The sequence below is a fragment of the Desmodus rotundus genome, chromosome 11 (genome assembly GCF_022682495.2).
Source record: "Desmodus rotundus isolate HL8 chromosome 11, HLdesRot8A.1, whole genome shotgun sequence".
Lineage (NCBI taxonomy): Eukaryota > Metazoa > Chordata > Mammalia > Chiroptera > Phyllostomidae > Desmodus > Desmodus rotundus.
This window is the reverse complement of record NC_071397.1, coordinates 63,404,427-63,674,333: the sequence shown is the minus strand read 5'-3', so window position 1 is coordinate 63,674,333 and position 269,907 is coordinate 63,404,427. Positions and strand designations below refer to the sequence as shown.

The 269,907-nt window shown below is 38.1% G+C and overlaps 3 protein-coding genes and 1 non-coding gene across 8 annotated transcripts; 2 read left to right on the top strand and 2 right to left on the bottom strand.

Moving 5' to 3' along the window:
• Positions 1–6,840: 6,840 nt before the first annotated feature.
• Positions 6,841–7,308, bottom strand: LOC112297332 (U1 small nuclear ribonucleoprotein C-like). Its single transcript, XM_045189034.2, has one exon. It carries the CDS (start codon positions 7,273–7,275, stop codon positions 6,841–6,843), a length of 435 nt encoding a protein of 144 aa, XP_045044969.2. The 5' UTR covers positions 7,276–7,308.
• Positions 7,309–61,933: 54,625 nt separating this feature from the next.
• On the top strand, positions 61,934–229,069 carry REV3L (REV3 like, DNA directed polymerase zeta catalytic subunit). 5 transcript variants are annotated; one of them, XM_071219649.1, is made up of 33 exons: positions 61,934–62,438; positions 71,814–71,941; positions 114,683–114,872; positions 123,934–124,008; positions 134,098–134,258; positions 136,212–136,308; positions 139,121–139,215; positions 139,761–139,865; positions 140,911–140,995; positions 141,082–141,230; positions 153,502–153,621; positions 154,653–154,890; positions 157,829–157,971; positions 158,589–162,741; positions 168,454–169,361; positions 171,151–171,230; positions 172,508–172,633; positions 179,457–179,649; positions 180,959–181,070; positions 186,345–186,460; positions 188,433–188,551; positions 195,640–195,758; positions 203,313–203,454; positions 204,979–205,223; positions 206,745–206,853; positions 208,682–208,888; positions 212,725–212,834; positions 215,147–215,261; positions 219,663–219,800; positions 221,145–221,335; positions 223,946–224,192; positions 225,639–225,848; positions 227,935–229,069. In XM_071219649.1, the coding sequence occupies exons 3-33, from the start codon at positions 114,778–114,780 to the stop codon at positions 228,073–228,075; spliced, it is 9,144 nt and encodes a 3,047-aa protein (XP_071075750.1). In that variant the 5' UTR covers positions 61,934–62,438; positions 71,814–71,941; positions 114,683–114,777; the 3' UTR covers positions 228,076–229,069. The 5 variants fall into 5 exon arrangements, with proteins under 5 accessions (XP_071075750.1, XP_045044619.1, XP_024407584.1 ...); XM_045188684.3 differs by having other exon boundaries at positions 61,940–62,438; positions 141,079–141,230; XM_024551816.3 differs by lacking the exon at positions 71,814–71,941 and having other exon boundaries at positions 62,300–62,438.
• On the top strand, positions 180,009–180,170 carry LOC112297480 (U1 spliceosomal RNA). The gene has a single exon (XR_002974049.1). It is a non-coding gene; the product is annotated as a U1 spliceosomal RNA (small nuclear RNA).
• Positions 229,070–247,158: 18,089 nt separating the features above from the next.
• On the bottom strand, positions 247,159–257,803 carry MFSD4B (major facilitator superfamily domain containing 4B). Its single transcript, XM_024552143.3, is given in 5 exon segments — positions 247,159–251,161; positions 251,163–252,370; positions 253,694–253,810; positions 255,692–255,860; positions 257,597–257,803. Coding segments are annotated over 4 exon segments (1,404 nt in total). The 5' UTR covers positions 255,714–255,860; positions 257,597–257,803; the 3' UTR covers positions 247,159–251,104.
• Positions 257,804–269,907: the final 12,104 nt, after the last annotated feature.

Here is a 269,907-nt window from a genome sequence, read left to right as displayed (position 1 = left end):
CACTTCTCTCACTCCCTGGTTTTTATAATAAAACCTGTGTTTGGATTACTTTCCCCTCCTCTTTGTTACCCAGAGAGGTTGGCTGTTGCTCAATCAGCCCAAGGCTCCAGCGATGGAAATGTAATCAGTATTATCAAAAGGGCTGCTTTTGAAAAGCTGGCACTGGGCTTGGCTGTCAGCCTCGTCACTGAGCAGCAGCTGGGCTGCAGGTACCTGTCTGGCCTTTGCACTTTCCAGGCAATATCCTCCAACAGAAAGCCTCTTGTTCACCCATTCATCCGGGCGGATGGTGAGGCCAGGCTCTCCATGGGTGGTGCGTTCTTCCACAGGGAGGAGAATCGTGTTTAGGGGACGCTGGGACCTGACCAATTTTCAGCTTCCTGTGTTATCTGGGAAAGGGTCCCTGGAGTTCACGGATTAACTGATCCTCTCTTCCAATCTGTTGTTATCTACAAAATTCAGTTACTCAGAAACTTGCAGAGAGCTGCTGTTTTCCTGAGCTTTAAATGCCTCTCAACTGGGTCCTGGGGTGATAGATTCTCGTGTCTGAAATGCACACAAAATGTGGAGGGTTTATACAATCCTCCCAAGTGAGAAAGAAAAGTTTATTTTCTATTGTTGCAAGATAAAAAATAATGATAAAGTAGGATAGGCATATTTTCATTGTTCTCCTTTGTGTCTACAAGAAAACTTCTTCCACTCTGACTTCAAATTGGTTGTCAAAACAAGACGCTCATTCACAATGAGCTCCTAGAACATAGATGATTCTCGTGAACTAGGTTGTGGCCAAACAACCGAACTGAAGAGAACTTGTGGAGCAGGGGCCAGCTAGCACAAGGCAGACCTGGCACATAGCGGTTAATGTTCTGTTAGCCCCTCGCCTGCTTCTGTGCTTCTTTCCTCTGCCCAGCACCACCCTACAACCCCTCTCAAGGAGCCCACGCCTCCCAGACAACACCCTGGATGCCCCTTCACACATCACCTTAACTTTGATCCTAATAAGGAAAAAATGGCTCCCTGGAGAACTAATTGAATCTCTGGTGTCACTGGGGGAAAGGGTTTCATGCACTAACCCAGCCAGGAGTAATAATATCACAAAGTTCAAGCACGAAACCATGCTGTGACTTCACCTTAAGATGGGGACATTCCAAAGTGAGTGGACAGGGCCTTTCCACATGCAGGGTTTTAAAAATCCAAGATTCAAACTAGGTCTGTTGATACAAGACACATGAAGAAGTCCCCGCCACTCAGGGTGAGCATAAAAGTTCTGGTCCCATCATGCTACCATTTCTAATGAAACTGTCATTCAAAAGCTACTCTCAGAATGGTTACAGAGTGAGTTAAGCAGCAGTTATAGTCAGTGCCCAATCTCCAATTACTTATTAAATGCCTACTGTGTACCAGGTACTATGCTTGGCACAAAGAAGAGTGATACATGCTGTTGCCTTCCAATTACTTAAACTCTAGCTGGGGAGATAGGGCACAACCTGTGAAAAGATCTAACCCGAGGCAGCACAGAGTAAATGCTAAGCAAGTGGGCCAGAGGATCCCTTTTCCCTGACCCTCAGGATGGCTCAGGACTGAGCTTGCATTTATGCAGTTTCAAGGTCAAATCTTCAGGGAGGCAGATAACTGGAGGTTTTTCCTAATAAACATAAGACCTGCTCACTTCTCCTTCCCACATATACCTTTTAGATTATAATATTCAGACTACCGATAAATCACCATGTAAATGAGATCTGAGATTAGGAGACAGAATATAAGAAATGGGGAAGTATTAAAAAGCATGCAGAGCATGCATATTAAACCAATAAATGATAATGCAGCCCTCAGGGCATATATCAGCCCTTTCTAAAGAGCAGCCTAGCTCCATGCCTCAAGAAGGGCCAGACAACATTGCTGCAAGTGGGCAGGTAAGAATGTGCTTGTTACACTGCAACCTCGCCATCTGCAGAACAGAAACCTAGCCCGCGCTGGGATCTGCTGGGAGAGAGCAAATGGATTTCTGCACTCTGCTAAGTAGAGTGTGCAGAATGTTTGAAGTTGAGCCTGTCAGCTAAATATACAAATAATTGAGCAAGAAAGCAGAAAATGATAATTTGCTGCAATGGGCAAAGATACACTCTCCATGAATGAATATTGGCATTGTCCAATTTTCCCAAACAAAATCTGTGGCAGAAAATGCTGACCCAGTTGAGTCTGTGATGTGTCCTAGCATGTTTCTCGCTCGTGCATGCGGTGTAGCTTGGTAATCAGACAAACCGGAGTATGAAGCCCAGTTGACTGACTGACAAGTTGTGTGGCCTTCGGCACATCTCTTCACCTCTCAGAGTCTCGGCCATAAAGCGGAGGACAGACTGCCTCCCAGCGAGGCTGACAGAATAAGGTAAGATGTGAGAGAAAGCCAAGATCGTGCCTGGCATGTAGTAGACCCGCAAAAGTGTTCCTTTCTTTCTTGCCTTTTCCTTCTCGCTTTCTGCCTCACAATTAATAATTATTTATGGGGACTTTGAATATTTTCTTATTTCCAAAAGGGCAAGTAACAAATCCTAACAGAAAAAATTGTTTCATTTAAAAATGAGGCCTTAGGAGAAGTCAACACATAAACTTTTAAGCTTAACACTTCCATCTAGTTTTTCAGAGGAGCTGATCAGTATAGTCAATTTTCTTACTAAGGCCTGGGAGAGGCTGCAGCCGGCTCACAGAGCAGTCACAGCACCTGGAGACAGCCCTCTTCCCCGCCCTAACGCCTTGCCACAACGGAGTGAGACTCCCAGCAGCACTGGCTGGAATGATTAAAAGTAGGACATACCAAACTTAGCAAAGATGTTTGACTTGAAAGGAAAGTAACTTACACAATTCACAATGGGGCCTCAAAAATAGGATAATGGCTTTGAAAATATTTAGAAAAGTGATTTCAAAAGCATTATTGGGTTCATATTATACCTATTATTAAAAAGGAAATTTTGAATTTGGGTTTGTGAAACTGTTCTGCTCTGCTCTAACTCTGTTGTTTAAAAAAATGAGGTATCGCTATCATCACCAACACAGTCCACTCTGAACTATGTAGCCATGAAGGAAAGGGGGAGGGGGCGGCGGGGCGGGGGAGGGCTGATTAAGCAAACGTTTAAATTGAGAGTTACCGTACCCATTAATGTTTCTCAAATCTCTCTTTTGTTTTCAAAAGGAAAAAGGTTCTCTTGAAACTTCCTTCATGTTGACTTAAGTAATTTTCATTGTATTATTCCTTAAATATGTACAAAACTAGCTATAACTAGGTATAAGTGCTTTATGCTTATAGCTCATTAAAAACTATAAGAACACAAAATGAAAATGTTCTGGAGATTTGCTGCGCAACAATGTGACTACCAAACTGCACACTTAAAAATGGTTACAATGGTAAGTTTTTTTTAACTATATTTTATTGATCATGCTATTACAGTTCTCCCATCTTCCCCCTTTATTCCCCTCGGCCCTGCACACCCCCTCCCACCCGCATTCCCCCCACTCCTACTTAATTCATGTCCATAGGTCATACATACAAGTTCTTTGGCTTCTTCATTTCCTATACTATTCTTAACCTCCCCCTATTTTGTACCTACCATTTATGCTTCTTATTTCCTGTACCTTTTCCCCCCATGCTCCCCTGCTCCTCCTCCCTGCTGATAATCCTCTATGTGATCTCCATTTCTGTGGTTCTGTTCCTCTTCTAGTTGTTTGCTTAGTTTGTTTTTGTTTTTGTTTTTGTTGTTATAGGTTCAGTTTTTAATAGTTGTGAGTTTGTTGTAATTTTACTGTTCATATTTTTGATCATCTTTTTCTTAGATAAGTCCCTTCAATATTTCATATAATAAAGGATGGGTGATGCTGAACTCCTTTAACTTGACCTTATCTGGGAAGCACTTTATCTGCCCTTCCATTCTAAATGATAGCTTTGCTGGATAGAGCAATCTTGGATGTAGGTCCTTGCCTTTCAGGAATTTGAATACTTCTTTCCAGCCCCTTCTTGCCTGCAAGGTTTCTTTTGAGACATCAGCTGACAGTCTTATGGGAACTCCTTTGTAGGTAACTCTCTCATTTTCTCCTGAGGCTTTTAAGATTATCTCCTTATCTTTAATCTTGGGTAATGTAATTATAACTTGTCTTGGTGTGTGCTTCCTTGAGTCCAACTTCTTTGGGACTCTCTGAGGTTCCTGGACTTCCTGGAAGTCTATTTCCTTTGCCATATTGGGGAAGTTCTCCTTCATTATTTGTTCAAATAAGTTTTCAGTTTCTTGCTCTACCTCTTCTCCTTCTGGCACCCCTATAATTCGGATGTTGGAACTTTTAAAGTTGTCCTGGAGATTCCTAAGCGTCTCCTCATTTTTTTGAATTCTTGTTTCTTCATTCTGTTCTGGTTGAATGTTTATTTCTTCCTTCTGGCCCAAACAATTGATTTGAGTCCCAACTTCCTTCCCATCACTGTTGGTTCCCTGTACATTTTCCTTTATTTCACTTAGCATAGCCTTCACTTTTTCCTCTATTTTGCAACCATACTCAACCATTTCTGTGATCATCCTGATTACCAGTATTTTGAACCGTGCATCTCATAGGTTGGCTATCTCTTCATTGCTTAGTTTTATTTTTTCTGGAGTTTTGATCCGTTCTTTCATTTGGGCCATCTTTTTTTTTTGTCTTGGTGCACCTGTTGAGGGTGGAGCCTTAGGTGTTCACCAGGGCGGGGCAACCCACGTGGTCGCTGTGCTGTGACACTGTATGTGGGGAAGGGATAGAGAGGGAACAGTGCCGCTTGCTCCGCTCTCTACCAGTTTTCAGTCACTTCCCCCCCTACCCACACACAAATTGGGCCCCTCTGGTGCTGATTCCCAGGTGGGTGGGCTTGTTCATGCTCTAGGCCCCTGTGGGTCTCTCCAGTGAACTCTCCTGTGAGGCTGGGAGTCTCTCCTGCTGCCGCCTCATCCCCCACAGGTGTTTTCAGTCAATGGTTTGAGGCTTTATTTCCCCACGCTGGAGCCCTGGGTTGTGCAGTCTGTTACACTCCCCAGTTGTTCCTCCCAGTTTATCTGCACGCAAATGTGGGACCACCAGCTCCGCAAGTCCTCTTGTGAGTCCTGAGTCCTCTCTGCCTGGATGCCCGTCTCTGCCCTCTGAATGAATGTTTCTTCTTTAACTCCTTGATTGTCAGACTTCCATACAGTTTGATTTTTTGGCAGTTCTGGTTGTTTTTTTGTTTTTAAAGTTGTTGTTCTTTTGGTTGTGCAAGGAGGCACAGTGTATCACCTACGCCTCCATCTTGTTCAGGAGTGGTAAGTTTTATGTTATGTGTTTTTTACTACCATTTAAAAAAACTATGACAACAAATCAAAATTACAGATCAAACAAAAACAAAACATCAGATAAATTCAAATAAAAAACATCAACTTAGTGTAAATGTGGTAACATTTTCTGAAACTAAAGCCAATGTTGGATTTAATTTCAATTTATACACCTAATTAGAAGAGCATAATAAGATGCTTTTATGTATTTTCTGTTTCAATTGTTGACTCAGATATTTGATTTGGCACATGATAGACAGCTATTTGAGTCACAGTTATTATCATTATAAGTTTTTCCTCCTATCAGGTTACTCATTTGAAACTATCAGTTGATTATTTTCATTGGTCCAACTGACTTTAACATAGTGCTCTCCAAAATATAATGTTGATAAATAATGTTTTAAAAGCTTCTAACACAAAGTTCTCAGTGGAGAGTATTTGTAAAGTGATATTTCATAAACACAGAATCAAATACCTCTGCTTACAACCTGAAGAAAGTGGCTACTTTGCCTAGTTTCTTCTCAACCTATGCTACCATGAGACCTATAGGGACCCAATTTTCTCACCATTTTTCTGTATTTAAACTACTGTGAACTATAAAACTTCATTTATATTGGCACCACGATTCATTGGCCCTCACTTTGCATGAAGGCATCATTTCTGCATTCGGTCGGTCTGGCTCTTTTCTCAGTAGTCACTGCCAATTAACACAGCATGATTATTTTTATGCTAGAAAATCAAAATTAATTTATTAAATAAATTAAGAGGTTAAACTTCATCACATCTTACCATATCATTGAAAAAGAACCGTTTTAGCTTTATAACTTGAAAGGTAATTCAATATGACCTTTATCAAACAATAGACAAGATGTTTTTGCTCTGTCAATACCAGGAATGCCCATCTAGAGACTGCCAACGCTCTAATGCATAGCACAGTGACTAGAGTTAATAATATGGTGTTACATATTTGAAAGTTGCTAAGAGAGTAGATCTAAAAGAAAGAAAGACTACCAACACATTAAAAGTTAAACATTGTTAGCCCTGGTTGGTGTAGTTCAGTGGATTGAGCGCAGGCCTGCAAACCAAAGGGTCACGGTTCTATTCCCAGTCAGGGCACATGACTGGGTTGCAGGCCAGGTCCCTAGCAGGGGGCGCATGAGAGGCAACCATATATTGATGTTTCTCTCCCTCTCTCTCCTTCCCTTCCCCTCTCTCTAAAAAAAAGAATAATAAACTCTTAAGAAAAAAGAATTTTTTGGGGGGGCTAACAGAGTTTACAATTTTATTTTCACATTTCACAATACAAATGAAATTTTTTTTTTTGTCCCACTACTCCCCTCCAAAACTATTCTCTCTTTGATAGGAAGAGGGAGTGAGTCTTCCTTGTCACGCTGTTAGAAAACACCCAGAGTCACAGCACCACACTCTCCTGGTGAACTAGAACAAGTCACAGAAAACTGGTAGAAAGAGGCTCCCCTCTCTCCTTATCTGTCTGGCCGAGTCATTCCTGGCCGAGTGGGCACCATCATGGGATTCCTGGTCTCATCATTGGAGGCCCAGGCATCATGGGCATGTTCCCGCCCATAGGTGGCCTCATTCCAGGAGCAAGCCCCACCGGCATCATCCCAGGAGGAGGAGGGCCCATCATTGGCATCATGGGAGGGCCCCCCATATGGGGTGCTGGCATCAGTCCAGGGCAAGGAGGACCCGGGAGACTGGGGGGAGGTGGAATCATTGCCCCTGCAGGAGCGGGAGCAGAGAACGGAGTGGGAGGTATCTTTCCTTGCTGAAATGCTGCGGTTGTCTTGTTGATGAGGCTCTGTGCCTGCTCCTCCATCCACTTCTGGTAGTAGTCTTTCACGTTCTCTTTGTGCTTCCTGCTGCTGCAGTGAGTCTTGCTCACGGACAGAGAGTCATGGGTGAGGTATGTATCGCAGTAGTCACAATAAAACTTGGGCATGTTGTTCTGCAGGCCATTAGCCACTGGGTTCCCCCCAAAAAAAGAATTTATTAAAAAAAAGTTAAACATTGCCACATCAACTATCATTTGGTGCCACCTCAATTTTAAGCACAAAGCACTAACACTCAAAGTATGTGGTTATAATATGAACACCCCAGGTAAGCCAGATAAGCTTATATTTTATTACATTTTTTAGATCATTGTTGAAATGGAAACACATTATTACTACTAATAGGCCATCAATAACAGGTACATAGACTGCTGTAGTTTGAGGAAAAGCTCATATATACAAATCTTTAAAGAATTAGAACACAGAAAAGTGTGATGAGAAGGGCACCTACGTGAGAAAGTTCTGCACAGGTGTCAGGCCCAAACAGGACCGACGAAAGGGATGTCCCTGCAGAGCATCCGCTTGGCTCAGGGTCAGAACCTAAGCAGGCTGAGAGGATGGTTTAGTCAGAGTGTTGAATCCCAAGTGGGTTGAGGATGGGGGGCAGCCTAGCATGGGGTTTCAGAGCCCACATGGGGTAAGGAGACTATTCTTGTAAATGAATAGCCTAGTGTGGGGTTCTGGAGACCAGGCAGGCTAAACAGGGTACCGCTGTAGAGAGGTAGACTAGCATGGGATTTCAGGGCCGCACCTGCGCTGAGTGGGTGTCTGTGTAAAAAGGTGGTCCAGCACAGGTTGCTATAGCCAAAGCAGGTGTTCTACCTAATAACAAAGCACCTGATATTCCTGATAGCGACATAGCATGTGATATTCCTACACCTATGTAACTCAATCATGAGGAAGCATCAAATACACACAAACTGAGGGCCATTCTACAAAAGGACTGCCCTATATTCCTTAAATTTCAAAGATCTGAGGGTCCAAGACAGACAGAGAAACTACTCAGACTGAAGGAGACTCAGGAGACAGGAAATAATGGCATGGTGCGGCTCTGAACTGCAATCGTTTTGCTATAAAGTAGATTATAGGGCCTTGGAGAACCTTGACTGAAATCTGAGGATTAGACTCCAATATATCAATGTTAACTCCCTAATTTTGCTGTTCCGACTGGAGTTATGTAGAGGAACATCTCTGTTTGAGGAAACGCTCACTAAGATATTCAGGAGCGATGGGGGGAACCAGATCAGCAACTTCCTTTCAAATGGTTTGGGGGAGAAAAGGTCTTGGTACTTTACTTGCAACTTTTCTCAAAATTTGAGATGGTCTCATATTTAAAATGTAATGATATTAAGTTTTAAAAAGAGATGAAAAGTCATGTATAAAGTGTGACCAACTGTACAACGGTACAGGCTGCACAACTGTCAATGTCCCCAGATTGAGCACTTACCACGTGTCACATACTGGAGTACACAGTTTGTATACTTTATCTTAATAAACGTCACACCGGTCTTACAAAGTGGGTATTACGAGTTTCGTTTTTCAGATGAGGAATCGGAGGCTCACAGAGGCTAAGTGCCTTGCCCAGGTTCTCAACTAACCTATTGACCTGCTCAGAGAAAAGAGTGAAAAACATGCCCAGCATGTTAGCAGCAGTAGACCCTGGAGAGTGGGACCATGAATGACTTTTAGTTTTTCCTTTTGTAGTTTTCAGTATTTTCCAAAATATCCACCATGGCATATTGCTTTTGAAATTATGGGGAATAAAAAAAAAGAAATTCTGGGGAATAAAAAAGAGAAAGTTGTCATTTAAAAAGTGAACCATTTGTTGTGGAGCAATGTAAAAATATGCTGATTATTCAAAACCATATTGAACAACCCAAACTATTAATAGTGATACTATCTCTTAGAAGTGATATTATTGCTGGTTTTCATTCAAAAAATTTTGCTTCTCTGTAATTCATTAAGTTTCTATAATTCATTCATTTGTTCAACCAATATTACTGAGCATCTGCTATGATTTATTTTTATAAGAAAAATTCTTAAAGAAAAAATGTGCAGTATAAGTCCAAAGGTGCATACTGTATTCAAAAATCAGGAAGGAAGAATATATATGCATAGAAAAAGACTGGGCAAAAATATGTTAGTAGCAGTTATGTTTCAGTTGTGAATTAGAGGAAATTTCATCTTCTCCTAATACTTTTTCCTACACTTCCCCAGTTTTCAACAATATGCGTTGTTTATATAGTCTATTCATGGTTGGGTCTCCGGTGCTTAAAGAGTACCTGACACACACTAGGAGTTCAAGAAGATTTGTTGAGTGAAGAAATGCTTCTGAGTACAAATGCTCCCAAAATATAGCTTTTAAAAGCAGCACTGGCCTTTATTTATTTACTAGCTTATAGTAGTTGACAAACTTTTCATTCATCCTGCTCTGTTGTGTGGGAGAGGACCTAAGAGAAGGCCTAGCTGCCGTTTCCTAGGTGGTGGTGATGGGGAGAGAGATGTTACAGAAAGACAGGGTGAGCAGAAAGAGGGGACACACTATTGATGTTGCTTTATTGTATTTATTAAGATTTCTAGTCAAGCCCCGGAGAATTGCAGGTGACACATCACTGTCCTTGTGTCCATGGAGGGTAGACTTCGTGCTGTAATAGCTGGGTTCCTTGGGAGTGACATCTGAGGTTCACAAATGAATGGAGGGGTGGGATGAGGTTAGGATGGCTCAGCCACAGCTCCTATGTTGCTTGTAACTATGAATCTCATTTCTGTGGTGATATAAATTAACTTGGATCATAAACCCTAAGAGAGACTAGATAAAAGGCTAATGTGGGCTCACAAGTCCCTTAGCTGGTACATGAATCCAGCTGACTGTTCAGCATCCACATCGCCACTTGGCTGTCCAACCCTGTACTCACTTATAAGGAGGTCATATGCTATAAGGATATTGCCAAGTTTGAAGATTCTCAAACATCATATGAAGCAGTCCTTAAGGATATCCAGGGATTACAAGAAGAAACAAACATTGGAAGTCATCCTTGAATCCTCTCTTTCTCTTACGTGTATACATTGGAAAGTTCTGTTGGTTCTGCTCTCAGACTGTATCCACAACCTGACCACTGACCCTCTCTTACCTCATTTGGATTATTGACAGAGCCTCTTGACGACTCCCTGCTTCAACCCTTGCCCCCTAGTATATTTCCCACAAAGCACCCACAAGGATTCTTTGAAATCTAACTCAGAGTCTGTCTTTCCACAGAAATCTACAACGGCCATTGCCCTTGTGCCCCACAACTCTGTTATCCTTCTCATCTAATTTTCTACAGCTTTCCCCTTGCTCATTCCACTTTAGCCACCTCGACTTCCTTGCTGTTCATCAGACATGCCAGGCACACGTTTCCCTTGCTCTGTCTTCTGCAGGCAGTTGCCCTGCTCCCATCCAATGGCCCTCTCTCTTACCCCTGAAATCTCTTCTCAAATGTCACCTTACCAGAGAGACCACTCCTGACCATCAATGTCAAGTAGAAACCACCTACCTAGACACCATCCCCTTCATCTGGCTTTTTTCTTCATAGTAATCATCATCATCTGGGGCAGCTCTGCTCACCAAGCGTGTCCAACTTTCCCAAACGCATGGTATGAGTGCACTTCCTCACCTTTTGAAGTTGGGTGCAGCCATGTGACTTGCTTTGTCCTGTGACATGTGAGTAGAAGTGTCCTGTGTCACTTTCAGGCATGAGCTTTAAGAGCCAATATGCAATTGATTACTCTGTCTTCTCCCTCTGCCATCGAGATGAGCCATAAGCCAGACGGTCTGGGTCCCTGGGTGAAGCTGCACAGAGCACAGCCCCCAGCTGACCTGCAAGGAGCATGGAGCATCCGGGGAGAGATAGAAGATGTTGTCTTAAGCCACTGAGACATTGGGATGTTTATTGCTATAAACAACCTAGCCTACCCTGGCTGATATACCACATACTTATTTGTTTACTGTCTCCCCTGTGTCCATCTAGAATGTAATTTCTATGATGGTAGGACTCTGTTCACTGTTAATCTCTAGTGCCTAAAACAATGCCTGGTGCATGGTAGGTATTCAATAAATATCTGTTGGCTGACTGAATGATCACATCAACTGAATTAGAAAGATTTAACAATGGCAGGTGAATCTAATCTTGGACTCACCTACAAAAACATTCATTCTACCTGATCTGAATGTGAACAAAATGGTTCCTGATTCAAGATCAGAAGTGTGGCTGTTTATCTCAGCAGACACAGTGGGACAGCACACATCGCCTGTGGGTACGTAGCTAGTCACAGAAGCACATAAAGTAGCTGAAGTCACAACACAAATAGAGATCTGGCACACTGCTGAGGGGACTCAGTGACAACATAAATAAAAAGCATTAGCAGGGTTTGTGCGGATGCTGAATGCTGATGTGGTTTCCTTCCCCTGCGTGGACATTAGCATTGGTAATGAACTGAGCTTCACAGGCCTGGGATTTTATCTGTTCTTATCATAAATTGGTGGATGAGCCCCTCTCAGGACTTTTGCAAAAGCTGTGTGTGCTTTTGTGAGCTGCTTTCTTTTCATCTGCTTCCTCCTGGTCGTCCTGAATCTGTGTGGGGATAATGCATTTCCTGTATCATGTGGCACAGTACAAGGAAACTCATTGTACCCCTTCGGAGGAAGAGTACATCTGTAAGTAGTTTTTAAGAGTGTACTGAAGGATCTTGTTAGGGTGACTTATTCTCTCAGTTCCATTTGGTTGATGAAGTGGGTCACGTGACAGATGTGCATAATGAACTGCTTCAGTTGCTGCCAGTGGGAAGCTCAGCCTATAAAATGCAAAATTTCATGGACTCACTGAAGGCATAGCAAGCTGATCACATAAGAGAGAAGTCTCCCTCATTCTGAGTTGTCATTTCTTACTGCCACATACAATGTGCCAGTGTTGCTAGGCTTTTACTTTCTCCCAAAGTAATTGCCCTTCAAGTGTATTCCTCATTCAAACCGGAAAGGCAGTTTGTTTCTGCATACAATTCCCTAAGGAGCAAACATTCTTAAGATGTGCAAGTAATCATCCATTAAATGCACTTGCAAGGACTCTGTATGTTTTGTGTTTTAAAAAGGAAACATATTTACATCAGAGAGCAGGATTGCTGGGTTTTTGGTTGTTTGGTTTTGTTTTCTGCCTCTTCACCATCTCCTTTTATTTCACCCTTTTAAATAATTATTTTCTTTGTTCCATTTGCTTATTTTTTCCTCTTTAAACTTATTGGTAATTCTCCAATGGCTACAGCATAAGGAATATAATTTACCTCCCGTTTTCTGTGGGTGATGCAGAATAGTGATATCTAAGCCAAAAAACACAAGAGACAAACCTATTCCAGGAGTGGTCCAACTTGCAGCTCCCTCTGGATGCACCTGAGTCACTAAGGAACAGATAGTGAATGAAGAAATAAAAGACAACAATTCAGACCCTAGCCCTAAATACAATAATAGGGGAAATGATTAAAAAGGACACAAGTCAGTTCAATTCGTTTCTACCATGGAGTGTCCCGATGTGCTGAACACTCTGCTAGGCACGGCAGGGAGCTGAAGAGACAGAGCACATGGCCTTTGACTTGGAAAAAGTCAGTGAATACATGATGGTGGATGATCAGATATCTAAATGCTATAACAGCTGCACAGAAAATAGAGCTTTAGGTGGTCCCAGAGGAAAGATCTCAATGACAACTTAAATTGTCAGGCAAGGTTTTAGGCAGGCAGCAGGGTCTGAGCTAAACCTTGAAAGAGAGGTAGATTTTAGATGCTGTCAAAGAGCAAAATACTATTAAAGATGTCAGGAGTCATGGCATCTTCATCAAATTCAGCTGTTTTGGGCACCTCTCTTCATAACCACAAGTTCCCAAATAACCACACAAGTTAGCCACACAAATTATCTAAAGAACATTTAAAAAATCAGAAGTTAGCATTGGGTTGGCCAAAAAGTTCACGTGGTTTCATAAAATAAAAGGCACATTTTTCATTTTCAGCAGTAACTTTTTCATATGAATATTTTGGGTATGTCAGCTATCTCCCGCGTGGTATAATGTTGATTGGTCTCAATTGGTGTCTCGATTTGATTGGTGTCAACTTCAACTGGTCTACCTGACCGTGGAGCATCATCCAGGGAGAAATCTCCAGCACAAAACTTCACAGTCACAGCACCTTCTCCACACACTGCACAAATCTTTTTTTTTGCATTTCAGTTGCATTTTACCTTTCTTGAAATAATAAAGCATAATTTGCTGAAAATGTCACTTATTTTCTCCCACCTTCAATATTAAAATGGCTATATGAAAATTCATCAATCTTGATCAGTTTTTTTTAAATGCATGCTGATATTACAGCGGTCACAATACAATCCAACAAAATTGTTCTGAATGAAGTTAAAGACAACTAAGAGCGATCAGAGCCTAATAGAGCTCTATCCTACGGGAAAAAACAAATGAAATTTTTGGCCAACTCAGTGTAAGGCAATTAATCACAACATAAAGTACTAAGCCTTCGTAGCCATAAGCTTTAACTGATCATGAAGACAGGAGGGTTGTTTCTCTTGTACACCCGTGAGTGTCATGGATTAAAAGTGCTGCTGAAAACTTAAGAAAATAGAAAATATAATCTGGGAAATGAAAGCTCAATCTTCTAGTAGCAAAACAGCTTATGAAACATCTTTTGGAGCCTTTAAAATATGTCAGATTTGGCTTCAGCGAGTGTAGTGAATTTTCCTTTGTAGACAGAAAGCTGGCATCAGGGCACGGTTGAGAGCCCCCGGCAACTCGGCAACCTCCTTCTGTCTCCGCTGCTGGCCGGCAGCCTCTGGTGAAAACCCCTGGCTCTTCTCCTGGCAAGAGTTGGCAGCAACTGCTGAGTTCACACAGAGACCAGAGTGACTTGTTCTCAGGGTCAGCAACAGTGGAGGTGAGAGGCAGCTCAAGGCCAAGAGTTTGCCTTCCTGACCCTTCTGGAAAAATGTAGCACTGTTGAATTTATTTCTAATTATAATACTTTGCTGTGGTTTTCCTGGCCATGAGACATGCCCTTTCGACCATTTGCTTTCAAAAGACCTTTGTTAGATTTGATCTGGTTGTTTCAAGTCAAGAGCCATGTGCTCTGTCTCTTCAGCTCCCTGCATGGTGCCTTAGCATAATGCTCACCACATCTGGGTGCTCGTGGTAGAAGTGAATTGCAGTGACTTAGAGTCTTTTTCATCAAAATAGCTACCCCACGAAATTTATTACCCCAAATGCCTCTTATTCCTATTTCACAAAAATTAGTAATATGGTTTCTAAGGTCTTGAGCCCAGAACTATTAGTCCTCTTGTTTATGAAGGGTTGAAAGGAAAAATTAGAGCTTATGAAAAATAGAAAGAAACCCTTTTGGACCATCTCCCTTATTCCGAATGCCATTCGGAATATTTAAATTTTAAATATTTAAATGTGGGAGTACATGCACATGGTACGTGTGTGTGCCTGTGCACAACACACATTCTCACACATCACCTATTTTACTGAAAATATCGTGATAGAAATCTTTATTATTTTTCTTTAAGTCACAGTTGTAGTCCTTTCCTCATGGGCACCTGAGAGGTATATGTTTGCACGTAGCTGAACATATAGCTAAGTGGTCTGCCTAGAACCTAAAATTAGAATGAGTTAATGGTTCTACTGGGAAAGATTCTTTCCCTCAATGTTTTCATCCCCAAACTCTGCTACCCCTGATTCCTGCAGGGACTGGAGTCACGGTAGATACTACTCAAAAGTAATAACTGCTGAGAAGCTCTGTGTCTGGAAAATCAGCATGCGAAAGGCGGTTGGCCCCAGAAACCGAGGACTCTTGGCTACAGCAGTGGCATGTTAAACCTCACAACAGTAAAAGGAATCTGTGTTTCCTGTATTTTAAAATGTCTATTGTTTCAGCCTCAGCTTTCGTGAAATTGAGAGAAATGAATGAAAGATTTTTCTCTTAGAGTCTTTACATAAAGTATTATTATTGTTATTCCTTAAAAGACAATGAAAATAGATGCTGAAATATAGATACCTTCTTAAAATGACTTGGAATAATTATATTTGTTAAACTGGGCAGCCCTGATATTATATGCTATATAAATCAACTTTCAGTATTCTTTAATGATTCTGCAATTCTTTTTTCCAGAACTTGCAAGCTTGACTTGTGCTCACCTTGCTGTAGAATGCTTTTAAATGGCATTTCATCAAAAAGCAGAGGAAAATGATAAATTATAGATGCCAAATCACATAGTAGTGATTTAAGTAGCAATAAGGTAGGGATGTAAGCAATAAAATAAAAATTTTTCCAATCAACCTCTGCATTAGGAACAAAAAAACCTGTCAGCATAATTAAAGAGAGACATGTCAACATTGTTAATATGTTATTTTGAGGGCTTTAAAAAAACCACCTTGAAATCATAAAGCGAGATACTGGGTGGAGAGTATTATGCTAAGTGAAAGAAGCCAGTCAGAGAAAGACAAATACCATATGATTTCAGTTATATGGAGAATCTAATGAACAAAATAAACAAAAAAGGCAAAAATACTGGGAATATTTGTCAGTTTAAGTGAAAAAGTTCTGTATTTATGAGCGGGTATGAAGTAACTTCACTATAAGTATACTCTGGAAATATAGAAATCAAGAAAGAAAAGAAAAGAACTTGGTCTCACTCTCTTAAGTCACTGGGGGTCAGGGAAACAGGGTGGTTAAGGGCACACCTGGGTCCAACTTTAACTTTTGGGGGCTTCAGTTTCCTCAGCTCTAGAACAGGGAAGATAGTGAGTCCTAGCCCATGAGGTTCTGTGAGAATTACAAATAAAGCATTTAAAATAGAATCTAACAGAGGAAGCACCAAATAAATATTGGTTATATGATGTCCTATCATTCCTCTGCCCCAGGTCCCTGGTGGCTTCCCTTCTCACTCTGAGTGAAAACCGGAGTCCTGGCCATGTTCTAAGGGCCCACACAGCCCCTGTGTTCTCTCTGACCGCAGATCTCGGAATTTCTTCTCCCTCTCCCGGCACACTGGCCTCCTGGCTATTCCTCAGACACACCAGGTACCTTCCCATCTCAGGATGTGTATCCCTTGCCTTGAAAACTGTCCCTCAGAGTGTGCTCACAGCTGGCTGTCACTTCCTTCAGGTCTTCACTTCAAAAGCACCTTATCAGTGACACTTATCCTGGACTATTACCTAACATTTCAATACCTCATCTCCACTGACATTTCATAGTGTCCTTTCCTGGATTTTTCCCTCCTCAGCACTAACTACTTCCTCCCATGCTACATATCTCACTAATTTATCTTGTTTATTTTCTACATCTGCCACCAGAATAGAACCTCCAAGAAAGCAGGGACTTTTGTTTTAGTCACTGTTGCCTAGACCGTCTGTCACAACACTAGCTGTCAATATATATTTAGAGGCTGAATGAATGGATAATTTTCCTTCATTAAAAATAATAATACTTATATCCTACACATACATTTCTTCATCCCAAAGTTTAGTGAAATATAATTTTTGCCACATAAATTTTTCTTGGTTGCCCTGGTGATGGTGAACCATAGATACAGCAATAAGCACTCTTTAAAAGCCTAGCAGCTCTGTAGCGAAAGCGAAAGGACAAGGTTAGGCCACCCTGGCCATGACGCAGCTGCTTCTTCTAAGTCTTCATCAGGTCATCTGCAGGAAGAAGTAATGCTGCGTCCCAGACCCCCCTACTTCCTCCTCAGCTATGGTTAAACCAGGGACAACTTTCCACCCTGTCCTTTCAGTAGCTGCAAAGGAGTGCAAAAGCTTCTTAAGTAACCATGGCTCATAATTTCCAAAATTTGAACGTATGCAAAGGCAGAGTACATAGAATGCTAAACGTAATTACTGGGGAAAAATTTCTCCATCCAACTCTCTCTCTCTCTCTCTCTCTCTCTCTCTCTCTCTCTCCCCCCCTCCCCCTCCACCCCTGCACCCCCACCAAAGGGATGGTATTTCTACACATGGACATGTTTAGAGGGGCAGAGACAAGATGAAAAATAAAATTTCCTGAATGCTTACTGTGCTCCAGGCGTTACACTAGGGGCTTCACACACCCTATGTAATTCATTTCTCGCAGTGATCCTACACTGATAACATTACTATATGCGATCTCTAGATGCGGAACCGAGGTGAAACCAGGGCTCAGAGAAGTGACCTGCCCAAGGCCACCTGACTAATAACTGGCAGAGCAAGGCATGGAGCATTTATCAGGAACCTGAGAACCACTTTCATCTTCTCTTTGCCCCTGTAAGGAGTCTCCTAAGCATTACACCAATTCGTGTGTCTTGACCAACAACTTCCGAATTAGACAATTATGTTCAAGATGGATTTCCACAACAGCTTAAAGCTGTTGGCTTAGAGCTACTGGGGACTCAGCAGCTTCCCCTCCTCTCATCAATGAGGTGAGGACATGCACACCAGGGAGGGGCTGACATCAGAGGAAGAGCAATGTCTGGCCCTGTCCGTGTCCCTCTCATCGGTAACCAGATGTGATCTTTCCCTCCCCTAACAGTCATAGCTCCTCACTACTTCTTTGATGCACTTGTACCATTCTGCTTTGTTTGATGAAAATGAATATATTCATCTTATTTGAAACCCCTTGAAGGCACAACTGTCCTTTCTACCTGATTCCGGGTAGGATTCCTCTGAAAGAGTTAACACCCCTTGCATCTAACCACCAGGCAATGTTAGAGTGGAAAAAGATCACCCTGTCCAACTTTCTAATGCTATTAATAGGGAGACCACAGAATCAAGACCAGAACCCTGTGTTTGTTAGTTCCTTAGTTTTTCATTATACCACACTACCTCCATTGTCTTTGAGCAGAGGTATGACATATGTCTAATGCGTTGTAAGAAAAAAGTCACCTGGTAAAAGTTGTGTGGGCAACACAGGGGCCTGCAAAGACTGTAGGTAAGGATAGGATAGCAATAGTTCAGAAAATAAGTAGCAATCATTTTAACTAGGTAGATGGCAGCAGAAATGGGAAAAAAGGGGGCCAAGTTCAAGAAACATTATGATAAAGGACTTACTAGGACTCATAACTGATTCAGGAGGATGCATTTATGGGATGACAAAAGGAAAGTCAAAGCTAAAGAAAGAGCAAGTGTGGTACAGTTGTTAAGCCAAATCTGATTTCAAATCCTAGATCCTGTGTGTTTGTTGTATGAGCCTCCATTCATTCAATAAATATGTACTGAACATCAGCATGGGCCAGGCATTGTTCTAGGCCCTTGGGCTATACCAGAGAGGGAAATTGACAAAGATTCTGGAGCTCACAGTCTAGCTATGTCTTAAACTTGCTAAGCCTCAGTTTCCTCATACATAAAATGAATACAAGAGTATCCATTCATAGAGTTGTTGTGAGGATTAAGTACTCAACAAATATTAGAGAACACAATGCCCAAGTCTGGGTCTCGGTAACTATGATAAAAAAATGACATTAACGGAAACTGTGAAGTTGTAAGAAGATGGTCTTGAGGCAAGACTTAATGTTGGCATATTGAATTATTAGCCCTTTACCATCCAAAATTCCTAATAACATATGTAATTGAGGATTGTTATAGAGTTGGATCTGTATGTTTACCTTAGGGAACAGTGGTTTGGATTTGCCTATGTGCCCTGATGTCCTTTAAATAAGGAAATTGAGACTATAGCCAAAACCCTCAGATGTTTTAGTTTGACCTGTCCTAGGTAAGAGTGAGAGGCTTCTGTGGAAGGACGCTCATCCTGTTCTGCTGGATCTGGGCTCTGTCGTGAAGTGCAAGGGCCCCGGGGGAACTGGGAATGAGGTCGCACACAAATACTTATCCCTGTAGGATTTTCCACTTGCTTTCTGATTTACCAGTCCTCTCTGCAGGACTGTGAACAGGATAAAATTGGGCCTTAAATGCAATATGAATGAAAAGAATTATGGATAATAACAATAATAATACTAATAATAAGAACAGCTATAATTAAATATTCACTAGATGGTAGGCATTCCATTGTATTTTACACAATACATTTAATTTAATCCTCTGACAACCCTATACTTTACTCTTATTAACCCATTTTACATATGAGAACACTGAAGCTCAGACAGATTAAGTAAATTGTCCAAGGTCAGGTACTATAAAATGGTACCTCTGTACATTAAGTCCAAGCAATTTGACTACAGATTCAAATTTTCATCACTATGCCACTGGTCCTTAACATAAGAATCACTAGGGAACATTCAAAAAATATTCATGCCTGGGTTCCGCCCCCAGAGACTCTGATTTAATTGGTCTGGGTTGGGGCCCAGGCAGGGATGCTTTTTAAAAGCATCCAGGTGGTTCTACAACAGCCAGGTTGAAAACCCCAATATATAACACAGTCTCTGACTAAGAACACTACCCAAGGTCAGCTGCTAGGAAAAGGTAGAGCTGGGATCTGAATTCAAATCAGTATGGATCCAGAGTTTTGTTCTACCAACACCATTCCCTTAACCACAACTTCTACCATTTCCACTCTAGTATCATGTTACATATGAAGTAGTTTCACAACTTACACAACATATTCAAAGACATAGAAACAGAAATGTTCTTCAGTCAGCATAGCATATGAAAACTGTTGCTTTCAAGAAATATTTCTTCTTAAATTCTCCTCTTCCTCCTAGGATTGTCCTCTGAAAAGTATTCTAAGTATAATGGTACAACATCCAGTTTTTCTATGAGCTTATAATTGAAGTGGTTCTTTGGGGCAAACAAAAAAATCGTTTTATCTAAAGTTTTAATTGAGACCAATTCAGTACCCTGGGAATCAGTTCCAACGTTTGGCTCAGGTTTCTGGCACTGAGCACTGGGCCCTGGCCTCAAGCCTGCACCACGTCACCTTACAGCTGCACCTCAGGGCTGCCCGCCAAGAAGCTGGTCCCGTGGCAGCACTATCCTACGGCTTCACACCAGAACATTAAGCCTGAATACCCAGCCTGGCTGAAAGCAACGCACATGACTGCAACTCACAAGAGACAAACAACTTACAGGAGTCACCTCGTGTTTCATGGTAGCAGGCTCTGACATTTCTGGGAGAAAAGAGGACTAATTTCCATTAGCTTGTGTAGGAGCAGAAAAGGGTGTTTTTCAGAGTTTAATTTACAGCCAGAAAGTTGTGAATTGATATAACCATCACATAAAAGGGAAATCCTTTCCATTTGTAGACAAGTTTGTAGCAGCTCTTTCAAAAAGGGAGAAGACCAGAAACCAGCTACCCTGGTTTAGGGGCAAGAGAGATCAGAGTCTGCAATCTGGTCTTCCCACTAACCAGCTGGGTTTGGGCATATAACTGAATCTCATCGTGCCTCAGTTTACTCATATAGAAAATAAGGTTTGGGTTTATTAAGTGACTTTAAACCTTGGTCTTAAAATTATATTATATGTGTGAATATATATTTATAGTTTTTCTAATTTGGTATAACCACTTGAAACACATCCTTTTACTACAGAAACTTTGAATTTCTGAAAGTCTGAGGTTGACATTAAAGGTGGAACTTAAGAACAAGGAATTACAGAATTTACCTGTAAGAGGCTATTTTGATAATGTACTCCAACTTCCTCATTTTATCTTCTTCCTTTTGTCTTCTCTCTCTTTTCTTCCTTTTTTCAACAGATATTTTCTGAGTTCTGGTATGCACCAGACACTGAGCTAAGCGCTGGGGACCAAGACTGTGAGTCCTAGCCTTGAAGAACTTCCAGGACAGTAGAGATAGACCAGTGAACAGGTGGTTAAAATACAGTGGAGTAGGTGCTACAGTAGAGGTGACCATAGGGAGCAATGGAAAACAGAGGCCAGTCTCAGGGTGGGTAGGGGTGGGCGTCAGGGAAGCGTTCCTGGAGAAATGACATCTGAGCTGAGGCCAGGAAAGGAGGCTACCTTTGTAGGCAGAAAACAGCGTGTGTCTTTGAATATATTACACAGGGAACTCTGGAATGGTGGGAGGATTGCCGAAGGGTATGCAACTGGCCAGTGGCAGAGGGGGTGGTGGGATTGGAGCTCCAAAATGATAGGTTTGGTTGAATGTCAATGACATAAATGAATAGTTTTTGTTTTGTTTTTTGGCACAGGTGAAGCATCACAGTTCCTGCTTTTGCTGCCACCAATTTAAGACCCAGGGCTCTCTTCTGGGGCTCTTTAGGCTTAAGATCTCCCCTCAGGCTCCAGTGCCTTCAGCAGTGGCTCATCAGCACAGCACAAGCACATCTTAAGTCCATCATCTGAGAAGCACCACCACTGATCTACTACGGATGAGGATCTTCCAGCTCATGAGTGATGAGGATGGATAAAGAACCTGGCTCTGACTGGTTAGGAGACAAGTTTTGGTTAGTGACGGCTCAGTTACAGGACAGTTATAAGTCATGATGATTGTCTTCAAATATTTGAAGGATCAGAAGAAGGGCTTAGATTCATTCTGTGTGGGCTGGAGGGGAAGAAAAAGAACGGAATGAATGTATAGGTACAGATAAGCATATCTTCCCCAACTAGGAAGGACTGGAGGGTGGTTGCATTGGTAAGTAGTGTCACTACCCCAAAAGTATTTAAACCAGAGCAGAATGACCACTTCACTGCGATGTTACAAAGGGGAGTCACGCCTCTAATAAGATGTGGATCATAGTGGCCTAATCAAATCTTTCGAGCTCAGGACTTCTGCGATTCTGTATTTTGACAGTTGGCCTGGGCCAACTGAGTTCTAACTGCAGTTCTAATTTCTTATCTATTCTTCACAAAGTATTTACTTTCATTTCTAGTTAATGAGCATTTGCAAGCACACTGTTTTTACATTTCTAAGCAGAGATATACTTATTGTATTGTATTTATCACAATATCATTTGAGAAGACAAGTTAGTGAGGGATTTTTTTCCACATAAAACATTAATATATTCACCACAAGGTGCTGAAACCACCATATTTACACGATAACATGGGCAGTTCGGTATGTGCACTAGGTGCCCACTCGACACCCACGTAGTTAGCCTGGTGCGTGCGTGCTGCCCTACTTGAGGTCCAATTTGTCCGTGTACTTACATGCTGTTTGCTAGGATCTATCCTCTTACAGACCCAAAAGAAATTTTATAAACTTCCTTCCCTTTCTTTGACTTTGGATTTTATTGTGGAAACTGTGCTGCTGTTCCATTACTCTAAGTACGGAGCAAAAGAAGGGAGAGTAAAGAAAGTAAAATTGAAGATATTACTGGCAGTTCTGACAGGCAGACTTTAGATTTTAACCCCCAGGTCATTTTGAGAGATCAGTGGTAAAGATGATTTATATTGTTTTTTAAGGCAGACCACTCTGTTGTCAATATAGTGAAATAAAACATATAATTTGCTTTTACCTGCTTTATATGCTTGGTGCATGTAATGTGTTATAAATTTATAAAATATATTAAATTATATTAAGTGAACAATATAAAATATATTAACTAATATTGTTTTATATTAGTATTTAGATAATATAGTACCTGAGGTCTAAACTATGTATTTTTATTCTTTTTTTAAAAGATGTTTTATTTATTTTTAGAGAGGGGAAGGGAAAGAGAAAGAGAAGGAGAGAAACATCAATGTGTGGTTGTCTCTCGAGCACCCCCTACTGGGGACCTGGCCTGCAACCCAGGCATGTGCCCTGACTGGGGATCGAACCGGCGACCCTTTGGTTCGCAGGCCAGCACTCAATCTACTAAGCCACGCCAGCCAGTGCTAAAATGCATTTTTTAAAAACAACATAATAGCTTTTTCAAAAGGGGAAAAAGAATGCAAGCCCATTTTCAAAGTGTTCAAAATCAAACAACATTAAAAGGACCAGTCCAAATGAGCTGCCTCTTCCCTAAAAGCCAGAGAACAGAAATTCTTTTAACATATTATGCAAAGGAACTTGTCCTGTACTAGCTCCCATAGTCGACCTTAGAGAGAAACTTATGTTCAACTACACATAAAGGAAGAAATAGTGCAGGCCAGGCGGATCAGTTGTTTGGAGCATCGTCCCAACATACCAAGGTTGCAGTTTCGATCCCCAGGCAGAGCACACACAAGAAATAACCAATGAATACATAAATAAGTGGAGCAACAAATTGCTGTTTCTCTCTCTCTCTCTCTCCAATAAATAAAATAAATTTTAAAGAAGGAGATGGAGAGGGAGGAGATAGAGGAGAAGGAGGAGGAGAGTTCCTTGGCTGCTGGTGTGACAGTTCATTGTGCACAGAGAGGAATGCTGGGAGTGGCTCAGCCAGTCCGCAACACTGTGTGTGAAGTTACTGGGAACAGCCTCCGGGGCAGCTGTTTACTGAGCATAGGATGAAAAAATCGTTTCTCTCAAGGTGACCCTGTGTAGGGCTTCTCCTCAGAGTCATCACTGTAAGACCTCTCGTACAAATGTACAATTTTAGCTTTGTGACGTACTGATATGGTAGCACATTGAAAAGGGTGCCACTAAAAAGGCCAGCAGAACTAGCGAGTGCAGCAGCAAGAAGCTATGTATTGGCTGATAGACTGCATTTTCCCCCTTCCAGTTGTTTTTCATAAAATAAAAATGTTTTTGCTAATCATATTTTTACCAAAATGGCAAAAACAAGAGGATTCCAGGCAAAATCCCTTGAAATCACTGCAGGGACAAAGCCAGAGCCCAGGGGGGGCACTGGCAGAAGAGGGCAGTGGGCCATTCTGAGAGGAAGACAAGGACAACTGGGAGCAGAGGACGGGACAAAGTCTGCAAAGGAGCAGATGACAGAAGATTCTGCAGCTGCTCAGTGCAGCTGCTCTAATAGTCGCCTCTGCTTCAAAGGAAACACAAATGTGTTTAGAAATGAAAGACGTGGGGGGACAGGAAAAAAATGTCCCTTCCATTCCTAACCAACTGAAATATAATCTTCACAAAGCTCATCCTGTTCTCATGAGATGGTTATTTTTAGGATTCAAATATAGGCAAAATACTAACCAGCAAACCCTATGTGCTGCTCAGCTGTAAGCGCAATGGATGCTGAGAGCACTTAAATTTCTATGGACAACTTGTAGATGGAGCCTTGGACATTAGAAATGGTAGCAATTTAGTAATATGTATGATAGTTTATGGCCTTGCCTGCCTGTTTTTGAACTCATAAAATGCTTTGTCACATGTAACCTTCATTTGTATATGCTTTAGGCCACATAATGGTTTTAAGTCATTATTTTTTTTAAACTCAGTACAAACAAAGGTAGTTTATTTCTCTACCCCGAAATGATGTCCTAGGACTCTGAACCCTACTGAACTCTGTACTATCCCAAGGATTGGCTCTGGTTGACTTGAAATCTTATCCTGAGGAAATCAACACATGGTTGGGGAGGGCGAGGACAGGGGCAGGCCGACTCCATCCACCCCCATGTTTTCTTCAGGATCCACGGGCAGCCGAGGCAGTACTGTTTTGACCTCCCGATAGGGGCAGCATTTATGATCAGAATGAGGTGTTCTTCAAAAATGTCAGGGACTGAGAGAAGTCACTAAAGACAGGGAAGAGAATTGACAGTAACTGCATAGTTACTGGGCTGTTCTACAGATTAAAAAATATATAGGCTCATAAAGATTAAGTAATTTATCTAAAGTCACACAGGAGGGTCAGAAGTCAAATACAGGTCTGTGATAATCCAAAACTTCTTCCTACTACACAATACACCATGGAGGTCTCATAATTCTACAGACCTCTTTCTTCTTAGGGTTTATGATATGCTGACTAAGAATGCTTATTCCACTGATTCAAAAAGCCGAAGCCCATGCTCAGGCTACAGATGCCTTTGTAGGGCAGCGGCACTCTCCTGAGACTCCAGTCAGGCACGTAGAACCACTCCATTTGCTCCAAGGGCTCCAGCCAGGCTTGAGTCTAGGCCTAGGCCCAGGCCTATGGAGGCCTAGGGCCAACAGTTGCATGGTCTCCCAGCTCAATTAGGCATGACACACTTCTGGAAGGGACGGTGGTCCATGAGGCATGTTGTCCGAATAGCCCTAATGATAACATGCTACTAAATGCAAAGCACTTAGTTCTGTTGAGATGTGTTCTTATGAGCACATTTAGAGACTTGAGATAACTTCAGTGAGCAATTCAACTAACAGAATAATAATGCTGACCTCTAGTATGAAGCCATATTCATCATCTCATCCCACTCTGTCTGATCCTAAAATGCTAGTGTATCCTATTACTCTCCAACTCCGTCCCTTTCAGAGAGGGTGTCTCTTCAGTGTCTCACATGCTTCCCTCATTCTTCTCCCCAAACCCCAGCTGCTACTGAATCTTCTGTCTAAAATGCCTTCACTTCTCCAGCCAGCAAATCCCACCCCATCTTCCAAGGCCCTTCTCAAAATACACCTTTTCTCCACTGAGTGAGCCTTCATCACTCCAGTCAGCAGGGTCCTCTAAAATCCTAAATAGCCATAAAGTATCTCCAGCTTCATTTTCAGATGTGACTATGTTCACCTTGGAACTTGACTGTGAGTGCTCTGTAAGCTCTCATGATCTCATCTTTGCAACCCCCCGCCCCCAGTTGCTAAACTAAGCATCTTGAAGGCAGAAGCTCTGCTGACACACTAAAATGATGGGCAAAGGGAGAGCACCCCAGCAGTGGTCCCTAACCCAACCTATTCTTTTCTTTTCTTCCTCTCCTTTTTTACTTTGGGTTTAAACCAGATACGAGCAGAGGAACACTGTCCTTTGACACTCACCTAAATTGGCTCAACTCCCATTCCTTTGTGCAATGGGAGCCCTATATTCCTTCCTAACTGGGGACTCTGGACAGGGATGGGGTGATTTACAATGTCTTTTCTTAGTCATCTCTGGCTCCAAGTTCTGGCTTCGGTAGGCTTAGTGGATGGAACGAACATACTGCTATCCCTGAGCCCGACTCCAGACGTAGAACTCACTTCTTTTTCTGCATCAGTAACATGGGCTGAAGCAGGAGTGATGCCTGCCTTGGAGAAACACCACAAGTGAGGCATGTATGTCCTTGACCTTCACCTGTTAATGCCTCATTGGGGGTACTATTTGCTTTTGAGGATTTAGAAGAAAAACACTTTGTATTAACTCTCTGTTGCATAGAGTAGAATACTAGAAATTTATTTAGAATTTTCTTTGCCATTTTCTAAATGACTACTATATTACTTGTGCCATAATAAATAAATGAATGAAAGTGGCTTTATTATTTTTCATGTATAGCAGTCCAGTAATTGCTAATCAAACATACACAGGCTTTTGAAGTCAATCATAATTTTACCTCAAATAGTTATACTTTGTTTTCTGTTTCTTTGGTCCAAATGGTATGTTTCTTGTTGGGAGGGGCAATGTAAATAGTGAGTGGCTACAGACTATGGCATCAGATTGTGAATTCAAACTCTATCCCACTGCTTACCGGTTATGTGACTCTGAACAAGCCACTTAACCTCTCAGTATCAAGTGGGGATAAGAATAGTACCTGGCTCATATGGATTAACTAATGATGTGTAAAGTATTTTAGCAGCATTAACACATAGTGAACACTATAGGGGCTAGTTATTTACTCACAATGAATAGTCGAAGGCCAAAGACACACATGCTTCACTTTTGTTTTTTTTTCCTAAGCAGACATAATTTTTTATTTCGTATCAGATAGTTAATGCTACATATGCATTGTAACGGGCTGAACTGTGTCCCCTCAAATTTGTATGTTGAAGCCCTAACCTTCAAGACCTCAGAATATAACTGTATTTGGAGGTAGGGCCTTTAAAGAGGTAATTGAACTAAAATGAGATCATTAATCCAAAACGACTAGTGTCCTTATAAGAAGAGGAGATAAGGAGACAACAGCATAGAAAAAGGGATAATCATGTGAGGACAGAGAGAGAAGGCAGTCACCTGCAAGCCAAGGAGAGAGCCCTCAGAAGAAACCAAACCTGCTTACAACTTGATCTTGGCCTTCCAGCCTCCAGAATTGTGAGGAGATAATCTTCTGTTGTTTACGCCACACAGTGCGTGGTGTTTTGTTACGGCAGCCCTAACAAACTAGTACATGCATCAAAATTAAATTTCTGTAAAAATATTAAATATGGCAAAAACTACTGGTTTGGCATGACATTTTAGACAGCACTACATTGGTAGGATGTCTCTAAGAGGCTTTGATTTTTCCCAGGCTGAAATCAGAATGGTTAAGAGCACTGGCTCTAGTCCTGGTTCTGCCACTTTCCAGTCGTGTACCTTTAGGCAAGCAAAACCTGAAGCCGTATACCAGGACTGCATAAGCTCCAGTACTTCATGGGTGTGTCCAGACTAAGTGAGACAATGTTTACATGTATACACATATATACATACACATACATATTTTATGTGTAAGCGGTCATGGAGCCAGAGCATTAGGAAACAAAATGTAATTTTAAAAGGGTCTTCCCATATATGAAAGAAAAGCAGAAAAAGAAAAAAGAAAACAAAATTCAACCTTTAGGTAGAAGTAATTCCAGCTTTAGTAACTTTACTGTCCTGTAATGGAGACAGCTATGGTATAATGGCCTCATAAGAACACAGCATAAGCCACTTATATTTGCGCACTGCAGTGTCCTGATTTGAACCAACAAACTATGCTTTCCAAAGGATTGTAACTGGCACTGCTATTGGACCTATCTCAGTATCTAATTTTAGCAAAAACTTGCTTCCACAGTATTTAGTCCTACTTAAATAAACAAAGTGTGTTCTCAATTACTAAATGATAGCTCTCCAGTTCATTTTGTAACTTTTCCACACCCGAAGTCAAGAATCACAGACCAGGCATTTTCCAACTAGTTTCTTTAATGAAACAAACACATAAACAAAATAAGTAAGATAATAATTTCTTGAACCATTTTGTTTTTACTAAATTACCTCCCCCCCAAATAATCCCATCAAGTGAACAGATAACTCACATATTTATTTTATTTTTATTAAAAACATACTGGCTCTATAAAGATGATACCATGTAACAGTGTTTTTAAAGGTCTGAATGAGAATGGCCACATACATTTTTGTACCACTTCAATTACGAACAGAAGACCAAAGCTGAGTGATGGGAATAGTTTTTTAAGTAGAGCTAAGTTGGTGTGAACTACTTTGGTCTAGGAAGTATTTTTGCTACTTCATTCATTTGTACTATGACAGAAGCTTGGTTTGCATGATATTTAGATACTTGGCTTTGAAATGTGAAAAACCCTGTGTTCAAAAGCTCTTTAATTAAGTGGAAATATTTAAGATGCTTATTATAAATTGCAATGCAAATCTGCAAGACAATTGGATTGTTACTGTCAACAGAATGGAGGAACAAAGTCTGAAAATTATTTTTAAAAAATAATTCACATCTAATTTCACATCTAAAAATATAGATAGAGCATAGTTTAAGGCTAATAATAACAATAATAATAAAAACCAGGAAGTAGAAAGGATTTTCCTACTCCTTTTGCCCAATTTGAGAGGCAGTAACTCTTTGGTAGGGCTCCAAAGTTATTACAAGGGCTCTAAAAATCCACATGTTCTCCAAAAACATTAAAGACGTAGGCTGGAGCAAAACTAGGGGCTACATTTCTTTTTTGTCCTACTATTACGCAAGAACTGAGCTATGATGTCCTCGAAGAGGGGCACCACTGTGTGGACAGTGACTACATTTAACTTGCATTTCTGTGATCTGGGGTCTCTCAGAAGGACTGGAAGAGCCGAGAGGGTTTCTAAATAAAGCAAGCTGTTAAATGGCATTATTTCTGAAACCAGACGAAATCAAATACAAAAAGAATCAGTAGAATTCCCAGTCAAGGTGACACAGTGAGTTCATTCTTCAAGTTATCCTACATGCTCTAAACACATAGTAATGACAGATAAACCAGAAAAAAAAAAAAGAAAAGCCAAAAGGTCATTGCTAGGTTCACAAAATAGAAGATAAATATCTTTGTGGACCAGAAACACAACAGAAATCCAAAGCAGTGAGCTGGGTTAAAGTGAAGCCTATTAGGGTACGGGTCTCGAAGCAGCTAGTGGCAACAGGAAATTCAGCTCTCGTGGAATACTGGGACTAAATTGCTCTACTCAATACGAGACCAAAGCCAGCATCTGGGGAAGACCAACCGACCTGATTTTTCTCAGGAATCTCACTCCCTGTTCTAGCACTGAAAACCTCAAATCCTTGGAAACCCCTTAGTTCCGAACAAACAGCAATGGTTGGTCAAACGACTTCCCCCAGCCCCATAAAAAGAAGCTGACTAAAACTGCGTCAATACACTGCTTAAAGCTGTGAACTTATGGGAAACAGTGGACCCAGGAAAGCAAAAGGATAAAAGGAAAACACCACTACAGCAACTGAACTGAGATATCAGCTGGCACAGTTAGTACATTGGCCATATTCTCAGTAACACTAAGGAGCAGGCACCCAACTAAAGCCATTTTAAGATCTTGCTCTGAACTGAGGTGGGAGTTGGGGATAAGGGAAGATGGATAAAGTTTTAATGCTGAAAAAGACAGCTGGGCAATGATGGACAGTTGGGCAAAGCTGGACAGTCTGGTACCAGACTGGCTCTACTATTAAAAAAAAATATTTTTAAATAGGCAAAGTATATAAAACAACCATCTTCAGAAGTTGAACAACAGGAAGTATAGACTATGTTCCCTGGAAGAAAGAAAACAAATGAGATGAGTTCCACAGACGTCCCAGCTTTTGCCTAGGGCTCTCTGTGGATTGACATACAAGGACAGAGGACTCAAGCAGGGCAGAGTAGTTTTGCTGAGCTTAGGGACTCAGGAAGGCGACTACAATCTGAGAAACTGTACCAATAAGGAGAAAGATGTACGGAGAAGAGCACCAGAAATCTGCAGAAGGGTCATCTGCAGTGTTTGTCTGAACAGTAAGATGCACGTGTATGAGCTAGGATTCCATAAGGCCAGGAAAAGAACAACTACTCAGAGAACAGCTGTCAGAGAACTGCTGGGGACCTAGGACTTGGGCAACACTTTCACAGGTCAAGGAGACACTTGCATTCCAACTGGTGGGGAGAACTCTTAAACACATGGGTGCTAAGAAATAATCTTCCATGCCATTTCTACATGTTTCGTGACCACTTTTGTTCCAGGCTGTCTTTCCAAAGATGTTTTATAGCCAACAGCCTTTGGTAGGTATACTTTCACCTGCTAGGATTGGTTTCTGACCAGGATAATAAAGAGAATGGTTCCTTCCAGGGCAAAGTTTGGGCAGATTTGCTAGCAGCTACTTCATAGGATGGAAGGTTTCCTAAGCTTAGGGTTCTTCATCTGCTATGCAGACCCACTGTGTCTGTGACATCCACTTGGACCCTCTCTGCATCGCCCTCATGCAGTTTGGGGGACAAAGAAAACCAGTAAGAACACGAATCTCATGATGTGTGCTGTGCTGTGAGTAATCAAGTCCTTTGTCTCTGACCTAGGAGTTGCATGGGCAACTGTTGTAGGCTCACTTGCTGGTTTGCAAGTGGGGGTAAAATCTCAGACACCGAGTAATCCCTGACATGACAGCAGGCACTTCACAGAGACCTCCGAAAAGCCATATTATAAATGCATGGCCAAGTAGCCCTAAAGAATTCTTTAGAACAGGTTTGGCAAATCCGGTCTACAGGCCAAATCCAACCAATAGTGTAGTTTTATATGGCTTTTAAGCAAAGAATGTTTTTTGTTGTTGTTTGTTGTTTTTTACACATTTTAAGGGCTGTGAAATAAAAAAGAATATGCCAAAGAGACCATATTGGCCTGTAGAGTCTGAAATACTACCAGGTCCTTTAAAGAAAAACTTTGCTTACTTCTGAAGGTCTAGACCATCTTAACATGGCTTAAAAACAAGCCTTGAAATGATCAAGCTGATTTGCAAGTAAATTAACTGCCTCCTGGAACAAAATACTCCTGAAAGGAAGACAAGAAAATCTAGACACTTAACAGCACAATAACCACAATTTCCAGCACCAATACAAAATTATTAGTCATGTAAAGAAGCAAGAAAATGTAACTCATAACCAGGATAAAATCCATCGATACAAATAGGCTCAGAATTGGTAGAGATGGTAGAATTGATAGAAAATAACTTTAAAAATAGCTATTATAAAAATATAAAGGAATAAAGTACAATAGCTATTATAAATATGCTCAAGGATATAATGGAACACATGAAATAATTTGGAAAAAAAAGAAGGTATCTCAATAGAGACAATAAAATAATCTTAAAATGAATCATGTAATTTCTACAGTGGAAAAACACTTATCTGAAATTTAAACAAAAAACAAACTAATCTCACCGGATGGACTTAATACCAGCAGATTAGACACAATATCAGACAGTTGAACCTGGAAAATAAACAATGGAAACTATACAACCTGAAGCACAGAGAAGGAAAAAACATCACAGAGATCCAGTGACCAGTGGGAAAATATCAAGGAGTATAATTCAGAAGGAGAAGAGACAGGTTGAAATGTTCCCGAATTAGATGAGAACTCTAAACTCACAGATCCAAGAAACTCAATAAACCCCAAGATGAATAAACACAGGACCACCACACCAAGGAATATCATAATTAAGTAGCTGAAACCAGTGATAAAGAGAAAATCTATTTTTTTTTTTTTGATAAAGAGAAAATCTTGAAAGCAGCCAGAAGGGAGGAAAAAGATATCACATACAGGGGAACAGAGATAAGAATGACTTCTGATTTTTCATCAGAAACAGAGCAAGCCAGAAGACAAATGCTGGAATAAAATAACAACAACAAAATATTTTCAACTTAGAATTATTTATCCAGAAAATATAACCTTCAAAAATGAGAGCAAAAAAAAAGACACTTTCAGACAAAGAAAAGTGAGAGAATTTGTGGCTAGCAGACCTGGACTACAAGAAATTATAAAGAAAAATTCTTCAGGATGAAGAAAATAACACCAGAGGGAAAATCAAATATGCACAATGGAATGTACATTGGAAATGGTCTGTATGTGGGTAACTATTAAATAAGTTTTAAAAAGATTATTGACTGCTTAAAACAAAAATAATTGCCATGTATTATAAGTGTATATAATATATGTAAAAGTAAAATGTGTGAGAACAGTAACAAAAAATTGAAGGGGAGAAAGGGAAGTATGCTATTGCAAGGAAAATAGAATAACAGTATTTGAAGGTGGAATGTGGTAAGTTAGAGATGGATGTTTTAAACCCAAGAGTAACCATGAAAAAGCTAAAACAAAGAGGCACAGCTAATAAACAATAGAGAAGATAAAATGATTAAAAATACTCAAATACCCCAAAAGGTGGCAGGAAAAGAATAAAAAGAACTATGAATAGATAGGATAAATAGAAAACAAATAGCAATATAGATTTAAATCCAACCATACCAATAATTATATTATCTGTAAATGGACGAGGCACACCAATTAAAAGACAGAGATCATTTGATTGGATAATAAAGCAAGGCCTAACTTGTATACTGTCTACGAGAAATACATTTTAAACATAAAGATAGAGATAGATTAAAAGTAAAAGTTTTGAAATAGATATACAACATAATAATAATCACAAGAAAACTGAAATGACTGGATTAATATTAGACAAAATAGACTTTAGCTCAAAGAATATTATCAGAAATAAAGAGGGGCATTTTATAGTAATAAAAGGGTCAATCATCAAGAAAATATAACAATTCTAAATGAGTATGCACTTAAACATAGAGCTTTGGTATGCAAGTAAAAACTAATACAACTGAAGGGAGGTATACAGAAGTTCACAATAAGAGTTAGAGATTCCAATTCTTCTTTGATAAAGTAAGCGATAGAATACATAGGTGGAAAATCAGCAAAGATACAGATGACTTTTACTGCACTCTCAACCGGCTTAGTCCAATTGACACTAACAGAACACTCTCTGAAAACGTCAGATACACATTTCCTTTCAAGTGCATACAGAACATTCTCCAAGAAAGATCATTTCCTGTACTATAGAGCAAGTCTCAAATAATTTAGAAGGATTTAAATTACACAAATATAGTTTCTGACCACAAAACGGAATTAAGTCAGAAATCAATAAAAATATTTGGCAAAATGCCCAAATATTTGGAAACTAAGTAACGTATTTTTAAATAGCCCATAGGTCAAAGAAGAAATTACAAGAGAAAGTACAAGAAAATATTTTGAACTGATGATAGTGAAAATACAACATATAAAAATTTGTACAATGCAGTTAAAGCAGGGCTTAGAGGGAAACTTGTAGATCACCTTTGAATAGGGACCATAAAAAGAGTAAGTATAAATATCTGAATGTCTGAATTGAATTTTTAAAAAATTTAAATATCAAACCATTGGAAGCAAAAGAGTTCAAAAGGAGTTAATATGCAAACTTTTTGTTTCACAGTATATTTCTCTTTAAGTGTAGAAGAAGAGAGTTCCATAACTGCTCCATAGGAAGAGGAATGCCTACAGAGACCCAAGTAAAGCTGAAAGTATATTTAAGTATATATTCTTTATGAAAGAATATAAAACAGAATTGATGAAATAGATTAAAGAAGGTTAGTCAGCATGATTAATATGTCCATGTAGTTCTCAATTACGCTCTCATAAAGATAGGTTCATTCTTTCAACACACATTTATTGTGCATTTACTGTGTTGCATTACTATAGAAGGGAGGTAAACAGGGAAAACAATCCCAACCATTCAGGGATCTCACTTTGGGTAGGGGGACTGGGGGAGACATTCTATAAACGACAATTAAAAGGTAAAAATATATAGGATTTCACCACATGGACATAAGTGTAATGGAGAAAAATAGAGCAGGGGAGTTGGGAGGGTTATAATTTTTAAAGAGTGGACAGGAAAGGCCTTATTGCACAGGTGATATTTGAAGAAAGATCAAAAGAAAGTAAGGGGTCAGAGAAGATTAAATAGGGCCTTTAAAGCCTTTGTAGGGACTTGAGCTTTTACACTCAGTGAGATGTGAAGCCTTTGGAGGGTTTTGAGTAAAGCAGTGATGAGACTCTGGATTTTCACAGAATCATCCCAGTTGTTGTGAGGAGTACAGATTGAAGGGGAGCGGGGGCTAAAAGGACACCAGTTAGGAGGCTACTGCAAGGATCCAGAAGAGAGCCGATAGTTGCTTCCACTCTAGTGGTCGTGGTTTATGTGGATGGGAATGATCCAACAGAGAGGGTGGGGATGATGATACTGGAGAGAGCAGAAAGTAGCTGAATAACCGTCTTGAAGTAGGGGAAGGGATGGGATCTAGTGCCTAAGCCACAGGGATTTCATTCATAGTTACAGGATACCAGGGGAGGCGGGGTCTTGGGAAGCTCTTTTCTATTTATTCTCATTTCTTAGGAAAATAGGAAACAAGGGCTGAAAAGGAAGACAGAAGAGGAGGTGCTGGTGGCTTGAGAAGAAGGCATGAAATAAAAGATTAGGAGAATAAGAGAATGAATAGAATGAATTTGCCAGGGTTAATCTTTTCAACCCAAGATACTTTTAAAACAGTTCTCTTACCATTATTGCTCCTGAATATATATACATGAAGAAAACATCATTTGGAAGACAAGTAATTACCAATGTCAATTCCCTCTTTATTTGCATATTCTATTCCTGAGAGAGAGAAAAGTCTGCCCTATAGTAAGGGTAATGTGTCTAAGAAATATATCGCTAACTGAATGGAATGTTGGCAGATTTGTAGCTTTCTTGTACTTTGGAAGACATTAGATTGAGGTTTTCTGTTTTGAATTTCTTTTTTATGACAAAACTACTTTCAAAAAAGATTCAGTGTACTATAAATTTAAATGCATTTATGTGTATTTTCCTTTACCCTAAAATTACAGCTGAAGAAAAAATTTTAAGGAAGAAATTAATGTCATTCAGAAAAAAATGCTTATTTAAGCAGCTGGATTAGAAATTTTTTTTAAAAGAACACGAAGCTTTCTAATGACCACCTGGCATGGAAAGCTTAGAAAAGATAAGTGGTTGTTTTTCATGGCCTGAAGATATCATCTAATAAAATCATCTCAAATAAATAAGGTACAAGTTTTGTCATGAATGTGCTACACATCAAATCATAAATCTGGAAAAACTCTGATGATGTAATAAGGAGATGAATTATCATTTCATATTTTTTTCTATTGATGCAACTCAGGAAAATATAAAAGCAATCTTGTCGTTTTAGGAGACAAAGTGGTATGTTGATGCTCCTAAAACATCTTATTCTCCTAAAATTCTGTATTTGAGAAAAAATTCATACCTAAATTACAACATTTATGGACTACATTTACACACACACATATATATACAAAATTATATACATATAATTTTCCAGAATCTAAGCCTTCTGTAAATATCTCATCAGCCCACCCCCTCCCCCACCCCACCCCACCCCCCCCCCCGTTATGGGATCTTCAGGACAGGCATTCCAAGACAGGAATCTCCTGCACTACCCAGCATGCTGATCCGAAGGACAGGTTCTTACAACTGACACATTTTTAACAATGAGGTAAGGGGTTTTCCTTTTGTGTTGTTTGGGGCAGTGGGGCAGAGGGCAATGGCAGAGTATTATTTAAGAAAATTAGGTCACTTCCTATAAACAATTACTGCTCATGTTTGGGAATGAGATGTTTAAAAAAGTCATTAGAAAAATCCAAAACCAACAAAAGACTCAATATAATGTACTCTTCTTTTTGGTATGAATGAAGCAAAAATTAACCAAACTAAGTCACTGCTTCCTAGCAAACATTTAAGGTTCTAAAAATGCTCTTCCTTTAAAAAAAAAGATTTTTATTTATTTATTTTTAGAGAGAGGGGAAGAGAGGGAGAAAGACAGAGAGAGAAACATCAATTGGTTGCCTCTTACACACCCCTACCCAGGGACCTGGCCTGCAACCCAGGCGTGTGCCTTGACCAGAGATTGAACCAGTGACCTTTTGGTTTGTAGGATGATGCCCAATCCACTGAGCCACAGTAGTCAGGGCCCAATTGCTCTTAAAGACAAAGGAAAGCAGTTACAATTTTTAGGCAGAACTATTCGTTCTGCTTACTTCAAGTTTAGTTTTGAATAGCTTTAGGCATTTGTTCACTCTTGGACAAGGTCCATCCAGTCATCTCAGGTAGGTTTGAGTTTTTTCTAGATAAGCAATTTAAAAAATATTGGTTGGAATGGAGACAACTGTACTTGAACAATAATTTAAAAAAAGAAAAGAAAATCTTTAACTTAATCACAAAAAGAAGAAAAAATTATAATAATTTACTATTAATCTCATAAATTATGATCTTAAAAAAAAAGAAAAAATATCGGTTGGAAACGAATGATGCAAATGTTCAGAGGAGATCCAACCCATGACCACCAGGGCCTTTGGGTCTGTGCAGGTAGTAGGGAGTCTTGTCCTCCAAAGCTGTTTCTCCATAGGTTAAGAAGGCCTACCAAAGCAACCTGGATTCCTTTAATACTACATTATAAATGGGTGAAACATTATGGAGAGAACTCAAGAGTTTAACTCAAAAAATTTTTAAAGGGCCATTCATATTTTCAGTCCATACCACCTCTTGAAGTTAACAAGAATAATCATAATTCACTGAAATGCTTTACTATTTATCCAAAATTTGTCTTTTAATTCCCTCACAGAAAGGAAATGTAACTCAAATAAAAGCAAATTTCAGTCATAATGCCTCTGATATAAGGTATTCCTGGTAAGTTTTTAAAAAGTAATTGCTAAAATGAGCTTTTGGTTTTATTCATAGCTTGTAATCATCTCAGCAATCCTTGCCCCTCATTTGCATACACAGTTGAAGGCTGACTGTGCTACTCTGCGCTCCCACTTTCACTCTGCTACCATCAACCACGTTCAAGCCTTCAGCTTCTCGGGTCTGACTTTGCTTTCTGTCAGGAGTGCATCCATCTTGTGTGAGAAAGGACAGCACACCTTACATCGATTGTTGAAATCAACAGTTAATCCTAAGGCCTTATTTTGCATCATTAATATTAGACAGAGGCTGTACAACGGGGGAAACTCGGAGCCAGCCCAAATAAACTTCTCGTGTGTGGAGCTTGCCCTGTTCTTCCCCAGGAAAACTGAGTCTGCTGGCCTCTGCGAGCCCTCTGTGAACGCGCCTCAGCGGGTGCTGTTGGAGACCACTACCATCCCTCCGGGCCTCTCCAGGTTAGGCACCTCACATTACTCACTTACTTATCATGTAAGTACTTACAGATATTGAGTACTGAATACACCTTTGTCAAATTGATAAATAATTCCGCAAGACAAGAGGTTTGAACTTAATGACTTCAGTGTTCCTTTCCTGATCTGAATTTCTATTTGTCTCAACTGCCAGCTATAGATTGTTAAGAACTAGGAATGTTTATGTGATTATACAAAAGTTGATCATTAATGGAATGTTAATAATTTCCCTGCGTTATATTGGTGATCTAAGACCCAGAGTGAAGTAAAATCCTGTTAATGGTTATTCTACATCAGTGCTGTTCAGTAAAAATATAACACAAGCCAAAAATACAAACCACAAATTTAACTTCAAATTTTCTGGTAGCCACATTAACACAGTAAAAAGAACCAGGTGAAATTCATTTTAATAATATATTTTATTTAACACTATACATCCAAAAATACCATTTCAGTATGGAATTAACATAAAGCAATTGTAGAGATATTTTACATTCTTGTGTTGTCTTCAAACTCCAGTGTGTATTTCACACACATGCATCTCAATTGGGACTAGCCGCATTTCAAGGGCTTCCTAGCCGAGCGTGGCTAGTTGGAGGCTGCTCTTTTGACAGTGTAGTTTTAGATCCTGATACTGGAAGTGCTGGGTGAACCAGGAGCTTTTTAGGATGCAAATGCTTGGAGTCATAATCTGCATCTCAACAAGCACTCTAGATGATTGCGTGGACATTAACTTTGAGAAGCACTCTTCTAGAGAGAATCCCAATTCTTGTGCTAGTGAAACTTTGTTTTGAATATTTTTATAACTTTCAAAATTCTAACCTGTATAAAATTTTTGTGAGCAATATGCGTCCTCCCTCCCCTTTAAAAAAATAACTTGTTTTTTTTCTAGTTACAAAAGCCTAACTTGTTTACATAGAAAAATTAGAAACCACAAATAAGAACAAAGGAAATAAAAATCACTCGTCATCCCACCAACCAGAGATAACTAATATTGACATTTTGGGTGTTTATCCTTCCTGTCTCTAAAATGTTTATTTCATTATTATACAATAAATTATTATAATTAAATAATTCAAATAGTAACATAAAAAATTTCCCCTTAATTACTTCCCCAAATGCAGTGCTAGCTCGGTCCATTAATCAGGTGAAGGAATCTGAGTTGTTTCCAGTTTGGGGCAATCAAATAAATAAATAAAGTTGCTATAAACATTGGCTTTCAGGTTTTGGGGTAAATATGTAGGAGTCGAATTCTATTAGAAAACATCTTTTTTTAAATGGCTGCATCGTACTTCAGGACTTGAATGTATATGTATCATCATTTATTCATTTAATCAACAAATGTTGGATGCTAACACTGCATTATCAGGCAATGAGAATATTGTGACTGCAGTGTTGGGCCCAATCCTCACAGAATTTGTATTTAATCAAATCCTTATTAATAGACATTTAAGTTATTTCCAATTTCCTTTTCATAAACAATGAGTTTTAAAATTTCAATTCAGTCCGTACTGATCATCGGCTATTTGCCAAAAATTTTCCTATGAGTTTTCAAGGGAAAATAACGAGCAATTAGACAGTACTCTTAGTCGGAGGGTCACCTAACTATAACCACAGGACTATTTAGAGATGGGTGGCGGGGTGGGAGGACAGACTCTAGCCCCAGGCAGCTGTTGCAGGTTAATTCTAGGTTAAGGTGGAAAACCTGGGATCACCCTTCATATTCCTGGGCCAGTAGTGTCCAAACTTTAGTGGATAGCAGGACTACCTGGAGGGCTTATTAAACATGGATTCCTGAACCCCACTTCTGACTCAGGAGGTCTGGGATGGGGACCGATAATTTGCATTTTTAACAAGTTCCCAGGTGAGGCTAACAGTGCGGGTCCTAGGAACATACTTTGAGAGCTGCCCTAAGCTATTTCTCGGAGTCTATGAGCCTGAATTTCTTAAATTTGGACTCTCCTTTATCAGCGGTTAGGAATTCAGAGATCTACAGGTAGTTATCTTTGAAGGTATTAAAGTTACTGATGCAGAAGAAAGTTCTGTGGGCCTAGAAATTCCTTTGTAGGATCCCATGACGACTCGCTTGTTCTTCTTGAGCTACTGTCTTTAAGTAGGTTCTTCACTGAGTTGCCCTGGTTGGCAGAGAAACTTGTTCTCTGGCTCTCAGCACCACCAGGGTGCAGGGAGGGACATCACACTTGAAGGGTTCTTTGGGAGCAGTGTCTTAATGTTAAACTCAAACAGTTTCTTTATCTGGGTTAGAGATGACTGGGTTTCTAGCTGCAGGAGTCGTGGGAAAGCTGCAGGGCATTCACCTGAGACTTCAGAAGGGTTGAGAGAGGACATGGATTTTCTGGTGAGTGTAAAGCTAACCCCAGAGAAGGCTTTTTGATTCCTCCCCTTAGCTACCTTGGTGGGCAGGTTCAAATAAGAGATCCGTGGTCCATTCCCTTCAATAGCAAGTTTGAATCCAGTTTTACCATTCAATGTCTCCATCACTAACAGTCTTGGGAAATCTAACTGTAAAGTGAGAACAATGCTCTTTCCTCAGGTGACTGTGAGGATATGTAAAGTACCTCATTAATGCAGTGCTTAACACAAATAGGCCTGTCTTTTTAAAAAATAATTTTTATTTTATTTTATTTTTAGAGAGGAAGGGAGAAAGAGATTTGTTGTTCCACTTATTTATGCATTCATTGGTTGATTCTAGTATGTGCCCTGCCTGCCTGACTAGGGATCAAACCCGCAACCTTGGCGTATCGGACACTACTCTAATCAACTCAATTACCTGGCCCGGGCAGTAGGCCCTTCTTTATCTCATGGGGCATGGGTCCATTGTGAGGGGTGGTACACCATGCTGTGGGACCTTCAGTGAACTCATCACAAAGTATGCCTGGTTCTCTTTGTACATAGGGTACTGGCATTACTCCCTCTAGCATATACATTTTCTGAGGTGGATGTAAGATTGGAACCTGTACTGAGTAATAGCTGATAGAATAATAGCCACACCACACTAGCATTTGAAGACTTTCCAGGATCTAGAGCACAGGTAGCAAACACAGGGCCTGAGGGCCGAATCCGTCCTTCCACCTTGTTTTATTGGGCCCGCACCTTGTCTCTACCCTGCCGCAGCGCCAAACTCCTTGCCCCTAGCTAAGGAAGGAGTAGTTACATTTATACAGTCCTAAAATTACACACGGCCCTTTGAAGGCAACCACGAGGCTGATGTGGCCCCCAGTGAAAATGAGTTTGACACCCCTGATCTAGGGGGACTATTCACAGATGGGACTTTTAGAACTAGGAGAGGACTGATTGATTCCAATCATTCATTTTACTAATTATCCTGGGAAGTTAAGTGACTATCTCAGGGTCAGAGAACATTGTGATATTTGGAGTTCCTAACTCTGAGTTGGTCTTGTTTTCAGCTATTTCACCCTTTCTGAAACTTGCCCATTGCTCTATCCATAAAGCACTTGCTGTCTCCCTTGCCGTATATATGTGTACAAACTGAGCAGCACAGTTCTGTAACTCCAAGTGCTTATTTAGAGAAGGATGCTGGGTGAGTAGGAATTTAAAGTCAGTTGCGAAGAGTGAAAGTATAGGTTGGCGTAAAAAGCACTGGATTCCATTTTCACTTTCTTGCTTTTATATGTCATTCCCAGATGCTCTAAATAGTTACTACTACTTATAGGTTCACTATAAACATTATTCCAACAACCTCACTTTAGCTGGTTGGCATTTTAGTACCTATGTTCATATTCCAATTTTAATAGTTGGGAATCTTTTCTTGTTGTTTTAGGCATACCTCAGCCAATAAAAATAATTTCCCCCCCTCAGAGACTTACTCAAAGAACAAATAATCAGAAGTCTACTTTTCTAAAAAGTGTATAAAATGTGAATTTTAGATACAACATAATTTGTTTTACAAAGAAAGGTTTCTTTTTTCTTTTTTAAAACTAAACAGGCTTTGCTAAAAAAACCCAAACAAAACCATACCAAACTCCACTAGCAGAAGAAATGGTAAATAATTTCACAATGGTATATAGAGTGCGCTCCACCTGCTGCCTTCTGAGTTCCTGCTAGTTCGCAGAGATGTCAGGCCCACCACGGATATGATCTCTGTTACGGGAGAGCTTGACTCCCTCCTCTCTTATCCCCCACGCTCCATAGAAAGAAAGACTGCTCGTGGTGGTTCTCCTGTATTCCAATTGCAAAGGAGGGGTTTTTCTCATTGAAATTACATTCAAAATGGTGGTGGGTTTCCCTAAACTGCGAATTGGGTAAGTTAATGAGAGTTGGCCTGAAAAGCTGATGGCCATTTTATTTTATAGGTCCAAAAATTGGCTGACCACCAACAGACATTTGAAATACCACCTGTCACAGGTTAGGAAAAGGTTACTTTTAACATTTTGATTTACACAAATTCTTGCAAGTATGCGTTAGCCACACGTGTTCCTTGGGTTCCGGAACATCCGCTGCATCGACAAATGTGGTACCTGCCTGGACACCCAGTTACAGCCCAAACACAGCCAGGGGTCCGCCACTCTATTTGCTCTACTTTTGTGTATGTTTGAAATTTGTCATAAGAAAAAAGATTAAAAACCTTCAAGCATAAATTTTAAAACTCTCCAATCAGTCAACCTAAGGCAAAACTGAGAGGCAATATAAAAACCCCTAATAGGAAGTAAAAAACTTAAATTTTGAATTGCATCTATAATAGCAAACCAGTTATCCAAATGTTGAAAACATCTGAAATAATGGACCTATTTTGAAACCTCAGAAATCTCTTATTGTTGTACTGTTGTTCATAATTAAGGATATCTTTCAAATGCCTGTAACGTTTTTTTAAAAATCCAGCAATTAATATAAAAAGGAAAATTAAATTCCTCAAGTATCTTTTCCATATATTTATCTCTTTAAGATATAGCTTAGTAAGTTTATTAGAATTCCTAAGATATAATTTTATTAAATTCAGAGTTAAAACATTTACTCTTTAGATATCTACAGTCAACTAATAAATTTTCTACAACATCCCTTCATATCTTTCATAAACAAAATATTTTTAAAACCTACAATGGCATGATATAAAAAGGAGCAATAATTATAGACGACAAAATAGTAAATGAAATATGATACGCCTTCTGCTCTGTACCTATGTGTTTTACAGAGTAATCATCACAACAGACGTCCTTAGAGAACAAAGGAGAATGGGAAAGTTTAACAGAGGAGGAAGGCATGGAAGGTATTTTCTGTTATCTTCCACTGTGTGGTCTTTTACTGCACTGTTCTTTAAACAAAAAAAAGGTCTCCACAAGGGCAAATCCTGCTTCAAATGTCCCCTTCCCCTTCTGACTAGAGAATAATGTGTTTGTATAGTATATTATTACACCCGACAAGGCTGCGAACACATGTGATTTACTCAATGATCCTATTCTGCTTCCTTTTAAAGATAAAGAATGCATTTAAGTCGATTCTGCATGAGCCTGTAATAATTCCTTAGAAAGCTCCATTCAAACAGACATCTTACCTTATTTTAAAACATTAAGAAAAAGGCCATTTCCTTGGTCTTCATTTTCTTTCCAGACAGTATCAATTAATACTTTCATTTATTTCAAAAGACAAAACTATGACACGAGTAATTACTTCCAAATCTTTTTAATTTTTCTTTGTATACGCAAAACATCCCCATAAAAGATCCACTTTTCAAAAATCTTTATATACAAATAACTGTGTAAGAAGGAAAAAATAACTAAAAACAACACAACCACCAACACAGCAGCCCCTGACGGCAGGCCAGGTCAGGGTGCACATCTCGTGAAAACAAGCTGCTCACATTCCCAGAACCACGATCCCCCAGGAGGAATCTTGTCCTCTTCAACTTGCTGGGTGGCAGAGCCCAGAGGAATTACTCAAACGGTGAAAATCTCAAAGCATGGTCACCTAAGGGGAAAAGGAGGAGACAGATATGATGACTTGAGCATGATAATTATTTTCTTGTAATAACAGTAAAGAAAACCACCTTAAAAGGTAACAGTTGCATTAGCTCCAACTTCAACAGGTAGCCGTGTATGTATTTACCAAATGTAGCATTTGTTGGCCACGGTGGAAACACAATGTATGCTTGCCATTTGTCTGTAAAATAATATTCTCTAAAGCACTCACCTTTATTGATTACAGATGCATGTATGTGGTATTTAAAATAATAAAACAGCAACCATTTGAGGGCTTACTGTGGACCAGATACTGTTCTAGGTACTTCATCTGGTTTATTTCTCTTAAAACCAGGTACTTTGTCTCCAGAGGTCTTGCTTTTAATTTAGCTCCAGTTTTGTAATGTAAAGTTGTATTTTTAATTCCATAATCACACAGAATGGTTCTTCCAACACTGTAAATTCTATTTCTTCTCTGTGAACTTCCACCTCCCTGATTCATTGTTCACTTTCTGCCTCCCAATTCACCTTCTGGTTTTACCTGCTTCCCAGTACAAACTGGACCCCTAGTCATTTCAATTATGCCCCAAACTCCTGCCCAGGCTTCTCCTGCTGAAATCAAATGAGGTGGTTGCCTGCACCAGCAATCTGTTACTACTATTGCTTCCCAGCAGTGAAACATTACTGCTGATTTAATCCAAGAAAAACTCATGCTGCCTGTTGTTAAGTGGGCCTTCACTACTGCTCAGCAATCCTTTCACTGACACGCTGCAGCGTCCATAACAGCTGCTCCAAACTTCTTCCAGGATTAAACCCCCAAATGCCCCCATCTATACCTTTGTTAATTATCTTACCGTGGGTTTATCTAAAATTCACCCAAAGTAGGATTGCCAGATAAAATACAGGATGTCCAATTAAATGTGTATTTCAAATAAATAAGGAATCATATTTTAATATATGTATGTCCCAAATATTGCATTACAGAAATACTTAAATGGCATTTAAAATAATAAATAGCAAACTATGTACTGGGAGCCTACAAAATATTGTATAAAGTATACTTAATACTAAAAACTTAATTCATTGTTTACCCAAAATTCCAATTTTACTGGGCATCCTGTACTTTAATCTGCTAAATATAATTGAGTCAAATTCCCTTCTCTCCATTTTCAGAAGTGCCCTTCTTTTTTTTTCAAAGGTTAATTCTCTGACCTATGGTAATGATCTTTCTCTTTACCTCATTTTCTTCTTCATTCTACACATTCCTTCCCTTTTACTTTCAACCATCAGGTCATCCTTACTATGCTTTTAATGGTCCCAATATTTCACCCCTCCATGAACCCATGCCTTTTGCCATTTCTCTAAGGAGGTGAGTTCTACTTCCCTATCGCTTGAATCTGGGCTTGGACATATAACCTGCTCTGGCCAACGGAATGAGGCAGAAGTGCCAATGTGTCAGTCTGGAGTCTAGTTTCTGCTTGTCTTCTTAAAACTGTTCTTCTCTCTCTGTGACAAAGGTGTGCCCACACAAGCCGTTTAATTTAGTCCCAGGAGGAGGATGACAGATAAAGTAAAACAGAGCCCAGCCTAGTAGGTTTGCAGATACACGAGCAAGCCCAGCTGAGATTAGTCAACTTTCAAACATGTTATTGATAATAATAATTACTCTTTTAAGCCACTGTGTTTTAGAGTGTTTGTTATGCACCAAAAGCTAAATAAAACATCTACCCTGAAAAACCTCTTCTTGGCCTTTCCACTCCCACCTTCCTTTCTTGCACTTCCAACCTGCTGCAGAAGACAGCCTTGTTTTTCTGCTACCTATTCTTGTTATCTGTACCCATCTCCTAAATGGTATCCCAAACCACCCAATGGTCAGTCCTACGTCTCTGGCTCTGTCCTCATCCATCTTGGCCTCTGTACATCACTTGATACTGTAGAATCACCTGGCACCTCAGTTAAATTTCCTCCTCCTCACTATACTGCACTCACCTCAATTTCCTTGTTTTGTCTCCTTAAGAGCCTCACCTTCTCTCTTCCGCTCTTCTGGGAGTTCATTCATTCTCCTAACACCAACTATCATACATTTGACTCACACATCTTTATCTGTACTCCCAATCTCCCTTCTAAGCTCTAGTTCAGTTGGTTCTCAAACTATAGTGTGCATTAGAATTACCCAGAGGGCTTACTAATATTCAGACTGCTAGGGTCCCACTTCTCAAGTTTCATATTCAGTAAATCTGGGGTGAAGCCTGAGATTTTACATTTCTAACGAGTTCTCAGTTGATGCTGATGCATCACTTTAAAAACCACTATCCTAGTTTCATATTTCCAACTACCAGTCTCCACCTGGTTATCCACAGATGACTCAAACATCACATACAGGGCCAGTTAGGGTTTTTTAGTTGTAAGCCCTAGGAACCAATTTGGGCTAACTAAAGCAAAAACAAGAATTTATGAGCGAACTCACAGGATCTATGTGAAAGCTAGTGAACTATGCTGCAAATAACAAAATAGGCACATTACCTCTAAGTCTGAAGAGGTAAGCAGAGTTTTTTGTGTTTTTGAGTCACTCTGTTCAAGATTCAATTCTAAACGAGTGTCCCTTACTCACAGTTGTCCCAGAGCTCCTCGTCCAGGCCCTGATAATCAAGCAGGTGGATTATTAAAATAACCTCTTAACTGGTTTTCTTGCCCCTAATCTAACCTCCAATTCTTTCTCCACATCATCTTCAGTTATCTCTTTAAAACACATGCCATCTTCTTCTTTGCCTTGTCTGGTATTGTGTTCCTGTCTTACCTTGTTTTAAGTAAAAAAAAAATTGCTTTTAAGTACAAATGGTTGGGATACTTTTGCGTTAGCAGACTCATAAATTGAAAAAGTAGTTTTAGAGGAACTACTATAAAGGACACATGGACAAAACCAAGGGGGAGGGTGGAGGTGGAGGTGGGGGAGGGAGGTGGGTTCACCTGGGGTGGGGTGGAGGGATGGGGAGAAAAGGCATACAACTGTAATTGAATAACAATAAAATTTTTTAAAAAAAAGGTAGTTTTAGAAGGTAGGGGATGCTTTACAATTGTTATGAGAGGACCTTAATAACTGGGCAAGGGTCAGAGTGGTCCCAAAACTTTGCATAGAAACCTCTCTAGGAGCCTTTAAGAGACCAACACCTCACTAGACTAAAAAGTCCCCCGATGACAAGGACGTAGCCCTCACTTTATCAGCAGTAGCTAGTTCATAGTAGGCACCTAAGAAAATGAAGAACGTCTTCATCTCCAGGCCCTCCCTACTTTAGATTACAGGCATACCGCAGAGATACTGAGAGTTGGGGTCCAGAACACCACAATAAAATGAGTATCACAGTAAAGCAAGCACGAACCTTTTTGCTGGTGGAGGGTCCAGCCTTCAATTTATTTTTTTAAAAAAGAAAAAAGCAACATCTGTGAAGCTCAATGAAGTGAAGCTCAATCAAACAAGATATACGTGTACTGTACTGTCTCTTACTTGATTTCCTGGTCTACAGTCTCTGCCTGCCTACCTCCTCACTACCAGATCCTTCCTGTATACCACTACTAAATCGAGCCAATTGTCACATTCTGCTCAAAACTTTCTGACTCCATAGTACATGTCTGCCAACTCTGAACTCCTCAGTGTTCAAAGCCTTCCATAACCTGGTTCCAACCAGTTTTCCTAGGTTTTCTTCCAGTCCTTAATACTGTCAACCAATCTGGATGAATAAGGTTTCTTTAACATAACTTACTTTTTCTGCTCTTGTTAGCTCGGTGCCACTTTTTGGAATGTCTTTTTTCCATGAGTATATCCTACCTTACATTCAAAGTCCAGTTATACCTGTCAGTGTTCTCAATCTCTTGAAATCCATGACCCGCCATCCCAGGTTCTTATTGGCCATTTTACCTTGTGCCCTATACCCCTTAACTCGCTGGTTAAGGATCTTTCTATTTGAAGCTTTTGCTTATGTCTTGTTTGTATACATACTTCATCAGAGTCAAATGCACACCTCTTAAATGGTCACTGTATACTGGTATTATTTGTCCTACCAGATTTTAAGAGCTTTTAGGAGATTTCTGTCATGAATGAATCTTCTGTATTCCCCAGGAGTTTAGTGCCTTACACATAGTAGTGATGAGTAAAATCTGTTGAACAGATGATTAAATGGATGTTGATAATACGGGGCTAGTGTTTGGGGCTGGTTCCCTTGAGGGAACAGCTAGTGGCTATGCCAGGAATTTCTGAACTGCTGGAATCAAGGAGTTTAAATCTTGGCAGCTTGGAACAGGAAGGTGAATCTAAACCAAAAATGACCAGGTTGAGCAGAGAATCAAATGCTAGGAAGCCAAAAATAAGCATCAAGTAAAAATACCGAAAGGTTAAACACGAGATAAGGTATATAGCAAAGGGTATGGAATCAGGCAAAGACACAATAGAAGCAACAGTAGTTTAATAATAGGTCGATGGGAATCTAGGATGGTGGACTTCTTTAGGGGCTTGTGTATAGATTGACCAAGTCCACATGAGTGGTTTGTTAGTAAAATGCAATTGCCAAAGAATCAGAAGTTGGGTTGGCAGCTATTTATCATTTCTAGCAAAGAAACACATACTTGAAAATAAGCTCGTAATAGCAAATACAGTAAAATATAAATAAATCCGCTTTGAGAGGTAGATTTATTCTGGGCTCCACTTTCTTGCTTCTGCCCTATCACCTTAATTTGTTTCACAAATTTGTACAAGTTGACATTTAAATTCTATATTTTTTAATTCTCTATAGTATGGATAAAAATTATTTTAAGAGATACAATATCATGGTACCCAATACCAAATACAAAACCTCAGATTTTTTTTGCTACATTTTTTTTTAGACTTTTAATCTACCAATCAGTAAAGCTATAATAAGAACACTGTACCAAATAACCACTGATTTTTCTGCATTAACTGTTCATAGACTGCAAAAAAAATCTAAGAATATTTTACACATTTAAAAAAACTCAAAATGTAAAATAAAAAGTCCTAACTATAAGAAATGCGTATTTTATTACGAGAGCTTTAAAGGGTTTAATTTCTATAGCTACCTTGCCCTAAAAAGCATTTGTTTGCCTGTCAATCTGTGAGGTTGGGTTGAGCAGCTCTCCGCCACACACAGTGCTTTCTTGTACTAATTAGCAGCAAGCATTGTGGCAAAGACTAATGTCCACGTGAAAAGCACTGCAAATTCACTTTAAATCTTATTATAAATGTGCAATCGTTCTCTGCATGAGTTGTAAAATAAATTTTGTTATTTTGAATTAAATTAAATGCTGAATAACATAGTGTTTTAAAGCCTTTATTATTCTTCCTAATATTACTCAAAGAAAAACTACCATATTAATGTCTTTAAAAATTAATATATTTGAGAAGCAATATAGAAAAATAGAAAGAATACTTTGCAAGGAGCTAGGTCACCAGGATCTCACTTATACTGTGGGGTCATAGGCAAGTCATTTATTCTAAGTCTCAATTTCCTCATCATAAAACCTAAATAAAGTTCCAGTGATCCCTGCGAGGAAGACTGCATTGGAATTGCCTGTAGATGTTTTGATTTGGTAGATGTGAAAAGGGAGGGCCTTAGGAAGTGTTTATAATACTTCATAAGTGATTCTGATGCATATTACTGGTTAAGAACCAATGGTCTAAATAATTTCCTGGGTCTTTTGCAATTCTAAAAGCCTACTTTTTACATCCAATCAATGGACCACCTTTAGTCATTATTCCCTTGTCAATGAATAAATGTTTTAGGAAATAGACAAACTGTTTCTAAATGATGACTAATACTGAGTGCTTACCAGCTCTAAGGTATTACTAACTCATGTAACATAAGTAATTCAATCCTCACAACACCACTGTGAGGTAGGTACCAGTCTTATCCTCTGTATGTTACAGATGGAAAAACTGAGGCTCAGAAAGTAATTTGCCCAAAGTCACAGAGCAAGTAAGTAGGGAAACTGGCTGCAGCGGCTCAACTCTTAGCCAGTATGCTACACTGCCAAACACTACCCAAAACAGTTCCCAGTCCAAATAGCGCTGCTTTCCCTGTTACTTCAGGGGATAAAAGGATGTTTTGTAGAAATTCTGTGTGGTCATATGAGGGAAGGCAGAAGCTGGGAAAGGCGAGAATGAAAGGGAGCTGAGCCTAAGGCCCCTGGCCCTGAGCCACAACAACTGGAGAGTGCTTAGATTCATGAAAGCCTCTCTGAAAATGATAACTATCCCTACAAGTGATTTTCCTTTAATTATCATTTCATTCCATTATGTTTGAGACATGTTCTTTTTGACTGATCAAATGTTAATTTGAGAAACATCAGAAATTTACCTTATCGGACGAACTAGGCCCAAAACAGTTTAAGTAGGCACAAAAGCAAAGTTAAAGAGTCAGAGAGCAGGTACTGATAACTGAAATGATTAAGCCTATGACTAATTCTTGGTATACAAAGGAAAACTTATAACTCTCTGCCTTGGCAAATGGAATATGAGGTTCAGATGGTAGAGACTAATACATTATAAGGATGACCTTTTCTTCCCAACAATATGGAGAGTGGTCAGCTGAAATTTGTGGCCCTGAATGTGCAATATGAGATGCCAACCTGCACAGCAATGTTACTTTTTCTGTCTGGGTACACTCAGCAATCTGGGTACGGGAACCCACTAAGAGCTGGTATTTTGCCAGGTGAGTGACAGGAAATCAACAGAGCAGAGGAGATATGGTTCCTGGCAAGGGAGTGGTAAAGTAATTTAAAATAGAATGCAGCAGGAGATCAAAGGAAGTGAAGTCAGGAGAAGGCTGATAGGGGAGAAGAAAGAGAATTCCGTGGATTGGGGGTCCCAAGCCAGAGAAATCTGAGAAGGGTGAGAGGCTGAAGTAGAGTGGGGGAGAATCTGAGATTCAGGCAACTGAGGACACTGCGCTGGGAGTAACTGAGTGAGAGAGCCAGGAGGAAAGTTCTGGCCAGAGAATGTGATGGCTGGATTTACAAGGTTAGAGGTGAAACACCGTGTGTATGACAAGTTCCAGGGTGTGACAACAGAAGCAAATGGCTGAAGATCACTGCAGACAAGCATGTCAAGGAAATTTAAGGCTGGTGCTTGGTGGGCTGTCTACTTGGGTGATGAATTCACTCAGGATAGGGACAGGAGTTAAAGTAAGAAGAAGACTCTAAGCCATGTGTCACAGTCTTTAATAAATTTAGTCTTAAAAGACTTTGGATATGGCTTAGTAAAGGCAACTAGATAGTCTAGATAGGGAATGTTTATGCCTTACCTGTGAGCTTTTAGTCTAAAAACAGTTCATACTAATGCAGAAAAAAGCAGCAGCTTTACAAAAATGAGTAAGGTTGCCTTTAATTCTTAAGACTAATCTTTGCTCCAATTTTCAAACCTGGCAAGAACCTCTGTTTTACATTTTCATCCTAAGGCTAGGTTTTTTCTGCTAAAGTAAAATTACCTGCTAATTCAGGCAAGAAAAATTCAGTTCCTCACTCTCATAAATTTGTGAAAATAAATGTTTTTAAAATAAATTACTACTCATCACCCCAGCTCTGATTTTAAAACATCTGGTGAGACTAGTGGGTACAGTTCCCCAATACTTTTAAGTATAAAAATACACACATTCAAAGGTTTCTTATGGTCTCGGAAGAATGAGGTGGCATGCTATTTACTGATAGGCTGAACTTTACACAAAGAACCTCCACCCTCAACAAGCTGAAATTACTGATACCTTTAGAATGCCACTGTCTTCCTTAGAAAGCAGCATATTTTGTCCAAGTCATACAGGAGTGACTAGTTGGACACCATTTGGTCACCAAATGGTGCAATGCAGAGGGCAGGGAAAAACTATTTCTGCAGTACCAACCATATGTCTGATACTGTGCAAGGAAAAAAGAAGGAAATGTCAAATATGATTCCTAATGTCAAGAAGCTTATAACTTGTTGGTCAGTTACATAATGCTTGATCCCAGAGCCATATCTTACATTTTTAAAAATCACCCACAGTATCTAACATAAGAGTTTATAGATATCAACAAGTTAATAAAAAGTAAAAATGGCAATACAAAAAGTTTATAATTAAGTAATAAAACACACATTTAATGTAGGTGACTCAGAGAGGAGATAACAGTTGAGCTGGTATCACTGTAATTTATGAAAAATCTTGCTCCTATACTAATTTTATATTGTTATTTTGAGCATGTACTGACACATAAAGGTCTCTATTCCTACTCATTGAAATGTTCAGGGAAGAAAAGAACCATGTCAGCTTTTCCTAGAGGTAGGAAATAGAGGTCAGGCTTATTCTGCATAAGGAGTGACTTAACCTGCATCCTTCCCAGATGCCCAAGGAAACCAGCTTTGATCAATAGCTCTTTTAAGCAACCAAAGTTATTAACCAATTTGTTAGTGAAACCCTTTCCCTCTTGAATTCTCATATTGTTATTCTTCCATTCATTTATCAAAAAATTATTGGTGCCCTGGCTGGTATGGTTTAGTGGATGGAGTGTCAGCCTGCAAACCAAAGGGTCTCTGGTTCGATTCCCAGTCAGGGCACATGCCGGGTTTGCAGGCCAGGTCTCCAGTAGCGGGTACACAAGAGGCAACCACACATTCATGTTTCTTCTCTTCCTCTCTTTCTCCCTCCCTTCCCCTCTATCTAAAAATAAATAAATAAAATCTTTTAAAAAAATTATTGAGCACTTACTATATATCATATATCCTATATAATAGCAATGTGTTCCTATCTCTATTATTTCTGATTCCTTCACTACCCTTTCATTCTCAACCCTATAACTCCCCTTCACCCTGTGCTTGGCCCTCAACTCTATTCATCAGAAAGTCTATCACTTCTCTAAGGTTACCATAGTCTTTAGGATAATATCTCCCAACCTACATGTCCTACATATTCAGGTGGAAGAGGAGGCTAGAGTATCTGCAAGGTCTTAAACTTCCTGATACCACTATGCCTCAGTGAATGTTCCCTCTCAGTCTTTCCAGCTGGCAACCCTTTCTCTAGGGAAGTATTAGGTACTGAAAAATTTTCAATACTCTGAGTCTCTTTTTTCACTCTATATCTTTATGCAATTTCATCTCCCACTCCCTATCAATTGCCAAGCTTAAGAAGAAATTTTTCTGTTCTTGCTCCTTCCATGCTTTATGTCTTCACTGAGGCTGTTACCCCTATTTCTATCCAGATAACTCCCTTCTTCCTTAAATCATGTTCTTTAAGGAAGTCTTTATTCCTCTCCCTAGACTAGTTTAGACAGCTCTGCCATGTGACCTTATTGCACTCTGTCCTTTTCTTTTGAAGTAGTCATCATCTCAAATGATCTGTTAAATGGCTGTCTTGTCCACTAGACCAGGGGTCAGTAAATAAGAGCCCATGGGTTAAATCTAACTCCCTTGTCTGTTTTTTAAATAAAAGTTTTATAGGAACCCAGACATACTCTTTCACTTATGAACTGATGATTGCTTTTGTGTTTCATCAGCAGAGTTGAATAGCTGTGAAGAGAGACCATGTGGCCTGAAAAACCAAAAATATTTATCTGTTCCTTTACAGAAAAGGTTTGCCAAACTAGACTATAAACACCACGAAGGCTGAGATCATGCTTGTCGTTTTCACTTGTATATTCCCAGCACCTAGCCTAATGCCTGCCACATATGCATTTTTGGACTAAATGTATTTCAATCTCAAGCTTTAACTGATCCTGTCAGTAACGTGAATGAGAGAGCACATTAGTTGGCCTTAGAATGCATTATAAACAGCCTTATAATCACTGTTTATCCAGATGATTGTAGTATTCTAGTCCAAGAAGGGAAAGAGAAATTAATCAAATAATACACAACAAAACCTATTACTATAATCAGAGATAGGTGCTATGGAAACAAAGGAACACTACAATCAGAGTATGGAACAGAGACCCATAGTCAAATGTAGAATTCAGGAAGGCTTCCTTGAAGAAGTGACCTTTGACCTAAAATCTAAAGGTAAACTAACTGGGCAAAAAGAGGTAGAGAGAGAAGAGCAAACCAGGCAGAAAGAATATCACGTACAATTCTCTCTACTTTGGAGAGCAGAAACATGGTTTGTACCAGGAATTGATATTGTCACATAACGAACGATGAAGTAAGTTCCTCGAAAAGGTAAGTGTAGGATCCAAAATGGAGCAAATGCTCAGTGGGATATTTGTAATAATGTATAACACGAAATAATCTGTTGTTGGCCAACAGGGGGAAAATAGTAAACTATCGTATGTCCACAGCACAGCATAGTCTGCATTCGTTAAAATAACGTATATGGCCCTGGCCAGGTAGCTCAGTAGGTTAGAGTACTGGCCCGATATGCCAAGGTTGTGCGTCTGATCGCTGGTGAGGGCGCATGCAAGAATCAGCCAGCGAATGCGTAAATAAGTGGAGCAACAAATCACTGTTCCTCTCTCTTCTCTCTCTCTAGAAAAGAAAAAAATTAGTAACGTATGTGAAGAATTTTACTTTTCACGGGAAATGCTTCTTCTATAATGTAAAGCAAAAAACTAAAAACAAAACAGACATTACTTCCACTATGTAATATATTTCTAGAAGTCTTTTTTAGAATAAATTGCTATATTCATTCTAGGACTAAAATGCTAATAATGACTGCCTCTGGGTGGAACTGAGTGTTCTATGTATTTGTTAATGGCTTTCCATATTTTCTATGCTATGCATTTAAAACACTTAAGATTGAAAAAATGCATTTTACTGAGACAGTAAGGAAATTTAAGTGTTGAATCTATATCTACACATCTGAGAATAGTCTTCCCTGGCCCATGGAATAAGGATGGAAAATGAGGATCACAACCCAGAAGAGTTCACTGTCAATAACTCACTGTAAAGATGATTAGTGAAAATTTTCCTGGAATGTGATTTAAGCTGTGAAAAGTGCAGTGGGACCTGTGGGGCCAGAGAAAACTACCCTGAGATAGGCTGCTCCATATAGACACCTTGTTTCTGTATCTTGATCAAACTGGGAACTCAGTCTGACCTTACTCTATGTGTGTTTGGTCTCTTCCTTCCAAGCCATAATCCACTGGAAATGCTCCAATATCAATTCTGGATAAGTAATTTAAATGAGGGTCCTGGAGAGCTCAAGCATCAGTTCTAATATTGCTCTGTTTTGAAAGCTTCTTTCATTTTTTGTTCCTGAAACATCATCTTTAATTTATAGGCTCATTGGTCTCTCCCTTAAAACTATTACTGATAATTTATGGAAGTAGGAGAGTTGAGAGTTGTTTTTAACAAGTTTTGCTTCTCCTTGTAACTGAGTAAATTAATTGATTAAAAAGATGAGAGAAATTCATCTCCTACCACAATGATTAATTTGACTTCCCTTTAGTTTAAAAAAGAAAACCCCATACTTTAACCCCAAAATATTTTATTAACCATCCAGGCAATACATATTTATGTGCCTTTCTTATACCAGGCAGGTACTATGAGTAAATTGGGGAAACCTGCATGAAGTCTTTTGAGAGTGGATAGAGTTAATAGCAATAGCCTCCAGAGTTTGCTGTACTTATTACTTAGGGCTTCCAATCCCTTCTGAAAGGGAATGAGTTTGTTTTCCATCATGGTTTCATATAGGCAAGACACTGGAAGAAGGGCTGGGTAAAAATTTGGAATACATCAGGGTTTTCATCCTTGGCACTGTTGACATCTTGGACCACATAATTCTTCTTCCTGTTCTGAGGGCTGTTTAGCTACATGCCTGAACTCTTACCCATGAGATACCAGTAGCACTCTTTCAGATGTGATAATAAAAAATATCTCCAGAGACTTCACCAAATGTTTTCTAGGAACCAAAATTGCCCTGGATGAGGACCACTGAACTAAATGCATCAGACATTCAAAAACAGTAGTTAAGAAAACTGAGTCCTATGAAGGTAAAGGAAAGGAATGACACAAAGAATAATTTACCTTGAATATCACTGAATTTACTAGAAAACAAATAAAAGCAGCCAAATAACTGAATAAGGAAGAAAACCTTGTCAAATTACTATGCCCTCCTGCCTAGAGACACTAACAAGACAAGCTATTTCCTACAATAGAATTGACTAATATATAGATGCTACTCAGAAGATTCTCTACAGTAGAGAAATGAAAGTAATAGATCTGAAATTAGAAGTCATGGGTTCTTACCAAATAGCTTGATTTCTTTGGGCCTCAGCTTCCTGATCTGTAAAACTGATGTGTGGTGGGAAGATGGCAGAGAGGGTTGTAAATAGAACTTTTAATTTTTTAATTCAACAGATGTTAAAGATATATTCTAGGCACTATACTTGGAGTTAGTATATAAGAGATGAAAAATATGGTCTCTTCCTTCAAGGACATTAGAGTCTGTTAGAATGACAGGTAAACTACAAACTAAATAATCTAAGAGTTATAGCAGAAGCATGTATAAAAAGCAGTGGAAATTTAGAAAGAACATCTAAATCTGCTTGGGGAAATCAGGAAAACCTTTACACAGAAGTGGCATTTTAGTTAACACTTGGAAGATTAATAAGAATTGAATTTTGACAGGAGACATGAAGGGGGAAAATTTTCCAGTTAGAAAGGCAAAGGCATAGAGATTTGATGCTTTTTCCGAAAGAATGGTATATTTAAGCAATTACAAGTATGCCAGTGGTCCTAGAGGATAAATTGAAAGGAAGGTGAAATAAAATATTATATTGTAGATGATAAGTTAAAATTTATGTGGTAGATAGATCACCCTTTGGGTAGTGAGTTAAGTAAGCTGGAGGGGAATGAGCCTAGAGACCAAGTAAACGACTACTGCAATGTCCACCTAAATACAGAAGGACAATAATCATGTGGACAAAAATGGGAATATTCAGGAGAAAGAATGGGCAAGACTTGAAGTCAGAATGTTGTAGGGATTATAGCTAAAATTTTTTGAGCATTTTGCTAAGCACTTTTTAGTTTGCAATATTTCATTTAATCCTTATAATATGCCTAATAGGGATGGAAAACAATTGCTTTTGATAAAAACTAAGTTACCAAAGAATCAGTTATATTTCACCAAATACTTGTTTTAGGGAATATTCACCTTGAATTTATTTGACAAATGTATTCTTTGGTAAAATTACCTTTTAATGAATCAGCTTTTGGTGAAAAGACTTAGTACCTAAGATAACATACTTTTATACCCATTTTATTAAGGAGAAAACTTATGTTCAGAGTTAGCAAAGGCAAGGCCAGATCTATAGAGCTAGAGCTTTTAATCTCTACACGGCTATTAGCATAGGGATAAGGGAAACAAAGTTTCCTTTGGGATATCTTGCTTTAGCTTTAATATGCATAATGTTAATATTCTTAAATCAAGAATTAAAACTTAAAAAAAATAAAGACACAATAAAGTAGGCTCAAAATCTAATATAGTAAAAGTATCATAGTTTCTAATGACAACTTTCTTAGTTTTCCTTTATGGCTCCTCCTCACCCCCCAATCAGCTAACTGATAAAGGTAATGAAAGTTAGATGGTTCCCACTGCTTTTCTGTGGTTCTCTGCTCTTTTTCTTAATTACCAGAAATTGCCATCTATCTGGAGTCAATTACCATTTATATGCATGTGACATAGAAATCCCACTGATCATCTTTAAACTTTCACCCCAAATATTTGTTTCATCACCAGTGTAGGTGGTATCATTTTTCTGGCAATGGGGGGAAGAGGTCACTGTATTTCTGCTCTTCCAGGTATGTGAGTTTTTAAATCTTTTTAACTTAACAATGTATTTTGCTCTGCTTGAGAATCACTATCAAAAATGCACATGACCTTTCTTGGATCTGTAATGATTACGGTTTTCCTAGCTGCAGATAGTGGAGTCTACTCTAACTCAGTGGAGAGCAGCAACTCCTCTTTGGGGGCATTCTGTCGCAGAGGCCAGGGATGTTAAATATCCTGCACAATAAACTGTTTCATTCAAAATACCATGACAAGCCCCTTGAGAAACACAATGCTCAGGGTTAACTTCATAGGCATGTCAACTGTGCGATCATATAGGGCCCAGGGCTTGGTTTAATGCTCTGTAGCCACCATTTAAAAAATCTTAATAACTTTATGTTTGAACATGTTTCACAAATGAAGTCCAGTGATACAAAGGATTATACATACAAACAGAGGAGGCAATATGTGTCCTTTTTTCTTCATTACCCCCTTTGCTTATGGTCTTCATGATGCCTCATAAGCACAGGATTCTGGTGGCACTACAACATATAGGAACCCCGGGAGTCACAAAGTGAGTACAAGGCAAGCATGTTACATCTATGACTGATTTAGTAGGGGTACTAACAGCTCCAAGAAGCTATGCTTTCCATTTGAACCAAAACTGCCTTCAGGTATAGAAAGAAGGCAGCCTAAGAAATACAAGTTTCTAGAGCCCTAGCATATCCTTTCTTACTTGTGTGTGTTACTTCCCTGTGTTACCTTTTACACTGGAAATAATGACATAGAAGGAAGCAGAATTGCAGGGCAACCAAAAGTTCCTTTTCCTTTCAGTCCTTCCTTACTCAGGTTGGTAGGATGTGTGAATATCAATAAGGGAAATTAAAAGTCAAATTGGTTTTGTGCAGCATTTACAATGTTCTGATAAGCATGAAATATATATGCATGCATGCAAAAGCTATGAAACATGTACAATTTTGGTGATTCCAAGTATCAGTTAAATGCGCTTATATTTGTATTTATAAATGGCATTGCACAACATAAAAATGAATGGTAAAATTCATTCTAGTAATTTAAAATTGGAATTTTTCTTTACTTACAATGACATTAAAAAGCAAATAGAAATATCATAAGTTGAGGGAATGATGACAAAAGACAGAAAAAGCTTTATATTTTAGTACATATGGCATTTTTTCCTGTTTTTTGAACAAAGGACTCTACATTTTTCATTTTGCTCTGAACTCCACAAATTATATAGCTTGCCATGACTGAACTAATTTAAGAGAAATGAGTTAAAGGATAGTATTTAGCTCACAGATCTCCGAGAGGACTAGAGAACCAGACCATGGATAACACATAGGTAGAAACAACATCCAGGAAAGAACAAACTAGAAAGAACACTCATCTCACATCACAGGGCTGTATTAGTGGAAACCCAGTTCAGCGCCACCTGCCAGTCAGCACCTATAACTCTACAAAGTGATCTCAGAACTCCTCCCCAGTTACCCAGAAGAACCAGACACCTCCACCATGGTGTTTGCCAGAAAATCCCATCTCCTTGAGACATCAGTTGAGGTACCACATTGCTCACTTTCACAACTACCACATCATGAATGGGTGCATCTGCTTGCTGGAAAGTAGGTCATATGAAGTGATATGCTGAAGCCAACTTATTATCTTTAGCATCTTCTCCAACTAACTCCACATTCAGTGAAGTGACTTTGGTAGCTTAGGGGTATTCACACCATGAAAACTGCCAGTTCTACGAATCAACCAGGGTCTTTCCCCTCTCCCAGCCATTGTTAAACATTTACCAGCACATCACTCACTTCATGCCAACACTCTTGCTGCAAGGGAGTCTGGAAACTGATTTTTAACTTTCTAGCTTCTAATGTACAAAAAAGCAACTTAAAGGGGTTGGATGAGTGTTGAGTAAGCCATCTTACAGCACCTGCCAAAAAATTATGGTAGCCACTGCCTTCTATTCTAGGTTATAAATTGCTAACAGGCAGATGCTAACAGACATTGAACAGTGTTAGTGCGGAAGGCTGGGCCAGCTTTTACTACAGGCATGCAGTACATAATGAGCACAGGTCAGTGAACCAGAAGAGATAATAAAATGTCACCTGATACCACTAACATACATTTCTAAGATGCTAGACTATAACCTCTATAGGGGCAGGAATCACGTCTGTTTTGTTTCCCACCATATCTCAAATCACCTGGCAAACAGAAGCCACTCAACAGTAAACCAAAAAGCAGAGGCTTTAAAAATATCTAGAGTTCAATTTTGGCATTTTTCACATTGTAATAGATAAGACAATTTCAAATGATTTTACTGTTTTTAGATGAGTTAAACTTCTGAGTGTCAACAGTTTATTATGATACTTTCACATACATTATCTCATTTGAACCTTATAAAATCTCTGAGAAGTTAAAACAGAAATTATCCATTTCATAGATGAAAAAACAAACTCCAAAAATATAAAGTGATCTAGCCAAACTCATTTAGCCAGTAAATGATGGTTTGAAATTTTTTATTCTGACTCAAAATTCCAGAGTTCTTTCATACTTCAAGAGACTATATTTATAAAACACATTTTATAGTGATTGATTAGAGTATTTCAGATTTTCAGCTGAACAACCCCTGAAACTCAAATATACAAAATGAACACACTATCCTAATTTCATGCTGCCAATGTTTTTCTTTAAGAGTGAACATTCCTTGGAGTTCTAGAAGAATTGGTATTGTGGTTGCAACTGCCTTTTCTAAAAGCAAATCATGTTGATTTGAAGTAGAAGGAAAGAAACAGTTTTCTAGAAATAGCTAATCTGTGAATCTGATGCTTTTACCCTTTTCTAGTTAGGAATAGTGTAATCTAAATATTATGTGCTTGATTATAATATAGTATAGCGACCCTCAATTTTGTATTATTTAAGAATGATGACAGTAGTGGGTGGGGTTTCCAACAATAAAGACTTCTAGGCCCAACCCCCAAATTGTGATTTAGTAAAGGTCAAAATATTCAACTTCAAAGAACACTCTAATGCCAGAGAACGCTATGAGAATCCTGGCATTGTACATCTGACATCCAGCTTGTACAAAATACTTATGTTGCCAGAAATGCATTTTAACATGGTAGTCCTATTTTTAAATCATTTCCATAGCCTTCTAAGAGTTAATTCCATTTAAGAGATTTTTGCCTCTTAAAAATATTATTAGGCAATTTCCTGTATATTAGTAGAAATCTTGCCACCTATTTTGTAATCATGCTCTGAGGACGAAAACTGCAGGCTAATTTACTGTGGCAATCAGCCTCAAATCCCTTGGAGCATAAATTCTTATTAGTATTTTATATTATGGAATTTACGGACAGCTTCTTACCAGTGATCTATCCCTTTGAGCCTTTTGATTTTCTATTTGAAGAACCACAATGGTTCCCAATAAGAATCTCTCACACCATTTCAAACAGCAACTTACTGCCCATTAAAAGATCTGTGTAACACAAGTGTGAAATGATGATCTCTAATTTGGGTAGATTGAAGATGAGTCAAAAGTCCTAATTCAGTGGCATATTTCAAATTTGAAGCCATAGTTTCTGCTTCCTACTGCTTCATCATCTTGTTGGAAAGAAACCCTTATGGATTTTTAAGTGAAACTCTCGTTTCCCAAATGAGAAAACTGATCCATAAGAAACCAAATTATTTGTTCAAGGTCACGCCCAATACTAGTGACCAAGTTATACAAAAGAAACAAAACCCTATCAGTTCCAATATAACGGCCACCTCAGCAGCCTGCCTCTTTTTTTTCGATTTCACAACTGCACCCGTACTCTCCCTCCCCCCGTTTGAATAAAGTTGTTTAGTCTAACGGTTCCTCCCCACCCCCTTTTGCTTTTGTGTGTTCAAATAATAAAACCTAGCACAACCTGTAAATGCATAACACTGGGAGCCTGCAACCAGCGCGGCGACTTTCAGCGGCTTTTTCTTTTTTCTTGGCCGAAAATTTCTCGGAAAGGCTAATCCTTTCCGGGAGGGAGAAGAGGGAAGTCACTAGCAGCTAACAAGTCCTTACTTGTACGGGCGCGCGACCGGGACGCAGTCTGCTGACCCGGGGCGCAAACCGAGGATACACTACTGCGAGAGGGCAGGAAAGGGTGGGGAGGAAAACACAGTAGTAGGCATTCCTGTGCTCTGGCTGTACCGACTGCGAGCAAAGCTGAGCAGAGCCGAGCGTGAATAAATCTCATCAAGCGGCCGGGCGCACACACCGCAGCACCGTGACCGAGAAGGGAGCGTGGCGGAGTGCGCGGCACATTCGGGAAAGAACGCCGAGGCAGCCCTTTTATAGGCCGAAGCCCGCGCTCGCGCGCCCTCGCCCCTCCCGCGAGGCCGCGGCGGCACGAGATCTGCGCCTCCGCTCCCTCCTCCCGCGGGCGGGTTTCCTTACCTTGTAAAAAGCCGTCTCCACAGCTGCCCCCGCCTTCTCTGCGGGATGTGAAATGGCGGTCGGCGCGGCGAGCGCCGCAGCTCCGGCCAATCCCGCCCAGCCGCCAAAACGGCCCCGAACACTGGCACCACCCTCCCGCAAGCCCCTCCGTGCCCATCTATGACATCGGCACTCCACCGCCCCCTCTGCTGCCCCTCACCCAGGTGGCCGTGCCCACTGGCCGAGTCATCGATCCCCGGCGTCGGGCGCGGGCCCAGCGTGCCGCCAGCCTCCACCCTCGCGGCGTGCCCGGGGGGCGGGGGAAGAAAACACCTTCTTGGCCAGGGAGTCCCGCTCGTGAGCCCGCCCGCTCCCTCCCTTTCCCGCCGCGTCCCCTCCCCCAACTACTCGCAGCCCTCCCTTCGCCACACACACAACCACCTTCTCCCCTCCCCCAGTGGTTGCGTCCGTGACATCATCATCATGGCAACAAGAGCTGCAGCCTGGGACCGAGGAGCCCGTGTGATTCCCGGCGGCGGCGGCAGTGGCGGCAGCACCAACAGCAGCAGCGACGAAAGCTCGAGGGCTTGTCTCCTGTTGCCCCTCACCGGGTGCTCTTGAGAAGGCGGCGACAGAAGTGCCCGCACCGCCCCGCCCGCCGCCGCTCCCGGTGTCTGTGTGTAAGGGGAGGGGGACAAGCCGAAGAACGGAGGGGGCGCCGCCACTGCTGTGGGGCCGCCGCTGCGGAAGGAGCTGCCGCCGCTGCTGCTGCTGCCGCTGCCAGGTCACTAGTGAACAGGAGGCGGTGGCGGCGGCGGCGAACATGTTTTCAGTGAGGATAGTGACTGCCGACTACTACATGGCCAGCCCGCTGCAGGGGCTGGATATCTGCCAATCCCCCCTCACCCAAGCCCCTGTCAAGAAGGTGCCCGTAGTTCGAGTCTTCGGAGCGACCCCGGCAGGTAAGCGGACGTGGGGCGCGGGCGGGAGCGGGGCGCTGGGGCTGCCCTCCCCGCCGCGCACACGCGCGCTCGCCGCCGGTCCTCTCCGTGGAGCTCTGTCGCGTCTCCCTCCCCTCCGCCCTCGTCTTTCCTCGCGTGCGTGACAAGAGGCGCAAAAATGTGGGTCCGCGCGAGCGCTGCTGCCCCCGGCGGGGAGGCGGCGGGCGCCTGGTGTTTACACTGCGCGCGGCGGGCGAGCGCGGGGTGCGCACTCTCGGGTCGCTGGCCGGGGAAGCGAGCGCCCGCGAGCACCGCTCTGGCCCCGGAGGCTGGGCCGGGTGGCCGCGCCGCGTCCTGCGTGCACGGGTCACCGCAGGTCCCGCTTCTGAGGTCTGTCGCTAGTGGGACCGCGGACCCCCCCCCCCCGCCCCGCGCGTCTCCCAAATGTCCCTTTCTAGAAATGGTGTGAAGAGTGGGAAAGTGTCAGCTCTGTCGTCGATCGCTCTCCGTCGCCTCTTCTCGGCGGCGCTCTCCTCTGCCCCTTCCGGAGGAGCAGTAGGCGGAAGAGTGGCGCCTGGGGCCAGATAATCTTTCTCATTGAAGTGACCGTGTGGTTCCGCTCGCCCGCCGAGTGTGTAGGTCGTGACTCTTTCGTTTACAGTTTGGGGACGGGGCGGCGTCATCAGGTGCAGTGCTTTCAGGGAAATTTGCGTCCTTGGGAGTCCGAAATGCGTGTTTAGGGTGCCCAACATAAAACCTCCCACTTACTAGCGTTCATTTCTCAGGAACACAAACATTGTAAATGCCCCTGTGCTGGGTTGTAGAGTTGCGTTGTAAGTACACGTATATTTTAAACCAAAAAACTATTTTGAAGAACGAAGTGGGGATACAACGGTGACAGAAGCTACTTTCTCAGAAGCTTTTGGGGATTTATGGTAATATAAATAGGATGGATAAGTGGCCAAATTTACAAGGTATTTCTCGTTGTTCTGCTTTTCTACGTGCTTTGAACTGCCTACAGGAGATAATGGAGCTGCCTCCAGAAAGGGATGATCTACCTTCTAGCTGTATGTTGTCCCGTGGGACTTTAGATGATAGCATTTCCCACTTGATGCTCCTTGCGCTAATCACCGTTATCCTATTACTACTGTGTCCGTGGACTACCACAATATTAGCCCTACTTTCCCAAACGTAAGCACTCATTCCAGCCAGTTATCTTTCCATGTGGAGTCTCTTTGTTAAAAATGTCAATGTTGTGGTGAGATTTGGCAGGGTATTTCTTTTTAAAATTGTGAAAAAGATTTTGATGATACGGACCTTGTCAGATGGGGAATTTGAGTGCTGTTAACAATTTGTTCAAGGTGTGACACTTTAGATTTTCTGCCCTTTTAAATATAGTGGTGCTGTCTTTGTGTCTAATTGGAATTCCAGTGTAATATACTGTTTGTTCTCACTTCAGGTGCAGAGAAGGAATAAGAGTGGTGTTGATATAGCTCTGTTCAGCCAGGTTTCCAGTTTATAAGTGGATATGTTCGTAGGATATACTTTGGCACTTTTGTATATTACAGCTTGTAAGATTGGAATACTTTTCTACACATATTTTTTTTTCCTCCACGCAAGTCATTAAATATATATCCCTGAGTGATTTTCAGGTTCTGTTTTATAGGAAACTTTTGTTTGTGGAAATAAATGTATTTCACTGTGAGCTAGCAATAATTCTATTACATGAAAAAGTATTCTTTAAAAATAAAGAATATGCTGTTTTTGCATGTTTCTCAATATTTAAAATATATAATATGAACTAATTTATAATAAATATTTATTTATTCCCTCCTGGACATCTTACAATAGATTACCCCTCCTCTACCCAAAACCCCAAACTTTAAAAAAATATATATCTTGAAATATATAATGTAAATGAATATGAAAGTAAGACTTTTTCTACATATATTGAGAATATAAAACTTGCTACAGAGAAACCCAAACTTCAGCTTGTTAAGGATTATCAAATTCAGTTTGCTGTAAGTATACTTCACAGTTTCACACATTAAAAAAAAATTGTTTTTTCTACAGGTGAAAAAATTTGAAGTCACTGGAATACATTTAGAGAGTTTACAGCTTTCAGAAATCAAGCCAGCATTTTTAGCATGTCAGAAACTCCCAGTAAAATTAGTATTGATTAAACATAAATAAAAACTTTACAATTATCTGCTTCTGAATTTTCCCCAAAGAAGACTATTCCAGTCTACTCAGTAAAATAAAACTTGAAAATAATTAATATAAAAGGGAGGTCAGTCTGGCTTAGTAAAAGTCTGAATGCTAGAATTTTTAATGAAGATACTGTTTGAAAGTACAAACTGTATTAATAGATCTATAAATTAGTAAAGTAAATTAATGAAAAATTGTAACATCTAATAAACCTTCGCTAACAAAGTACCATGCCTAAGTCCTTCGTATATAGTAATTAATTTTGTCTTGGTTTGGAGACAAGATGTTTTAAAACTGAATTTGCTTTACAAATGAGATCCTGAAAAATGGCAACAGACGAAATTTTCTCCCCCAAAAGTGGTGATATCAGATTTACATTATGAATTTGGATCTGTTCGGTTTATTACATTTTTACTAGTCAGTTTTTCTGTTATTGCATGAAAAGTATTTTTCTGCTTTAGAAAACAGTCCAGTTGACCTCAGATTGTCCTGTTTCTTGAGGCTGTATCTTGAGTAATTCAAGAAATAAATTGTCTTAGTTTTAAAAGGTCCTATATCTCAAGGTTGTAAAATTTGAAAAAGTATTAAAAAAATAGCACGTTCAAATTTGAATGGTAAATCCTGACTGATTTAAATCCTTGTTGACTGAAGATAATTGATTCCTGAGAGAATCAGTTAAATTTTCATGTGAGTGATGGAATTATTATTTTAAAAAATAAACCTCTTCTGCTTGCTTGTCTTTTGGTCATTTTTAAAATGTCTTGAACATTGTTTTGACATAACAGTGTTTTGAGCAATATAACAACATTTCGGTAACTTGTTTAATGGAGGGGAAGCAAGGTTATAAATAACTAAGTACAGATCAGTGTTTTTTCAGGCTTCATTGTGAGGACCAGACTCAGGTGGACCTGGGAAGGTACCCAGTCAGTTTCCACATCCCAACTTTGCTTAGTTGTTTGATGTAATTCCTTGTTGAGCTTAGATGGCTCTCTCAGTTTTCTCAGCACCAGGTTAAACAGAATTACCCTTTCAAAAAGCTTCCCTGCTGAGAGGCAGAGTAGGGAGTAAATAGAGGAGTGTGAGTGAGATGTTCAAAAAGCAAGTAATTAAACAAAGTAGGCCAAACAGACTATAGAGGGAGCTGCTTGTCTTTAAGATTACTGTAGGGAACTCTGCCAATCCACTCTCTTAAGTCTTTCCAGCAAGTGAAAATTTTAGGTGTTCTAGATGCTGACTGTAAAATATGAATGAAATATTTCAACATAACAGCTTGATAATTCAGAAATGTTCTATATATTTTTGTAGTTGCTTAATAACCTTACTATTTGTAAGTCTGTGGATTATTAAATACATTCGAAATGACTAAAAATTTGAAAACTATGGCATTTATCAACAATTCAGATTACGAATAATTTTTCTAATAAAGGTCTTATTTGTTCATAGACTTTGCTAAGCTATTTTAAAATATTTTAAGAATACATGATGCCGGATGTGAGGGCGATCTGGCTGCGAATCTGTCACCCCATTGATCGCCAGGGTTGATTCGGCTGATCTGGCTGGCTAGGCTGGTGTCCCCTTCCTCCCTCACCAATCCATGTGCGTCCCTCCCGAAGCTGCGCGCTCGGTCGAAGAGGACAACCTTCCCAACTAGAGGAGAGGACCGGTCTTCGGTCAAGGGTATACGAGTAGCTGCGCTCCCCTGCTAGAACCTCCAAACAAGCTCTCAAGAATACATGATGCCTATTTGATATAATTCATAGAAAAACTCAGGATCACTACTGAGATTTAGCGATTTACCCCCCCAAAATTATTCACTTTACTTAGTAGGTATTTGAAGTCCTGAGTAGCAAAATTTATTAGCTTTTTGTATTATATTTGATTTAAAATAACAATTGGTAAATCAGAGGCTTAAGCAAAAGCCCTCTTAAGTCTATGGACACAGTAGAATCTGCTAATATGTGATTCTATTCATTCAATGAACACTTAATGAGAACCTACTGTGTAATATCAAGCTTTTTTTTTTTAGGTGCCGTCGTTATGAACATCTTTTACCCTCCAGAAGCTTACAGTATGGTAGAGATAATAGATACGTAAATGTATGTCAAACATAATTTGGAGTTTAGTAGAAATGTGTGTGAGAGCCAGGCCTCAAAGAATGACATGTTTAGTGACATGTTCAGGTGGCAAAAAGGGGAGTCAGGGAAGGCTTCATGAAGGAAGTATGGATTAAGTCGTTTTAAAGGAATTTTAAAATTCTGATAGAGGAACAGATACAAGGTAATTTACAAATGAAGCGAAAATTGCTCTTGGCAGGGCAGCTTGGCAATGCATTTAAGAATCCTTCAAGTGTTCTTTTTTGACCCAATAATTCCAGTTTTAGGGATTTTAATCTATGAATGTAACTCTTTTGGCAAAGTTTGATTATCTTTTGAATCCATCTACTTCTTTTCATTATTCATTACCACCCTAAGTCTAAACTAGTGTTTTTGGATGCATTTGCAACAATAGTCTCCTAATCTTGGCCTACCCCAATCAATCCATTCTGTTCCCTTCCAGTCTATTTTGTACACTGTAATGAGAGGGATCTTTTCAAAATAAAAACCTGATTATATCACCCTACCACTTGGTATGCTTCAGTAGCTTTTCATTGCATTTAGGATAAGGACAAAACTACATGTCTTGTGTGGTGGCATCTACATTTCTTACAAGGTCTTTCATAGTCTGGCCCCTATGTTTCTATCTAGTCATGGCTTGGGCTGTGTTCCTCTTTCCTTGCTCTTTGTGTTCCAGCCACATTGGCCTTATTTCAGTCCCTTATTCTTGCCATGCTCCCTCCCACAATGAGGCCTTTGTACCTGCTGTTCCCTCTGCCTAGAATGTTTTTCCTTTTCCTTCACCTAAACTTTGATTTATCTTTCCTCAGGGAAGCCTTCCCTATCACAGACTCTCAAAACTCCATAAACTCTCCTTCATAACACTTGCTATAGTTGTAATTTTATATATGTTGGAGATTAATGTCTTTTTTCCCCTAATAACCTCCCTAAATGCTGGTTATGTGTTCATTTTTGCTCGCCATTATACAGGCAAAGCTTACTACAGTGCTTGAAACAAGCATTTGTTGCAGGAATTAGTCAACAGATGATAGTCATCACAGGGAACAACCCCAAATGTTCAACAATTGGGAAACGGTTACACACATTGGGTATATTCGTATAGTAGAATTTGTCATTAAATCACGTTTTAGAAGAACGTAAAATAATACAGGAAAATGCTGTGAATATATTATGTGAAAAAATCAATTACAAAGTAGTAACTTATTAAATATAGAGAAAAATACACCAAAATACAAAGGTTGTTTGTCTCTGGGAGGTGTGTTTTGTAATTTCCAAATTTTCTACAGAGAACATGTATTGATTTTATAATTTGATAAAAACTGACCATATACAAAATTAGAAAAACTGGCTTTTTAGATATGGTTCATAAAAATAGTAGAAAAGAAAAGACCTGAGGTTCATACTGAGCACCAAAATAAGTATCAACCAGAATGCATAATTGCATGATAATAGTGTTGAACTTGATTATATAAATTCAACATAGGAACTGCAGAAATGATTCTTATACTAAAGCAAGCCAGTAATTTCTTGTTTTATTATACTCATTTATATGTAAACTGATTTTTAAAATGTTCTGAAAAGTAGTGTGGTTTTGGCACATGACATCAAGGAAACAGAACAGAGACCAGAAATATATGTAAGAACTTAGTATATGATAAGAAGACTTATTTAATAAATAGTCTTAAGATAACTAATTAGTCATCTGGAAAAATAAAAAGTTGGCTTCCAGATGAGTCAAAAGATTTAAATATGAAAAAAAATAAGCAAAAAATGTAGGGTAATTATTTTTATTGTAATGGGAACAGTGAAGGCCTTTCAAAGTATGAAATAGAACCAAAGCCATATGGCTGGATTTTACAACATAAAATTCTGTATAGAGGAAAAAAATCATAAAGTGAAAAGAGAAACAGACTAATAAATCTTACTTGTACACTTTTCATAAAGGACTAATTTCCCCTTAATATACAAAGAATTCCTAGAAAATAATCCAGTGAAAAAAATGAGCAAAGAGAACTCATGTGAAAAGATGTACAACTTTATTTATAATGAAAATATAAATTAAAGCTACAACATGCCTCTCATTGCCTATCAAATTAGGAAAGATTGGTTACAAGTATAACTTAGAGAGGGTGAAAGAAAGGGGAAATGGTCTTTCTCATACATTGCTGGTGGGAATATGAGCTGTTCATTTTCTGCGGAAAGCAATTTGGAAATCATTTTCAAAATTAAAAATGCACATAGATTTTGAACCAGTAATTTTATTCAATAATTTTATCTTATAAAAGATTTTATATATGTGTCAAATGAACATGTAAGAATAGTTGTGGCAGCATTATTTGCCATTGCAAAAGATTGGGAACAACCTAAACATTAATCCGTAGGGGAGTGGGTAAGTAAATGATGGTATGTCTATTCAGTGGAATACTAGGCAGTGTTTAGTAAAAATATTAAGGACTGTTATGATGCCATGTCTAAGAAATACTAAGAGAAAAAAGCAAGATGTAAGACTCTATGTATAGTATCCTTGCCATTTGTGTGATTTTAAAACATATAAAATATGTTCTTACATGTAAATATCAATGTATATTATAAAGATAAATAACATATTTCTGGAAGGGTACATGAAAGTTTGGTAATAGTGAGAGGAACTGGTGGCCTAGAGGACAAAGGTGGAAGACTAAACTTTTTTAGTATACTGTTGGGTAATTTTTTAATAATTTTTACCATGTGCATGTAATACCTATTCAAAGTTAATTTGTTAAGTTATGTTGTACTTGCAGGAGTTGATAAGAAAGAACAAAAATAAAAGACCCCATGTACTGTAAACACTTGTCAAATGATTACTGCAATACTGTTTAATTTTAGGTTTCGCTAGAGGTCTTCTAAAATTCAGAGCTTCCAGTTGGTGTTATGTGGCTTACTGGAGGGTGGCTCTAGTGGAATGGGATCTGAAGGAAGGCTGTGGGGTTCTTATAAGCAGATAACGTGATGAGCAACTAGCAGTTACTTCTCCTTTTAATATTTTGAATGTGTTAAAGGAGGTGCTTTACTTTTTGGAATTTACTTCAGCCAGCCACAGAGTGTATGTATAGCTGCTTGTGGAGAAGGGATCCTGGAGCTGCTCTCGGAGTTTGTTTTCTGGGTGCCTGAGGAGCATGTCACCCAAAGCAAGGCGCAGCCCACTAATGATGAGAGGACAGGGTAACAGGGATGTTGCCTAGAAGGGGCCAGCTCTTGCCCTGAATCTCTGTATTTGCTTGTAATTGGATCCTCCTACTGATGTGTGTCTGTCTGATACGCCATTTAGCTTGCTGCAAGGTGACTGCCTAATAGTGCATGTGTGTTCTGCAAAAATGAAGCATCATTGTTACTTTGAAACATTGCTCCTGATGTGGAAGAGGTTGGATTTAAAATTAACTTATATTATTACAAACATATTTAAACTTTTTCTTTCATAATTATATAAAGAATAACATTTTTTTTTACCAAGCATTACGTCAATGCCTCCAAACGCCCTCCTGTTGGCCAGTGTGCTGGACAAATATTATTTACAATGTGAAATAGGTTGGGAAACGCTGTTCTGGTCAAATCCTTTCATTTTATAGAAAGAAAACAGAAATCTAAATAAGTAAACTCAGGGATTTGCTCACTGTCCTTTATGGTTGGTTGGTGCGGGGCTGGGTCTGAAAACTCGGGATCTTAACTTTCAGCTTTCACTGCCTCACACCGGCCCCCAAAACCTTAGGGATGATTGGAGGAAGGCATCGATAGTTGAAAGATGAACATCTAGGACTTTAGAGGAACTATACAAAAAAACTGCATGTACATAGCTTAGAAATCTTTGAGGGGCCTACTGTGTCCAATAGTGCTTAAAAATCTGTAGAATAGGATATAGTAGTATTTATGATGATTATAACTTTCAAGTTCCTCAGGTGCTAATATTAAATTTTCTGTTTTGCTTTTGATTTGATTAAAATTTGTTCAATTAAAATATGAGTGGGAAATAATTTCAATTTAAGTAGGGTGGTTGGGATTAAATAGGCTTCAAAGAATATTGCCATTAGCCCTATGTATTTTAAAGAAATACTTAGAAACATTAAAATATGGGATACAGTATGTTATTTTGTCACTTTGGCACCTGGCAGCCATTTGGGTACCCCCACAGTGATACTAATAGGAGAGGAAATAATGGGAATTAAGGTACAGTAAACTTTGGGTAAAATTGTGTTAATTTATAGTTTATAGGTAAGATTTAAATAAGGCAGGGCTACGTGTCTTAGGCAATCAAAAAAACCCCTCCACTGTCCAAACATTAAAATGGATGTATGAGACAAAAATGAATTACAAGTGAAGTAAAATCTTCTTACGACAGCCTATTTAATCTTTTGGTGTGTGGGTGGTATTTTGTTTTGGTTTGGAGGGGTCAGTCCTTTTAAGTGTTCCAGATGATCTTCTGTGTTGCTTCCAGTTCTCTGTAGACTTTTAAATGTTTCATTTTTTAATGAAAAATATTTTGTTGCTTAATTAGTACTGGCATACTGGAACTGTTTTCTGCAGCAGAAATTCAATATATGTCTAGCAAAGTAAATTGAGAAAAAAAAGGGTCATAATTGTCATTGGAAAATTTAGGGTTTATTTTTGTTCAATTCCAGTTTCTTTTTAGATGATAGTTGTGGGAAATACTAAGAATTTGAGGTCAATTTCTTTGGGGGCAGTTTTTAAATTTTCTTGGGGTTGAGAGAACATTTACTATATAAACAATTCAAATAACAAAAGAAAGCGTGTTACCTCAAAGATGCTTGTGTAATATATAACAATATGACAACAGTTTTCTATTTTTCTTCCATTTACCAAGGAAGTATAAAAAGAATTAAAAGAAATATCTTATATTGCATATATATTTTCACTTCAAAGTAATTTATATATTAAATTAGGTTTTGTTTGAGATGATGAAATGAAAGACTTTGTAAGTAAGAATACATGTTGATATGTGAAAAAAATGTGAAGTTAAAACATGTTGGCATACTCCTAGTTTCTCAGAACAAGAAAATGACTAATCTAAATTTCATTTCAGAATAAAAACCAAGACAAGCCACATAAAAGCAACCTAAAAATTAAACTGTCATCATATTATTTGTTTTAAAACTATGGAGTAATATATCTGAGGAAGATTTCTCTCAAAATTGTTTTTCTCAATTTCAAGTAAGTAATTTATTTTGGTTAATATATTGGGGATGAGGGGGGTGGGGGTGAGCCTTGGCATTGAAGTTAATAAATCCTACTCATCCTTAAAGTGACAACTCAAATGTCAACCTCTTTAAAGCCTTCTGTGACTCTTTTGCCCATTCCTAAAAGATTATCTGTTTGGTTTCCCATAGTCCTAGCCCCCTTTCATACTGTGATAAAGGACTTACTACACTAAGTGTTGTGTTTGTCTGTAGGAACAAGTCACACTGCACTACCCTCTGGTGCCTCCCTGCACTCCCCCAGTACTCTCCACCCTGTTGTCCACTGCTGAGAGACACAGAGAAAGTTACTTTACTTCTGTGAACCTTAATTTCCTCCTCTATAAAATGAGTTAATAATTTCTACCTCGTTGGATTATTATGATTAAATGCAATTACCTGCAAATGTGTGATATATATAGTAACATAAGTGTTACTTTACCCTTCTAATGCCAGAATGGCCACATTACTTCTGTATATAGTAAGCACTCTTTAAAATGTTTGACTTGAACACAGTACAATATGCAGATAATGTATTATAGTATTGTACACTTTAAACCTATAAAATTTTACTAACCAGTGTCACCCCCAAAAAATTCAATAAAAATTTTTTAAATGGAAAAAATATTTACCTCACTTAAAAAAAGTTTGACTTGAAAAATGGAATTTTGTAGCATTTATTTATTCCTCACAATAGGACAAACTAAAATACCTGCACGTTGTGGCATAAGGCTTTTTACAGTTGGTCACCGACTCATATTATCTACAGGCTATGTACTTAATTACTTGTTTAAAAACACTTAAAAAAATGATGATTTTTTTATAAGTACCTCACCCAGGCCTGATTTTTTTTTTTAACTGTTGAGAGAGAGAGACACATGCACACGCACACGCATGTGTCCAGACTGATCTTGCCTTGAAAAAGGGCACTGGTAAGCCATGATCAAGGAGTAACTGTAGTTTTCCAATGCTGCAGATTAGGTTAAGTGTAATCTCTTGTGAAAGAGCCTTATTTATCCAAGCTATCAGAAATGCCTTTTTTTTCATGATGGTGAACATGTTGACAGTGTGGGAGCCAGAGGTCATAGTAACAATGACCAATAGGATTTATTGCTCTCTTCATGTTTTTGCCTTTTGTGAATTGGTAACAAATGCAAAAATTGAAGCCTTTGGGTTTTAAACCTACTTAGGATTGTGGGATATGGCCTGAGAAAATTCATTAGTGCCTAGAGTTTCAATTCTCTTCACCATATTTTTTCTACATATATTTCCAGGTTTTACTTTGTTTTTTGTAACGTTGTCTTTTCATTTTTCCATGAAGTCATTAGAAAGATTTTCAGATTAATTTTGATGATCACTCCTTGGTTGATGATGTTTAGTGATTTTAAACTATAAGCCAGGTTAAGTTAGTCAAAAGATCTTAATTTTACATCATTTAACTAAGAGAGGTGATAAGCCATTTATTGAGCCGTTCCTGTGTGCTCTGTTTTAAGTGATTTAATTTTCACATCAACTAAAATAGCTACTGTTATCCCCAGTTTACATTTGAAGAAATGAGGCATGCATAGGTCAATTTTTGTCTGAAGTTATTCAGCATATGTTTATTTCATAGCATGTAAGGATTAAAATGAGAGAACATGTATTCTACACTAAATGGTTGTTACCTGCCTAAACAGAAGTGGAGAAGCACAATGTGAGATGTATGTCTCCTAATACTTCCAGAATTTGATAGTAGCCATTATTGAGATATGACAATGACCATGAGTATATTCTTACTACTTTTTTGTGTGATAATATACCCTGGTACGCTGTACTGACCCATTTTTTTCCTGAGCATTGTTAATGTCTCCCCCAAATTCATATTCCCATTTGGACTGAATTATTTTTTATCTATGTGTCTTTGTAAGGTGATGGTAGGGCTTTAATATCAATTTGATATAAAATATTTTTATAAGTTTAGTTTAATTAGACAGGCAGTATATGAATATATTTTCATTGCGAAATTTAAAAAAACTGAAGCAGGTAAAGCAAAAATTTTCTTTGACCTCCAATCAACTTCTTTCAGTTTTTACAATAACAAGCCTTCCCAAAACTTAGTGGGATGAGACAGTAGCCATTTTTTAGGCCATGATTCTGGGCTGTCAGTTGAGCTCTGTTCCTGCTTCTGGCTGGGCTAGCTTTTGTGGCTGCAATCAGCTGATAGGTCGGTTGGAAGATCTAGGATGGCCTTACTCATAGGTCTGAATATTGGTGCTGGCTGTTGGCTGGGGCATTGGAGGGCCATGTGTCTACAGCAGGTTCTCCTTCATCTGGAGGCAGGACTAGGGTTTACAGGAGCAGCAAGTGAAGGCAAGCCTCATGTATTTTTGGTTGTACAGTGGGCCAAAGCAAAGGACATTGCCAAGCCTAGAGTCGGTGTGGGAGAGGTTTCCTAGGAGTGTGTGACTCATTAGGGGATTGTTAACTGCAACAATCTACCACTGTTACTGGCTGACTCATTTTCAGGAAACATTTGCCAGTGTGACCATGCCTGTAAGCAATTTAGTTAACAATTCAGATAATTTTGTTGATTTGTTGTTCTTGTTTTATTTCATTCTTATCCCTTAGCCTCATTCCTAGTCTCGTTCACTCAACAAGTATCTACTGAGCACCCAGGAAATGCACAATAAGTTATCATGAGGTGAGCAGCAGATGGAACAGGACTGCTGTGTTCATTATCCAAGTGTCTTAAATTTGCCTACCTATCTACTTTATTATATAAACAATTCTGTAAAAGCAGACAGTTAATAACAGTTTTTTTTAATGACCAACAGCATATGGTCAGTATCTCTTGTGTGCGGCATATTTTAAATGTCTTACAAGGACTTCATTAAGTAAAAACTGTAATACAAGATTGTTTTGATCTATACTCCCACCAGCAATATGAGACTTTTTTTGTGTCTTCACTAAGATTATGTTCTCAAATGTTTTGACCTTTGCCAATTTATTAGGTAAAAACATGGATCTCAGTGTAGTTTTAATGTGCGTTTCTTTTATTATGAATGAGAGTGTCTTTCCATATTCTTGAAAGCCATTTGTATTTCCCTTTCAGTGTACAACTTGTCTATCTTTCACCCATTTCCTGTGCCAGTTGGTCTTTTGCTTATTAATTCCGTAGAGCTCTTTGTATATTAGAAAAATTGAGTTGCAAATATTTTTCCCATTTTGTTTATTCTTATGATAAATACTTTTTATTTAATAACTTTATTTTATAAAGAGTTTTTATATCTTAAATGAGGCTTTTAGATCATTTAGCTGACGTTAGATTTAAATATTAACATGGAAATAGAAGAAACAGATCCTGACATTATCCCATATTACTTAGAGACCTAACCTTTTAAAACTCTGTGACTTAAAACAGTTTCAAAAGGATCCTATCTTTGATACACCATTTTCTCTTCTAGGTTTGGTCCTATTACAAGACCACTGCTTTTGACAAACAGTCCAAGAAGTAGGATCATCCTTTGGAGAGTTTTTTTTAGATGATTAGACTGTACAGCATAGGTGGAAAATATTTTGTCACATAGAATAAATTGTTAATAATGTCGCTTTGAGTTTTACAACACATATAGTGGTAGTAGTTCAAACAGTGCTCTAATTTATATATAATCCTTTACCTATTCATTCAGCCTTTTACAATGTAGCTATATTAGGGTGGGTAGATTAGGCTAGCCTTTATATCCAGTGGGCCCCACAGAAGAAAGAGAAACAGACTGTGAGGTGTTTGAGAAAGCAATAATATTAACTACTACCTAAATAATATCCTACATTTTAAATAAGATTGTAGGGAGCTAGGAGGAGAGGGTAGCAGAGGCATATGTGACATGTGCAACATCTGACATTATGAAATACTTTGAGTTCTTTGATTTGTATATAAAAGGAGATTGGAAAACTGGGAAGCTGGATAGATTAGAATGTTTTGAGTCATTTCATTTGTTTTTCAAAAGTCTTTAAAGTTGGCAGACCCTTTCTTCCTATGTAATTTTACCCAGCAGCATCAAAAAAGCAAAACAAATAGGAATCCTTAAGTGATTTATAGTAAGGAATGGCTGAAAGCCAGTTTTTGCCATACTTTACATAGTTTTTAATTTTTCAAGATTATTGAGATGTTCTTTAGGGTCTGTAATATCATCAGTGTTTCTTTGACAATTAAAAAGAAGTTTCCCATTTATTTGATATCAAATTGTTGGTATACTATATCCTTGATTAATCCTTTAAAATATTTTTTAACATTTCTGAGGCTATAATGCATTTCATAATGTGTACACTTAATACAATAATTTTCCCTCCTGAAAAGCTGATATTAAATTGATGGGGCATCTTATAATGAATGACTTCGTAAAGAAAGTATGACAGATTTTAATTTTCATCTTCTGTATACCTTTTTTAAAAAATTTAATCTCTTAATAAGATTCTTTGCACTTTCATTTTGTTCTTTATTTTTGCTTTGCATGTCTAATTGTTTTAACTTATATATTTGATGTGTTATTAGGTACATAAATCTTCATAATTCATATGTCTTTAAGCACTACTTTTCAAGCTATTTGTGGTCAAGAATCAACATTAAAAGTAATTACTAGAAAAATGAAATGAGAAAGAAAAACCAACAAGCAAAATATAAGCTCTCTTTTTATTATTATATACACAGGTATAGAATTCTCCTGTCAGATTGCTATAAGAAATCCTAAATACTTTCCAGTTTTGAACTTGTCCTGTTGCAGACCTATAAAAAAACGCTAGTTCATAGAATGCATTTGAGTAGCACTGTACATACCTTTTATCAAACTGGAGACCCTTTAATTCTTCTTGAGTCCTACTTCTTATCCTATGTCAAAATCATTCATGTTTCTTTTTAGCTGGACCATTAACGTGATGTATCATTACCAGTCATTATTTTTAATTCTTTTAGTTTTACTTTACTCTTTCCTTTGCTCTGGGTGGGCTTTGCGGCATAGACTATGCTTGGTGTGTTTTATTTTTATTTTTTTAAAAAGGAGAGATACAGCCCTGGCCGGTGTGGCTCAGTGGATTGAGCACTGGCCTGTGAACCAAAAAGTCACAGGTTCAATTCCCAGTCAGGGCACATGCTTGGGTGGCAGGCCAGGTCCCCAGTTGGGGGGAGTATGCAAAAGGCAACCTGTCGATGTTTCCCTCACATATCAGTGTTTCTGTCCCTCTCTTCCTCCCGTCTCTCTAAAAAATAAAATTAAATCTCTTAAGAAAAAGAATTGATACATAATTCATTTTAAAAGCATATATAGAGAAATGTAGTTGTAATTATAAAATTCAAGAAAAAGTATTGTTTTCTTTTATGTGTAATGCAAGGAATTTAGCTTATTTTAGCTTCTTCCCTCAGCTCCCCAGGTGAATCTTTAAGACTAATTTATAAATGTTGAATGTTTGAAACTGTGTATCTTTTCTTTCAGAAACTTTTTAGTTTATTTATTAAATTTCAGTAGAACAATTTGGACTTAACTTTACCTATTAGTTTGTTATGGAGCATAACCACTAACCTATTTAAGACAACAACATCTGTAACCATTCTTGAATTCCAATTTTGATTTATTTTTTTGGTTGCCTCATGTGTTTTCAGGTACTATTTTTCAGGAGATGCACCTGTGGTTTACTTTCTGAACCCCTGAATATCTGCAAATGACCTTTTGTTGCATGCTCCGTTAATGACAGCATGGTTCAATATGAAATATCTTGTATTCCAGGCTTTTTCATTCAAAATTTTCTAAACATTATTCTGGTGTCTGTTAATATTGACTGAAACAGGGAAGTCCTTTTCATATAGAGATGCTGGTGGTTTTTATTTGGGTATTGTTCTTCAATTATTGTTTCTATTTGATTTGTTATGCTTTTTGGAAAAAAAAATTGTATTTGTGGATTGGATCTCTTTTTTTTCTTTTTTGAGATTAGATGTCTGATCTTATTTGTTATTTTAGAAAATCTCATTTTTGACCGAACTCAGACTTAGATGTAGAAGCTGTCAGACAGGACAACCTCTGTCACTTGGCAGTCTGTTCCTGGTGTTTTTCTTTGCCCTTTCATTCTTTTAGCCAACAGTTTAGCATATTCTGAGACCTCTTCCTTATTTTTTTAGCACATTGTCTCAGAGCAATACGCCAACCCAGTTTGTGTTGCGGGACCCATGGAGTAATAAGATGCTGAATCTTGGGTGTTTTGGTCCAAGGGGCCCAAACATCCAGGGGCTTTTTCACAACATACTGGCAGACATCATCTTGAGAGGGATTGAAAAGTTTGCAGATGCTGTTGTCTCTTTTGGGCCCTGGTGGAGCCACAATAGGAGTATCAGTGAAACCAGGAATATCTTCCCTACTCCCCCCCCCCTTTTTTTTTTTTACAATGACCAAGTTGAAAACACTGAAACTGGCATCCCCAGGGCAACCCTGAAGAAATTTGCACTTTGTTTCTCCAGTCCTCCCTGGTCTATAACAGGAATGGCCATTACTCAGTAGCAGGCAGCTAACTTGACCATGGGTCAAGACACCCTGCTTCAAAACTAGTTTGTCATTCTCACCACTCATTCAAACCACATAACCCTTCCATTCTCCACCCAGAGTGTCGTCAACAACTTCTTTGACCATATGCTTCTCATAAAAGGTAAGGGGCTTGCATTCATTGTCCACTTCAGTGAGTTTTTGGCAACCTCAGTGGCTAGGAAAGAGATGGGCAGCTTCACTCTGAAATGTCCTACCCTCCAAAGCAAACAAAAAAGAGCCCCAGTTCTTTTTTATACCTGTCTTCCCTCTGATTTTTAACTTTGTCCTTTTGTATTCTTGGTGAACATTTTGGTTTTCATATTCTACATTACTGATATATTTTTTGTAATATTCTCTTTTTTCTGATCTCTAGTGTGGGTTTTGGTTTGTTTATATTCTTTTCTTTTTTCTTACCTCGTTGAGTTCCATTTGTATCTTAGTCTGCATATTTCTATTTTTATTCTTTCCTGGTCTTTTTAGCTGATCGTCATCCTTACGAAAGATGTTTCACAGAAACTTTTTTCTCATTATCTTATTGAGAACAAAACAGCAGATACTTTCTGCATTTCTTCCATTTCCCAATATATATTATTACAGATTGTTTTCTTTGGCATTTTAACAAGATGCTTTGTCTATGCTGCTAAATGTTCACGTAGGTCCCAGGCTTAACTGTCTATGAATAAGAGGCTATTTATCCAGTTCTTGTGTTTTACCAGTAGGCAAAGTATGGGAAGTCCACTTAATCATCTTCATGTTCTACTCATAAACTGATAGAACTGTCCTCCAAGATATACACAGCTAATAATTGTGCACAACCCACTTAGATGAAGATATTCATGTAGTGTACCTCTGTTTGATTGAAGTTTAAGAGTTTTCCCCTCTTCATACTCACTGTCTACAGTCTGTTTTTTAGAAGAGAACTTATTCCTGGATAATCTGAGACAGTGTGGTGTATGTGGTTTTTCCCAGAACATTACATGAAAGTCTCCAGGTTATAATGGTCCTTAGAACTTTTGGTGATTTCATCCATAGTGGAAACTAATATAACATCCAGGATTGAGAGAGTCATGCCCCATCAGTTATGTTGAAACTGGAAGTTGTGTTTTTAGAATAGAAGAAACAGAGATATTGAGTGAGAGAATATAACTATAGACATCTAAGAATGTCTTTAGTAGGCATCTGGTTTATTTTGGAGCAGATTATTTTTCCAAGTTAGGGTTGTGTACGTTAAATATTTCAGTGAAAAATTAGGACATGGGTTGTTATGTATTTCATTGATTCTAAGAAGTACATTTCCCTCCCATTTTTATATCTCAGTAATTGGAATGTATCTTACAATCTAGCAGCATATTTTTCTTAGTGCAAAAATTAGTGGTGTTTTACAATCACTAGCATTTTAGATTAGGTAAACTATATTAATAGATGTATAGCTTAGTACCATTCTAAATTGAATCTGTTTGTTTAGAGTATAGTTAATAATAGCTTTTCTTTTCTTTGGTAAGTTTTGGCCTTCCTAGCTTTATTCACTTGGAAACCTGGTAAAGACAGAATGTCAGTTGTGTGACCTAGCACCATTGCATTTGGTAAAAATGATTAGTGATTTTACTAATGATGTGTGATTAGTAAATTACATATGAACTGGGAGGACTGAATGAACTGTAAATACTGATGGGATATTACAGTTTTGGATTTCCCTGAGTGCGATAACTCTTACATTTGAGGAAGTCCTGTTGTAAGGCTCAGGAAGCTGTGTCTGTGGGACTGGATACATTGGTTGCTATTTGATGCTTCTAAGGTAGGATAGCTACTATACCAATTCTTATAATGGCATTCTGTTACTCTTGACCTGCCACCCGGGGGTGCCACAGGAGATATCCCTTGATTTGCTGTGAGGACTCCTGCTGAAGAGTAACCTCCTGATACTGCCTTGCTGGCATGTTTCATGTTTTATATTGCTGCTAGGTATAACCAATGTCTAGTGTGGCCTCTTGGAGTCACATGAGTCTCAGTGTCTAGTTGAGCCTAACAAGGGCTGTTGTACCTGTATTTCATGATTTTATTTTTTTGTTTGTAGTATTTGCTGAGTGAATCCGTATTATTTACTCTTCATAAGAATTTTAAATTATAAATACATAATAAATATGAGAATACCTAGAATATGTATAGATTAAGGAATAATATAAAGAACATCTGTCTACTACCCAAGATAGGAAATAAAATATTATAGATATCTTTGAAGTCCCTGATTGCCTCCTCCTCACCTGTCTGATTTTGGTTCCTAATATTGGTTTCTCATTTACTTGGTTTTCTTTATATATGTATATATATAAATATATATATTTGTATATATCCCTAAACAATATATTTAGGGTTTTTTTTTTCAGAGCTACTTAGGTGTTTTTTCCTGCTGTGAATCTTTTTTCTCCCAACAGTCTGTGTTGAAATAGATAGCTGTAATTCATTCATTTTCACTGCGATATAGTATTGTATTATATGACTATGCTACAATTTTATTTATTCATCTGCTATTATGGATATTTGTGTTCTTTTTTTTTTTATCCCCAATTACAAACAATACTGTTAGGAAAACAGTTGTATGTGTCTCCTACTGCAGGTGTATGCAAACTTATCGTGGTTATACTGTAAGCAGAATTGCTGATTAGGGTGTGCACATGTCTACTGTATTAGGTAATGCCAACTTGTTTTCCAAAGGATTCTGCTCAGCTCTACTCCCATCAGCAGTGTATGTTCTTAAGTCTTAAATTAATTCTTGTAGATATAAGTGGTATCTCATTGTGAGTTTGTACACTAGTAAGGTTGAATTTTTCCATGTGTTTATCATCTGCTTGTTTTATCAAATATTGAGAGAGGAGTGTTGAAGTTTCCAACTTGTGGATTTGTCTAGTTCTCTTTCAGTTCTGTTATTTTGAAGTTTTGTTAGGTCTGTGTGTTTAGGATTATTATGTCTTCTTGATGAAATGGCCTCTTTATCCCTGGTAATATTCCTTGTTCTTAAGTTGTCTTTGTGCATTCTTAATACAGCCACTCCAGCTTTCTTTTGATTAATATTTACATGGTTTATCATGTCAAGAATTATGAAGAGTGTGAGATTTATACCTTTTTACAAGCTAACAAGTTAACTTGCTAAAAATTTAATAATGCTGGCAATAGACATGAGATTTCTGGATCTCCACTTATTATCTATTAATAAGGAAGAACTGGAGAGATAATTGCAAGCCAGATACTGAGAAGTCACTTCAAGGACAGCCACCTCAACAGAGACCCATGGAGAATCCTCTCCCAACATATCTGTTCACACTTTTACTTTCAGCACATTTACGTTTTAAAATGCATTTGCTGTAGACAGAATAATATAGTTGGGCTTATTTGTTTATCTAGTGTGACAATCTCTGTCTTTTAATTGGTGTGTTTAGATTGCTTACATTTAATGTAATTAGTGATATGGATGGACTAAAATCTATCATTGTGTTAGCTATTCTTTATTATTCTGTTCTTTTCTCTTTTATCCTTTTTTTTTGATACTTGGGTATTTTTATTATTATTATTACATTTCTCTCCACTATTTGCTTACTTATTTATACCTCTTTTTGAAATTATTTTCGTGACAGCCCTAGGGTTTATAATATGTGTTAGTAACTAATCACAATCTTTCATCATATAATAGCATGTAGCTATGAATACTTTATTATGACTGTTTATTCCCAATTCTTCCTGCTTATCCCTTGTGCTTTTGTTGTCATTCATATTACTTTTATGTGCTATCAGCAACTAAATTGCTACTGTTTTTGCTTTCAACAGTTATTTCTAGAATAATTATAAATAAATAAAATTATATATTTACTTTCATTTATGTCATTTTTAGTGTTGATTTTTTTGTGTGGATAAAAGTTTTTGTCTGATATCATATTCCATCTGTCTGAAGAACTTTCTTTAACATTACACAGCAAGTCTGGTGGTAATGAATTATCTCATACTTGTTTTTCTTAAGGACTTTATTTTTCCTTTATTTTTGTGAAATATTTTTGCTGTGTATAGAATTGTGGATTGCCTTTTTTCTCTTTCAGCACTTAAAAGATGTCATTCTATTGTCTGGTTCGCATAGTTTTGTTGTTATTTTTATCTTTGATTTCTGCATGAAAAGTGGCTTTTTTCTTGGCTGTCACTACGATTTTTCTGTCTTTGGATGTGGTGTGTCTTTGTGGATATGATGTGTCTGTTTTCTTTTGTTTCATGGTCTCTGGACATCTTGGTTCTTTGTTTTGGTGTCTTTTATTTAATGTGGAAAATTCTCAGCCATTATTTCTTCATGTATTTTCTTTGAACCCGTTTTCTCTCTTCTATTTCTGTAATTTCAAGTATATGTATGTTAGACCATAAGATACTGTCTCATAGCTCTTGTATAATTTGTTCTGGGGTTTTTGTTTTTTTTTCTTTTCATTCTACTCTTTTTTTCCCTGATACAATGAGATTTATCTTTTAGGGAGATTTCCTTAGTGATAGTGGTTGTTATTCCTATTACTGAAATACTGATTATTTTAAAAGGTAAATCTTTAATATAGAGGCATAGATTTTTGACACATAGAGGCCTTTCAGATTATTAGTAAAACAAAAGTCAATAATTTTTGTTCCAACTGAAAATAGGTTAATTTGATTTTTGGAACCACAAGATATGGCCCAGGATTGTGGCTGTTGTAAAGATAGAAATATAATGTAATAATTCTAATGACTTACAAACTAAGTAAGTTGCTTTTTAGCTTTATATGTCAGTGTTTTCTTATTTTCCTATATGTTAATCACTTGAAAGTCATTAGATTTTCATTCTGAATTATGCTTATTATTATAATCATAAATACTTAATTTGGAATAAAAATAATGTTACTGTTATCAAATAGCTAGACCCAGATATGTTTATTTTACTCTTTTATGTAGAGTTAAATAGACATGAGGTGTATAATACAAATAAGAAACCAACATGTTTTGTTTTGTTTTTATAGTCTACTAATTGAGAAAGTGGTTTGGAAGTGTAAATGGAATGCCTTTTAGAGGAGAGATTTTTCTACATATGGAAAATATAAGACCATGAAAAATTAATAAACTAATTAGAATAAATAAGACAAACTTAGAATTTGTAAATATCAAAGTATGGAAAAATTTTGAGTATATATGGATGCCTTGAATTACCAAAAGTGATAAAAGATTTAACTAGTTCTTTTTTTTTTAACATATAGGTGAATAAAAGATAATATTATCTCAAAAGCAAAGCAAGAAAATGCTTCTGATTTTTTTCATTTACATCAGTGAGGTGTGTCAGATTTACAAAATAAAGAATATTTGGGTACGTCTGATTCAAACATCTAAAAGTTTAATCATAAGAAATTCTTACATTTTAAATCTGAAGCTTATTATTATGGAATGGGTATTAGTATCTTTTAAAAAGTTGTTTGGGGGAACTGATTTATTATAAGCACTTTTACGTGATCTCGGCTTTACCTAGTAAGATTCCTTGTCTGTTACAGTATGCTTATTCACAAAAGGGAAAGTTTTGTTTGACTCATGTTTCAGTAGCTGGCAGATCTTGAAATGGGGATATCTCCAAGTTGATACTAGAGAATAGTCATATAAAAGGACAAGGAGCCAAATGCTTTTTTCTCTCTCAAAAAAGCATTTGCTTTTTTGGCAGATAACCCAGTATGTACAGATTCATTTTAAAAATTCAAGTAAACTTGATAATGGACAGTTTCTTGGTTAGTGTTAAATTCTCACTACAGCCCCAGTATGCACCCAAGAACAGAGGGTCAAGCTTCTTTTGACAACTGTGTCTGTTTTTCTGGTTCTACTTTTGCAATTATTTTTGCAAAATAATATCCTGTTCTAGAACCAGAACAGGATATTATTTTTCCTCTGACACAAAGGAAGATTCTAAATTAGTTAAATGCAGTTGGAACCCTGATTGTGCACATGCATGTACACACATGTACAAAAAGTTGAAAATGCATAGTGTTCTTTCACCTTTTTTTAAAATCTTCACTTGACATATTTACTCATTTTAGAGAGAGAGGAAGGAAGAGAGAGAGAGAAACATCTATGTGAGAGAGAGACATGGATTGGTTGCCTCCCATACACGCCCCAACTGGGGATCAAACCCACAACCTAGATATATGTCCCAATGGGGAATCAAGCCTGCAACCTTTTGGTGTGCAGGATGCCGCTCCAACCGAATCACTCTGCCAGGACGTGTTCTTTAATCTTAATATGATTTTCTCAGTAATTATTCTTTGATACATTGTAGGGCTTTGGTAAGTATTGAAGAAAGGAAGAGGGGTTATTTCTTTGTATGTAATTTAGACAGATGAAAAACCCTTACATGTAGATAAGGACTTTAAAATCCAATCCCTGTTTCCATTGTTTCTAGAAATACTCCCGAGTTTTATTCTGGGAATGATTCGACACTTTTAATGCTTACTTTTGGAAGTAGTTTGGCACTTTCAGTACTTATTTTTATGCTTGGATAGGTGGGACCAGAGCAAACTTTAGTTAAAGGCTAATACTACTATTGCTGAGGCAATACCTTATGACTATTCTACCTGATGTCCTGTGAACTATGGGATTTTTTCTTTTCTGAATGAAACACAAATTATTCCCACCAGTGTCTGAGCCCCTGAGATTGTTCCCTCTACTCCTTCTAATTGGTTCTTTTCCTTTTTCAGGTAGACTTTTCAAAAGCATATGCTGATGTTACTCAGTAGAGACTTGAGAAGGGAATCCACTGCATTTCTCTCTCCCTCTCCCTCTCCCTCTCTCTCTCTCTCTCTCTCTCTCTCTCTCTCTCTCTCTCTCTCTCTCTCTCTCTCTAGCACTCTCCTCTCTGGTACTCTACAAGGCAAATTCTAGCAAATTTGACCTTCCAATTTTGTCAGCTCAGGGAGGTTGATGGGTTCTACCTGGGTTCTTTCTCCCTCTGCTCTCTGGAAACTAAGCAGACAGCTGTTGGAGGGATGTTCATTTTGTTTCCTTTCTTTTAAGGATTATTGGATGATGGACCAGACATTGACCAATGTCTGAAAATCATTGTTTCATATATTTCTGGGGGGTTTTTTAAGTTATTTCAGGCGGCAGGGTAAATCTGTTCCCTATTACTCCATCTAAAATGGAAGCTCTGTCTACTCATTTTTTAAAGATTCAGTTCAAGTTAACTCTTCTCCAAAATGTTTCATAATCCATTTTCTAGCCAGGAATCATTTAGTTGCAAAGAACAGATGCCCTTTCAAAGAAACTCTAATAAAGAGAAGATTTATTATTATAATGCAGAGAAATCTCAGATCTTTATCGCTTGGTACAAACAGGTCTGACTTCTCTTCCATTCTCTTTCCTGCGCTCCAGTGTCCTCTGTAGGGTTCTTTCCACTTGTCTTTGGCTCTCACTTGCCAAAGTATTAACTCTACCTTTCGGATCCACTCCTTATACAATGTCATCAGATTACCTGTATATGTGAATGGCCCCAAAGTACCAGGAAATTACTATTAATCTTGGGTAAGCCGAGTTTAGTAGTGACATGACTGTGATTAATAATATAAAGTAATTTTTAATTTAAAAAATTTAAAGTTTTTTATGTAAGAATACCAACTTATAAATTCTAAGTAGGAAGTTCAAGTCTCAGATAATATTCAAGGTAGCTCAGACATTTTGCTTTTTGATTATTAAATAATATTCATCTGTAAGCATTTGCAGAGCATGTATTGTATTCCAAACACTGTCCAAAGCACTAGTGATACAAAGGAGCTTATATTCTAGAAAAGGGTTTGACAAACTATAGCCCTCAGAGCCAAATATAGCTCTATCACCTATTTTTCTAATGTAAGTTTTATTGGATCACAGCCACTCCATTTATTTACATATTATCTGTGGCTGTTTTCATGCTTCAATAGGATTTAAGTAGTTGCAACAAAGACTCTATGGCCCACAAAGCCTAAAAATGTACGCTTTGTCCTGTTACGGAAGAAGTTTGCTGACCCCTGGCATAAGGTGATTATTTACATAACATTAATATGTGTATTAATATAAAAAGTTTGACTGTAATTGAATAACAATAAAAATTTTTTAAAAATATATAAAAAGTTTGAGTTCTTTTTGCAATGTCAAGACCTTCTTTAATCAGGTCTTAGATTTTGACCTGATTAAAGGTCAATATTAATATTTAGAAAGATACTATGTTACTTTCCTAAAGTCCTTACATTTTAAAAGTTCTTTGTTTCATTCATTAAGACCATAGGATTGTTTTGTTTCTTAATTAATTCTGGTTGGATTTGAAATATCTTACATGAGGGCATCTGGGTTTACTGATGATTCAGAACACATGTGGTGTGGTATTTGGCAAGAGCCTAAAGGCCAAGTGTTGTAACCACCCACATAACAATCTTTTGCAAATCAGCAAGTGTTTTTTGTAATTTTAGCAATAAAAACATTTTTTCCCCTGCAGTATGTTAAATCAAAAAGTAATGTGCTTTGAGGTGGTAGATATACTTGAAAATTAACTTGTTTTCAAATATAAAACACATAAAAGCTCAGGAAATACCATCTGTGTCTAAAAGTGCTTGTGAGGTTAGTAACAGTATATAGTTCGTCTGTGTTATGGTTGTTATTAGTTAAGGCCAAGAAGTCTCACACAGATTTGCATGAAGTTATTCACCCTTTAAGTCTCTGCTACTATAGCAAGAAGGTATGTTATTTTTAGTATGTGCCTGTCTCTTTAAAATGTGATTGCCACTAACCTTAATAGCAAATGCTAGATTCTTCTACGGCTCCACAGTAGGAGATTCCTGCTGAAAAGCATCTAAGAAAGAAAAAGTAGAGTCCCTGTGATTTGGGGAGTTTTTATAACTATGGTAACCATCCCAGTGTGCCTAAAAAGATCCTAATTAGATAATGATTAATAGTGCCCCCCATTAGTCTCAAAAACCCTAATTTGGGTGATTTATTTAACCCTATTTATCTATAATCATGTTGACCATTGAGCAGCTGTATCTGCTTTAAAGTTTAGCATTTAAGCAGTCTGAGCATTTATTCTGATTCTTAATGTCACAGGAGAGTTAGTGGATTTATAGCTGCAAGATAGCACAGTTGTTAAAGTGAAACTTAACTCATACACACACTCATAGTAAAAAGCCTAGATTATGTGTCTCTCTTTGGCACAAAAATAATTGAATCCCTAAAATTATCTTTTTGTGTAGTGTTGAGGAACTTCTTTGGACTCTCTCCAGTCTTCATTTCTAGGCTTTTCTTTTCCTGTTTTTCTCTTTCCCATGAGCCCTGTATTTCAGCCCCACTTATATACTTGGGTTTTCCTGAATATATTCTAAACTTTTTCAAACCCTTATACCTTTCCTATTTGTTCCCTCCATTTCTCTTGCTCTACCTTTTTGAGTCTGTGCCTATTAAATTTCTACCCATCCTTTAAAATCACTTCCATGAAGCCTTTTTTGCTACATCCCCATTCTAATTAATTTTTCTGGGCTCTCTAAACATTTTGTTTCCATCTCTGTTATGTCTTATAATGTGACTTGGTGCCCAAACCTTATTCCCAGGTCTTTAATGGCAACACTATTTAATTCACTTAAAAATCCACACTACCTATACAAAGCCTTTTATATATTAGATATTCAATGAAAATGCATGCTCAATTGTTGGCATATTCCCCTAATTTCTTTAGAACAACTAGAAAATATTTTAGGAAGAGATTATCTTTGTAAGCTTTGTAAGGGTAACTAATATGTCAATTTCTAAATTTATTTAATGCCTTTAATTTTTATTACCTGCGTTATTAACACTTTTTTCTTCAAATAGAAGTATAATTTCATTGACATTTTAACTAGGACAAAAAATTTTAATTTTTCCTTCCTTCCAAGGCAGTGTTCCATGTTCTAAGAGCTTCTTATGTTCTTTTCCCATTGTCATCTTGTTTAGTTAATTCCGGAAAATGATGAGATGATCTGTTGCCTTCCATAAATCTCCCTCACTTTGGCCACTATATTTCCGGGAAAGAAGTAAGAAGAAAATTACTAAATTCTCTTTGCCAGATGAGGAAAGTATACCTTAAACATTAACCTGCTTTGTAAAATTTTCTAATGGCAGAAAGGAACAATGAGCAGGTGACATTACATCCTTGGCATTTTTTTTTTCTTTTGAGTGAGTCTAATTTCATTAGACATGAGTTGGGGAAGCCTGCAGCTACTTTCTTAGGCGTGTTATCTGTGAAGTACATCAAAATTTCTTATTTTGTTTTGTTTTGGGTGAAAGTAGAAGTTTACTGGAATTTTCAGAACCTGAAACCAAAAGGTGACCCAGATTCTAAACAGCTATCTTTGCTATAGCTGTTAATAATCAAACTTTCACTTGTCCTTGATCTAGAGAATGGCAGTTGGGACGTTTTGTTATAGAACTCTATACAGTGCCTTTGTCACCTTAAAGTTTGACTTTTCTTCATTTAGAATAAAAATTGGCATTTTGTTTCATATAAATTATAAGCTAAAGGTTGTGACTTGTAAATGAAATAGGATAAATCATTTGGTCTCATATTCCTCAATTGTGTAATAGAATAAGTTATTGAGTCAACATATATGTGATAGATTGCTTAAATCTAAAGTTAATCTGTTCTCATGTTAGGAGAATTGTGATTATAACACAAAGGCTATATACTACTACTATCCCTGATTTATTGTGAAAGCATTTCAAATTAATATAGCATCTTCAGGTGTTCAGCAAGTACACTTTCTATTTTACTTTGTTTTGTGAGATGGATATTGTTTTGGAATACCTGAGAGTTCTGGATACCTTTCAGAGGGGAACCTTACAGTGAGGCTTACATCAATTATAATAGGTTCATAGATTCATTCATAGCTTCTCAGGAAGACATCAAATTCAACTTTAGGAAATTCATTTCGATTTGGGCAAGAGACAGGCGATACATGTTTAGGGCAGTGGAAGACGTGATTGGACAATCCAACTAAATGTTAATCTCACTCTTGGTGTTTCCCTACTTTTGGCTTTTCAGTCTGTAATAATGATTTAGGGTCACCTTGAATGGTGCCACCACAGAGTCTCATCATGGGAAGAAAGTAGTAATATTTGACAAAAATTCTCATCTCTAGATCAGAATAACTAAATTAGTTGTGGTCTAACAACGAGTTTAAAGGTTATGGGTTGAAGAAGTGTCTTTTATGTTGTTTATGGAGATAGATTTTCTGAATACAGTCATACCTCCGTACACACTGGTTTCAGAACTCATCAGACCTTGTACTCGTCTCATTTTGACGAAAAAAAAAATGTTTCAGCGCCTAGTGCTTGCTCAGGACTCGTCACACTTACTAGAACTTGTATGAGTCATAACGCTCCCCTGCAAGAGAACATGCCTCATCAGTCAATACTCATCAGTTTTGGCATTTGTCACGAGTTCCAGAACAAATTAACGAGTACCGAGGTACCACTGGAGGAGATTTAGAAATGGATGACTTGGCAGGCTTGAGAAGAGACTCTGAAGACTGTTATCTAGAAATGCTAGAATTCTGTACTCCTCTTGGCATTTTATAAGATTAAATAGGACAAATTGTTGAACATATAAGTTATTTTTATTTAAAACAGTATAGGGTAGATGTTTAGGAGATACTATTTGAGAAATACCAAGTAAATTTGGAATCAGCATTGACAGAAGCAAGGGTTAAGAAGGAGTATGGATGATGGAAGAACTGTCAATGTTGTTAACTACATATTCTTAAAGATTTTTAAATGTTTGCATTTGACTCAATGACCTTTTAACTTTGAGTACTTTTTTCTTAGCTATTAATTCATTGGAGAGTGTCTTAGTGGTGATTTTTTAAATAGGTACTTTCTTATAAATCACTGATTTTACTGGATAAAAATTATATCCTTGGAGGCTTTTTTTGTTTGGTTTTTAACTTCTTTGAAGTGGTGCTTTGGCACAGTAAAAAGAACACCAACTAAGAATAAAAAACTTAGTGCTTCTGGTTCTGAGGTACTTGGAATTCTTCTCATTAAGTTAACTGTGTGATGTTAGGTACTCTGAATCTCTTCTCTTGTATATAAAGTGGGTAAACAAATTGTGATATATCCATACAAGGAGTTACTATCAAGCAATAAAAAGGAATGAACTACAGTGCAGGTGACATCATGGATAAACATCAAAATCACTGTGCTGAGCAAAAGAATTCAGGCACAAAAAATATGTATAGTGTGATTTCATTTTTGTGAAGTTCTAGACAAAACTATTGTGAAAATCAGAACAGTGATGGCCTTGGAGGAGGTAGGATCAACTGAAAAGTGGCACGAGGGATTTAGGGGGTAATGGACGTGGGAAATGTTCTGTGACAAAGATACACATATTTGTAAAAATAAGTCAAAGTACAGTTAGTATTTATGTATTTCACAATATGGACATTTTATCATTCTTCCCCTCTTCAGGAAAGAACAGTAAATAAATATTAAATTCTAGTACATATGCCTTTCTCAGTGGTAGTGAGTAATTTTAAACTTAATTTTTATGTTTGGTAAGCTTGTGTAAATGAGTAAATATGTTTAGGATAATGGAATCCAGGTTTCTCACTGCCGGACAAGAGAGAAACATGGAAATGGGGATGGCTAGAATGTCTCTGGGGTGTTGAGCTGGAATTGGAGGTATCAGTATGAACTCATAGTTTTTATTATATATAGAAAAGGATGGACAGATAGATAGAAATGGGGGGGAGCATGCGCATATATATAAATTTGCTAGCTCTGTGTGCTTATAAGTTCTAAATGATATTCCCATCATAGTAAGCATACTTTATGTCCAGATCTTGATTTCTAAATAACATTCTTGACTAAAAGGATCCAAGACTTCCTTAAGAGAGAGCTAATTCTATCCCTGGGGCAGAGAAAGTACAAGATGAGCCTGGAACATCTTACTGGCTCCAAAAGTAGGAAAGTGTTCAAAGAATGATGGGAACCTATCAAAAGGACACAGGAGTTCTGTTTCCACTCAGACATGAAAGAAATTAGAAGTCATCACTACTGTCCTCACAGTAAGATCAAAGTGAAACAAACTAAAAATCAACAACTCTTCTTGGATCCATCAGAGAATTGAGGTCTCAGATTAAACCATGGCCTGCAGAACTTGGAGAGACAGGTGAATTTAGAGAATCACTATTTACTGAGAGCAGAAACTGATGGAACCAGAAACTGGTTGGAAAGCTTACACTATAATTGATAAACTGCTGAAGCTGACTGTAGACTAGCTTGAGTGTTGAAAACTGCTGGGGGTCCAGTCTTAGGGGGGGTCTCTCACACTTTCATGAGTTTTTACTCTGTAAGATTTACCAGGCTCTCCCAGTAAATTTTGGGGGGTTGGAATCTCATGGTCCCAGTAGAGGGAAAGGAATAATAACCATTTTGAAATATGCTCAGAGCATTCTGTTCTCCACCTGCCCACCAGGAAAACTACTAGAGCCTAACCACTTTAGGGGAAGGGAAATACCCAACTACAGATTCCTCTAGCTTTGCTATCTCATCTAAGCCAATGAGTGGGGAAGTGGCCCACTAAAAGCCCCAGACCTAATCATAGGATTATAGAACCTTCCCTCCCCTCCCCCAGTTTACTGCCATATCAGTAGGGCTCCTTTATAATAATAGAGGATTACAGATGAAAGAACTGCAAGGCTTGCCCTCTATTTAAGGACTTTATATGGAAACCCAGAGACAACAGGAGACAAAAATAAGAATACTAGGAGAAATTTTAGCCCCTGATACCTATAGCTAGACTAAGTGCAGCCTAACTCCTGGTCAGATACAGCAGAGGTTTTAGAATTGTCAGACTGCATATTTAAAATAACTGTGATTAATAGGCTAAAGGCAAGAACAGATGGATAATGTAAGCAGATGGATTGAAATTCTAAGAAAGAATCAAAAGGAAATACTAGAAATTAAAAACACTGTAACAAATGAATGCCTTTGATGGGATTATTAGAAGGAGAAGAGAGAAAGGAGTAAAGGAAATATTTTAAGTAATAATGGCTGAAAAGCTTCCAAAATTAATGAGACACCAACCTATTGATCCAGGAAGCTCAGAGGACACCAAGTAAAATAAATACCAGCCTATACCTAGGCACATCATATTCAAACTACAGGAAACCAAAGACGAAACCTGTAAAGAACAACCTACCTATACAGGAAGAAGGCTAAGGATTATTTTTGGACTTCTCTTCACAAACTAGACAAGCAAGAAGAGAGTTGAGTGAAATGTTTTTGTATTAGTAGAAGAAAATCACCAACCTAGAATTCTGTGTACATTGAAATTATTCTTCAAAAGTAAAGGAAAAAATAAAAACTTTCTCAGATGGAAATTGAAGGAGTCTGTCACCAGTAAGGTTACCTGCCTTGTAAAAATGTTAAAAGAACTTCTCAGAGAAAAGGAAAATGAGTAAGTCAGATATACATAAAGAAAGAAAGAACATTAGAGAAGGAAAAGTGAAGGTAAAATCTTTTTTCTTATTCTTAATTGATATAATAGATACAGTGTATTGGGTGATTATAGCTTATGGATAAGTGAAATGAATAATAGCAGTGTTGTAGGTGACAGTAGGAAGGGGTTTGGAAAACTTATAAGGTACCTGTACTACCTGTGAAGCATAGCATAGTATTACTTGACAGTGAACATAGATTAGATGTAAATGTATACAGCAAACTACAGAGCAACCACTAAAAAATTTCAGGTTTTTAAAAATACTTTAAAGATGTTGCTCCACTGACTTCTGGTTTGCTCTGTTTTTGATAAGTCTGGCAATAAGTTTCTGTACAAAATTTTGTCACATTTCTAATTTTCATGATTTACCACTCTGTCCTGTTCAGGGCCCCGTGTGACCTATGGTATGCTTAGTAGAACTACTGGCCATACCAGTCTGGTATGCTAAGTGACTAAACATTGTGCTAAGGAAACTTCCCTTTAATTCACGTATAGAAGTTGTAGGTTATGTGTCGGGGGAGGGAAAGGGAGGGGTGTAAGGACCCTGTGCTGCTTCTGCCTTTTGGTAGATCAAATATTAAACACAAGGGTGGGCAGAAGTAGGTTTACAGTGATGAGTACACAACACAGAATTTATTCTTGTATTACTACTTATTCTTAATGTATTTTTCCATGCGAACAACTATAAACTTAATTTTGCCCGTCTCTGTACAGTGAGTAGTTTATTTTCATTGTTTTTGTTGTCTAAAAAAACTTCTTCATTGACAATTCTTTCATAATCATTTATTTATTCATTTATTTATATATTTATTTTTGGTAATGATCACTTTACTGTAAATGAAACATTTCCCTGTAATTTGACAAAGTATCTTAATGTGATTTAAGGTTTAAAAATACCATACTGGCTTCTAGTCAAGATGGTGATGTAGGCAGACATGGCTTGCCTCTTTGTACAAACCACATCAAAATTACAACTAAGCCCTGACCAGTGTGGCTCACTGAATTGAGCACTGGTCCCTGTGAACCAAAGGGTCAACGGTTCAGTTCCCTATCACAGCACATGCCTGGGTTATGGGCCAGGTCCCTGGCTGGGGGCATGCGAGAGGCATCCGATCAACGTTTCTCTCCCTCTGTTTCTCCCTCCCTTTCTCTTTCTCTAAAAATAAATCAATAAATCTTTTTAAAAAATTAGAACTAAAATATAGAACAGCCATCACTCAGAACCGTCGGAAATCGGGTTGAATGGAAGTCTGACAACTACAGAATTAAAGAAATCACAACCATTCAGACTGGTAGGGGTGTAGACATGGAACAGGCTGGTCCCTCACCCATGTATGGTGGATAAAAACTTGAGAAGGATATCTTGGGAGCAAAGAGTCCCAGCCCCAGACCAGGCCCCCCATCCCAGGGTTCAAGTGCCAGGAAGATAAGACTCCATAATGTTGGCCTGCAAAAACCAATGGGATTGAGTCAGTGGAATAAATTTCTGGACCCCTAAGCAGTTCCTCTTAAAGAACCCACACACTTAAAGAACTCACCTACGCAGACTTACTCCCTCTGAGCTCTAGCACCAGGGTAGCAGCTTGAAAGGTGTACTAAAAGAGGCTGAAGTGTCTGGCATTGGGGTGAACAGAGGACATTGTCCTTTTTCTGAGCCCACCCCCCACACAGAGCCACAGAGCCCGCAGGCTGGTGCTATATTTGAAACTCTGTCAACCTGGGTAACACTGTTTGCCTTTGAGATCCCCAGAGACTCCGCCCAACCAAATCTATGGGCCCCAGCTGCTTTTACATAATGTCTAGTCTTGGTTCATGTTCCACAACTGCCTAAATCCTATCAAACAAGCAATAGCTGGCCTCAGTGAGCTCCAGGCAGGGCACTAGCAGCAGCCAGTTTAGTTTCACAGTTTAGCTTGCCTGGGAACCTCCCAGCCCAGCACAAGTAGCATTCTTCTCAGATTGTTTTATAGCTCTGGAAGGGTGGCCCCAGGCAAAACACAAGTGGGTGGCTGACCTTGGCCTGCACCAACCAAGAAACCCCAGGGCAAGCACACCCAGTGGACAGCTACAAACCATGTCAGAGCACCATCTCCTCCTGCACAGCTGATTCTCCACAGAGGGCAGAGGTTGGTGGTCTGTGGTCACAGCCAGTCCTTGCAGCTGACTGGCCTGGGTAAATCCCTCCCATTGACCTGCCAACAGTAACCAAGGCTCAACTATAGGAGGAGGGTGTACGCAGCCCACACAAAGGGCATACCTCAAATAGCCAGCTGGGGTGATAGGGGCAGCTGTGCCACTGGACAGACACTATAGGACACCAACTATATTAGGCTACACTACCAAGGCATGGAGTGAAAGCAGCTCTAATACATAGAAACAAACATAGGGAGGCTGCCAATAGGAGCAAAGAAATATGGCCCAAATGAAAGAACAGATCAAAACTCCAGAAAAAGAGCTAAATAAAATGAAGATAAGCACTCTATCAGATGCAGAGTTCAAAACACTGGTAAGGATTCTCAAGGATCTTTGTGAGGACCTCAGCAGCATAAGATCCAGTCAGAAACTAAGGATTCCCTAAATGAAGTAAAGAACAATTTACAGGGAAACAACAGGAGAGTAGATGAAGCTGAGAATTAAGTGATTTGGAATATAAGGAGAAAAAAGAAGAAACAAGAATAAAAAAAAATGAGGATAGTATAAGGAGCCTCTGGGACAACTTCAAGAGGTCCAACATTCTCATCATAGGGGTGGCAGAAGGAGAAGAGAAAGAGCATGAAATTGGAAATCTATTTGAAACAATAATGAAAGAAAACTTCCCTAATTTGGTGAAGGAAATAGACATGCAATCCAGGAAGCACAGAGAGTCCCAATCAAGTTGAACCCAAAGAGGATCACACCAAGATGCATCATAATTAAAATGCCAAGGGTTACATATAAAGAGAGAATCTTAGAAGCAGCAAGAGAAAAACAGAGTAACCTACAAAGGAGTTCCCATAAGACTATCGGTTTTGCCAAAAGAAACCGCAGGCACAAAGGGGCTGGCAAGAAGTATTCACAGTAATGAAAAAGAGGGACCTACAACCCAGATTACTCTATCTAGCGAAGCTATCATTTAGAATGGAAGGGTAGATAAAGAGCTTCCCATACAAGATAAAGCTAAAGGAGTTAATCATCACCAAACTATTATTACATTAAATGTTAAAGGGACTTATCTAAGAAAAAGAAGACAAAACTATGAGTGTTAAAATGACAACAAACTCACAACTATCAACAACTGAATCTAAAAAATAAAATAAACTAAGCAAATAACCAGAACAGGAACAGAATCATAGTATGGGGATCATAGGAGGGTTATCAGCGGGGAGGGTAAGAGGGAGAAAGGGGGAATTGGTGCAGGGATCAAGAAGCATAATTGGTAGGAACAAAACAGAGAGGGGGATGTTAAGAATAGTATAGGAAAGGGTGAAGCCAAAGAACTTACATGCATGACCCATGGACATGAAGTAACAGCGTGGTAACTGATGGAGGGAAAGGAAGTATTGGGTGGAGGGGGGCAAAGGGAAAAAAAAATTGGGACAACTAAAGCAGCATAATCAATAAAATATACTTAAAAATAAATAAAAATACTAAGTACATCATTAAATGGATATAAAGATGTATAGTGGTTTTAGTAGCTAATGTTTGTACATTTCTCAATATATTTTTTATGCTACAAATCCAATCATTCATTTTAATGAATATATTGATTCTACTGGTATATTCATTGAAAGTTAGGTAATCTCATTAGAGACCTTCAAAGAAAACAATGACTATAGATATGTTGAAAATTATAGAACAGCTTTACTCATACATAGTTCACATACCATACAATTTATATATTTAAAGTAGACAGTTTAGTAAATTTTTGTGTATTCACACAGTGGTACAACCATCACCACAATCAATTTTAGAACATTTTAAGCACTCAAAAAAAAAGTAATGCCATATTCAGTAGCAGTTACTACACATTCTGTCCAATACCATCAGCCCTTGGAACCACTAAAAAACTTTCTGTCCCTATAAACTTATTCTGCACATTTCACATAAATGGAATCATATAATATTGATCTTTTGTGTCTGGCTTCTTTAACTTAGTGTCTTTCCATGGTTCATTCATGTTGTGGCATGTATCAGTATTTCATTCCTTTTTATGGCTGAATAAATACTCCACATTGTATGGATATTCCACATTATATTTATCCATTCATCAGTTGATGGACATTTGGTTTAATGCCACCTTTTTTCTATTATGAATAATGCTGCTAAAACATTAACATACAAGTTTTTTTGTGGAAGTATATCTTCATTTATCTTGGGCATCCATCTATCTAGGAGTAGAATTTTTGGTCCTAGGATAACTGTGTTTAACTTTTTGAGGAAGCAGCTACACCATTTAACATTCCCACCAGCAGTATACGAGGTTTCCAGTTTCTCCACACTGTTGTTAGGACTTTGTGATTATAGCCAACCCAGTGGGTGTGAAGTGCTATTTCATTGTGGTTTTGAGTGGTATTTCACTGATAGCTACTGATATTGAGCATCTTTTCACATACTTACTGGCCAGTGGTGTATGTATCTTCTTGGAGAGATGTCTATTCAGATCCTTTCTTTTTAAAAATTGGGTTCTTTGTATTTTTATTAAGTTGTAAGAGTTGTTTATTCTAGATACAAGTTTGTTATCAAGTATAATTTCCAAATAGTTTCTCTTACTCGGTGGGTTGTCTTTTTACTTTCTTTTAGATAGGTAAAATTTTAAGGTCTTTTAGTGTTCCGCTACCAGAAAGTATAGTTGATCAATTTACTAGATTTGTATAATCTAATTACCTGTAACATTATATATGTTTTTGAAAGAAAATTTAGGCTTTTATATACAAATTTGGACAGTAAATTTATTTCTATTAGCTATTAATATTATTGCTTTAAATTATCTGAGGTGAATTTTCACATTGTAATCAGGTTATTAATTTTACTTTGAGACTTTGTATTACTTCCCTTTCGGTTGAAATACCACAAAGATTAATGTGTGTGACTGTTCTGGCTAAAATGTCTGAAACTAAAACAATATTTATTTTATAAACCAGAATTTTAGTTTTTATAGTGAAGGCTAATAAACACTGGTTATTTTTATGACATTTAGTCTGAAAAGTACTTTTTTTTTTCCTTTTGAGATTCTGGCTTTGAAACCACTGTTTGCAGTTTAATTTTTTAAGGCTGGGCTTTTTAGAAAAGTACGATGATACACCATGGTGTGTGGGTCTTAAAGCAGTACCCAACTGAGGTTCACCATCACTGTGAACTCCACAGTGTAATTACTGATTTCCCTGCTATAATAAAAATTGCAAACCATATTATATATGAATTTGGACATGTCATTTCATCAAATTCTGGACATATTAATCATAAAAGAATTTGTATGTTATATTTTGCTGTTTATTTTACTGTTGTTTAATATGGCAAGTTAGTCCTAAAGTCAAAATTCAGTCCACTTAGTCTCCTTGCAAATAGGAAAAGGTAGGAGGGCATTTATTATAAATATATCATTAGCATTTGTAAAGAAATTATAGGGATAAAATAAAATAAAAGCAGTCAAATTTTCTACTAGTCACAGTTCAAAGCCCTCTTAGGAGTTACTCGTTCATTTGTGAATGAAAAAGACATTCATTTGTGTCGGTTTTCCAACAATAAATTCTCAATTCTCTGACATCAACTTATGAGTATTGTAGAATTTAATTCAGTTTTGACACTAACTACCTGAAGCTAGTGCAGACCCCACAGGGTAGAGGATCAAGACTACCTCTGCTATAGGTGCTAGTCACAAATGAGGTCTCTAGGGAACCTGTACTTTTGCCCGGCTGACTGCAAATTTAGGAATTCCATGCCCCCTTTCTCCTCCCCAGGTTTGATAAATTGCTAAAACAACACAGAACTCAAGAAAATGCTCTATTTATACAGTTTATTATAAAGGATACAAGTGAACTGTCAGATGAAGAGAGACATAGGGCAAAGTTCAGACGGGTCCTGAGCTGAGATGCTTCTGTCCCTGTAGAGTCGGGTTGCACCATTCTCAGTGTGTATACTAACGAGGAAGTTTCCCAAAACTTCATTATTTGAGAGAGACTTTTTACTGAAGTTTCATTACAAAGGCATTATTGATTATATCTTTGACTATTGATGATTGAAGTAAATCTTAAGACCCTCCCCTTCCTGGATGTGACGTTAGAGGGATTGGAGCTGAAAGTTCCAACCCTCTAATCATATGGTTGATTTCCTCTGGCAACCAGCCCTCATTGTGTGCCTATCTAAAGGCCCCACCAAAAGTCATTTCATTAGCATAAATGCAGGTATATCGAAAGGGGTTTGTTACGAAAAACAAAATATACTCCTATCATAAGGGAAATTCCAAGGGTTTTAGGAGGTCTGAGCCAACAACTGGACACAAGACTCTCTCCCCTTCCCTCCCTCCCTCCCTCCCTCCCTCCACACACTTACACACTATATGTGCTTACCCAACATGTATTAAACACCTACTATATTCCAGGCTCTCTTCTAGGCATTGAGAATAGGAAGAATAAGAAGACATAATGCATGTGTTCAAGGAACTCATACTGTAGGTGTGGAGACAGACAATGTAGTGCAAATTGCATTGAAAACTAGGCTCTAATCTCCATGTAATATGCATGGAGAAGTAAAGGTATGAGATTAAAATCTCATAGGAAGAATTTCCCTTGACAATATCCTAAATTGCGTGAAGTCCACCATACTATCTTTCAACAAGTCCAACAACTGAGTTTACCTCAGATATAGACGCTAATCACTGTTTCCTCAGTTGAGCCTAGTTGAAATAGTTGGCCCACAGTTAGGGCCATGTTTCATGAAAACTAAAAACTGTCTTTTAAATAGTGGAGTCACACTAGTTGCCTCTCTCAAGAGGACATTCTTCCACTGTTAGAGACACAAAGTAACTGAGACCAACTAAAGAATGATAGATTTATGTATGCTACATCATGTCACTAGAGCATAAACTTACTGACTGGACACACTGGCACCATTTAATTGTGTTCTCGTACTCATTTATTTGGTCTCTTCCTCTGTTTCTCTACCTTTGTCTTTTCCCATTCCCATCAGTGCCTTTCTACCCAGTTAAAAAATACACATATGATGTGATTCCACTGTGTATGAACATATATGTAGCATAATGGGATAAATGCCATAATAGATTTATGCAGGCGCTGTGGGACATAAATGAGAAAACAAGTTTTAAATTTACTTTTGAGGGTTAAGGAAGGTGTGTATAGTTGAATTAGCAGGTAAGCTGGTTCTTCAAGAATGACATGCAGTTACAGTGTTTTTCATCTAAATACTAATCATATTCTTTGTTTTCTTCAAAAAAATTGCTCTTTACATCAATCTTTTTCTTATTCAGTGATGATTCTTCTGGTTATAGACTATATTAATTCAAGGAAATGTATTTAGCACATCTGAGACATGGCTGAGTCATAGGATTCCAATACCTAGAGTTGCTTTGGCTTGTGATGCTTCTGTAAAATCTCCTCGTCATAGTATCCCAAATTTTACTGGTAAATGGAAAAATGTGAAATTTGATTTTCTCTATTGAGAAGAGAGCTATGTGCCAAGATATTATATGTCTGTCAGCCACCTTCAGCTCTGTATAGTTTAGTACCTTCCATTCTGGTATGTTTTCTCTATGTTTTATGCTTTTTTGTTGCTCCATTTTTCTATTACAGCTTTCTTTTATGCTAAATAAGTATTTTCTAGTATACTATTTTAATTCTATTATTGTCTTATATAATTTTTTTTTTTAGTTATTTGCTTTGTGGTTGCTCTGTTGATTACTTTTAAACACTATAATTTGGATTAATCCCAATTTAATTTTAATAGCATATAAAATCTTTGCTTTAATATAACCTCATTTGTACAAATTACATCTTTATACATTATAAGTGTGTTAACACAAAATTATTATTTTTGCACCTGTTATTTAAATGAGATAGGAGAAGAAAAGAATTTAAAATACATTTTTATTTTTTGTATTTGCCTATCTACTTACCTTTACTCGTGCTTCTCTATTGCTTAGTATGGATTTGAGTTACTGTTTATTATCCTTTATTTGAGCCCGAAATTGAATACCCTTTAGTTTTTCTTGTAGGACAGGTATGTTAGTGACAAATTCTCTCAATTTTATTTATCTGGAAATATCTTAATTTCTTTTTTCCCCACTTCACCCAGCTCTTCTTTATTTTTGAAAGATAGATTTGTTAGATACAGAATTCTCGATTGACAGTCTTTTTCTTTCATCACTGTATCTATATCATCCCACTGTCTTCTGACCTTCATGACTTCTAATGAGAAGTCAGCTATTTATGTTATTGAGGAAACTGTGTACATGATGCTTTTCCTTTGTCTTTTGATAGTTTGACTATAATAGGTCTAGGTTTTATGTGCTTGAAGTTTGTTGAGCTTCTTACATGTGCAGATTAATTTTCCCCATCAAAGTTGGTAAGTTTTGGGCCTTATTTTTAAAAATATTCTTTCCACTTTTTTTTCTCTCTCCTCTTCTTCTGAGACTCACATTATGTATATGTTGGTATGCTTCATGGAGTTCCACATGTTAATTCTTCTTCATTCTTATTGTTCCTCAGATTGAAGAATTTCCACTCACTTGTTCAAGTTTAGATTTTTTTCTTCTGCCAGTTCAAATGTGATGTCAATCCCCTCTAATAAACTTTTCATTGTAGTTACTCTGCTTTTCAATTCTAAAATTTCTATTTGATTTTTTTTTTTCAGTGAATGTTTTTTTTTTTTTTTTTTTTAATTGTTATGCAATTACAGTTGTATGCCTTTTCTCCCCATCCCTCTACCCCACCCCAGGTGAACCCACCTCCCTCCCCCCTCTCCACCCTCCCCCTTGGTTTTGTCCATGTGTCCTTTATAGTAGTTCCTGTAATACCCTCTTCCCCCTATCCCCGCCCCCACCCCCCCACCCCCGCCCTGGCTATTGTTAGATTGTTCTTAACTTCAATGTCTCTGGTTATATTTTGTTTGCTTTTTTCTTCTATTGCTTATGTTCCAGTTAAAGGTGAGATCATATGGTACTTGTCCCTCACTTCCTGGCTTATTTCACTTAGCATAATGCTCTCCAGTTTCATCCATGCTGTTGCAAAGGGTATAAGCTCCTTCTTTCTCTCTGCTGCGTAGAATTCCATTGTGTAAATATACCATAGTTTTTGGATCCACTCGTTTGCTGATGGGCACTTCGGTTGCTTCCAGTATTTGGCTATTGTAAATTGTGCTGCTATGAACATTGGGGTGCACAGATTCTTTTGGATTGGTGTTTCAGTGTTCTTAGGGTATAATCCCAGCAGCGGAATTACTGGGTCAAAGGGCAGTTCCATTTTTAGTTTTCTGAGGAAATTCCATATTGTTTTCCACAGTGGCCTCACCAGTCTGCATTCCCACCAACAGTGCACAAGGGTTCCCTTTTCTCCACATCCTCTCCAACATTTGTTTGTGGATTTGTTTATGTTGGCCATTCTGACTGGTGTGAGATGATACCTCATTGTGGTTTTAATTTGCATCTCTCTGATGGCTAGTGATGCTGAGCATCTTTTCATATGTCTCTGGGCCCTCTGTATGTCTTCCTTGGAGAAGTGTCTGTTCAAGTCCTTTGCCCATTTTTTAATTGGGTTGTTTGTCTTCCTGGAGTAGAGTCGAGTGAGTTCTTTATATATTTTGGAGATCAGGCCCTTGTCTGAGGTATCATTGGCAAATATGTTTTCCCATACTGTTGGTACTCTTTGTAATTTGGTGCTGTTTTCTTTAGCCATGCAGAAGCTTTTTATTTTGATGAGGTCCCATTTGTTTATTCTTTCCTTTATGTCCCTTGCTTTAGGGGATGTGTCTGTGAGGATGTTGCTGCGTGGAATGTCTGAGATTTTCCTGCCAATGTTTTCCTCAAGGACTTTTATGGTGTTACGGCTTATATTTAAGTCTTTTATCCATCTTGAGTTTATTTTCGTGTATGGCGTAAGTTGGTGATCGAGTTTCATTTTTTTGCACGTAGCTGTCCAGATCTCCCAACACCATCTGTTGAAGAGGCTGTTTTTGCTCCATTTTATGCTCCTGCCTCCTTTGTCAAATATTAATTGATCGTATAGACTTGAGTTTATTTCTGGGCTCTCTATTCTGTTCCATTGGTCTATGTGCCTGTTTTTATGCCAGTACCAGGCTGTTTTGATTACAGTGGCCTTGTAATACAGTTTGATATCAGGTATTGTGATCCCTCCTGCTTTGTTTTTCTTTCTCAAAATTGCTGCAGCTATTCGAGGTCGTTTATGGTTCCATATGAATTTCTGCAATGTTTGTTCTATATCTGTGAAATATGTCATGGGTACTCTAATAGGGATTGCATTGAATCTATAAATTGCTTTGGGTAGTATGGCCATTTTGATAATGTTGATTCTTCCAATCCATGAACATGGTACATGCTTCCATTTGTTTGTATCTTCCTTAATTTCTTTCTTCAGTGTTGTGTAGTTTTCTGAGTACAGGTCTTTTACCTCCTTGGTTAGGTTTATTCCTAGGTACTTTATTTTTCTTGTTGCTATATCGAATGGGATTTTTTTCCTGATTTCTGTTTCTGCAGTTTCGTTGCTGGTGTACAGGAATGCCTTTGATTTCTGGGTATTGACTCTGTATCCAGCTGTTTTGCCAAATTCATTTATTAGGTCGAGTAGTTTTTGAGTGGAGTCTATAGGGTTTTCCATGTACACTATCATGTCGTCTGCAAACAGTGACAGTTTCATTTCCTCCTTTCCAATTTGGATGCCTTTTATTGCTTTTTCTTGTCTGATTGCTGTGGCTAGGACTTCCAATACTATGTTGAATAGGAGTGGTGAGAGAGGGCATCCTTGTCTAGTTCCTGATCTTAGTGGGAAAGCTCTAAGTTTTTGTCCATTGAGTGTGATGTTGGCTGTAGGTCTCTCATATGTGGCCTTAATTATGTTGAGGACTGCTCCCTTTATTCCCACTTTGCTGAGTGTTTTTATCAGAAATGGGTGCTGTATCTTATCAAATGCTTTTTCCGCATCTATTGATATGATCATGTGATTTTTGTCTTTGCTGTTGTTGATGTGATGTATTATGTTTATTGATTTGCGAATATTGTACCATCCTTGCATCCCTGGGATGAATCCCACTTGGTCATGGTGGATGATCTTTTTAATATATTGCTGGATGCGGTTTGCTAATATTTTGTTGAGAATTTTAGCGTCTATGTTCATCAGCGATATTGGCCTGAAGTTTTCTTTCTTTGTTGTGTCTTTATCTGGTTTTGGGATTAGGATGATGTTGGCTTCATAAAAAGAGTTTGGGAGTCTTCCATCAGTTTGGATTTTTTCGAATAGTCTGTGAAGGATAGGGGTTAGTTCTTCCTTAAATGCTTTGTAGAAATCTCCTGTGAAACCATCTGGTCCAGGGCTTTTGTGTGATGGGAGTTTCTTGATGACTGCTTCAATTTCCTTTGCTGATATTGGTCTGTTCAGGTTTTCTGCTTCTTCTTCATTCAGTTTTGGAAGATTATATTTTTCTAGAAATGTGTCCATTTCATCTAGGTTTTCAAATTTCTTAGCATACAGGTCTTCATAGTAATTTCTTACGATCCTTTGTATTTCTGTGGTATCAGTTGTAATCTCTCCACTTTCATTTCTAATTCTGTTTATTTGGATCCTCTCTCTTTTCTTTTTGATGAGCCTACTTAAAGGCTTGTCAATTTTGTTTATCTTTTCAAAGAACCAGCTCCTGGATTCATTGATCCTTACAATTGTGCTTTTAGTCTCTATGTCATTTAGTTCTGCTCTGATCTTGGTTATTTCCTTCCTTCTGCTTGCTCTGGGCTGTTTTTGTTGTTGTTCCTCCAGTTCTTGTAGGCGTAGGGTTAGGTTGTTTGTGTGAACTGTTTCTAACTTCTTAAGGTAGGCCTGTATTGCTATGAACTTCCCTCTCAGGACTGCCTTTGCTGTGTCCCATAGGTTTTGGGTTGTTGTGAGTTCGTTTTCATTTGTTTCCAGGAAGTTTTTGATTTCTTCCCTAATCTCGTTCTTGACCCATTCATTGTTTAATAGCATGCTATTCAGTCTCCATGCTTTTGAGTGTTTTGGGTTTTTACCCTTGGCGTTGGTTTCTAGTTTCAGACCCTTGTGGTCAGAGAAGATGCTTGATATGATTTCAATTTTCTTGAATTTGTTGAGGCTTGCTTTGTGCCCTATCATGTGGTCTATCTTTGAAAAAGTTCCATGGACACTTGAAAAGAACGTGTATTTTGCTTCTTTGGGATGAAAAGCTCTGTATATATCAGTTAAGTCCATTTCCTCTAAGGTATTGTTAAGTGACACAATATCTTTGTTGATCTTTTGTTTGGAAGACCTGTCCATTTTTGATAGTGGGGTGTTAAAATCCCCTACTATAATTGTGTTGCTGTCAATATCTTTCTTGAAATCCTCCAATATTTTCTTTATGTATTTGGGTGCTCCTATGTTGGGTGCATATATATTTACAATGTTTATGTCTTCTTGGTGGATTCTTCCTTTGAGTATTATGAAGTGACCTTCTGGGTCTCTCTTTATGGCCCTTCTTTGGAAGTCTATTTTGTCTGATATGAGTATTGCTACCCCTGCTTTTTTTTTCCTGTCCGTTTGCTTGGAAAATTTGTTTCCAGCCCTTCACTTTCAGTCTGTGTAAGTCTTTTGTCCTGAGATGGGTTTCTTGTAGGCAGCATATGTGTGGGTCATGTTTTCTTATCCATTCAGCTGTTCTATGTCTTTTGATTGGAGCATTTAATCCATTTACATTTAAGGTTATTATCGATAGGTAGTTATTCATTGCCATTATTTCCTACCTGTGTTCCTCTGTCTTTCTCTTTTCCTTCCTTTCCTTAAAGCAGTCCCTTTAGCATCTCTTGCAGAGCTGGTTTGGTGGAGCTGTATTCTTTTAGACTTCTTTTGTCTGGGAAGCTCTTTATTTGGTCTTCTGTCTTGATTGAGAGCCTTGCTGGGTAAAGTAGTCTTGGTTGGAGGCCTCTGGTTCTCATTACTTGGAATATTTTTTGCCATTCTCTTCTGGCTTGGAGCGTTTCCATTGAGAAGTCAGTTGCTAACCTTATCGGGGCTCCCTTGTATGTTACTTCCTTTTTCTCCCTTGCTGCCTTTAAGATCCTCTCTTTGTCTTGGAAATTTGCCATTTTAATTATGATGTGTCTTGCAGTGGGTCTCTTTGGGTTCCTCTTGCTTGGGACTCTCTGTGTTTCCTGGATTTGGGTGACTTTTTCTCTCCTCAGATTAGGGAAATTTTCCATCATTACTTTTTCAAACAGGTTTTCTATCCCTTGCTCTTCTTCTTCTCCTTCTGGTATTCCTATTATACGGATATTGTTACGTTTCATGTTGTCCTGCATTTCCCTTATTGCCTCTTCATTCTTTCTGAGCCTCTTTTCCTTTTCTTGCTCCTTCTGGGTGTTTTTTTCTACTTTATCCTCCAGCTCGCTGATCCGATCCTCTGCTTCATCAAGTCTGCTTTTAATTCCTTCTACTGTGTTCTTCAATTCAGAAATTGTATTCTTCATTTCCTCTTGGCTCTTGTTGATATTTTCTATTTCCTTTTTCATGTTGATATAGTTTGCAGTGAGTTCATTGTAGTTTCCTTGTAGTTTCTGGTAGTTCTCTTTGAGCTCAGAGAGCTCAGTGAGTTTCCTGATGACCATTGCTTTGAACTCAGTATCTGATAGTTGACTTGCCTCTTTTTCGGTTAGTATTCTTTCTGAGACTTCCTCCTTTCCTTTCATTTGGGAATTGTTTCTTTGTCTTCCCATTGTTTGTGAGGTTCTTCTTGTTGGCCTCTGCGTCTTAAATTGCTTTGTTCTGACTCCCTGGATTTATGATATGAACTTCTATGGTAGAATGCCAATGGGATTCGGTGGTGCTGTCTCCTTACTCTCCTGTGCTCACTGGTCTTGAGCTGACGTTTATGTGTTTAACACGGTCTATCTCTAGTCTTTTCAGCACTCCAGGTTTTGTTGTCTCACCGTCAGATCTTTCAGTGTCCTCTATCTTTGGTCTCTAATCTTCGTATATGCTGGAATACTGTTGGCTGTTCGCTCTGCTCCTCAGATCAGCTAGGTATTTCCCTGGCGTTGAGGGGAAGTGGACTCCGCTCCCACCTATGTTGCCGCCATCTTCTCTATTTGATTTTTTAAATCAAATTTATCTCTTCATTTATATTCTCTATTAGTGAAGACATGATTCTCAAACTTCCCTTAAATTCTTCAGTCATGATTTCCTTTAGTTGTTTGAAATATTTATAATACTTGTTTAAAGTCTTTGTCTAGTAAGACAAATGCCTTTACTTCTTCAGGGACAATTTCTATTGACTGCTTTTTTTCCTTATGTATCGGTCATATTTCGCTGTTTCTTTCTATGCTTTAGATTTTTGTTGTGATTGTTGAACACTAGATATTTAAAATAATATATGGAAATTATGGAAATCATACTTCTTCTTAGTCCCAGGGTTTGTTTTTGCTCTGTTGTGGGTGGTGGTGTTTCTTTAGTGACTTTCCTGGGCTAATTCTGTGTATACAGTCTCTATTCTTTGAAGTCTCTGCCCAGATAGCTTAGTGGTTTTTTTATGACTGGTCAGAGATGTCTTTAAATGCCTTGAACCAATTGGTCTCCTACAGCTTTTGCTGCTGAGCTCTGTACTTTGGTGTTGGAGCTGAGCTTCAGGGTTAGGCAGAAGTGAAAGATTAGGGGCTTCTCAGGTCTTCCTGAGCATGCATACAGCTCCACACATGTATGTAGCCCTCTAAATTTCCAGGACTAATTTAGAGCTCTTCAAAGCCCTTTATGGACATTTCATTCCTTAAATTTTCTCTCAGGTTTTTTGTCCAGTCTCTCATTAGCTGCAACTGATAAATTCCCTTAGACAACTGAGATGTTTAACAATTGCTGCTAATTGTTTTCAACAAAAGTGCTGTAGGTAGAACTATGCACATAGAATGAGCTAAGTCTGAGCAAATAAAGACAAGCCCTGAGAATGGAGCTTTTCAGCAAGATGTGCCAGGCAGGTCAAATAGTGACAGTTTTCTGAGAATGGGCTTTAGAGAACTCCAAAACTATTCTGGCCTCTCCAGTGCCTGTTTGGCTATTGGTTTTCACAGCTACTGTAGTTACAAGGGTTTGGTTTTCAAGGCTACTCTGGAGCTTGGGGAGCAGGGGGATTGGATTAGTGTAGGTTAAAACACCACAAAGCTTGCTGTTCTTGCTGAGAGTCAACTGTTTTTTGTTTTTTGTTTTAAACACTGCTTAGATTATCACAAGCCTTTAGTTAATTCCTACAGTGCTGAAAAAAAGTTGATTTTGGCGGTATTTGTAAGTGTTCTTGTTGCTTTTTGAGGAGCAGGTTTACAAAGGTTCTCCCTCTGCCATTTTGGAAGTACCTCTTTCCAGTCTCTGATTCAGCCTCTTATTGTTTTCCCTTCTCTTATACATTTCTACTGGATCCCTGGAACTCTGATTCCATGGCTAACATACTTAAATGGCCAGTTATTTACTAATTGTTACTTCCCTTTCTTGCCTGGGGCTCATTCTCTCATATGCCACATAAATTGAAATCCTCTATTTTTCCCTTAGGTAGTAATATTTCTTAAGTTTCTGGCTTTGGGCCCATCTCTTGTCTATTCTTCCTGGTCACCCCATTGTTACTCGTACTTTCAAATCTTTCTTTTCTAGCCTAGACCTCTCTCATAAGCTCTACATCTGTGTACCTAATTGGGCTTAATGTAAATATTCGGAAATTCTGTAGACATAAAATTTCCTAAGTTCAAAACAAAAATCAACCTATTCTTGTTTCTCAGTTTTCTTTGAATGATGTCTCCTTTCAACCAGTTGCCTAAACCAAAAATTTAGGTCATCTTGGTTCTTTCTCCTTTACCCTACCCGCTGTAGCCAGTCAGTTAGGTTTCCTCTCCATTCTGTGCCCCAAATCCTTCTTGATATTTTCTTTATCTCTACTGATATATCTCACGTGAATTACTCCAGCAGCGTGCTAAACAGATCTTCCTGTTGTGGTCTCTTCCCAGCTTCTCCACAATGTGTACACAAGGTAATTTTATAAAATGCAAAATAGCACAGGTACAGTCTGCATGTACATCCTGATATACACACACTTTGCCTTTCTCTTCATTATATGCCTTGCTCTATCCTAACTACATTTTTCCTGTTCCCAGAGCATGCCCTGTTTTCTTTTCCTTTCAGGGTTCTATGTATACTGCAACATTCTTTCTCATTTTGCTTTTTTTGTTGCTACCTCTGGGAAGCCTACCTGCATTCTCATAATCTTAGGTACTTCTGGATATAGAATTACCATTCCGTAATTGCCTATTTACTCATCTTTATTACATGCAAAAATAAAAAATCACCCATTATCTAGTTTAATGCTTATATATAGTTTTATGATCGAAATAAACCTAAATGTCACCTGAAATAAATAGTATGGCATAAACATTGTTTCATGGTAGAAAATATACATCAACACCACCTGTTGCTGAGGCTGGGAAACTTCTGTAAAGGGCCACGTGGCATATATTTTAGGCTTTCAGGGCTATAAGGTTTCTGTTGAAACTACTCAACTCTGAGCAGAGCCTGTAGCAGAAGCAGTCCCAGACCATTCTAAGTGGATGTGATGTAGTCCAATAAAACTTTACTTACAAAACAGGCAGCAAGCAGAATTTGGTATGGGAGTCATAAATCTATGATACCAATATACCATAATTACTTAATCTCCTATTTTGGGAAATTTATATAGTCTTCATCTTTTTTCACTATTAGTAATACTATATTAACATTTTAATTGCTAAATCTTCACGTATATTCTTATTTTTTTTCCTTAGAATAAATTCTGAAAATGTAATTTCTAGGGCTAAGAGTATATTCCTAAGGCTTTTAAAAATGAAAATAGATGACATAATACTTGCCTTACAATTGTAACTATGAGGAGTTCTCTTTGGTTCATTTGCAGTTTTGTGGGGTGGGGAAAGAATTATGGAGTGAAAATGTAGAAAGAAGCAAAGAAGGTGGAGGGAAGCAGATCGAGTTAATGATGGTGATATAAAACTTTTAGAAAAGATATTCTAGGAAGAAAATCTGAAAAATTCTATAAATATAAATTTCCCCATTCATATACCAGGTATTTTTGCAGGATATCTATAGAGTTTTATTTAAAAATTTGGTATATTGAGTTTGATGTTTGGGAAGTGTGGTTTACAAATTACAAAATAAGCATTTCTTATTCAGTCTCCTAAGATAATAATCAGCTTGTTTTAAAAAAGAAAAACAAAAAAGAAGACAATAAACTTTCCCATTCTGAATGATGATGAAGTCCTGTTAATTAGAGCAGGAACTGTCAAAATACCACTCATGGACCAAATCCCTACCGTGGCCTATTTCTATAAATGAAACGTTATTAGACCCCAGCCATTCCCATTCACTTAAGTAATGCCTCTGGCTGTTTTCAGGCTATAACAGCAGAGTTAAGTAGTTGTATCAGAAATAGTATGGCCCACAAAGCCTAAAAAATTTGCTGTCTGCCACTTTACACAAAATAATTTGCAGACCCTGGAATTAGAATAATGGTATGTGTTAGTCTTTCTGTTCATCGAACATGGATCTATAAAAATAAAGGTAATTTTGCTATGAATTAGTAAGATTTTAGATGCACATTTTTAAGAGAACAAATCCAGGAACTTAAAATATAGAAGGAAATGTGGGAAAGTAATATAAGAAATCTTGGAATACAGAGGACTTAATGTTTAGTGTAATTCTAAGTTCTGTGAAAGATTAGATTCAGAGCACCCAAGTACTGGCTGTTACAAAGTCACCTGCGGCACCTGCCTTTTATTTATACAATCCCTGCTTAAACACAGTTCAATAGTGGCCAACTCTACAAAGTTTTGCCATAGTGTCTTTAAAAACCAGCAGTTACACTGTGACCAGTTTCCATTGGGCTTTCCTGAAACAACTTTGTTGTAGTTTCTTAATTAGACATCAGTTAAATTGAAAAATTCAAACTCTTAAAAATTTTTTGAAAACTGTGTTATGTACATAGGCTTAATCTCCCAAAGATAATCTTTATCCCTACTAGACTTGTTGCCTTAATTCAGTTTGACATGACAATAAGGGGCAACATTCAGAAAGTAGCAATATTTTCTTTATCTCTACATGTTACCTAGAAACAGCTAATATCCTAAATCCTTTAAGAATCTCAAATCATCTAGTAATGTTTCCAATGGCATAGCTTTCTCTAACTATAAACTTTCTTTAAAAACTGTGTGTAGAACTCAGAGTATAGGAAAAGCCTTAGGACTGAAGACACAAGTTCCTCTTAATGAGGCCGCTAAACCTGAGTCCCTAGTACCACTTACCTGCCTGTGGACTTCTTTTATGATAGAGAAGCCTCTAATGCTGAAGCTACTGATTTTAGGGCATTTTCTCACAGCTGAACCTAATCCTAACCGAGGGGGTGAAGGTAGACGAGTTTAACTCTAAGGGACTGTGCTGCATGTGGTTCCACACATTTTTGCAGGGTGGAACTGATTGATGGAGGGAAATAAATAGAAGTTGTAGCTTTGTCAAGATAAAGCAATGTTATTACAGAACTACAGATTTTACAATAATAAAAGATACAATGTTAATAAATTGGCTCACATTTATTTTTACGCATTTCCCTTATCTTTCTGAATCTTTTATTTTATCTTCTCATTATTTTACTTTCTATGATACTGTTCTGTATTAGAGACATTAGTGCTATGCCAAGAATTTTTGTGCTGTGATTCTTCAGGAGATTGTTCGTGAGGGAGGATGGTGAGTGAAACACTGCACTGCCATCCAGCATCTCCAAGCTGCTGGAAAATCAGGAAGATACATCTGTGTGGATGCAGTGACTACATATTTGCATGGGACTTAGGGTCATTCAGGGTAGGAAAGTGCAATAGGCTGAGGACTCTTCACAATACCCGTACTTTCCAGAGTAACACTGATGGCAGTTCCATTAGTTGTATCAGAGTCTCTCTGTTTTTATAGATATTTTTTTTCAGATATTCAAAGGCTTTCACATCATTCCCTTCTCCTTACACAGTTATTCTGTTATGCTGAGGGTTTGTCAATTCATTTAATATATATTTATTTAACACATATTGTGTGTTTGTGCTACATCCTAGGGATATTAGGATCATTGAGGAAACAGGTGTTTATGGTAATACATAAGAACTGAGAAATTAAGGATTAAGGAAGCCAAAGTTAACTTTTTAAAATTGAACCAGCATGGTTAAATGGAAAGACATTAGTTTTAGATTTTGTTGATCTGTTTTCAAATCCTGATTCAGTTACTTAATAGCTCTGTGAAACTTTGTGATACTTGCAAGGTTATTCTAAGTGTTAGAAATAAATATATGTAAAGCACTTAGTCCAGTGCCTGCTGAGTAAGTTATTTCTGCATTTGTCCTAAGTAATATATCACAAATTACTGTAGTTCCAAAGCCTATAAAGAGAAAGATAATTTCTCTGGTCCCTACTTCACAGGACATGTGAAAAATAAATATTTTTTAAAATGCATGAACTTTGTGAGCACGTTCCGTATAGAGAAATCATTAGTAAAGATCACATTTTACAATTTGGTGTCATAAAATTCACCCAAATTTTCATTAAAATAAAGGGTCTGTAAAATTAGTATTTTAGGAACTTATAATATTTCTTATAAATATGCTGTTATACTAGTAATTCTGTCAACTAAAAAGGGGATACTTCTCTATCTCTCTACCTCCCTCACATCATGCTTCAGCATGCCAGTCACTTTTAACCAAATTGTGGTTTATATCCAGAATAGTAATGGTTATAACCTTTTTAAACATGAGATGTTTAAAAAAGCATTCAAGTAGATTATCAGTAAACTGATTAATTATATTTTCTTTAAGATTCATTCATGACTACAACCTGAATTTTTTCTATGTGAAGAATTCAAAAACTGCAATATTTAGGAAATAGTATCATGTATTTAGCAATTAAACTAAATAGCCAAAGAATTTGCTTTCAATTGAAAGTATTTTTTCCTCCTTTGATACTAAGTAGCATAACTGCTGTTAAAAATAGAAACTGAAATTGGTCTAAGGCAAGACCATTTGTAATTCTTCAAAAGTGTGAAAATGGATAGTTTAAATCAGAACTCTGTATTCAGAAGGGTGTTGATCTTATTCCATTATGTGACTTATCTTTCCAATTTTGCTCTACCATATGTAATAAGTTCTAGATTTAATAATTCTGTTATAACTACCTTCAAAGTAAGAGAAGCTGATGTTACTCATAAAAAAGTGTAAACACAGTTATTAACAGAACATCGAATCATTTCTTATACATTTTTGTAAATCATTCTAAATTATATTTAGGAAATACTAAACAATTACTTCCTTTCCTATCAAAAGAAAAAGCCCAGTGAAACAGAGTACGATAAGGGTTGGGCAAGAAGCCCGAGCTTGTGTTGGCAGGAGAGTACAGTGATAGTGAGTGACAGCGTGAGAAACATGGATGTGTTCTTCCACCACTGCTGCTCTCCTCTCTGCTTAAATTAGACAAATAGCATGGACGGAAGGGGAACTAGGGACAATGCTCAGGGAACAGGAGCCGCTTCCACACAGCTAGCTCTGCCAGATTCATGTGAGTAATGGTACACCTGCTTTTTGTTGTTGCTGTTGTTACTTAACCTTGTCATGGATACATTACTGTTTCTGTGGCACTTCTTTTGTGGGTTCTTACTCATATTACTTTCTTTATCATGGCTGTGCCAGATTGTCTGTGGGCAAGTTGGCACCATTTACCCCTTCTGCACCTTGCCTGATATAATGGCTTCCTGGGAAGTGTGTGTGCTTTTTTTCCCCCTCCTCTCATTGTGTCCTCTTGTGTCCCACTCCATCAGATGTGCAATTTAGATATCCAGAGGTCTGTTACAGACAACTGATCTGTAGAGATTTTATTTTGATTTGTTTGTATCTGGTTTTTCCCCCCATTTTCCCCTTCCCCAGTAGCAAAATTCCACACACTGAAACTGTTTTTACCTTCTTTCACCTAGAGCTGTCTCTGCCTTAGGGAAGTCTCTTGTTTGAAAACATTTATGCTGAGATAAACATTCATTGATCTACTTAGTCAACTTTCAGTGAATTTTTGTTAAGATTCATGACACTGCCAAGTGGCATTATAGGACTGTTCAGTGAAGTACATAAAACTAGTTAGATTGTGAGGGTGAAATAGTCAAACATGTTTTCACCAAAACTACTATTTAAATCATACTATAATGCTTATGTTTATAAAATGCTCCTAAGTGTTCTGTTGTAAGATACAGTTAAAACAGGTGGCTTTAACTATGGGTTAATTTTTTCAACCCTTACCTTATATGTGTTGTCATTAGAACATTTAAATGATGTAATTTTGAGCTTTGTACTGTTAACATTTTAAATGCATCTCAAGACTAAACTTTCTAATGTGTTACATTTTAGGTCAGAAGACATGTCTTCATCTACATGGCATCTTTCCTTACCTCTATGTGCCATACGATGGTTATGGACAACAGCCAGAAAGCTATCTGTCTCAGATGGCATTCAGTATCGACAGAGCACTTAATGTGGCTTTAGGCAATCCATCTTCCACTGCTCAGCACGTGTTCAAAGTGTCGTTAGTATCAGGAATGTAAGTATATGATATTACCTTTAAAAATTTTTATGTATCTATTTCTATTGCCATTCTAATTAAAAGAAATATCCAATTAAAATATACTCTTCATTTTTCTTTTATTTCTAATCTGATGGAACTAGGGAAAATTTCTTGCTGTAAATTTTTAAAGTTAGTTTTTATTGCAATACCATATAGATGGCTAACAGTCATTTTTGTTTAATCTTTTCTGTTTCTCTGCTTTCAAAAACTAGAAATTCAAGTAATTCACTCAACAAATATGAATTAAGCACCTCTGTGTGCCAGGCACTGCTCTTGGTGTTTGGAATATACTGGTGAACAAAACAATGATTTCTGCCTCCATGGAGGTTACATTTAGTAATGGGAAACAGAAAATAGCAATAGATATAACATGAAATAAATGTATTTATTACTTGATAATTACTGCTATAGAATAAAAGATGAAGAGCAGGATAAGAAGGATTAGTAGTATAGGGTGGGGAAGTAGACTCGTGGCAATTTTATATAAGGTAATAAAAGGGAGGTCTTATTGACTAGCAGTTTGACATTTGAGCAAAGCCTTAACTGTGAGGGAGTAGGAACAGCATAGATGCAGGTGACTGGAACGGAAGGAGGAAAGAATAGGACAAAATGAGGTTAGGGAGATAGGAGAGAGGGTGGAGATCATGTTGGCCAGTGGTTCTCAAAATATGATTTCCATACGTTGGTTTCCAGGATCACGAACATCAACTTTACCTGGTTTGATAACCATGAGAATGTACCTCTGAGATCTCTAAATACAGGGAGCATAATTGAATAACAGCCCCAGCTGCTGCACTAAAATCCATCTATCATCCCATAGCTGTAAAATTCCTTTCCATAGACTATATCCCAGCCCATGACTCAGCATGGCAGGGATAGTACGGCAGTCCTGTTCCTGGGAGACACCTGAGGACTCTGACAGCCTTTTTGAACTTTCATTACAGTCACACTGCAATAGAAGACATCTCTACCAATCTTCCCCCTCTCCCTGTCTCCTTTACTTGGGATCAGACCTGTATCTAAGTCAGGTGGCTGCTAAAGTTTGAGAACTGCCATAGGCTGTTCCAGGGATTGGCTTTTACTCTGAGCTATTGCATGATTTTGAGCAACCACTATCTAGCTTAAACTTAAAAGGATTACTTTAGCAACTATTAAGAATAGATCATAAAAGAATAAGGATGGAAGCAGAGAGAGCATTAGGACTCTGTTTCATTAATCCGAGTGAAAAAAATACCCTGGCTAGCACTAGGGTAATTGCAGGGGAGTAATGAGAAGTGGTTAGCTTCTGGATCTATTCTGAAAGTTGAGTCAACAAGATTGGTTGTCTCATTGGATGATGGTTTTGAGAGGAATCAGGGACGACTATAAAAGTTTGAGTCTGTACTGCTAAAAGAATGGAAGGTGCAGGTAGAGCAGGCTGGCAGGAAAGATTTGGAACTTATACTGGAACATAATGAGTTTGATAGGTCTTTATGAAATCCAAGTGGAGATCTTAAATCTGTATACTTCTTCTACCTTAATCTAGTCTATCTTCTGGACCACCATAGTATCATTTTAAATGAATTCCCTTCTTCTATTCTTGTCTCACTCCAAAGTCACAAAATTACTCTTCTTATAATGTATATTGATACTTTCAAAGTCCTTGAGTGGCTTCACATTATTCTTAGAATAAAATTTAAACTTCTAACCACAGCCAATGTGATCTCGCCCCTGCTACCTCTGTAACTTTGTTCACTATGTTCCATCCAGGAACATTGGTCTTTTAGTTTCTCTGATTTGCCAAGCTCTTTCCCACCTTTGCACATGCAGTTGCCTTTCCTTGAGTTCTTCATCCTTCTCCCATCCTTCAAATCCTCTAACCTGTCCAAAGAAGTTTTCTCTGACTTCTCCACTTTAAATAGATTTATTGTGTATCTCAGCCTATGCTTTGTTTCCTTCAACACTTAATAGAGTTTTAATTATTTTAATTTTTTTTGTTTATATACTTATTTTTTATGTTTCTCCCACCATCAAGTAAGTTTCATGAGAAAAATGACCATATTTGTCTTGTCTATCATTATATACCCAGCACCTTAAATGGTGTTGGGCACTTAGTAGATAGGGCTCAATAGCTATTTGGTGGAATTAAGTGAATGAGGTGAAAGTTCATACCCCTCTTATGACAGCAGTAATTATGTTGAAGGTAATCATCAGCTTTATATTCCTACTTTTTTGTGTTTAGTAGTTTCTAAGAACTTTTCCATACGTACTATTTCAAAGTCGAATCTCCAAACAGCCTAGTAAAATGAATAATTAGTTACCAATCTTTCTATATTTTTGATGGGTATTTGTTAAAGGCATTACCATATTTTTTAATAAATCTGGATACCCAGGGCAAAAGATGAGCTGTCCATCTAATATATGGCTGCCATTTTTTCCCTCATATTTCATTGTTTTGGGGGAGGTTTTTCTCTTACCTAGATCCCCTTTTCCCTTACCATACATTCTAGCTTATGGGATTCCTTTACTTCTTCCATATTCCTTACTTCTTTAAGATAGACAAGGTTGCATCACCTACCAAATTAAAATTTGTACAAGATGTATTAATTCCAGTCTCCCTGGACTATGCATTATCCTGAGGCTGAGTTACGAGATAGGACCACAACATGACCTTAGCCTTATTTCGGGGATTCTTTGACACTTGTGTACTAGGAACCTTTGAGTCAGTGTGGACTGCTGGTGACCCTACTAATAGTGATTCCACAATGTTCTGTCTTCAACAGCCCTGCTTGGCTCCTGTAAAAGCATGCCTGTGGCTTCTTTTATGGAGTCAGTCCATCTCATATTTGGTCTTCCCCTCTTCCTGCTGCCTTCTATTTTTCTCAGCATTATTGTCTTTTTCAAGAACACTGCCTTCTTGTGATGCGCCTGAAGTAGGAGAGCTCCTGTTAAAAGATTCTAACTTCATCTAAGTTAATTAGCTGAGATTTTTTCCTTATTTGTGCTTATTTTTCTTCTCATTGTTATATTAAAGAACTAACTCTAATTACCAGATATAATTTTCTAAGAATAAAAATATCTGCCCTCAAACTCTGTTCCATTCTACTTTCTTCCCCCCACAGAGTCTCTCTGTTGAGATTTTTTTGGCAAAATCAACTATAGCCAACAATAGGAAGTAAGGGTTGTAAGGTCAATTATGCAGAGACTTGCTTGGCCAGAAGAAACACGAATCTGAAATTATGGAGTTTTCAGGCTATATTTTGGGGCAGTAGATAAGAAAACAGAATCCTAAATTTACAAAATATTTTAGAGGTTTGATAGACTAAACTTATATTAAGTTTTTGAAATTGTGAGATTGTATATGTAAAAAACTAAAGATTGTTAACAGACCACCAATTCAGATTTAATTGTTTCCCCCATTTATCTGACTAAAGATCAGTCATATCTCCAGACAGAGAGGGATATTTACATATATGAAAAATACAGCATGAGGGATGAAGAGTTGAATTTTGTAAATGAGAGAGAGAAGATTATTTAATATGTCTCTCACCCCTTTCTTCATGGCAAACAAAATGGGGTGTATAGCAGCAAACTAGACAGCAAATGTTAAGTGTTATCAAAAAAAAAAGGCAAAGAAGGGTGAAGAGTAAGGGATAAGTAGTGATGGTCAGAAAAGGGCTTTCTGGGGAGGTAAGTTTAAGCAGAGACCTGAGTGCATATTGAAAGCAAGTCATGCAAAAGTTTAGGGCAGAGGAAATGGAATGGCAAGTTACTTGAGAGTGGATCAAGTTAGAGGGGCTGAAATGTTTAGAATGGCTGAAGGGAAAAGGAAGAGTTGTATGATGTAAGATTGGAGCGAGTGATGAGGGTGACATAAAGAACCTTTCAGACCTTGGTAAATAGTTGGATTTTTAAAAAATAGAAATTGCTTTACAGGAATCATACACATGGCACTGATCTAAAGCTTTAAACAGCTTTTTTTTTTTTAAAGTTGTTTAAATATACTTCATATACTGACTCCACTGCCAAATTTCTCCTATATTTGACATCCACTAACTAACTACACTGTGAGATGTGATAGAGAGAAGTGGTGTCCTACTAAGACTAAGTTCTCTCTAGTACCCATCATAAGGGGACACTATTTTTAAAATGAAAGGTACATGACTACACTCCAGGAAGACAAACAACCCAATTAAAAAATGGGCAAAGGACTTGAACAGACACTTCTCCAAGGAAGACATACAGAGGGCCCAGAGACATATGAAAAGATGCTCAGCATCACTAGCCATCAGAGAGATGCAAATTAAAACCACAATGAGGTACCATCTCATACCAGTTAGAGTGGCCGACATAAACAAATCAACACAAATGTTGGAGAGGATGCAGAGAAAAGGGAACCCTAGTGCACTGTTGGTGGGAATGCAGACTGGTGAGGCCACTGTGGAAAACAGTATGGAATTTCCTCAGAAAACTAAAAATGGAACTGCCCTTTGACCCAGCAATTCCACTGCTGGGATTATACCCTAAGAACCCTGAAACACCCATCCAAAAGAACTTGTGCACCCCAATGTTCATGGCAGCACAATTTACAATAGCCAAGTACTGGAAGCAACCTAAGTGCCCATCAGCAAACGAGTGGATCCCAAAACTATGGTATATTTACACAATGGAATTCTACGCAGCAGAGAGAAAGAAGGAGCTTATACCCTTTGCAACGGCATGGATGGAACTGGAGAGCATTATGCTAAGTGAAATAAGCCAGGCGGTGAGGGACAAATACCATATGATCTCACCTTTAACTGGAACATAATCAACAAAAGAAAAAAGCAAACAAAATATAAACAGAGACATTGAAATTAAGAACATTGTAACAATAGCCACAGGGGAGTGGGGAGGGGATAGTGGGGAGAGGGGTCTATAGGAGCTATAAAGGACACAAGGACAAAATCAAGGGGGAGGGTAGAGGTGGGGGAGGGAGGTAGGACTGGCTGGGGTGGGGTGGAGGGAAGGGGAGAAAATGCAGACAATTGTAACTGAATAAAAATAAATAAATAAACTTTTTAAAAATAAAATAAAATAAAATGAAAGGTAAAGGAATTCCAGTCAAGATAGTGGGGGAGACAGACAAGGCTCACCTCTTGGCACAACCACTTCAAAATTACAACTAAAATGTAGAGCAGTCATCATTCAGAACTGTCAGAAATTGAGTTGAGTGCTGGCTGGTATGGCTCAGTTGATTGAGTGTCGGCCTGAGAACAAAGGGGTCACTGGTTCAATTCCCAGTTGGAGCACATGCCTGGATTGTGGGCCAATTTCCCAGTACGGGGTACAACCACACATCGTTTTTTTTCCCTCTTTCTCCCTCCCTTCCCTTCTCTCTCTAAAAATACATTTTAAAAATCTTTAAATAAAAAAAAGAAATCAAGTTGAATGGAAGTCTGACAACTATAGAATTAAAGAAACCATATCCATCCAGACTGGTAGGAGGAGCTTAGATGCAGAATGGGCTGGGCCCTCACCTATGTGTGGTGGATAAAAATTCAAGAGGGATATCTCGGGAGTGAGGAGTCCCAGCCCCACACCAGGTCCCCCAGCTCAGGCTTCCAGTTCTGGGAAGACACATCCTACAACTTCTGGCTGCAAAAACCAGTGGGGATTAAGTGTGTGGCAGAAACTGCTGGAGCCCTAAGCAGTTCCTCTTAAAGAACTCACACATGGACTCACCTACTCAGACTTATTCCCTTTGAGCTCTAGCACCAGGGTAGCAGCTTGAAAGGCACTGGTAGTATACAGGGAGAAACTGTGAAGTATCTGGCATCAAGGTAAGCAGAGGCCATTGTCCCTTTTTTAAACCCTCCACCCACAGAGGCAGCAAGCTAGTGCCATATCTCAGACTCCATCAACCTGGCTAGCACTGTTTGTCCCACCTTGGAGATCCCCAGAGACCCCATCCCACCCAACTTACGGGCCCACCCAAGCTGCTTTTCCATATGAATGACTGGTCATGGCTCATGTTCCACAACTGCCTAAATCCTATCAAAACAAGCAACACCTGGCCTCAGTCCCAGGCCCAGCACTAGCAGCAGCTAGTTTAGTTTCACAGCTTGGCTTAGCCTGCAAATCTCCCAGTCCAACACAAGTAGCAGCCTTCTCAGATTGCTTTATAGCTCAGGAAGGGTGGCCCCAGGTTGATCTTGGCCTGTAACATCTGGGAAACCCCAGGGCCAGCACACCCAGTGGACAACTACAGACCACATCAGAGCACCACCACTCTGCCCCTGTATAGGTGATCCTCTGTGGAGGGTGGAATTTGGTAGTAAGTGGTCACAGCCAATCCTTGCAGCTGACTGGCCTGGGTAAATCCCTCCCATTGATCTGCCAATAGCAACCAAGGTTCAACTACAAGAGGAGGGTGTACTCAGCCCACAGGAAGGGCATACCTCAAGTACCCAACTTGGGTGATAGAGGAGGCTGTGTGCCACTGGACCCTACAGGGCACCAACTTCATTAGGCCACACTATCAAGACACAGAATCAAAGCAGTTCTACTTAATGCATAGAAACAAACACAGGGAAGCTACCAAAATGAGGAGACAAAAAAACATGGCCCAAATGAAAGAACAAATCAGAACTCCAGAAAATAAACTAAACGAAATAAAGATAAACAATCTGTCAGATGCAGAGTTCAAAACACTGGTTATAAGGATGCTCAAGGAACTTAGTGAGAACCTCAGTAGCATAAAAAAGATCTAGTCAGAAATGAAGGATACACTAATTGAAATAAAGAAAAACAGGGAAACAATAGTAGAGTGGATGGAACTGATAATCAGATCAATGATTTGGAATGTAAGGAAGCAAAAAACAACCAGTCAGAAAAAGAAGAAAAAAAGAATTAAAAAAAAAAAATGAGGATAGTATAAGGAACCTCTGGGACAACTTCAAGAGGTCCAACATTTGCCTCATAGGAGTGCCAGAAGGAGAAGAGAAAGAGCACGAAATTGGAAATCTATTTGAAAAAATAATGAAACAAAACTTCCCTAATTTGGTGAAGGAAATAGACATGCAAGTCCAGGAAGCACAGAGTTTCCCAAACAAGATGGATGCAAAGAGGCCCACACTAAGACACATCATAATTAAAATACCAAAGGTTGAAGATAAAGAATCTTAAAAGATGCAAGAGAAAAGCAGTTAGTTACCTACAGGCAAGTTCCCTTAAGACTGTCAACTGATTTCCAAAAAGAAACTTTGCAGGCTAGAAGGGATTAGCAAGAAATATTCAAGGTCATGGAAAGCAGGGTCCTGTGGCCAAGATTGCTCTACCCAGCAAAGCTATCATTTAGACTCGAAGGGCAGATAAAGAGTTTCCCATACAAGAAAAAACTAAAGGAGTTCATCATCACCAAACCATTATTATATGAAATGTTAAAGTGACTTATTTAAGAAAAGAAGATCAAAACTATAAACAACAAAATGGCAAATAATACAAATCTATCAACAATTGAATCTAAAAAACTAAGCAAACAAGAAGAACAGACAGAATCATGGATACGGAGAGTGTTTTGATGGTTGTCAGGTCAAAGGGGATTGTGGGGGAATGGGTGAAGAGGTGAGGGGAGTAGGAAGTACAAATAGGTAGTTACAGAATAGACATGGGGATGTAAAGTACAATATAGGAAGTGGAGTAGCCTAAGAACTTACACACAGGACCCATGGACATGAACAGTGGTGTAGGGATTGCCCGAGGGAGTGGGGGGGTACTGGGTGGGGTAGGGACAAAGGGGGAAAAATCAGGACAACTATAATAGCATAATCAATAAAATATAATTAAAAAATAGGGTTATATCACAAAACCCCAAGTGAGTTAATATATTTTTTAAAGATTTTATTTATTTACTTTTAATGAGAGGGGAAGGGAAGCAGACACACAGAGAGAGAAATATTTGAAATCTGGCCCTGTGAGAGAGAAACAGTTGCCTATCATACACCCCCAGCTGGGAACCTGACCCATAACCCAGGCAGGTGCCCTAAGTGGGAATTGAACCCGTGACCTTTTGGTTCGCAGGCCACTGCTCAATCCAGTGAGCCACACCAGCCAGGGCTGAAAGTAATATTTTTTAAAAATGAGAGTTGATTGGGTATATTCACCTAAAGATTTAATCAATCACTTATTTATAGACATACTAAGCAGGTGCAGAACTATCTATTTAGTCTATAAATTCATACCTGTTCACATATTGCTTCTATTTACATTGTCTCTGAAAAGGGTCGTGTGTATATCAGATGTACAAGTATAGTTTCAGATCCTCCTGAAATGATGAAACATTATAGCCCAACTTATTTTGTCTTGTATTGAGGACTTGTTTCCCTATCATATAGATTTTTGTTTCTTCCTGCCCCATTCCAGTTGATGCCCCGAGAAAAACCCAGCCTCAACACAATTAGGGTCCTTAAGTAAGTCCATGGTTTTTTCAGTCCCCTAAGTTCCTATCTACACAGTTTTCAAAGGCTTCACTCGAAACTTAAACGTGTGTGTGTGTGTGTGTGTGTGTGTGTGATAGTTACACACAAACATATGCATAATGGGTAAACTGTCTCTGCCTAATGAACTTGCAAAATTAATAATAAACAGATGGTTGAGGAAAATGATAAATGCTGTTCATTAAAGGACTTTGTAGATGAAGAACTTTTAGTTTTTGACAGAAAAAAATGGTAAATGGGAGAACGTGCTTGAAAGATCTGTTTTTCTCATATGCGCTCAGAGCAAAAAGTGCCACTTTCGAAGAATCATGATGATTTGCTGTTCTTTTTTTCCTCTAGTTTTTAAAAGTGTCATTTTAAAAGTTTTTTTGAAAAGTAACCAGATTTTAATATTTCACATGTTAACCTATGGTAGTTTCAATTGCAAAGGTCTTGGAGTTTTTGTATTGGGGCCAGGGTTTGGGGTAATATTTAATATAAGAAAGACTGAATTACGCCAGCTGAGTTGAATTAGAGCAGTAAGTTATATTATTTCATCTCCGAATGATGAAAATAATTTGATTTTCTTTCTTTTATTCCAGGCCTTTTTATGGTTATCATGAGAAGGAAAGACACTTTATGAAGATCTACCTTTACAATCCTGCAATGGTGAAAAGGTACAAAGTTAAATGAAATAAAAACAGGAATAACTATCACTTAAGTATTTTAATAATAAAAAGAGAACTCTAGAAGAAAGTCTGATGTAGTTTGTGGCATTACTAATGAAAGAGACTGTAATAGGTCCATCTATGCATAGGAAGGATATTTTAAGGGTGAAGGGACCTTGGTTTATAGCTCCTAACTGCTGCTTTTCTGTCTCAGATTTAGAGACTTGTGGAAGTAGATAAGGAGCCATCCTGGCTCCCATGTATGATCTGAGTGCCCTGTTGACCAGACCAGATTTCAATACCAAGAAAAATTAGCTCTTTAGTTTGAAAGAAATGAGAAATGTGTGAGAGGGAGGGAGGTCAGAGTGGGAGGGCTTCTGAGGTCTCAGAATCCTGTTTACTCCTTATTGGTAGTTAGTGAAATTTTATATCCTGGATTTATTTGTTTTGTTTCTATTTGATTTTCTTTCTTTTCTCATTAAGTCTCCCTTAAGACCTATAGCTTATTCTCTCAATCATCCTGGAGCCAGTGTTATTGAGAGCAGGAAGGGCACATATAGAGAAGACTTCAGTCATCCTCTAGGGTTCAAAACAAGTGTTTCCATCCTACCCTGGAAAAGTGCTGAGTGTTGATTTTTCAGAAGAGCTTCTCTGCCAGTAGGAACTAGGTTCCAAAGGTTACCTTTTAGTAAGATACAAACTGGATGTTTCCCCAGAAGGTATTTAGATACGAAGGAGATGAGGTTTACTCTAAATTAGTCCATAAGTACACTGAATCACAGTGGTTATTTCCTTCTCTGGGTAATCAATGAAAATTAGTTTTCTTTATTATCTGACCCCAACCTTACCCTAAACAGCTTCTGTTCCGTAGGGCACCAAAACAATATTTAAGAATAGGCAATGATGTTTTCCATCCCATTTCTCCTCCAGTCACACTTTCTCATATCCATGGAGCAAACCCTGTGGATTCTTAGCCTCTTTTGCATACACAATGGCAAGAGTAAACCTCAATCATTTTTTTCTCATTTTTGTCCCCAATTGTGCCAAGGGGGAACTATGAACAAAATTTGTGTCTTTTATAAATAACCTGTAAGCTGTAGTTCTGCTTGAATTATAAATATAACCTATTTTTCTTCCTGTGACTATAGCAATCAAATATTTATTGAACTATTTCCAATAAGTTTGCTTTAAATTATATAGTCAGCTTCTCATAGTGCCTATCTGAAATTCCCCAATTGATTGATGGATTCATTCATTTATTTTTAATAAATACTTATAAAATGCCTACATTTTTTGATGTACTATGGTATTTGCTGGGTAAGCATCGGTGAACAAAGTTTATGTGGTTCTGCTCTTAGGGATCTTATAGCCTAGCAGGAAAGACAGATAATAAACAAGTAACCTAAATATCTAACCTGAAATCATGATGTATGCTATGAAGGAAAGAACAGTTTTGTGAAAGAAAACATTTTATCTTGTATTTGTTATTTTTTTATAACACCTTCACATGTGAATCATTTGTTATGGTATTTGTTTAATACATAATGCAGTGGTTAAGAGCCCAGACCAAATTACCTACACTGAAAATCTGGTTCTACTACTTACTAGCTGGGTGGCTTTGGGAAACTTGTTTAATCTCTTGCTCATCTATGAATAGTGTTAATTTTGGTACATATTGTTCTGATAATCAAAATCTATAAATCATTCAGAACAGTGCCTGTCATATTATAAGTGCTGTGTAAATATTGACTGTAGTATAATATGTAAAATGTTAAAGTACAACTTTCGGACCTTACCCTCACTCAGAGCTCTCTTCCCTAGAGGCAGACACTTTTAGGAGTTTGGTATACATCCTTCTATTTTCTTCATATATACACACATACATATATACACACATACATATGTACACTTACACACGTGCACACACATATCTTCTTCTTTAAATTTCCATATAAAATTGGTATCATACTAGAATGTAAGTCCACAAGGGCAAAGATTTTTCTGCTAAAGTTTACTGATGAATCCCCAGTCTTTAGAATAGTGTCTGGCACATAATAGTTAATGAATAACTGTTTGTGAAATGAGTGAACACTATACTTATCATTTGGGGACTGGCTTCTTGATTCCTCTAGTTGTTCATCACCTGTGATTTTTGCTTCCATTCTCCTTAAACTACCTACTCTATTGACCACACCCTAGAACTTGTCCTACTTCTCAGATTTTAAATGCAAACGTCTTGGTTTCTGACTACAATCTTCCATGTCTTTTTTAACAAGTTTTTGAAATAATTTACGAGTCACAAAATACACATTATATACACACACAGAATTTATGATTTTTAGGAAATGTACTGAGTTGTGCACCTATCAGTGTTAGAACCTATTCATGGTTCCAGCAAGATTTTTTGTCTCTTTTTTCTATCTTTTTTAACTCTGTCCCACTCTACCAGTTTTTAGCCTTCAAACTCCTTGGCCCCACTCTACTACTTTCACATTTGTAGCTCTCTCCTACAACTAATTTCTTTTCTTTCCATCTTAGATTCTATTCTTTTACCATTTCAACTCCTTTTCCTGTCGGGTGAAACCATCAATTCTGAATTAATCCACTTATTTACTTTCTGCTAAACTCCATTTTCTCATTACTGCAGGATACCCCCCCCCCCCAAAAAAAAGTAGAAAAAAAAAATCACAACAGATTGGTGCCACTGTAAATTTATGGTCTTCAACTTCACCTGGGCCCTTCCTTCCCTTACCTCCCTTACTTCTACTTTTCTCTAATTAAGCCTCTGCTTACCATTCTCTACTCTCTTTACTCAAATGTTAAGTCCATCCTGAAGCTTTGCCTCCTACCTCATAGAGAAAATAGAACCCATCATACTAGAACATTGGTTGTCAAAGTGTGGACTGGGATTTCTGAGACCTTTTGAGGGTATCTACACAATCAATATTACTTTCATAGTGATACTAAGATGTGATTTGTCTTTTTCACTGTGTTCACTGGTTGGGGGGTAAAATTGCTGGCACCTTGGTCCATATAAGGATAACAGCATAAAACTACAGTACCTTCTCCCCTTATTCTAGGAGATATGTTCCAAGACCCCCAGTGGATGCTTGAAACCAAATCCTATATACAGTATGCTGTGTTTCTTCCTATACTTACATACGCTTTACCATTTCACTTTGGCACAGCTGAGTTGCCGGCATCACTCTTCTTACGCTTTGGGACCATTACTAAATAAAAATAAGGGTTACTTGAACACAAGCACTGCAGTGCCTCAGCAGTCAATCTGATAACCGAGATAGCTACCAAGTGACTAACAGGCAGGTAGCATGTACAGTGTGGATATGCTGGACAAAAGGATGATTTACATCTTGGACAGGATGGAACAGGAATACAAGAGATTTCATCGTGCTATTGAGAATAGCATGCAATTTAAAACTTAAGAATTGTCTGTTTCTGGAATTTTTTCTTCAATATTTTCAGACCATGGGTGACCTTGAGTAACTGAAACCATGGAAAGTGAAACTGGATAAGGTGAACAACTTGTACTAGTTGTTGTATTTTTCACTACTGAACACTCTCAGATTTAAAAAAAAGCCAGTTTTACTTAAGAGCATTTATGAGGATATGGTAAAAATTACTAATTTTATTAAATCTTGACCCTTGAGTATACACGTTAATATTTTATGTGACAAAATGAAAGTAAGCAAGACACACATCTTCTGTGTACTGAAGTGCTATGAATGAGTGTCTCAAGAGAAAAGCACTTTTATGATTGTTTTTAGTTGCAAGCTGTACTAATCACTGTTTTTGTTAATGGAACACCATTTTTACTTGAAAGAACATCTGATAAGTAAAAAAAGTTAAAGTGATTTGCCCATTTGACAGACATCTCAAAAATGAATGAAATGAGCCTGTCACTTAAAGAAGAAAACTCACAGTATTTATTGCTAATGATAAAATTTGACCTTTTAAGCCAACAGAACATTAGAATTTTTAAAATATATATTGTACTGTGAATTTTATTTTTTTATTATTTTTATTTTTCAATTATAGATGACATACAATGTTATATTAGTTTCCGGTGTACACCCTAGTGTACATTAGACATTACCGTATTTTTCAGACCATAAGATGCACCTAGGTTTTAGAGGAAGAAAATAGGAAAAAAAAATTTGAAGCAAAAAATGTGGTAAAGTATTTAATAACATCCTTTAAAGCAGAAATCCTGTAGCGAGCCAGATAAGCTACATTCGGACTATAAGATGCACCCCCATTTTCCTCCCAAATTTGGGGGTGAAAGTGTGTCTTACAATCTAAAAAATACAGTATATAACTTACTAAGTGATTATCCCAATAAATCTCATACCCGTCTGACACCATACATAGTTATTAGAACACTGCTGACTGTATTCCCCATGCTGCACTTTACATCCCACAACTACTCTGTAAATACAAGTTGTACTTCTAAATCCCTTCACCTTTTTCACCTGTCCCCCAACCCCTCTCCCAACTGGCAACCATCAAAATATCTCTGTGAGTCTGTTTCTGTTCTGTTTGTTCATTTATTTTGATTTTTAGATTCAGTTGTTGATAGATATGTATTTATTGTTATTATTCATATCTTTTTTTTTTCTCTTAAAGAAGACCCTTTAACATTTCATGTTATACTGGCTTAGTGGTGGTGAACTCCTTTAGCTTTTTATTGTCTGCGAAACTCTTTGTGTGTCCTTTGATTCTAACTGACAGCTTTGCTGAATAGAGTAATCTTGGTTGTAGGTCCTTGCTTTTCATTGCTTTGAATATTTCTTGCCACTCTCTTCTGGCATGTGAAGTTTCTGTTGAGAAATTACCTGACAGTCTTATAGGAACTCCCTTGTAGGTAACTAACTGGTTTTCTCTTGCTGCTTTTAAGATTCTCTTTGTATTCAACCTTTTGCATTTTAATTATTGTGTGTCTTGGTGTGGGTCTTTTTGGGTTCATCTTGTTTGGGACTCTGTGCTTCCTGGACTTATGTCCGTTTCCTTTACCAAGTAAGGGAAGTTTTCTGTCATTTTTTCAAATAGGTTTTCAATTTCATGCTCGCTTTCTTCTCCATCCAGTGTCCCCTTGATGTGAATGTTGGTATGCTTGAAGTTATCCCAGCGGCTTCTTATACTATATTCATATTTTTTTATTCTTTTTTTTCTTTTTCTATTCTGATTGGGTGGTTTTTGTTTCCTTATATTCCAAATCACTTACTTGATTCTCAGTATAATCTACGTTCCTTTTGATTAGTTGAAAATTATTCTTCATTTCAGTTAGTGTAGCCTTCATTTCTGATTGGTTCTTTTTTATGGTTTCTATGTCCTTTTTCATGCTCTTGAAGTTCTCACTAAGTTCCTTGAGCATCCTTATAACCACTGTTTTGAACTCTGTATCTGGTAGTTTCTTTGTCTACATTTCATTTAGCTCTTATCCTGGAGATTTCTCCTGTTCTTTCATTTGGGACCTGTTTCTTTGCCTCCACATTTTGACTGCCTCCGTAATGTTTGTTTCTATGTTTTAGGTAGGGCTGCTGCGTCTCCTGGACTTGTATGCTAGGTGTCCTGTAGGGCCTAGTGCCACCGCCTTGCCAGTCACTTGAGCTGGGCACTCCAGGTGCACCCCTTTGTGGGCTGTGTATATCATCCTGTGATAGTTTAGCCTTGATTGCTGTTGGCATCACTGGGAGGGAATGACCACCTAGGCCAATCGACTGTGAGGTCCAGCTGTGACTACAGTAGAGAAGGAGCTGCTACCCAGGAGTCAAATCTACAAAGGACTTGCTTCATAGGGGTTTTGGTGCTCACCAAGTCCATACCTTGAATGCATTGCTGGTGGATTTGGTAAGGTTGTAATCTGGCATTGTCTGAAGCTGTACACCATGTGCACTGGCTCTGGGGCCTCCTAGGAGGGGCAGAGTTAGCCAGCCACTCCCTGTGCCCTACCTGGGGCTACCTCGTATGAGCTATAGAGCAATTTGCAGATGGGTGCTACTTGTGTTGGGCTTAAAGGTGCCCAGAAGTAGTCAAACTATGAATCAAAGTGGGCTTCTGCTAGTGTGGGCTTGGGGCCACTTAGCAAGAGGTAAGGGGTGTGCAGAGGCCAGATGCTACTTGTTTGAAAGATTTTAGGAAAGTCTGAAGCATGAGGCAAGATAGGCCAGTTATATAGAAAAGCCACTGGAAACGGCTTGGATGGGCTCACATATTGGTTGGGACAGGGTCTCAAGGAATCACCAGGGTGGGGCAAACAGTGTGAGACAGATTGATGGAGACTTAGATATGGTGCCCGCCTGTCAACTCAGAAAAGGACAGTGGCTTCTGTCAGCACTTTTGTCTGGCAGAAAGCTGCTCCTCCTCCCCAGCTCTCGCCCTGATGACTGACAGTTCAGTTTTTCTCTGGTGCCCTTCAGGGTGCTGCCCCTATCCTAGAGCTCAGAAGGAAAGAGTCTGAGTAAGTCCATGCATGGGCCCTTTAAGAACTGCCTTGGACTCCAGAAGCCCTGTGTCTCACTCAGCCACAATCCCTGCTGTTTTTTACACCCAGAAGTTATGAGGACTTCCTGGCACTGGAACCCTGGGCTGGGGAGGTTTGATGTGGGGCTGGGACCCCTTCACTCCTCAGGGGGACCTCCATAGTCAAGATATCTCCCAGTTTCAAACTGCCACACATGGGTTGAGACATTCCATTTTGCATCTCTGCCTCTCCTACCAGTCTTAATGTGGCTTCTTCTTTAAATCCTTAGTAGTAAGACTTCCATTCAGCTAAATTTCAGGCAGTTCTAAATGGTGGTTGTTCTGTAGTTTGGTTGTATTTTTGATGTGGTTGTGGGAAGATTTGAGTACCACATTTACTTCTTTCCACCATCCTGACTGCAAGTCCAGTACTGTGAACTTTAATAGCTTCCCATACTTAAGAGATGTGCCCTGGCTGGTGTGGCTCAGTGGATTGAGCGCCAGCCTGCAAACCAAAGGGTCGCCAGTTCAAATCCCAGTCAGGGCACATGCCTGGGTTGCAGGCCAGGACCCCAGTTCTGGGTGCATGAGAAACAACCACGCATTGATGTTTCTCTCCCTCTCTTTCTTCCTACCTTCCCCTCTCTCTAAAAGTAAGTAAATAAAATGTTTTTTTAAAAAGATATTTTTCTGATGAGATAGATGGTATTAACAAATATTTTTTTCATGTTGTTTAATGAAATATATCAACATTTAGATCTATTTAACTTAGTGGATCTGTATTTTCAAAATGACCAGTGTGTGATGTTAGAAAATCCTACATGTGTAAAAGTATTTAAAGTGTGATGTAGACCCATAAATTTTAATGTAACATAATACCAAAATTGTTGGTATAGTTTCAAATTTCACATTGTTGCTAACCTTTGAGAAACTACCACTCTGCGCCTTTTCCATATTGTATCAAAGAAAATTAACATTTATCTGAAAAGCCTAATTGTTATTCTTTTTTCCAACTACATATCTGTGTGAGGCTGAACAAAATGTCATAAGAGGTTGAGCAGAAGCAGATGTGAGAATCCATCTATCTTCTACTAAAACAGAAATTTGCAAACATGTAAAACAATTATTCTTTTCTCACCAAATTGTTTTTTGTTTTAGAAAACAGTTTTTTTTTAAATGTTAACATAATGAGTTTATTGTTATTTTTAAATTAGTAGATAGGTTTCTTTAAAATTTCTCAGTTTTAACTTTTAATATGGTAAATATCAATGGATATAAATCACAAACAAAAGCTCTTTGGTGCTGTCAGTAATTTTTGAGTGTGAAAAGAGTCCTGGAACCAAAAAGTTCCAGAGCCACTGGAATAAAGCTCTCTTAATTTCCTATCAAAGACCCTCAAACTCTATTCACATCCATTCTCTCCTTTTCACTACCTGTTTTGGTGAAAGTGATTCTTTCCCTCACCTCCAAAGCTCCAGATCCACCCTCTTTGTCCTTTTCTTCATCTCTTAGTTACCCCATCTCCTTTCCCCACACATGACACACACATTCGTACTCACAACTATTCTCCCTGAAGGATTTACCTGTTCTTTGTGTATCCAATTTCTTACCTCCCACTCACTCTTCAACTTAACTCCAGTATGGCTTCCACCCCAACCATTCTTCTGAAACTGCTTTCACTGGTGTTGTTAAATCAAATTAACACCTTTTTGTCCTCACCCTTGACCTTATGTCAGTTCTTACACTGCCTTAAAATAATCCCAAATGTTGTTGTTTTATTTATATACATATAAAATATATGTTTATATATGTATATATTTCCTCTCATTTTTTTCATACCTATCTGATTAGTTATATCTATGCCACTTTGTTGGTTTGTCTTTTAACATTTGTGATTGTTCCTTGGGGTTCTGAGACTCAGTTTCTCCATTTTTAAAATAGGGATGATAGTACCATCAGTTTGTAGTGAGGATTACTTGAGATTAAGTATTAAAAGCACTTAATACAGTATCCAATACATAGTGGTTAAAAATATGTTACCTGCCTTTGCCATATTCATAAAATTACTATTATCCTCATCTCCATTATCATTCATTTTCAGTATTTTCTTAAAAATCTACCTGACTTATCCCATTATACTTAAACCCCAGTATGTCTAAAACTCAGTTTATCTTTATTTTCCTTCTAAAAAAAATTCCCCCCAAAAGGCTGTTTTCTTCCATTCCTTTCTATTTCAATAAATGCAGCACCACCAACTAGCTGCTTAAGCAAGAAATCTAGGCATTATGGTCAACTCTGTAATGTATATTCTGCCTTATCCTCCACAACTAGTTAGCCATCAAGTCCTGACCATTTATTTCTTGTATGTCTCCTGAATCTATACATTCTTATTAAAACTACCATCATCTTAGTTTTTCCACAGTAGCCTCTCACTCACTAGTGTTGTGCATTCTCTAGCTAATGTGGTCATTTTACCTTCCTGCTTTTCAAGAAATGTTCTGAATTTTTAAAAGAAAATTCTTACTTTAAAAGCCTGTTTGACATTTTCTCTTTTTCAAAATATTGGGTTAGCCAAAAAGTTTGTATGGGTTTTTTCCATAAGATGGCTCTAGTAGTGCTTAGTTGTCTTTAACTTCATTCGAAATAATTTTGTTAGATCATATTGTAACAACTGTCATGTCAGTGGGCATTTTTTAAAAACTTACCAAAATTGGTGAATTTTTACGTAGCCACTTTCATATCAAAGATGAAAGAAAATAAGCAACATTTCTGCATATTATGCTTTATTATTTCAAGAAAGGTAAAAACAACTGAAACACAAAAAAAGATTTGTGCAGCATGTAGAGAAGGTACTGTGATTGATGGAACATGTCAAAAGTGGCTTACAGAGTTTCATGCTGGAAATTTCTCTCCAGACGATGCTCCATGGTTGGGTAGAGCAGTTGAAGTTGGTAGTGATCAAATCGAGACATCAATTGAGAACAATCAGGGTTATACCAAGTGGGAGCTAGCCGACATACACAAAATACTCAAATCAGTAAAGTTATTGGTGAAAATGAAAAATGTCTTTTATTTTACAGAGAAGACTATATGAACTTTTTGGTCAATCCAATAGTTAGTATTAAACTAGTTTTAAAAGTCAAAATACTCTTGCCCTGGCTGGTGTGGCTCATTTGGTTGGAGCATCATCCTGTATACCAAAGGATTGGGGATTTGATTCCCAGTCAGGGCACATACTTAGGTTGCAGGTTCAGTCCCCAGGCGGGACGCATATGGGAGCCCGACAACTGATTATTCTCTCTCTCTCTCTTTCTCTCTTCCTCTCCCTCCCTCCATCTCTCTCTTTTCCCCCTTCCATCTACCTTCTCTCTAAAAATCAATAAGTGTTTTTAAAAATGGAAAAAAATACTCTTCATCTAAGGTTTTTGTCATTTTCAGAGCATGTGGCTTACTCTAGAATTTGATTTAAGCTTTTAATTTCTTACAAAATACAAATTTCCAGTAAATTGAAGTTAAAATTTGAATGCCAATATAATGTTTTATTCTCTATTAGTATAATTGTTTCACTTAACTTCCAAGGAAACATAATTTTATTATATAATTTTTTTCCTAACTTAGGATATGTGAACTCTTGCAAAGTGGAGCCATAATGAATAAATTTTTTCAGCCTCACGAAGCGCATATTCCCTACCTCCTACAGCTCTTCATTGACTACAATCTATATGGAATGAATTTAATAAATCTGGCTGCTGTCAAGTTCCGAAAAGCAAAAAGGAAAAGTAAGGTTAATTTCTCAATTCAAATTAAAGCATTAAAACAAGGTTATATAATTGATGATTTATAAAATAGTATATATTTAGGTTGTATAATAAGTGCTGAGTGGATAAAGAATAAATATACAAAATGGTGTTAGAGTTTATTAGGAAAAGAATCTCAATTGAAATTTTTTGTAACAGCTTTATTGTGGTGTAATTTGCATACCACGCAATTCACTCATTTAAAATGGAAAATTCAGTGGTTTTAGGATTTTGATAGAGCTATGCAGCCATCACTACAATCAAATTTAGAACATTCTCAATAACATTCCCACAAAAGTTTGTTTCCAGTAGGTGAGATGAGAAAATTTTTAATTGGCAAATATATGTAAGTCATTTATTTCAGTTGTAAAATCTAGGTAAAAGTATTGGAATGATGATTAGAAGGGGTTTTTTTAACTATGGAAAATTTTTACAATCTGAAGGCAGAAATATATGAAATTTAATTGGGAGAAATTAAAAGCAGGGAAATTGCAAGTATGATGAAATAAAATTTATACCTTAATTCATTATACCAAATAGCCCTCAGGTTTTTGTTTTGTTTGTTTTGTATGACATAATAGGTTACACTAAAATCATAAAAAGAATAGATAAATCATTTTTTGTATTTTGTCATTATTTCAGACATATTACAGTTAAACTGCCAGTAACCTTAATGGCAAGTTAATATTTATATTATATATATATATATATATATATATATATATATATGTATGCATAACAACATTTTATCTTATAAGACAAGTTAATAAGTACATAATGTAATTTTACTTTCAACATTGAAGTAAATTCAAAAGTGAAAAAGAGTTAGGAATTCTAATATTATATATGCATATATAATTTTGTCTCAGTATTCAGTTATATAACCAGTTTTCAAATGAAATGCAAATTACTAATTGCTGTATTTGTTAAGGTGAAGTATTAGAGAAGTACTTATGTAAATATTCTGAGCACCACAGAGGCATTTTATAGTATATTTTTTGACATCCACAGTTGAAATTATATGTTTATATATCATATATAATATATATATGAATTTCCATGTTCTTTATGGAAATATGCTAAAATATACATAAATTATAGGGGAGAATTAGTTACCTGTTGTGAAGATATGTATTTTGTTGAAATAGCAAAGATGGTAATACCTTATCTCAGTCTAATTATAATATTTTGTGATCAAGCTGGCCAAATAAGAAAATCAAAGTGTTACATTTAGCTGGAAAGGATTGCAAATTTAATGTCTTTCATAATGTCAGGATTCAAGCTTTCTCTTATCTGAAAATTTAAATTCCCGTAAGAGATCACAGGAAAATTACTAAAATTTAGAGACTACTTCAAAAGCATGACCCTAGGACTCATTTTTTGAAACTGGGACAACTAAGCAAACAAGTCACCTTTTCAGCTGTTGGTCAGATTGTATTTGCATATGCCCCAGGTTTCCACTCACTGTTGTACTGCCATTACTTCTGGAATACATTGTATATTTCCTTTTTTATTTTTTTTAGGGATTAGTATTAAAGTATGTTTTGAATTTTATCTGGAACCTGATTTCCACTAGAATTTTAATTGAGGCTTATACAGAATATCCTAGGAATTTGGATTAAAGTCTATAAAAAATTTTAATACATCTTTATTTATAAAATGAAATTTTAAGCATACCTATCAAAATAGCCCATTTAAGTATATTCTTTTATTCTACTATGAAAGTCATGCAGCCATTTCTCTCTCATGAACATATAGCATAAATACTTCTTTCCCTTCTTAGTTTGGAACCATTACTCTCAACTGTGCATATACATTTCTAGGGATGTATGAATTTTTAGGAGCTAGTCATATAGGTTATATATTATTTACTTAAAGAGTAATTATATGCAAATTAAAATTAGAACTTATTCCCTTTTACTTTTCTATTTGCAGGTGATTCATTGCGTGGAACTGGATCTTACAAAGATCGGCTACCAGGAAATTCTCTTACTGGTACCTTGTTTCGGTGGGAAGAAAATGAAATACCAAGGTTAGTTAATGTTGTAAAGAAGAAAATTTATTTACATATATCTTACTGTATGCAGAAGTTAGTGGTTACCATCATTTAATTTTAACCTTATATTTGGTGTTTTTAATATATAAATTTATTAAAAAAGCAAATTTCAACATTAGTATTTTACATAGAATCATACATTTTAAAAAGAAACCATGATAATATACCTAATAATCACTTAATAAAAGGTCTCTGGTTTTTATACTTCTCTCCAACATTTATCTTCATTGTCCATTCTAAATTGATACCATACAACTTGTCAAGTAAAAATCACATAATAAAATACCAATGGGAAACCTAAATAGTAAATATTTTTAGTAAAAATAACCCTTTACATTTCTAAATACTAAATATTGGTGGGGAAAAGTGGGTTGACGTACTGAGTATGAATAATATAATCTGTGATTTCCTTTGATTGTTTTATTTATGAGACTACTTTATTAATTTATTTTGAGGAAGTTAACATTCTAAACTTTTAAATTTTCCTACCATAAAGCAGGTAGGTAATCAGTACCTATAAAAGTTATTAGTAATAGCTTTATCTACCTGGAACTCAGAGGGATTTCTGTTTTATACCACCAAGCATTGCCCAGGCTTTCTTGATCTTTTATCAATCAATTGGGTATTGACAGGGTGGTGATGGTTTTCTTCTTTTCACTGTACATATGTCATCTGATGCTTTTTTACGAAAAATGCAAGGTGGAAAAAGTGTTTAAATGACTTTATTTTTTATTTCATGAAAGGAAAATGTGAATTAATCAGTCAAAGAGAAACTATCAAAATATGTTTTTACAGCTTAATTTAGGTAGTTTAAGATCTTAATATGTACTTATCAGAATTTTCATATTGTAGATTTACTTGGGATTTTTTTAGTATCTAAAATTAAGGAAAAATATCACTAAGGAAACACCAATTTGAAAGAATATGCTATGCTCATACGCTCATAGCAGCATTACTTACAATAGCCAAGATCTGGAAACAGCCTAAGTGCCCATCAGTATATGAGTGGATAAAAAAGCTGGTGCATTTATACAACAGAATACTATGCAGCAGTAAAAAAAGAAGGAACTCTTTTAATTTTTGCAACAGCATGGATGGAACTGGAGACTAAATCAAATAAGCCAGTCAGTGAAAGACAAATGCCATATGATCTTACTTATATGTGGAATCTAATGAAGAAAATAAACAAGAGAACAAAAAAAAAGGAAGAAAAGAAAAAAGAAAGAATATCACTAAGTAATGAAGGAAATATAATGTTTTCTGATTATAATGTTATCCCAGAATGAGACTTAATAAGACTTTAAAGTGATGCGGACAGTGATTTGCCTTACCTCTTGATTCAGCTTAACAAGTATCACTTAAATTTCTACTATGAGATTGTATTTTTTGATGTTATCGTTTCCCTCCTTTGTCACAGATGTGTTACTCCTTGGAAATTCACCTTTGAAATTCACAATATAGTTCTTTCAAAACTTGTGAAATTTTTTAGTATAAGGAGAAAATTGTTGACCTTAAACTATCTGATACGTCATTTCATGACGAAATTGATTTCGTTAAAATTATATGAATGAAGAAGATAGCATTGAGGAATTAGTTTTTTGAAAGTGAAATGGATATATAGTGATAGGTTGGCTAATATGTTTCTTTTCTGTCAATGATAAAGATATGTTTTATGTTTCTGTCTGTACATACATGTATATGTATTTGAATTGTAAAAAGTCTGTGGTTTAACAAATTAATTTCTAATGTTTCATCAAAATTTCTTTAGGGACAGACTATGGAAAATGCAGTTTTGCTAATATATTTCTCCTAAAACATTAAAAAAATTTTCAAATACAAATGTGGATGAAATCTGCCATCACCCACTTTCTAGTAAAATCATGACTCTCTCATTTTCATTTGATGTCTGTATTGGTAGGACATCTAAATTTTGGAATGAGTAACTGGGATTCACCCTAGAAGTTGTATGTTTATTCTGTCAAGCAGGAACTGTTATGTGGTGTCCTAATCTTTTTTTGTGGCTCTGATAAAAAATATATATATATGAACTTCTAAGTCAAAGCACATTAGCAGGAACAACCCTCCATAGTTCTCATAAAAATTAATGACTTTGTGGTATTATATTTCCTAGCTATGATCCCACTATTGAACACATGGTTTCTCAAGTCTGTAGTTAGGGTGAATTTTAAAGCTTTCTCCAGCTTAGCAGTAGTTGGGGGCAGGGAGAATAGTATCATTTGCCCACTTTTCTGTATACTCACCTCCCCTCATCTCTTGTTGCATATTCTCTCCTCTTTTATTTTTTATTATTGTTCAAATACAGTTGTCTCCATTTTTTCCCCACCACGCCCATCCCCATCTCCTTATTTTTTAAACAATCTGTGATTGCTGAGAAACATGCCTCTGAGCAAATGATTACATATCTGTATGGTTTTTGATAATATCTCTCAGTTATCCTCTGTTATCCCATTCTGTACTAGATAGGGCCCACATGCTGAAATGTTGTACATTCCTTATATATAAAATATAATGAACCTAAATGTGTAGAATATACTGCAAACGGATCTCAATTGAGTTGTATATATACTAGTATTTTTTATATTTTTCTCCCTGTTTTTTATTTCTTGATATGTATATATATAATACCGATTATATCATGAATACTTGTGAATTAATATATCACTGACTTTTCTGCTTACCACCTAAACATAAAAAATTGTATTAAAAAATCTTCAGAAAATTTGCTCTTACATAATTATTGTGGTTTTTTGGTATGTTTCTAATACAGCTCATTAATACTGGAAGGTGTTGAACCACAGAGTACATGTGAATTAGAAGTAGATGCTGTAGCTGCTGACATCTTAAATCGGCTGGACATTGAAGGTATATATATATATATGTATATATATATAATTATTCTTAATATGTTTTTATTTATAAAAATTAATGACCTAAGTAATAGGGAAGAAAACATTATGAGAGATGTAAGATGTTATAGAAGTAGGCTAACAAATGTTACGAAGATTGCTTCTGTTCCTCTGATGAGATAGTCATTATTATTCATTTATATTTTCATTCATACACGTATGTTTGTACAGTCATGAACCTATAGTAAATGTTACAAGTAAATTAGCCAGTATTTTAAAAATTAATATAATCTGACTTTTAATATTTAGGGTATATGCCAAGTCTTAGGTCTATTGGCTATCATCAAATGTTTGAATCTTACTCACTTGGGTTTTTGAGAACTAAAAACTAAAAACAGAGTAACATAAGAAATGTAGGTGGGGATAACCTGTCTGCTTTATTACACAAAATAGGTAATTGTTTTTCTTACGCGACAGTATTTATTTTTCTAAAAGTTTGGATTTCTTTTTTTAAGCAAGTATGTTTAACCTTGCAGTAGTGAAGTTTTATTGTGATTACAGCTCAAATTGGTGGAAACCCTGGTCTACAGGCTATATGGGAAGATGAAAAACAACGGCGAAGAAACAGAAATGAAACTTCTCAAATTAGCCAACCTGAATCACAAGGTATAAACCAAATAGTACTCTAATGATTTTTTTAAACAAGATATTTTAATAGAAAAGGTTAAGCCATTGAGTTTTTACCTTGACTTTAAAAATTTACTTTTCAAGTTACCTTCAGATTTTCTAGATATTTTTTCTATTGTCATTGCTCCAAACCAGTAATTCGTTACCTCCAAAATCACTCATTATCTGTTTTCCCATAAGAAATTGACATCTTCGTTGTCCTTGGTTTTCACCATACCTATGTCCTCTGGTGTCACATTTTTGCACCTTTTTCATTCTTTAATATGTTTTAACCTTCTGTATTTCTAAATGAGCTACAGAATACTCATAGAAGACTATGAATCCCAACTTAGAAACACTGTGTTTATTAAGCTTTGAAAATGTACCTGTGAAATATGGCCCCCAAATTATTACCCCAGTATATCATAAAAACTCTCACTTTGGTCATCTTCTTCTAGACCTCTGAAGAAAACACTCATTTTATTTATTACTAAACCCTGCTACTTAGAAAGAATTTGAGGGGGCTTCAATAAATGCATGGACACAACAAAAATATTAAATTAAAGGTAAAAGAATAAAGACATAATTCACAGGGCAAAATTATTTGAAATACAGTAGTAAGGCTATACTGAAGTCCAATTAAAATTTCAAAATTTTATTATAGTGTCTTGGACACTAAAAATACTTTGATAAATTTTGAATGCATACTTTGATAAATTTTCAGTGCATTTTAAAATAGAAATATTTTAGAGGGAAAATTTCTAGTTTCAGTGTATGGTACATGTATATGTAGAGAACAATGTTTTTCTGTGTTAGATTTAAGTTACAATTGCAGAACTTGAACTGACTTTAAGTGCTTAATTATATAGGTTCAATAACAGCCATTTCTCTTGTTTGTTTTTATAATAGAACTACTTTTAGGTGGTGTTATATGTGTCAAGAGAAGGATAGAAAATTGCTATTTTAAAAGCTATTTTAGGAGAAGAGAAAATATTTTGTTCATTTGCTATCTACATTTTTCTTAATGAACTTTTAAAATTCAAAGATCGCAGGTTTGTGCCAGCAACAGAAAGTGAAAAAAAATTTCAGAAGAGACTTCAGGAAATTCTCAAACAGAATGATTTCTCTGTGTAAGTGCTTATTTATTATAGATCTTAGAACTATTTTACTGCTTTGTTATCTAGTTTATCATAAAGGATGTGTTTTAATTAAGCAGAACGTTATCAGGATCTGTGGACTACAGCGATGGATCCCAGGAGTTCTCTGCTGAGTTAACACTGCACTCTGAGGTTCTGTCTCCCGAAATTCTTCATTGTACACCAGCTAATATGGTAGAAGTCCACAAAGACACAGAATTGAGCAAAGGTGAGGTTTTCTTTTCAGGTTTGCAGAAAATACCCTGACAGACTGTATGTCTAGCACTGAGATATAAGTATGTGGTTGGGTTTACTAAGTTTTTCTTTTTTTTCCCCCTAAGAAATAAACATCATTGATACAGCAAAAACCTCTCTCCCATTCATTTACTTTTTTTTTCATCTCTAGAGATAAGCACTATTCTGCAGTTGGTGCAAACTGTTACCCTGTATGATTTTATATATTCTTGTATATAGAGTGGGTCAAAAGTAGGTTTACAGTTGTGAATACAAAAACAGAGTATAATCTTATATTACTTATATTTATTAATTATTGTATTATTACCATATGAGTAACTGTAAACTCACTTTTGCCCCACCTTGGATGTATGCCCACAACATTATACTATTATTTTAGATTTTACATAATGGTACCCTACTTGTCATAGGTTAAACAACTTACTTTTTTCATTGAACATATTTTTAATAACTTAATTTAGGTATAATTTACATAACACAAAATGCACTCATTTTAAGTTTATAATTCAGTGATTTATACCAAATTTGTAGAGTTCTGCAGACATCTACATAATTTGGTTTCAGAACATTTTCTTCACCTCAAAAGATTTTGTGTCCATTTGCAATCACTATTTCTAAGATTTGCCTTTTTTGGACATAAATAAATGAAATACAATATGCAATTTTTTGTGTCTTCTTTCATTCAACATAACATTTTCAGGTTCATCTATATTGTAGCTATAAGTATTTTTTAAAGGATTTATTTATTTATTTTAAGATTTTACCTATTTTTAGAGAGAAGGGAAGGGAAGGAGAAAGAGAGGGAGAAAAACATCAATATGTGGTTTCCTCTTGCATGCCCCCACTGGGGATCTGGCCTGCAACCCAGGCATGTGCCCTGACTGGGAATCAAACCAACAACCTTTGTTTCACAGGCCAGCACTGAATCCACTGAGCCACACGAGCCAAGGCTATAAGTATTTTTATTGTTGAATAGTAGTATTGCATGGTCTGGCTATACCATATTTTATTAATTCATTCACCAGTTGATATTATTTGAGTTGTTTTCACTTTTTGACTCTTAAGAATAATGCTGCTAGAAACATTTGTATGTAAGTCTTTGTGTGGATATATATTTTCATTTTTCTTGAGTAGATACCAAGGAGTGGAATTGCTGGATCATTTGGCAATCTTGTGTTTAATTTTTTAGTAAACTGCCAAAACTTTTCTATAATGACTACACTGTTTTACATTCCCACCAGCAATATGTGAGAGGTCCAGTGACTCTCCATCCTCACTAACACTTGTTATTATCTGTCTTTTTTTACAGTCATCCTAGTGTAATGTGAAATTGCATTTCATTATGGTTTTAATTATCATTTCCCTCATTACTAGTGATGTTGAGTATTTTTATGTCAGTATTATAATTTTGAAATCTGTCTTTGTTCATACACATTTCTAGGTCATTCATGTTAGCTGTTGATTAGTGTGCTCCTTTGTAAGACTAAACAAGTTTATTGGTTTCTCTACAACTATTAGATGGTTTTCACATTAGCACTGTTAATAACAGTGTTGTATGTGTCATTTTGTGACTGTGTACAAGAATTTCTCCACAAAAGATACGTAGAAGTGAAATTTGCCAAGTTTTAAGGTGTATGTAGTGTACTATTGTGTTCTGATAGGGTTTCTGTAATGCAATTACTTTATAGATAATTGGGGAACAAGAGAAAAATGAAAGCTTCACTTAGAAGTCACATTATTTCATATGCAGTTTTTCTAGGCAAGGGGAGCCAAACTAGCAGGAATAGAATTATAGCCTTCAGCATAAAAGGAAAAGCCCTTTTTTCACTGCTGCATTGGAAGCAGGGGCTTTTGACTATATTAAACAACTGAAAATGAGTATCTACACCCAGATCTTCCTCCCTCTTTAAGAGTTGGATGCCAGCACTGTGCCTTCTCTGACTAATGGCAGGTTGCACCATCTCCTGAGTTCACCTTAATGGCAGTCTTCTCTCAGAGCTCTTCCATTTGCTTTGTTTTAGCATCTGCCAGCTGCACTCTGTAATCGAAAGGTACCCAGCATTTCCATACTATTGTTTTCTGTGTGCTTTTCATATTCACCATGACAGCCTCCAACCACGCTGAGCTGTCTTCCTAACTGGTCAGAATTATCTCCCCTATACCAATTATTGATTTTGTTAGTCCTCTGGTCACAAAGTTTCGTAAATTCTGCCTTTATATTTTTTTCCTGTAAGCCCTGTTATTTTTAGTGCTCAATTTTTCAGATTTTGAGATATGATAACATTATAGTAGTAATGCCAATGTTACAAAATTGCTCTATAAAATGTACCTAAGATTATATTTTCACAATATATTAGAACTTGTATTTCCCTACATCCTCAACAACGTTGGAAAGTGTCAGATAGAAAATTTCTTGCCATTTTGATTCTTTGAAATGGTGTCTCCTTAGTTTAATTTGTATTTCCTGATTACTAATAAGTTTGAGCACTTGGATTTCTTTATCTGAAAATTGCTTATTGGTGTTCTTTGTTCTTTTTTATTGGGTCACTGGTCTTTTTCTTACTCGTTTGTAGAAGTTCCTTACGTTTTCTAGATATTAAGCCTTTACAGTTATATATATTTTAGAGATATTTTTCCCCCATCTAGAATTATACTTTAGAAGTCTTCAAAAAAATTTTTAGCTTTCTTTCCCATCGTTTTTTCTTTCTTCTTCTTCTTCTTTGTGTGTGTGTGTGTGTGTGTGTTTTGCATGTCTTCAGTTTTAATGTCAATTTAACAATTTTTTTCCTTTATGATCTGCTTGTTGTACGTGATTGGTGAGTCCTTCCCTACCTGGATTTAATGAAAATTTTCATCCTTAAGACTTATATGAGCTTACAATTTGGTTTTTCACATTTAGGTCTTCAACTTTTTTTATTCAATTACCCAACTTCAACCATGTTTCCCCCATGTCAGCGATTTTTCAACCTGTGTGCTGTATGAATTTTTAAAACATACAATACCTGACTATTTAGTCAGGTACACTGGCCTCATTTCCCTTAGATTGTCAAATTAAAAAAATGACAACAGCCAACACAACAGTTGCTGTCTGGTGTGAATGAATCAAAATTATAGCTATTTTTTTGTCAAATTGGCAAAAAATATATATTTTTGTTGTGCCACAAAACTTTAATAAGTTTATGTTTACCATGAAATGGAAAAGTTTGCAAATCACTGCCCTATGTTAATAATATTACACATAGGGCCCTGTGTGTAATATTATTAACATTGGGCAAATGTTGTAGTTATGGTTGCTTCATCAAGGGCAGATCTTCCCTTATTTGGCTTCAAAATTGTCTACTCTTGATCTTTAACACAAGCTCTCCTGGGGGATGTCCAAGATGGGTCAAACAGTGTTAATGGAATCTTAGTCTGCCAGCTCTGTGGGAAGAGAGCCCAGAGAGGGGACAATGGCCTCTGCTCACCTTGATGCCAGACATCTCAGCCTCCCCCTGCACACCACTGGTGCCTCTCAAGCCACCTCCCTGGTGCTGTAGCCCAGAGGGAGTGAGTCTGAGTAGCTGTTGATGTCAGTTTATCTGCACTCGAATGTGGGACTGCCTAGTCCACCAGTCACAGGGTTCCAGCACAGGGAAATAAAGCCTCAAGACCTCTGGATGTAAAAACATGGGGATTACAGTGCCAAGATAATCTCCCAGTCTCACAGGAGAGTCTCTTGGAGGGACCCACGGGGTCCTAGTATGTACACAGGCCCACCCACCCGGGATTCAGCACCAGAAGTGTGTAATTCACTTGTGGTTAGCAGGGGAACTGACTGAAGGTGGGGCGACAGCCAAGCAAGTGGTATTGTTTCCTCTCTGACCCCTCCCCCACATATAGTACCACAGCACAGCCAAGAGCCTTCCCTGATGAATACCTAAGGCTCTGCCCCTTACAACATAACAGGTGTGTCAAGACAAAGAAATATGGCTGAAATGAAAGAACAAAATTCCAGGAAAAGAACTAAGTGACAAGGAGATAGCCAAGCTACCAGATGCAGATCTCAAAACACTGGTAATCAGGATGCTCACAGAAATGGTTGAGTATGGATGCAAAATAGAGGAAGAAGTGAAGGCTATTCAAAGGGAAATGAAGAAAAATATATAGGGAACCAACAGTGAAGGGAAGGAAACCAGACTCAAATAAACAATTTGGAGCAGAGGAAGAAGAAAACATTCAACTGGAACAGAAGAAAGAAACAAGAATTCTAAAAAATGAAGAGAGGCTTAGAAACCTCTGGGACAACTTTAACCATTACAACATCTGAATCATAGGAGTTCCAGAAGGAGAAGAAGAAGTGCAAGAAACTGAACACTTAATTTAAAAAACAATGAAGAAAAAATTCCCCATCTGGTGAAAGAAATAGACATGCAAGTCCAGGAAGCTCGGAGAGTCCTAAAAAAGTTAGACACACCAAAACACATCATAATTACATTACCCAAGATTGAAGAGAAGGAGAGAATCTTAAAAGCAGCAAGAGAAAAGGAGACAGTTACCTACAAAGGAATTCCCATAAGACTGTCAGCTGATTTCTCAAAAGAAACCTTACAGGCAAAAAGGGGCTGGCAAGAAGTATTCAGAGTCCTGAAAGGCAAGGACCTACATCCAAGATTGCTCTATCTAGCAAAGCTTTCATTTGGAATGGAAGGGCAGCCCTAGCTGGTGTGGCTTAGTGGATTGAGTGCTGGCCTGTGAACCAAAGGGTCGCTGGTTTGATTCCTAGTCTAGGGCCCATGCCTGGGTTGCAGGCCAGGTCCCCAGTAGGGGGTGGGTGAGAGGCAACCACACATTGATGTTTCTCTCCCTTTCTTTCTCCCTCCCTTCCCTTCTCTAAAAACAAATAAGTAAAATCTTTTAAAAAATAGAATGGAAGGGCAGACAAGTTAAAGGAGTTCATCATCACGAAGCCCTTATTATATGAAATGTTAAAGGAATTTAAGGAAAAGAAGAAAATCAAAACTATGAACAGTAAAATGATGACAAACTCATAACTATCAACAACTGAACCTTAAAAAAAACCCAAAAACAAACTAAGCAAACAACTAGAACAGGAACAGAATCACAGAAATGGAAGGTTATTGGTGTGGGGGTGGCGGAGGGAGAATGGAGGAAAAGATAGACGGAATAAGAAGCATAATTGGTAGGTACAAAATAAGCAGGACAAGGTTAAGAATAGTACAGGAAATGGAGAAACCAAAGAACTTATATGCGTAACCCATGGACATGAACAAAGGGTGGGGAATGCTGGTGAGAGGGGGGTAGAGGGAGGAGGGGAACAAAAGGAAGAAAAAAATGGGACACCTATAATAACATACTCAATAAAATATACTTAAAAAATAAAAAACTCTCCTGTGTTAATTTTAGGGTCAGATTTCATCTCTGGGAAGATCCCTGTTGAGATTTTACTAGGAATTCATTGTTTAATAGACCAATATAGGAACATTTCTTAACCCTTATTTTTCTTTTACAGTTGACATTTAATATTATTTTATATTACTTTCAGGTGTATACCATAATAGTTAGACAACCATATAATTTACAGAGGGATTCTCCCAATATTTTAAGTGCCTACGTGGTACCACACATAGTTATTACAGTATTATTGACTATATTCTGTATACCGTACTTTACATCCCTGTGACTGTTTTGCAACTACCAATTTGTTCTTACTCACTTCACTTTTTTCACCTGCCTTACAACCCCCGACCCCTCTGGCAACCATCAGTCTGCTCTCTTTATGTCTCTAATTCAATTTTTTTCTTCCTTTATTTTGTTCCCTTAGGTTCCACATGTAAGTGAAATATTACAGTATTTGTCTTTCTCTGATTGGCTCATTACAGTTAGCATAATACCCTCTACATCCATCCATGCTGTCACAAATAGTAAGACTTCATTCTTTTTTACGGCCAAGTAATATTCCATGTATATGTGTACAACAACTTTTTTTCAAATATATTTTACTGATTATGTTGTTACAGTTGTCCCTTCTTTTCTCCCCTTTATCCTCCTCCACGCTGCACTCCCCTCCCACCAGCATTCCCCCTCCACTTAGTTCCTGTCTATGGATCGTACATGTAAGTTCTTTGGCTTCTCCATTTCCTATACTATTCTTAATCTCCCCCTGTCTATTTTGTACCTACCATTTATGCTTCTTATTCCTTGTACCTTTCCCCCCATTCCCCCCCTGCCCCCTTCCCATTGATGACCTTCCTTGTGATCTCCATTTCTCTGATTCTGTTCCTCTTCTAGTTGTTCACTTAGTTTTGTTTTTTAGGCTCAGTTGTTCATAGTTGTGAGTTTATTGCCATTCTACTGTTCATACTTTTTGATCTTCTTTTTCGTAGGTAAGTCCCTTTAACATTTCATATAATAAGGGCTTGGTGGAGATGAACTCCTTTAACTTGACCTTATCTGGGAAGTACTTTATCTGCCCTTCCATTCTAAATGAAAGCTTTGCTGGATAGAGCAGTCTTGGATGTAGGTCCTTGCCTTTCAGGACTTTGAATACTTCTTTGCAGCCCCTTCTTGCCTGTAAGGTTTCTTTTGAGGAATCAGCTGACAGTCTTATGGGAACTCCTTTGTAAGTAACTGTCTCCTTTTCTCTTGCTGCTTTTAAGATTCTCTCCTTCTCTTTAATCTTGGCTAATGTAATGATGATATGCCTTGGTGTGTGCTTCCTTGGATCCAATTTCTTTGGGACTCTGAGCTTCCTGGACTTCCTGGAAGTCCATTTTCTTTGCCAGCTTGGGGAAGTTCTCCTTCATTATTTTTTCAAGTAAGTTTTCAATTTCTTGCTCTTCCTCTTTTCCTTCTGGCACTCCTATGATTCAGATATTGGAACGTTTAAAGATGTCTTGGAGTTTTCTAAGCCTCCTCATTTTTTTTAATTCCTGTTCCTTCATTCATTTCTAATTCAATGTTTATTTCTTCCTTCTGCTCCAGACCATTGATTTACGTCCCGGTTTTCTTCCCTTCACTTTTGGTTCCCCGTCTCTTTTCCTTTATTTCACTTTGTAGAGCCTTCACTTCTTCCTCTATTTTGCGACCGTACTCAATCATTTCAGTGAACATCCTGATTACCAGTGTTTTGAATTTTACATCTGATAGGTTGACTATCTCCTTGTTGCTTAGTTCTTTTTCTGGAGTTTTGATCTGTTTTTCCATTTGGGCCATAATTCTTCTTGGCATACCTGTTATGTTGTGAGGGGCAGACTCTTAGGTATTGACCTGGGCGAGGGGAACCTGCATCACTGTGTTGTGGCATTATATGTGGGGGAGGGGTCAGAGAGGGAACAATGCCACATGCTCATGCTCAGCTCTAGGCTGGCTTTCAGTCACTTCCCCCTCTACCCACAAGCAAATTGGGCCCTTCTGGTGCTGATTCCCAGGTGCAGTGGCTTGTGTACCTTCTAGGACTCTGTGGGTCTCTCACACGAACTCTTCTGTAAGGCTGGGAGTTTCTCCCGCTGCTGCAATCCCATAGGTATTTATAGCCAGAGGTTTTGAGGCTCGCTTTTCCTGCACTGGAACCCTGGGTTGCATGATCTGTCTCACTCCCTAGTTGTTCCTCCTGTCTTATCCACATAGAAATGTGGGACTGACGTCCTCAGCCACTGCCTCACCCCTCTCCCCACACACCACCCCCCCACCCCATCTGTCACCTGCCTTGTGTCTTCTCTGCCCCTCCTACCAGTCTGGATGAATGTTTCTTCTTTAACTCCTTGGTGGTCGGACTTCCATACAGTTCAGTTTTCTGGCAGTTCTGGTTGTTTTTTGGTTTTAAATTTGTTGTCCTTCTTTTGGTTGTGCGAGGAAGCAAAGCATATCTACCTACGCCTCCATCTTCTGTATGTACCACAGCTTTTTTAATCCACTCCTCTATTGATGGACACTGGGTTGCTTCCATATCTTGGCTATTGTAAATAATGCTGCAATGAACATTGGAGTATATATATTCTTTTGAATTACTGTTTGGGGTTTCTTCAAATATATACCCAGAAGTGGGATTACTAGGTCATAAGATAATTCCATTTTTATTTTTTTGAGGAACTTCCATACTTTTTTTCATATGGCTGCACCCATTTGTACTTCTACCATAGTGTATGAGGGTTCCCTCTTCCCCACATCCTTTTCAACACTTGTTTGTTGATCTGTTGATGACAGTCATTCTAACAGGTGGGAAGTGATATCTCATTGTGGTTTTAATTTGCATTTCTCTAATTAGTGATGTTGAGCATCTTTTCATATATCTATTGGCCATCTGTAGGTCATTTTTGGAGAAGTATTTATTTAGGTCCTCTGCCCATTTTTTAATTGGATTGTTTGTGGGGTTTTGTTTGTTTGGTGTTGAGTTGTATGAGTTCTTTATAAATTTTGGATATTAACCCCTTATTGGATGTATCATTGGCACATATGCTCTTCTATTCCGTAGCTTGTCTTTTCATTGTGTTGATGGTTTTCTTTACTGTGCAAAAAGTATTTAGTTTTATGTAGTCCCATTTGTTTATTATTTATTTTGTTTCCCTTGGCTGAGGAGACATATCAGAAAAAATATTGCTAAGGAAAATATCAGAGAGTTTACGGCCTATATTTTCTTCTTCGAGTTTTATGGTTTTCAGTTTTATATTTAGGTCTTTAATCTGTTTGGAGCTTATTCTTGTATATGGTGTAAAAAGGTAGCCTAATTTCTTTTTTCTTTTTTCTTTTTCTTTTTTTTTTTTTTGCATGTATCTATCCAATTTTCCCAACACCAATTTTTGAGTAGACTATCTTCACCCCATTGTATGTGGTTGCCTCCTTTGTTGTATATTAATTGACTATACAGGCTCTCTTCTGTTCCGTTGATCTGTGTGTCTCTTTTTATGTTGTTTTGGTTACTATAGCCTTTTAGTTTAGTTTGATATGAGGTAGTGTGATGCCTCCAACTTTGTTCTTCTTTCTCAAGACTCCTGTGGTTATTTGAGGTCTTTTGTGGTTCCATATAAATTTTTGGACTGTTTGTTTTAGTTCTATAAAAAGTGCCATTCGTATTTTGATAGGGATTTGATAGGGATTGAATCTATAGATTGCTTTGATTCCAGTAGGGACATTTTAATGATGTTAATTCTTCCTGTCCGTGAGCATGATACATGCTTCCATTTATTTGTGTCTTTTCCATTTCTTTCCTCAGTGTCTTACAATTTTCCAGGTACAGGTCATTTGCAAATGGTTAAATTTATTCCTATGTATTTTATTAATGCAATTATAAATGGAATTTTCTTAGTTTCCCTTTCTGGTAGTTAATTATTTGTATATAAAGATATAACCAATTGAACATTTATTTTGTATCCTTACTCTCCTGAATTTATTAGTTCTACTAGTTTCTTGGTGGAATCTTTAGGATTCTGTATATGTGGTATCATGTCATCAGCAAATAATGACAGTTTTACTTCTTCCTTTCTGATCTGGATACCTTTTATTTCTTCTTGCCTGATAGCTTTGGCTAGAACTTCCAGTACTATATTGAATAGGAGTAATGAAAGCAGCTATCCTGTTTTGTTTCAGGTCTTAGGGAAAATACTTTTAGTTTTTCCCTGTTGAGTATGATTTCAGCTGTCTGTGGGTTTGTCATATATGTGGCCTTTACTATGTTGCGATATGTTTCCCCTATTCCCACTTTGCTGAGAGTTTTTATCATAAATAAAAACTCAATAGCATTCTAGTTTTGTCAAATGCTTTTTCTGGCATCTATTGATGTGATCATATGATTTCTATCCTTCATTTTGTTTATGTGGTGTATCGCGTTAATTAATTTGTGAATAGTGTACCAGCATTGCATTCCAGGAATAAGTCTCATTTGATCATGGTGTATAATTTTTTTAATGTGTTTGTGAATTTGGTTTGCTAATATCTTGTTAAGAATTTTTGTATATATGTTCATTAGTGATATTGGCCTATAATTTTTTCTCTTAGCAGCGGCTTCATCTGGTTTTGGAATCAGGATAATGGCCTTGTTAAATGAGCTTGGGAGTCTTCTCTCCTTTTGAAGTTTTTAGAATAATTTAAGGATAGGTGTTAATTCTTTCAGTGTTTGGTGAATTTCACCTGTGAAGCCTTTCCTTGTTTGTTGGAAGTTTTTTTACTGCTACTTCAATTTCATTGCTTGATTTAGGAACATTTTTAATCTTTCTGTATATCAAGTCATTTCATCTTTGGGTATGCTATATTTCTCACTATATTTGGTCATCTGTCATGTTTTTCAATAAAGCTTTGAAATTTTTTTGTAAAATTATTTTATATCTCTTGTTAGATATATTCCAGGTGTCTTATAATTATTTCAATTGTAAGTTTTATCTTTCAAAAATTACATCTTCTAAATGCTGCTATTTGGAGCTTCACTGACCTTTGTATGTCAGTCTAATATCCAGCAACTTTTAATAGTGCTACTAGTTTATATGTCTTTTCCATTGACTTTTCTGTGTGTGGAGTCATCATCTGCAAATAACGATTTTATCACTTGTTTTCCCATCCTCATACTTTCCAAAACATATTTTAATGCACTGGTTAAGAACTCTAGGATAATGTTAAGTAGGAACAATAATAGTCTTTTTCCTGGCTTTACCTGGAATGCTTCTGTGTCTCATTATTAAGTATGAAATTTACTGCAGGATATCGGCAGATAAACTTTAATCAAGTTATTATCTCCTCTCTTTCTTGTTGACTAAAAAATATTTTTTATTTTAAACATGAATGGATATTAAATTTTACCAAATGTTCTGAATTCATATCAGTTTTTTCTTTTACTCTGTTAATGTAGCATTTAAAATAATCTTTATTTTTAGTGTTAAACCAATCTTACACTCCTGAAATCCTTCTTTGTCACAATGTGGTATTTTTTTTAGGCATTATTATATTTACTTTGCTAATACTTTATTTATTTTAACTTTTTTAATAATCAAGAAAGATCCACTAAAGAGTTGCTCCACTAAATGAGTTGTAGGGTATTTTTATTAGATTGATATAATCTATTTTTTTGATATTTGATAGATCTCATCCATGAAACCTGCCAGATCTAGTGTATTTTTTTATGGATAGATTTTGTGTTGGGGGTGGCAGGTAAAGGGAATGGATTTTTAAACTACTAATTCAATTTTTATAATTACTATAAGTCTCTTCAAGTTTTCTATTTCTATTTGAATCAGGGTTTATAGCATATTTTTCCTACAAAGTTATCCATTTAATCTGATTTTTCCATGTATTTGGTAGAGTTATTCATAGTATTTAACATCCCTTTGACCTTTTGGCACTTTTCCTTTTATTTCTAACATTTACTTATACCTTCTGTTTTATTTTGGTTATTCTTGACAGTCTTGTCTATTATATCCTTAGTTTCAGAGAACCAACTTTTGTTTTTATGATCCTCTCAATTGTCCTGTTTTGGCATGAGCTATTTTCGGGTTTTTGTTTGTTCTTTTATTTTTGTGAAACACTCTCTATTAGCCCAGCTATGTCTAGAATGTGTTAAAAATATTTCACCCTGAAGCTTTTAACGACCTTTTAAAACTGTTGAAAGCACTTAGTTAACTCCCTTATAACTGCCTGACAGTTTCTGCTATGTAACCGTTATTGCCTCTACTACCATGTGCTTTTATTCTCTATCTCTTCTTTGACTAGATTGTAATTAATTTTATCTTTATTTATAAAATTAATCTTAATTAATTTAATCTTTATTTATAAAATTAATCTTAATTAATTTACTTAATTTAATCTTATTTAATTTACTTTCTGTAAAAATGGTATATTAAAGACATATTTCTAGATCTTGAAGTGAAACTTCCTGAAAAATGTATACTAATGTGAAATGAATTTACTTGTAATTTTTAAGCCATAGAGAATAAAGTTTATTATTCAAATAAGATACTTTGTCTTTTCCCTTTGAATATTTTAATGTGCAATGATTTTTATCAGAGCAATATAACTATATGTACAAACTAGGTAGGATTGAAAAGGGTAAAGAGATTTTAAGTATTTAGTAGATTGAAGGGTTAATTATTCCATGTGACTGATTAGATATTCTTGTGGCTTTTATTAAGTTTTTTTACATTTTTATTTAACATAGATCAGTAACACTTCAAATTTTTAAATGGGTTTGCATTCCTAATTTACATAAAACCTAAATAGTAAGTTTAAGCCATTGCTTTAATGTTTATATATTTTGTCATCTTAAGGTCACACTAGACACAAAGTAGAAGAAGCTCTCATTAATGAAGAAGCAATTTTGAACCTCATGGAAAATAGCCAGACTTTTCAGCCTTTGACCCAAAGACTGAGTGAGTCACCAGTTTTCTGTAAGTAACAGTCTACCATAAGCTTTCGGTATTTTATATCAATGAAAGCGCATATGTGAAGGGTTTTTTTCACTTTATTGTTATTGTTTACACTATTACAGGTGTTCTGTTCCCCTGCTCTTTGCCCACCTCACTTCAGGGTTATTTTTTTCTTTGATTTGAAGAGGTTAATGTTTTCCTTACTCTACTTATTATAAAAATGAAATTTTTTATTAAATGGAGTAGTTTTGTTTTTGTTTTCTATGCAGCTTTTTCTAAATAATTGTGAAAGAAAATAATAACCTTTTTTTAACTTCACTTTTGTTAGAGGAAAACAATATTGCTTTAGGGGGAAAATGGCTTATTTTGAATTAAATTTCTACAAAGTTAAGTATATTATTAAATTAGCATAATTGATTCTTTTTTGGTGAGTATCAGAAATTTCCCTGGACAGTTTTTTTAAGCGATTAATTTTTGGCTTGTGTAGAACATAATGACAGTTACTTCTGAGTGTCTTTGCATCTCCTTAAACATCATTTGCTAAATGAGCTAAATAAAACTTAAGTAAGGGATAGGGTGTTCATGTGTATTGTTTTTAATGCACTTCCTTAGCATTAATTTATATATTTATTACATATTTTAAATTGATTTTCAGTATTTCTGACCATATTGGTTTAGTACTCCTCAAGCTTAACTATTCAGTAAGAGCTTGGGCAGCTTGTTAAAATGCTAATTCCTAGGTTTTACCTCAGAAATTCTGATTAATATACATCTGAAAGTGTACAAAATAATACTGAATATAAGTATTACTGAATAATACAAAATAATACTAAATATAAGTAATATTGAATAATACTGAATATACAGTAATTGAGAAATTTAGTAAATATGGGATAGGGTCTGGGACTCTTCTTTCTAATAAGGACACAGAGTCGTTCCAATGCAGATGGTCCAAGGATCTTGGATTTCGTTGTTGTTTTATAATTGATCTGATTGTTGAATTATTTAGAACACTTAAGTTATTTGTTGGTGATACTACACTTCTTTTATAGTGGACAGTAGTCCTGATGAGGCTCTAGTACATCTTCTTGCTGGTTTGGAAAATGATGGATATCAGGGGGCAAGAAATGGGATGCCATCGCCATGTCTTTCCTTTGGAAACACTAAAAACCCCCAAAATAGTGATGATGAAGAAAATGAACCACAGATTGAAAAAGAAGAAATGGAGCTTAGTTTGGTTATGTCTCAGAGATGGGACAGCAATATTGAGGAACATTGTGCCAAAAAGAGGTAACTTTTTTTGTTATTTCAGTTACTTTAATGTATCATGCAGTGGTGGTAAAAGATGTCACCAAGGTGTACACCACATCTCTACTACTTACCTTATAATGGGAGCTTGTACCTTTTGACCACCTTCCTCCAGTTCTCCCTTCCATAAACCTAACTTTTAGAAATCATCTATTCATAATTTACATATGAAGTATTAGTATGTGTTGGTAATAAGTGGGGTCTCCTCATACCAGAACTTGAAAAAAAGAATGCCCTCTGAGAGTTAAACTGTTTTAAGTTAGAATAATTAGAACAATAATTATAGAGTCAACTTGACAAGGAATGGCTTCTAGGTTTGATTAGACTGAGGGAATTAAATATTTAAAATAAATAAATCTCAGAGCAGACAGTGATATCATTCATTTCTTACGGTAAATGCATAAGATGGCACTGTGGTTTTCTAAATCAGTCTCTTGTGAACTTCATTAGTTTGAGTCTGCCTGAGCTATATGCTCTGTAAGTAGAAAAAATTAGGCCTCTCAGCCTGAAACACTGGGTATACCTCTTCTTTAAACTTATGTAGGGAAACTAAAACATCTAAAGTCTGTGTTTGAAATTTTCATCCCCAAAACTGTTATTGAAAGATGAAAGAGGTTAATCCACATATTATTTGACATATGTATATATGTGTGTGTTTGTGTGTATTCTCTAGTTTCTCAACACTGCCTAATATAAAAAATAAAAGAATAAAATTTCTGGTCCCTTCTTATCTGGGCACAAATCAGAACCTTCTCTTTCATATTTTCACAGTACGCCCTCTTCCCTTTGCTGTCACAGTGATAAATCCCTCAAAAAGACTCAGTTCCTTGACCTTTGAAGACCTAATTTTACCGAGTCCAGGCAGATTCAGCATTTGCTTTCTTGACCTGTTTGACCCTCAACAGTGTCATAAGATGCCTTTTGCTGTTATTACCTCATCATTGTATCTATTCTATGAATTTTATCGGTTTTTAATATATAAATCTTTTCATGAAATATCCTGTTGTAAAAAGCCTCAATCACATTCACCCTTTTTGGAGCATAGGCCATCCTAAATGATAATAGTGCTATAAAATGTCTTTGTTTTTGTTTCTCTGTTGCTTATTCCTGTAATGACACCGCTTTCCCCACTAAGTTCTGCAAGTTTAAAACTTCTATGTTTGATTTACCCTCCTTTACACCCATGTCTGTTTTATGTTAAGCCCTGTCAATCAACTCTTGTTTCCATGGCCTCTGTTCTATCCTTCCATCCCCCTCCTTCCCAAGGTAATATTCTCGTTTAGGCCTTTATCACTATTTATTTATGTGGAATACTATGATTCAAACTTTTTAACTAGTCTCTTTGCTTCCAGTTCTGTTGTCTGATAATGGGGTGATAATTATGATAATTAAATAAACATTTTGTGGGCATTTAGAATGGTAAGCGAATATCAAGACCTTCCATGAATTCAAGTCATGCTTTATTGTCTTTAAAGTATGGTTACTTAGGGGAATGTAATAATTGTATTGAGTCTTAATTTCAGGCACACATTTAACAAAGTCTTACATAACATTCTTGTGGATAAGGAGAATACATGGCAGGACCAATTAAGTGGGTTCACAGAGAATTTACATGATTATGCATTCACTCAAAACCACTTAAATGCTTGCTGTAAGCCAGGTTTCATGCTACATTGCATTGAGATTGTCATAAATATTAGAGATTCATAATGCATTAGATGACAGAATAAAGATTCAAAAATATCTTAAAACCAAATAGGTGATGCCTAATAACATGTAGAATCATATGTTTAGAGTCAATCACTTATCTTCACAATATAGATTAGATAGAACTTTAATTCATTCTGGGCTTAACAATTTCTGTGGGAAAGCCATGGATTTTACTATACTAAGAGTCTATAGTGTTTTATGATTACCAAAATAGTGAATTTAATTATTGACTACCAACTGTACCCATCATTCTAACAGATTTGGGATTTTATTAATAAACTGATTACAGTATTTGATGTATTTAAGTCTTGCTGTAATAAATTGGATTACTTTTTTCATATTTTAGCAAAGTTTTTTGACTATTTGATAGTTCTTTTAAGTATATTTTATTGATTATGCTATTACAGTTGTCTCATTTTTTCCACTTTATTCCCCTCTGTGCTACATCCCCCTTCCACCAGTATTCTCCCTCCCCCCACATTGGGTCATACATACAAGTTCTTTGGCTTCTCCATTTCCTATACTATTCTTAACTTCCCCTGTCTATTTTGAACCTACCATTTATGCTTCTTATTCCCTGTACCTTTTCCCCCATTCTCCCCAACCCCCTTCCCACTGATAATTCTCCATGTGATCTCTATTTCTGTAATTCTGTTACTCTTTTAGTTGTTTGCTTAGTTTGTTTTTGTTTTTGTTTTTTTTAGGTCCAGTTGTTCATAGTTGTGAGTTTATTATCACTCTACTGTTCATACTTTTTGATCTTCTTCTTTTTTGTAGATAAGTCCCTTTAACATTTCATATAATAAGGGCTTGGTGGAGATGAACTCCTTTAACTTGACTTATCTGGGAAGTACTTTTATCTGCCCTTCCATTCTAAATGATAGCTTTGCTGGAGAGAGTAATCTTGGATGTAGGTCCTTGCCTTTCAGGACTTTGAATACTTCTTTGCAGCCCCTTCTTGCCTGTAAGGTTTCTTTTGAGGAATCAGCTGACAGTCTTATGGGAACTCCTTTGTAGATAACTGTCTCCTTTTCTCTTGCTGCTTTTAAGATTCTCTCCTTCTCTTCAATCTTGGGTAATGTAATTATGATGTGTTTTGGTGTGTCTAACTTTTTTAGGACTCTCCGAGATCAAATTAGGCAAATTATTTGAGTCCAACATGCTTTCTTCTAACGGTCATACTCAACTAGTGAATCTTAATATTTTCTAGATCACTGTGCCGAAATACCCACAGAAGCTCAACTGAAGATGAAGACTCATCTTCAGAAGAAGAAATGGAATGGAGTAGTAACAGTTTGCTTCTAGCCAACCTTTCTATACCTCAGTTAGATGGAACTGCAGATGAAAATAGTGGTAAGTAAAGAAGTCCCCTGTGAACATTTCTTTAGGGGCTAAAAATATATTTCGTTTTAAAACTATAGTTAAACTTACTGGGTACTTGGCTGAGTAAGGCTATAACAATGTCGTTATGTTACGTTATTCTCTAGAATTTTTTCTTTTGAGAGAATGTAGATAAATTATTCTTTCTCATTTTTAAGAGGATAACATTTGTTAATCACTGATTTGAAGCTTCATAAACTTTAATCAGTTTATCATGTTATATAAGTAGCATAAGAAACTGTAAGAAATATGCTCAGCTTATTTGAAGTAATAATGGAAGGAAGTATATTATTTTACGAAAATTTTTCAAGGTGACATTTTTTCCTTATTTCTCCAAAGGCACTGAATATTAATATAATCTATTTATGATCAAAAGGATATGTGGCTAAAGTAATGACTAATACTTAAATGTAACTATTGATTACCTAGCTTGAGTTATTATCCTTATGGTAAGAGTAAACTTTTTGTTGAACTAACCATATTAAACACACAAGCTTAATTTCATATTTCTTTTGATAGTATCATGATATGGGAAAATATTTTAAAACTTAAGAATTGAAGTGAAATAAATTCTTTTCCCTTCATTTCAGACAATCCATTGGACAATGAAAATTCTAGAACCCACTCTTCTGCAATTGCAACAAGCAAGCTATCAGTAAAACCTTCCCTCTTTCACAAAGATGCTGCTACATTAGAACCCCCATCTTCTGCTAAAATTACCTTTCAGTGTAAACACACAAGTGCCCTTTCTTCCCACGTTTTGAACAAGGAAGATTTAATTGAAGATCTTTCACAGCCAAACAATACAGAAAAAGGTGTAGATCATTCAGTTGCTTCTTTCACAAATGAAAGCATTTACTCTCTGAAATACCCTGGATCTTTAAGCAGTACTGTCCATTCAGAAAACTCTCATAAAGAAAAGAAAGATATCCTCCCAGTATCTTCCTGTGAAAGTAGTGTTTTTGATTATGAAGAAGATATTCCATCTGTTACAAGACAGGTACCAAGTAGAAAGTATACAAACATTAGAAAAATCGATAAGGATGCTCCTTTTATACATATGAACCGTCATACTAGCGAAAGTACACTGGGCAAAAATTCTTTCAACTTTTGTGACTTAAGTGATTCAAAAAATAAATTATCTGAAGGAAATGAAAAAGGAAACAGCACAGCTCTGAACAATTTATTCCCTTCATCATTAACTGAAAATTGTGAATTGCTGTCATGCTCAGGGGAGAATAGAACTATGGTACATTCTCTTGATAGTATTGCTGATGAAAGTGGACTAAATAAACTTAAAATTAGATATGAAGAATTTCAAGAACATAAAACAGAAAAGCCAAACCTCAGCCAGCAAGCAGCACATTATATGTTTTTTCCCAGTGTTGTTCTTTCTAATTGTCTGAGTAGACCACAGAAGCTCTCTCCTGTCACATATAAACTACAACCCAGTAATAAACAATCCCGGTTAAAAATTAATAAAAAGAAACTTGTAGGTCACCAAGAGACTTCTACCAAAACTAGTGACACTGGATGCACAAAAGATAATTATATACAAAATAATCCTTGTAATTCTGAGAGAAATAACATATTGGCCAGTGATTTAACTAAGGTCTCCCGCGGAGCTGTTGAAAATAAAACACCTACAGACAGTTTTCTAGATTGTCACTTTGGAGATGGAACCTTAGAAACTGAGCAATCCTTTGGATTGTATGGAAATAAATACACACTTAGAGCAAAACGCAAGGTAAATTATGAAACTGAAGATAGTGAGTCAAGTTTTGTAACACACAACTCAAAAAGTAGCCTACCTCATCCCATAGAAATTGGTGAAAATTTAGATGGAACTCTCAAATCACGAAAACGAAGAAAAATGTCTAAAAAGCTGCCCCCTGTCATCATAAAGTATATTATTATTAATAGATTTAGAGGGAGAAAAAATATGCTTGTGAAGCTAGGAAAAATAGACTCTAAAGAAAAACAAGTAATATTGACAGAGGAAAAAATGGAAATGTATAAAAAGCTTGCACCTTTGAAGGATTTTTGGCCAAAAGTTCCTGACTCCCCTGCAACCAAATATCCCATTTATCCACTAACACCAAAGAAAAGTCACCGAAGAAAAACTAAACATAAATCTGCTAAGAAAAAAACTGGTAAGCAACAAAGGACAAATAGTGAAAATATTAAAAGAACTTTGTCTTTCCGGAAAAAACGTTCACATGCTATTCTTTCTCCTCCCTCACCATCTTACAATGCTGAAACCGAAGACTGTGACTTGAATTATAGTGATGTTATGTCTAAACTAGGTTTTCTTTCTGAGAGAAGCACAAGTCCCATAAATTCTTCTCCACCTCGCTGCTGGTCTCCCACAGACCCAAGAGCTGAAGAACTTATGGCTGCTGCAGATAAAGAAGCAATGCTTTTTAAGGGTTATAATGCATATAATATCAAGACTGTTAATTCCCACATAGAAAAAAATAGTCGAGCAAGAACGCAAGTGAAGAAATCAAAAACAAAGCTTGTTAATCCTCCTGTAGTTCCTAAGAAACGGAACAAACGAAATCAGACGAATAAAGTAGTAGATGATGGGAAAAAGAAACTGAGAGCAAAACAGAAACAAAAAACAAATGAGAAAAGTACGTCAAGAAAGCACATAACACTTAAAGATGAAAAACTAAAATCTCAGTCTAATGCCGAAGTTAAGTTTGTGCTGAAACATCAGAATGTGTCTGAGACCTCACATAGTTCTGGAGATTCTCAACTACTTTTTCAACAGAAAGATGTGTCAGTAATGGGTTCTGCTATAGATCACTCCCTTTCTGCTCCCCAGACCGCTGGAATTCATGCACAACAGAATTTATCTGGCTGCTTTCCTTCTTTCTTAGAAAGCAAGAAACCAGTAGATTTGCAAACATTCCCCAGTTCTCGAGATGATTTGCATCCATCAGTTGTTTGTAATTCTTTGGGACCTGGTATCTCAAAAATTAATGTTCAAAGGTCTCTTAATCAAAGTGCTATGTTTACTCTAAAGGAATCAACCTTGATTCAAAAAAATATATTTGACCTTTCGAACCATTTGTCTCAGGTTGCACAGAATACACAGATATCTTCGGGTATAATGTCTCCAAAGATGGAAGAGAATGCAAATACACAAAGGAACTATTTGTCATCTATCGGAATGTTAAATGAATATCGTAATACCTTAGAATCGAAGCCAGACCAGGCATATGCCCCTAATTTTTTGCATTGCAAAGACAGTCAGCAGCAGCTTGTATGCATGGCAGAACAGTCAAAGCACAGTGAAACTTGCTCTCCAGGAAATGCAGCCTCAGAGGAAAGCCAGATGCCTAATAATTGCTTTGTGACCTCCCTGAGAAGTCCAATCAAACAAATAGCATGGGAACAGAAACAAAGAGGCTTTATATTAGGTATGTCAAATTTTAAACCTGAAAGGGTAAAACAAAGGTCATTGTCAGAAGCAGTTTCACAAACCAAAGCACTTTCTCAGTGTAAAAATCAAAATGTATCAACACCTTCAACATTTGGTGAAGGACAGTCCGGATTGGCAGTTCTGAAAGAATTGTTACAGAAAAGACAGCAGAAAGCACAAAATGCAAATATTTTGCAAGACCCATTATCTAACGAACATCAGCCAAACAAAAATATTTCTGTTCCCCTTGAGCATAACAAAACAATTAAGCGAACACGATCAGTAACATCTCCAAGAAAACCTCGAACTCCCAGAAATACAAAACCTAAAGAAAAAATCCCCAAACTTCTTAAAGTAGACTCCCTAAATTTACAGAACTCTGGCCAGTTGGATAACTCCCTGTCAGATGATAGTCCCATCTTTTTTTCAGATCCAGGTTTTGAAAGTTGTTATTCACTTGAGGATAGCTTATCTCCTGAACATAATTATAATTTTGATATTAATGCAATTGGTCAGACTGGATTTTGTAGCTTTTATTCTGGGAGTCAATTTGTCCCCGCTGATCAGAATTTGCCTCAGAAGTTCCTAAGTGATGCAGTTCAGGATCTTTTCCCAGGACAGACTATAGAAAAAACTGAGTTTTTAAGTCATGATAACCAGAAGTGTGATGAAGACAAACATCATGCCTCAGACTCAACCTCATGGATTAGATCTAGTACTCTAAGTCCTGAACTATTTGAGAAATCACCCATAGAAAGCAACGAGAACCATCGCCACAACCAGTGGAAAAACAGCTTCCATTCTCTGACAACTCGGTCTAACTCAATAATGGATTCTTTCTGTGTCCAGCAGGCAGAGGACTGTCTAAATGAAAAGTCCAGATTGAATAGGAGTTCAGTAAGCAAAGAAGTGTTTTTTAGCCTCTCACAGCCTGGCAATTCAGACTGGATTCAAGGTCATGCCAGAAAAGAAATGGGACAGTCTCTTGACTCAGTCAATACCTCTTTCACTACAATACTATCCTCCCCTGATGGTGAACTTGTGGATGCAGCCTCTGAGGATTTAGAATTGTATGTTTCAAGAAATAATGATATATTGACACCAACTCCTGACAGTTCACCAAGGTCTACCAGCTCTCCCTCACAGTCTAAAAATGGCAGTTTCACCCCTCGAACTGCTCACATTCTGAAACCACTTATGTCCCCACCAAGTAGAGAAGAAATTATGGCAACCTTGTTGGATCATGACCTTTCAGAAACTATTTACCAGGAACCATTTTGCAGTAATCCTTCTGATGTACCAGAAAAGCCCAGGTAATCAGAATTATGTTTTCCCTTTGGGTCTCTCTGAATAATTACAATGTATGTAACATTTGGTACCTGACTGTTAGTTTTCTGACTTGTACTGTACTTGTAAGTAGCATATCATTGTGAAAGCTATTCATAATTATGGTCTTATTAAGAAAATTTACAGAACAGCTGAATGCTTGCACCTACACAAATTTCTTTAAATTGATGAGAATTGGTTTTGGTTCTACTGTGTCTCCATTAAGGATTACACATGCAACGGCTCTCTATTGACATGATTCCACGTTAAGAAGGATGTCATGATACTTGAAAAGTATTATAACTATCATTTTTTTAATGTTACTTCTAAAATGGCAGACTCATAATTTTTAAAAAGAACTTGATTTTTTAAGTGAAAATAAGCATAAATATATTTTAAGTACTCTTACGATATATATCTCCAAATGAAAATTAAGTTGTTTCTAACTTAATACACACCACTTCCTTGTTGCCAGCATCTTCAGTCATATTGTTACTGTTGTTAGTTTGTATAGTTATTAAGGGTGCAAGGTGGAATTAACTTCCCGTTATCTCTTTTAAGAATCTTTTCAGGGAAGTAATAAACAGATACACACACAGCTAATAGCAAAATGAGCAGGAATCACAATACTTGTTTATTTATAAACTAATAGTTAAGAAGGTATTCTGTATCACCTGTGTCACCAAGATAGAGTACATCTAAATAAGAGCTAAGTTAGGGGACATGACTTCCTTCAGGTATAAGTGATAATTTTCTGCCCTGCCCACTGTGTCCTTGATCCCATTTACCTAATCAGTTTCAGAGAGAGAGGCAGTTCATTTCAGCCACCCAGTTTAGAAGCAGAGGAAGTCTGCTAGAACTGCTGAGGCAGACCCTGCTTAGTCTAAATGATGGAAAGAGATGTAAAGAGCCAATTAAGACGAGAGACCACACTGCATGTATGCACTTGACCTTTAGTAGCACCATACTCCTGACCCTAGGAAAAAAGGGCACAACAAATACCAGGCTTTTACCTAGCAGATTAGCAGTAATTCCTGCAATAGCCCTTTAAGAAAGAGTGAGAAAAAGTGGTCATAGCCCTGGCTAGGTGGTTGAAAAGGTTGCAGGTTCAGTTCCTGGCCAGAGTACGTAAAGAAAGAAACCAGTTGATGTTTCTTACATCGTTTCTCTGTCTCATTCTCTCTCACCGCCCGCCCCCCACCCTCTAAAATCAGTAAATATATCCTTGGGTGAGGATTTTTTTAAAAGTGATCATAACTCTAGGGTAAAAATTTCCTCCTCTAAGGTCTTGAAAAGAAGGACAGAAACACCCCCCTCCACACACACACACACACACAGTTTTTTGATTTGTTTTGCCTAATGCCCCCAAGTGGTCTTTTATCATAAATGAACTCTCTCTATTTCACTGCCAGAATATGCAAATGTCTGTTCCTTAGACATTTGTTTCCCTCATTTAGGGGGCTTCGACTTTATTAGTAGTCATGATATACTACAGGGTCCGGCAGAAGTAACACCTGCTTGAGTGTGGTTGTAATATGGGTGTAATAATGTATACTTTTACTTAGAACATTTCACCTAAAATGTCATATGGTAGGCTTGAGTGTTAGATTGTTATGTTACAGAATTACATGCTTGTTATTTTGTAATAAAAGATTTTGTAATAAAAAATGGGCATTATTAATGCCAGACCCTGTATTTTTTAATTGAAGTATTTTTTTCTGCCTCAGCCTTACATATTTCTTTTCTTTTTTTCTTTTTTTTTAGAAAATGTTTAGGGTGTGTATATATATATTTTTAATATATTTATTGATTATGCTATTACAGTTGTCCCATTTCCCGCCCCCCTCACTCCACTCCATCCTGCCCACCCCCTTCCTCCCACATTCCCCCCCTATAGTTCATGTCCATGGGTCATACTTATAAGTTCTTTGGCTTCTACATTTCCTACACTATTCTTACCCTCCCCCTGTCTATTTTCCACCTATCATCTATGCTACTTATTCTCTGTACCTTTCCCCCCCTCTCCCCCTCCCACTCCCCTATTGACAACCCTCCATGTGATCTCCATCTCTATGGTTCTGTTCCTGTTCTAGTTGTTTGCCTAGTTTGCTCTTGTTTTTGTTTTAGGTGTGGTCATTAATAACTGTGAGTTTGCTGTCATTTTTACTGTTCCTATTTTTGATCTTCCTTTTCTTAGGTAACTCCCTTTAACATTTCATATAATAAGGGCTTGGTGGAGATGAACTCCTTTAACTTGACCTTATCTGAGAAGCACTTTATCTTCCCTTCCATTCTAAATGATAGCTTTGCTGGATACAGTAATCTTGGATGTAGGTCCTTGCCTTTCATGACTTGGAATACTTCTTGCCAGCCCCTTCTTGCCTGTAAGGGCTCTTTGGAGAAATCAGTTGACAGTCTTATGGGAACCCCTTTGTAGGTAACTGTGTCCTTTTCTCTTGCTGCTTCTAAGATTCTCTCCTGTTTAATCTTAGGTAATGTAATTATGATGTGCCTTGGTGTGTTCCTCCTTGGGTCCAGCTTCTTTGGGACTCTCTCAGCTTCCTGGACTTCCTGGAAGTCTATTTCCTTTGCCAGACTGGGGAAGTTCTCCTTGATTATTTGTTCAAATAAGTTTTCAATTTTTTGTTCTTCCTCTTCTCCTTCTGGCACCCCTATAATTCAGATGTTGGAACGTTTCAAGATGTCCTGGAGGTTCCTAAGCCTCTCCTCATTTTTCCGAATTCTTGTTTCTTCATTCTTTTCTGGTTGGATGTTTCTTTCTTCCTTCTGGTCCACACCGTTGATTTGAGTCCCAGTTTCCTTTGCATCACTATTGGTTCCCTGTACATTTTCCTTTGTTTCTCTTAGCATAGGCTTCATTTTTTCATCTAGTTTTCGAACAAATTTAACCAATTCTGTGAGCGTCTTGATGACCAGTGCTTTGAACTGTGCATCCGATAGGTTGGCTATCTCTTCCTCGCTTAGTTGTATTTTTTCTGGAGCTTTGAAGTGTTCTGTCATTTGGGCCTTTTTTTTTTTTTTTTGTCTTGGTGCATCTGTTACTTTAAGGGGCAGAGCCTTAGGTGTTCACCAGGGCGGGACAACGCTGGTCACTGCGCTGTGGCGCTGTACATGGGGGAGGGGCAGAGAGGGAGCAATAGCGCCCGCTCCACTCTCCACCGGGTTTCAATCTTTCACTCCGTTACCCACAATCAAACTGGGCCCTTCTGGTGCTGGTTCCCGAGTGGATGGGCTTGTGCACGCCCTAGGCCCCTGTGGGTCTCTCCAACGACCTCTCCTATGAGGCTGGGAGTCTCTCCTGCTGCTGCCCCAACCCCCACAGGCGCATTCAATCAGAGGTCTGAGGCTTCATTTCCCCAAGCTGGAGCCCTGGGTTGAGCAGTCTGCTTTGCTCCCCGCCGTTTGTCCTGTTTATCTGTGTGCGAATGTGGGGCTGCGGGGTGCTACCTGCTGCTCTGCCTGCCCCGGTCTCCGCCACTCTGAGTCCTGCCCTCTCGGTTTATCTGTGCAAATGTGGGGCCACAGGGTCTGCTAGTGGTCAGACTACCTGCCCCGTTTTTCCCACACTCCTCCAGTCTCAGTCCCACCACGGCCATGCAAGTCCTCTCCGCCCCTCCTACCGGTCTGGATGTATGTTTCTTTTTTATCTACTTGGTGTCGGACTTCCTTGCCCTTCGATTCTCTGTCAGTTCTGGTTGTGCGAGGAGGCTCAGTGTGTCTACCTACGCCGCCATCTTGGTTCCACCCAGCCTTACACATTTCTTAAATCTTAGTTAACTTATCATATACTAGTCATTAATTCTGTATAGTTGTTGTCTAACTTTGACATTTATTCTGCAGCTGAAATAGAAGGATGATAGTCATTATTTTTGAAAAGCTATTTTTATATAAATACATTATTATAGAAAATTTATGAAGTACAGAAAGACAAAATCACACCATTTCCCTACCTATGACAATTACTAATAATATTTTAATAGTTTTCTTAGACTTTTAAAAATGTATATAGTTTTTATTTTGTTTTCTCTTATGAAATGTGATCTTACTGTAGTCACAGTATTGTGTCCAGATTTATTTACTTAACATATTTATAGAAATTTTCTAAATTTATGACCTTCTTTAAATATTTTAATGGTTGTATAATATTTTCATGTATATTATTATACAGAAACGTTGTTCTCTGTTTTGCCACTATAGATAATTATGTGATTAGTATCTTCTTCATAAAGCGTTTCTTGTAGTTTGGAGTTTTTTCTTTTAGCCCTAAAAGTAGTTTTACTGCAAAATTTAAGGCTCTTGGTATATATTTTGACATGAGTTGCAGCAATTACCATGCTACAGACAATATTCAAGAAAGCTGAATTTACCACACCTCATTTTTATTTTTATTTCATTATGATTTCTGTATGAAAATATTAAGTTGGATATGGTCACATTCCATAGATACTCAGTTCCTTCAATAGCAATAATTCTGCTTTTAATTTTTTCACTTAGCTAGGAGGTGGGTACAGGGGAGATGCTAGATCCTGGTTACATAAGTAGGATAGCATTGTGAAAGCTGTTCATAATCGTGGACTTACTAAGAAAATTCACAGACTAGATGAATGGTTGCACCTAGAGGTAACTAGTAAGGGCCAAAATCTTCCCACATAAAGGGGAAAAGGAACTATAGTACCACTGAGGCTCCTTCTTCAATGCCAAATCAGAAAAAATGAATCTAGTTCATTGAGTTTTGTCTGGAGAATGACCAGACATTTGTGAAACCATGCCCAAAGAGAAGTAATTGGAAAAAAACTAAGAAGTATCTTCATATCAGTGAAAGACTTCCCAAAAAGAAGAAAACAAAGACTTCTCTTATGCTGCTGTAGAAGGCAGGAATAGTACCAATGGATTTGTTAGAGAAAGGGAGAGGTTTAGCTTAATATTTACAACTGTTGGAAACTAAACTGGGCTACCTTTTAATTAGTGATTCCCCACATACACATACATTTAAGCTATGCATTCTGTGGGCTCTGCCAACTTCTAAGTTTTTCTGTTAAAAAACTTAGTGTTACACTTAGTGTAACACTTCTAAGTGTTAAACCCTGCCATGTAAAGAGGAGAAAGAATTATTTACCTCAATTATAAGTGATTTTTTTTTTAAGTTTGAGGGAATCGTTGTGGGGGGGCAAGTGGGCAGGCACAAAGATTTGTTTGAACCAACTGGCTTTGCTAAACTGTAGATACTAGAGAATGTAGAGAGAGGCTATAGATAAAATCCAGGGATATAGTATCTGATGACAAATTCTTCTACAGCTCTTATTTATATATGATGACAATGGAAAATTATTTAGAATAAGTAAGAGGAAAGGCATCTGATGACTTTGTCCCATCTCCGTGAAGAAAAAAAAAGCTTTTGTGGGCACTTAAAACAAACAAAAGGCTTTTTTTTTTCCTGGTATTAATAATGATTTTCCCAAGAAAATTAATTTAGTAGTCATATACCTGTAAGGAAAAGCATATTGGAATTAAAGATGAGTATACCTGCATAAAGTATGTGTATGTAGGGAGGTGTGGAAAGAGATGGGCATTTTTAAGACTCTAAAAGGGACTTTAAAAATTTCTAGGGTAGAAAGCTAAATATTTTAGTAAGTGCTCTTTGAGACAAAACAGTTGTTCTAAAATATGTTGTTTTATAGGGAGATCGGCGGACGGCTTCTCATGGTAGAAACTCGACTTCCAAATGATCTAGCTGAATTTGAGGGAGACTTTTCCTTGGAAGGACTTCGTTTGTGGAAAACAGCATTCTCGGCAATGACTCAAAACCCAAGACCGGGCTCACCCCTTCGCAGTGGCCAAGTATTTGTCAATAAAGGGTCAAGTAATAGCCATAAAATGGTCGAAGATAAAAAAATTGTGATTATGCCTTGTAAATGTGCCCCAAGTCGACAACTGGTTCAAGTATGGCTTCAAGCCAAAGAAGAATACGAACGTTCCAAGAAACTGTCTAAAATTGAGCCAGCTGGAGTTGTAAAATCTGCTGAGAACTTCAGCTCTTCAGTTAACCCAGATGACAAACCTACAGTGCCTCCAAAAATGGATACAACTCCCCATATACACCCTACGACAGCACATACCAAGGAAGATGTTCATAATTTTCAGATTGCTTTACAAGCTCCAACCACAGGATGCAGTCAAACTGCAAGTGAAAGTCAGATGCTGCCACCAGTTGTTTCTGCAAATGATCCTGAGAAAGATGAAGAGGATGACTATTACGCTAGTTACAGCTCCCCAGATTCTCCAGTAATTCCACCTTGGCAACAAGCCCCATCCCCAGATTCCAAAATATTGAATGGAGATGACAGACCCTTATCACCAGAAGAGGAAATATGTTCTCTGACTGTTGAAAACTTCTTAAAACCAATAAAAGATGGTATACAGAAAAGCCCCTGCTATGAGCCTCGGGAGCCTCTAGTGATATCTCCCATTAATGTTAGGGCAAAAACTGGGATATGTGAGCCACTTTGCCTTCATAGTACACCAATCATACAAAGAAAACTTCTGGAAAGATTTCCTGAAGCAGCTGGCCTTAGCCCTTTATCAACAGGTAGGTTTATAAATAACAGAAAGACTTCATCATTGTTCTTCAAAGATTAAAAACGAAAATAACATTAGATTATGTTAATGAAAATAAGGGCTTTTTAAATGAAATTTTAGCTCAGTTAATAAGAGTATTGTTATTTTATCACATGGAAACTTTGCTTTGAAAGCATATGTGAAATGTACTTACGTGTGCTTTCATCCTATATTCTTGCTTCTGGGTGAACCATAGGAGCCCTCTTAACAAACCTCACCTTCTTCTTGGCTTGATTTTTCCCATTGCCCTTTTTTCCCATTTCATTTTCCCATTAATATATTCCCAAGTCTCTCCCACCCTTAAAATAGAAACAAAGCCAAACAAGTGCTTTGACCTTAAACATGTCAGCTTCTACTTTTTTTTTCTCTCCTTGAAAGCCACATTTTTTAGAAGATTTCTTTAATTTGACAATTCCATTTCTTTATCTCATATTCATTTTTCAGCCTACTCTAGCTGGATTCTGCCCGCCTGATTTCAACAGTATGGCTCTTGCAGAGATTCTCAATAACCTTCATGTAGCTAAAGCCTATGGATGTTTTCAGTCTTCCTGTCTCATACCCTCTAAGCAGCCATTGTCCAATTGACCACACCTTTCTTAGAGCTTTTTCTTCCCTTGGCTTTTCTCCTCTTCCTCTCTTCCCACTTGCTTCCCTGTGAAGTTTATCTCACATTCTCAGTTACTACCTAAATGCTGGGATTTATTAAGGCTTAGCCTTAAGCTTTCTTTACTGTTACTTTATATTCTCTCCCTAAATTATCTAATTCCTGCCCACAAGATTACTACAGATAAATCACAATTTTAAATTTTCATTCAGAACTCTCTTAAGTTTCAAAATATTATATCCAACTGCTTATTTGGCAATTCTACTTGAATGCTCAAAGGCACCACAAGGTCCGTATTTATGAAAGTCAGTGCGTGATCTCACTGTATACATTTACCACCAACCACCTAACACACATGCCCACACATAGAAATCCTTACAGTTTTCCTCACTTCAGTGAACAGTACCACCATCTCTCTGTCACTGAGTTCCACAAGTCAGAAACATGGGATTTATTTGTAACACCTACCCAGTTCCCTCACTGTCTGTCCTCTGGTTTCTAGTCCATTACCAAGTCCTGTAACCTCTTAGTTTCCTAAACTACACAACTCGCTCTACCTCTACTGCTACCACCATAACCTCAGGCCCAGCTGTCATCATCTCTCACCTGGTCTTCTACCATAGCCTTCTTATCTACCCTTAGCAATTTCTAGGTCTTTCACTCTGTAATCAGGGAAAATCTCCACACTATGCCTACTTAATACTATTTCATCTTTCTATTTCAGCTCAAAAAGCCTTCCTGCATATATAAAAAATTTCCAATTATATTCCCTTTTGTTGTGTTTACCCCAGTTACAATTTCTATCTTTCTGTATGTATTTAATGAATGTCTGATTCTGTCTAGGCCCCATGAGGATATAGACTGTGTCTTGTCTTCATCATCATAAATGATAAATAAGTGAATAAATGAATTATTCCCTAAGATAATGACTAAGGAGTAAAACAGTAATTAAAATCTAAATGTTTTTATCTAAATATATAAAAATTTTAAGTTATTTTGAATGGGGATCTGAAGATTGAATTAGTTTTACTTATTAAGTCTTCAGAGGGAATTTATAGAATAATACTAATTTAGGACAACAAAAATTTTTTTTTAATGGAAGCATGTAATTTTGATATTTATATATATATATAAAATATGAAATTTCTTTCTACAGAACCAAAAACCCAGAAATTGAGTCATAAGAAAGGAAGTAATACTGATGCTCGTAGAAGAGTACTCTTAACACAAGCAAAGGTAACTATGCTAAACATATTTAACAATCAGTGGAAGATCCATTCTGATTCTTAGATTTCAGTTAGATAATTGATAACTTTGTCAGTTTTTAAAAAATTTTAATATATTTTTGCATCATTTTATTTACATGTCTTTGAGACAACAAGAAATTGCCTAATTTTTTTTTAGTTTTTTTGTTGTTATTGTTGGGATCTAAAAGATTCTTATATGTAAATACAAATATTACAGAGAAAGTGAATATGATAGCCAAAATGTGGATTATGAGGATACAAATACATTAACTGATTACTGGCAAAATCAGAACAATCCAATGACAGCAGAGCTCAAGTAAGTGATTTTTGATCCCACCAAAAATATATCCTTTTTCTTGGTTTATTCCTTTTTTCTCAAATAACATTATTGATTTTTTTCAGTTTATGTTACTAAATAACAAAAATTACTATTAAAACTCTGAAAAATCATAAATAGCTTTATTCAAATACTAAAAATATGGTAAAAACTTCAAATATATAGTTGTGTGAAAAAAGTATACATTAGACTTGTATCCTTGGAAATATATGATATAAATCATTTCCGTATTATCCACGTCTCATAAATATCATGAATTACATAAAATATATTTTAGTATTTCTATTTTGAGATTATAAATACTTTTTAAAAACTTTTCTCATTAAAGCAGCATTGTTGAATTAGAAGCTATTTATATTAAAAACAAGTACCAATATGTTATGAATATAAATAGTTAATGGATTTAGAAATCAGAAAAAATATTTTTTAAAAAACAGAAAGATTCATTCTTTCTAAACTCTTGAAGATTATTTATGTTTTAACTCATCTTTCAAACACATCTTGTACTAGGGTAAAATACAAATGAAAAGTTTCAAATCTTTTTTATACTTTAGCCAAACTCATTGCTTGAATGTCGTATTTCCAGTAAAGGTCAAGATAAGTGTCCATGTGGTAAAAACGTCAAGTCTCTACAAGACTATTATTTTCAGTATTTGAGGCTTATAAATTCAAAGATCAACATATGGTTTGCTTATAGGTTATATCAGCTATTTCTACATATATCTGGTTCTGGTATCTTGAATTACTAGCATGAAAAGAATGTTAATAAAATACTTATGGTTTCTTTTTGGACTTAAAGAAATATTATTAGTTTATCATTTATTATTAAACACATGAAGCATATTATTTAAGTAGAAATAAGTAGTCGAAATAAAGAAAATAATTGCTCATTTATTTTTTTTCTGGCTATGTTTTTTTTTTTTTAATAGAATCAATTTGCAGCAGTAAATACCCCAAAGAAAGAAACTTCTCAGATTGATGGACCATCCTTAAACAATACTTATGGTTTCAAAGTCAGCATACAAAACTTACAAGAAGCAAAAGCTTTACATGAGGTAAAATTGCAACAGTAAGGACACACACACTGTTTAACTCCTATGTTTTATGCTGTGGAATAGGTATGGAAATTTTTTACTGAGGGGGTAAAACATTGAATTCTGTATCTGTTAATCATTCTGTTCTTAACAGTTTTCACTATTTTACATATTCATATATTTGTTTAAACTAAGAGAAACTTCTAAAGCAAACCTTGATTATTGAGTCTGCTTTGTGGTTTCACAGTTTTCACAAATCTTGTAACTGAAATTCAGTTTGTAGAAGCTAAAATTAGAAAATGGTTTTGTCCTTACTGGTGTGGCTCAGTGGACTGGGCATCATTCTGCAAACCAAAAGGTTGCCAGTCCGATTTCCAGTCAGGGCATATATATGCCTGGGCTGCGGGCCAGGTCCCCAGTCAGGGGCGTGTGATACGCAACCGATCAATGTTTCCCTTCCTCTCTCTCTCCCTCTCTTCCCCTCTCTCTAAACATAAATAAAATCGTTTTTAAAAAAGGAAAATTTTTTAACTATTAGAAAAATATCTTACTCTGGATTGTTATATTAGGATGTTATATCCCATTCCAAGTATTTACTTGTATTTTCTATTTAGTTGGCTCAGTGGGTTAGTGCTTGCTACAGTTCATTTGTTCATATAATCTCTGTATAAACCAGTTACCTTCACTGCACAGACCGTATGCCAAAGACTAAGAATTTGTCTTTAAAATGTACATCAGTCAGTCACAGGATGGACTGGAGAGTATGTGTGAGTCACTATAAACTTATCTCTATTAGAGAAAACACAACTCGAGAGCATATACCTGACTGGCAATAGGTAGAAATTAGAATATTTTTTATTGTTTATACCTGAGCTATTAATATGGTAACCACTAGCAATGTGGCTATTGAGAACTTAACATTTGGCTTATGTGTCTAGGGACTGTATTTTAAATTTTTTAAATTTAGGCATGTTAAACTACTTTTTCAAGTGTAAATTTTATGATACCTAAATACAGATCAAGTATTTCCATAAAAAATTGGCATCCACAGTGAGATGTGCTGTAAATGTAAAATGCACACTAATTTTGAAGACTTAATAGAAAAAAGAATGTTAAAATATCTCATTCATAACCATTTATATTGATTACATGTTAAAAAGGGTAATATTTTAGATTTATTGAACTAAATAGAAAATATTTCTAAGTTAATTTAACCTATTTTTACTTTTTAAACATGTAACTCACAGGTGGCAAAAACAGGGCCTGCAGGTTGAATCCAGCCAGGCACCTTGTTTCTACCTGGCAGCAGCGCCAAGCTCTCACTTAACTGTTAAGGAGAGTTACATTTATACAGTCCTGAAATTGCATTCAGCCCTTGGAAGGCAACCGTGAGGCCGATGTGGCCCCTGGTGAAAATGAGTTTGACACCTCTGATGTAACTACTAGAAAATTTAAAATTACGTGTGTGACTTTCATGGTATTTCTGTTGGAAAATGCTGGTTTATAAAGTTGTTTTATGTCTTTGCCCTGAGAGCAGAGAATTCAGTTTTTTATTTTTTGTTTTTTGTTCTGAAGTCAATTCTATCTTAAACTTATTTTAGGATTGGATAAGACCTTATTAGCAAAAAGACTTGTTAAATTTGATAACTTTTATTACTTGAAAGACATATATTTCTTTTTATACTGATACTCCATTCTTCAAAACTCCATTTCAGAATCATGAGCCTTCTTGATGTTAAAATCACATGAGAGGTTCTGACAGGTTGCTTATAGCTTCTTCCCAACACAGGCTTTCTTAATCTCCAAACAGCCACCTGGTGGTCATATTAGGAATGAACCCCCAAAACCTCTACACTATGTTCTGTTCCTTTTCTAGGAATTTGTGCCCACAGCATTTTTATTCTGTTTCCCATTACCCTGGGCTAATTAATCTCTCTCTTCTGCATATAAATACTCGATGCAGGCCCTGGCCAAGTCGCTCAGTTGGTTAGAATGTCATCCCATACAACAGAAGGTTGCAGGTTAAATTCCGCATCAGGGCATGTCACTGAGGTTACAGGTTTGATCCCCAGGGTCAGGGTGCCAGAAGAGGCAGCTTACCACTGTTTCTCACATAGATGTTTCTCCCTCTCTCCCCCACCCCTTCCTCACTCTCAAAAATCAATAAACATATCCTTGAATGAGGATTTAAATAAATAAATACTCAAGGCAGAAGAAAAGGGTTGTAATTTTTCATCCCCTGTCCTTACCTCTTGCCTTGATACACTCAGTAAATCTCCCTCAGTCTCTTCTTTCCATCTTTGCTTTAAAAAAAAAAAAAAAAAGCCCCTAAGTCCATAACACATTTTATATCAAGGAATAGAAAGGCAAAATTTGACTGAAATTTGGCCTAGTAAGTAAATGAATAAATAAGTAAAACTCTTTTGACCTGAAATTCCTTCAGTCTTATTATCATAGAGTTTCCACATGTTCATCTTTTTCTAATTAAACTGGGGTTTTTTTGTTTTGTTTGTGTTTAAGGAGAGTTTTTCTATTTCAAACTTTTGTATATGCTAAATTAATACATGCTTACTGTCAAAAAAAAGAAAACAAATAATTCTGAGGAGTATGCATTTAAAAATTCTTTCTCTGGGCTACCCTATAATGGTTTGGGTTTTTTCTAATCTTTATTTATTTTGGTTTTTTAAAAAATAGAAACAGTAACATTTCTTTTTTAATATATTTATTATACTATTATAGTTCCAATTTTTCCCCCTTTGCCCCCCTCCACCCAGTACCCCCATTCCCTCCAGCAATCCCCAACTTACTTCATGTCCTTGGGTCATACATATAAGTTCTTTGGCTACTCCATTTCCTATACTGTTCCTAACATCCCCCTGTCTATTCTGTACCTACCAATCTGTACTTAATCTCTCCACCTTTTCCCCCATTCTCTCCCTTCTCCCTACCAAATGATAACCCTCCAAATGATCTCTGTATCTGTGATTCTGTTTCTGTTCTGCTTATTTGTTTAGTTTGGTTTTTTAGATTCAATTGTTGATACTTGTGAATTTGTTGCCACTTTAATGTTCATAGTTTTGATCTTATTCTTAAATAACTCCATTTAACATTTAATATAATGCCAGTTTGGTGGTGGTGAACTCCTTTAGCTTTACCTTGTCTGGGAAGCACTTTATCTGCCCTTCCATTCTAAATGACAGTTTTGCTGGATACAGTGATCTTGGTTGTAAGTCCTTGTTTTTTATCACTTTGCATACTTCTTGCCAGCAAAGTCCCTTCTAGCCTGCAAAGTTTCTTTTCAGAAATCAGCTGACTGTCTTATGGGAATTGCTTTGTAGGTAACTGTCTGCTTGTCTCTTGCTGCTTTTAAGATTCCCTCTTTATCTTTAACCTTTGGCATTTTAATTATGATGTATCTTGGAGTGGGCCTCTTAGCATCCATCTTGTTTGGGAGACTCTGTGCTTCCTGGACTTACATGTCTATTTCCTTCACCAAATTAAGGAAGGTTTTTTGTCATTATTTTTTCAAATAAATTTCAATTTCTTGCTCGCTCTCTCTTTGCCTTCTGGCACCCACATGATGCCAATGTTGGTATGCTTGGAGTTGCCCCGCAGGCTCCTTACACTATCTTCATTTTTTTTGGATTGTTTTTTCTTCTTGCTGTCCTGATTAGTTGTTCATTGCTTTCTTATATTCTAGATCGCTGATTTGATTCTTGGCTTCATCTACTCTACTGTTGATTCCCTGTGTAAATTGTTCTTTATTTCAGTTAGTGCATCCTTTGTTTCTGACTGGGTTTGGTTTTTTTTTTTTAATGCTATTGTGATCCTCACTAAGTTCCTTGAGAATCCTTATAACCAGTGTTTTGAACTCTGCGTATAGTAGATTGCCCTTCTCCATTTTGTTTAGTTCTTTTTCTAGAGTTTTTTCTGTTATTTCATTTGGACCATGTTTCTTTGTCTCCTTGTTTTGGCAATCTCCTTGTGTGTGTTTCTATGTATTAGAAAGAGCTGCTACGTCTCCCAGGCTTGGTAGAATGGCCTGCTGCAGTAGGTATCTTATCAAGTCCAGTGGTACAGCCTCCCCTTTTACCCAAGCTAGTTAATAAAGGTTCACCCTTCATGTGGGCTAGTATACCCCTCTTGTAGTTGAGCCCCCAACTGTGTTCTTTCTGGAGTAACATGGCATAAGCTATAAAGCAGTCGACAGTAGCAGATGGCTGCTACTTGTGCTGGGCTTGGGGGTACCTATGCAAGTCCATGCTGTGAACTAAGGCTGTCTGCTGCTAGAGCCAGTCCTGGGGCAACTTACAGAGGGGTATGGGGCTCACTGAAGCGAGATGTTGCTTGTTGGAGAGAATTTAGGAGAATCTGAGGCATGGGCCAAGACAAGTCATTTGTATGGACAAGCCACTGGAAACAGTTTGGGTGGGCCTGAAAGCTGGGTGCGGCAGGGCTTCATAGAATCACCAGGGTGGGGCAAACTGTGAGTGAAGTTAATGGAGTCTCAGATATGGTGCCCACTTGCCGGCTCTGTGGCTCTGTGTGGGGAGGGCTCAGAAAAAGAAATGGCCTCTGCCAGTGCTTGTGTCTGGAAGAAAGCTGCCCCCAGATCTGTCCCTGAGGCTGAACAATTCAGTTCATCCCTGTATGTCTCTGATGCCTTTCAATCTATTACCCCCATGTTGGAGCTCTGAGGAAGTATGTATGCAGGCCCTTTAAGAGGAACTGCTTGAGACTCTAGAAGTTTCTGTCTCCATAGCCTCAGTTCCCACTGGTTTATAGCCAGAAGTTATGGAGATTTTTCTTCCTGGCACTGGAAACCTGGGTTGGGGGCGCCTGCTGTGGGTCTGGGACTCTTTGCTTCTCACATATCTCTTCTGATATTTACCCACCTGTTTCACATCTCTGCCCTTCCTACCAGTCTCAGTGTGGTTTCTCCCTTAATTCTGTAGTTGGTCTCTTTAATTCCATAGTTGTAGAATTTCTGTTCAGCTCAATTTCTGATGGTTGTCCGTTAGCTTATTGTACTTCTGATGTGGTTGTGCGAGGAGGTGAGCCATGATTACTTACACCACCATCTTGTCTGGCCCAAATGCCTTTTCTAGATTTGGCTCATTCGTTAGAAAATTTTAAAGGTTACAGATTACTCCATTATGTGGGGTCTTTATGGATGCCACATAATTTATGAAACCAGTTCCCAACTGATAGACATTTAGATTGTTAGCCTTTTATAGCTTATAAAAGACTAAGAATATTATAATCTTTAGTGAACATTTTTGTGCACATAATTTGGCTAAAAGTATGGGTATAGCTGCAGGATATATTCTCAGTAGAATTGCTGCATCAAAGGATATGTCCATTTTTAACTTTATAGGTATTTCTAAGTTGTCCTCCAAAGAGATTTACCAAATTCTATTTCCATCACTAGTGAGAACCTTTCATTTGTATTTCTTCAACTATTAGCATGCAAGATAGATACAAATCCTTTATTAAATATATAAGACCTGAATAATTACCAATATTTTAAGGGTAGTCTACTATTTTCCATTGCCAGATACATGTGCTTTGCTGGTACAGTGATGGCTGTAATTCCAGCTATAATCATATTTTATTTTTCTTACCCAGAGTTTTTACTTACTGTGTCTTGATTTTAGAAAGAGAACTAAGGAGATTACATTACAGTTAAGGAAAGTTTTTATTAGCATAGGAAAATAAGTTTAAAAGAAAAAATATTACATTTTTTGCCTTATGTGTCAAAGAAGAAAATGTGCATGGGCAAAAATTCAGTGATTGTGTATTTGATACCAAGAAATTCTTAAAATTTTTTCAGGAAAAACTATAACAATCTGCCTAGTACACACAAAATGCTTAAATTTAAGTACCCTCAAGTAGTTACGAGCTTCAAAATTTCAAAATCTCTTTTTCTAGTTTAAACTATAGTTTACTAGGTAGAAAGTAAAAGTTTACAAACTTTGGTTTAAATATATTGGGTTGGCCAAAAGTTTGGTTTTTTCCGTAAGATGGTTCTAATAGCACTTAGTTGTCTGTAACTTCATTCGAAACAATTTTGTTAGATTGTATTGTGACAGCTGTCATATCAGCATGCATTTAAAAAGAAACAGAAAAATTGGTAAATTTTTCTACAGCCATTTTAATATTGAAGGTGGAAGAAAATATGCAACTTTTTTTGACACAGTGTGCTTTATTCCGGAAAAGTAAAAATGCAACTGAAACACCAAAAAAGATTTGTGCAGTGTATGGAGAAGGTGCTGTGACTGATCAAACTTGTCAAAAGTGGTTTGCAAAGTTTCGTGCTAGAGATTTCTTGCTGAACGATGCTTCATGGTTGGGTAGACCAGTTGAAGTTGATAGCAATCAAATTGAGACATTAATTGAGAACAATCAATGTTAAACCACGTGAGAGATAGCCAACACACTCAAAAATCCAAATCAATAAAGTTACTGGTGAAAATGAAAAATGTATCTTTTACAAAAAAAACTAAAGACTTTTGGCCAACCCAATACAACCACTTAGACTAGTAATTCAAACAGGAATTGAGAAAATTGAGTGGTACTGCCTGTATTTTAAACAAATAGCTTTAAATATATATTAACATTGAAAATTACAGTATAAGTAGATTTTCTGCAATAAAAATATGAATGGATTTAATTTAATCTTAGTAAAATCTTTAATCTGTAGAGTATTAAACTGTAGCTGTATCCTTTGTGGACATTGTTTCTGTAATTTTACTTATATATTTCCTTGGAGTCTTAGTGAAACATACTTTCTTTCAGCATGTCTTGAAAGTGTTTTAAAACATATTTTAATTCCTTTTTATAGATACAAAATCTTACCCTAATCAGTGTGGAGTTACATGCTCGAACCAGACGAGACTTAGAACCAGATCCTGAATTTGACCCAATCTGTGCTCTGTTCTACTGCATCTCATCTGATACTCCACTACCAGATACAGACAAAACAGAACTCACGGGTGTGATAGTGATTGATAAAGACAAGACAGTCTCCAGTCAAGGTAGTGTTCATTTCTGTTAGTTTTATACCTGCATGCCCTAGGAGGAACCTTTAAATGGCGCCATCTCTGTGCTGGAGATTTAAACCAAGCAAATGTAAAGAATTTCTTTCTAAATTGCTGAGATATGGGGGTAGGAAGTCTTGTGTACTGCTTTGTCCTAGATTTATTATTCTTACTTAAATAATTGTCAGAAGCAATACAATATAAAGACTTTAATAAAATTTGCAATTTGGATATATAATTTCTTATAAATACAATTTTATAAAATACTAATTGTAGATACTGAAACCAAATGATTATGTGTCTCTTTGCTGCTAATACAGAGTTTCTGTTTGCTTTAAGAAGTTACTATTACATACATACTTACCTGGCAGGGGAGATACCATGATCACGAAGGTGTTTTTCCCAGGTCGAGGCCTATCCATTGCACTCCGGATGTGCTGACCCCTGAGGTTTCCCCAAATGTGGAGAACTCGACTGCATGATTTGTGGTAGTTGGGGACTGCATTTGCACTCTCCTCTTTAAAAAAACAAAACGTTGTTACTGTTACAGTGTGACTTAATGGTTTATAAGAGACTTTTAAGATATAGTCTAATTTATCTCTTGCCCTAAATACATACACTTCTGGTTCAGAGGTCCTTCGTATAGTATACCACAGAAGGAGGTCTTAGCACAGAACAAAACTGTATAGACCAGTGGTCAGTGGTGTGCTTGGTCAGTGGTATGCTTGAACTGACTGGTATCTGCTCACAAGCCAATGAATATTTCATGGCTTTTACACTTGATTTTAGCCAAGAGGCCGAGAAGCGATCATGGCTCTTTTTTTCCATGAATTTTTTCATGACATTTTCATGAATTACTCTTATCTAGTCGATGTCATATTGGTCACTTGAAATCAGCCACGGTGGAAGTCTTTACATCATGGAAATAGGCAAGCACTACAAATCAGGGCTCCCCCTGCCAGAGGTGGTATAAACATTTTCCAACATACCACTGATTAAAATATTCTCTGTTAAGCCAAGCTCTTCCTGTAGGAAGAGTAAAGACAGAAATGAAGTAATAAAATTTCTTTTTGAGGGACACGTTATATGGGGAATTTTGTGAATGTAAACTTTTCAGGAATATAACAAAATAGGAAATTGAAATTTTTTATTTTCTTAAAGGTTTCAAGAAATTGAGGTAATTATATATTTACTTTGGGGAAAGCTCTCTCAATTTGAAGTATTTTAGTAGCATAATTTTACTCAAAAGTAAGGAATAGTATTACTTACACAATTATATATAATAAACATTTTGTTTACTTCTTAGATATCAGATATCAGACCCCATTACTTATTAGGTCTGGAATTACAAGACTAGAAGTTACCTATGCTGCTGATGAGAAGGCACTTTTTCAAGAAATTGCAGATATAATAAAGAGGTACTGTTCTGTATTTTCTAATTTTTTTCAGTTTTTGTTCAGAGAATCCTTTTGTACTGTTACTGATTAATATATTATAGATGGAGGTTGAAAAAGGAAAGAGAATCCCTTGCTGTTGCTCTTGAAAAATAAGAGTTATCCCTGGAAAGATTTTTGTCCTCACCTCCCATTACCTCCATCAGGTTAGGGTTAGGAAAAAGAATATTTTATTCTCAAGATTGAGGGTTCAGTAAAAGAGAAATATTAGCTTAGCCTCTAGCTTCCCCAGTTGGATATTAACATGAGTTTTTTGTGGTGGTGAAATAATGGGGAACTATACTAAATTTATTCATTAAATAGGCATCTACCTTGGAGGTCAGCCACCATGTCAATAAACTTTTTATTTTTCCTAAAAAATGTTTCCTGAGTTTTAAACAAACCAATATTTCCAAAAAGCTTTGGAATTTAATCTGTTCATAAATTTAATTTAAAAAGAAAGTAATTAAGTGGATCTCTTGCATTTTCTCAAGAGTATTACTCTGGGTAGCCATGAACTCTCTTACTAAATGCTTCACTTTCTAGAAACTTAGGATTTCTTCTCATTGCTAGCCTTAGGTTTTTAAATGCCTAAATCAGGCTAGAAAATACTCTTTGGATCCTGATGTGTCAATAAAAGCTGTCTTTGAGCATTCTGTGATACTTAGTCCTTTATGTGGTTGACTCTTGTAAAGCCTGTAAAACTGAGACAATATTTCGCATTAAAGATCAAGATGATACTCTACACACTCAACATCTGATTGAATCCAAAATAGGTTAACATAAACCATTTTGAAAATTAGAAAACTGGAAAATGTTGGGTTTTTTTTTTTAATTAAATGTCAGAGCATCAAAAATGATGTGCCTACTACCCGCTACCTTAGGGAGGGAAAAAAGTATGCTTAGTGTTTATCGCACTGGTGGCTGGATGGGTTCTTACCCATTTGAGTTTTGCCGTTGTGTGTCCTGCCTTTATCTCTTCCAGAGGTTGTCACCAACACGTCAGATGCCTTCCTGACCACACTTTAATTTCTCCAAGCAGCTTAGCAAAAGGAAAATATAAAGAATTTCAATCAATATCTTCTATGCCTGCATAAAGCCAATAATGTCCCTGTGCTTTGTACTCTTGTCTTCTCCTTGTTAGGTATATTCCCAACAACAGGATTACCTGCCAACGTGGAGAATTATGTCAATCATTTGCAAGTGTAGTACTTTCTTAAATATCTATAACATGAATTATACTAGTCATTAAGGAAAAATGCAGTAAACAAAATAAAACTAACTTTTGGTGCTTACTCTAAAAAAATCATATGATTAAAGAGAAGAAAATCCTTAAATATCAACATTTTAATTTTGAAATGTTCTGTATATATTAGTCCAAACAACCCCCTAAGTGCTTATTTCATTTCATTTTTGAGAGGTACAGGCTTTGGAGTCAGCCAGCTCTGTATTTTTGTATCCTGCATGTTACATATCTAAGGTTTAGTTTCCTCATCTGTGAAATGGGTAATAGACATGAGAATTAAGTGAGATAATGTACGTGAAACTCTTAGCCTGGTCAATACTTAAGTGTTAACTCTGTGTATAATGTGTAGTGCTGGATGCTAAATATAAAATTGAATAAAACATACATGCATACTCACAGACATTTATTATCTTTATTTTTCCATTCTTAATATTTACCCCCTCAGATGGCAAACACACAAAGTAGTATAAAGTAATAGTAAACAAGTAAAACCAAATCCATTATCTTCTTGTCACAGTCATTCATCTCTGTCTATATTGCCTTGAACTGTTAATAATTTTTCATTTTCCCAGTCTCCCTAATTTAAATATAAGCTTTGATTCCTCCCTTTTTCTTTTCCCTACACCCATCCAATGTATTTTCTCCACTTAATCTATTATTTTCTAAGATCATTTCCTTCTCCTCCATGACTATTACCACTACCCTAGTCAGAGCCCCCTCAGCCCTCATCTGTGCAGATGTCAGTGGGTTATTTAAAATAAATATTAGTTGTGAAATAGTTTATTTTGCCTAAGCAAATAAAATCATTTTCATGTTTCTGCTGCTTTCATTTTCTCCAGTGTTTTTTTTCCTTCACTACTAATCCTATCTACCCAACCTCCTTCTTTTCTCTAATTTTCATAAAGCTTGATAGACTGAATAAAATTCACAAACATTAAAGAACAGGTTATCAAGATTTTGTTATTGTCACCAAATGTTTCCACAGAAGAAATGATAGAATCCTGGGGATTTTGAACTTGAAACAAATGTTTTATCATCTTTAAGGACCTCAAAACTAAACAGCCTCCAGGTCAAAAATAAACATACAGAATAGAGCTGAAAAATATTGAAACAACTAAATAATTTTAAAAGAACAAAACCTATTTAATAAGTCCAGTAAAAGAAGCATAGGCCAATTCTTTTGTTGTTTTCAGCCGTTATCTCTGACCAGTAGCAGTTTATAAAATAGACAGCTTTTTTTTAAATCCTCACCCAGGGATATGTTTACTGACTTTAAAGAGAGAGGAAGGAAGACACAGACAGACAGACATCTGTTGCCTGCCTCCCTTAAGCACCCCGACCGAGGATCAAACCCTCAGACTTTTGGTGTATAGGACGATGCTCCAACCGACTGAGCCACCCAAGCCAGGGCTATAAGATACAACCTTTTAACTGAGAACAAAATTTTTTCAAAACATTATCAAAAATTATGTGTTCTTAACCAGCTCTGTTATCTGTTAGTTGCCCCAACAGAACAAGTAGCTGACTGGAATAATTACGGCAATAATAAGATGTTTTCTAAATCCAAGAAATTCAGATGAAGAAATTAGAAAAACTGTCTTTATATGAGTTGTAACAGCGGCTCTGTAATCTGACATCCTCTTCATGTTGTACCTGTGCTTTAGAAATGGATATAATAGGAACTCCAGCAGTCTTCCAAATTCTTCTTTTAAGATCAGGGTCAACTGTGGCCACATGGTAATATCTGCTGTAAGTTACTCTCTTACTCTGAAACAATCAACTGCACTAGTCCTTTTATGTGTGTATAGGAATCCTTCAAATCTATCCTTGATGATCCTTAGAGCCGCTTGGCACTGCTACCCCGCTTTCTCAAATTTAAACATTACACAGTTAGTTTTACAGGGAGATGCACTTGTCGTGCAGAGAGTTCATCTTTGAGTCCTCTGAGAAGAGTTGAACTTCAATGGAAATGAGAGTTGGTGATGTTGCTATCAACAATTAGATGTTATGTTAAAAGACCAGTGAGCAGGGCAGTTTCCATTGTGTAATGGTTAGCACTCTGGACTCTGAAAAGACCAATGAGCAGGAAGGGTGTTGGGAGATTTCTCTTTTCTTAAGTGCCCTAAGATCTTTCTGAACTTCCTTTTTAAAGACTAATCTACTACTATGGCCAGGTACTCAGTTGGTTAGAGCTTCATCCTGATACACAAAGGTTGCGGGTTCAATCCCTGGTCAGGACACATACAAGAAATCAGCCAGTGAATACATAAATAAGTGGATACAAATCAGTGTATCTCTCTCCACCACCCCCCCCATTCTTCTCTCTAAAAAAGTCAAGTAAAAAAAAGCATAAATTACCTTTTTAAACCTTAGATTTCTGAGACTAAGCATTAGCTTCATTGTTGCATATTGCCTTGCTTTCTTTTGCTTCTCCAATCTCATGCTCTTTGTTCCATAATTACCAACCACGTGGCACTTTCTACTTTTATAGGTTGGTGAAAGGTCCATTTGACTGTTTTATTGAATTGATCAATTGTTTATTAAATTAAGTGGCTTTCTCAGAAATTTCAACCCTATTTGTGTAGAAAAAGGTGCATAGATAATACATGTTATCTTTTCTCCTAACAAGTTGAAGACTACTGTTTAAGTCTGCGGTATAACAGTGGGTCACAAGCACATCACCAGATACGAAAATCTACATTATAGAATGTATTTGGATAGCGCCCTTACGGAATAGGAAAGATAAAGAGGGTGCCATTGCAGAAGTCTGAACCTAGCTCTTCTGATATCAGCCACTTAAATCTTCCAGGACTAAAAATGTGATGTTTTTGTGACATTCTTATAAGTAAGAACTAAAGCCGTTCAACACCCATTTTAAGAAAGTAGCTATGGAAGTATTAGCAAACCAGTTTTAAAAATATATATCTAAAAATGGTAACCATGGTCCATTGTTACACCGCAGACTTGCAAAGTAGCCAGATACAACTTTCGATAGTAAGTTAGTGTAATTCTGTGCTGCAGGCATTGGGGTGATACTTCAGGCATTAAGTGATATAATCTGCACATCCTACAATTCAGGGTGACATTATAAGCGGATATGAAAAACAACTTCGTAAATTTTTGTGATATTTCACCTGCTTTCTGGCTTTTGTAAACAATAATCAGACTAATTTGGAGTTTCTAATTTAATAGTGTTACTGTAGTTTTTGCTCTCAATTTATGACTGTAATCAGTTCCTCTCTTCCCCACACGTTTTTCCATGTTGGTCCCATGGAAGGCCTAAGAGGAGCCACAACAGGGCTCCTCCTGAGTCGGGTGCAGATTGTCAGTTCAGTTTACCAGTGCGACCAACTCTGTGACCACACTGAGCACAATTTCTCCTGGTTTCTGATGCTTCCCTTCCCCACATTGATCTCACCCCTATATTTCAGTCTTTCATTAAACTGAGTCACTTTCCTCTTAAGTCTAGAGGACAAACCTGTCATAACTGAGGCCTTATTTCATGTGAGGACCAAGTCATTACTAAAACTGAGTGAGGAATGGAAGACATTTTCATTTTCTTTCCTAGCATTAAATCTGTTTAAGGACAGTATAGGTTAGAGAGGTGGAGAAGTGGCAACAGAATGACCCAGGCAGGGAGTGGGGGAATCTTTTCAAAATACACTGTCCACAAATGCCCTTACATTTCATTCACCCTCTCCCTTCCTACATTATGTTACCAACCATACCCTCACTCTCCTACTTCAGTGGTGATTCCTCCCTCCCACCCCAATTTCTATCAATCTCTTTCCCAAGTCATCAAATAAATATAGTCTAAGTAAAAACTTGCTTTATAAGAGCAGCATTCCTTCCTGTATACAAATTCCTGTAAGTACTGCTGTATCATCCCATCGCCCTCTGAGAAACATAGAATATAGATTTTTATTTTTATCCTTTATGTCATGAAGAAAAAGTTCTTCTGGTTAAATGTTTAAATGTATGGTTCTTGTTTAACTTTTTCATTCCTTCTTTAGGTATGATCCTGATATTCTGCTAGGCTATGAGATTCAGATGCACTCCTGGGGTTACCTCTTACAAAGGGCTGCTGCCCTAAGTGTTGACTTATGTCAGATGATCTCTCGGGTGCCAGGTATGGAGCATTGTGAATGTTTTACAGTTCAGCTACAGAGAAAATTACAAAGTAAAGGAAGACAGGATGTTTAAAAGTACTATTGTTCTACCCCAATTTTTAAGACTAAATTTTGTAAATTCTAGGTATATCATAACTCCATTATAGAAAGATTTAAAAATCAAGAAAAGTAAAGAAAAAATACCCCAGTTCACTACTACATATAGTTATTATATTTATGTTTTTCCTTTTAGTCATTTTTCATATACATGTATAGGTTTTTATTTTTTATGACTTTCATCATATGTATATCCCATTTTTTTATGCTTCCTTCATCCAACATCTCATCTTAAGTACTCTTTCTATATTATGAAATAGCCTTCATAATCTTTATGAAGAACATAACTTTTTTTTTTATTTGATGTACTATAATTTTATTTATCTGGTTCTGTATTTTAGGCTGTTCCCCAAAAGTCTGATTCTGATTTAAGAGGGGGCCAATAATGAGAGTCTCATCAAAATTACAGTTTATAAAGCGCTTTAAAAAATACTTTTTATATAACTACAAAATTTTTAAGAATTTCATTTTAAAGGCTTCCCACATGTTGGACTAGGACAAAGTAGAATATATGTTTAGGAGGCTAAAAGACCAAATACAGAATTGGTTAAAAAAAAAAAAACGAATCAAGAGACTTTTTGGGAGAGATTATGATTTCAGCAAAATGTCTCAACTGTTGGTGAATTTAAAGGGGAAAGTTGAAGCTAAATTATTGAAGGACAATAAATATTTTGAGCTTTGCCAAGGCTTGGAATAAAAAGGCAGAGAGATTGCCTTTCATTTTCTCATAGCATGAATTTTTTGTGGTTTCTGTATCCCTTGAGTAATAGGAACAGTGGTATATCTCAATTTTTTCAACATTTCATTTGGCATAGGTTTCAGGAGAGGAAGCATGAATGTTCAGGTACACTCATTGATCAGTTTAATTAGTTTTAACAGGTAAGATATGACTTCAGATCAGAAAAGTGAATGAAAGCTTGTATTCTTCTAAAATCGCTGCAAAACCATTTTTATAGGCAACGTGATACAATAGAAAGGGCCTGCCGAGGGAGGCAGCATAGTAAAGAGCACAGATTCTGGAGAAAGTCTGCATGGGTCCTAATCGGCTATACAGCTAACTAACTGTGGTGTCAAGCAAGTTACTTCACCTGTCCATACCTCAAATTGTTAATCTGTAAAATGGGGGTAATAATAGCCCCCATCTCAGGGCAGTTGTGAAGTACTTAAAACATGAGAACATAGTAAACATCATATAAATGTTTGTTAAATGAGAAAATTTTTTTCAAATATTATCTCTTTAAAATAAAGAAAGATGAGTAGGGTGGTATGTACTAGTACATACGTAGTCTTTGGAATCAGGTAACCCTGGTGTAGAATACTGATTCTGTAGTCTTTGGAATCAGGTAACCCTGGTATAGAATACTGATTCTGTTGCTACATGGCCTGGGGCAAGATAAAACATTTCTGAGTACAATTTACCAAGGTGCAAAATAAAAAGTAAGCTAATAATAAAGTGACTGTATTAAAATAAAATAATGTTAGTAAAGTTCTTAGAACATAATAGCTATTCAATATATGGTAAATATATTTATTATTCCAGAGCCTCTAATCAGCAACATTTGTATATACCCAGTGTGTTATATACAAGAAACATTTTAATTTCTATTCTAGTAAAATCATCACTTAAGAAACTAGGCTCAGAACTCTATTTACTGTAAGAGCAACTCTTCATCTCCATATGCTGTCAGAGAATTTCATCCTGAATAGGAACATCATTAATTGATGTCAGCAAAAGGTCTGAACAAAATAGACTGTGAATCCCATTTCATCTTTAATCTTCATCTTTAATTTTTATTATAATAATTTTCTTTGACATAATCTGCTTGGAAATTTGGTTTCTCTGAGTCCTGATGCAGTATATTTTCATTTCTACAGATGACAAAATTGAGAACAGATTCGCAGCTGAAAGAGATGACTATGGATCAGATACAATGAGTGAGATAAATATCGTTGGCCGAATTACTCTAAATCTTTGGCGAATCATGAGAAATGAGGTAAGGTGCTTTAGATAAAACTCTGTTTGGAAATAAGAGGTTAGCTCAATATAACAATTTTAGTCATTATAGAGTATTAGTATAGCTTACTGTGTAACCTATGTGTCTTTGTGAATTATTTTACTTAAGTGGAGTTACTTTCTAAACTACACAGCTATGAACGTATTTAACTTTTAATGTTTTTGATGAATTTTAATTTTTTTTTGATTTGTGTTTAAAGTAGCAGTAGCTAGAAAATCTAAGGCTGTCATGAAATAATATGTTGTATGTGTTGAATGTTGTATAACTTTGTCATTTTTGTACTTCAATCATTTTTGAACTTAAGGCCAGATGAATTCAGTTGGCCTTTTTCATTTCTTACAGTAAGAAAAATTTAGTCTAGATAACGGAAGGAACTTTTTTAACTGAGAATGTTTCAAAACTGGGTCAGACTCATAAGGTAAATTGGAAAGATTGTACTTGGAAATAGTTGATTGTAGCACCCAATTGAGGCTTTGGGAGCCCCCAGGTAAGGATTTTTGGTAGTAAGAATTTCCACAGACTATCTTATTAATTTGCAATCACTCAGAAACACAATTTTCACCAAAAATGTAAGATCATAGGATCCTAGATTATGTAACATCCTTGAAGTTGCCCAGTTTCTCTTACTGAAATGTAAAAACAATACCTACTCTAAACTGGTATATTCTCAGATTTTGGACTTCGGATAATTATCAGATAAAATGTTTGTATTTAAAAGGAAGCTCTATTCTACACTGCTCCCCTTTGAAACTTTCTGTTTGTAGACTCTCTTTTATGTGCTCATTGTTCACTGTGACCATCCCGGCTCTCCCAGACTATGTGAAACATTTGACTTTCTAAGCACGCCCTCTGTAACTCCGTGGGCATTATCCCACAGTAGTTCTTTCCAATAAGAAACTATGTCCTTTATATTAATTTCAGGTATTCCCGTTTTTCTTTTCATTTCCTCTTTGTTCCATGAGCCGAAAGTTTGATGCTCACATATCATCTAATTGAAAATGTACAATATATGTATCTGCTTGAGGATAATTTTATTGCTGTTTTCTTCTTAAAATATTATCAGAGCACAAGAATCCCTAATGACTTCAAAATAATTTCTAGTGACACAATGTAGAATATGGAGGTACAGAGACTGCGATGTATTTGCTTTGCATATTCTAGTATATATTTCAAACTTAGTCCCTGATGTTGGCTGGATGAACACATAAATAAGTATATAAACACAAAATCAAATTATTGAATCGTAGTTTCAGGGAGTCTTTTTATTTTTATTTTCCCTTTCAGGAGCCTTTGTATTTATGAAGATCCAAAAGATATCTGTAGCAATTATTAATTATTAGTTTAAAATTAAAAATTAAAGAGTAAATATTTTTCAAAGTTTGGTGCTTTCTTTAGTCCTTACTGAAAATTTAGGGTCAAAGCCTTTCTCTAATTGTAGGCTGAATATATAGTATATCTGATCTTTATTTGTGAATGAAGGGAACACCTGTGAGAAAGTTATGAGTTGGCTAATTTACACTCCTTTCCCCCGTTCTAGACAGGCAAATAAATTAGATTGCCCCCCCCCTTTTTTTAACTAACCCAGAGTACTCCTGGAAATTTAGAAATTTTCATGAAACCTTAAATGAACCTGTGGGAAGTACTGTCCTGTATCGAAGCTATTCTGGAACTTCAAGGGTTATGACTTTGGACAGAAGCTGGCCCTGAGAATTTTCTTCATACTAGAGGCCTTCAAACAGTTTTTTCTGGATTTAAACAGTTCCAAAGGCTCCTTTTTATCTTCATTTCATTTATCTATATCTCCTTCATAACACTTAGCAATTTCAAACCTCTATTATTGTTTTTTTTTAATCTTTATAGTTTGTTTTTACAATATGCTTTCTATATCTACTATATAAAAATAAATGCAAAAGAATACATAAACAAAAGTCAAATCCCCTGTTCTTTTTAAGATATCTACTCAAGAATTGCATTGCACCTCTCAGATAGTTTACAGTTGAAATGGGTATCTTTTTGTCTATGCCTAGTTGGGTTATAAAAAAAAAAAGTTGTTTTTTTTTTTTTTTGTAAATAATATGCTAGTTTTCATTCTCTTGCCTAACATTAACATAGAATTCCTGCTGTTCCCTGTGGACTCTTGAGTCCTCAGTGACAAGCACAGTGCCTATGAAATAGTGCTTATGACATATTTGTTGACTGCTTGAATGAAAGAATAAATTACTTTTCCCCAGAAAATTATATTTAGACACCTTCTGGATATCAGCTTAATCCAGGCCTTTTAAGGATTTGCCAAGTAGGTTGGAAACAGATCTGATTCAGTTCAACAAATATTTATTAAGTGCTATCTTTAATGCATAAATTTGGGCCTGGTTTAGATGGAGTAAGTATAGCAGGTTCCTCTCTATTTTAACAGTCAGGGAAGCAGATTATATGGATGCAGATGCTGGAAGGTGAGTAGATGAGGCAGTGAGAATCTGGAAGTTCTCTTCTGATTGTTTCAATTTTCTCAGTGAAATAGGAATCACTTTTCTCAGCTAAAAGTGAGCATAGTGAAGGAGTTTTTTGGATTTGATGAGAGAAGAAGAGTATACAGTAGTTATCTAGGAGAATTTGAGAGTGGATAATTAAGAAACTATAAAAACTAGGCATCATTGAGAGCCCAACAGAGATTTGCATCAGGCAATTAAAGTGATACCTGCCAGCTATGTTCAAATTCACAGATGTAACATGCAGAGTAACAGAGGGTTAGATTTGTCTACAACTCACAAACCAAGGGTTATAGGTTTGCTAAAATTTAATTAATTAGTTGATCAGTTCATTACAACTGAAGCAGGAAAGAAGCAAAGAGCTGAACTGTAAGATTGTGATCACAATGATTGACTGGAATTTCAGCTAGATAGATAAGGAGCAAGAGAGATCAGGGCACTAGAGGGAGTAATCTGGAAGGATAGGAGGTGGTGGTCAGAGAGTGGGGTGCGTGAGGTTATGGAGGGATACAGTTATTGGTAGGCATAGATCTTGGAGTATGATTGTGGGGGTGGGTGGCTAAGGTAGGATGGAAGCAGTAACATGAATTTACCTCTGAGATCTATCTGTCTGGTAGCAGTATAGCCAGGGACACAGCCAGAGGTAAGGAAACCAGAGAGAAGATTATTGGGGCAACAAATGAAAACTGGTGGCGGGATTTAAAAACAAATTAGTGGATCAATCAACAAGAGCTGGATGCACAAAAAGCTAAAGAGGAAGAGGTGTCAAGAATGATTTATCATGGTTCTGACACAGATGGTTTAAGATCGTGTTAGGTGGGGAAATGATGATTTAAGAGTATAATAGCATGAGTTATCAGGAGAATATCTATATGAAGATACCCAACAAGCATTGAAATAGTGAAGTCCCAAATATGGGGTAGAGGTCTGGATTAGAGATACAGCTGTGAAGTCACAGGAAGAATGGCAAAGAGGGTGATGAGCATTGAGCCAAAGGCACATTTTTGTGAACAAAGCCGTTAAAGCCGTTTTGAGGAGTAAACAAAGTAATCAGATCCTAAGAAGGAGCAGTCAGATAAGATAATGAAGAAACAGCAGAGAACACTCCCAAAGGAGTCACTAGGAAGGTCAGATGCTTCCACATAAGGCACGGAAGCCTCCCATTATCTCAGTTTGGCAACATTAGAATCTGCTTCTCATGTTCCTTATCATAACTTCAGTCTTGTCAATAAGCATGTCAGGTGCTTTTAAATATTAAGACAGTGGGATGGGCAATGAAGACTATGTAGAGGTAAAATAATACACACTCCCTTGCATTTATATGTTTTATCTTTTATAAGACACTTTTATAGACTTGTCATTTTTAAATTTGACAAAAACTTGCAGGGTAAGTAAGGCAACAGAGTAGTAAGATATTATTCCAAATGAGGAAACTAAAGTTCACAGAGCTTAAGTGACTTGCCTATAAAGCCTCATAGCTAGTGAGGGGTCTAGGCTTAGTTAGGCTCATTGTGGGCATGCTCTCTGTGCTCAGAGAGTTTTTATGTACTTTATTTTACATATGTATAAAAGAAAACATGCACCAAATTATATAGTAAGCTCTTTGAGGACAGAGAGCATGTTCGCAATGAGTGTATGTGTTATCTCTCAGATACATCATATGGATTCAGTAGGGCATCTATCATTGAGCCTAGAGGCATTATCATATAAGAGCCAAATGAGACATAAATGGTGTGTGCGTTGGAAAGAAAACTGTTGAGTCTTGGAGAGGAGTGAGGAAAGAGTGGAACAGGGTGCAAAGGGTACAGAGTAAGTAGCTATGATAAAGGAAAACCACACGGCAATGAAAAAGAATGAAATACTGTTCAATGCTACAGTGAACAACATAGATGAATCTAAGGCATAATGTTGAGCAAAAGAAACCAGATAAATAACAGTATATATTAATTGGTTCCATGTATGTGAAATTTAAAAATAGGACTAATCTATAAAGGTAAACCTGGAAGGTATTGACTGGGAAGGGGCACAAGGGAGCCATGCAGTGTCCTAGAAAGTTTCTGTGTCTTCATATGGGAGGGGGTTACACAGATGTATACACACACAAAAACTTACGAGTTGTTCACTTTAAATGTGTATACATTCTCTATGTAGAGTATATGTCAACCATAACATTTTTTGTCTAAATTGAAGACTCCAGGGAAATGGGGAACAACTGAGGGAATAAGGTGATGGAGGATATAGGCCACAGGTGCTTATTTATGGCTTCCTTCCTTTTTTTTTTTTAATCTCTATTTCCTTTGTTCCCCTGCACTGATTCTGACCTCCTCTCCCAGTTCTGAGTAAGTTTGTTTCTGAAGTGATTGACCATTGTTTTGCACAGTGACTCTGTGAATGGAAAGCATAGCCGTACCTCTCTCAGCACATCCCTTTATCAATAAAATAAATGGACAAGCACTGAACACTTTCTTCATTTATATTAATTCTGGCTTTTATCTATAAAGTACATTAACCCAATGTTTAACTTTCTGAGATTTCTGCCTAAGACAAGTAACAAACTCCTAATTTATATTTTTAGATTCATATTTCAACTTCTAGAGTAAATCATTCTGAAGATTAGAACATTCTGAAAATGGATTATCTTAATTTTAGAGTGCTTGTTTCTTTCCTTTAGTTTTATTGTAAGTGAGATTATAGCTGTGTGTTGTTATGCATGCGACACCAAGAAAACCCCAATAGACTGACTGTTATATAAGGTTATGATGTGTTTCTAGTCTTAATCTAATGTTAGAAACTGTTCTGTGTGAAATAATGTCAGCCCAGAACATAGGTTTGTCATCTGCCTCAGATAATGGGGACGAATTCCTAAGATTGTATTTAGGTTTAGTTTGAAGTCATGAAATCCTCTAGGTCAGTCCTCATAGATCAACTTACATGGCAAACTTCGAATTTTTCCCTAATGAGAGAACTGCGGGACAATAAGGTGATCCTTTCTGTATGAGGTTTTTTTTAATTTTAATGAAGATGTACACTCCAGCAGAGGTTGAGATTTAGTCTAAATATACTCTGTATCAATTAGGTAATCATGCAACTGCCTGAGATCAGATGTTTGGCTCCATTTTCTGTAAAACTAAATTTTAAAACTAAAATTTTGAAATTTTGAAATTTTTGAAAAATTAAATGAAAATATTAGCAAGTAAAAGAGTCATTTAGATATGGGATTTGATGATAAAAAGAGTTACTCATTTATTGTTGAGAAGTACTTCAGGTCAGTACTGATTGTGGGGGGCGGAGGAATGGTGATGTACTTACAAGATAATGGGTTTGTACCTGGTGACTCTAGAATAGCCTCGTTCCAAAGTTTACAGCTCTGTGTTTGTGTGTGTTTGTACACTCTGAAGTATGCTACATTCCAGTGCTGCTGTTCTGCAGACTGATAGAAATTGAAGATGAAGTAAAACCCGTTTGGGTCAGTACACTGAGACGAGCTTAATAACATTCAGTCCCTGTTTTGTACTTGATGAATTGTAGACATGGAAAAGTAAAGATTTTAAAGATTTTATTTATTTATTTGTAGAGAGAGGGGAAGGGAGGGAGAGAAACTTTGGTGTGTGAGAAAAACATTGATCGGTTGCCTCTCGCACACACCACAATGGGGACCAGGCCGGCAACCTTGGCATGTGCCCTGACCGGGAATTGAACCAGCGACCTTTGCTTTATGGGGCAACGCCCAACCAACTGAGCCACACCAGTCAGGATGAAAAGGAAATAATTTAAAATTGTAATATAATATACAAATGTGTGAAGTGCTATTTGAACTATTCTTCAGAATCCCAACCTGACTTAAAAATGGGGACTGCTGGTTCCTTAATTTCCATTTTGCATTGAAATACATGCCATTGTCTAAATTGCTTGTGTCATGTGGGTATTTCTGAGAGACTGTCTAGCTAGATGTATGTTTTATGAATTTGGACATTTTTTAGTATTCTTTTCCCATTAACACAGCTTGTACCTATATACTTTGAAGGTGGGGAAGCATTTCTGCTATATCCTTTTAAATCTTTTGCTTTGGAATGAAATGGATTCCATATGTCCTTTTATTGAGTCTTGGTATTAATGTAATTCTTGGGAGCAGGATGAATGCCTGCCTTTAACTAAATAACTCATCCTTGAATCTGTGGGATCCTGTTAATCAGCATGTGATCAAGGACCAAACAGTAAGTATGGAAAGAACAAAAAATTAACTTCCTTAACAATGCTTCTGTCACTGTTATTATTTGTATTGGCATAGAATATAAAAGGAAGTGATAAAAAGTAGGATCTATTAATTAAGCTTTACATGGCCAAGTTGAATTTTAGCAGGCCAGATTTTTTTCCAATTAAATATTAATTTTTTGAACATTTCTATCCAGTAGGCTATATATATATAGCTTTAAATTAATTGTAATTCACTTGTAACACAACTTATTATTGCAAATAGCTTTCATAACTACTATGAAAAGTTAGAAGTAATATTTAGAATCCTTTCAAGCCAAATTTGCATATAAATACAAGCATTATTATAATAGAGTCTCTTTTTTTTAGGTGGCTCTAACTAACTACACCTTTGAAAATGTGAGCTTTCATGTTCTTCATCAGCGTTTTCCCCTCTTTACCTTTCGAGTCTTATCAGATTGGTTTGATAACAAGACAGACCTGTACAGGTAATGTTTTATAACTCTAAAGAGGATACTGCCTTTTTTTAAAATCAGTATTATTGGAGTATAATTTATATACAGTAAAATGCACACATTTAAAGTTTATTATGTGATGACTTTGAAAAATGTATATACCCTGTAACCAGTACCCCAATCAAGATAAAAAACATTTCTAACACCCAGAAAATTCCCTTTAACAGCTTTGCAGTCAGTCTGCCTATTCCTACATAAGTACCCACCTGCTTAGGTAACTTACAAACTGCCCACAGTAAGTACTAATTGAATTTCTATTGCTATAGATTATTTTGCCAATTCTAGAACTTTATATAGAGTTATTCATAATCTACACCCTTTGTTTCTGGCTTCTTTCAAGGAACTCGGTATCATGTTTTTTGAGATTGAACGGTGCTGTTGCATAAACCATTAGTTTTCCTTATTAGTAAATAATATTCAGTTACCACAGTTTATGTATCCAGTCACCTGGTGATGGACTATTGGGTTGTTTCTACTTTGAGGCTATTAAATAAAACCGTATGCAAGTCTTTGTGTAAACATAGTTTCATTTCTCTAGGAGTGGAATTGCTGGGTCACGTGGGTACTTGCTTAACATTTTTAAGAAACTGCTAAATTGTTTTCTTTGGCAATTCTAGTGCAAGTCTAATGGCAGCAAATTGTCATAGCCTTTATTCTGAAAATCACTTTCTCTCACCCTTATTTTTTAATATTTTTACTCTGTAATTCTGGAGATGAGATTTTTTTTTTTTCCTTTCACCACTTCAAGGATTTCATTCCCTTTTCTTCCATGCCCCATTGTTTCTGGTGAAGAATCAACAGTCATTCTCCTCATGTTTCCAGTGTATGCAGTACATGTTTTTTTCAAGGTCCAGCTTAATGTATGGTTGGCTGCTACTGTTGTTACTCAGTGCAAAAGGCTTATAGTGGAGGCAGGGAGAGTTACTGAGTTCTGCCCCAGACTCTGTCTTTGGCAGTTCCTATTCTCCTGGGGCTGCTCTTCCCCCACTGGCGATGGATCTCAGCGGTCGGTGTACACTGCTAGGTCCTGGCTGCAAACAGGTTTCCTGATGCTCCCCCAGGGGACGATGGCTTTTGCTTCTACTTCTTCCTCAGCAGCAGTGTTTTTGGGAGAGTTTTCTGCCCCTTACTCAGTGTAGACAGCCTTTGCTTGTTACTTAGTACAGGCTCATGGTGGGAACAGGGAAGATTTCCCACCCTTCCCTGAGGTGCACCTTTTACTACAGACCCCGTTACATCTGTTCTTCCCCAGAGAAAGTGAATCTTTGCATGAACCCTGAGGATGGGAGAGTTTCCTGCCAGTCCCACAGCAACTCAAGGCTTTGCCTCATACAAGTCAAGGGTTGGAGGAAGTTACAGGGTTTCTTTCCTGCATGCCCTGCCAGGCTTGCCCCCCCGTCTTTCTCACCAGTATTTGGTGAGACCCATGGAGAAAGAGTCCCCTAGTGTCTCAACTCACAGTGATTCTAAACTCTTAGGCTAGCTTATATATGACCTTCATATACTTTATTAAAAATTTAACTGTTTCATTCTTACCTGCTTTTATGGCAGCTGCCTCTCCTGCCTATGCTCTACCAAACATGAAATAGGTTACGTGTCCTGTCTGTCTTCCTTGGATGGTTTTGTCATGCTGTGAAATTTAGTTCACCTGATTCTCCTGTAACCTCAACTTTCTGATGACCTCAAGAAAGCTTGTGATTTTGTAGATAATCCAGCTTTTTATCATTGTGTAGACTGGGGTGATGTTCTTTTGGAGCTTTCTACATCCGAAGCTGAACTGTATAATTTTTTTCCTGGCTGCTTAGGACAAGTTATGTAATATAAATAAAATGAAACCTGATATTAAACTTAACATTGGAACAACATTCAATGGTTTGTTTATAAGCCCTAGAATGCTGTAAATGCAGATTTTGCTAGAATTGGGTATTATCTAAAGTTGTAATTAAATCTGCTTTTGCCAAGTGAGATGAGAGCGGAACCTAACTATTACATAAGGGATTTAGACTAGACATTAGACCATTTATGTTAAATGGATTATGTTACATGCACTCTACTTTTTTTTTTTTAAGACACTTTGGAAAATCAGGTAATTATATTTTCAGATTTGAGGAAATTCTTACCAAGAACGTAAGTCATACTCTTTAGTTTGCATTTTCTGTCTCCATTGTTTTAAGGAAATGTATTTGTGTGTGTGTGTGTGTGTGTGTTGTAAATTGACTCAGAAATGAAAGGAACTCTTGCTAGTCGAGGATTTGCTTGTGTTAAATCTGTTTGTAAAGCACAAAGATGTCCTGATTATTATTATTTTGTTTTTGTAAACTTAGACTTGGGTCTCCTGGAAAGCCCTTGATTATTATGAATGAGTTATGTTCTCAAAGTTTTATTTCTTGGCCCTGGCTGGTGTGGCTCAGTGGATTGAGTGCTGGCCTGCAAACCAAAGGGTCACTGGTTCGATTCCCAGTCAGGGCATGCCTGGGTTGCAGGCCAGGTCCCTGGTGGAGGGTGTATGAGAGGCAACCACACACTGATGTTTCTCTCCCTGTCTTTCTCCCTCCCTTCCCCTCTCTCTAAGAATAAATAAAATTAAATCTTTTTTAAAAAAAAAGTTTTATTGCTTGTGATTTAAACACATTTTTCTATAAAATATTATGTCTCATGATTAGATTTCTAAATCAGCCTATAAAGCCTTTTCTGATCCTTAATATTACTAATCTAGAGAACTCAACAATAGCATTTTTATTTCATCTGCTATCCAAGGAATAGTTATTGAATATTGTGTCATGGTAGCAAAGGGTTATATGTAGCTCAAGAAGATATTAGAAATTTTCTTCTTTATTTCCTGGGTGTAGAGCCAGTTCTTAGAAGTTGTTCAGAATAAGTGAGTTTGTACTTGGAATTCTTGTATCTTCTTTTTTTGTCAACCTCTTCCCAGATATCCTGTCCCCCAAAATACCCCATGCCCTTAAGATGCCCTTAAGTCTGGCCATTTCAGCACCTACCCAGGCCTGTTTTGAGTAGCTTATGCTTTGTAATTGTATTTCCCTTCCTCCACCCCAAATCAAAACCTGTATTTGCTTATTATAAGAACAACAAATTAGCTAACAAAATTCAATTTTGTCATGTCATGTTATTATTTTAAAAGGCCACAATTACCCATTCTTTTTTTAAACAACATGGCTTACCAGGTAAGACTAAAAAACAGGAATGAATGTGATAATTATTTCAAAAATAATCACTTTTTTAATTTTAACAGACCACTTTTTAAGTACTTTTGAAAAATATTTTAGGAAAGATATGGAATGATGTCAGCACAGTGGTAGAGAAGGAAGCTCTGGAACCTCCTTTCCCCACAAACGCACTGATTCAGCAACAGTTCACAGCGTGTTTCCCTTTGTGAAAAATCCAGAAAGTAATTGAAAGCTTCTGCGCCCTGGGAAAACACAGAACCAGACTCACCAAAGTTGAGAGGGAGATTAGGACACCCTCTCGCGCGAGTCCTGCCCCTGGCTCAGAGCCGTATGACCAGGAAAAGGCTCCTAGCTTCTCACAGGGGAGGGAGGGATTGGTTCATGCGTCTAGCACCCCAGCTTTTCCAAGGGAGCTCTGATGGGTCTGCCACAGTCTAGCTGGTGGCGCCTAATGTAGGCTGATAGACACCATGGATCCTCCCCTGCTGCTCGGCACAGAGCAAGCGATGAAAAATCCCAGCTCTCAGTTTACCTCTGGGGCAAGAAAGAGTTAATCCATGCATCCAGAGTCCCAGTTCCTCCTAGGCTACCAAAAAAACTGGCATCTGTCTTCCCAGTCTTGGCGCTCCAACAGGACTGGCACAATCTGGCTATTCTGGAGGCACACACAGGGGTTTAGACTAGCAGACCGTAACTCCCATCCTGCTCAGCACAGAGTGGGTATACAAAAACCACAACTGCCTGCTTCTCCCTGAGAAGGGAAAGAGGCCCCCAATCTCTGTCTGGGTTGATTGATGGAGGTCTTCTATACAAGGCTAGTTCATGAAGACTGGGAGAAGTGCCAGCTTTGTCTAATGCGGGACACCAACAGAGTCAAGAAAAATGAAGAATCCAGCAAAGATATTCCAAACAAAGGAGCAAGATAAATCTTCAGAAATTGATCATAATGAAACAGAGTTATAGAAAATTTAAAATAATTCATAAAGATTCTCACTAAGGTCAAGACGACAAAATGAGAATTTCAGCAGAGACAGAAAATATTTAAAAGTACTGAACAAAACAGGAGCTAAAAAACACAATGATTGAACTGGAACTTTTGCTAGGGGTGTTCGACAGTAGACTAGGTCAAGCAGAAGAAAGGATCAGTAAACTTTCAGACAAGTCATTGACCACCCATGTGGTCTGTGAAAAGGATGAGCCATTATATCCCTTATATCCATTTTGTTTTATCTTAAAAGGACTAATTGAGTCCACACATAATGCATTAACTCATATTTACATTTGACAAATCTATTATTAAAGCATTACATTAATAATCTATAACAAATAATCTATAACAAAAAGGTTACAACTCATTCAATTGCAGTACTTGCTTTATTGTGATAGTCTGGAACTGAACCTGCAATATCTCTGAGGTAGACCTGTAATAAAAGATACTCAATAACAAATCCATTAAATGAATTATGTTATAATCATACGATGGTATATTCGATAGCAATAAATAGATATATAAATAGTCTCTCTCTCTCTCTCTCTCTCTCTCTCTCTCTATATATATATATATATATATATATATATAGTCACAATATAATAAGTTAAAAATGCAAGTGGTCCCCAACCTTTTTGGCACCAGGGACCAGTTTTGTGAAAGACAATTTTTCCACGGAGTGGTGCAGGGGATGGTTTCGGGGTGCATTATATTCAAGCTCACCTCCTGCTGTGTGGGCATTTCCTAACAGGCCACTGACCAATACCGGTCCGGGGGTCAGGGAACCTCTGAGTTATAGAACAGTATTTGTTTAAAAATTGAGTGTTTATAAAGTTTAGGGTATTTTTATGTTTGCCTAATTCTCTTTAACAGTTTTATTCAGATATAATTGACATGCCATACAACTTACCCATTTAAAGTGTATGAGTAAAGGTTTTTAGTATATTCACAGTGTTGTACAGCCTTTACCACAATAAATTTTAGAGTATTTTCATTACCCCATTTAGAAACCCTGCATCTTTTAACCATCACCCTCTAATCCTGCCTTTTCTACACACTCCCCCCACATTAGGCAACCAGTAATCTTTCTCTCTCTATAGATTTGCCTAGTCTGGACATTTCACATAAATGAAATATAACATGTTGCCTTTTGTGACTGGCGTCTTTTAGCATATACTGTCCAGATTCGTGCATGTGTCAGTACATTTCCTTTTATTGCCAAGTAATAGTTCATTCATTGGACAGGTATATACCACATTTTGTATCAGTTGGTGGACACTTGAGATATTCCTGCTTTGGGGCTATTATGAATGATGCTGTTAAAAACATTTGTGTGCAAGTTTTTGTGTAGGCTGTGTTTTCATTTTCTCGGATATATTCCTGGAAGTGGAATCGGTGGATTATGTAGTAACTGTGTGTTTAACAGCTTGAGGAATTGCCAGACTCCCAGTGCGACCGCACTGTTGTACATTCCCACCAGATTGTATGACAGGGTTGTAATTTCTCCACATCCTCATTCACACTTGTTACTGTCTGTCTTTCAAATTAGGTGGGTTTTTTTTTTTCATTTCATGTTCATTTTGTTCATCTGTATGCATTTGTCATGTGTTGTGGGACAGATTTTTAAACTTTTATGTTTAGCTGATTTGTAACTGTATTGTTCCAAAAACCATATAATTATAAGTTGCAGTATATGTGAACCTAAATAGTCTTTAAATGAATAAATTTTATTCTTTCTAGTGTACCTTTGGATCATTTTTAAATTTTAACAACATAATGTTAAATCAAAGCTTCCTTTTATGACTCTGGTGAGGGTTGTTGTTTGCTTGTTTTCTTACCAAAAAGGTAGGGTAAAGAGATCAGTTTTGTTTTAAGTTTAAATCAAAGAAAACACTTCACTTAGCATAATGTTCTCCAGGAAGCCAGTCAGAGAAAGACAAATGCCATATGATGTCACTCATGTGTGGGATCTAATGAACAGAATGAACTAACAAGGAAAATGGGGACAAAATCGTAGATGGAGAGCAGGATTATAGCTGGGGGGCCGGGTTAGGGGTGGAGGGACGGAGCAAAAAGGAAAAAGGACTCATGGACATGGACAACAGTATGGTGATTGTGGGGGTGAGGGTATAAGGGGACTAAATGGTAATAATAAAATACCTAAAATCAATTTAAGAAAAACTAAAAAATAATACAATATTTATGTTTTCATAGGAAATACTAAATTGACGTACATTTACCAAATGTATGGTATCATTAATATTGTTTTCCTGATTTTTCTAAATCTTCAAATTACTCTGTTTCTTCCCATGAGAAGACAGTACATGCTTTTATTGGGTTGGCCAAAAAGTTCATTTGGTTTTTTCTGTAAGATGGCTCTAGTAGCACTTAGTTGTCTGTAACTTCATTCGAAACAATTTTGTTAGATTGTATTGTGACAGCTGTCATGTCAGCATGCATTTAAGAAAACACTTAACCAAAACTGGTGAATTTTTATGTAGCCATTTTAATATTGAAGATGGAAGAAAATAAGCAACATTTTCAGCACATTATGCTTTATTAGTTCAAGAAAGGTAAGAATGCAACTGAAAGGCAAGAAAAAAAAAAAAGATTTGATCGAACATGTCAAAAGTGGTTTGCAAAGTTTTGTGCTGGAGATTTCTCACTGGACGACACTCCACAGTCGGATAAACCAGTGGAAGTTGTTAGCAATCAAATCAAGACAGTTGAGAACAATCAAGGTTATACCACATGGGAGACAAGGCAACATACTCAAAATATCCAACTTTTTAAAATAAATTGACAAACTGTGCAGCTATGTCTCCTATATCTGTTTATTGTGGTAGAGCTGTATTTAAATGTAAAAATAAGTCTAATTGGTGAAAATGAAAAACTGAGTCTTTTATTTTACTCAAAAAACTAAATGGACTTTTTAGCCAACCCAATATTTTAGAGTAGTACTTACAATGATAATCTAAAGCTTCCATGTTCTTAAACCAATAGATATGGTGAGTTGTCATTGTATAATCATTGCTGCATCATTCGCAGTGGCATCTAGGAGGGGAGTTTTTTATAAGAAAAAGTAACACCAAGAAAAATACTGAAAATAATTATCCTTAGTCTTACCACCTTATCAAAAGCACTACCTCAAACTTTCCATATTTTCACTAAGTTTTATCCCTTTAAAATATGTGAAGTTTTCCAATGTTTAACTCCTTAACATGCCTTAATGTACAGCATTACTCCTTAAATAGCCTCACTATTAAATGTGCATGTTTTTGGCAGAATGAAAACAGTACTAAGTATCCCAAATTTTCCCTGATGTTCACAGCATGGATTCTCTCTTAACAGATGGAAAATGGTTGATCATTACATCAGCCGTGTCCGCGGAAATCTCCAAATGCTGGAACAGGTGGACCTAATTGGAAAAACCAGTGAAATGGCTAGACTTTTTGGCATTCAGTTTTTACATGTACTAACAAGGGGTTCACAGGTAGGAAATCAATTTTTTTGTTTGTTTCGTTGGTTATTTTTTTGTTTATTTTGCACATTTGAAAGCTCTGTGTGAGTGATACACTTCTGAGATGTTTGAGGTGATTCTATCTTTTGAAATTTCTGTCTGGTACCAACTAATATATGTAGCTGGTTGCTCAAATTTTGTTATTTTCTGGAAAATCTTTAATTTCACTTAACAGCTGCACTTTTTTTCTCAATACCAACTTTCTAGCCAGTGTTAAATATTTCATGGTATCAAGAAAATAAATGGCTACACCCTTGAGGATGATATTATGTTCCTGAATATTGTCCGTGTGATTCAGGATGCTTTCAGAGCCCCCTTAGAACTGAGGAAGCAGCAGAGAAAGTCTGTGTGTCTCTTGTTTTACATCCCTAATTTTGGCTTGTTCTAACTCCCAGCAGATAATTTTAATATTTTTTTAAATAGAAGGATTTGGAAATCAATACAAGTAGACACTATCACTTGTTTTAATATTAAAGAAAAATGATACCTTAAAAGCCATTTAATTCATATCTAACGGAATTCCAGAGGATATAATGATTTTGTCACATGCCTTACTGAAAATGATTTCATGCATTCATTCAACAAATAATTATTTGAATGCCTTTAATGTATTAAACATTGTGCTAGGCATCAGAGAGGTTACATTAAATCACTTAGGTTCCTGAACCTCATGAAATCTTTTATTTTAATTATCATAATTACTCTATGTCTATAATATTCCCCCAACCTATGAATTCAGTAATTATACCAAAAATAGAGCTGTTGGTGTACTTAATTTTATTGCTTATAAGCTATTTTACTTATTTATACCCCCACAAGTTTTGAAAACTATTTGAGCTGGCTTATAAATTTTAAAAAGTTAGATATTTTAGAAATACATGAGAAAATTTCACAGAATCCATGCTGATTCTTGCAAGTGTTGTTTTTATCTAATATTCCAATCCATATGCTTAATAATGGTTATTTATGAACAATTGCTTGATTTAATTTGTGAATATAAGGTGAATACCTTTTAATTCTGGAATCCTTGGCTTTCTTCTTGAAAAATTGTGATTAAATTTACCATCTCAAGTCTCCAGAGTTTCATTCTCAAATTTTCCCAATTCAATTTCTCAAAGATTGACCAACTTTTTAAAATAAATTGACAAACTGTGCAGCTATGTCTCCTATATCTGTTTATTGTGGTAGAGCTGTATTTAAATATAAAAATAAGTCTAATTGTATCTGTCTTTTCAGTATTGCCTTATTATGTAAGCCTTTTGACATATTTTGCAATTTTTATAACTTAAAAATTTTAAGAATACAAAAAGGATTCACAAATGTTCCCATGGCACCTAAAAGCTGACTAAATAACCAATACTATCTAATTGTATTGTAGGAAAGTCACGCAACCTTATTCTGAAGAGCAAAACATGGTGATTATCACACATTCAAAAGACCAGCATATTTATAACCTCTTTTCTTCTTCTCTGCCTACCTTCGCCTCTCTGCCCACAGTACCGTGTGGAATCAATGATGTTGCGTATTGCTAAACCAATGAACTATATTCCTGTGACACCTAGTGTACAGCAGAGGTCCCAAATGAGAGCCCCACAGTGTGTCCCCCTCATTATGGAGCCTGAATCTCGCTTCTATAGCAACTCTGTTCTTGTTTTGGATTTCCAGTCACTATATCCTTCTATTGTGATTGCATACAACTACTGTTTTTCCACCTGCCTCGGCCATGTGGAGAACTTGGGAAAGTAAGTTTTTTGCATATTTACAATTATGTTGTGCTTTGTACTTCTTACAAAATTAGACTTTCTTTGAGTGTCTCTTTGCACTTGAGACTGTCCTTATGAGCAAGATAAATGAATGGGATATAGCCTAGCTAATTTGCTATTTTAAATTATCGTATTTTGCCGTGTATAATTTGCCCCCATATATAGTGTGCACCCACATTTGTGGCCCTAACTTTCAGGGAGAAAGTCTTTCATTTTAGTTTTTTAATTCAATTTTATTTATTTATATTTAGAACCAAAACCAATTATCATGTTCCAGGGTATTATATTGCATACAGATATCATTACTGCTTTCTAGAGTTATATTTTTAATGCATAAGTGTAAATAAAATAATTTAAAAACATTTATATAGATACAAAATTAGTACTATCCATGATAATGCACACCCTTATTTTGCCCACAAAAATTTGGGCAAAAAAGTGTGTGTTATATGTGGCAAAATACAGTACCTTACTAACAGACATGGATCACCAGATGACTCAGCATCATAAAAATGGATGAGACGTGTGAAGAAGAATGTGAATACCTCAACCTCGCAACTGTCTGTCGCACTCTTCGTGTACATCTGTGGTCTCTTTTGAAATGGTAGTTATAAGACTATATTTTCAAGGGATCGTTTCTGTAGTTTGTTAAATGAGAATTATATTTAATTTGTAGATATAAATCACCTTTCAGAGGAACAGCTTGAGAATTATGATCTTACAACTCAACTTCTCTTGACTTTTCTTAGCAATAGTTCTTTTTAAGTTATGTTGCTAAATGTTTTGGCTGTTCAGGCCAATGAATTTTATAAGCTGAGTGAGAATAACATTTTAACTCAAAGGAATAGATATTTTTCTCATAAGAAACAGAGTCTTCCTTTATAATGATTTTTATGTATTTAAACCAAGTGTTACTGTTTCATCTAGAGTATACTTACTCCTTAGAAAGCATTTGTGGAAATTGTATTGATAATACTGTCTTTTTATTAACAGAAATTTGGAAAGTTATTTACAGTCTTTATTTAAGGCTTAAATTTTTCTTTAAGAAACTTAGTGTAAGGTAATCATGTGTTGAGTTGAAATTCAGTATAGATGTTACCCATAAATTTTAGGAAAATGCCACTTAAGACATATTTCTTTTAGCAAATTTTGAATATTTGGCACTGGCCAGGTAGCTCAGTTGGTTGGACCATCGTCCTGTCTACCAAAAAGTTGTGAGTTCAGTTCCTGGTCAGCATGCATACAGGAGGCAGCTGATCAAGGTTTCACTCTCCCTTCCTCTCTCTAAAATCAATAAACATATCCTTTTGTGAGGAGTTTAAAAAATGCAAATATTTGAAGAAGTAATTTTTAATAATTAGACAAATATATTACTAAGTACACGAATTCATGTTTAGATGTTTGAAAATGAATTTCTAATGGAATTAGAAAGATTCCTAAAATTGCTTAGAATCTCTGTGATTTGAGAAAGTATTTGCTTAATGTTTTCTTTCTTAACAGGTATGATGAGTTCAAATTCGGCTGCACCTCTCTAAGAGTACCTCCAGATTTACTTTACCAAATTAGGCATGATATCACAGTGTCCCCCAATGGAATAGCTTTTGTCAAGGTAATAGTCTCTTGTAAATGAAAGGTATCTACAGTGGCTTAATCTTTGGAGAGCTAATGGTTTAGATGTTCTTGGCCTATAATACAGAAAAAAAAACAAAAATAAGTTTGCTTGAATATCTTATCTCAAAAAGTCAAAGATATAGGAATCTTCTAAGAAATCATTGTTTAAAAAGACATCCTTTTTTTGTGTGAATTTAGGTTTAAAATCTTTTGTTTTACTTTTCAGATTTTACTTTTCAGTGAAATACTGGGAGGAATGTACATGTATACTTTCTGCCCTCTGTTAGAGCCTGGCAGCCTTAAACAGCCATTTGATCACAGTGATGTTAACTTACAAAGGTTGAAATTGCTTGAATGTGTAAACTCAACTAATTGTCCTTCCAAAATTATTTTAAATTACATTAGTACCGTCTTAGAATAATGATGCTTTTGCTTATTGATGTATTTCTAAAAAGATATCCGAACTAATAATAGGGTCTCTTTTTTTTTTTTCTCTCCCTTATCTCCCCTTGAAAGACTGAGGAAAGCCTCATAAATGAATAAACTAAAGACAAATAAGAGGGCTCTAGGAGAGTATTATATTGCCTCTTCTTTCAGTGTCCTTAGAAGTGGGTCTGTACTAGAATCATGGGACAGTAGGGTGGTTGATGGTAGCATGGACCTCACTCGCCCTCAGATTCATTCTGTTGTACTTAGCAAAAGCAGCATCGGTACTCACCAGTAAGAAGATGCTATGTTTGAAGAGCACCCTAAAATTAGCCATTTAGATAGTAGGAAAATTTTTACTAGATAATAGTCCTTCGGGGGAAATAGGACATCTTCACATTGTCATGTATGTTATGCCCTAACATAAATATTATGGCTTCTTTAAAAAGTACACAGAATGAATTAGAGGTTAGGTTATGTTTTCATTGTCACATATCTGGCAGCTTGTTACATCATCTCCCTTTAACAACATTTTTAAAGCCTGCATCTACATTTTGACCCAAATATAAAGCTTAATGAAACTAAGATTTTTTTTTTTAATATTCAGGAGTGTGATTTTCCTATATCAGAGGTTTTAATTGTTCAGTCCAACATGCGTTATTACCTTGCATGTGTCTGTGAATCATCTTCAAAGTTAATACTGTTTTGTGGTTTTCATTCCTACTGGAGTTCTCATAAATTCTCCCTAGTCTTGATTAATACAAATGATTTTTTTTTTTTGGCATCTACAAATTTTATCACTTCACTATTCATCCCCTCTTCCAGATTGCTAATAAATATAGGCCGGAGGGGATGGCTTAGTGGTCTAAGCATCAGATTTGAAATACCTAGAGTCCCTGGAACTGCAGGTTTGAATGTCAGCAGAGTCAACCCAGCTCATCATTCTTCCAAGGTAGATAAATGGAGTTCCATGCAGATTACTGGGGTCGTAGGATGAGATCTTTAAAAACTGAGGTTTGTTATGAGTGAGACAAATCCCGTGTGTCTTTTCTGAAAGAGTGGGGGTTTGGATCAAAGTTTCTAACAAAATTTCCCTCTGAACTTGTTGTATGGTCTCTTCTTACACACTAGTTGACATCCTCCTTCCTGGAGGTCTTTGAACTCACAAAATAGTAATTCACTAGATTTATAAACATTACAGGAAACTTTTAGGGAAAAAAGTCCTCTGCAAAAGAAAGAAAATGTGATTTTATATTGACTGCCACTAATCTTATGGCCACTTTATTGTTAGTATGTTTCAATTCATGATAGTTGGCCATTGTTATACTTTGTACTTCCTTCTTAATTATCTAAGTGTAATGTTTGAAGGATTTTAAACATTCTTTTTTCCTTTACGATAGCCTTCCATAAGAAAGGGTGTGCTACCAAGAATGCTGGAAGAAATTTTGAAGACTAGACTCATGGTGAAGCAGTCAATGAAGGCTTACAAGCAAGACAGAGCCCTCTCACGAATGCTCGATGCACGTCAGCTAGGACTTAAGCTTATTGCAAATGTCACATTTGGCTACACAGCTGCTAATTTTTCTGGGAGAATGCCATGCATTGAGGTAAGCAGTACAGCTCTGTAGTTGTTTCAAAAGAAACTAAAGTAGCATTAAATGAAAACTTGTTCATTAAAGCATTTGTTAAAAGGTTTCATGTCCATGACATAGGATCAGTTTTTCTCAAACCAGAGCTTATATATTCACATACCCTTAGAGATTTGTGGGTTTTTTCTGTGTGAAGTGTCTTCGGTAATTTTAGAAACTAGCATACATATATTTCTACATTATCTGGATGACTGTATTGTAACCAACTATTAGCATGAGATTCCAGTGCCATATTGAGAGCGGTATTTACAACAACCTTTGTACTAAATAATTCCTTTTCATGTATTGATAGAGGTCTGATGGTAGTTAGGTTGCCAGAAAGAATAGTCATTTCATATTTATTCATATACCAGTAGATACAAAGCAGAAGCTTCTCTTGTAGTGGTAGTTGCAATTGAAAGATACTTTACATGGAATAAGACTAATTTCTTATTATTTACTAAAGTAGGACGTTAATCTGACATGAATACGATATAGTGTAACCAAGTGATATAATAATTTACTAATAATTGAGAAAGGGATAGTGTAAACTTGTTTTGTTAATGACTTTTTAAACAAATCATTAACAAATGAAGGCCAGAACATGGTGGTCTACCGCAGTTGTGATAGTTCAGTAGGAGAAAGCAGTGGAAGAATCAAGTCCTCACATATCTCACAGCAGGCAAAGTGAACTCCAAAATCCTGTGCAAGGGATTCAGTTTCAGACCCAGCATGTAAGAAGCTTGAGGTCACCACTCTATCCTCACAACAAGTAAAAAGCTGAACAAACTGAACAACTCTTCTTAGATCCATCAGAGAAGAGAGGAAGAAATTATACCAACTCTATACAATCTCTTTCAGAAGATACATGCAAAGAGAATACTTCAGAACTCATTCTTGGAGCCCAGCATTACCCTAATACCAAAACCAGACAAAGACATTACAAGGCCAAAAAAACTCTATACCAATATCTCTAATGAACATATGTGCAAAAATCCTCAACAGATGTTAGCATATTGAACCCAACAATGTATAAAAAGTTATGCATCACAACCAAGTGGGATTTATCTCAGGTATGCAAGGCTAGTTTAACATTCAGAAATCAGTTAACAAGATCCATCAGTTCACATACAGGCTAAATTTTTTAAAAATCACATGATCCTATCAGTAGATGTAGAAAAAGCATTTGACAAAATCCAATACTCATTCATAATAAAAACTCAGAGTAAAGTAGTAATAGAGGGGAGCTTCCTCAGCTTGATAAAGAACATGTACCAAAAAACCTACAGCTAACATCACACTTTGTGAGAACCTTGAAGCTTTCCCACTAAGATCAGGAACAAGGCTGGGTATTCCCTCCCACCACTGCTTTTCAGCATCACACTGGAAGTCGTAGCTAATGCAGTAAGACAGGTAAAGGAAACATAAGGTATACAGATAGAGAGGGAAGAGATAAAATTGTCTTTACAGATAAAAGAGACATAATCCTCTGTGTAGAAAATCCAAAAGAATTGACAGAAAAGTCCTGAAACTAGTAAGCAATTATAGCAGGGTTGCAGGATACAAGGTTAGTACAGTAGTGCTCCACCCCATCCACAGTTTCATTTTACTTAGTTTCAGTTAACCCTGCATCAACCACAGTTTGCAAATATTAAATGGAAAATTCCAGAAAAAAAATTGGCAAGTTTTAAGACTGCACACCATTCTGAGTAGTGTGATAAAATCTCACTCTGTCCCAAACCCCCCACACACACCTGGTATATGAATCAATGAATCATCCTTTTCCAGTGTATCCACCCTGTATGTTCTATGCTCTAGTTAGTAGCCGTCTTTTATTCTGTCAAAATATGTACAAGATCTATGTGAGGAAAACTACAAAACTAATGAAAGAAATCAAAGAATTAAATAAATGGAAAGATATTCTATGTTCATGGATAAGAAGATGCAGTATTGTCAAGACATCAGTTCATTCCAAATTGATCTAAAGATTAAACGCAAACCCAGTCAAATTCCCAGCAAGTTGTTTTGTGGACATCAACAAATTGATTCTAAAGTTTACATGAAGATCCAGAATAGCCACATGGATTCCCTTTTCTCTACATTCTTGCCAGCACTCTTACTTCTTTTCAGAGAACTTTTACTTTAAATATTTTTATTATGACTTTTCAGCATCCCAAACATTGCTTAAATTGTGAAACCAGTTATTTCCTTCTTTTTATATAGTCTCTTAGCTTTGAACTGGAGTAATTTTCAAATTAGAAACCATGGCACAAAGTATCAGATTCAGTTTTAATTTGATTACCATTCTTTGTCTTTCCCTTTCTTCTCCATCATCCTCATGCCACTGAACCCCTCACTACATGGTCTGCAGGGGTAGCTGTGGGAGCTCTGACTCTTCCCGGTGTGACGTCAGTGGCTCAGGGCAGGCAGCAGGAGGCGGACATTCAGGATCAGTATGTGTGTGGATCTCAAAAGCATGTTTGACTCTGACACTTGATGGCTCACCTACTTGCCATCACATATTTTAAAGTGTTTCTTGTTTGAAAGTAGCAACAGATGACTGAGCAGACATTTTATTAAAACTCGAATCTCAGTCACATAACATGATTTTTTTAAATGTATTAGGTTATAGTTGACATTCTCAAGTTCTTTTAGTGCACTAAAGGTCTCAACAGAGACCTTCAAGTTTCTGCTACAGGTTTTTTTTTAAATTTATTCCTGTGTTCATACACTGAATATTTCCTTTATAAAGCAACTCTGGACACCCTTTTAAATGCTATTTAATCCTACATTTAGTTCAGGTAATTCTAATTTTACAGTATAAGGAGAAGGATCATAACTATTGCCTGCTCCTTAACATGAAAGAAAAAGTACATAATTTTTACTTAAAATTCTGAAAAGAATGCTCCACTTGTGCTGACAGGAAATTTTCCCCAACTCGTAGCTTTAATGAGTTTAATAAAGGAAGCAGCAGCACTACACCGTGTCACCTTATGCCACGATCACTGTTAAAACTCAGCCCTCACCACTGAAAGAACCCTTGTTAGGCATATACCTGCCTACCTGAGTTAAATTGAATACTTGTAATATGTTTTCCATCACTATAATTATACATTTTTTCTTGTTTTACTATTATATAAAAATTAGGTACAACCAATCACTGAGATTTCAGTTCAGCATTAACTTTAATGATACTGAAAGAAGTACAACATTCCAACAGAATTTTGAAAGATACACATACACACCATCATGCATACACACGGTAACTTCCTGCCTGGTTGATTAAAAAGACATATTAAAAAGTCCTTGAGCCCTGGCCAGGTGGCTCAGGTGGTTGGAGCATCATCCTCTACACCAAAGGTTTCGTGTTTGATCCCCAGTCAGGGCACATACCAGAGTCAACTAATGAATGCATAATTAGGTGGAACAACAAGTCAGTGTTTCTCCCTCTTTTCCTCTCTCTCTCTCTCTAAAATCAATTTTTTTAAAAGTCCTTGAATAAATGAGATTTATTCTCCCAGGAATCAAATGTAGCTGTGTACCTGGTATAAAGGATAATCCACTACACTTCTGTTATACTCAGAGGCAAGCCTGCATGTTGATTGGCTCCTTCTTTTAAATTCTTCATCTCATTTTCTCCTTGAGTACTTGTAGAAAGAATAGTGACACTGATGACTATGTGGTTTTTTAATGTTATTTTCCTTTTGTTTTATTTTTAGAAATCTTTCATAATTAAAATTGTGTTATATGTTAAAAGTCTACTGACTTTACTAAGCTATGGTAAAAAATTATTTCTAATGTGTTTGTACCAACAGGTTGGTGATAGTATTGTTCACAAAGCCAGAGAGACCTTGGAACGAGCCATTAAACTGGTGAATGATACCAAGAAATGGGGTGCTAGGGTTGTATATGGTGATACTGACAGGTAATGAACTTTCGGCTTTGTAGCTGTCTTTTTGCATCTCTTCAGATATTCATTTCAGTAGTTGGAATGGCTTAAGATTAATCCTTCCTCAAACAGAGTTCTTCCTAAGTCTTTTCTGGTTCTTATTGTCAGAGTTAGGACAGGTCCTGATTTACCAGATAGGATCCTAAGGGAGAGAAAATGTAAGTGTTCTGGGCCAAAGACTGTGAAGATTCCCATGGCATCTCTCCAGGTTGCCAAGTAGATAGTAATCTGTAAAAAACTGTATAAACAGGAGTGTCATCTGTTTAAAGAAACAGCTTTTAATGTGACTAATTCCTCATACTCATATAGCTGCAGCTCTCTGAATTTAAATATTTTTGAAGGACAGTTGCCAAAGCTGTTTTACTAGGCCCCAAAGTCTCTTGTTAAAAACAATTTTTCAAAAGGAAATTTTATAACCGATTTTTTAAATATTTTATTTATTTTTAGAAAGAGGAAGAGAGGGAAATTAACATCAATGTGTGGTTGCCTCTTGCACACCTCCTACAATCCTTGTACTGAGTCACATCAGCCAGGGCTATAACCTGTTCTTTAAAATAAGACTGTATTGGTGTAATGAATATCAGATGGACCTAAACAGAAGATATTATAAATAACTATCTAAGGCCTGTTTGTTCTGCCGTAGTGAATGTTAAAATTAATTCAGGTTGAGATCATTTATTTAAAGATCCTAAGTAATATTGAAGAAATTATCCTTTTCATATCACATGCTAAGACAAGTATTGTCTCCAATATTGGCAGAGAAAGAGCATTCTAAAGAGGCCATATAAGTGACATTAAACTCCAATATAAAAACACTTTAAGAAATAGGAGATTGGTTTATGTGGCTCCAAGACTAGAAACAAAACTCTTAAAGTCATGTTTCAAGATGTTGTCCATTTCCACTACGTAATGTCTTTCTATTGAAATTACAAGTGCATGCCCTGGGTGGTCTGGCTCAGTGGATTGAGCACCAGCCTGAGAACCAGAGGGCCACCTGTTCAATTCCAGGTCAGGGCACATGCCTGGGTTGCAGGCCAGGTCCCTGGTTGCAAGTGTGTGAGAGGCAACCAATTGATCTTTCTCTTGCAAATCACCGTTTCTCTCCCTCTCTTTCTCCTTCCCTTCCCTTCTCTCTAAAAATAAATAAATCTTCAAAAATTATAAATGAAGATCAACTTTATAATCTCTCTTAAATAAATTGGCCCTTATTTCTGTTGGTCTCAGATTGTGATATATACTGAAATGTAAATTGCTATTTTAAAGTTAACTGGATTATATTAGGAAAAATACCCGGTACTTTTGTTTTGTAAGTTGTTTGAGTGTATTTGAATTTTTTGTATTTGAATTTTTTATCCATATTAGAAATTCTTTCCTCCTGACCTGCATGTATGGCTGGTAGGATTGTACTTCATATGGAATTCAGTTTGACAATATCTTTTAAAAAATATTTTTAGTGTACACCATTTACCAAGAAATGTTTTTTAAAAAATTTCACATACAGATAGGAATTTATTCTGAAGTCACTGAGGAATGCCACATTATTATATATGAAATAGCAAAATATTTTTAATGGCCTGAATTTTCTGTGATAAAAGTTTGGTTAAATAATACTAAATGCATACATCAAAATGTAGTACAACTGTTAAAATAATGTAAAAGAACTAAGTGACATGGGAAATGTTCATAATATACTATTAAATGAGAGGAGAAAGTTACCAAATATTGTAGTATGGTCTGTGATCCCAAATGAGAAAACATTTGCAGATACACAGACAGAAGGTTTGGAGTATCTTTTATCTTTCTTCTTTGTGACTTTCTGTGTTTTCTAACTGTTCTTTAATATATGTATTACAAAATAATATGTCTTTTTTAAGTTGGGTGGTTTTAGAAGGAAATTTCCTCCTGCATCACAAGTAAATTTTCCATTTCTTTATACTCACTTTTTCTCTTACTTTATGATTGACCTAATTATGTTCCATACAAATCCGTTAATGTCTTGGAATGACCCAGACCTTCTCGGCAGCTGTGATAATTGAACTGGTCTGTGTGTAACTAAACTAGCGATATTAGATGTCTTAAAGAGCTGTAACAGATATACCATGCACACAAGGAAAGTGTGATAACACACGAAGACTTAGATTAAAAAAAAAAAAAACCTTATAAGAAAGAGTAAGGCAGGGAGGGGTTCTTTAGTATTAGATAGAGTGTTAGGGAAGAAAGCTACTCTTGGTGAAACTTTATCCTTATAATGACGTCCTTACTACCCTACTCTATTTTTAATCCTCTAGTATGTTTGTGCTACTGAAAGGAGCTACTAAGGAGCAGTCTTTTAAGATTGGTCAGGAAATTGCTGAAGCTGTAACTGCTACCAATCCGAAACCAGTGAAACTGAAGTTTGAAAAGGTAAGAGAAATGTGGTACTAATGATCACATACAAAATTCATATAGCTTCCAGACATTTCTGATTTGTTCAATATATTTTCAGAATCAATAACAGTATACAGGTCTATTGAAGTGTTATATTTAAAATATTTTCCCTTATTTTATATAATTTTCTCAAATCTTTTTCTTCTATTTTTTTTTATCCTCATCCAAGGACATGCTTATTGATTTTAGAAAGAAGGGAAGGGAGGGATAGAGAGAGGGAAAGAAACATTGATTTGAGAGCAAAGCATTGATCAGTTGCCTTTCATACACATCCCAACCAGGGACCAAACTCACAAACCAGGCGTGTGCCCAGACTGGGATGAAACCCACGACCTTTCAGTTTATGAGACAACACTCCAACCAACTGAGTCACACCACCCCGGGCTCAGATCTTTTAAGTAAAGTCTTTACATAAAGAAATAAAAAGGTTGTCTATGAAATTACCCTCACTGTTGCTGTGTAGCAGACCACCCCAAGTGTAATGGTGTAAAACAACCACCATCCTGCTTACAGATTTCATGGCCCAGGAATTCAGAAAGGTGGCAGTAGAGCTGGCAAAATCTCTGCTCCACAATGTCCTCAGGTGAGAAAACTGAAAGGCTGGAGGTGACCCAGCTGACAGCTAAGGACCAAGATCACCTGAAGCTTATTCCCACTCATCTGGGAGTTGATGTTTACTGCCGTTTGGGACATCAGCTGGGGCTGTCAGCTGGAACACCTGCACATGGCCTTTCCCTGGGGCTGCTTGTTCTTCCTCACAGCATAATGGCTCAGTTGTAGGAATGAACATCCCAAAGAGGAACAGAGGAAAGCTGTTTTGCCTTTTGTGACCTAGCCGCAAAGTCACAGCATCATTGCCTGTGTGGGTTTAATGGGAAGGATGTCAGAGTCACATTGTAGAAAGACCAGGTAGATTGGGAGATACTGTTTCTTTGGAAACTGCAATCTGCCACAAGGACCATCAACTATTTTTACTTTACTGTAGATACCAAATATGTGATTAGTTCTTTCTTTATAAAAAATAGTAAGTTGGGGGGGGGGGTGGTGTAGAATACAAAGAAGCCTAAGACACAGTCCTGCCTTCTAAGAGCAAATAATCTAAAAGGAAAGATTAGAAATGTATATAAATGATCTCTTTTATTGTAAACTTACAGAGGTCTCCTAAGAACAGACTCCCTAAGCACTGTAAGAGCACAAAGAAACTGTGTAGCCTCCTGGCTAGATGGGGACACTCGATGTAGGAGGTAATACTGTACCATGTCTCAGAAAACGGTTACAATCTCAATAGGCAGCCATGGGCTGCAGTCATTCTCATAGAAAAAAATGGCTTGTAGAAGGATGAGGAGTTGGAAAAGCCTAATGTGGGAATATGGAACAGCAACAGAGACGTCTGGGAAAATAAAGACCAGATTGTAGAGTCTTGAATACCAAGGTAACGTGTTTAAACTTTATTCAGGAAAGTTTATCAAACAAGAGCATGACTTAGGCAGGGCTGTTTGGGAAGGACTGGCCTCACATGATGATAGGAGAGGTATTGGGAAGAGGAGAATCAAGACTGGATGCCTCTTGGAACCTGCATAGCCCGAACTAGTTAGTGAGGTGAATGGAAGGAAATAAAGGTCAATTGAAGAGATGTTGAGAAAAGAAGGATGAGTAGGAGTTAGAAGTAGTTGATTTAGGATAAAAAGGTATTAAAAGGCAGAGAAGAGTCGAAGATGACTCCCAATGTTTATCGTGTATCTACTCTGAAGCAAGAATTATGCTCGAAAAGATTCAAAGAAGACTTGGAGATGGTATCTGCCCTGAATGAAGAGTGAGCATTCTAACTGGCGGGCAGAGGGAGGGGAGAGAAATTAGAAAACCGTGATACTGAGTGCTATTATAGAGTGTGTGTGTGGTGCTGTGGACACCCAACCCATCTGGCAAAGTGAAGAGCATGGTGTGCTTAGAAAATAACACCAGACATAAAAATTTACCTGCAATGCATCAGAGACCTAAACAGAAAAGCAAAAACTGCAAAACTTCTCAAAACGAACATTTATTAAGAATTGGGATGCTTTTTTTCATAATGAATATTAGTCTGTAGTTTTGTTTGTTTGTTTGTTTGTCTTGGATTGTTTTGCTTTCGAGACAAAAAAAAGTTGGCCTCATAAAATGAGTTGGGAGTGTTCCCGCTTCTATTTTCTGAAAGTATGTAAGATTAGTGCAATTATTTCTTTCTTGAGTGGTTGATAGAATTTACCAGTGAAGCTATCTAAGCCTGAAATTTCATTGGGGGATGCTTAATTGCAGATTAAAATCTTTCATATATATTGAATTATTCAGGTTTTCTTATGTCAGTTTTGATAACTTGTGGTTGTCAAGGAATTTGTCATTTCTTCTAGGTTGACAAGTTTATGGGCATACATTATTTATACTTATTGTGATTTTGATATCAGTATGATTTTTAGTGACATCCTTCCTTCCACTTTTGATATTAATGATTTTTCTTTTTTTTTCTTGATCATTCCAACTAGAGATTTATCCATCCATTTTATTGAACTTATTAAAGAACAATTTCATTAATTTTCACTCTATATGTACTTCCTTATATGTACTTTGGGTTTGTTTTGCTTTTCTTTTCTTGTCTTCTTAATTTAGAAGCTTGAATCATTGATTTCAGACAAATATATATTTTTAAAGATTTTATTTACTTATTTTTAGAGAGAAGGGAAGGGAGGGAGACAGAAAGGGAGAGAGGGAGGCATCAGTCCATTGCCTCTCACACACACTCCCACCAGGGACCAGACCCAAAACCTAGGCATGTGCCCTGCGACCTTTCACTTTGCAGAACAATGCCCAGCCGAGCCACACTGGTCAGGGTCAGACACACGTTTTTTAATATAAGCATTTACAGATACAAATTTCTCTCTAAATACTACTGTAGCTTCAAATTTTAGTATCTTGTGTTGTCATTATTAGTTTCAATGGTAAGATCAATTGGTTATTTAGAAGTGTGTTCTTTAAGTTCTAAATGTTTAAGGATATTCCAGAAATCTATTTATGATTCCCAATTTAATTCCACTGTGGTCAAAGAACATAATCTGTATTATCTCAGTGCTTTTAAATTTGAAATGTGTTATTTGGTCCAGCTAATAGTCTTAGTGAATGTTTTCATATAACCTTGAATAGTCATGTGCTTTCTGAATGTTCTGTAAAGGTCACTTAATTGATAATGTTGTTAAAGTCTCCTATATTCTTACTGATTTTCTGTCAGTTTTTAAAGAGAGGCATTAAAATCTCCAAATATAATCATGGATTTGCCTTTTAGTTCTGTCAGTTTCGTTACACACCTTTTGAAGTTTTCTTACTAGGTGCATACACATCAGGATTATGTATCTTCTTGGTGAATTGATACTTCATCTTTGATAATATTCTTTGTCTTGAAATCTACTTTTCTGATATTAAATAAACACTCCAGCTTTATTTTGATTAGTGTTAGCATGTGTATATTTTTCCATTTTTTATTTTTTACCTTGTGTCTGTACATTGAAAGTGGATTTCTAGTCAATAGCTTATAGTTGAGCCTCACTTTCTGATCATATCCAGTCTGATCATTTCTGCCTTTTTATTGGCACATTTAGACCATGTACACTTAGTGTGATTGTCAATAAAGTTTGGGGGCAGGGGAAGAGATCAATATGGTAACTTAAAAAAAGGGAGGGCACACATCCATTGATCTAGGAAGTCCACATCAACAAATTTTCCTATGGATTAATCCACCCAAGGTTGTTGGGGCACTATTTGTAATTCCAAAAGATTCCAAAAGAAACATCCTAAATGACCCACAGTAGGTAACAGGCTGCATAAATTGTTATAGCCTCACATAATGGAGTACTACTTTCTCCAAAACAGCTTATTAAATGAAATAAGCCGAGTGCAAAATGATGTATGTAGTAAGCTACCATTGTGTGCCCACGCACACATGTTTGCACAGAATATCTCTGGAGGGACACACAGGAGAGCACAGACACGGTGCCTCCAGGAAAGGGACAGCAGGGCTGGGGACTGGGACTGCCCATGGTGTGTTCTCTGTAACTTTCAATACGGCGTGCTGTCTACTAGAAACCCATGTTCAAGAAAGATACGGTGATGACTTTTGAGAAAGCGGTGTCAGTAGAGGTAGGAGCAAAAGTAAAGGAATGATAAAGAATTAAAGACCGCTCATTGTGTAATTTAACACCTCCAAGTATGGAATCATGAATTTGTTGGTCCCTAAGCCATATTTAGAATTTTTCTATAATTGATATTTGGTTAAAGAGAGAAAAGACATAAAAGTAAAGATATTCATGGTAGGGAAAATGGTTGTTGAGAGATGTTTTGTTGACTTCATCACAGGTATATTTGCCCTGTGTTTTACAAACAAAAAAGAGGTATGTGGGTTACATGTATGAAACACTGGATCAGAAGGACCCTGTGTTTGATGCAAAAGGAATAGAAACAGTCAGAAGAGATTCCTGCCCTGCTGTTTCTAAGGTAAGTTTTGTCTGTCTTGTTTTTATCTTTAAGAAATAAGTGGCTAAAGAATCTAGTGAAAATCTTTAAGCGCACACCGAGGCGGAGAAACTACAGCCAAAGTGACTGACTATCTGTAACCATAATAGGAACTAAATGATTTTTGAGAATTCCTTTCTAATGAAACAACTTAATTTGATTTTAGTCCTTAGTTTCTGATTTCTTCCTACACCTTACCTTTTATCACAATTGCTTAAAAAAAAACTATGAACTTCATAAGTATATCCTACCTGTCACCTGGACATGATAATATATATTATCATATGACAACACCCTAAAGCTAGGGAGCCTTCGGATAAAGAAGAGGGTGAAGAAGAGAAACTAGCAACAGAAACATTTCATGAGCAATATAATGCAGCCTAAATTAACTGAAATGTTATTACCTGGGTTATCAAAGACAAGTTAGGAAGATTTCTGAACAATGCTACTATATTAACCATGGTATTTTATATTTAATTTTTTGTTACTCAGTCCTAGACTGTTCCTATAACCAAAAATAAAAGTACTCTATACACTGAGTTTTAGAGGTATGAAAAGCATAATAGATTGCCTATTGAACTATTAATGTCAATATGTCATACATATATTATGAATTTGAAATAATATTTAATGCTAGCTTCTGGAAGAAATATCATCCAGTGTATTCTTTCTCCCAGGGAAGAATTGTACATAGACTAAATTAGCAAACTTCCTCTGTAAACGTGTTTGGGTCCCAGTACTCAGAATGAGATACAGAACTTTTACCTGGAGCCAATTTAAATTCAGTCCATACACATATCTACTGTATGTCAGTCATTTCCTAGTAGAAATATTGACAGTACAGAAAGTTCTGTTACAGTTGGTATATATTCATTGACACTATTAAAAGGCAAAAGACTAATTTTTATTTCATTGCTTAGTGATATTTAAACTTCTGTCTCCCTGAATCAGGCTTTTTTTTTATGACAGGGTAAATAAACAATAATACATGAAATCATGTTCAGCTTCTTGTGCCTAGAGTGTTTTTACCTGTTAAAGAAAATTTAAATGTTTCATGTTGCTCATCACAGAGCAAATGTTTCATCTGCATGACGTTTTGATACAATTTTCCTCAAACTACATGATACTCTGTTTGGGGGAATAGCAAACTATATAAAGTCTGCAAAATATTTACCAATTTCTAATAATTAACCAATCATTGTAAATAGCAAGTTATTTAAGTAGATCAAGTTATCCAGTAGTTACATAATTGAAAATATAACAATAATGATTATATGCTAGGGGATATTTTATCTTTAAGAGCATATCCTTTTTCTTTTTTTAAAGATACTTGAGCGTTCTCTAAAGCTGCTATTTGAAACAAGAGATATAAGTTTAATTAAACAGTATGTTCAGCGACAGTGTATGAAGCTTCTGGAAGGAAAGGCCAGCATACAAGACTTCATCTTCGCCAAGGAATACAGAGGAAGTTCCTCTTATAAACCTGGAGCTTGCGTGCCAGCCCTTGAACTTACAAGGTAATGATGTATAACTGTCAGTACTTACCAAGTGCGGCCCTGGGATTCTGAATGGTTTGGAGTAGATGCAAAGACACGGAGTCCCTCAGCACAGACACAATTGTTTCTTCACCTGCCCACATAAAGCCTCACTGAAGGTGAATGGGTGTCCCCTGGACTCGGTGAGCTCTGAAGAGGAAGAAGGAACTCCCAATTCCTCTTGTGGGCTCCCTCTGTGTAACTAAAGTCAGTGAAATTGTAATCTAGTACAGAGCCTGAATCATTGTTTCTCACATCAGAATCACTGCGTCGCCCTTAATATCGATCTACCATAGCACTTAACATGGTATCATTCTGGAGACAGATCACCTAACCAGCTACATATTCTCTTCTCTTTCATTGTTAGATTTATGATTTTTAGTTCATATTCTTAGGGGATAGAAAACACTTTTAGCTAGTTGAAATCTGCCAACTCATATTGTTTTCCAGGTGGCAGTAATTTACAAAGTAAGGTTTTTTTACTATATTTTATTGATTATACTATTGCAGTTGTCCCATTTCCCCCCCTTAATTCCCCTCCACCCTGCACACCCCCCCATCCGCATTCCCCCACTTTAGTTCATGTCTGTGGGGTCACACATATAAGTTCTTTTGCTTCTACATTTCCTATACTATTCTTACCCCCCTCCTGTCTATTTTCTACCTACCATTTATGCTTCTTATTCTCTCTTATTTCCCCTTCTCTCCACCTCCCTCCTCCCCCGCTGATAACCCTCCATGTGATCTCCATTTCTGTTATTCTGTTCCTGTTTTAGTTGTTTGCTTAGTTTGGTTTTTTTTTTAGGTTCAGTTGTTAATAACTGAGTTCATTGTCATTTTACTGTTCATATTTTTTATCTTCTTTTTCTTAGATAAATCCCTTTAATATTTCATATAATAAGGGCTTGGTGATGATGAACTCCTTTAACTTGACCTTATCTGGGAAGTACTTTATCTGCCCTTCCATTCTAAATGATAGCCTTGCTGAATAGAGTAATCTTGGACGTAGGTCCTTGCCTTTCATGACTTCAAATACTTCTTTACAGCCCCTTCTGGCCTCTAAGGTTTCTTTTGAGAAATCAGCTGACAGTCTTATGGGAACTCCTTCGTAGGTAACTGTCTCCTTTTCTCTTGCTGCTTTTAAGATTCTCTCCTTCTCTTTAATCTTGGCTGATGTAATTATGATGTACCTTGGTGTGTTCCTCCTTCTTTGGGACTCTCTGAGCTTCCTGGACTTCCTCGAAGTCTATTTCTTTTGCCAGATTAGGGAAGTTCTCCTTCATTATTTTTTTAAGTAAGTTTTCAACTTCTTGCTCTTCCCTCTTCCTCTTCTTCTGGCACCCCTATGATTCGGATGTTGGAACATTTAAAGATGTCCTGGAGGTTCCTAAGCCTCTCCTCTTTTTTTTTTTTTTTTTTTTTTTTTTTTTTTTTTTTTTTTTTGGAATTCTTGTTTCTTCATTCTGTTCTGGTTGAATGTTTCTTTCTTCTTTCTGGTCCAAATTGTTGATTTGAGTCCCAGTTTTCTTCTCATCACTGTTGGTTTCTTGTACATTTTCCTTTATTTCACTTAGCATAGCCTTCATTTTTTTCTCTAATTTGCGACCGTATTCAACCAAGTCTGTGAGCATCCTGATTACCAGTGTTTTGAACTGTGCATCTGATAGGTTGGTTATCTCTGTCACTTAGTTGTATTTTTTCTGGAGTTTTGATCTGTTCTTTCATTTGGGCCATAATTTTTTTTTTGTCTCTGCGCACCTGTTACATATAAGGGGCGGAGCCTTAGGTGTTCCCCAGGGCGGGGTAACGCCAGTTTCTGCGCTGTGATGCTGTATGTGGGGGAGGGGCTGAGAGGGAGCAATGGTGCCTGTTCCACTCTCTGCCAGTTTTCAGTCACTTCCCCTGCTACCCACAAGCAAAGTGGGCCCTTCTGGTGCTGATTCCCATGGGTAGGTGTGTGCACGTTCTAGGCCCCTGTGGGTCTCTCCAATGACCTCTCCTGTGAGGCTGGGAGTCTCTCCTGCTGTCGTCTCAACCCCCACAGGTGTTTTCAATCAGAGGTTTGAGGCTTTATTTCCCTGCGCTGGAGCCCTGGGTTGTGCTGTCTGTCTCGCTTCCCAGTTGTTCCTCCCGGTTTATCCACATGCGAATGTGGGGCCGCCTGGTCCTCCGGCAGCCACCTTGCCACGAGTCCTCTTCACCCGGCTGCCCGTCTTCACCCCTCCTACTGGTCTGGATGGATGTTTCTTCTTTATCTCCTTGGTTGTTGGACTTCCATTCAGCTCAATTTTCTCTCAGTTCTGGTGGTTTTTTGTGTTTAAATTTGTTGTTGTCCTTCTTTTGGTTGTGCAAGGAGGCGCAGTGTGTCTACCTATACCTCCATCTTGGTCAGCAGTCCTACTGAGTAAGTTTTAAATTCTTATAGCATGTCCGGTTGGTGCCAACTAAGTGAAGTGTATAGTTCTCAAAATAGTTATACTCTAACTCAGAGTACCCCTTGTAGATTTCTCACCGTTTCATCATTGTTTAATTTTCTGGAAAGATGCCTTCCATGACAGTCTTTGAGTGCATGTTTTATTTGGATTTAAACAGGAAAATGCTTACTTATGACCGGCGCTCTGAGCCTCGAGTTGGGGAGCGAGTGCCATATGTGATCATTTATGGGCCCCCCGGAGTACCACTTATCCAGCTGGTAAGGCGCCCCGTAGAAGTCCTGCAGGACACGACTCTGAGATTGAATGCCACTTACTATATCACCAAGCAAATCCTTCCACCCCTGGCAAGAGTCTTCTCGCTTATTGGTATTGATGTCTTCAGCTGGTATCATGAATTACCAAGGGTGAGTCTACTAAATAGTACCTGTACTACAAATATGGAGAGCGTTCACGTAAAATTTCCAGTAGAAGTAAATATTTTATTTATTTGCCGTGAGAGGCAAAGCAGATGTTCTATTATGTCCTAAACCGGCAAAAGTACCATACTCTTCAGGTTTTCTAAAAGAAACAAGTTTTCTATAAAAATCTTCCCAGCTTCTTTCCAATTGGCCAGATTATAGAATATTAAAATAAATCCCATAAGTATTTCAGTGGCAAACACTCAACTACAAAGTATCTCGGAATAAACCACCTAATAAAAAATACGTGAAGGAGAACAAAAATTCCTTCAAAATGAGTATTGAATAAATGAACAAAATGTTGTATCTAGACATAGTCCTGAAGAAACCAGACTAAAGAAATAAAGTTAAAACAGCATTTCACTAAAGTAAAACATGCAGTGTGGACTCACAGCAATCTTAGTTTACTCATTAGAAGCCTGAAGGACTGATCTGACTCTGTAATAACCTGGGATGCATTAGGAAAGGAGTAGTCTTTATCCCCTGTTTAGAATTAGATCTGCTCAGTCATTTGCTATTCTCTCAGATTCTGAAAGTCTGATGATATTCAGGCAAACTGATCCAAATTGATAACCCAGGTTACTTTCACTTTCTTAGGAAGCACTTATGGCCCCAAGGAAAAGAATAAGGTTGAGGTTGAGGTTGTGCTTCAGAGAACCTGAGCTGGGCAACACCTATGATGGCTATGTCTTGGCTCTGCACCAGAAAGCTATTCCCGGTTTCCATTCCATCCCCAGCAAGAATGTGAAACTGCTGGCATTTATAACAAGCTGACCTGATAATTCTTCTGCAAAGTGATTTATAAAACACCAGGAGAAGACACCAAGGGTATTACGATAATATGATAATGTTATGTCAATGCAGAAAGAGTACCAGGAGACAGATGGTCGAAACCAGTACTAACTTCAAATGAAGAATGCTTAGGTGACACATATCCAGTTATATTTCAAATGCTTCGGGTTTACTTCTGCTTGAGTTTTGCACCCTACTGCCTAACAAATTATTTTTAACCTTCTGCTTACCTTGTTTCCGTGGCCCGAATTGTGCCTTTTTACACAGCCTGGATGCCTTCCATTGTCCTCTCTGATCCCATTGCCTGTAGGACCTCATACACCTGTGCACCTCAGCCAAAACAACTGAGTTGCAGGAGATGGGTTTTTTCCCAGAAGAAAAGAACAATATCTGGTGATAATTAAAATGCAGCCTCTGTGAAAGGAAGGACTTTGTTCATTTCTGTAGCCCCACTGTCTAGAACAGTGCCTGACACGTAGTAGCTACTCAGTATTTGTTGAGTGAATGACAGAATGCCTTAGTGAACCTGCACTGAACATGAGGATGGCCGCTGTGCTATGAAACTGGCTCAGAGTTACCTCTGAATTGATGTTTTTGTAGATCCAGAAAGCCACCAGCTCCTGTCGGAGTGAACTGGAAGGGCGGAAAGGCACCATTTCACAGTATTTCACTGCCTTGCACTGCCCCGTGTGTGACGGCCTGACCCAGCACGGCGTCTGTAGTAAGTGTCGGAGCCAACCTCAGCATGTCGCCGTTATCCTCAACCAAGAAATTCGAGAGCTGGAACGTAAACAGGAGCAACTTTTAAAGGTACAGCCTTGTTCAGTAGACCCAGAATCCCGAGCAAGCTGGTTATTCAGGGAAATGTAGTCAACTATCAAGGTGTATTAGATATAAAACTGGTATGAAAAGTAGAATAAAGATTATGAGTTAATAAGCATAATAAAATCTCAAAGTATAATTGAACTAAACTATTTTAAATGACTTGATTTATTTTATAATTTATTTTTTGTTTTTATGAACTAGTGTATTGTGTTTATTAAAACCTAGAATCCAATTTTTTTATAATAATATTTTTAAAAGAAAGAAAAGTACCAATTGCCTTATCTACCATATCTACTTACCATTCTCATAACAATCTGGTTGTCCTAGAGAGTGACTAGTAAACTTGGAGGGTTTGCCATTCTAGGAGTCCAGGTAGAAAATTAATATTACCAGGAATCGATCCACAGACTCTTAGTGGGAAAACTTAGCTGTGGTGAACAGGGAGAGAAACCATCTTGGAGGAGACTATGCTTTTAAGAACTCAAATGATGATTATAGAAGATTGTAGATAGCTATAGCAGATCTCAGAAAAATTCATCATCTCAGACACTTTTAATAGTAAACATGAAAGCATGAAAATGAATTTAAGCATCTGACCAAAAACTTGAAAAAAATAAGAAAGCCAAAGGATAGCAAAAAAGAATCGACAAAGATTAAAGCAGATATTTTTTTTTAATGTCTGCCTCCTTGTGACCTAAAAAGTGTCCAGGTTGTGGTTCTTAAAGGTATTTTTAAATGTAAGCTGAATTGAGCTATGTAATGCTCAGTGTTTAAATCACCAGTAAAGGATCTAGGAACTAAATATAAACATTGAGTTAAATTTAGTGAGGCAAGTAATTCCATCTGGGCTTATCTGTCAGACAAGCAGAGAGAGCGCATAAATATTTACCAGCTTGTCCTGGCACCTGAGTCGAGCTGCAGCACGGAAATTCTGTACTTGGGAATGGGTTTGAGTCTCGGTCAGAGACCTAATTAGTGAAAGGCTTCACAGTGGAACAGCATGCTTAGTTCCAGCAGCTTCTGTGTGGCAGTACCACATTAGATACAATAACCAGTGTGCTCAGCACAACGTGCCCTTCAGTTGACCAGAAGACGTTGGGGCAGAGAACAAAAAGTCTTGACCTGTGAGACATCTCTAAGACAGGAGCTCTTTGCGATAGAGAATTAACTAGAGCAGATTTGATCTCTCTTAAAAGATAGACTAGAGTAGTAATTGTTTAATACTCCTTTTTTTTTTTTAATCACTTGGATACACTATTCAAGTAAAAAATCAGCCTGTATTTTCTTGACCCTTGGGGTCCTCACCGTTAATCCTTTTTAATTTTTTGATGTTTCGCACATTCTAGAATCATTTTTTTTAACTATGTGTGACTTGAGGCTTTATGTATTAAAAACCTGATCTTTGTGTAAGAAACACTTCCCTCTTTTTAAAATTGCCTCATGGTTCATTATTTTCCTTCAGATGAGATCTTCTGCATCAGAATCACCTGGGAGCCCTAAGTAAAGCTTCTTAGGTGCTCTCTTCATCTCGTTCTCTGTTCATTGATCTGGGGTGTAAGCTCGTGTAGAGCCAGGGCTGAGAAGCACCGGTCTAGACTACTGGTTTCCATTCTCGTCCTTTGACTGTTCTCATACTGACATTTTTTCCTTCTGGAATAAGAAAGTGGGTAACTTTTTTACGATTGGCAATTAAAAGTTAAATCTAAGTAACTTGAAAAAAGTGTTTCTAGCTCTTTTAAGAGACAGTCTGAATGGTAATTGGGAGTTTATTATATGGATCTTAATATAATAGCATCCTACTGTAAATGAAAGTTGATCTCAAGAATGAAATGAATCCTTAGGGAATTTTGAGCTCTTTGTTTTGTGAAATAATATCCTTTAGAAATACGTCAACTTAGAATAGCCTAGGCTTCAAAGAGATGAAAATTAATGAAATGTCCTGTAATATATTATGTTAGATGTCTGCCAATAATCCGTGGTAGGTCAGAAAGGAGGGATTATAACAGTTTCTCGCTTACACATGTACAGAGGAATTTTCCTGATGTTTTATCTATTCCTCTTCTACTTTCAGATATGCAGGAACTGTACAGGTTGCTTTGATCGACACATCCCGTGTGTTTCTCTGAACTGTCCACTACTTTTCAAACTCTCCCGAGTAAATAGAGAGCTATCCAAGGCACCATATCTCCGGCAATTACTAGACCAGTTTTAAATTCTCAATATCACAGAATTCCAGGTGCTATTTTTTCAGTGTTTACCACTAAACTGTTGTGCATGGTGCTTTTTCAACTTTCATCGAGTCAAGTGTGTTCATTGTCTGTCTGTTATCTGAAGACTATGAAGACTTTTATGCTAACTGAATTTAAAACTGTATTTGTTGATCTCTGAATAGCTCACTTCTTACAATGTACAAATTCCTCATCTTTTCACCTTTTAACCTTGTTTTCTGATGCAGGTGTGGGGTTTGCTCCAGTGTGTGTGCCATCTTGTAAATCCGTTTGAGTAGACCATACTTACTTCCCTGTGGAAGGAGCACTGAAAACCTCTTTTGAAAAAACCATTCGTGTGTTTTCCTTGAACTGTCTGTATCAAGACGTGTTACTTAGAGATACCCATTCACTTTATAATTTTGACTGCAAAATATTTTGTAAATACACTTTTTTACTTTTCAAACAACCGAGTAAAATGTGCAATGAATTTTATACAAATGATTTTCAAGTTGTTTGGTATATTTCCTCTAGGTTTTGCTTGACTCAGAGTAGAGTTGTTATTCTGATCAAACTGTGCAAACAGTAGTACCATGTGTAGCATTTTGAAACATTCTTTTCTAAAACCGCTGTCTTGCTTTAGCTATTAATGGGGCATTGTGAGGAACTGTGCAAAGACATTTTTGTTACAAACCTGTGGGCCTGTTGCAATACTTTAAAAATAAAAAATTTTATTCCATTTTTGCTTGTTTTGTATAGACATTTCTATTGCTTCTAAATATGCTCAGAATATTTTCTTTCTTTATGTACTGTACAGTTAATCTTATTTGCCATCACCTTGAACACGAAATGTGTACTTAGAATATTTGTATACCTGTAAAACGAAGAAGGAATTATGTGGTCAGTGCATTGTTTTTTAAACTGGAAATCATTTTGTTTTAAAAGTTAATAATGGAAAGCATAATAAAATTGAATAAAATAAGAAATATGGCAGTGTGATTTCTATCTTGATGCAAATGGTATTATCTTCATCTGTTTTATAAGCCTACATTGGTTACTTCCTGCCCTACCCTTTTCTGAATTTTAATGAGGTAAATTTAACTGCTCATATCCTAATTGGTGTTAGAATTTTCTTATCAAAACTTTAGGATTAAAAAAAGGCAGCAAAAGTTTTCTAGGAAAAATTTAGCTCTCATTTTTTTTTAGAGCTCTAAGAATCTACTTGTTAGTAGATCTTCTGAGTTCATTTTAATTTAAATGTAAGTAATCTTGAAGCCAGGATTTTCCAGAAGGAAACAAAAATTACATTACTTTTTAAAAACTTAAATGCCAAATTTTTCAATAGAAAAAATTTCTTAATATAGAAAGCTCCAAATACTAAGAGGATCTGTTTTCTGAAAATTACGTGGTAAATATGGAATCAAAGATAAACAAAATCATGGCTGTGCATGTATTTCTCCCAAATTCCACAGAGATGACGTAAATCCCCACTTCTGGGACCTCCTTGTCTGGGAGTGGTCTGCAGAAGGAGGGTTTTCTTACCCTTGTGTGCGTGGCCTCTGAAGTTTTCTCTGTTCTTTCCCTTTTCTAAGTTCTGTGCTGTCAGCTCTTCCACTTACATCATCTGTCTCTCATCATAGCAGCTGGACACAGTATTCTCAACGGAATAACCATTCTTAACTTTGTTACAATTGGGCACAACTAAACTAACAAATGGATATTCGATACGAGTGCCCCAAACAAGCTCCGTTCTAGGTGCCTGGCATTTCTCTGGTTCTCTTTTCTGCAGCAAAGTGCCTCCCTGTGACTCTGCCCTCAGAGTATGCAGCCCAACTGCCCTTTAGTGAGATTCTCTTGCTGTTTCAGTAACTGTCACCTGTAACATATTGAAACTTGGACCTATTTTACCCCCCCCCCCCAAAAAAAATTGTAAGGAGCTTTCAGTATACTTTCATAATTATTTTTCCTCTCTTTTCAATAAGCTATCAATAAAGCTTTGTCTTTTTACCCAGAACACACACACATATACATAACACACACAACTCCATTTTCTGAATAATGCTAAAGAAATAATTTCATTATCCTCAAGTTTGTTACAACATCATTTTCTCTCATTCTGCCCTCCTCCCACCAGTGCCTTTCCCTAGGTGTGAAGTATTAACAAAATCTCCTTACAACTCCACCTGCCCTCCCGGTCCTGGAGGTCCCAGTACACAGGGAAACAGGCAGGTGCCGGCGTGCAGTACTCGATTCCGCGTGGTCACTTCTCTGCGCTGTCTGTGAAGAAGGCCAATGTATTGGGAAAAGCAGGTAAAAATGTGAACAGGGCAGTTATAAAGAATTCTTAGAGGAGGTAATTCTGTGAGGGGTGGAGCAGACCACCCCTCACCCCAGAGTCCAAAGGGTTTGTGAACTCTGGATGGTCACGGGCCACGTCCTCATTAGTCTCGGAAGATACATTCGCTGCCATCAGGCATGTTGCCCTGGGACCTAAAATCCCCTGTTGCAGCTGTGCAATCTTCATGTTTCCATCTACTCTGGTGTGGGTTTTGTTGTTGTTGTTGTTGTTTTTTGATTCTAGGGAGAAAGAGGGAGAGAAATGTCGAAACATGGATTGGTTGCCTTTTGCATGGGCCCCAATGGGGACCAAAGCCACAACCCAGGCATGTGCCCTGACCCGGAATCAAACCCGTGACCTTTGTGATTGCAGGATGATACCCAACCAACCGAGCCACACCATTTTCATAATCTGAAGCAGCAATATTTCTTTAGGGCCTATCAAATAAGGTCTTAAATTGGTTTCTCACTTTCAAAATAGTATTTCTTAAAATATTTGTGTACTTGACTTCATAAAGTAAAAACCAGGCTGTAAATGACATTCTTGGGGCCCTGCCATGAACAGAGAGAGGGGAGGAGGAAGGTAGCAGTGTGCCAGTAGCTAGTTTGGGGCTGGATGTGTCCCAACCTCTCTTAGCAAGACCAGCTCTTGTAGGAGAGTGCTACGCACACTGTACTTACTCTTACCCCATAATACCGTCTCTTTCCCCTGATGTAATAGGACTTGTTGCCTTTAACCATTTCTGGTTTTATAGCAGTGAATGTAGTCTAGTACCGTCAATGCCCCCGGAGCTCTGCTTAATGAATAGCTTTATATAGGAAAATAGTCATGGATTATTTATAGGGTTTGAGACCTAAGGAGGAAGTCCTAAGTCCCAGTATTGAATCCACTGCATCGATCTCATTTCCACACCCTCACCAAAGCTCTGTTATGTCACTTTGGTCAGGTCCCAAAAGTGGCTTACAAAGCAAAATATTTTGTAGAGGAAATTCAGGTTTATAAAATCAGATCTGTGTGTATTTGGGGAAAAGATAGTATGACCAAGAAGACAGATGAAGGCATTTGTAAATTGAAATACCGTCTTCTTGCCAGTGAGTCTTCACCTAACTTGCTGCTGATACCACCACAGGTGGCTCTTGTTGGAAGGAAAGATGGAGGTTTCCAGGAAGGAATAATGGGCTAGGAATAAGGAGACCCCATGCCCTGGGCTTCCTCATGATCACTAATGGGAATGCAACTCTTTGGGAAACCAGGAAATTTAGTCATAGATACTAAGTTTAATAATAGTTATAGTCTTCGAAAACAGGATATTATCACCCGCCTTGATTACCCAGTAGAGGTTTTACGAATGGGAATGAGGGTGAACACAAAATAGTTACACAAATGTAAAATATTAGTCACTCAAGAAATATTTACTGAGCATCTAAGGTGTACCCTGCATTTTTTGCTCATCTAGAACTACCAAGATAATCCCGTCCTCCAGTATGTCGCAGTCTATTGGGACAGACATAAAAGTAAATTGACACTGGTTTCAAGATGATGCCGTCGTTTTTGCCACTTCGTCCTGTCTTGGACGAACACAAATATAATAAAGAGAAGGCAAACATGAATCATCGTTCAGGAACTCCAGAAAGGCTTAGGTACAGAAGATCCTGGGTGGGAGCTGATCATATGAAAGGAGTTAGTCTCCACAGGCCAGCTTGACTCCACATATGAACTATACCCTGTCTCTCCCTCACACGCACAGTTAATTTAGGCTTATTCTATCGAGAATGAGACCCATTGAGGCAGTGACTGAGGTGGGGACCCTCAGCCGTGAGGAGGGCAAGATGCAGTACAGCACTAAGAACGGAGATTGAATGGAAGTCTGCAGCCTCGGCGGTGAAGCGAGACCCTTCGCCCACATCTTGCCAAGGCACCAAGTGGCAAAAGCCAGGTCTGTGCTCCCATCTCATTGCTGCTTTCACTCAACAATTGCAGTTAATTCTTGGTGACAACATTTGATATCAACCTTTCTATTAAAGCCTACACATCATGAAGTCAGAGACACATCTGATGTGTTTTCCAGCATATCCCAACACCAGCATAGTGCCTGGCATGTGGAGTCACTCAGATGACTGATAAATGACTGAATGAATTAAAGAGTTTTAAGTACCCATGAGGTCTAGCAGCAGCACTGTCACTGGAGCTAGAGCAGTTCTGTGGACACATTACAATGGACCAAAAGTGAATGGGGGTGTTCAATGATCCACCTTAGTCAAGAGGTCAGTTCACATGTGCGGGTCTTCAGTACAGAAGTAAGACAGCTCAGTAAAAAGAACTCTGGAGTCCTCAGTCTGAACAAACCTCAATTTAAACTCTAGCTCCTTTAGTGGGGGATAGGCCTTAAAGGGAAAAACAAAAAACAAAAACGGATTTAAGCCCATAGCCTCATCTATAAAACACCTGCATTAAAAAAAAAGAAAAAAAAAACAACCAGTATCTCACCCTGGCCAGGTAGCTCGATTTGTTGGAGCATCATCCCAGTGCGCCAAGGTTGCAGGTTCAATCCCTGGTCATGGCACATGCGAGAGTCAACCAATGAATGCACAAATGGGTGGAACAACAAATCAATTTCACTCCTCACCCCTTCCTCTCTCTCTAAAATCAATGAATTAAAAAAACACCTTAACAAACCTAACTCTAGACTTCAAGGAACTAGAAAAAGAGCTAGTTGGGGTTTTTTTAATATTAATAAAATTGGCAAGCTGTTAGCTAGACTCATCCAGAAATAGAGAAAACTCAAATAAATCAGAAGTGAAAGGAGACATCACAATTGATACCACAGAAATACAAATGTTTGTAAGAAACTACTATAAATAATTATGTGGCACAACTGGACAATCTAGAAGTAGGTAAATTTCTAGAAACATACAACCTATCAAGACTGAATCATGAAGAAACAGAAAATCTGAACAAACCAATACTAGTAAAGAGACAGAATCAGTAAACAAAACCTCCCAACAAACAAAAGTCCAGGACCAGATGGCTTCACTGATGAATTCTACCGAACGTTTACAGAAGAATATGCACTAGTCCTCAAACTCTTCCAAAAAGAGAAGGAAGGAACACATCCAAACTCATTTTTACAAGGCCAGCATTACCCTGATCAAAACCAGACAAGGACACTACAGGAAAAGAAAATTGTAGACAGGCACTTTCTTTCCCTTTCCACTGAAGACTGTGTTTCCCTGGCTGAGGTGAAACACCGAAAATCTAAAAAATACTAAATTGACTGGCCTTTAGCTAGACTCACCAAGAAAAGAAGAGAGGGAACTCATATCAGAAGTGAGAGGACACATTACAACTGACACCACAGAAAAACAAAAACAAACCAAAAAAAACCTGATAGATTTAATACATAAATTCAGTAAAGTTATAGGATACAAAATCAATATACGGAAATCTGTTGCATCCCTATACAGTAATAATGAACTATCAAAAAGAGAAATTAAGCCAACAATCCCTTGTACAATTGCATCAAAAAGAATGAAATACCTAGGAATAAATTTAACCAAGGAGGTGAAAGTCCCGTAGTCTAAAAACTGTAAGACACTGATCAAAGAAACTAAAGATGATGCAGATAAATGGAAGATACTCCGTTTATGGGTTAGAAGAATTAATATTATTAAAATGTCCATACTACTCAAAGCAATCTATAGATTCAATGCAATCCCTACCAAAATTCCAATGGATTTTCCACAGAACTAGAACAATTCTAAAATTTGTATGGAACTACAAAAGACCTTGAGTAGCCAAAGCAATCTTGAGAAAGAACATGCTGAGAGCATCATGCCCCCTGATTTCAAACTATATTACAAAGCTACAGTAATCAAAACAGTATGGTATAGGCATAAAAACAGATGTATAGATTAATGGAACAAAATAGAGAGCCCAGAAGTAAACCCGTGCATACATGGTCAATTAATTTATGACAAAGGAACAGTCTCTTCAATAAATGGTGTGGGGAAAACTGAAAAGCAACATGCAAAAGAAAGAAACTGGACCCCTATCTTACACTATACATAAAAATTAACTGACAATGGATTAAAGATTTAAATCTTAATATAAAACCTAAAACCATTAAACTCCTAAAAGAAAATATAAGCAGTAAGCTCCTTTCCATTGGTCTTAGCAATGATTTTTGGATTTGACATCAAAAGCAAAGGCAACAAAAGCAAAAATAAACAAGTGGGACTACATCAGACTAAAAAGCTTTTGTACAGCAAAGGAAACCATCAACAAAATGAAAAGACAAATGGTAGAAAATATCTGCAAATCATACATCTAATAATAGGTTAATATCCAAAATATATGAAGAACTCACACAGCTCAATAGCAAAAAAACAATCCAGTTAAAAAATGGGCAGAAGATCTGAACAGACATTTTTCCAAAGACATACAAATGGCCAAAAGACACACTAAAAAGATACTCAACGTCGTTAATCATCAGGGAAATGCAAATCGAAACCAAAATGAGATATCACTTCACACCTGTTGGAATGGGTATTATCAGTAAGACAGTAAATAACAAGTGTTGCTGAGGATGTAGAGAAAGGGAACCCTGTGCACTGCTGGTGGGAATGCAAATTGGTGCAGCCACTATGAAAAACAGTATGGAAGTTCCTCAGAAAAATAAACATAGAACTACCATATCACCCAGAGATTCCACTGCTGGGTATTTATCTGAAGAAAACAAAATCACTTTCTCAAAAAGTCTGAATCCCTCATTCATTGCATTATTTACAATAGTCAGGAGGTGGAAACCACCTAAGTGCTTATCGACAGATGAATGGGTAAAGAAAATATGGTTATATATATACACACAATGGGATATTGGTTGTAAAAAAAAAAAAAAAAAAGGAAATCCTGCCATTTGCGTGGATGGAACTTGAGGGCATTGTGCTAAGTGAGATAAGTCAGACAGAGGAAGACAGTATGATCGCATATTCAGTCTATCTGGAAAAAGCCCAGCCATTGTTAATATAACAGGAACAAGCCCTGGCTGGTGTGGCTCAGTGGATTGAGCACTGGCCTGCAAACCAAAGGGTTGCTGGTTCGATTCCCAGTCAGGGCACATGCCTGGGTTGCGGGCCAGGTCCCCAGTGCGGGGAGCACGAGAGGCAACCACACACTGATGCTTCTCTTCCTCTCTCTCCCTTCGCCTGTATCTAAAAATAAATCATCTTTAAAAAAAAAAAAAAAATATATATATATATATATATATAACAGGAACAGTTTACATGACATCGGTGTAACCTGACAGCCAGGGAGAGTGGACTGGAATGCACATGTGTGAACAATGAGGACTTCACTGTGCTAGTCAGCAGGGGTGGTAGATGCCATTGAGTGAGCATGTGTGCTGGTGGCTGTTGTGTTCAAAATGACTGAGTGAGTAGAGCAAGAAATCTGCATCAAATGTTGCATTAAGCTAGAGTCCTGGCTGGTGTAGCTCAGTGGATTGAGTGCAGGCCTGAGAACCGAAGGGTTGCTGGTTCTATTCCCAGTAGGGCATGTGGGGTGCGTGAGAAACAACCACACATTGATGTTTCTCTCCTTCTCTTTCTGCTTCCCATACCCACTCTCTAAAAATAAATAAAAATCTTTAAAAAAAAAAAAAAAGCTTGAACAACCCTCCACGGAAACTACTCAGATGATTCAGAAGGCCACAACAATGGGCAGTTGGGGGCTGGCAGCTTCATCACACCAACACACCCATTATGCACCATGTCTTGTGCAGAGTTTTTTGTCAAAACATCAAATCACCCAGGTGACTCAGTCCCCCTATAATCCAGATTTGGTGCCCTGCAACTTCCGGCTTTTCCCAAAAGTAAAATCACCTTTGAAAGAGAAGAGATTTCAGGCTGTCATCGAGATTCAGGTAAATACAACAGGGCAGCTGATGAAGACTGGGGGAAACTGTGTGAGGTCCCACGGTGCCGACTTTGAAGGGGACTGAGGTATCACCGTCCTATGTACAGTGTTTCTTGTTCTTTTTCATATTACATGGCTGGATACTCTCTGGCAGACCGTGGAATACAGACAAAGGGAAATTGGACCCATGGACACAGAGAACAGACTGGTGGGTCGCCAGAGGCGGGTAAAACGGGTGAAGGGATCAGAAGGTACAAAGTTCCAGTGATAAACGAGTCCTGGGGACACGAGGTGCAGCATGGTGACTGCAAGCTAACAATACTAGATTGTGTAACCGAAAGTTGCTAAGACAGTAAAGGTTCTCATCAGAAGAAACATTTTGTAACCACATAGTGATGGATGTTCAATAAGCCTACTGTGACCATGTCACAGTACACACACATCGTTATGCTGTGCACACACAATTTATACAATGTCGTATGTCATTCTACCTTAATAAAAACAAAGCAGAGGATGTTTATTTATATTCATTTTTATATACACATAACACATTTTTGTATATACACAGTTCTCTCTAGAAGATACACAAAAATAACAAGAACTGTTGCCTTAGTGGGGGCTGGGGTAAGGGTTAAGGGTAAGATTTGTTGTTTAACTTACCTTTGCACTGTTTGTTAGGTACTATATGCATATATTATCCATCAAAAACACCTGCGTACCCTTGCTGATTCGCACTGTCTTGTTGCTAATGGGTCCGGTTATCTCAGCTACTTGGTCGGGTCCAAGGGAGTCCATCCTTGCAGGGGCCCGAGTAGGGAGTGTCCAGGCCAGGTGTGTGAGGTCCCAGCCACACATCTCACTGAATTGCCAGGACAACCAAGTGTCCTTGTGACCCGTGACCTTGTTGGCTTAGTCAGGGTGTCCCACCTGGCCTTCCCAGACACAACAGTTATAAACATTCTTATTACTTCCCTTTTGTGGATGGTCTCCTTTACTGAACTAGTGAGCCCTATTTTCTGATTAAAATTCCCCATTTTGCCAGGTTTATTTTTTCTGCAGCTAAGTGGTTTGGGAATGATAATAGCAATAGCAGCTAACAGTTATTGCATGCTTAGTGTATGAGTTTGCTAGGGCTGCGGTAGAACACCACAGACTGAGCGACCTGAACAACTGGGACCGTTCCCACAGTTCTGAAGGCTCGAAGCCTGAGCTCGAGGCATCGGGGGGCTGGTCTCCACCACAGCCTCTCTCCTTGGCTTGATGTAGATGACTGTCTCCCCGTGTCTTCCTCACACGGTCGCCCCTCTGTGTCCGTCTGGGTCCAGATTTCCTCTTCATATAAGGACACCAGTCATACTGGATTGGGGTCCACCCTAATGACCTCATTTTAGCTTAACTGCCTCTTTAAAGGCCATGTGTCCCAATAGTCACAGCCTGGGACTCTGGGGTTAGGACTTCAGCATAGGAGCCGGGGCCGTGGGGACTCAGTTCAGCCCATAACAGTGCGTAGGAGGCAACATGCTAAGTGCTTTACAAACATTACCTCATTTGGTCTCACTCCCTATACCATGAGGGGAACCAAGGCACAGAGAAATTAAATAAAGTGGACAAGGTAGGATGCAGCAGAGTCAGAATGCGAATCCAGGCTGACAGACTCCACAGCCCATACCCCACAGGAGTTTTTCTGTGTTCTACTGATCCATCGGAGTTTCCCAGAGAATCGAATGGCAGATGTAGTGAGCAAATGGAAAAATTCCACTCCTGAACTGTTCTTTTCCAGTAGGAGGTAGCAAAGGGGCCCCAGTCAGTCCTCAAGTCTGTCCTGGTAAACCACAGCCTCTTAACCCATCCTTCCAGCCTCGGGAGCCCTAAAGAGCAGGTGGTGCAGCCACTCAGTCCGCTCTGGTGCCTAACCAGCTCCACGGGAAACGAAGTGGGAGTGGAACCATGAACTCAGCCCCTGCTTCCTCGGGGAGCATACTGGGGGCCCTTGGACATCACAGTCAGTTAAACTTGAAATCCTGTCATATCTGGCCCATGCCAAGGCTTCTAGGGTTTTGTATATAGGATCCAGAAAAGCCCAAACTTTGCCCAGAGTCCCTGGCACAAGGCAAAGTTACAAAAGGACCCCGGCCCAGAGTGAAGTGCAGAGCTACGGACTCAGGCTGCTGACGGCACAGACAGCAGCAGTCACACGAGGACATTGGAGTGTCATTTATAACTGCTCTGATGCGACAAGGGTGGTCCTTTCGTTCCTCTCACCTTAAACTTTTCTGCTTTTAAAAACGTCTTCCAAAACTCCAGAAAAGTGTGAAGGGGTGAAAAGGCTGCTGTGCACCAGAATCTTGCTCCAACTCAGAAGCATTTAACCAGATTGTCACTCTAATTGTTTTAATCAAATAAGAAAGAAACAGGGCTGTGGGCACTAAAGCCAGCTTTCGGCTGCAGGGCCCCGTGCCCAGCGAAGCAAGGAGAAATACCCCGTTTCTGCAATTCTAAAACCCTCCTTTCCATTCTGAAACACAATCTGTAATCATCTGGATTAGCAAATTATCACTCAAAACATTAAAATATCCAGCTCATAACAGCTTCTTTGGCAGACTTGTAAGTTTAGAAATCAGGTAATAAATGTAAGAGAAGCTGAAGGGACAAATGTGTTAGATGTCATCACAAGTGTTACATGTCCTTCCTAAAATACCTGTGAAGTGAAAATAAAACACTATTAACATTTTAGGAACCCCATATTACTATCACATACATTTTGGAGAACTCAGGGAGTCAAATCTGGAAATATTCTTGACCAATTTCTGGAGGGATGCTTAACTAATTTTTAAACATCCATGAAATGAGAGACCAATTTTATGTTAAATCAACATCAATGTTTATTTTATTCAAACAAGCTTTCACACTGTACAAAGCCATGTAAACAGTCTTAAATCCAGCTGTAAAAGTTTACAAGATCACCCCCACCCCATTAAAAGGCTCCCAGGCGGCTCTAATGGCAGCCGGGGTTGAAAACCTGCCGGAGCAAAGGCTTATCACTTGACCCGGATCGAGGGTGTGTGTTGCAGTCACACTTCTCCCCAGGGCCCTTTTCCTCCTAGAGGGTGTAGAAGTGAAACAAGGTGCAGCCAAGAGGAGGGCCCCAAGAAGGGATTTGTAATGGGGTCCAGAACTCAAGGTGTCCAGGAAATATTAAAAAAATATAATATAGGATGTCCTCACCCCCACAAGCCTGAGCCAGGGGGGAAGGGACACATGGAACAGGGCCATTCAGAGCTGTGCTGGGTAGCAACAGCTTTGCAGCTAACCCCTGGCATGGTCATTTAACACATCTATAACCTTTAACTGGTTTCATAGATACGTTAAATAGCTGTGCCCAAATTTTTAGCCAGGGGGATGGGAGTGAATTCCACCCAAGATGGGACTGGGAAGCAACTCCCCCTAGTTACAGGGCCTGTGTGAGAGCTTGGAGATGATTGGCTCCATGCCATGGGGCCACACCTGCCCGGACTAACTATGGCAGCCCAGTAAAGCTGGAAGAATACGGGGATGCTGGCAGGTGTAACTGACTGTAGGAGGAGTCAGAAATGGGGCTGCAGAGGAAGATGGGCACTGGGATTTAAGCCTAGGTGTGGCAGCCATAGGAGAGGACCACGCTGTTCTGGAGTGAATAGGAGAGGACCATGTGGTTTTGGGGTGCTTTTTTTGCCACGTGGCTTAGGCAGCAGGAGAAACTTTGCCAGGAAGAAAGGGGGGAAAAGACTCTTGCTGGTGGGCTGTCAGAAGGTGCCACATGGCTTTGGATTAACTGGAGATTGCAGCAGCCACACAGCTGATGGTGCCGGGAGCCTGAATCACGGACTTCTACTTCCTTTCCTGAGATATGGTACCCCAGACTGGGCACAGGGAGAGGGAAGGACTGTGCATCTGTGGGTATTCTAAAGGACTTCAGTGTCTTAATGAAGACATTAAGTCATTACTCTGTGTAACTTTTAAATAAACAATTCCTTTCCTTTTCACCAGTCTCTGGCATTGAGTCTTCCCTCTGGTGGCGGGCATTGCAAACCTAGCAGGTGTGGGGGCGGGGGGAGGAAGCTCCAGAGAGACAGAAAGGGGGGATCCTTTCTGTAATAATATATCGTGAAACACCCCCCGCCTGCTCTGTAACAGTTTTTGGCAACCACGAAGGGATAACTGCCCGTGGCAGATGGACCCCCTCAGGTGTGGGCGAGTGAGACTTCGGAATATTCCCAGTCTGAGAGTTTCTCTGCGCTCCTGAGGGCATTGGCCGCCTAATCACGCCCGGAAAGGTGAAAAGGAAGTGAAACAGAGCAGGGAAGTGAAATGGTTTGGTTGAAAACTTGTTTCTGAACACTGCTTTGGAATAATGGAGTTGTGGATGATGGTTTGGTTGGTATGCTGCTCCCAGGTTGCCCCTGGCTGCTCACTTACAGGTTCAGTGAGCCCAGGTGGCACTAAGGGAACCTGTGCTCAGGTTTGGGGAGGAAGCAAACCCCTAGGCTCTGTAAACCGAGCCGGCATGAATGTTGGGGATTGGACAGCAAGCCATGTGGGTGCGTCACAATTTTGGGTAAAATGGAGGATGAGCCACTTGAGTGCCCCCGCCATGGAGGACAGGTCATGCGTGGGCATCACTATCTTGGATGGCCCAGCATGCGTGGGCGCTGCCATCGTGAATGATGGGGCGCCTGAGAGTTCTGCCATCTTGGAACTGGGCGAGGTGGTGGGCTAAGGGTTGTCTTCAGGTCATGTGCTGTGTGCTGCTGCGGTGGGGGCACTGCACCAGTCAGGTTCTCTGCGTGACTGGTTCTGATACAGATAGTTCTGGTTCTAAAGGTCGTGGACTGGGGTCCAAGGGTGACCATTTGACTTATAGGGCGTTTGCAAGGTCTCATCTTCAGAAAGCTGCAGGATGGCCCTGCGAATCTAGGGACTTTTGGTGGAAGGTGCCTGCAGGGCTAGGGACTTTTGGCTGCCGGATACTGAGTTTCACTACTGAGTTTCAGTACAGTCCTTCCCATTTTGGGAAAGGAACAGGGATTAAAAGTGAATTGTGGTTAAATCTGGATGGGTAAAAATATGTAGAAAGGTTGTGAAAGTTTTAACCTGGAGGAAAGGAAACCTCAACTACTTGTTTTCTGGTTTTATGGGAATGTGGTTTCATTTTGCTTCAGTTTCTGATCAGAAACCCCCGTATCTGAAGACCTAGTTAGGGTCACCTGAAAACCTAGTTAGGGTCGCCTGAAGACCTAGTTAAGGTCACCTGCAACCGGTTGGGGAGAATGCCTTTGCCACTCAGGACCCAGGAAGGGTCATTCGGGCCTGATGAGTGTTTCAGCCTGAGGCAACGGAGCACGTCTCTGCCAAGGGACCGGGCCTGAACGGCATGTCTCTGCGGAGGCCCCAGTGGGCTCAGTGGTGCAAGAGGATGCCTCTACCTGTGTACTGTTCTTATGGAACTCTGTCTGTGTTCTGGATTTTGCTCTGTATCAGCTCTGAAAAGAAAATTGAGGATTCCAGGGACAGTTAAAACTTCACACTCTGTAGGAAAGTGAACAAGGGAAAGTGTAAGATATGTAAATGAAGGTGTATAAAAGGATGTCAGAAGGAAAAGGATTTTCCTTCGCACTTGGTATTTTTTCTCCCTACCTGATCCCTCCAGAACTTGGCATTCTGAAGGAGTGAGTGATGACATAAGGTTTCTTTGCATAAATCCATTAAGACCAGTCATTAATTGTGGTTTGTTAACTGATACTTTGACTGGAATGTCATGCCTGAAGGAGGCATGTCTGGGTTCTGGTTGTCACCAGAAAGCCCTGAGGAACTGGGATTGACTTGCGAAGCTAGCAAAAGCCCATGAGAAGAAGCCTGGTACCTTGGTTGATTGTGCGGTTCGTGGCAGTCTTTCCGGGGAAGGAACGAAGGTTGCTTTCCTAAAAGATGGCTGAAGGAACCTGCAGGCACAATGGAAGCCTCAAGGATTTGAGGGAAACGACTGGTACAGGTGAAGCCAGGCGGGGGATGTGTGGCTCTGCTTCTGTGCCCCGAGGGGCAGACTGAAAAGTCAGTCTAAAGTTTCCCTGTGTGAGTTCCAGCGAAGCGAACTTAAAGATCATAGGTGATCCAGGCTGCTCTTGGTGTGTTTATGCAAACAAACAGGCAAAATTAAAAGTTGGACTCAAATTAGTCATTTTAATAACAACGAGGGTGATCTTAAGGAGAAAAATCATGGTCTAAGGAAAATCACAATGCTCAGTATTAGATATCGGAATCATGCAGCTAACTGTCTTGGAAGTTTGTTTTCACTTGAAAGTTGAAACTGGGTTTGTAACATCACCGAAGATGTTCAATTTACAGGCACGAAGGACCTGTCAAATTGCCATTGTTAGATGTCATTGCAGCAAGGGCCTTGCAACTGAATGTCTTCCCAAAAGACAGTCTCGCAGGCACAGACTGGTTTGGGGATTGTTGAGTGAATTAACCTGTGTGTTCTTCCTTCTGTTTTCATAGGACATATGCCTATGACCTCATTACCTGAGAGAATTGGTTGCAATATAGGCCTCACTTAAGGAGCCCACCTTCATCATCGCCCCCTGAGACTCAACGGTTTGGTTGAACTAGGTGGTTGGGTTGGTGAAGGGGTCGGGTGGGCTTCACTTCAGAGCTGATTTTCCCTTTTTTGTCCTAATAGCCTGGACAGAAAGGGCCCAGAGATCTGAAAGGAGGGAAATCCTGATATATTCCCCTCAGCCCAAGTGAAGTGTAGTGAGTCATAAGGGTTTTGGATAGGTGTAGCATGTCTCATACACCTTCCTCCAGATAAGCCATTCTTTACCTAAGTGCCTGCCTTTGTTATTCAGTGATTATGATTTAATTGTGCCTTCCAACTCTCTTGCCAAGTCTGTTTTCACCTCCAGAATACGACGAGGATGTCAACTGTCCAGTACTGCCAGCCTTTGGACACCGAGCCTGCAACTTCCCAGTGACATCCAACTGACTTGGATTCTGTGAGGTCCTTCCCCTTACAGGAAAGACTCCCTCCGTGCTGCACCCCCTTTCAGGGCACCCCTGACCCAAGGTTAGGTAGGACGATGTCCACGTCCAGCCGGAAGTAGTTACAAGAAGACAAGACCTTCATCCATGTCCTTTATATGATTATAAAGTGGTTGTATATCTGAAAGGAGGGATTGAAGGAGGGTGCAGCCAAGAGGAGGGCCCCAAGAAGGGATTTGTAATGGGGTCCAGAACTCAAGGTGTCCAGGAAATATTTTTTAAAAATATACAGGATATCCTCACCCCCACAAGCCTGAGCCAGGGGGGATGGGACACATGGAACAGGGCCATTCAGAGCTGTGCTGGGTAGCAACAGCTTTACAGCTAACCCCTGGCATGGTCATTTAACACATCTATAACCTTTAACTGGTTTCATAGATATGTTAAATAGCTGTGCCCAAACTTTTAGCCAGGGGGATGGGAGTGAATTCCACCCAAGATGGGACTGGGAAGCAACTCCCCCTAGTTACAGGGCCTGTGTGAGAGCTTGGAGATGATTGGCTCCATGCCATGGGGCCACACCTGCCCGGACTAACTATGGCAGCCCAGTAAAGCTGGAAGAATACGGGGATGTTGGCAGGTGTAACTGATTGTAGGAGGAGTTGGAAATGGGGCTGCAGAGGAAGACCGGCGCTGGGATTTAAACCCAGGCACGGCAGCCAGAGAGAGAGAGGACCACGCAGTTCTGGAGGAGAGGAGGGAGGACCACCAGGTTTTGGGGGAGAAGGGAGAGGATCACGCAGCTTTGGCAAAGTGAATAGAGAAGACCATGCGGTTTTGGAGGAGAGGAAGGAGGACCATTTGGTTTGGGAGTGCTCCTTTTTGCCATGCAGTTTAGGCAGCAGGAGAGACTTTGCCAGGATGAAAAGGGGAGAAAGGACTCTTGCTGGTGGGCCATAAGAAGGTGCCACATGGCTTTGGATTAACTGGAGATTGCAGCAGCCACACAGCTGATGGTGCCGGGAGCCTGAACCACGGACTTCTACTCCTTTTCCTGAGACACGGTACCCCAGACTGGGCACAGGGAGAGGGAAGGACTGCGCATCTGTGGGTATTCTAGAGGACTTTAGTATCTTAATGAAGACATTAAGTCATTACTCTAAGTCTGTGTAACTTTTAAATAAACAATTCCTTTCCTTTTCACCAATCTCTGGCATTGAGAGACGTCTTTCCTCTGGGGGCGGGCATTGCGAACCTAGCAGGTGTGCGTGGTGGAGGAACCTCCAGAGAGACAGAAAGGGGGGATCCTTTCTGTAATAATATATCGTGAACCACCCCCTGCCTGCTCTGTAACAGAAGCAAAGTGTCACTTTGCCCCGTTCAATAAGACTAAGCACGTCGGTATCACAGCTGGGAGACACTTTGCGCCCGGAGATAAATCTAAAGTAACAGGGTCACCTGACTGGCTCTGATCTCAAAAACAATAAAACTTCAAACATTTCCCATAAACCTGGACTCCCCAGCAAAGCAATTTTACCCCTGGCTTTTGCTGTGCTGATGTCTGAAGACTTGTCACAAACTTTGCAGATATGATAATCGTGTGGGAAAGTTACTGCTTTTCCACCACGAACAGACTAATGCCAACTTGGAAACCCTGGTGGGTCCTGCTTTTTTCCTTTAAATACGTGTGATTCCTTTGGCAAGCCAGTCCTCTTGCTCTTCACAGGTAAACTTGCTTTCCTACATGCTCCTATCTGAGTCTGTCTCCAACAAGGGTAAAGTCCAGAAGAGTGCTTGGACTCAGAACCGGGTAATCTCTTCCTAACAGCAGAAAGTTCTCAGCAAGTGGTAAGTAAAAGGGCTGAGAAATGAGAACCGCTCAGCTAGCCCCCAGGTGTCACCCAAGATGCAGTTAAGCCAGAACTGTGACCTTTGTGCTGTCGTGCTGAACAAACCCCCAGGCTGGCTCCGGGCTCCGGTGCTGCAGACTCTTTGAGCAGCTCTTCCCGACATTAACCTCAACTACACTGGGCTAAGTAATTCTTATAAAACTGTACATCAAGGATGACCCCAAAGATTACATGTGAAAATACTGGAAATGAACAGACACACACACACCATGGAAACAAGAGCTTCCTGTTTTACAGACTTCTCTGGAACCTAGTAAAACCTATTACAATCAGATTTGCTGGCCCTTCAGCTAACAGAAAGCAGTCAGAGCAAATCTTGCTGAAATAGTAAAACGTAAGCCTGGTGAAGGCAAGGACCTCACGAGCCTTGTCCTCTGTTACATGCCCAGGGTGATCACTGAACCCTGGTCCAGTGTGCGCTCAGTGCCTGCGAGGTGACTGAAACGTGTAGAAAATCCTAGTCCGCAGAGGTCAGAGCTGTGAGAGCATCTCTTACAACCTGGGCATCCTTCTGTAGCGCACTCGTGCTACCCTACGAGCACAGAGCTTTTTTCCTTGGTAAAAAGTCAAACTGTCCACTACCAACCTTGCCTAATAAGCTCTCCAAGGGAGTTTTGCAATTTGGTCTGATTTTTCCCAATTCCTATTCAAAACATAAACCAAACCAGCACTGCCAGGCCTGCCCATTTGCATCCCATTCAGACATCCACTAGCAAACACTCACTAAGCCCAGCACTACTCCAGGTACAGCGCAGACCAGGGACTCCCCTTTTGGGTAAAACAGCGCCTGACTCTGGGCAGTGGGGGAAGGAGTGCAGAGGCGATCACTCTCTGGATGGGGGAGCAGGCACATTATAAACTCAACATGTTTAAACTCAGAACAACTTCTAAACATTCCTCCAGGCCATCCATTAACTAATATAACCTGGCCTTTCTTAAGTGCCATGATAATTTATATTAGGCCATTCGACAAGCTATCACAGCCTTTCTGACCCTAGATAGATGGTAATTTCTACTACAACAGGAAATAAAGGCTTTTTGGAAGCACCTTGTGTGGCTCTTTAATGCCTTGTTTCTCCTACTAGACCTGTGTCATTCAATATGAGAGCCATTAGCCAATGTAGGTATTTAAATTTATTCATTTTCTGTGTCATACTAGCCACCTTTCAAGGGCTCAGTTCAGCAGATGTGGGAGCAGCTTCTAGGTGGAGCGCAGATACAGACCACTTCCATCAGTGCGGGACAGTCTACAGGACAGACCTGGAGCACACCAGAGGGTAAGTCCCACGGAGACAGGAACCTTCTGACCTTCCCACCGGTGCGCACCAACGCCTCCCACCGAGACTGCGAGGGGAAGCAGTCAATAAACGTGAAGTCAAGTAGTCAACCGCCCACGTGGTCAACGGAGAGGACTGAAGAGAACGGAGTCCTGGAGCATGCGCGTGAGGGGTGCACGGGGACTGCAGACTCCCAAAGACTGAGGGCCAAACTTAGAAGAGCTAAAACAAAACAAATGAGGTCCCCAAAGGTAGTAAAGAATTTGACACTCCCCAAAAGGGGAACTTGCTACCCGAAGTCTGGTGAGTCCACGGGGGCCAGAAGCACTGCATCGCTAGGAGCTTGTTAGACACGTGGAACCTCAGCCTCCACCCCAGTCCCACTGAATTGGATTAGGTATTTTAACAAGCCATTTTTCAACTTACTGATTTCAGAGAGAGGGAGGGAAACATCAAGTTGTCGTTCCACTTATTTGTGCATTCATTGGTTGATCCCTGCTGTGTGCCCTGATGGGGGACAGATCCCGCAAACTTGGTCTATCGGGACAACTCTCTGACCAACCGAGCTGGGGGACGGGGCCTCACAAGCAGTTTTCATGCGCATTACAGTATGAGAAGCCCTGGTCTGCCTCTCTCTGCCCTTTCAGACTGAGCAAGTGTCTCTCAAATAGCAAGTGTGAAAACCCACAGTGCACAACTGCATATAAATCTACAATCATCTCAGTAAAGGAATATTTCTTACAAAATTTGAATCACATCTTAAGCTTTTTATTTTATTTTGGATTTAATCTTTATTGGATTTTTTCCATTACCACTTAGCCCCCTTATACCCCCGCACCCCAGCAATCACCACACTTGTCCATGTCCATGAGTCCTTTTTCCTTTTTGCTCCATCCCTCCACACCCTAGCCTCCCCCGCATTAAGCTTTTTTTTAAATCCCTTTCCTACTACTCTAACCCCAGTGCACCCCACAGTATCAGAAATATCAAACCCAGAGTATCTGTGGATTCACGTACGCGCGCACACACACACCCACAGTCCTATGGACAAAACCAGCGGCACTAACCCGCACAGACAGAGAGCGTCCCAGAAGGACATGTCTATTTCCATTAAAGGTTTTAGGCTCTATTTTACTAACACCTGTTAAGCGGCAGGACTGATACATTACTATGGTAAACCCAAAATTCTGGTTATGAGAAAATTATCCTAATTATTCAATGAATCTAGCTGAGACAAAATCATTTCACATGTAATCTGGGTCTCATCTTTCAGGACTGTGTTGCTATTGTTTGTTTCTTCTTAATAAACTACAATTCTTCAAACTAGGAATCAGTCTACCAACTATAGTGTCAATGTACCCTGGACACAAAATTCAAGTTGTTTCTGATACTATCACATTTTTTTTTACCCCTTTACCCGTTACTTAGGAAATTAAATTGATGAGAAATGTAAAAATGTTCTAGGTGTTTAGGATTACAAATCACTTATACTTGTCCCTTATATTTTTATGTACTTATCTAATCTTCTAACATGACCTTTTTTAATACTTGCATTACTTTTATAATAACTGATTTTTAAAAAAGATTTTTCTTTAAAAAATAGAGTAATGGAAAAATGCTTTCAAAATGTTCTTGCACTTTACTATGAAAACACAAACTGAAATTTACCTATTTCCCTCATATTAAGCTGCATTAAAAGCACAGTTGTGAAGGGCATAAAATAAAATGTCAAGGAAAAAAAGGCATAACCGAGTTAACCCATCCAGTGCCCCACAAACAAAAAAAGATTCTCCCCTACCCAGTTTGCTGGCCCGGCCTACGGGGAGCCTTCCATTCTCACACAAGCACACTCCACGGGCTCTAACCGTGATCTGTGAGTGACTGCTGAAGGTTTTCATTTCTCCCAGCTCAAACTGTTTAACTCCCTCAACCTTTATTTTGCAGGCACCTGATTATATAACCCCCAGTAAGTCACACCCCTGTACTAGCCTCTCCCCTCGGATGTGGACAGAACCTGTGCCTTGCTTCTAGATAACAGGATATGACAAAGGTGATGGGACGTCCCTCCCATGACGACTGTTACGTAAGACTCCATCTAGTAAACTCTTAGTGGGCAAGAGAGTCCCTTGCTAGCTTGCAAGAGATAAGCTGCCAGGTTGTGAGAGCATCTGTGAGCACCACATGGCCATGAACTGTGGGAGGTCCCAAGAATTGACACTGGTGCCAGCGGACAGCCAGCAACAAACGGACCTCCGTCTATCACAGCAAGGAACTGAACACTGTCGACAACCACGTGGGCCTGGAAGGGAGCCCCAAGCTCCGGAGAGGAGCCTGGCTCTATGCAATGGCCTGATGGCGGCCCTGTGACACCTGGAAGTCATGCCCAAACTCCTGACCCAAGGACACTGTGAGATAAAAAATGCCTATTATTTTAAGCTGCTAAATTTGTGGTAATTTGTTACACAGTAAAAGAAACTTTGGTATTGGTTACTTCTATGACAGCAGCTACTTACCTAAGAATTTATTACTAGGATGAATGCTAATTGTTGAAATTGTGCTCAGTCTTATTCTTCCAATATGGACATACATGATCAAACTTTAACAATACCTTTAATCTCATATTGCCATTCACATTTGTTGTGGGACTCCAGTGGATTTTCCAGGGTGGATTTCTGCATTTTCTGCCATGTTCGCATCAACATCCTTCTCTCCCTGAGCTGCATCTTCTACCCTGAAATGCAGATGCTGCACGTAGAATCCCTGTCCTAGCAAGCCGCCCAGCTGCCCAGCAGCTGCTACTGCCTACATACCAACAACCCGAGGAAAAGCAATAGATGGCGCAGAGGCAACCTCCAGGTTCCAGCTGGGAGAAAACTACAGTAAAAGAACAGCAAGAAGCGTAGGCTTTTCACTGTTAATTTCTCCACTGGCCTCTCCAAACTTGTTAGATCATTAACATGAACTAATGCACTGGCAGGTTTATAACGTGAATGGGCAGTGGTCAATAAAGCACTGTAATTCACTTAATAAAAAAACAGGCAAATTTACATATTTAAGAAAAAGCAGACATACTGCAATCAGGTAGAATTTCCATGTTATTCAGCATAAAACGTGGTAAAGAGATGCGAACAAAATCTGTCATCAATGCTAGTAATTTTTCAAAGGGTTGCCCATACCAGCTCTGTCACCTTCACAGGAAGCGTCCTTTGTGATCCCTGACTCCTAGGCCACCAAGCCACCTTCTCACCATTACGTTGGATCGGTATTTCAGACTCAGGAAGGAGGAGCCCTGGATGAGGGACGCAAGAATTCCAATCACTAGAAACTGTGCCTAATTGTCCATGAAACTAACAGCCTGGTTTCAGTGTTTACAATAGGACTCGGTGAGGAGGAAATTCTGGAACAGCAATCTCAGACCCAGGCTCTGCTACCGAGGTAGGCAAAGACCCTCAAGACCCTGTTCAGTCCTACTACTAATGCAGCAGCTCCGAAACACAGACTTGGAACATAGCATTTCCAAATCTCATTTGAGCATCAGGGACATTAGCATATAAAAAAAACTTCTCCTTTTTAAATGGCTAAAAATAATCTCCATAAGTGAATGAAATACTGTATTCCCCAGAATCTAAGACATTGATTGTAAAATGCAACATTATATATATGGAAGAGAACTTTCAATTAAGTTTGTCACAATGTTAAATGATCATTGATTTAAAGATATATTATGATTTCAGAGATGTTAAAAATGTGGAAAAAAAGAGGCATCTTTGAATCAATGAAATACAGACCTTAAAAAATGTATTTCTCAGGTAATTATTCAAATAAAGCATTAAACATTGTGTTTCTTAAACAGACACGTACTTATAATCAGCAGCACAATTCGTGAAGCTATCGATTTTGTTTCACTTCTCCTTTGAAACGAAGAACGGAGTGGCACTTATACTAATTTCTAGCAGACATCTCACACAAACTTTAAAACTTATGGATTCCTAGTTTGAGAATTATCTCATTTTCACTTATGGAATCCCAGATCAAAAGATGAGGTAAACAAGGCCTAGGCCAGTTAAGTGACTGCGTGCAGGGTCAGGAGGCCAGCAAGCAGCAGTCAAGGCTTGAAGCCATGTCTTTAGGGCCCTGTTCTGTGTTCTCTTCATGGAAATCAAAATCAAATGAGGCATTAGCATTCTGTGGTCCAACAGCACAGGCAGGGTAATGTACGTAAAAACAATCTCTGTCCATTTCCAAAGAGGCTGTTTTATGAAACGACTCTCTTCAGCTTTCCTGGTAGAATACTGATGATTGATAACTTGTTCAACTAATCAATCTTCTTTGCATGCTCTGAGAGGTGAAGACTGTAAAATATTACCTAATCAGCCACATGCCAAACACTAGCCCCACAAGATCCTGCTGTACAAGACCACTGGTTCTTCATGGAGGACGCTGGGAATTACAGAACGTACCAAAACCTTCTAGCGTTTGCTGTATTCTGACCTAGACATTTTGGTCCCCAAGCGTGCTGAAAATCTGCTAATTCCCTGCTCTGGCTGGCTTCTTGAGAACTGGCAATTATTCAAGAAAGTCAGTGAATTGTCCATCTTATCTCAGTGTTAGTCCCTTTTGTCCTGGTTTCTTGCAAGCTGATCCAGACGGGACTTGCCAGTATTAACCCAGGAGAACTCACACACTAGTGCATGTGAGTGGAACTGGTTGGAGATTTCTGCTGTGGGCTCCATCAAAATATTTCTAGATGTCTCTATTACAGAATTCCTCATTGTGTCATTCATTTCAATCACTTCAAAATCCATTTCATTCCATTTTTCTGCATCGTCTTCCTTCTCTTCCTCATAGTCATTTAGCCCAGAGCTAGGGAGCAAAGCTTTCTGGTCCTCACTTTTTCTGTGCTCTTTTCGCTGATGGCTGAGAGGTAAGGTGGCTAATTTATATAGCACAGGAAATAAAACAGCAGTGGCTACTGCTGCCCCCAAAGAGGTGTACAAAACTACAGGTAAATCAGGATATTTCCCTTGAAGAATTCCAACAACTGCAGGAATAGCCATTTCTCCCAGGGCAGCACCGACTACAAAAAATGCCGCCGCTTTCCCGTGGATGGTCGTGTACTGTTCGACCCAAGAAATACCGCTGGGGAACGTGGCCGCCATTGAGGCGCCGTACACCGAAGTTGCTATCCACAGACAAGCTGGGCTCTTGTTAAAAAGCACCAGAAATAAAGACGACGCCAGGCTGCCAATATTGCTCAACACAATCATTGCTCCAGGCTGTAAACATGTAGCAAAAAAGATTGCCAGGCCCCTGCAGGCTGCGAAGGACCCCCAGAATATGGAGTTCAACCCAGCCGCTTCACTCTCAGCCATGCCGGCATGGGTGACTGCAAATGAGAAAACATAAGAGCCATAGGTGACCTCAGCTCCAACATAAAAAAAGAAGAACACGAAAAGGAGACAAAGAAGGGCGTTGTGATATTTAGCTCTTCGAGACCTCTGGGCGGACGCTTTCACTTTTTCCTGCTGTGAGCTTTTCTTTAAAAACAGAGCGAAAAGAAAGATGCAAACTACAAAACTGTAAGTACCAATAGTAACGTAAGCCAACAGCAAACTTATATTGTCGGGTACTCCGAACAGAGATTCTGAGTCAGCTTCAGACGACTGGTTGAGAGAGGAACGGTTATCGTCGGCCTCGGTGTGGTTTCCAGCAGACGCCGACGTGCCCAGCGCCACTTTAGCCAGCAGTGGAGCCAGAAAGGCACCCAAGGCAAAACTGAAGTGTAAGGCCTGCATATGTGGGGCTCCTTTGTTGCCCCAAATAGCCAAGATTAAGACGTTACCACCTACCAATGAAAGACGGGAAAAGTATTTAATCATGTGACTTAGTTAAAAACAGTTCATTACTATCAGAAAGAAGATAAGTCTATTTTACACGGTACAAGGATTATAATATTCTAAGCTATAAATGTTGCCACTAAGTTAATTCTATGATTAAGGAACTCTAAGCCACCACCATCAGAGAACTCTAAGCATTGTAACATCAAAAGTTCACCAATGGAATTCCCCTGGCTACTAAACCACCACCTCCTGGGGCCAGGCACAGGCAGCCAAGGCTTTTTATAACACAGTTCTAATGTCAGGCTGGGGGAGGGGGGAGTATTTATATATTTGTGTATAAATATTTTAAATATATATTATCATCCGAGAGTGGCCAAATTACCAACCCTTTCTGTACTTTCAATTGGTAGGCACTTGAAGAAAATTATTTATGTGCATAGCAGATGTAAACACATGTTCAGGAATTTGAACACTCCAGGATTCTGCAGTGCCCATTACAGAAAACAAGGATACCGCCTAGCATCTGCGTTTGTACTCTCTGTACACCTGGCAAGGTGAAAGGCAGGAAGCATCGAGTCTTGAATTTTCTTTCTCTTTCTTTTTTTTTAATATATCTGCAGATAAATTCCACCCCTTAATTTTACAACCAAACTAAACCTAAAGTATAATATATTTCCTCAACCTTTCAAATAACAGTAGAAGAGACAAGAGGGGGAGAAAGCTGGTTTTAGGGGTGAACAAATTTCATATACGTTATTTAGTAGGTTTTAAAACGTATCAAGATGGGGGAGGGGGTCAGAATTGAGGGGGTGGGGTCAAGAAAATAATAAAAGAAAACATATCAAGATACATGACACATAGAGAGGATCTCCTGCAGGAGGGCAGAAACTTTTAAGAGAAAAGGGAAAGAAGGAACATAACATTTGGCACAAGTTCCTCTTAGTTCAAAAGGCAGAGTGCACTTTAAATTAAAGAGGTGTTTCTATGATTCCCCAGCCAAACAGTTCTTTCCACACTACAGTGATCACGTTCTGCCCCAAAGTGAAAGCTCGCTCATCCGCAGGGAAGTCACCCACATGGGGGCTGGCCGATGAGTCCTTACTCGGATGCTGTGAACCAACAATCTCTCAGAGCAAACTTCTTTCAATTCACCCTGCTAGACAAGGAAAGTAGTTGCCAGAAGGGTTTTATTCTGTCTGGGTGACCTGATGTTCAACTCAGCAGGTCAGTGTCTACAAGCTGTCAGGCAGTAATGACACATCAACTGCTCCACTTTTTCTAGTGGAAAGCCTCCTACTCCCAGGGATGACACGGAAAGGCTCACTAACCTGTGTCCAGAATGCCAATGGAAACACCAAAGATGGCCATCATGACCACCAGCAGTACTGCTGTCTTACAAAATGGGACCAGATAAAGGCCCCCCGTGGTGGCCAACAACGACAGGCCTGAGAAGAAAGGGAAAGTCGGCTGTCAGAGACAGGGCTCTCGCAGACAGGCACGGGTCAAGTCAGCATCGGAGAGGCCCAGCTTCTACAGGTGCTCATCTCACTTGAAAGCTTTTCTAATCTTTATGGACTATAAAAATTATTCTAATATGAATATATTTTAGCACTACTAATAATCAAATTATAAAGTATACCACAAGGCAAAGTTTTATTACAAAACAGACAGCTCAAACATTATTTACTTAAATGTTTCATATTTAAGGAGCTATAAAGAGAATTTTAGATCTGAGGCAAAAAAAAAAAAAAGACAAAAATGAAATGCAGTTACTATAGTACTTGGTAGTGAAATGGATTAAATAAGTTAGTTTGGGGATAGGGAGGGAAATCAAAGAAGTATATTCTTTCAACCCATTTTGGGATAAATAATCAGAGGATTATTTATTCATCAACAATAAATTATTCTCTTTACTTCCAAAGCAATTTTACCACATTAATCCAAACTTTCTTTAAACATATGTTGGGAACTGCCCTGCCTGGTTTCAGAAGCTGTAACCCCCCATGGCTAAGGCTGAGTGAGAGACCTTGGGACCATAAGCCATTAAGGAGACAAAACTTATCTCACTGGCAGGGGCACCACCTCTGCCCCTTTACTTCACCCTGCCTGGCCCCCAGTGCATGACCAGTTAGCCAATGATGCGTAAGATTCCTTAAGGGAGGGATGACCTAAGACAGGCATGGTCATGAGGGGGCCCTCAGAGAAGGACTTGGGGGGCTATGGAGAAAGGGGGTGACAGATGCTCGCCCCTCAGCTTTGACACGGCCTGAGTCCTCATTCTGTCTGCAAGAAGTCTCCTAATCTCTTGGCTGCTTTACTTCCCCTGCTCCACCAAAGCCTGAAACAATGCCAGAGGTGGGTGGGGCCCTATGCTGGAAAGGGTGGGTTCCCCAGGCCATCAGGCCTGAAAAAGTATGCATGAAATCCTATGAAACCTGCTTTGCTAATACCCTTAGTTTAAGTGATAAGGGTCCAAGCATGAAATGAGTTTGCTTCCCCAAAGTTTTATGGTCCTCTAGCTATCTGACCCTGACTCAAAATAAGCCCTCAGAGTTCTTTGAATGTTATCTATTGTTTGATCCTTACTTCCTGACAGTGATTGATGGGTTTTCCATATACACCCTGTATTCCTATGCAAATTAAGCCAATAAAAGGCTGTCAAGGCAAGGGTTTCCGCATGCCCCTTGAGAGTGGCTGTGAAGTCCCTTTTCCTCCACAGGACTCCGTGAATTTGTCTCGTCTCAGCCACAACGCCGCAGACACTGCTTGCCAGTGACCAATTCAAACGTGTCCATTTATTTTTTTAAAAAAGAGTAAGTTAAAAGCATTGCCATCTATTTCAAGGGTGAGGAAGAGAAATCTGGGCTCGTTACTGACATGGGGCAGCAGGGACAAAAATTCAGCCTATGACATTTCACACCCTCACCACCCCTGCCTCATCCTCAGTCCACAGTTTAGCCTGGGCAGGTTCAAGGAATTCGTTTTGATCTGTGGTAACCCCAGATCTGCCCCAAACTCTGACAAGCAGAGCTCTTTGGATAACCAGTCTGTGATCCGGGGCTGGGTCTAAATTACAGTGACGGCTGGGAAGGCCAAGGACGGCTAACCCACCCTAGGGCTAATCTGAATGTCCAGAGCGGCCCAGCCCAGACTCCCTGAACTGCCAAAATGAAAGCAGGCAGCAGGGAAACCCGGCTTCTGCTGAGGACACCTAACGCTACCCACGGAGGGCATCAACCACTTTGCCAGCAATTATGTTTCATGTTTAAAAACTAGTTATAAATTCCTTGAAAGTCATAAAGAAAGAAAAATTTGTGTTTACTTACCCAAAAGTAAAAAATGATTCATAGCATCAAAAAGAACTCCACCAATCACAGAGCCGCTCAAATATCCAAAAGCACGGCCCACAAAAATCAGAGAAAGACTGCTGATGTTACGGTTTACATTTGTTGCCAAATCTTGAAATGTGGGGCCCAGGATAGAGACACTCAATCCCTAAAATTTTGAAAGACAAAAGCTTTTATTTATAATCATTAAATAATGTCTATGTGTTTGGCAGCTCTTTTCACTATGAAAAAGGGAGGAGGGGGTTTCACTGTGATGCAGGGGATTACCTCCAGTCCCACAGTCAGGAAAAACTCGGGACGACGTTAGGACCACTGGAGCTAGACTCCTATTTCTGGGGCTCCAACTCCTGCTGTTTTCCTAATTTTGACAACTCTCAATTTTTAAAAATGTCTTTAATTCCCATGGCTTTTGCAACAACTGTTTCCTTTTTGGACAGTATCATAAATGACTATTTCGTGTTAACAGTAAATGTAACATTGAGGTAACTTTTCAAATAGTTTTGTCTATTTTGAAATATACTGCATGCACAAATAGCTAACACAAGAATTTAGATGTTAAAAATTTTAATCAAAATATTACTCGTTTTTGATGTTATTAAAACAGCAGCATTTCCAGATATACGTGGGGTCCTTCCTCTGAATTATGTCATATAAAAACATGGCTTATACGTTTCTAAATCTGTTTTATATGTGTGGGGGGTTATTGTATTTTTTCCATTACCATTTATTCCCCTCATACCTTCTTCCACTTCCACCCACGCCCTCCCTTAAATCCATGCTTTTCCTCAAAGAAAAGCCTACTGTCATCAGAAGCAGTCTATAAGGCTTTCTTTGGAAGTAGTCCCTACACATGTATACAATGACTTTAAAAGTTAAATTCTACTCAAAGACAATGCAGTGTTAGCAAGAATTAACGGTTACAGTTGGCTTTCAGAGGAAACTTAAAAAAATATTTCTAATTGGTCTACATGTCAAGAATAATTTATTCAAATTGCACGGCTGTGCTCTAAGGCTTGGGTGTGTCCCCTGCCCAAACCCGAGCAGTCCCCAAGGAAGGACCCCCACCCCCCCTCGAGCCTGGGCACAGGTGGAGAGGAAGCACCCTGGGAGGGATGCTAAGCCCCAGCTGTAATCAAATTAGTTCCTACCCTCAGAGCTTTTACAACAGGATCTGGCACAGTCAGGCCTCATCGAGTCTGCAATGTTTCTTTCTTCAGATCAAAATATTCTAAGACTCTCCTCAGAAGACTCACCCTCCCAACTCCCCAGGGTCCCAATACTGAAGACAAGTGATGAAGGATAGGCTTCTGGAAATACGGGAATTGCAGGGAGACCGAGGGGATTGGCAGAAGAAGCTTCTAGCCTTGCAGTTTGCTCTAAGGAAAACATTGAAGGATCTGATGTTTGTTGTACATGGAGTTGTGATCAAAATAAGAGAAATTATTTCTAGCTCTACCACTTAACCAGCTGTGACATCGGGAAAAGTCACTGTCCCTCTCTGGCTCTATTTCCCTATCTGCAAAAACAAGGGGTTGGCTGAATTTGGTGAGAAGAGGAAGAGAAAATCACAGAAAAGTAGCTTTGTGTAGTAATTTGGTTTGGAGGTTGGGAGGAGACAGCGGCTACAGACCTGGCAACCCCTCTTACATCTCCCCATTCCACGGAGGAGAGGTAGATAGTTTTGCTGGAGCTGGAAAATCAATTTTGCACTTAACAATAACCCTTCAAGATTAGAATTGTGCCCATTTTCCAGATTACGAAACTGAGGCTCGGGCAGATTAACGCGCTCAAGGTCAAGGAGTTTGCAAGCGGCGGAGGCGACACCACATTCTCTAGGAGGCCTGCTCATGCCCCAGCCCTGGAGGGCTCCAGCCCGGCTCTCACCAGCCCCAGGAAGGCGGCACACAGGATCACAGTGATGAACCAGCGCAGCAGGCTGCCGCCCCCGCCGCTCCGCCGGGAGCCAGCCACCGCCTCCGGCTCATTCTCCGCCAGGACCTCATCCTGGAGAAGCCGCTTCCCGGCAGCCGGGGACCCGGTCCCACGGTGTTCCAAGTCCAACTCCAGCGTGGCGGCTCGGAAGAACCGGTCTTGCTACTTCCCGGCTTCTCAGCGGGGCCTCAGGAACTCCAAGCCTAGACCCGGCCTCGCGCCTCCAGAGCCCGCGGTCCGAGCTAGCGCCACCTCCCTGGGGCCGGCCCCTTTGCTAGGCGCAGAAGTCAAACTTTGGAACCCGCCGGTCGCTGCAGTAGCTCACGCGCGCCCTCCTGCACCCAAGGCGCCTGCGCGCATCACGTGACAGAAACGTGGCTACTCGCCAACCGAGTCCTCGCCGCAAACCGGAAGTTGATGTGGTTGCCTAAGAGACCGGACGACGTTCTCCCGCCTAAGCAGCAGGCAGAACTGGGCCCACAGCAGCCCGGGGGCTGGCGCCCCTTAGCGGAGTGAACTGGAGCTGCAGCCTGGGACCGGAGGAACCGTTTTAAGAAAATACGAAACGAGAATTGCAAAATAATGGAATGGCTTCGCGTCCGCTCCCGGGGCCTCTAGGGCACAAAGGGAGCCCGAAGGTCTGCCTTTAACAACTAAGATTCCTGCCCTCGCTCTTTGGAGATCTGTCGTTTATCTCTCAACATTTGTTGAAACTCACATGTAAGCACGTGTCTAATCTCATTTATCCCTCATAACACTGTAAATTCCATGTTATCGTCTGTTCACAAAAAGAGGATAAAGTCACATACAATTGAGTAGCATCTTGCCCAAAGTCAGGCAGCAAATCCGTGGCTGTACATTGTAACAGTAGCTCAAGGAAGAAATCTGGAGCCAAAGCTGCGGTTTCAAGTGCACTCTCACCCCAATCCCTGCAAACAGTTCCGTTGTTTAGGGGAGTGGAGCAGGGCATCAATTTGCAGAATGCCTGAGTAAAGCTATGCCAGCAGGGAAGGAAAGGACTGCTTTATCAGACAGCTCTTTGTTTCCTTTTGCTCTTTGACCAGACCACAGCCTCAAAATGTGTAATATTTTTCTTTACCATCTATCTGAAATATTATTTTCCACCCAATCCTCTCTCATCCATTTAGGCTCCCAGACTACAAACCTGAGTCTCATTATCACTGCCCTTGCAACCCACCTCTCTGGCCCCACCCACTTGGTCATTACTTCCCTTTGCAATGTACCTCAGAAAGTATTCAGATGCTATGGTTTAAGAAAACCTGTTTTTGATTCCAGAGTCAAGAAAGGTCTCTCCAAACCCTGGCTGGTGTAGCTCAGTGGTTTAGTGCAGTTCTCCCAACCCAAGGGTCACAGGTTCAATTTCTAGTCAGGGCACATGCCTGGGTTGCGGGCCAGGTCCCCAGTAAGGGAAACACAAGAGGCAACCACACGGTGCAGTTTCCCTCCCTCTCTTTCTCCTCCCTGCCCCTCTCTCTAAAAATAAATTAATTGAATCTTTTTAAAAAAGCTTCTTTGAGAAAAGTTCAATGTGGTTGAAACAGTTTGTTCAAAATTGTAAAGGGTTCCATATACCATAGAATGCAGTTTAGACTTGAGCAACACACTTCTACTGGCACACTGAGGTCTAATAAAAGGAAAAATATTGGTAGGAGCCCTGACTGGTGTAGCTCAGTGGATTGAGCGCAGGTCTGCGAACCAAAGGGTCGCTGGTTGGATTCCCAGTTAGGGCACGTGCCTGTGTTACAGGCCAGGACCCCAGTGTGGGGCATGCTAGAGGCAACCACACGTTGATGTTTCTCTCCCTCTCTTTCTACCTCTCTTCCCCTCTCTCTAAAAATAGATAAATAAAATCTTAAAAAAATATATTTGTAGGAATTCAAGCTTCACCATATTTCATCTTTATCACCTCAAACTGAACTCATCTTTTTTCTCAGTAAACCTGCTCTTATTCTGAAATGCCCATGCTGGTACCACCATCCACCCAGTCATAAGGACTCTGAGGTCTTCCCTTGATACTCCCTTCTTTCTCTCTTGTCATTTTATCACCTGGTCTTGCTGATTTTATTTCTATAGATCAGCGACTTTCGACCTTTTTCATCTCATGGCACACATAAACTAATTACTAAAATTCTGCAGCGCGCCAAAAAATTTTTTTTTGCCAATCTGACAAAAAAAATAGGTATAATTTTGATTCATTCCCACTGGATGGCTGTTGTGATGTTGGTTGTTGTCATTTTTTTTTAAATTATTTGACAGTCAAGGAAAAAGAGGTCAGTGCCCCTGACTAAATAGTCAGTTTTGCATATTTTAAAAATTCTTGCAGCACACCTGTTGAAAATCACCGCTATAGGTGTTTCTGAAATCAAGCTTCTGTTCTATACTATTATCATAGCCTACTTTTAAAACTTTTACCTGCAAGTATCTAACAGAGATGAAAATGTGCTACATATAACCCTTCAACACTTCCTTAAGAATACAATCCAATTCCATCTGCCCTCATCCACCTCTCTAGCTTCATATCTTGCTCTCCCTGTCTCATTTACATTCCGACATCAACAAAATTGCTATTAGTTCTTCACACATTATTTCTCACTTTCTTACCTTTGATCATATTGTCCCCTCTGTCTCAAGTGCCTTCCTTCTCTTTTACCTGCTGTGGCAGAATCTTTACCCTTTCTTCCTAAGTGATTGTTGTAACTCAGCAATTTCACAAGCGGTATGCCCCAGAATTTTTAAAACATGTAATACCTGACTATTTAGTCAGAGGCCCTGACCTCTTACATTGTAGAGATGCTCGGTCCTGTTCAAATCCTCCTCTGGAGAACGTATGTTTGTTTAAGCAGGCAGTCGACCTGGTCAAATTCACACTGCAAGTCTCCTGCCACCTTCCTGGGTGCTGGGTTGCAATCTCAGTTCCGTTTTCAAAGCCTCTGCTCTGGGTCTGTCCTAAACACATAGCACTCAAGGGTCAATCTGGGACTTGGGCCAGTTGTCAAAGCCTTTGCCAGGCTCCTTTGGGTCTCTTGCACACAGGAGTGAACCCAAGACTTGTGCGTCTATTACCGAAAATTAGGGGTCCCCTTCCCTACCTCTCTGCATCCTCCAGGCTTCACGTATTTTGCAACTCACGGAGGCTTCTTTCCTCAGTTCCTTGGACCAGACATATGGGGTTCCTGTCAGAGTTTAGCTACCCTTGATACCAAATGGGGCCCCACCACAGGACTAAGCCATAAGAATAAAAAAGAAACCCCTGGCTGGGTGGATCAGTTGGTTGGAGTGCCGTCCCGTACACCAAAAGTTGTGGGTTCAGTCCGCAGCCAGGGCACATACCTAGATTGCCAGTTGGATTCCCAGTTGGGGCGTGTATGAGAAGCAACTGATGGATGTTTCTCTCTCACATCCATGTCCCTCTCTCTCTCTCTCAAAATATCTATAAACATATCCTTGGATGAGGATTAAAAGAAGGAGAGGGAGAAGAAGAAAGGCCAGGAAACTTACCCCCCTGCAGGTTTCTTTTCTCAGGATTGACCCCTTTATATACTTTTCAGAGTCCTCAGGCAGTTGCTGTTTGCATTTGTCTTGAGTTTTTAGTTGTAATCTGTAGGAGAGATGGGCTAGAGTAGGCTTATGATGCCGAAGCCAAACCAGAATTACTCCTACCTGTCTTTTAAGAATCAGCTGAGGTATTCCTTCCTCTAGGGCGCTTTTTGTGACCCTCTTCTTGGCCTTGAGGCTGTTGTAGTTTTCCTCCTTTGTGCATAATTCTAATAGTCCACCTACCACTTCACATGGGATTCTGTTCACGTGTCGTCTTCCCGCCGCACTGGCAGTGCCAAAGGGAAGGCACTGTGTCGTATTGCCTTTTATCATAGTGCCTGGCACACAGTGGGTCTTCAGTAAATGTTTGTTGAACGTAGTACACTCATTCTGAACACCCTAGCCAGAAAATCTGAATTCCTATGCGGTTATGCCCTGAACATTCTCATACATCCAGCTTGGCTGAGAGCTGTGTCAGACCTTCCATTTAGCTCCCCACTGGGCTGTCAGCTCAGTGAGATGGGAACACACGATGGGTCTGAATGTTTCTCTCTCCCCTGCAGCACTGTGTTATACACTTAATAAATGGCACCTAACCCAGTCAAGGTTCAGTAAACTAATTTTATCTTTTTAAAGATTTTACTTATGTATTTTTAAAGAGAGGGAAAGAGAGGGAGAGAAACATCACTGTGTGGTTGCCTCTTGCACGCCCCCTCCGGGGGACCTGGCCCGAAACCCAGGCATGTCCCCTGACTGGGTATCAAACCGGCGACCCTTTAGGTTCACAGGCCAGCGCTCAACCCACTGAGCCACCCCAGCCAGGGTCAGTAAATTAATTTTAAAATGAAATGTTTTAGGGGCTCCTTTCTATTTACTAGATGGGGTGCTGCCCAAATCATGTTATGAATTGTTGACTAAAGCCAATTAGATCTTTTTTAAAAATTAAATGTTTTAACTCACCTGATTAAACTCCAAAAATAAATTCTCTAAAGGGAAAGATGTTCTTTCTAACTCTTCCCCACTTCCCTCCTGAAAAAAGCAGGATACTTTTTCCAGTTGCCTCTAGGGGTCACTCACCGCCTTTGTAAAGGGGAGGAGAGTTTTCCTTCCCACACCTCAGGAGAAATAAAAGTGTCCAAGGGCCATTTTGTAAATTGAAAATAAACATAGCTTTATTGATTACCTTGAAAATGGAACCGTTTTACAGCCTCTGTGACCATTTACCTAACAGGAAACTATCTGAAGCATAGGCACTAACACGGTGCCATCTTGGCATATTTGTGAAATGGCAACAAGGAGGCAGATTTTTCGTCTTTCACCTTGAAATATTACTTTGAGTGAGTGTGAGTTAGAAGTTAGTTAGTTTGGGTGAGTTGAAGCTAGATGGATTATGTTTGGGGACAATATCTCACTGTCACAACCTATTTAATCTTTATCCTCTGGAGGAACCATTTTTTAAACTTACCAAATTAGTCTAATTAGTGCACAAAGCTCCTCATGGAATAACTAGCTGTCCCGACTGTTCCCTTCCGGATATCCGTATCATTCTGGAACCTCATCACTAGCAGCCCAGTCTATTAAACCCAACTCTCCCCCAGATCTAATTTCAGTCAGATAACTTCTATGTTTGTGCTATGTACTTTGAAAATGTAGCAATAATATTAAAAAGATCTGACTGACATCAGTGTCTGCTAGATGTATTTTCTTATTAAAAATAAAAACTTACCGATTTTTAAATTAATTTTCTTTAAAAAAACATAAATTTAGAATTCCTTTAACGGGACCCTTATGACACTGAAGACTACAGACTCTTCAATCTAATGGTCTCCCGCGCTGCTCCTGATCGGTAAAATCTTTGTTTTGCTGTTCTATTATCAGCCAAAATCAGTTTATCAAGAGAATAAAAACAAAGCAAAGGTCATAGCTACCTTAGGCTCTGCAGAAAACAAAACCAGACTAACATGTCTTAAAGTACCGAGGGCTTCAGAAGCAACTAGAGTCATCTGCATAGAGAAGACACCTCCGGTGCTCTCTAAGTGATTTCCTCCAGTTCTATACAGAAGAGGCCCCTTAACTGAAGCTGGCAGCTTTGCTCTGGAACAAAGGAGAAGCTGGAGATTACAGATGGCTTTTAGCCATTCTTGGTTGATCATTGCCATCTGTCACCACACTTGATACTCACTGCTGGCTTGGAAAATGTCAGAACCTGTGCAGAAATCCCCACAGTGACAAGGACTATTGTGTTGCTAAACTAGGGACAAATACCAGCAACAGTATTTGTTTTTAATTTCTAAGCAAACCATATAAAAGCCCACCTTGATTTAGTTGCCAAATAGTTATTAAATACCTATGCCAGGCATTGCTCTAACAATGAGAAAATGAACACAAATTTCTTCCAAATGGACAAGATAGACAAAGAACAAACACATTTGTTTTCAGATAATATGATGGCAGACAGGGATGAGTACTCTAAAGAAAAATGACACAGAATAAAGTGGATTAAGTGATGGGAGGGGGTTATTTTAAATTCAGGTAGTGTTGGGGGAGCCTCCTGTGAGTGACAGGTGAACAGAGTCCCAGCTGAAGTGAGGGAACCAGCCACACAGGAAGACATTCCAGAAAGAGCAGCTGCAGGAGCCCGTAGCAGGAGTGAGTGTGGTGTGTTGGAGAAATGAAACATGGCCAGAGTGGCTGGCTCAGGGTGAATGAAGGGGAAGTTGGTAGGAAACAAGGGCAGAGGGCAAGCAGGCTCCTGAGTGTGCAGGCCTTACGTTCAAGAACTTTCTGGACAGGTTGCACATATAGACAGGGGCAGGATGGAGAGCAGAGAGGACAGAGATCCAATTAGTTAGTTACAAGATTACATTGGATTTGTACAGGTGGTGAGAGTGGTCAGATTTGGGAAATACAGTGCAGATTAAAACAATAGTATCTGCTAATGGACTGGGCGTATAAGAGAAAGGATATTTTTTAGATGACTTCAAGGATTGTGACTTATGTCAAAGAAAAATCAGAGCTGGACAGTAGTTAAACCTGTAATAAGAGATTTTACTCTGGAACTATTGCCATAGGGGAAGAGAGACCTCAGCGTAGAACTGGGCTCGATTTTGAATACCACAAGGAAAAGTGCAGTTTATAGCCAAGGAGCGAGGTTGGGGGCACCGTCAGTGGGTGGAAAATTATTAAGAGGAAATATCAGGGATGAGGGGGATTCTGGCTCACCCGTCCTAACAGAATTCTTGCTGAAGGCAGCCAAGGGTGATCAGACATCACGTCACCAGAGGGATGATGGAGGTTGAGGAATCCAATCAGGTATCAAAGTGATCAGATATAGAGGGTGGGAAACTGGCTAAATTGACCTAGCGGGATTCTTGCTAAAATTGGGTGATGTAAAGATGGGCGTGGAAATCCGAAAGTCAAGGTCCTGTCGGGAAGAGGATTCAGAAGAGCCTGACTGACATATATGGTCAAGGAGAGATTCATCATCTCCTAAACAACTGGTGCGCAGTGGTCCGTTTATTCAGGTGGAAAAGGAAGGAGCATGAATTCTCCTGGGCAATGGAAAAAATCAAGGATTCGGGCTGAATGTGTTATCACGATGTTAGAGAATTAAATGACGGCATCGAGTGGGAGGCTGGACGGTCTGCCCAGTGGGAGGATCAGAGAACAGCAGGCATAAACTGGGAGTTGTCGGTGTGTAGGTGATGTTTAACACGTGGAGCTGGTGGGATCACCTAACTTGTAAGTGTAGACTGAAGAGAGCCAAGGCAGGGCCCCAGTCGGGTGCATATGAGGGGCAGCTGAACGATGCTTCTCCCTCATATCGATGTTACTCTCCCTCTTTCTCCTATCCTTCCCCCCTAAAAATAAATACATAAAATCTTCAAATAAAGGATTATCATAAGCACTGTGTTTTAATAATTTTTTAACAAAATTGTTATATCCAAAACTAGAATATAAAAAGAATCACTGCAGAGGTCCACTGTAGACATCTAGGAAGAATTGAGAGTGAACTCTAGGTCAGTGAAGGAACGATTTAATAAAATCCAAGATGAACAAATTAAATTATTCAAATCTTGTTGAAGAGTTGACTCAGAAAAGGCTTGGGAATTTGCAAAATGAAGCTATGGTAGAGTAAGTGAAGGGCAGAGAGAAAACTAAGCATTGCGTGTGCCAGACTCTCTGATGGGGTTCAAGAGAGGTGACGTGTGAGTTGGGACTGGGCAAGGCAACGACACTAAGAGGCCCAAAGGTGGGGACCTTGCAAAGTGGGTTCAAAAATAATGAGTTGTCCACACTGAGTGGAAAGGTCTTTCAGAGCAGCAGGTAAGTCCAGAAAGGCATTGGGGGCCAGATAGTGAAGGACTTTGAAAATCACACTGAAGACGATCTTTTGACTTTGGGAAACCGTAATATGTGGGCCCTCCTTTTGGCCCTGGAGCAGCCATACCAGCCAGGCTGAGCCCAGTCCCGATCCTGATACTGCCAACTCCCTCCAGCTGCACTGGCTGAGTTCTCTAGAGAAATGTTCCCTAGATGGAGAAGGTCCGTCGCTAATGTTGACATGTTTGGAAACCATTCATTTGGACAACAAATAATTATTGAGCACCTACTCCAGGAAAGGCACTTTTCTAAATGTTTGGAAAATAATAAAAATAATAGATAAAATAATAGACAAAATAAAAAAACCCACCCTACCCTTGTGGAACTTACAGTCTAGTAAGGAAGTCAGACCATAAATGAGATAAATAAAATATATAGTATGCTAGTGAGTAACTGCTAGCTAAGGAGAAAAAAATAACTTGGGAAGGGAGCCATGAACTGTCGGGGGTAGGGGGTTAAAATTTAAAAGGTTAGGGAAGGCCTTACAGAAGCGATTTTTGAGTAAAATCCCAAGAATTTGACAGTGATCCAAGAGCCGAGAGCTGTGCCAGGGGAAGAGCAGCAAGGGTGGCAGTGAAGGATGGAAGTGGAAGGAGGCAGAGCGGACCAGGAGGGCAGAGTAGGAGACAGAGTCAGAGACGTAAGGGAGGCCAGAAAGAGGGAAGTTTGCTGGTCATGGCAAGGACTTTCTCTGAGAGAGACAGGGAGCCCCAGGAAGACTCTGAGCAGAGGACTGATGGCACGTTTCCATAGGATCATGCTGGCTGTTCTGCAGAGAAGAGGCAGCGGGGACCGAGGGAAGAGAACAAAAAACAAGAGATCGGGATGGCTAGAAGCAGAGTGGTAGCAAGTGGGGCAGTGAGAAGTGGGGAGAGATTCCGATATTCAGAAGTAGAGCCAGTAGGGTTTGCTGGCAAACTAGAAGAGGGCGTGAGAGGAGAGGGGTTACGGATGATACCTCCACGGCTTTCGGTGTGTACAACCAGAAAACTGAGCTCGCCATTAACTGAAATAAGGAGAGCTGCAAAAGAGGCATATTTAGGAGGGAACATCAGGAGCTCAGTTTTAGATCGAGATGTTTCAGTTAAGTCGAGACATTCTTTTTTGTCATCCAATTAGAGGTGTTAGGTTGGCAGATACAGGCTGAGTTTCAGGGAGAAGTGTGTGCTCCCTCAACATCTAGGTAGTAATTTGTCAGGAGACCTTAGGATGAGGTCACATGGAGGCTGAGTATGGACCAGCTAGAGGAGGGGTTCTAACTAAACCGCAATGCACTCTCAATATTTACAGGTTGGGACACGAGCAGGACGCAGCAAAGCAGACTGAGAGGGAGTGGCTAGGAAGACGGGGACAATCAGGTAGGTGTTGTGCTGGAAGCCTGAGTCGGAGATCAAGATTGGTTCGCCGAGCCACATAAAATGAGGAGTGAGAAATGACTGTTGGAATCAGTGCTGTGGAGGTCGTGGAGGTCTGTGGTCACCTCGAGAAGGGCAGGCTCAGTGGAATGGATTCAAGAGAGACTGGGCGGAGATACAAAATTGGAGAGAGTAAGTAGAAAATTCTTCAAGAATTTTTTTTGGTTGTTTTTCTTTTATAAATGGATGGAAGGAAATGAAGCAGTGGCTGAGGGGAGCATGGGGGTTTAAAAGAGGTCTTCCCCTCTCCCCCAAGCTGGGGTGTATATAATAGCATGTATATATATGCTGACGGAAATGATCCGATATGGAAAGGGAAAAAATGACAATGCAAGAGAGGGAAGAGACAGTGGAGGATGCTGGAAGTGTTTAATTGGTGCAGGGAGGGGGCACTGTAGGGCACCTAGTGAGGGGAATGTTCAGAGAGCCGATTAGAGTTTTGCAGATCCCAGGGTTAAGGGCTAGGGAACAAAGTAACTGAAGAGATCTGGTAGACTGAGACAGGGTGGGGATTGGAGGGAATGCGGGAGTCAATGGGAGGATGACCTCAAAGTCAGAGAACCCGATGGGAGTGGGGAAGGTGGAATACAGTGAGGGGAACTTGTGATAAGAGAGATATGTTGGTATCTAAGATTTCAAAGATGAAGCCATTTCCGGAGATAAGGTTCCAAGTGCTTCTGTTAATTGTGAGTGGAAATAAAGTTGCGCCACAGGAATATCGAACGCTGGACCACATGCCAGTTGCTGGCATAGCTGAGGGCCATACAGGAGTGACCCAGGGGACACACAGATGACTGTGACAAGGACAGGTAAAAGGTGGTAGTGCTGGATGGGATGGGCACAAGAGGCAGAGGGCCCAGGTACGGAGGCCATGGTGCCAGGCAGTGAGCTTCCTGTCCCTGGAAGGGGCCAAGAGGACACTGGTGACACTTGAGGATTTTAAAAAATGAAATCTTGAATTCAAAGTTTTAGGTTCATCTGTAGGAGACTATGAGAAGAGAACTTTAAATCATAAGTTTGATATTATGGCCCTGGCTGATGTTGCTCAATGGATTGAGCGTGGGCTGCGAACCAAAGGGTCACAGGTTCGATTCCCAGTCAGGGCACATGCCTGGGTTGTGGGCCAGGTCTCCAGTGGGGGCCATGTGACAAGCAACCACACACTGATATTTCTCTCCTTCTCTCCTTCCCTTCCCCTCTCTCTAAAAAGAAATAAATTTTTAAAAAAGATAAAGTTTTTAAAAAGTTTGACACTATGATAATTAAGATTTTCTGTATATATTAGAATTCTAATTTATTCCATAAAACTTATTTTTTCAGGAGAGCGAACTTTTTCTTGCTCAGGATCAGTAAGCTTGTCACATCCATTCCATCCCAGTTTTCTCAAAAGCCCCCCAGCGGCCTGCACACTCTGGCTCATATGCAGGCACGGAAGTAATTATTGGATTAAATGGTGAATTAAAAATTCCCTGTTCCTGAGTTTAATGCAAACAATCTTTTTAAGATTTATTTATTTTTAGACAGAGGGGAAGGGAGGGAGAGAAGTATCACTGTGTGGTTGCCTCTCATGTGCCCCCTACTGGGAACCTGGCCTGCAACCCAGGCACGCTCCCTGACTGGGAGTTGAACCACCGACCATTCAGTTCGCAGGCCAGTGCCCAATCCACTGAGCCACACTGGCCAGGTCTCTTTAGCACCATTAAACATAAATGATGATTTACTCTGTAGTTAGGGCTCATCAACTAATAAACATCATCTGAATGTGGGTAATCCATATTAACAAGGGATTGTTTTTTTAATATTCCAGCCTGGTTCTTGCTCATCCCTTGAAATTATGAATGAGTAGGAGGTCACCTAGTACTGGCTGAATTTAGTAAAATCAGTGTAAGTAAAAGAAAGAGTAATGTTTGTAAACTACAAAAAAAAAAAAAGAAATCGTTTTTAGACTGTACAGTGCTTCTGGATCGTGTCTATCCCTGTCCTCTATTCCAGAGAAATAACGCTCCCCAGACATACTTGGAATGTATAGAAACAGCTTTAAAAGCACACAGCTTATTTTTTCTTTTATTCATTCAGCACGGACTATTTTCTTCACTTTAGTAATTTTTTCTTTCCCTTATTCCCCAGGAATTTCATAAATATAATCACAAAGCCTTATAGAAATTTGCTAAAATTTTTTATTGTATTTACTGAGAATATCACATTGTTCCACAGTAAAATGATTACAGAACTCTTTTCATTCAAAAGATTTTGGTTATATATTAAATTATACATTATAAAAATCAATGATAAATTATACTCTTTAAAAAGAAATATTTTTAAAAGGCACATACTAAAATACTGCATGCTCATCAAATCCAACATAATCATTTCGCACGGTGACCTACATTTAAACCACTCTTGCACCCAGATGGCACCCTGTGTAGAGAGAGGCAGAGCGACACTGTGGGGCACAGCACGCTCTTGGGACAACTGGGTTTTGATGTGTAAGATAAAGCATGTTTTTCTAACTTTGAAAATATGCAAAATAATTTAAAAATTACTTTTCAGATAAATATTAAAATAAGTTGGCATGAAAAAGGTCATATTATACTAGGAAATACTTAAAATATCTGAGCTCTCCCTTAATAATACTGCAGGGCTCAGTCTGCGGTAGCTGTAACTTTCAGGCTAAAATAAACAAACTGGCAGGAGGACAAACTGACAGAATGCAAATTTATCAAGCATTGCACTTGTCCAATCTCACATTTCTCAAACCACAATATATTAACAGTTACATCAGAAGTTATTTTTAAAGGGCTATTTAATTTCACTCTACTGTAACTTCTGATTATAAGCCCCCACTCTCCCTTCCACATACAACTCATCTTAACAGCAGAAAGGCACTCGCGATTAACAGAGAACCCA

Bases quoted from the DNA above. Each gene is read 5' to 3' on its own strand.
- LOC112297332 (XM_045189034.2), bottom strand. From the start codon at position 7,275: ATGCCCAAGTTTTATTGTGACTACTGCGATACATACCTCACCCATGAC.
- REV3L (XM_045188682.2), top strand. From the start codon at position 62,300: ATGTTTTCAGTGAGGATAGTGACTGCCGACTACTACATGGCCAGCCCG. The intron at 62,439-114,682 runs GTAAGCGGACGT...GTTACATTTTAG, and splicing joins CTTCGGAGCGACCCCGGCAG to GTCAGAAGACATGTCTTCAT. The intron at 139,216-139,760 runs GTATATATATAT...TTGTGATTACAG, and splicing joins AAATCGGCTGGACATTGAAG to CTCAAATTGGTGGAAACCCT.